General features: G+C 45.0%; 1 protein-coding gene across 4 annotated transcripts; it reads left to right on the top strand.

Moving 5' to 3' along the window:
• Positions 1–80,338: 80,338 nt before the first annotated feature.
• TSHZ2 (teashirt zinc finger homeobox 2) lies at positions 80,339–258,165 on the top strand. Of its 4 annotated transcripts, none has more exons than XM_032350319.1 (2): positions 80,339–83,369; positions 256,401–258,165. In XM_032350319.1, coding segments are annotated over exons 1-2 (3,018 nt in total). In that variant the 5' UTR covers positions 80,339–80,353; the 3' UTR covers positions 256,403–258,165. The 4 variants fall into 4 exon arrangements, with proteins under 4 accessions (XP_032206210.1, XP_032206207.1, XP_032206209.1 ...); XM_032350316.1 differs by having other exon boundaries at positions 80,339–83,496; XM_032350318.1 differs by lacking the exon at positions 256,401–258,165 and adding an exon at positions 145,315–146,229 and having other exon boundaries at positions 80,339–83,496.
• The last annotated feature ends 30,193 nt before the right edge of the window (positions 258,166–288,358 follow it).

Here is a 288,358-nt window from a genome sequence, read left to right as displayed (position 1 = left end):
TTAATACAAGGTGAGGGTTTGTCCCAAAGAGGGGGAGGAATAAAACCCAGGTATCTCAGCCCTTTGGGGACATGGCCAGGAGCTTAGAGTCCATGTCTAGTGGTCACTGGTCTTAGTTTTGTTATTAAAAGAAGTATTGGGATAGTTTTCTGTTAAAGAAGTTAGGTTTAGTTTAGTTTGTTCAAGAAATGTTCATTGAAAAGCATCTTTGTGTGAAACACACTCCACGTGTGGTTTTTGTATCTGTTGAATAAGATGAATTCCCTGCCTGCATGCCACTTACATCAGGAGTGGGATAAAAACAATAGACAAGTAAATAAAGGTGTGAATAAGATCATTTCAGATGGCGATAAGTATTATAAAGAAAATAGAGCCAGAAATGCAATAATGAATGACCAAGAATGGGGATAAGGAACATCAGGGACAATGGACAGAGAAAGGTGACATTTTATCTGAGGCCAGAATGCTGAGAAGAAATCAGTGATACAGAAACTCTGGAGGAAGACAGAAGAGCATTCAAACAGAAGAACAGCAAGTGCAAAGGTCCTGGCATGAGAATGAGTTGGCTTTGTTCTTTCTGGACTAGAAAGATGGTGGCTGAAGCACAATGAGTATAGAATGAGGTGGGAAGACATCAGATGAGAAGAGAAGTTAGAAGAGGCTGAGTCACATATGACTCTGCTGTCCATGGAGAGGGTTTTTATCACATGTTGGTAAATACTTGCGTGCCCACCTATTGTGTTCAGGCACTTCACTGATCACTTTTTATGTATAGTTTCTGTTCTGATCTCCAAACAAACCATCTGAAGTGGACATTGTTTTCTCCATATGGGTGAAGAATGGCCCTCATCATGGTTAATATCCTGCCTAAAACCACACGGGTAGGAAGTAGGGAAATCAGGCCCCAAATATATTTGACCCCAAAGCTGTTTATTCCCAGTCAGCAGGCAGTATTGCTCATTAGACTTTGCAGTCAGACTTTGTGTCATGGCAGAGCACGCTAGGGAGTCATGGTTTTGACACGTGTGTGCAGGGGGCGGGGGAGACAAGGGGATTCTTGGTGTTTCTCAAATCATATCAATCGAATGGCATCTCAATTCATAATCCCTCAAATACTGCAGTCCAGGGACACCTGGGTGGTGCAGTCAGTTAAGCATCCAACTCTTAGGTTTGACTCGGATGATGATCTTAGGGTCGTGAGATCGAGCCCCATGGGGCTCTGTGCTCAACACGGAGTCCGCTTTAGAGTCTCTCTCCTTCTCCCTCTGCCTCCCCCCCCCGCACTCTCTCTCCCTCTCAAATAATGTTTAAAAAAATTGTTCTCTGTTGAGAGAGGAGCAAGAGAGGCAAGAAGGTGGCGGAGAGGTAGACATGGCAACATTCTATCAATGCACACTCTGACTCGAGAGTGTCACACCTCCCGAAAGGACGAAGAGGCAGATATAAAGTTATGACATTACAAGTGTGACTTTCGCCAGGACTGGTGACAGCAACACCAACTTTCGAATGAAGAAGACAAAGATGAACGTGTGAATGATTGGTCCTTCCAGCTGTTTCTTTCTTCCCAGGGGACAAAAATGTCCCTAGAACATTTCTGTTTGTCTTCTGACGAAGTGACTGCTCCGGTCTGGCAGAGAATGGCGGACAGTGCTCTGAGCAGGCACGGGCAGTCTGATCTGTTTCACTGTGGATCGAGTTTGGCACCGGTGGGCCACTGGGTTTTTTGGATATAATGGTCTGTGATTAGTCCAGAAGGTACATCAAGCGTACTTGGGATTAGTTTGTCAACCTTGGCGCTACTGACATTTTGGGCTACATAATTCTGTGCTCAGAGGGCTGTCCTGTGCCCTGCAGGATCTTTACCCTCTACCCCCTGGATGCAGTAGCACCCTATTCCCCCAAGTCTTGACAGCCAAAAATGTTTCCAAATATGGCCAAACGTCCCTCCAGGGGCAGGCGGGGCGGGGGGTGGGCACACCTGTCCTCCTACAATTTCAGAAACACTGGCTAATTCAAATAGTCTGGTTTACTGCAGATGGAGTCTATTCTGGGTTTAATTCCAAAATACTAAAAATACACTCAAATATACCAACACTGAAACTAAAAATAGCATCTTTGGCTATTTAAAGATTTTGGCTTAGAAAAATATGGCGACATCGGAAAAATGGATTGAATTTGTATGAAATCCATGCCATGCTCTGAAAGATGTTTTTGTTTTCCTGTCTCCCTATATTAGTTAGGATAATTAATGCAAGCTACTCTAACAAACAACCCCCACTTCGCAGTGCTCGACACAGTACATATTTATTTTCTATGCATATAATGTCTGATGCTGGTCTCCTCCAGCAGAAGTATAGCAATACCATCTGGAACATCTGGATTTCTGGCTTCCAAAGCCACTCAAGAAGGTGTGGACCAGTCTCGGCAGTGATGTCTATCACTTCTGCCCCCAACTGAACTCCCAGGAAAACTGGGAAATGTGGTTTTTCTGTAGGAAGAGGAAAAGGAAACAGGATATGGCAAACATAGAGAATCATCTCTGCCAAAGTCCCAGATATTAGATTTTTAGCTTATTGAATAGTGATCAAAATCCTATTTATTTGTTGTTTCTAGTGGTCTAAGTGCACAGTCTTCTCTAAATATGCCCCCAAATTAATTTTGCAAAGACTCCCCACTCCCCATTCATCCATTCTGATTTTAAAGGTCTATGAATGGGTTTAAGAATCTGTCATTTTTACTTGCCCCAGACAAGTATAATGGGTAGGCATCTTGGAGTCACTGGTCTCAAATGTAAGTGGTCTTTTATCTTCATTTCCGCTGCCCTACCTTAAGGTAACAACTTGCACGTTGGTTGTCATATGCCTGGGTATTCTTCAAGACAAAAACTTGTTATGTAAGCTGATTTCAGATCTTCCTCATTTTCTGGTAAACTCGACAAGCTGTAAGACACCAGCTCCTGGCTTCTTGACATCCCTCGCCCCCGCTGCCAAGCTGCCACATTTCCTTGACCAATGCACCGCACTGCACAGAAATTTCTTGGGAAATACAAATCTGTCGGTTTGAGTCCTTTGGCTAAACTCACCAACTGTGTCCTAGTGCCCTGAGATCAGGTCCAGATGTTTTGTCATCTATCTAAAACATCTTTCTCTGGGTTCCTTTTCAACTACATCCCCAAGGTGAGCTTGGCCCCTGGCACATAGTAGGCCTTTCGAAAAACCTGTTGGGTCAATGAGCTTGTAGGAAGCAGTAATCTGTGCATGTGTGCAAATATAAACAGATCAATTAAAGGGGATTTAAAATGCCCTTTAAACATTATCAGTTTATCTTCGTTCTTCACAATGTCAAGAACTCTCATCTTAAGAATAGTTTCTGTTCTCATGGGAATTTGCATATTAATAAATTCTGCACACTCACACATCCACAAACACGCTTACATACAATGTACATTATACTTAATAAAGGTCTTTATACATACTGTTCTGTATCGATCGTACAACACATACACATACTTAAATATATGTAGTGAATGTGTATGTGTGAGCATGTATCTTTACGTACGCATGCCTTTTTTAAAAATCTTCATGCCACGCTAAATGTAGAACAGATATGAAAACTGAGACTTTGCAGAGGGAAACTGACTTGTGCAGAGTCACACAGAATTGGGTTTTGAACGGAGATCTCTCCAGCCCCAAAGCTGGGATCTTCGTCTTTCTGTCACCCAGCCTTTCTAGAGCCATGCCGCTTCTAATTTCATGCTAACATTTATATTCTAAAAACAGTCACTATTTCTCATAAATAAGCGGATATAGTCGGCGTCTAGGCTAGAAGCAGAAGACTGCAGCCCCGTACCTTCTGGAATGGGATTCCGAAGGGTCTGTGACCATCTCTTTGGATCCACTTGTGTATTTTCTAAGCAGGGGTTGCCCTCCACCTCCACACCACCCTGATGCCAACAGCATCCCCTCCCCCGAGCTGAGACTACCAGACATCATCAAATGTACCGCCATCTGAAAGCACTGATGTATACAGTGTTGAAAAGATTTCTAGTCAAATAATGGTGAGATTCATGCTAATGAAATAATTTCTGTAAATAAAAAGCATTGGTTTGGTATCCTGGAGGGGGATAACTCTGGACATCAGATTCTCCGGATGGGGGTGGGGGGTTGGGTCACATGTCTTGGCTCTGCTCTCACCAAGCCAAACACATATCTCTCTGGCTTTCATTTCCCTAGTCTCAAATCCCTGTACCTTTCATGATGATTCTCTCAAAAAGAGAAGATAAAAAAAAAAAGTTAAAAAAACCACAGAGTTTCAAAATTACATGGCCTTAACGGTCTGTCCAGCTAATAGAATCCTGTGTCGCAGCTTAAATTTAGACATCGAGTTTCATCTCTTACTTAAATGTATCTGTGTGTTTTAATAGGAACATTCAGCTTTGCTTTTATTAATGCAAAAACATTAAGGCACCAGCCCTCGATCCGAAAGCCTTAAAGGGCTGTTTCCAACAGAACCTGTCATAAAATGTGCTCTCAAGCGTGTCCCCTTTAAGAGACTCCAGAATTAAATGTTCCCGTATGTGAATTTTATTTTGTACAGCACATTTGCTTTATGGCTACAATTAAGTTAGATGTGCCGATAACAATGTCTGTTTTCCATTTTAAATCGCACATTTCAGACAGTGTGCATTGTTTTATTATCTAATCCACATGCTTTTAATTGCAATTATGGTCCCTTATGAGTCCCCTGGGAGGGCATGATTGCAATTAAAAATGTAATTTAAATGTTAATTAATTACATTCATTTTCTAAACTGGGAAAATTTCATTTATTATTTTCATGTGTTGTGCACTTATCCTAAATGCATTACCTTCTAAATGTTTTTTTTCCTAAATTAAGTGTTATGTTTATAAAACAGGGTGTTTAATATCCTTTAAAATTTTTGTGAGGGTGTTTGTACAAATTATTACCTTAAATTAATTGATTCTAAGCTATATGCATGAGCTATATGTTCTATATATAATAAAAATAATTTTGTTGATTTTTCTCAGACTAAAATATGGCATCAAATATATGTTTTCCTCATTTATTTCCTGATAGACTTTGATATGGAGAGGAAAGTCTGTACTTTTTTTTTATTACGTACATTATTTTTTTTTAAACAAAGGAAGAAAGGTATTGTTACTACAAATGATACAGATCATTAATATGAAAAGGGTTTTCCCTCCAGATGAAAATTGCAATCTAAGGAAGAAATTTATAGTTAGATTAATAAGTCATCCTGCCTCATGTGAATAAATAAGAGGGATAAGAAAGGACCACAAAGATAGGAAGCCTTAAAAACCACTGTAACTTTCCCGGAAAAAGAAAAATTTGTTGTTTGTGTAGTTCAGTTTCTCCGACTTTCAATTTTCTATCTTACTTTAACTAGAATAAGAGGGTAATTTTAGAAATGAAGAATTATAAAACAACACTTCTCTACCTTAAACTGTGAACCATATCAATTTCATTAGTTTAAGTGAATTAAAGTGTAAGTCCCACGAGGACAAGAATATAAGTGTTTCTCTGAACTAAATTCCAGGTATATGGTACCTGCCATCAATGAATATAAGCCTTTGGAGGACTATTTTTTCTCTTTTGGTTTCTTCTCCAATTTGCCAAACCTTTCTGTAGCTCTTTTATTTTAAAAATGCTATGTCTGAATTCTGGCTGTTTTCCTCAGGCTTAAAATTTTCAAAAGCTATGTTGGCAAAATTCTAGTCCATCAACAGTTTTTAGGTAGTACCCACTAAACTATGGTGCAGGTGCTCTGTGGGTGATTGAGGAAGAAATAAGAAAGAAAAGAACAAATTTAGGTTTTTAGTATGGTCAGGAGTATCTGTGGGGTCTTCATACTGGAGTCTAGGCTTAAATGATTTATAAAATTTACTTGATGCCTCCTCTGGGCCATATTATGTTGTGAAATCCTTACAACAATCCTGTGAGGGGAGTATTACCATCGGCTCTATTTAACGGAGGGGAAACTGAGGCACAGAACATTCTGTAACTTGCTGAGATTTCACAGCAAGAAAGAAGCAGGGTCAGGATCTGTATGCTGGAATGCTGTCTCTGTACTTAAAATTCCATTTTATACTCTTAATCAGAGTGTGAAGAAACACTGCCGGGGACACTCGGGTGGCTCAGTCGGTTAAGCATCTGCCTTTGACTCAGGTTATGATCCCAGGGTCTTGGGATCAAGCACCGTGCTAGCCTCCCTGCTCAGCAGGGAGCCTGCTTCTCCCTCCAACTCTGACCCCTCCATCTCTCTCTCAAATAAATAAGTGAAAAATCCTAAAAAAAAAAAAAAGAAAAAGAAGAAAAAGAAACAGTGCCAGACCCATGGGGGTTACAAGGATGGACCCCACATAGCTAGCAGAGGGGAGTGGTGAGGACTAGCTCTGCAATCAAATTCCACAGGCTCATATCTCCTTATTTCTGTGACCTCAGATGAATCACCCCACGTGTAAGCCTCAACTTCCTCTTCTGTACAGTGGGGTAATAACTGTATTATCATATTATTATAACTGAGACTGTACCTGTCTCAGACAGGGTTGGGGAAGCTCCAGTGACCCAGTGTATCAATGAGTCAGTGCAACTCAAACAGTGAGCACATTTCATGTCCAGGAGTGCAGAGTGGACAGTTATTAAATATGGCTTCTGCCCTCGAGAAGTTTACGGTCCAGTTGAAAACAGGAGTCAGTGACTGAAGGCAAAAATGAATGGCTTTAGCAAAATTAAATAAAGTAAAACAAAGCAAAATCAAATCACTTGTGCGTTAATAGAGGACTGGCCAAAAATATTACGGCACGGTGGCCTGATGGAACATGAGGTATATTTTAAAACAATAATAAAACAGGTCTGTATGTTCTGATATGGATCAAGCTTTAAGCTTATTAAGCAAAAAAAAAAAAAAAAAAAAAAAAAAAAGGAACATGCTGAGCATTTGGGTAAAGGAGAAAGGGATGGATAGATAGGTAGGTGGGTAGGTAGAGATCATTTCTGTAAATACATGAACATGTTCTGGAAAGATACACAAGAGACTATTAACAGTGATTGAGGACTGGAATTGTAAGAAGCAGATTGTGTGGAAGGTACAGATAGGATTTTTTTTTTCTTTATTCCTTCCAATATGATGTGCTTTTTCTCCCCCAAAGTCTGTGTTGCAATTTTAATCTTAAGTAAAACCCCAAATTACACACACGCCCACTCATGCACATGCACACACATGCACACGCACACACATGCATACACACATGAGAATCGTGTTCTGAACACAAGGCACATTCGAGAGAGGAGAGGGAGAGAGAGCTCTGGATGCTGGAGCCAGGAGTGGCTTTACACATGTGTTTTACTCACTTAAATAGCTTTAGCACAAGGGAAATAGGATTTCCATGGGGCCAGAGGAAAAGCAAAGCATTAGGGCTGAGATAGTGTTGCTACCACTTGCGGATGAGGCACAGTAAAGGAGAAAGATGCCGGTGGAAAATAAAGGGGCCGGGGGGGGGGGGGGGGCAGCCCTTTTTAATACTTACATCTATGAGGAATAAAATAAGTCAAAAAGAGAAAAAAAAATAAGAGATTCATTGCCTAGACCTTCCAATCTAATTGGCAGGCTTCACAAACCCCACCAGAATCGGGGAACCGGCGACTCAACCATTAGTCTCGCCATTTTCAAACACAAGCCTTCCAAGGAGACATCAGAAAAGCTCCAGCATTTTAAAACAAAGGGGCCAGTAGGGTGGGGTGCTGGTGGCCTGGGCTCCTTTTCAAGTTCTGCCTCTTCTAGGTGTGCGCCCGTAAGTCTTCTTCACCTGTACCCAAGGACAGTGCTTGCCTCGGTGGGGTGTCGTGCAGCGCTGAGTCAGCTGGGTCCTTGAAGACTGGCTCTCACCACGCGTGTGTCTTTGACAGGACATGACATTCTCAGGTTTCTTCTCCTTTGGGAAACCTGAAATGGAACTCGTTGTGGTGGCAAGGCCGAGGAGGGGATTTCTGGAGCAACAGCGAGACCAATGTTGAGTACGACAGCAGCTGTTTGGGGGATCCCAAACAGAAATGACAAATCATGGGAAGGCGGGAAGCCGGAAGGAAGGAAATGGACCAATAGTGGGAGAAAGATGAATAGGAGACTGCAAAACATCAATTTGAAGGGTCTGAATGGAAAACACTCCTTGGTATCTTGTTTTTTCTTTATTTTACAAGTGGCTTTTCACCCACAAGCATCCTGTTGCTGATCTTCAAAAGGAAGGTAGCAATAGCTCCCTGTGGACGATTCTTGGCCATGGAGTAGCCACCCAGGCTTTTGCTTCTTCTGTCTGGGCCTTGGGTGGCTTTGGTGTGATGTCAAAAGGCAGGAGGAACCTAGGGCCAGGAGGCAGATGTCTCTCATACCCCAGTATTACTCTCTTTCTTTGACAAAGCACGGTCCCACTTCTGGAGCGTGCGCACACACGCACACACACACACACACACTCATGATCTTGTCGGGTTCTCATCAAACCCTGTGAGAAGGAAGGCAGGAGAGACTTCTCATCCCTGTTGGACTCCCGAGCAACAGAGGCGGGGGGCGGGCTGAGGTGGGGAGCAGCTGTCCAGGCCATGCAGTAAATTAGGAACTAGTGCCAGAATGAGAGATTTGTCATCTCCTCCAGAGTTCTTGAATTCACACCAATGATTCCAGATCTGTGGCCTTGGTTACAGGGCGGCGCTCAGACTGATTTCCTCCCCACCCTGAATGCATTCATTCAACTAATTTTTATTCAGCGTTCACTAGGCAGAGTTAAATCTTCCCTTCACTCTCTCATTCTTTGACCCACAAGATATTTGACCGTAGAAGGTGTTATCCGCTACCATTGGTTGTGATTCCTTAATGTTAGCTCATCTTCTCAAGTTCCAGACTTTTCTCTGTCCATCTCTTTTCTCATTTTTCTCCCAATTTTTCCCCTCTTTCATTTGCACCCCCCCCCCACCGTTAGCTTTTTCCTAAAAGACCTCAAAGAACACCTCTTAGACAATGCCCATAAAAATCATCGGACCCCCATGGCCAGCAGGTGTCAAAGAGACAGCTCTAGAAGGCTCTTGGGAGGAGGCTGGCTTCTGGGCTTCATTGAGCTCAGTCCCCAGTGCATGGAGTCAGCTAGCAGGTTCCTCAAAGCCCTTCTGTGGGGCTTTATTATGATAAAAAACCAAGCCAGCGACTCCCCCTTCCCTGCAAGGTCCCTTCCAACCCAAGGACCTTTCATATTTAGGGATTTAGGGTGCTGATTGCTTTCATTGGAAACCTCTATTGATAGAAAACTCCCTAATTATTTCCCAGGGCTTAAGTTAAGATAGCAGAATATTCACAATTTAATTACCATTATTATCTCAAAATTGAACTTTTATTTAGAAGTGTATTGCTTTTTGCATTTTCATAGCTTACCTGCCTTACAATGGGGAGAAAGATACGGAGGCAGTTATGGGCATAACTCTCTGGTCACCCAGCATGGCTTTGCATTTGAATATAGGTTAAGACTGCTGTGGCTTCTTAGAAGACAAGGAGTTGGTGGAAACCCCTGGTTATGGGCTGGAACGATAATGTACGCAGGAAACACCTGGGTCAGGGCTCACTGAAATTCAGGTTCTAAGTCAGGAATCTGGTGCATTGTCTGGTGCCTGCTTCCACTGGGTCAAATGGTTCTGGTCCTCAGACTCTGACACAGTTCGAGAATTAGGAGCTCAAGCTTGACATTTCATTCCTGTCCCTTGGGGTTTTTTTCCATAAGAAAATATTAAAATTTAATTTAAAAAGGAAATAATAAAAATTATATTTTATGACTACATCGATGCAACGACAAGTATAATATACCCTATATTTAAACACATTCTTCTCTCTCGAAGCTCTTTTTTTTTTTCCCCCTTCTGATTGCAAGAGAAATGAAAATATTTCATGGGCCTCTGAATCTGGTGGTTCCCAGGCACTGTCCCTGCGGTGCCCAAGGTACAGTTCAGCCCCCGTCTCTTGCTAATGATGTGCTGAAACTCTCTGAGCCTCTATTTCCTCATCTGTAAAATGGGGGTCATGGGACCTACCCTATTGCTGTCTGTCTTTACGGAATTCCCAGAGCATAGTAAACACTCAAAAGGATGTTCGTTTTTGTTACAAAAAGTTGCCTTACTCCTGGTAACTGTTATTGTCTCACGACCTATTGAAAGTCAGATTTTACATACATTACAGCTCCTCTCTTAAGGCTCTGCTTGATATGTCCTCCTGGTTACATGACCTGGATAATTTCCATAAATTAACCTCTTTTACCTTCCATTTCTGTGCTACCCCGCTGTTCCCCTTCTAGAAGGGCCCATCATCTCTTGGATACGGCAGACAGCAGAGCCACACTAACTCCGGCCCTGACACTCAGCACCTCCCGACGATGTTCAGGCACTCATTTGCAGCTCGCTCTCTAAACTCCTCATTTCGATAGAAAGGCCATACGGCCCCTGATGGATCTTGAATTAGCTGTCGATTTCTCTGCCTGTCACTCAGGGATGCGGAAGGAACGGGAGGGCTTTGCCATCGCTCTTTCCCCCATTCTTTAGTTTCTGACGCCTGTTGTTTTTAGTTTACTCAAGTCAGACACCTCCCTCCACTTTAAGGCATGCAGGGATTTAGCAAAAGCTTTGTTTGGGCATGGGGGAGGGGTAAGAGGTGGGAAAGAACCCTATGGCATGTAAAAAAGTACACAGCCCAATGTCACGTGAAAATTAAAATAAGGTGGCTTCAGAATGAGAGGAATGCAATCATATTTTATGAGGTTCGATAAAATCTCCCAGTCCCGTTAAGAAGAGAGTCATCATTGGGTCATCAGCATCTCTTCATAAGAAGATGGCACTTAATTTTCCTTTGTAATATTTTTGATACACCCAAACCATCATAGTATCCAGGTGCCAAATGAAAAACACAGAATTTGCTATAAATTTGGATTTTCAAAGTACACCCCTCCCTTTTTTATTGCCTCCTACGGGAATTCCTATGACACGTACGCTTTGAACTAATAACTTCAGATCATAAGTTTTCGTAGGCCCTCTGCATAGCTATTCAAAGCACTCATTCATTAAAAGCACTAGCTGACCTTTTTGTATGATTTTTAGAACAGAGGAGACAAGTCAAAACTCTGCCAGGTGGTAGAACTGTTTTCTGTTGGGTATCTTCATCACAATCTTAAATCTTTCTCTTTGATGTATCTTCTGATCACAGTGCCTTTCTTGATGGAAACACTGATGCTTTTTATTACAAGAGGATCTCTTTCCTCAAAAGGGATTTCCATTTGAGCATCTTTTCTTCGTTTGTTCTTCCAAGTAATTCTTCCGAATTTACTCACACCCCTTCCCAGTCCCCGTCTCCACTGCCAACCTCAATTATAACACACAAAACTGGGTGGAGGAATCCTCAAAGCTCTAGATGGGAAATGTGGAAAATATTTGGAAATGTTCACCGAGCTTCACTCGCAGTCATCACAACTGAATCACATGTGTTGCATCAGACAGTTTCGCCTAACAGAAAGTACACGAGGAGTTTGCAGATTTGTCTGCTGGGATGCCAAAGAATTCAGGCGAGGCAGAGGTGAGACGTGAGGCGGACACACGGTCTGGACAGCTGACAAGGTTTCTGACTGCCCTAGAAACTCAGGTAGCCCTTGACTAGGCTCTCTGTGCCACACACTCTTGACAATAAAGGTCCAGAGGCTCACGTACTCTCTCCCCTCTGGTCTTCATGTGACCCTTCGCCATTGTCCACGCTCCGTTTCCTGTTAAACACAGCTTCTTTTTTTTTTTTTTTCCTAAGATTTTATTTATTTATTTGACAGAGAGAGAAATCACAAGTAGGCAGAGAGGCAGGCAGAGAGACAGCGGGAAACAGGCTCCCCGCTGAGCAGAGAGAGCCCAATGCAGGGCTCGATCCCAGGATCCTGAGATCATGACCTGAGCCAAGGGCAGAGGCTTAACCCACTGAGCCACCCAGGTGCCCTAAACACAGCTTCTTAAAAGCACCGCCTCCCTTGTCCCTCCAGAGGCCTCCGTACCTCCACATGGCTACCTTATAAATTTTAAGTTCAAACCGAATCATACTGGGGGCCAGAGAAGATAAATGCCAGTTTTTTTCATCGTCAAGGTAACGATAACAGATTCACTAGAATTTACATAGCACGAAAGTCGATTTACATGCTTATTTACTCTGTTGTTCTCTTTTTAAAAAAATGGAGTTACCCTAGCAACTGTAATATCACATGATGTTCAGACCAACCGTAATAGAAACACCTTCTGAAAAGAAAATACACATTTCACCAGATGCATAAACTGTCATTTGTAGAATTTTGATCCATTTTAGAAATGATCAAGTGAGGTTCATGCGGCATTAGGTAATTTTCTCATTAATTACTTGGCTGGCTTCAGAGAGGCTATAATGAAAAGTAGACACAGGGGCACCTGGGTGGCTCAGCGGGGTAAGCCTCTGTCTTTGGTTTAGGGCCTGGTCTCAGGGTCCTGGGATCGAGCCCCGAATCAGGCTTTCTGCTCAGCGGGGAGCCTGCTTCCCCACCCCCGCCTGCCTCTCTGCCTAAGTGTGATCTCTCTCTCTGTCAAATAAATAAATAGAATCTTTAAAAAAAGAAAAAAAAGTAGACGTGGAGGGAGAGGAAAGCATTGGACCCTCTACAGAGCCTGTTGGTAGACCTATGTGCTGTATCTTGTTAACACATCAGCAGAAAAAGCGCATTACTAAATTCCATCTTTTGTTATCCTTTTGCATATGAGTAGAATTTATTACATCATTCCAACTCTGTTCTAATTTTAAGAATGATGGCATGTGTGGCAGAGGGACGGTTTGCTTTGTCTAAAGCACCAAGACTCCGAGGGAGCCACCCTAAAGTGGAGGAAACCAAGAAATTGCCAAGGCTTGGTCGCTGTCAGCCAAGCTAGGGTTCGTTCAAGTTCTACCAATTAATTGGCTTAAGCCTGGGGTGAAGCAGAACCCTTCTCGGGGACCGCCCTCCTGGGGGCTGTTACCGATCTCCATTCAGTCTTTCCTGGCCAGTGTGCCTGGCGCCCCGGGCGCCATCATTTGTGCCAATGTCATCTGTTTCTCCAACAAGACAGCAGGAACCACAGGGTAGGGGTGTGGCTCTTTGCACAGCAGGCGCCGGCTCAGAGGTCAGGGCCTGGGACGTGGTCACTGCTCTGCACACACTGAGTCTAAATGAAAGAGGGTCTGAGCGCATTCCAGCGGATCGAGGGCAATATGTAGACGCCCTGTGTCTCTCTTGAAAACAAATAGTGTTAGAGCGAAAGAGAGGTCTGGAAAGGGGGACTGGGCTTATAGCAGCAGAACAGGCCTTTGCTAGATCCAGAACCCTGAGGAGTAGAGAGTGGAGGTCGTTGCTTTTCTTTAGAAATGGACAGAGGTCCTGTGACAGGCAGTGTGCTGACCACAGATACTGGATTCCACAAAATATGGCTGAAAAAAATAAAACGCAATGAATCAAGAAGGTGAAGAAGTAAGGATGTTAGGAAATGATGCCCGTGCGAGTTCCTACTGCCTGATCCGACTCCAGCTGCAGGACACACAGCGTGTCCGACCTTCCCTCCCTCCCCCTCTTCAGTAGTAAGCCTCCGTTATGCCTCCAGAATGGTTTCAGGACCTTCTGTCATTCATTTATTTGTTCATGGAACAAATACTGGCTAAGGACTCCGACCCATTCCGATGATGCGGCCGGGAGAGGCTGGGAGTTGCCCTCACGGCCTTCCCAGTCTAAGCAGGCGGTAAGCAGATTGTTGCAAATGCTTCTCTAAATACTTAATATGATGAAATTAATTAAACTGACTAGCTGATGTAACACATGCTAACGATTAATGAAAAGGGCACACCTTTAACCAAAGACTTCCTCTCACTTTTGGAAATCAGGCCCCCCGCCCCCCATTTTTTCTCTGATACACATGCCCGGGGTAAAGAGCAACGAAATCCATGTGAAGTACCAGGAGAGCTTTCTGTGAGCCTTTGTTCCCGGATGGTTTGAATAGGAAAGTCTCGATCTGTCTGTCTGTCTGTCTCTGACTCCCTCTCTGAAGACAGAGCCTGTGTGTACTCGATGTGCCGATATCCCCAAATATGGCCATAAACCATTATTTACTGGCACTTAATGAAGTCACCTCGTGCCTTTTTCCTGATTACCTAAGACGGAACCTCACCTCCCGTTCCCCCAGGTCAGAAGTGGGCTACTTTCCCCGCTCCTTGAACTTGGCATAGGGAGCAGGAGGCACACAGCAATGCGTTTCAAACTCATTTTTCAATGTTCCTCCAAGAACAGTGTGTCCTGGGTCCCTGGCAGCTGAGGAAGATGGCCCTTCCCCTGGCTGGGAGACAAAAGACCAACTAAATCAGGGCACGCTCCGGACCCATTCACCTCCACCATGTGTGCTAACGTGCAAGTGCTGAAGGGGTCATGTGCATTTCCCCAGTGGGCATGTCGGGTCCCCCAGGGCACAAGGGTGTCTTTGAAGACGGACTGGAAAGGCAGATGGGTGTGGAGCCCGAGAACTTCCCCAGACATGGCAACCCTCTGCACCCTTAGGTGCCCGTCCCCACCACCCACCGTATTTACAGTAACCCACGTGCAGAACAGCCAGAAACCACCTGAGCAGATGCCTCAGGCGCGACCTGGCATACAGAAAAATGGTCACATACAAGACATCAGCAGTTCCTCGGCCACCAGATCAGGGCCTGAGCTGCCTGGGACCTGATTCCGTGAAGTTAAAGCCACGGCCACTGCCTCGTATCATGAGGTACTGCGAGGCGTTGTCTCAGCTGCCATTTTCTTCAGGCAGAGGAGCGAATGGAACCAGGATGTGTCAGCGGCTTGAGGGAAATGAAGATGGGGCAGAAGGGCCACTCTGGGACTCCACCACCGTGAGGAAAGCTCTGGGTGTGTGCATGGCTCCAGTCCTGCCTGCTGGCCTCGGGGGTGTTAGCCTAAGAAAGATAAAGGAAGGTTTCACAGACACCTGCTCCCTAGGCTCTCTGGAAGACGTGGGATGACAAGGCCAAGTCATCAGTTCCTGGCCGGTCCCTCTACCTACTCCGTGAGTCACAGCATCTTCAGCTTGTTTCGTGTTGTCTTTCTGTCTTGCCTTTTCTCTGTCTCCTTCTGGCCCTCAGTGCTACTGCAACTTCACCAGCACTGTCGAATCCATCGTCTTTCCGCTTGGCCCCCGCTTTGGTTCCCCAAGATCCATTGTCCCTGAGGGAGCTGGGGATGTTTTGTGGGTGAGATTCCCCCCTCCCCAAAATTTACTGAGCACCTACCGTGCCCCTACCCTGCACTGACTCTGAGAACAAAGCCAGAGCTAGTCCGGTTTCCTGAGAGGAATGCATTTGACATTTTCTGGATTTTAAGGTGTCTTCATATTAATGTTTTTCAGAGGTCAATGCCTGGTTTTCTGAATACTTTATTCCTTTAAAAAAAATTTCCTTTAACATAATAAAAACAAGGGAGGTGAAAAGCCCCCCCAAAATAAAATTAAAATGACAGAAGCAAACAAGTGACTTATAAAACATTAGAAAATATAGACAAAAATAAGAAAAGAAATTGTCTTATTCTAAGTCAGAGATTACTGCTATTGTGTGTGTACTTCCAGAACATTTTCTCTACATGTATATTTAAATAAAATGAGATGGGGTGCCTGGGTGGCTCAGTGGGTTAAAGCGTGTCTTCGGTTCAGGTCATGATCTCAGGGTCCTGGGATCGAGCCCCGCATCAGGCTCTCTGCTCAGCGGGAAGTCTGCTTCCTCCTCTCTCTCTGCCTGCCTCTCTGTCTACTTGTGATCTCTGTCTGTCAAATAAATAAATAAAATCTTTAAATAAAATAAAATAAAATGAGATGATAATAAACATGCTCTCTTCTACTGTTCTACTGTTTCCAGTCAACAAGATCTATTTTTCTGTTTCAATAATTTCTATCTTTCTAATACCCAGACCATATTCATATTTTTCCAATTGCACAAAAATTGGTGTTCTCAGCGGAACTGATCAACATACTGCCCAATCTAGGGCCACATGTTATACCCAATGGTTTTGTCTCATAAATCTTTTTTTTTTTTTTTTTTGTTAATCCAGCATGGGTCCCTTGTTTTATGACCCAGAGTTGTAGAACAGAGAGCCAGCTGTCCTGAAGGACGTCTTCCTTCCAAATTTGCCTGGGAGGTCTCATTAGCTTGCTCCTCCATCCTCTGTAAAAGTGATACATAAAAAACCCCCACGGGTTCAAAAGGGACTTGTTTTTACCAGAACACATCCGAGGTGTAGACTCCATTGCCATACATCTGTGAGCATAAGATCTTCTTGCCCCCAAATCAGTGCCCGAGCTGACACAACAGCTTCTGACTTCTCCATCACATGGGTGCCCTTACCCCCATGCAACCAGAAAGTAATCTTTATAGCTTACTTTTATACTAAATACATGTCTAGTTCCCCATCAAGCATCCACTTAATGATTTTAACACTAATTAGTAATCCTTTGCCTGATTCAGTAATTTAATTAAGGGTTTTTAAGTGATGTATTTCTACATCTATCATCTGAGTACAATCATTTTATTGACTCTCGACGTGTATTCCCTTACTATGGCTCTCATGGCTCGGAGTGGAGAATGGTCCAAGTTGAACATTACCAGGAATGGTGTCATCCTTGGGACCTGGCTCTTGGATGGGTTTCCCACCAACATAAGGAAGACTTTTGTCAGCTCTGTGGTCCACTGTCTTCTTGTCCCTTCTACCCCCAGAGCGACCATCACTGGTGTGAATCTTCTCATCATGAGTTCTTATTAACGTTATTCAGATAGAAATTATTCAAACAGAAAGATAGATCTTGTTGACTGAAAACAGTAGGTAAGAGAGCATGTCTATTATCATCTCATTTTATTTAAATATACATGTAGAGAGAATGTTCTGGAAGTACACACATGCTGATGCTGGCTTGCACTATCTAGCTAGCACTGATTGTGTGTACCTCCTTCTAACTCCTTCGGCAGTTTCTTGAAATTGGCCACAGCAGAAGTATTTCCACCACAGAAGTTGGCAAGTGCTACAGTTTAGGCATTTTTTTTTTTTAAAGCTATGTATTTAACATCTACCAGCCTACCGCTGCTTTAAGCCATTGATTTTTCAAACCTGGCTTAAAATCAGAATTGCCTGAAAAAACTTCCCCTAATGCAGACTTCAAAACCCCACTGCAAACGTACTGAATCAGAACCTCCAAGCTGGAAACTCTTCAAATCTGTGTCTTTGATAAAACCCTGCAGGAAACTGAGGTTTCGAGGACCACCCATCAAGGGGTCAGCTTTAGGAAGAAAACTCAGAGAATGTATGGACGAGCATTTCACTTCTCCCAAGGGGTCCTGGGTTACCATTCTTACCCCTCTGTACTGCTGGGGGGCAAGGTGTCAAATCAAAGTAGTCCCATTGTCGAAGATACTTTCTTTGCACCTGCCTTTGCTCTGAGCCCTTTTACTCGTCTCCACGTCATTCTGTCTGGCGTCCCCCTGAACACAACCACAGGGTGACAGCTAACCATTTTCCCTCTCCGGCCACTTCGGGGGTGGGTCACTTCTTGGACATCTAAACAGGAAAGCCTGCCGCCCCTCTTGGGGGCAGGGTATGGGCAGGGACACTAAGGTTTTAAAAGAACATTTGGGGGCCAGACCCAGAGAACTCCCTAGGGCGTAATCTCCCTAATGACACTTTTGCCATTTGTCACGGAGAGACTAATAGTGCCCAGGGCCCCTGCCCTTGTGTGTATGTAGCCAAAATGAGTTTTTGGCTGCGGGGGCAGCTACCTAATCAATTTCCTTGGCCTGAGCCTCTTAGAATCCAAGAGCGCATAGATACAGGACCGTGATAATGATCTGACACCCACCACGCATCTGGGGGCTACACAGGGCCAGTGGGGGAAAAAAAAACTGTCATGCTCAAATGAGGATTGTTGGCCTGTCGTTCCAACACGACACCAAAAAAACATTGCAGCATTATGAGAATTCCTGTTCCCTCTGTCGATACTTTCAGGATGGTTCTTACTTCTGAGCAGGTATTGATTGTGCATAGGCTGGGCCCCCCAGTACCATTTGTCATTTCTGATATAATATCGTGTTACCGTTTAAAGCCGTAATGGGAGAGGTGTCTGTGCTTAAAGCAAAGCGGTGTCTCGAGCTTTGATAAATGGCTAGATGGTCTTTGTTTCTGCAGCAGTGAGCAGTTGGCTGGCTATTTGCTTTACCTTTTATCCAAGAATAACTGTGTGATGGGTTCTGGAAGCGAGCAGTATCATATTGTCAGATGTGGTTCATGGCGAGCCGGGTGGTCCTCGCAGAACAGCTGTGGGATCTTAGCACCCGCCGGGATGTTCGCGGCGGGCCTGTGGGAATCTGAAACGGTTCAAGCCCCACACGGCTGCCTTCGGTTGAAAAGTTCTCGGCGCTGTTTTTTTAAGGTGAGAGGACAGGAAATGCTGATGGAAAAAGGGGAAAAAAAATGTGCTTTAGAAAAAAATTGTGTTCTGATGGAGCCTTTCTGAGAAGGAGGGATTTGGTGGGAAGGGGTGGGCTGGAGGGTGACCCGCTTGACCCGATGCCTGCCTCTCTGAACCCCAGGCACCCTCAGAGGGGTGGCCCACCTTTCAGGGACGGGACCCTTCATACATCACGGGAGACCATCCCAGTGTGGCAACAGGCGCTTCTGGAACGTTCTTTGTTCCTGGACCTGAAGCTGTCGATGGACCGCAGGCAGGGCGTGTCACCGAACGGAACAGTTCTTTTTCAGAAAACGTAGTGATGCTTTTGTGGCCACAGTTCCCTTCTCAAAATTCATGAAAACCAAAATGCTCCCACAATTTTAATGTGATTTGCATGGTGGCGACGGCTGTCCTTTCTCTGTCTTCTCCGAGGGGGAGGGAAGGATGGGTCGATCATTGCAGAAATGGCACGATGGGCCCTTCCCCCAGCTCTGACTCTGACAGAACCGCAGGGAAGTGCCTGGCAGGAAATTTTGGCCTCTCTCTAGAGGATGATCGCGCCCTCCTCGGTTTTCAGAGAAGTTCGCCGAGTTTTCAGTGTTGGGTGTGGGTTGGGATGCTCCACTAGAGGGACAAGCGATGATCAGAAACCATGTTTCCCAGAGCTGGCCCCGAGCTCTGACTTCTCCAGGGCGGCGTTTTGTATGACAAGTCTGTACTTTTCTCAACAGTATCATTTTAAATTCATGAAATGCACTTTCTAGGCAAGAGAGAGGGTTTGTCGAATAAAGAATGGGTGTGAGATAGAAAATGTAAGTTCACAAACCTCATTAGGATTTGGTGGCGATCCACAGAAGAGATAGGCCCAAATATGTGTATAATAAGATACATGTTTCTAGCTCCATCACACACACACACACAACATACAAATACATATTCATAAACATTCATACTCATGAATTATGCATGTATTGAAACCAGTTACCTGAACTGAGGAGTACCATGTCCTATAAATGCATTGAGATTTTAAAATTATAAGCCTACTGTATGTCAAGCATTTTTGTACATTACTACATTTATCTTCCTAAGATCTTTGTAAGGAAGTAGGATCATTCCCACTTTTCAGATGACAAAGATGAGGCTGGAAAGAGCAGATATTATTTGCTCAAAGGCGTACAGCTTAGAAGGAGCAGATCCTCAGCTCGTGCCATTTTTAATAGGTCACGTGAGGATTTGTAGTTCGTTTATTGTACATGTTGGCTATTATGATGGGTTGTGCAAATATAAAGAAAAGGGTTTCCTCCGAGATATTCTAAAATGAAGGGCTTGCTAGGTTCCAGTGGGGGGAGGGAGGGGAAATAGTCTCATCTTCTTTTCTTTCTTTCTTTCTTTTTTTTTTTTTTTTTTTGAGATTCCCAGACAAAGCAGATTTGGACCTTAGGATTCCTATTACATTAAACCAGCAAATGTAAAATGCTGTAAGAGGCAGAGGGATAACATGAATCAAACGGAGGTGAGTGATAGGGAGAGATGTGCACTCTGGTCAACTCCAGGGCACCTGTCCGGAAAGAGAGAGCGTGGTGCTGAGTTCCTGCTGACCATGGCCATGCCAGACTCTAGTCTCAATATTACCAGATCACCTGATGGTTATGCTTATTTGTTTGGTCTCAGAGAAAGTCCTATGTACAAACTTTTGGCATTTTTCCTTATCTTCCTGACTTGTAAACGTTGGCAACTAATTTGCCTCTTTTAAAAAGCCCAGCAGTTCCCAAAGAGCACGTTTGTGAGCACTGTATAACCTCAGGGAACCCTGTTTCCAACTTCTGCAGGAAGACTGTGCTCTTCCTGGTGGCCCCCTGGTTTTTGCTCACTCGTCTTGCTGGTTCTGTTTCCATTCTGGGGTCTGAAGGGGTGTACTCCTCACCGTGAATTAGTGGAATAAAATAAGCATGAGAAGTTAATCCCTGAAATGGACAGGTTCATGCCACAGCGGGGAGGGCATCACCTATCCTTCGTGACTTGGGACGACTTCACTGGTCCAGATTGGATTGGATTATCTGTGTTTCCTTCTTGTTCTGAAGCTCTAGGCTGTTTTGTATTTTAAAGACGTGGATATGATAAGAACTATACTGTGTGTCCCCTTCTTGGCAAATGCCCCCTGGGGCCTAGCTCTCAGGACCCTATCAGATGCTATGTGACCCAGCCTCAGTTGGTCGTGGTCACATCCCCTCCCGCCACCTTTCTCGGAGGCATTTCTCTTTAGCAACTTTTGATTTCTTTCTCTTCTTCAAAGAGCCCTTCCAAGCTTGTTCCCTGCTATGGGTCCTGGCACTGTCGTGTTCCCTGCCAGTCCAATTTTTCCTGGAACGACCTTTGATCCAATTTTGCTTCAACCCACTCCTTCTCGCCCTTTAGGTCTTAGCTCAGATGTCACCTCCTCCCTGACTGCTGGACTAAAGCAGTATGACCCCCACCCCAGCCATTCACCACCCTGCAATTCACCTGTTTTGTTTTTTTCATATCAGTTGTCAATATCCTGGGATTTCTCATGTATTTCTCCTTTGACCTATTTATAGAGCCTGCAGGTGTAGTGATTTCAAAAAGGGTAGATTCTCAAGCCAAATAACCAAGTTCAAATCCTGGCTATGCTTTCTTGCTAGGCAGTTCACTTCATCTCTCCATACCTCAGTTTCTTCATCTGTAAATAGGGAAAAATAGGGATAGTCATAATAATAGTACATCCAACAGGTGTTGTGAGAATGAAATGTATTGCAGTTGGTAAAGCGCTCAGAACGTTGTATTTGACACATTGCCTAGCATAGCAAAAGGTCAGGTAAGATCAGTAGATGGCCTCACCACCATCATCACCATTATCACCATCATCAACTACCTCTAGAACGAGAGTTCCAGGGAGAAGAGACACTAGCTTTCTTTCTAAGCTTTGTATCCTTTGTGTGCAACACAGAGTAACGGCTCAGGAAATATTTATAGAATACACAAGTGGTAGAAAGGAAACTTTGAAGAGGGAGTACAGTGGGATACATTTATCATTGCATGATCAATTTCTTAAATGCCCCTGTCTCTGTGTATCCCTATCTGTGTGTATCTTTTGGTATATATCTCTCTCTCTTTCCTTCTCTCTCATTAAATTAAAATAAGGTTGAGGATAAAGTGCCAGGAGAAGTTGGTAAAACAGGTCAGGAGGTTGCCCAGCCCCTTGTTCCCTCACGAGTTGATATCTGAAGTACAATGTCCCCCTTGAACCATGCAGCCTCCCACTAATGACTTACACCAACAGGGTTCATACCCCGGGAAGTGGCAGTAGCAGCAGCAGGACCCTGCCAGTCCTCCTAATGATGTGAGGTTGATGTTGTCTCTCGCTCTTGGGCAGAAACGGAAAGGGAGAAGAAAGTCCCCAATCGGTGTGCAGAAGGGCCGCTTTCAACAAAGAAATGCTGCCATTCCAAACTGTCGAGACCTTTAAAAATAAAAGATGTGCTGTATTTCCAGCACTATTCAGTATTCATGAGGCTTTGCGGCTTGTTGTAAGGCAAGATGAAAACAATACTCAGTAGATTTTCATAAGTGACATGTAACTGTAAGATTGATAGATGATGCAGTTTTAATGTATGTGAAGTTCAAAATCAACATAAAAGCTGCAAGGTACCTGAACGCCGGATTCCAGACCCTTATTTCTTCCAGGGATGAGTCCCAGCATCCCCCCAACTCTGCTAATCTGTGAAACAAAAGTGGACAGCACCCTAAGTACGAGTGAATTTTTACTGAACCGCCAAGGACCAAATGTCCGAATGTTTTCATTTATGTAACAGGTTCTGAGTACATTTTCCCCTTCAAATTAATACGACGAGTCACGAATGGCTAAATATCCATATTTACTTCTGCTAATCAATGCCAAGGAAGATGGCTAATGTTCCTGGGAGCACAGAAGGTGAGCCATGTTGCAAAAGCCCTTGCTTTATACTTCATAGCTTCTTGGCTCCTGTGGGTTCATTATGTATTATAAACATAAGCACATGTAATCATAAGTGATAGAGAATATGTTACATACTGTGTTATATATGTCATGTATATTACATATGCAGTTGGTTCTGTATATTACCTCTGTGTAATATACATTGAGTACAAGGCTTTAAGAGTTTTCACGGTCAGGCTCAATGAAGCAGAATCTGTTTCTGTCCTCCGGTGAATGCCCAAGAATGGGATGTTACAGAGTTAAACTACACATCTTTTTTTGAGCCCTTCTTTCTTTTTGTCTTATCACTTGTTGCCTAACATTGATTGAATGTTAGGACCTGTCAAGTTCTGAACAGGAAGTACTGCAAGGAAGTGTGACAGAGACACAAAGAAATGACTCTTGCTACGGAGAAAGAGGCATACATGTCAGGGGCACAGGTGCACACGCAACTGTCTCTGTATGGATGAGCCCTCCTTTCCTTGTGTCCTTCTCACATTAGGGGAGGGGGCTTGAGCCTCTGTTTTTATTGTGCCTCAAGTCCAGTCTAGTTAACTCAAAATGGATACGGTTCAAAAAATAAGAGTATCACCATAAGAGCCATGATTTTGTGAGGTCTTTCTATGGCCCAGGCAGTGCTTAAAGGACCATACATGCAAAACAACCCTGCGAGTAGATCATATTAGTTTGCCTAGTTTTACAAATGGGGAAAGGGAGGCTCAGAGGGCTTAATCCACTCGAACAAAGTCACACAGCTAATGCGTGGTAGAGGGTTGCTTTCACCATTGATGCTGGGAAGACATCAGTAAGATGTGAGTGTCAGAGCAATGCTATGGACTGTTAGGGGATCAGTGCTGTTCTAAGCCTTGCCTGGTTAGAAAACATTATTTGTGTGTATCCGACAAGAAGGCTTCCAAAGGTCAGGGGCCTCTGTCTGTGTGTCTTATATTGTCAGCTCTGAACATAGGGCCTGGAACAGAACAGAAGCTTGGGAAACATAAAATGAGAAGGAAAGGGAGAAGCAGGTAAAGAGGCAGATCCCCGGGGGATGTTTGGGAGCTGAGAAATAAACGAAGTTCTTTTCCAGTTTTACAGTAAGCACAAAAACAAGGACACACTGCTGACTAGATTTAAAAAAAAAAAAAAAAGGGGGCACCTGGGTGGCTCAGTGGGTTTAAGCCTCTGCCTTTGGTTCAGGTCACGATTCTAGGGTCCTGGGATCAAGCCCCATATCAGGCTCTCTGCACAGCGGGGAGCCTGCTTCCTCCTCCCTCTCTGCCTGCCTCTCTGCCTACTTGTGATCTCTGTCTGTCAAATAAATAAATAAAATCTTAAAAAAAATCAAAAAATTAAAAAAAAGAGAGACAGCTGGTTGATGAGAGGGGACACAGGGAGTAGGGCAGAAAGAAGAAGATGATAGAGCACGAGGCGGGGTGGGGGGTGTGTGTGCAATTTATCCCCCAGGGCACCCAGCACATCACAGGCAAAGCTCAGCTACGAAGATAGCCTGGGTCCCTCTCCCACAACTTCAGCACACCTTGATTTTCAGTGACAAGTGATTTTTCCGTTCTTTCCATTATTTTGTCTGGGTCCTGCTGAGAAGGATGATCTTTCTCAGAGCTGGAGTAAGGACTCATTGGGTTGAGATAGGGCATGAGCCATAGATGCTAAGATGTCACTCAGTTCGAAGTAGGAATCTTCTAGAATCTTTGCCTTCAAACAGAGATGCTGAGCCAGCTGGCAGAAAGGATGGTGAGGACATGCAGAGTTCTTTTATGCACTCCACTCGCCCACAGAATTGTACAGAGGCCTCAAACCAGGGATTGACCTGTATGCGTTGTCTGTACAGAATCATGAAGAATGTTCTTACTTGGGGCAAAGGGTTTTAAAAATAGGTTTAAAAAAGTACTGCATCTGGTTCCCTGTGGTTCAGAAAAGGCTCTTAAAGCAACTCCCAGAGATTTGGAGAAAAATGAGAATATGTTCCCATCTCCTCCTTCTCAATCTCTTTGTCTTGTCCCCTTTTCCTGGGCTCACCACTCCTCCAGACACATTCCCATTCTAGCTGTGCTGAGATGGCCGGGTCCTCAGTGGCCTCACATGTAGGCGGTGGCTGCTGTCATCCCTGCTTTATGCCTTTCCCCTTCCATTCAGCACCCCCCTGGCTACAATACTCAACATATATACTATCTACTCTGTTTGTTGTTTGTTTCCCTCTAAGAGGACTGGGACCAGATCCATCTGGTTCCTCACATTCTTCCCCAAATCCAACCAACGATGTGCCTAGAAACAGCTGATGTCAGATAAATATTTTTAATGGGGTGAACTGATAGAGGCTCCCAACCTTTCTTTTCCGATGCCCATGGCATGGGAATGGTCCAGCACCGGAAGTTTGCCTTCAGTATTTGTAGAAGATTGAAGAAGCCCTTCCCAGACTGTTTCTGGCACCCACAGAAGGCGGGTCTCTCCTTGAACTAAGAGGAAACCCACCTTGGGTTGTAAAAGAGAAGCATGCCTTTCTCTCTGAACCTGAGGAACAGGCCGTCGTGTCTCGCGCATCCCGGGAAAAGGCCAACAGATGAGCTGGCAGGCATCTCCTTCTCCGTCCCCTCGGCGCTCTGACTTCAGGACACAAGTTATATTGCTTGACCTGTTCATGTCTTCTGGCCACCTCTGATGATTCATTTATCGGATCGGGGTGTTTTCTGATGAAAAGCACAGTCTATGGGATTGTAGTCAGTTAATTGCCTCTTGATATTTGCCATTTCCAATGATGGCCTTCTGTGAGCGCGATGGCAGGGTCCTTGACCAGGTGCCTTGCCCTGTTTTGTTTGGTGTTTCGGTGTTTTTGTTTCGCTTCCTTGGCAGCCTGGCGCTGTTCGTGTTGGAAGTCTTCTGCCAGTGGCACCGACCTTCTGGAAAGAGGCTCAGACCCTAATTTGTAATCTCAAACAGCAGCCTCCCAAGAAGTAGGATCTCTCCACCGAGGTGAATACCCCGAGTTGGCTTTTTTTAATTAAGGCACCGCATTGTAACTAGTCAATGTACATTATTGGGAGAGTGAATGTCAATGCCACAGCTTTTTCTTTCTCTCCTTTATCTTTGTCAGTGATTCAAAGACATGATTTATGGTTAGTCTCCGACTTTCAGCATCATCCATCAAGTCCTGGTTTCACTACAGGGCTCCGCGCTGTAAATCATGCCGAAGGGTTGTCACTCATTCCCCTTAACCCTTTAGGGATGTGTTTCAGGGTCGCTCTCCAAGAAGGAAACTTTCTAGAATGGCAGCTGAGGGTGGCTGCCTAGCCCATTGGTGGGGGTCTGGGGGCACTGAGCCAGTGGCGTTAATTGCTTGGCCCACCACAGTCATCAGTAAGTCCTGGGTCGAGCCTGGGCCCAGCTCCATGCAGCCCAAGCAGGATGAGAAGCTCACACCGGAGGCCACTTGAGCACCACACAGACTCCTGAGCCAGCTCTACTCTGTTTGGCAATGTCCGTTATGGATGTGAAGTGCTGAGTTTCCCTTCCGAATCAATCATGGCTAGTTCTGATTGTGACCTTGCAAAGATTATAGCATGAGTGCAAAGACCCATTAGCAGCTGCTATTTCAGGCTTTGTAAATTACCAGCCCTCTCCTCCTCCTGCTCTGCTTTTTTCTGAGTCTCTGTCCCTTTTTTGTGTTCAGGAAGGTGGGCAGTGATGACCAGAGGTGATTGGAAGACTGGAAATCGTAGGCAGAAGAGCAGGAATTTTGTAGGACTTTTCCCCAGCTGGCTGGTTCCCGGCTACGGCCAAACTCAGTCTCCCAGCCTCAAGCCTTTGAGACCTAGAACACTTGAAAGAGGCCAAAATCTGGATAGCTGCATGGAGCAAACCTGGGGCGGTGGGATCTCTTGGGAGAAGTCCGCAGCTAATAATCAAGGGTCATTAATGAAAAATATATGTTTGGGATCTACTCATTTAGAGTCCGAAGCCCACGGATAGCAATTTTATCCCTGAGTTATACAGAGCTCTCTTTTACCTGGGTTAGCTGATGAAAACAACAAATATATCGGCAGAAGATATACAGGTAAATAAAGTGAAAGGCTATAAAACATGAACATTTGTTATCCAAATAGTGCTACCCTCCTCCCTTTTAATACGAACCCTTCCTAGACGGTGTTCAAGAGGCTCGGGGCTTGGAAGTTTCCAAACACAGACAGCAAAATGTGCCTATTGTCTCCATTTTTTGCCAAAACTTGGGTTTATTTAACCCAAAGTTTTAATGCACCTGAGTTTACTAGGATAGCGACCCTAGAGAGGCCCCTTCTTCACCTGCTATGCTCACTTTCCAGCATACAAAATGACTAGTCTTATTATTTTATCTCTCTTGGAAGGAGCACAAGGATATTTTCAAACTTTAAATGACCCAGAAGCCATTAATCCTCCTAACAGCCTTGGAAGGCAGGTAAACTGTTGGCGAACTAGTATTTCACTGGGAAACCCTTCTCCTTCTGCCCACCCCCTTGCTCAGAAACCAGATTTATATGGTATACACAGTGTCTGCAGACCTAACTACAGGTGACTCAGAAACGGGAAGGCTGCAGATTAATGTGCCCATTCACAATGATGTATTCTATTTTTTTGTGCTCAGAGCAGTGCTGATGGCCTGCTAGTAAGGCATAACAAGGAGGCCAATCTCGTCTCCTACCTGCAGCCTCTTCCAAAAAGGACTTCTGTCGGGGCTGTTGTGTAGTCTGCCGACGCTATTTGAATTCTGTCAATAAGACACCTTTGTTTATGCTACATGGATTTCTCTGGGCCTCTGATCAAAAGCATTTCCAAGGTGCCACGATAGGAAGAGTTGGTCAGTTCATGGAATTAATGGATAACTTGGAATCCTTCTCCCTCACCAGGAAGCAGAGGAATTCCTCTTTCTCCATACTGCCTGTCCCTGGAATAATTGGAAATTTCTGTAGAAAATTAGAACAGAGGCCGTGATCCCAGAGACATCAAAAATCTGTTGCTAAAATGCACTTCCAACAAATTAGAAAACGCTCCCTGGTGATGCTCCGAATTTGCAGGTCACCCCAGATATAAAGCTAGGAGGCCCAGTTACTGTCCACCCACCTTGACCTCTCCCTTGAAGGAAGTTGGCAGTATATGCAAGAGTCTGGGAAGAAAGAAAAAGAAAAGGCCATTAAATTAAAATGGTCCAGCTACCTCTGTCTGCACCTAGCCCATGGGCATGATTCTGGGTTTCAGGATGTCTGGTTTGAAGCGTTCACAATCGTGAAACCCACCTTGAAAAGGCAGAGAGAAAAGGAATCCTATGCACTCCACATGTGGGTCAGTGTTTGCTGGTCAGATCCCAGGTGGGTCTGATACATTCAAGGCAGCGGCTTCAGCCTCTGCAGACCTCTAGCTGGTGATACATAGTTGCCAGAGCTGCAAGGGGGAGGCAAATTTAAAGAAATCGTCCACATTCAGACACCCAACCTACTGGCTGCGAGCCAGGCATAGAGCATGTATCTCTTGCCCCACCCCCGCATGTCCAGTTTCCCCAGGGATCTTGGCTCCACGCAGACAATTCTGGGCTGATTGTGTCCCAAACACAACAGTTACAACCCTTCCTCCTACCTTCTGTCTCTGTATCAGTCCCACGTTTCCTGCCCTCAACCCCATCCCTGTTTCCGTTTCTGTTTTGTTAAATAACAGTGTGACTTTGTCTTTGACATTAAACAGTTGTAGATACTTTGAGCGGAGTTTGTTGACTCCATCTGTATTTCCAATCAGCGCGGAAGGTTTACCAAAGCGGTTCATTACTGATTTATTTATGATGTATTTAGATAGCAAATATGGAACTGTCAGCAGTTGCTGGCTAAACAGTGTTGACAGACATTAATAACATATGGTATAGCAATGGAATTATGATCTTTAATTTTTTTTCTTTAATTTTGATTCTCAACATGCAATTTGGGGCTTTGCGTTTTCTTAGGTAGTTGGTGCAACAGGAGGCGACTTTTAAAGACACTGTGTTTTCCTTTTATTTGTAACCTTTGGGGTTTCCTGGTGGTGACATTAACATCTTCTGTGTCTGTTTAGCTGTTCAATTTAATGGAAGACAAATCCTCCCAAAGGTTTAATTTACTCTTGCAAACTGAAATCACTATATTCACACCGTGGGAAATGGCCCTAATTTTCCCAGCCTTCAGTCGCCATCAAGCATATAATTTATTTCTCCCCCTTCAATACATTCCTCATTAGAAAACAAAGTTTTTGATATTTAAATGTTACCAAGTTCAAATGGAGAAACCTGGTCTCCTGTCTCTGCAAAATGATCTTGCAGGCATGGCTGCTCCTACCTGTCAGCTACCCATTTATATGGGGCCGGAAGAGACAGACATCTGAATTTCTGACCTTTAATTGGCTGTTCCTTTGAGCTTATATGGTTTTCTCCAGCAGCAATGCTGGGGGAGACTGTTTGCCGAGGCTCAAAGGAGGAGGAGCTGGTAGACAGCGGTTGCGATAGAATTCAGCCCATCTGCTTTGAAATAGGTAAGCCCATCTTGTCTGGCCAGTATCCCAACAAGCAACAGAGTCTTTCTCTGGCCAAGAACTCTTCCATGGTTCTGCAGGAACGATCCCATTTTCCAGAATTCAGTTCTTTCTTTCTCTTGAAAACGATACGCAGGAAGCATGACTTTACGTAACGTAAACCTGGAAGGTCTCTAGAGCCTTGGAAGTCAGTGATGGAGCCTGGCATGGAGAATCTGGTGAAAACCAACACCTTCTTCTCAGGCAACAGACGCAGAAGTATTACCTGCGATTTCAAGGTCCTGGCAGCCCGGGAAGCTTGTCTTCCCACACAGGGAGCCCAGTTAAAAATGGGTGATGGTTCAGCTTAGTACGCGATTTCCGTGTGTGAAGACGGCGTGCTCGTCCTCGTTTTCTCACATAAGGACGGGAAACCAGAGGGACTGTAGGATTTGTCGACTGAGCATGTCATGCTTGTGCACTAGACGCCCTTCTAGTGCTTACCACATGTTATCGCTCTGGATCCTCAGAATTCTCTAAGAAGTAGGTATGAGTATTACTCCCATTGTGCAGGTAGGGAAATTGAGGCTCAGAGGGGTAAGCGACATGCCCCGTGTCACATAGCTGCTAAGCAAAGGAGCTATTAGTCAAATCCAGATAGTCTGATTTCTCAGCCAAGGTAAATGGGGGATTTGGGTGAAAGCAAAAAGTATTTTTAAAAAAGCTCGTATGTCTTTACCTCTCTTGTTTTTACTATTTTAGAACTGTAGAGCATATTGGAAGTTCTCCTGTCCAATTCCCTCGTTTGACCTTTGAGATAACCAAGCCCAGAGAAGCCTTAAGACTTTCCCCAGGTTAAATAGTTAGGGGCTGGCTTATCCCAACCCTGGATCCCGCTTTGGTGGTCAGTGCCATATCATTTCTTTAATAGTCTTAAAGCTTGAACTTAATTCTATTGGTGGCTGATTTTGAAATCTATCTAGTATGTTGGACCTATTAATGATATTAGAAGAAAAGAATCATAGGAGGCATCTCTGTCTTCATCCTAAAGTCTCCACTGTTGGAACTCACAAGAAATAATAAGCTGCCGTGGTCAGATCTCTGTTCATATCCCACCTCTGATGCTCACCAGCTACGTGATTTTACACACACTCCAGCATCCATCCGAATCTTACAGTTCTCCCATACACAAGGCTCCAATGAAATACTCTATTCAAAGCCATCGTTACAGAGCCCAGCACAATGCTATGATTCATTAAATGTTGGTTTTCAGAATTATGCTTATTTTAAGTGTACATAGAACCAAAATCAAGATGCAGAAATCTTGTCTCTTCAGCATAGACACCTGCAAAGCTATATACCCCCAGCTTCAAAACCAAGTACTCTGACTCTCCCTTCCTCCCATCCTTCAGGCACCAAGATTTAAGACTTCTGGACCAAGATTTAAGGAGCTCATGTTATTAGGTTAGGTCCTCTAGATAATCTTCTATTTTAAAGTCACCTGCTTTGACTCTTAATTGCATCTGAAAGTCCCCTCAGAGCAGTACCAAGATTGGTAGCACACCTGGGAGATAGTGTGTGTGGTAGCCACCAGGGACCAGCAGTCTTTGGGCCATCTTAGAATTCTCCCCACCATAGACTCAGTTTCCAAATCCACCAAATGGGGATGTACAGGAACACCTGTGGTGCAGATGTCTATGAAGATTAAAGGCATATAAATCACTTGCCACAGTGCCTGATGTAGCATACATGTGCAGTAAATCGTATCTGTCGGTCCCTGGAAGGGAAAATAAAGCTAGGACATGGAATAATTAACCAGACGAAGCAGGTTTGGAGCTCCACCCTGGGAAAAATCATTCAATCTGCAGGAACATTTTATTGAACAGCAAGACAATTTGCTAGGCATTGAGTGACAGGTGGTAGAAGTTGAAATTGAAGGAAAAGAGCTGCTTCTGGCAGGAAGATGAAAGGGGACTTATTCCAAGAATGTACAGTCTCTTTGAGAATCAGCCTACTGTCTTGCCTCTTCCCTGTCGCGACTGTGATATTTGAGCAGTGGCCTGAGAGAGCGGAAGCCATGTAGCCATCCTGGGGGAAGGTGGCTGTATGCACAGCAGGTGCAAAGGCCCTGAGGTGAGAGTCCATCAGAATTACCAAGAAATACCACGGGGAATAATGTGACAAAGTGCAGAAAACAAAGAGGAGAGGGAAGGAAACTGAGTCAAATTTATGGGCAAATTGGAAATTTGAACTTTGAATCCTTGAGGACAGTAAGGGATCATTATAATTATTATTAAGTATTATTGCTTGGATGTAAGAACAATTGTTTCAGATAAGGAGGTTCTTTCCTTTCAGAGATACATGTGAAACTATTTATGGATGAAATGATGTGCATTCTGGGATTTGCTTCAACATAATACTGGTGGGGACAGCGATTGGAGGCTTCGATGAAACGAGACCGCCCGTGAACTGATAAACATTAAAACTGATCGATGGTATATGGAGGCATATTATTCAGTTAGGTCTCTTTTTGGGTATGTTTGAAATTCTCCACTTAAAAATAAATTCTAGAAGAAAAGAAACTGAGTCAAAAGAAATGGCAAGAGTCAGATTGTAGAGGGCCATGGAGCCTGTTTAAACAACTTCTTTTCTAATAACAGCAGAAAACCCGTCAGCTGGGTCTGAGCGGTGGGGTAACCTGACCTGATGTGTGTTCTTCGAGGCTCATGACCGCTGTGTCAGCACGGAGGGTAGAGAGCTCTATTCGTTTCGTATAGCTGCTGTGACAAATTACTACAGATTTAGTGGTTTAAAAATGACATAAGCCTATTACGTTACAGTTCTGAGCGCCAGAAGTAAACTTGGTCTCACTGGGCTAAAGTCAAGCCATTGGCAGGACTGTGTTCCTTCTGGAGGCTCTGAGAGAAAATCTGTTTTCTTGCCATTCTCCACCTTCTAGAGGCTGCCATGTTCCTTGGCACATGGTCCCTTCCTCCATCTTCAAGTCAGCAATGGTGTCACTCTAACCCCTGCTTCCACCTTCGTCTTTGACTCTGGTCCTCCTGCCTCCCTGTTACCCATTGTGCCACCCAGATAATCCAGGATAATCGCCCCATCTCCCCTTCATTTAATCACATCAGCAAAATCCCATTTGTCATGTGAGGTCACGTGGTCACAGGTTCTGGGGATTAGGAAGTGGACATCTTTGAGAGACCATTATTCTGCCTTTTCCAGCAGGGATGGAGGGAGACGCACATCCAGGCAGGAAGCTCTTGCTGGCATCCATGTGGAAGAGGGTTGTGTGGTTTCTTCTCAGCCTTAGCCCTCTTGACATCTTGGCCCAGATGCTTTTTGTATCATTGTAATGTACTGAGCCTTGTAAAATGTTTAGTGGTCGGGGCACCTGGGTGGCTCAGTTGGTTGGGCACACGACCCTTGGTTTTGGCTCAGGTCATGATCTCATGGGTCATGGGACCCAGCCTTGCGTCAGTCTCCAATGTTCACCTCTCCCTTGGCTCCCCTCCCCACTCTCTCTCTCTCGCTAAAAATTAAATTAAAAATTAAATTAAATATGTAGTGGCATCCCTGGGTTTGACTCACTAAATGCCAGGAGCCCTCCTTCCCCCACTAAGTGGTGACAATTGACAATGTCTCCAGACATTGCCAAATGTCCCTAGGTTGAGAACCTGTGGACTAGGAAATAATGGCCAAGATGGTGAGAAGTGACCAGATCCTGGCTGTATTTCGGAGGCAGACAGACTGGCTTTGCTAGCCTCCCTTGCCTCCCGTTGCCAAGCACTGCCAGTAATGAGAGAAATTTCCTTTGGGGATGTGTTACTCATGGGGACAGTGTGGGGGCAGAAAAATGGCGGTGGATGCCTGTTGGCCTGGGTCTACTTAACTCTTCTCCCCAGGGAGTTGCTTTCTGCTCAAGGACAAAGGCAGTGGTGTTATTCCTCTTACCCACCACCTACCCCAGCGGTGGGAGCTTTGTAAGATCTCAGTGAATGCCTACTGGCTTTGATTTCCTAATTATAGTCTCTCTACACCTTTGCTTCACCATCGTGGGAGAGGAACTTAATATCCTGGGCATCGCTTTCTGCTCTAAATGGAATTTAAGACTCCGAATTAGCTAAGTGCTTTGGAATCTTTGCACAAGATGAGTAACACAAACTAAACACAAAGACTTTGCTTATTGGTGTATGGTTCTTGGTAATGCGTGTAAATACGCATTACTCATAATTTGATCTGCTTCCTTAATCAGCCCTAACATTTACTGAGCATTTACTATATATCGGGCATTCTGCTGGCTGTCTGAAGAAATAGGAACTAACATTAAACCTATTTTATAAAAGAGGATCATAAGACTGGGAGTGGTTAAGCCACTCAGCCAAATTCCCAAGGGCGCACACAGATGATGTATTTCAGAACTGTCTGAATTCTAAACCTTTGCTCTCATGTTCTATACCATATCGCCTGAATTCTAGGTGGCCCAGGGTGCTTTGATCCAATGAAAAGAAGTCAACGTTAGCGTTAGGTCCTAACAAGACTTAACTGTTTTCTTGATGGCTTTAGGCTTTGAGTTTTGATGTGTGAGATAGCTTCTAACACGTCCGACCTTGGGGAAGGGGGGCAGGGGGTGCTTTTTCATTTCAGGAGAGGAATTAGCCACTCCCTCTCTTCATTCTGCCTCTTCCCCTTAGCGGCGATGGCCGTGTACAAAGTCATTACAGATGAATCATACATAGGCAGATCAAGGGACACAATATGAGCTGTTTGGTCTCTTCCATCCTTTTCAATATGAATCATTGTCATGTTCTGAGCGGTAGCTGTCCTTATGTAACTTCAGCTGTTCCTGAAATGAATCCATGAGCACAACTTGTCTTGAAGTGAACTGAGAGAGGACAAAGGAAGTTCACAGGTGGAGGGGAGGGACCTGGGTCTGAGCAGAACCAAATGTGAGTCTCTACTTTTGGAGTTCATTGGTTTGGGCACAGCGGTCCCCAGGGGCCAGGTAGGTGTGGCTTATTAGCCACTTGGGCTGCCCATGAAAGGCTCGGAAGTGGGCTGGATGCAGGTTCCAGCACAGCACATTCCCACCCCCAAGAGGGCAATCGTGATTCAGCTCTGGAGGAGGGTACCCAGGAGAAGGCAGCCCTGTGGCCACATCTAGGCTTTGCCAAGAGGAACCAGAAAACTGAATTTTTATCTGAAATTTCCCGATTTTTAGATCTTCGTAATTCATTTGCTTTAACTGCGTGCCCTAAACTTAACCCACCTAGAAGCTGAATCCAGTTGATTAATTCTGCTTTGAGGATTTAATCGGGGTCTCCAGGCCTGCACTGTCCAAGACGGTAGCCACAGGTGGCTACTGAGCACTTGAAATTGAGATGTGCCGGAGTCATAAAACACACGTTAGATTTCAAAGGCACGCTTCAGAAAAACAGAACGTAAAAAATCTCATCAGTTTTTTATATTTGTTACATGCTGCTATGATAATACTTGGGATATATCAGGCTAAATAAAATATATTATCCAAATTAATTTTACCCATTTCTTTATCACTTTTTAACGTGGCCACCGGAAATGTAAAATTACATGTGGAATTCACATCTGACGTCTGCTGGACAGTGCTGCTCAAAGCCTTTCGTCCCTCTCTGTAACAGACATAATAATAATCACAGCTCCCGGTTATTGGGCATTTACCACGTAACACTATGTGAAGCCCTTTCAGAGCTTCCTTTTATGTAATCCTCAAAATAATCCTTTGAGCTTATTTGTGTTATCACTATTTTATAGATGAGAAAATCGAGGCTAGCTAGAAGGTTAAGTAACTCGCTGAGAGTCACACAGCACATGACAGGTTCAATTCTGGATTTGCCTACAGGTCTTTCAGATAGTAAAATGGAATCATTAACCACCATGCTAACTAAATTAAACACACAAACACACACACACACACACACACACACACACACACACACAGAATTTGGGCAAATCTGAAAAGTGCTGGTTGCTGGCTTCAGACATGTGCTCGAGCTTAAAATAGCACAGAGCGAACCCAAGAAATTATGACTTCTTTCCAACTTGAAACTTGTGGGCCATGCTTCATGTAAATTCAGAAGGGAAGAACTATTTCCATACAGGTGTATTTTGCTTTGTGCAGAATATACATATTCTTTCTATGCTGAGTGTAGACCAAGTATCTGTGATTTGAAGCCCATTTGAGATGCACAAGCAGAGTTCCCAATGTTAAGAAACGTATCCTGAGTCCTAACACTGACACGAGACGATCTCCATGTCTCTCCTTCTGTAAACATGTAGCCACACTGTCGATCTGACCGGGTTAGACCTGAGGCGGAGGCTGTGAATGGAAACCCATTTTGCTCTGTCCCAATGCCTTCATCTGCTTCCAAAAATATTCAGTACCAGTTATAGGGCAGGTCAGTGTGAGCTCGGGTTCAGAGAGTCCTGGACGCATATCCTGATAACATAACTTAGGAGCTGTGACCCTGGGCAAGGCATTTAAATTCTCAGAACCCTCGTTTTCTCATATGAAAAATAAAGACAGGAACAGCCAGCACATATAGTCATTGTGGAGGTAAAAGAGATCAGATATAAAAGCACTGAGCCCAGACCCTGGCACAGAGCAGGTCCCAGATACAATATTTCTTGTCATTAAATGATCACCATCATTGTCATCCTGGTGAGGATACTTCCTTCTCAGCCTTTGCCTTTGCTTTCCTGACCCTAATACTCAGGACTAAACTTTATCAAAGAGTTAAGACAAATGGAGAGGGGGAAAATATTTCATCTGCGAACCCCCAAGGTCACGGGTGTTTGGATGAAACACTTATCTCTTCAAGGCTCTGCAGCTGGGTCTTTTGTCTCCCAGCTTTTGTGAACAGTTTGTGTGAACGTGCAAACATTTGAAGAGTATCGGGCACTCCTCAGGGAGTGGCCATTGCGAGAAGGCTCGTCCATTTTTCTACCTTTCACCCTGTCAGTGCACGAGACCTTGGGATTTTTATAATCCAAATTGATACTCTGTAGGAGATCTCCTCCATTCCAGCTCCCTGCACGGGAAAGATTCATTTTCTTGTGGGCACTTCTCCAGCCCAGGGTGGATAACCGTGACAGGGAGGTGAATTCCTAACCTTGCCTTGACAAGGTTCGGGTCTTGCTAATTTGAATCTCTCCCGTTTTGCTCCCATCCACCTGGCGCTGTTTGATTTATCGGCTCTCGTTTGTGGATTCACTGATCACTTTCTTATTACTCTTCTACCTCCATCCATTTCAGTTTGTGGCGCCTTTCGGGTGATTTCTTACGCCACCCCTTCCCACCTGCTCCAACCTGACAAATTATCGACTTACACTGTTGCTTCTGACCCGGCCTGGTCTCTTCCCAGGGATATAAATGATGCAGTTCAGAGGGATAATGATGCCCTAATAAACATACACTTGTTCCTCTCTCAGCCTGCCCTGTTTGAAATTCAAGCACGCCACCGGGGCTCACGAGCTAAGGCAGCGAGAGAGAAGAGGGAGACATTGCAAGGCAGTGGGAATGGCTAGGAGATCCATGCACCAGTAAGGAGATCAGAGCATTCACAGACAGCGGTCCTTTTCGGGGTCCAGCGTCCTATTTTGCTGTCATTAAAAGCGGGAGGGAGTGCCCGGTCCCTTCTCAAGCCAGGTATGTTTTGAAATCCCGAAGTTTGGTGGTGAGGAGCTGCAGGGAACGTCTCAGAAGCCTGTGGCCAGTAGAAGTGAGATGCGCACGGCTGCTCGCCTTCCTCCAGCATGATGCTCACTTGGGGGGCCATGCTCACTTGGGGGGCCAGTCTTGATGCCCACGTTTGCCCACTGACGTGTGCTTGGATGGCTGCGCCCTAAACCCCACTTGTATGACTTAAACTCTAGAAACTTTTCCAGATCCCAGATTCTAGGCTGTAGCTCTTCTACACGGTGTTTGGTACTGTTTGCTGGAAGGTCAGGTCCAAAAAGCCGGTGAAACAACACAGATGTGAATAGCACCGACCTTTGCAAGTTACGCTTTCATGTGAATTCTCCCGCCAATTCCCCCTTTAGCTAAGAATGCCTGGCATTAGTCCTAAGACCAATTCCTTTGGAAAATGTAAAGGCTTAATTTAGTTCATTGAAATAACAACAAGGGCGCCTGGGTGGTTCGGTTGGTTAAGTGGCTGCCTTCAGCTCAGGTTGTGATCCCAGGATTCTGAGATCGAGTCCTACATCGGGCTCCCCGCTTCACAGAGAGCCTGCTTCTCCCTGCCCCTCTGCCTGCCGCTCTGCCTGCTGTGCTCTCTATCTCTCTGCTAAATAAATAAAATCTTCAAAAAACAACAACGACAAGATGAAGACCACCCTAATATGAAAGTTGAAGGCACCCTAATGCCTCTTCACAGACCCACCAGGGGTGCTAATGAGCCAGTGAGGGGTTCATTCCATCTGGCTGCCATCTTTTGCTTGGGCTTTCTCTGCCTTTGGAAGGTATAGGAGTGGAGGAGATGGGAACCCACAGGCTCGCCTTCTCTGTGCCAGACAGTCACCCTTGTTTCTTATTGAATCCTCCATTCAGTTCTTTGCAGTAGAAATCATTCACGCAGATTTGCAAATGAGGAAGTGCAGAGTTAGGGAAATAAAGAATTCAAGTGTTGGAACTTGGGTCAAAACCTCTGAGAACAAGTTGTCTCACCACATGTCTCTTGATAATGACACCCAATGTTTATTGCATGCTTATAGGTGCTAGGCAATCTGTGTGCTGAGTCATGCCTGCCTACATGATAGGGCTGTGGTCATCTTCAACAATCCTATTGGGTTGATATTGCTGTTTCCCTGTTTCATAGACAAGGAGATGAGCTCAGAACGGTTAGCCAACTCCCCAAAGCTCACACAGCTAGACAGAGGCAAATTCTAGAGCCTCTTCCCTACTCCCTTAACCATGATCTATACTATCTCAGTTTCTGGGTTAACTTCCATATCACAGTAAGCACAGTGGGTAAACAGAAGGGCTCTCCAGCATCTCGGGGACCTCTTTGCAACTTTGTAGCTGACCCAGGAGAGCCTCCAGATTTCTAACAATGCACTGACTTCCCTTTTCCCCGAGAACATCACCCCCATAAGGACGTGTCACTTGTTCGACCTACCCGTTCTGGCTTGGCATGGAATCCACTTCTCAGAGCAGTGAAAAAGACATGTAAAGAACAATGATGACATGGTATCAGTGCTCCTTAAGCACATCCAACTCGTGCCTGGGATTGAGGCCCCGCTTCCTTCCCCAGTGGAACTTAAGTGCAGTGCAGAAGGGTTCACAGGCTGGCCTACAGCCTCACAGCTCTGTCTGGGTCTGTGAATTCTTGGATCCTGTCTAAACTTTCACCATTAGAGATGTAGTTCAAGAACTTGAGAAATGCCTGTACTATCTAGCCACAAAAGATACTGATGGGTAGCGCTATGTTGTAGAGGTTTAAGAAAGCTACACGGAAAGCCCTCTGTCAGTATTACTACAACAATCGTAGTTTTTAGTAGCTGTTATTTATTAAGTGATTTTCTCTGCACACCAGTCTCTTTTAAGCACATTACTGGATCTGAGTCATGCAGTCTTCACAATAACAGAGGAAGAGATTACTATTATGTGCCGTTTACATATAAGGAAACTGCCCTGAAACTTTAGGGAAATTGCCTGAGATCACTTCACAGCTATCTAAGATTTCCATTTAAAATCAAACCTCTGATGAAAGATAAAAAGCTCTCTCTTTTTCTCTTTGTGAATGAAACAAAGCACAGCAAAACAGGAACTCCATAGATGCCCCCCCAAGAGCCCCTGACTCCATTAGGCAAAGTAGGCCTGGGGCCCCCGACACTTTCAGACACCTGTAAAAATGTTTGGATTTCTTTTAAAATCGAAGGGAAAAGAATGAACTTTTAAGGTAAGAGAAAAATTTTTTTTCTCACATCAGCAAAAAAGTGGAAATTTTATGGCCTTGCCCAAAATGATTAAATTCTGCTTCAAGTGAAAACATTTAAATGTTAAAGCATTTAAAGTAATATTCAGAATAATTTTTAATATTGATATTATTATGGGGGGAAGGGTGCCCTAAGGCAGACGTGCTTAGGGTCCCACAAGTCTTACAACCTCCCTGACCCCACCAGCACAGCACTTCTAGGTTTAAATCTCACCGACGTTGTATGAGCAAGCAAGTTCAAAGTCATTCCTGACTCTCACAATGGTCTAGAAGGGCCTGTCTTCAGGAGGATTGGGTGTCCACACAAAGCTGTCCCCATCTACATAAGTGCCGTCCCCTGGAACTTTCTGCGTGACCAGGCACATGGAACGTAGATATGAAAGAGAAATGACCTTATAACAATCTATTTTTTTAAAAGATTTTGTTTATTTATTTGGCAGACAGAGATGACAAGTAGGCAGAGAGGCAGGCAGAGAGAGAGGAGGAAGCAGGCTCCCCGCTGAGCAGAGAGCCCTATGTGAGGCTCCATCCCAGGACTCTGGGATCACAACCTGAGCCTAAGGCAGAGGCTTTAACCAACTGAGCCACCCAGGGGCCCCGACCTTATAATAATTTAAAGTGTTACGTAAGGTACGACATAATACTGGCAGACACTTGAGCTGCATTTTTAGGGGGGAAAAATGTTTGGAGAGACCTGATTCTGGTCCCTTGGTTGCGTTAATGATGATACTGGTTTGGGGGTAAGACTCCTGTGATGAAGAACAGTGACAAAGGAGAGGAACAGAACCTTGAGGGGAAAACTCTCTCTTACGATTCTTCCCCAGAACACAGGGTAATTTTTAGATGAAGGTGTGCTGGGCATTCGTCCATGAATTTTTAACTCCAAGTGGAAATGCAAATGAACAGGACACATGTCAGAGGGATATAATTTATATAATAGGACTGTTTCTGTGTCAAAGGATGGGAAAACCAACTGAAATTGGCATCCACAGAGATGTGTTGGGTCTTTTAACGGAGTAGTGTGGTAGTAGAATTGGCTTCGGGTCTGGCTGGATTTGGAAGGAAAATAGCTCTCCTACAGCCATTATTTTTCAGAACGGGGTCAGAAATCCCTCTCTGGACCACTCACCATGGCCAGGAGGATAGAGGCATCCTTAAGAAGTGCCTTGGGGCACGTGCTCAGCAGGTGGCTCGGGGTGGGTTTTCTTCCCCTGAATCACGAAGACTGACAGTCGGGGTACGGTGGGTTCTATTCCAAAGGAAAACCCAAACCAAGGTGTTGTCAGTCAGAAAAAGAGTAGTAGGCACTGGAAAAAACTTTAAAAGATGCCGTAGTGTAAAATGTAATTGATAGTATGGAGGATAACATTTCCATGTCTATTCAGTTCTATAGCTTTGCATTCTATGGCAAGTAGCCTAAAAGAAAAAAAGCAAAACCAAAAACTTTCAAATAAATATTCTTTTTTTGTTGCTGTTTATAAACCATCGTGCTTTTGGTTTGTTTTTTTTTTTCCTTCCAAATTTTTAATCTAAATTCAAGTTAGTTAGCATTCAAATAAATTTTCAACTGGCTAGAAGTTTAGCCATCAGAGAATCCTGGCTGAAATTTTGTTACCATTGCCTTGTTCATTCCTTGAAAATTCATGCAAAATTGTGCCTCTTGACTTTCTCCAGAGAAACATGACAATTGAGAGTCTGGGTGAGTCCCTGAAGAAGGCTGGTCCCTGAATTCCTTCTCTTGCTGTACACGGACACGATTACAACTAGAGTAAATCCGGGCCCCCCAGCACTGTCCGTGCCTGAGCTCAGCTTACGGCATCACTGCTCGCATCAGCAGCCCCAAGTGTTTAAAATTTAAGAAGTCGGTAAGAAAAACTGAGCTCCAAACCCTGAGTTAAATCTGGCACTAGGTTTTGTACACACCCAGGTGAATTTGATGGAGAAATATTTCCTGTAGAAATGGCCTTCATTTCTTTTGATAACACCATTATTGGGGATACCATTAAAAATTTCATCAACAAACAAATTAGACTTTTTTGCAATTTCATGCCAGTGAACACTGATAAACCAACCTGAAGGGGTTGCACTTCACGCTTAAGACTTGGAAAGAACCTGAAGGAAATAATTAAAGGGAAACTGCTCTGTTATCTGGACTTGTATAGGGTGATACCCAAGAGTAAGTCTGGCTTCATAATATCCTACAGCTCTCATCTCTGGAAAGAGACTCTTAACTCAACAAAATTCCCCAGTGCCTAGTAAAGGCAGGACACTTGCTAAGTCGCACCTTCTGCCAGGTGCTCTGGGGAGCTGGGCGTACAGATGAGCCATGGATCTTGGCCTCGTGCTGTTTCAAATCTTGTACGAAGGCCCAAAACTTGCAAAGTACAATATGATAAGCAGCCCAAAACAAATGAAATTAGCTAAATTGATGTAATTAGGTACTTATTTAGTTACTTATGACCATGCAATGGGCTTGGCTCAAAGTACTGAGGAAAGAGCAATGAGCAAAACTCTCGGGATGCCTGCGTTCGTGGAGGTTACGTCCTAGTGGGGACACAGCGCACAACTGAACAAGTAAATTATACGCTGTATCAGATTACTAAATGCTGTGCAAGAAGAACAAGCGATGCAAAGGCATAGTTGCGGGTGAAGGGGCATGCACTTGCATAAAGAATACTTAAGGGAGGGGTGTCTGGGTGGCTCCGCTGGTTAAGCAACCGACTCAATCTCGGCTCAGGTCACAGAAAAGGCTCGTGAGATCTGGAGCCCTGCATCAGGCTCTGTGCTGAGCTAGAAGTCTGCTTGGTATTCTCTCTCTCTCTCTTCCTCCAACCTGTCTCCATGCATGCTCACTCACACTTTCTTGCTCTTTCCAAAAAAATCATTCAGGGAGGTCTCTAAGAAGCCAGCATTTGAACAGAGAAAGGAATGAGTCCAGGGAGAATATGGAAAGGGTTCTGCCCCACTACCCTGGTACCTAGTAACCACTCAGCAAATGCTACTGTGACTACTGTCACTGTTACAATAAGGAGCCCTGAAGCTGAGAGGAGAGTGTCATTGCAATTAGCCTGATTAAAGAAAGCTTTGTGGAGGTGATGGCATATTTGAATGAGACATGCCTGGTTGGAAGTCCAAACCAACTAAGACCAAGAGATGGCTACAAGCAGACCCCTTGGCGTGTATCCTCCTGCAGAAATGCTGTTTGGGTTGTGTTTTGTTTTGGCTTAGCTCATCAGAACCTGAACTGAGGCTACAGTGAGCAGAATGATGAAATCTAGCCACAGCGAGCCCTTGTCCCCACTTGGCCCATGTTTGTCTGGGCTGTTCTGCCGGAACCCTCCTCCTCATCCCATGACTCCAATACCAGTTTTCAAGATGTCAGCCTATTGTGTTAGTTCACAGACCCAAGCTGCAGCCTTTTTGAGGGTTATGTGCCATATTCAAAAGGCTCTCACCACACCCGGCTCTGGCTAAACCAGGACATCTTGTTGCTCTTTGCATTTGCCTCTCCTGGTTTACAGGAGAGCGTGAGCAGCCGTTATTAGATGCTTACTCCCCTGAGTTGCTTTGGTTCGAGTCTACAACCCGATTTCCGTCATGGCAGCTTCCTAGATAGGTTTTCCTCCGGAGAGGAGGAGTGGGGAAGGGAAGGTTTTAGAAATACAGGGAAGTGGTGTCAGAGGGATGGGAAAGAAAGGGCTACATGGGGTTCCAGACCTCACGCCTAGTCTTGGCCTCGAGGCTGACCTATCCCTTTGTAAAGGGTTCGAATTTCTGTCGTCCCCTCCCCACCCCCCAGGACCAGATGCCTGCCTCTGAGGTGGGAACCTTCATCTCCCACACTTCTTTATTTTAGCCACGGCCTGCTTCTCTAGTCGAGTTCCCAGAGAATCACACCTAAAAATCAGATTAGCTCTGGTCTCTGGCCTTCTGGTACCCAGAGCAGCATCTGAGGCCAGTAAACAGAAGATACTTGTATTTCAGGGTATGTGAAGTACCTATCAAATAATGTCACTGCCACCAGCTCTGGCCTTGCAGACACCAGCTCTGTTGTCTCCCTCAGCCCTCCTTACCAGCCCGGCTGTTGCTGGCTCCTCATCAGCTCCTGATGGGGGCGTGAGACAAAAGTCAGGAGCGGCTACAACCAGGGGTACAGATGGGCTGGGGGCGTGGCAGGGGGGTCCCCGGCAAGGAGGGGAGGGTGCGGAAGTGGAAGGAAAGGTAGACCAGAGCCAGATTACAGAGACCACACATGCCAAGCTAGAAATTGTCATTTTACGGCAGATGCAATCAGAACAATAAATGGTTCCCAGGCATAGGTGAGCTCAACCAGCGCTTACTGGCCACCAACATTTTTCTGGTGTCAACATCATCCCAGAAAATCCTGTTAAAAGCAACTCACACTGTGCTAATTCCTCCTCTCTGGTGTTTACACCTTTCGAAGGTGTGTGGAGTTCCAGCTTGTCACTCCCGGGTTTGTCACCCGTGGAAGACAGCTCAGACGTGTGGGGCTGCTTTAATCTTTCCCTATAAATCAATCCCTTTTCCCCTTAATCATCTATCTCACTCTTCTCTGAACTTGCTCCAATTTGTCTGCACCTTGCCGGGCCCGGGTTGTGCAAAAGCGAACACACCATTCAGATGCCACGAGTTCTCATCACCGACTCTCCCCACCGCCCAGAGAATTCTGCACAGGACTCTGGCAGCGAGCAGAGCCAAAGAATGGCCCGTCTCCAGTTTCCAAAGGGGCCATTTCTTTCTGTTCCAGAACAGCCCGTTTGTTATTTTTAGTGCCTGATTGTCAGGCTGCCGCCTCAGAAACTTTGTGGTCACATTACATATTCCAGAAAGTCACATTGCTGGCGATGTGCGGCTGTATCGATAGATGAGTAATTGCTCACTGTCATGTCCACTCTGTAAAGTTGTGTCCTCCCAAGTTGGGAAAGGCAGAACAGGCCTGAGAGAGCTCCTACCCGCCGAGATGCCTTACCTGCCCAGTCCCCACGGGCTGGTCCACCTGCAACCTTTTGTACCAGCGCCCTCTGCTGGCCGGACATCCCCCAGACTAGCAGCTCTGGGAGCCAGATGCCCCCTCCCACTCCAGGCAAATGGGATACATACTATCATTCCCATTTTAAAGACCAGATAACTGAGCCCCAGAGAAGTAAATATGTGGCTCACAGTCAGTAGGGGTTGATGGATGGAAAAGAATAACAACCCAAATGGACATTTTACCTAGCGCTTCAGATTCCCCAGGCTGGGGATGACACATTTGAGTAGCCGACGGATAATGATGGCAGAGGGCAGAGAGCTGGGAGTCATTTAGGGAATGGGTAGGAACCATAGCCAACCCCTCCTGCTCATTCCAGAGAGGATAGCCGTGGTCTAGCTCTCCCAGGCAACAAGGCAGGGCCGGTAATGTCAGAAGTCAGCTCTCAGGAGACAGACCCCATCTCAGCCTAAATGTGAAATTTTCCCATTTCCAGACGATGTGTCGGCTAAACAAAACGTGTTCGAAGCCTGCGCCCGGCCCACCGCCCCCAGTCTCGTAACCCCGGGTTTCCATGGAGCCGCCCTAGTCAGTGGGTTTCACGGACATCCTGGGATATGGCTGCTGTCTTATCCTCACAGCAGCGGGGACCGAGGGAAGGTATGAAAAACGAATTAATGTTGGAGAAAACACTCAGGCGGATGCTGCTGATCCCAGGTGGCTTCATCACCCAGCAACATGGCCTTGTATTTTACTTTGGGAGAAACGTCTCGTTTTTAAAAATAGGAAAGCCAAGGTTCTGGGGAAGGATGGACGAATGGCAGATTGGACAAAGTCAGCTCCTCAGGTCCAGTTCTTTCGAGGCGCTGTGCTGCCTGTCATCCTGTACTGGGTTTGTTTCCCAACGACTCCATCTATAGGCTGAGGGCCTCTGACCTGTGATTTAGAACATTGGTTTTGAGTGACTTTCCAGTAACAGAGCTGTGTGTGTGCTCACCCATCCACGTGGTCTCAAATCACCTGTTACGATTCAGATGGAGAGATGGGAAAGCATGGAGACGCATTAGGCAAGCTCGCACTTTAGAGCAGTTGGCACAGGGGTAACTGAATTTGGGCTGCAGACAGATTTTGTTTGGTCCACACAGAAAATACTCAACAACAACAACAATGGCGGCAGTAATTATAACAATGATAAAGTGAAAGGTATGGCCGAATTTTAATGATCAGGAGATTCTCCATAAAAATTCAAATTGCTGTATTGTTTTTGCAAAATCTAAAACTCTGTCTCACCGGTTCTTTGTTCGTGCATGGCAAGGTGGGCTGGGGCTGGGTTGTAGCCATCCCATTCCCATGGGGCCGGCGCTTAGCCCGTCTTCCCAATGTCCATCTATTTCTGTTGTCTCCCTGAGGCCATATAGCAAAAGCTATTTATCATTGTGTTTTTGTCATTCTTTTCATAAAGAAAACGAGATGTTTCCTGTGATGGTGTCTCTTAAACGTGAGAAAACAGGCTGAAAGCTTTCAAGAAAAATGGGAGTGAGCATCTCTCTTTACGGAGGTGTTTCTTAAATGATGTAGTGTTGCTTTTCTGGTCTCTGTTCAGCATCTCTTTGCCACCCCACTTTGGACACCATCTGATAGAGTCGAATGTAGGTTGTTGTCCAGTAATAGGGTCTATGGCACATAGACCCTATTCAGGCTATGCCACATAGCCTTAATCAGTCCAGTATTAGGGATCAGCTGATTCAAAACAAGGCTGGGCAAAATGAGAACTAGAGACTGCAGAGGCCCCAGGTCCATGTTGGGTGCCATTGTCAAGAGGGAAACTTAGTAATGGTGAAAAGGGCTCTTAACCCTGTTCCTTCCTCTAGGGTCTTTTCATGGTATTTTCATGGGACTCCAATTCCTCTTTTCTCCACTGGCCCAAGACTACAGGTAAACCCAAAGTCTATTTGAAATGCAATAAGTTCCCCCATAAGATGGGTGTCCTCATCCGTTCTCTTCTCTATGTCCCTCCTTCAGGCTTTTTAAACATAAAAACAGTCTTGAGCAGTTTAGCCAGCCACGAGAAATAAAATTTGTGAAGCTTGACATCCCCCATCGGAAAGCAAGTGTTGTTTTTGCTGTTTTCTTCTGCAGTTGAGAAGGGTTGGCAATGAAATGTGGATTCCCATTTCTGCATCATTTCGTATTAGATTTGTCACTGAACCACAGTAAGCAAGATTACTCTCCACTGTATTGATCAGGTTATAGTTATTCATCCTTGAATTGACAAAGTTTGGGAGATGTTATGGGCTGACCTATTGTGTCTATTGCCTTTACTTGGAGAGACTAGAATCCTAGATGCCAAGTCCTTAAGGAAGCCTATAAATTATCTGGTCCTTGGCTTATAAACTCACAGGCTTATCAGCACAGTAACTTATGTGGGTGAAGCAAGACTAGTAATGAACTCAAAATGATCAAAGAAAGTACCTCCACTCAGCCCCACCAGTTACATACATGGAAGAATGAGTGTTCCTGTCACCAGATATTTAAATGATTTTTAAGAGGCCAAAAAATTTGTTTTTCTGGGGTGAAATCTTCTGATTTCTCAAGGTCAATAACTATTTTTTTTAAATATTCTAGACCAAACTAAATACATATGTGTGCCAGATTTGGCCCAAAGTTACCATTTAGATACCTCTAGTGGCCCCTGGATGGCTCAGTTGGTTAAGCATCTGCCTTCGGCTCAGGTCATGATCCCAGAGTCCTGGGATTAAGCCCTACATCGGGCTCCCTGCTCAGCACCTACTTCCTCTGCCCTTCCCCCTGTTCTGCTCTCTCTCTCTCTCTCAAATAAATAAAGAAAACCTTAAAAAAAAAAAAAAGATACCTCTGATCTGGTTCTAACTCTTCATTTTTCGTAAATGAAAGCTGGGGCCCTATTAAGTGACACTCAAAAGACAGGGAGAGAGAGCTGGCATTCACACTCACTCCAGCTGGAGAGCTACAGCAATGCTTGACTATGAGATACAACAAGAAAACTGTCACCCTCTCAAAGAAGAGCAGTGAGGTCTCTCAGCTTTCACTTCTCTGCTACAACTATTCTCAATCGAAACTCCTCCTTACCCCATAGTCAGAATAATTGATCTCAGCTAATCGTCCATGAAGGAACATATTTTAAACTCTTCCCATTTTCCTTAGGAGGAAAGTCTTTTCCAACAGAGATACTTAGAGAAAAATAATTACGAGGAGTCGGTAAGTGTTGGTTAGAATGAACAAAGTGGGGAATGAGTTAAGGACACACACATCCACATTTGTATACACACACCCACACATGCTTGAAGATGGTGGTTTCAGAGGTTGAACCCCACCTTTGGAAGAATTCTTTCCACATCTATCAAAAACTTTCTGTTGAAAAATTCCTCTACAAGGTTATTGTTTCAGAGGCAGATTTTTTTTCTCCTATGCCAGGTATTGGCAAATTATATAGTTCATGGATCAACCTGTTTTCATAAATAAATTGGATCACAGACACGCCCGTTCATTTATGTAACACCTATAGTGGCTTTGATGCTACAACAGGAAAATTGAGTAGTTTCAACAGAAACAGTACGACCCACAGTCTTAAATGTTTACGAACTCATTCTTTACAGGAGAAATTTGCTGACCACTCCCAGGTATCATGGATCAGTCGTGCGCCCTGATGCATTGTAGGGCACAACTGTATGAAGGACTAGGAACACAACATTGGGTATCAGGAATCAGAAACTCAAGTAGCCAGAGAGGGAAATTAAAAGATGCCTTTCGTGCATCTCAAGGTGACAGCTTCTGCACAGGGTTGGGATTTTTCCTCTAGCAGGAATGCAAGCCCACTACTGCCAGGTCCTCTCACTTTCCAGGAACATTCATAAATTTGGATTTTCGTGTGAGATTTTCCATCTTTTAAGTGTTGGCCAAAAAAAAAATATATATATATATATACTTTTAAGATTTTTATTTTTTATTTATTTTTTTGACAGGCAGAGATTACAAGTAGGCAGAGAGGCAGGCAGAGAGAGAGGAGGAAGCAGGCTTCCTGCTGAGCGGAGAGCCCGATGCGGGGCTCCATTCCAGGACTCTGGGATCACGACCCGAGCCAAACGCAGAGGCTTTAACCCACTGAGCCACCCAGGTGCCCCCCGCAAAAAAATTTTCTTTTAAAGAAAACCTCGTGTTACCATGTAGGTAACTACAGGGGGCAACCTATTAATGATATCGGTTGTGGTCAGGAGGGGATAATCTTATCTTTCTTGTACCTGACCGGGATCCAGAAAAAGAGACTGATGGCGAACTGAGATTTTATGACAGAGTGGTAATAAGAAGGAATCTGATGGCCAAGGGCTCATTGCCAGATCTCTCTTAAATGCTGGTAACTTCTTTGTTTGCCTTCAAACAACACCAAATACCTAAATCACCGTCATAAACACAGATAGAAAGAGACAGAAAGGTTAAAAGTATACTCGTAATCTCCTGGTTTTTTCCCCTCCTCTACGTGTTTGAGAGCAATATTGTTTCGTAAAAACAATATGACCCCATTTCTAAAGCAATATTCATGCTAAGCTAGTCAGCTGTTAAATATACCCAGCAGTTTGCATTATGATGAAGCTAAGCCAGAATTTCAATTATTTTCTGGACACATTTAAAATTATAATACTTTACTGGGTTAGTGTTATAGTTCATCCAAATTACTCACAAACTATCATATCAATCTCTTGCAACCGCTAACGCCTTACAGATCTGTGAAGTCAGGCGAAATAAGAGACTGGCCAGGGTAACGACCTTCATGCCGATGTTGTGTTTTAAGGGGTACGTGTCTTTGAGTGTGGGTGGCTAATGGTCAAAAGCTAGCTTTTGCTGCCCGTGATATTTAGGCTGAAAGAAATAAGAAGGAGCTGCAGACCATACTTCTTCCTATTTCGAGGACCATACCTGGCTCTGTGCAAGTCTTTCCGGCAGTTTATCCCACCCACCTCCCCACAAATTCCACCTCTTTTTAGAATTCAGTCCCCAGGTACCCAAAGTTGTCATTGCTATTTTTTCCCTTTTCCATGGCGCTGCTACCAACAAACCCTGAGAACTCAACATCCTGGCATCTCCCCGGACACTCAGCTTTCAATGACGCACCTTGTTCCAGACCAGTGGTGCGAACTAAATTCATCAGGAGTAGGTCCTGTTAATCAGCAAGGATTTATGAATATGACCACCAGTAGTTGCTCTGAATGCACCTCTTCCTAAAGAAGCCATGCCGCTCTGAGTTCTTCGTAATCAACAGGACCTTTTCACATCCTTTGCGAAGTCCATTAGACCTCATGCTAAATGTGTCTGAGTTAATGTATGACTGTGTGTCCAAAGTCTCTGTCCCTTGGAGGGGGGACAGAGAAGAAACCTTGGGAGCAGGGTCACTCTGAATGCTCTCTGGTGAGGCAATGAGATTTGCCAAATGGCCAGAGTCAGCAACGGTGCCTGGAGGGCTATTATCAGCCTTAGCCACATGCAACCTTCTGGAACAAGTTGAGATCCCAACAAATAAATCCATTAGAAGGCAGTTTAAAAAAGATTTCTTACTGTTTCAGATTGTCATTGTATGGACAAAATAAAATACAGAGAAAGAAGTAATGTAGTCACTTCCATTTAATGTTTTACACCCAATATCTAAAGGAGTTGCACTGTCCATCAGAGAAAGCACTAGCCACTGGTGGCTCTATCGATGTAAATTTGAATCAGTTAAAGTGAAATAAAGTGAAAAATTCCTTTCTTCCTTGGAACAAGCCACATTCTAAGTGCTCAGTAGCTGCACGAGGCTGGTGGCTACCATATTGAATGGTTCAAACAGCCAACATTTCTACCATTGAAGAAAGTTCTATGAGGCAGCCTTGATCTAGAGACTTTTGTTAGTTGAAAATGTCTTTAAGGTTGCATTATCTCGCTCTGTCGTTGTCTGGCAGGAATTACTATGGCTTGTGGCAGCGTTTCCTAAGGTTTGGCATAGGTACGCTGGTGGCAATCAAGGTCCTCTTAACATAAATGAGCTTTTTTTTTTTTTTTTTTAACTTCTGAAAGTTATATAGTATTTCAGGGTGAATTTAAAAAACCTACATGACAAGAATTACACTTACTGGAAAAGGCCAATCTCATAAGCTTACATACTCAGAAGCTAACCTACTCCATTTATATATCATTCTTTTAATGACAAAATTAGAGAGATAAGAAGCAGTTTAGGAATGACAGGGGAGCAGGAGTGGATGAGGGGGCTGGGGCTATAAAAAATATTATGGGGGGAGGGATTCCTCATCCTCATGATGGAACTCTTCTGTATTTCCATGGCAGTGGGAGTCACCAAAATCTACCCACATGATCGAATTGCACACTCATGAGTATGGGTAAAACTGGTGAGATCTAAACAAGTTGGAGGGTTCTATGAATGTTGGTTTCTTGGCTATTACCTTGCACTCTAGTTACACACAATGTTATCCCTGGGGGCCTAGGGATCTCTCTGTATTATTTCTTACATCTGCATGAGAATCTACAGGTATCTTCTATTTGATGTATCAAATAGATCATCAAATAGAAATGGTCTGAGTATCATTTCCTAGGATGAAGCTTAGAGGCACCAATGCCATGATGATCCATTATTCAAAGAAAATCATGAGAGACTGAAGTTTGGAAAACTCTGACATTATAAGAAAACAAGCTCTAGAAGGAGACAAAATTAGGATCGAATCCCATAGACTAGTTGTGTGACCTTGAGCAAGTTACTTAATGTCACTGAACCTTAGTTTCCGGAACTGTGACATGGGAATAATTACGGTACTGTTCTCATGCTGTTGTTTTGAAGCTACCGTATGAGAACATAGGTAAAACGCTAGTGCGTTCCCCAGCTTGCACTAAGAGCTTAATGAATGGCTGTTATCATTGGATATGTGTACCTTATTCCATAAAACTTAGACATGATTAATTATTCATGTGATTGCTTAAATCTGGGTTGTCAAACTTCTTCTTCTTTTTTTTTTTTTTTTTAAGATTTTATTTATTTTTCAGAGACAGAGGGAGAGAGCGCGAGCGAGCACAGGCAGACAGAGAGGCAGGCAGAGGCAGAGGGAGAAGCAGGCTCCCTGCCGAGCAAGGAGCCCGATGTGGGACTCGATCCCAGGACCCTGGGATCATGACCTGAGCCGAAGGCAGCTGCTTAACCAACTGAGCCACCCAGGCGTCCCGTCAAACTTCTTCTTTAAAGGGCCAGGCTGTAAATATCTTTGGCTTTGCTGGCCATAGGGTTTCTGTTGCAACTGCTTAACTCTGCCATTGCAGCGCAAAAGCAACCATAATTAAAGACTAGGTGTGGCTATGTTCCAATATAATTTTAATTACCAAAACAACTGGCAGGTTAGACTTGGCCTATGGGCCATATATTGCCTATCCCTGGTTTGAATCATCTTTTTCCATTCATCTTGGAGGGAGGGAGAGGCTATTGAAGGCAGACCCGCCCATCTTTGCTCCTTTTTTTCTCACCTACCCACCCCCATGCTTAAGGACCATCCCATTTCTACGCCAAACAGAGGTCAAGTCAAAATACGCTTGCTATAGGTCTTATCGTGTGTACTTCCCTGGATGGGAGCCCATCAAGGGTCTTCCGGGGCTTGTACATAGTAGGCTCTCAAAAAATGTTAAGTGATTGACTGACTCATTAACGGAGAGAGGTAAGTCTTGACAAAGGTTAACAGAGATTGCAAAGCCTGTCCTCCCCAGGTGCCTTCACCCTTAGAGCATGGGGAATGCTCATATTCCCATAGCGCTCACTTCAACTTAACGCCGAAGGGAGCGCAAGCATGTTTATTGGCTATGATGCCGTCTAATTGTTCACATCATCTCAACACCGCTATGGCAACTATTCGTGGCTTTGATTTATAGCTAAGGAAATGGAAACCAAGTAGCTTTGCTAAAACTATACCGCTTACTCATTGAGAAAACTGAGACTTCAATCTACTTGTCCAAATTTCAGACTCAAGTCTTTTACTATGATGTCACAAATGCTCTAACGAAGTTTCTAGCCAGTGGGAAAGCGGCCCTGGTCGCTACCCCAGTAATACCACCATGTGAACCTTAAATTTTCAAAAAAAAGAAGCAGGGACAGGGTTAAATACCCTCCACCGTGTGTTATTTGGACACAAGTAAGTGAAAAAATTCTGCTTCAGCTTATTTATGTTAGAATCCCATTTGTGCCAAAGTATATATAATACTATGCATTGGAATATAGGATAAGGAACATGTATGATACAAAGAATATGCAGATATGTGAGGGAGTGTATATGTGCACGTACACATATCACCCTAAAACGATTGCAGACCGGGAATTTGAAATGGACGGCTCACGGGTGAGGTTCAAGTCCAGCTTAATGTGATCGACCTATAAAGTGTTGGTGAATTTGCATGCATGGCCTTCCTACAAGGGCCCGTGCTCTCTGATTGTTTGCAGCTCCTGAGAGTCCCAAGTGGCCTTCCAGTCCTACTGGGCATGACTTCCTAGTGGAGACAAAGTAGGGAAAAGATGGGTGTGGTCCATCACGCTCTCTGGCTCCCAGACAGTCAGACCCAGGACGCCTGCACCTTCTGGCCAGTTCTGTCGCAGACCCAGTGGGGCCCAGCTGACTCCTCAGCGTGTCCCTACTCCCGCCTCCCTCCCGGCTGCGTCCTCTTCTGACTCTTTCCACCCCTCTTCCCCATGGTGCCCCCTCACAGCTCCTCTCCACAGCACATGGCCTGCCTCCCACTTCTACCACGGGCCCTGGGACTTTGCAGATTGTCTCTCCAGCTCTTTCTTCGGCCCTTCCTACAGCCGCTTCTCTCAACTTGCTCGCTCAGAATTGAACATTTCTTCTGACCAGGTGACATCCTTACCTGCTTCTGCAAACTCAACTCTGTCTCCCTCCTTCTCCACTTCTACCTGACCGGCCACAGTTCCATGTCCCTCCACACACAGGCTTACACATTCTTCCTCTAAAAGCAAACAGATGTGACAAGGGACTATCCCCACGTGAGCCTTCCCCACCCGGGACCTCAGTCCCTGCTGTAGCTGCCTGGTGGCTTTTCTCTTACCTGTAATTCCCAAATGCCTACAAAGGGAGGTGTGCTCTCCTGGCTCCGGCGTCAGAATCATCCTTTACTTCTTCCTTGCAAGTGAGAGGGGAGCAGCATTTGTGCGCTACACAACAGGCACACACACACGTGTATGCACACACACACACGTGCTCCTAACTCAGCTGCAAATAAGCCCAGCCGCCATGGGAGCTTTGGTGACAGGACAGGGGTCTGGGTCTCAGCCTGGCCACAGCCATATTCTGACAATGACCTTGAGCCATGTCCCCTTATCTGTAAAAAGGGTATGATGAGATATTTTCTTCCAGAGTTGTTGTAAAAGTACAAGGAGATACTGTATACAAAGCACCTCTCACATGCTATGTGGTCAGGAAATAACAGTTGCTATTGTTACCAAATGTGTGAGTGTATGTGTGTGTGTATATGTGTGTAAGTATGTATAATTTTATGTGTGTGTGTGTATATATATATATATACTTGTGTATATGTGTGTGTATACACAAGTGTATATGTATATGTATATGTATATGTATATGTATATGTATACACACATACATATACATATATAGAACATCGCCTTTCAATTAGAATAGTCTGTGGTCAGTAACCATGTCAAATCCTCTCTGCCTTTTCCAAAGGACTTAGCATTGTAAGTTTCACACAGACGCTCTTTAATACACACGTGTGAAACCAGTGAACGCTTGAGAGGTTAGAACACCATATTAACAAGGCTATTATTAAAATAATAAAGCTCGGGTGTGCAAATGGCTTAGAATAGGTTTTCCCAACCTCGACAGGACTGCCCCTCAGGGCCAAAGAATTCCATGTTGCACATTGTGGGATGTTCTCCAGCAACACTGGGCTCTACCCAGTGGATGCCAGTAACATCGCCACCATCCCCACCCATCTAATGGGAGACAAAAATGCCTTCACATCCTGCCGCTTGTCCCCTGGCAGACAAAATCACCCTGTTGAGAACCACTGATGGAGAGGCGTCCGAAAACTCCTCCTTCTGCGAAAGGGGAATAAGTAGCAGGGTTCTTTGCTGAGAGACTTGAAGTTCCAAGGGTAAGGAAAGCCAGGTGATGTTTCTGTGGTCACAGAAGTATCAATTTCGAAAATGCAATTTGCTTTCTTATGCAGAATTTTTTACTCTAGCAAAAGGACGTTAGGGGAGAAAATGCTGATCTCACACTGGTTTATTGGATAGCATTTTGCAAGCTCCTGCTCTACCTCTGTAAATTTTCCAAAAGAAAAAGCCAGCCGCTCAGCGTCCTGAGTCCCACCAGATAATAACGCACGTGTTGGGTCCCGGTAACCCACACATTCCGAGGAAATACCTCCACATTATTTTTAACATCAAAACAAACAAGGGTCAGTGGGTCTCTCTTGCAGCCTTTGCCTACTTATAATTATATTTTATATAAACATATTTTGTCACTGGGGAAAGACTTCATGGCGCATGATGGCAAGTGTTCTTCAAAACTGTCTTTAATTATTCATTTGGCTGTGCTATATTTTATGTTTCTTTTCATAAATGTTAATCTTTATTATTGCCTTCCTAAGGGTGGGGGGGAGGGAAACACACACGCAGTAATACCTGTTATTAAATGACCCATCAGAGTGACACGGATAAATGTTGGGAGCAATTTAATTGTTTCCTATCTGCAGTTTTATACAGTTTCTATCAAACTGAAGGGTAATTTTTTTTAGTAGCTGCTTATTTTAAATGTACAAAACCCTTGTGTGTAATTCCATTAGCTGCCCTACAGCATTGCAATCTACAGTTTCCCTGAGGCTGTTGTGAAATATTGATGAAATCCTTGCTTTTGTGGCTTCCTCTGATACACTAAACATTTGTCTGATGTTAGTTGAACTTGAATGGATCTGTTCAGAGCTATATCAGTACTGACTTCAAAGAGAGTGAGGCTGTTACAGTATTTTTCCCCCATTTTTCTTTCTTTCTTTCTTCCATTTTTTCCTTTTTTTTCTTTTCTTTTTTTTTTTTTTAAACAAACTGAAGTTTCAAAGCTTTACCATGGTCTGTCTACTTTATAAAACAAAGTTCATATCAAATCGTTCCAAGTATCTAGCAGATGGCAAATCTTTATAATTCTAAATGGTGGGCTTTTTTTTTTCTTTTGATTCTGATCGGTTGCTTACATCACTTTAAATATTTTCATTGGGAGGTGGACACTCCCTACACAATAAACACACACACGCACACGCACACTCACACACACACTCACAGAGAGAGAAGGGGAAAATATAAAACAATACACCAGATTTTGTGATGTTTAACTCAGAATTCTGTGTCTCTGGGACTTGCCACTTAGGTACTCCCTCCAACATCAGTGAAAGGGCACCATGAATGAGGGGGAAAAAATTACATGTTAATTGACTTTTTCAAGCTAAAGCTATTAGCACTGAACCTCACAAAATTTAGGACTAGAGTTCATGTTTATCCCTGTGTTTTCTGGTCAGGTTGTGAATGATAACTACTGAGGTTTACTATTTTTTGAAATGACATAACAGTCTTTTAGGACCTATATGCAGTGAAATTGTCTCTTGCATTCGGTTTCTCAACCTCGGCCCTATGGACATTTGGGGCCTGGGATCTCTTGGCTCTGGGGGACCGTCCTGGGTGTGGTATGTTGTTTAACAGGATCTCTGGCTTCTACCAGATCTCAGTAACAAACCCTCCCAAGTTGGGACAACTAGAACTTCTCTAGACATTACCACCCATCCCCTGGAGGGAACAAAATTGTCCCTCATCCCTCCTAATTAAGGATCAGTGCTCTAAAGATGTAGGAGTTTGCATCCACTAGCATAGGAATGGTACCGATCGCTCCATTTCAACAAGCAATACAGCAATAAGGAGTTCTCCAAACAGGCATCTCACAGAACCAGTCTTCAGGTTCGTTTTCTAACAGTTTTGACCCAAACTCAGGATTTAAGGACTATCTGCACCCTTGCTTTTAGAGCCCCCCTCTAGACACAGAAAGCTGAGCATCAGCTTACTGTCTTGAAGATGAAAACCTCCAGAAACTGAGCAGAGGGTTCAGACCTGGGCTGGGTGGCATTGGTTCACAAGGCATCATTTGTCTACCAAAGCTGAGTAAATCACGAGTGACCCCCAAAATGACTTCAGTCAATGTTTCCTTCACGCGCCTCGCCCCACAGAGACACAGCCCAACCAGTCAGCCACCCTCGCCCGGGCTCACTTGCCACAGCTTTGCAAATAGAAACACCAGTGATGTCACCTTGCCATTGGCTTCATGCTTTAAAGTAGCAAAAAGAGCAGTATGCTTTTCTGTCCACACCTGACCTTTGTTATCACTCATTTGAAGACAGGTGATTTATCACACACCTAATTAAAAATTATGAGATTATATTTCATCAATTTAATGTCCGCCTCGCCTGCAAAGTTCTGTCTCCGTGAGGTTAGAACACGTGTGGCGGTTTCTTCGCTGCTGTCTCTGGTCCTGAGCCCAGCACACACAGTAGGTGCTCAGCATTTCTTTTTTCTTTTTTTTTTTTAATTTTTATTTATTTATTTATTTATTATTTGACAGAGATCACGAGTAGGCAGAGAGGCAGGCAGAGAGAGAGAGAGGAGGAAGCAGGCTCCCTGCTGAGCAGAGAGCCCGATGCGGGACTCGATCCCAGGACCCTGAGATCATGACCTGAGCCAAAGGCAGCGGCTTAACCCACTGAGCCACCCAGGCGCCCGGTGCTCAGCATTTCACATTAAATGGCTGATTATTGAGTTCAGGAGCTAGAAGCATCTTCAACCCCATCACCTTTCCTCCTGGGGAACAGCATCCCTTCCTCACCTTTCAACCTGGCAATCTAGAAGAAAAGGGGAAAGGGGAGCCAATACAAACCCCACAAACCCCAGCCCCTCTCCCCGCGTCCTCTCACCTGTCCCAGGGTCGGCCCTCAAAGACTCAACGTGTTCACGCTCATTCACTTTTTTCATGCGTGTATTTATTGCTACTGCCTCACCATACCGTGCCGAGAGTGGACACAAGCAAACCCCACATCAACACAAGGACTGTAAAAACGTAAACGAACAGTATATAGAATTCAGAACTGTGGTTGGATCACTTCTCCTGAAGCAGACTATGCAACGCAATTTGAAGGATAATGGCTTTATTTCTCCTTTTCCCTCTCCCCTCGTCTTTCCCCTGACCCAGATGTCCATCCCCATCAGCAAAGCAGCTGCCACACGGTGGCTGTGTCTCTACGCAGCAGAGACCTGAGTAGACTCCACGGTCACAGCTGGAAGGAAACACCTGTTTCTGTGTGGCACAGAGCACCCGAAGGTTGTGCCTTTGTGCACAGGGAATCCAACGGAACAGAAACGCGGCACCCCGTCCTCTGCAGACAGGTGGAAGGGAGGGGGAAATTGACATTGGCCCAGAAAAAAACAAAATCCATAAAAGAAAAAGTATTTTGAAGTTCCTAAAACAGTCATAGAGATTAAAATTAAATTAACCACGCAGACTCAAAAGTAAAAAGAGCTTTTAAAAGTTCTTAACTCTACATCTCCTTCAAGCATGGAGAAGCCGGATGTTCTGTCTGCCTTGCTTTCTTGAGAGAAGGGGGGGTGTTTGTCAAATAGCAGCAACTTCACTTTGTCTCCGTTGTCAGTGTATCTGGAGTTGAAGAAGCTTATTTTCTGCAAATGCCTTTAGCCGCAGTCATGTCTGCAGTCTATTTATGTTTGGCTAAAACAAACGGAATAAACAGTTGAGAGGATATCATTCATACAGTGACGTGAGGGAGAATATAGGGCATCCTTGACATCCTGCATATACAAATCATTGGATGTCTTTCTAACTAGCTACGCTTGTAAATCAATCCATGCACCCCTTCAGAAAGAATCTGCAGTAAAGTGATTTGACTTCAACTGGCAATGGATGACTTGGTTTATTGGAGAGCTGTTCTTTTTGGGTTATCTACAAAATCAACACTGCTGTGTTAAGGGGATCACCCTAGGAGATGGCCCCAGAAGCCACTAACCTCTGAAGGGTATTTAAGAACGGAGGTGGATGCCCAGTGAAGTCTCTAGAAGGGCTAGAAGCCAAGCAGAGGGTAGGATACATGGCAGAAGGGATCAGTAGTGGGATTATCATGATATTAGCAATGATCTTGGCCTTTGTCCTGAGTCATTCAACGTGTATTTATCGAGCATCTACGATGTGTCTAGCAGAAATCCACTTTCTTGACCTTGAGGAAATTTCCTTCCACATAAGGGAAAGGATACTCAGCAGATTGTGGTCAACCACCTTATGGGAAAACGTAGAGATGTACACAGTATTTGTGGCTCCCCTCAGGCACGGCATGGGAAGTTTTACAATTTGAAAGGCCTATTAAGTTTTCCTAAAATTTTAAATTATGTAAATCACCACAAATTGGTCCTAGAAGTCAAACAAACAAAATAATGATGAAGCCCCAGCTGATACGAAGCAACATCTTTGACTTTCTTCCCACAAAACCAAGACAGCCTTGGATCTGTCTCTCTATTGTTCTCTCCTGGACCCTCTTCTCCAGTACTTCATACATTTGGGGGGTTTTTTGGTTCATCCATCTAAACTGTCTGGAGCCTACATTTTTCAGGGTTTGGGAAAACAAGGGCATCCAGACTGGGTTCCACACAGCCTTCCAACAGGCAGAAAAGACAGAAGAGTAATACAGTGAAGAGCCCATTTCCAGCTGGGGCTGTGTTTACCTAACCAAAACCCTCCACTATTGAACATTTCTGCAAAAAACTTAGGTGGGGCACCTGAGTGGCTCAGTCAGTTAAGCATCTGCCTTTGGCTCAGGTCATGATCCCAGGATCCTGGGATGGGGTCCCACATGGGGCAGGGCAGTCAATGGGCAGGGGTGATCTTTGCTCAGCAGGGAACCTGCTTTTCCCTCTGCCTGCTGCTCCCCCTGCTTGGTCAGTCTCTCACTCTCTAAAAAAAGAAAAAAACAAATAAACAAAAAGCCTTAGGTATGTCACAGGGGAATCCAAATCGCTAAGGAAAAAATATTGGTGTTCAAAATACTGAATTTGTCGGAGACTCCATAGAATTATAATCATCATGGCTCAGAAGTACTTTCTGGGTGCCCAGCCCTGGGCAGAGCGCTTTTCCCTCCTAGTTCCATTCTACAATTACAGTATTTCATCTACGAGCCCATTCTGTACACCGTACTGCTAATATTTTGCCCCACTAGGAAAGAAAAACGGTTACAATTAAACTGTGACACACTGCTCTCCTCCTGTCACTTAGAATTTCTATTTTATACTTACTGAACGACTCTTTAAAGCTTATTTTTAAATGAGCTTTTTAATGTAACACTCCTATGTTTATATAAAAAGGAAAAGATAAGCAAAATAAATTGGTGAAGGCATTCGTGAAATAGCTTGCAACTGCCCCCTGGCCGCCATTTTAAGTTAGCATTGATTGTAAGATGCACCCTAATTTCTGAGTTGTTAAAATATGAAAGAAAGGCCTTGGAATCACTGAAATGCTGTCTGTAAAGTATATGCTATGCTCCAGGCTCTCTGAAAAAATGCTGAAGACAGAACAATGCATGAGACACCAAGTCCCAGCCCTAACAGAGTTTGAGTGGCAAGGTTCAGAATTTAACAGTTACACATACAATTGTTTGAGTGCAGTTTTGATGGGAGCCACCAGAGAAGAGACCCATGAGAATAGACAAGGGTTGGGGGCCAGCGGTCTGTTCCTCGGCAGGGAGCCAGGAAATTTCCTCCAGGGATCTTTAGGCTAAGACTGGAATGTTGACTAGGAAGCAGAAAACACGGCAGAGGAACCGTGTCATTTCCTCATTAAAGCCTCCCACCAGCCAAGAGAGCTGGTGCTGTGATCATGCCCATTCTACAGATGAGGAAGCTGAGACTTGGACCACTTGTGTGACTTGCCCGAGAACACACAGCTAGTATGCAGTAGAGCAGGGATCTCCCCCACCTCAAACAGCACGCCGTCTACTCATTCCCATGGGCAGACTCAGTTTTTGCCGCCTTATGGATAGAGAGTGAGGAGGAACTTCCAGTCTGAGAAAGACCCTTTGGTGTAAACCCAGTCATTACCAAATCACTATTGAGACCAACAAAGAAAGGAGAGCGTCTGGTCCAGAGTATCTGTGTCCTGAAACCAGGGATCACAGTGTCACAGCACCAGAGATAGAGAAGGGAGGGATAAAAGAAGATGCTTTGGAATGTTTTTCCAAGCAACTAAGAAGTTTTTAAATGCCCAGCTTCAATAACTTTAGGAAATATATTCACTATCCTGCAGCCCAGAGTCTATGTGGCTATAAACCCAATAAAGCATGGACCCTTGAAGTATTTTTCTGATTAAGAGGCATCTTTAACTTTATAGTAGGCATTTCGGTGTTCCTGCCTGAACTTACGCCTGCATTTGGACCAGAGTGAATTTTAAAAAGCCTAGCATACTGGGAAGGCTGCGAAGCAAGACCAGTTTCCTGGGGCCACTGTTTCTCAGAGAATAGGAAGTCAGGGCAAATCCACTGTAATCCGGAGAGGTCCTGGTGAGTGCTAACGTCTGTGCACTTCACAGAGTTAAAGATGCCCAGGGTTCTTGAACTATCCATGGAGCCAGTCAGTGAATATTTATTGAGCACCTACTATGTACCACACACACTGTTCTAGCTGCTTACACGGCAGCGTCCAACCCCAGCCAAAGGTCCCTGCTCTTACGGAGCTGCAGCCTAACAAAGAAGATCACCGTGAACGATCGCCATCAGAAAAAATCCATTCTGGGCTAAGTTTGAATATGGCACGTTATGGAAAAAGAGACAGTAACGCAAGATGAAAGAACCAGCCATCCTGAGAGAGTCGGGAGACCAGTTGGAATTCTGAACAGGGCGATCCGAGGGAGCGTCACTAGGGAATTACACGTGAGCCAAGATTTAAAGAAGGCGGAGGAAAGGCACAGAGGGAACAGCCAGTGCGAAAGCCAAAGATGGGAGGGTTCCTGGTTTGCTTGGGAACTGGCAGTGAAGAGGCCAGTGTGACTGGGCAGAAAACTGAGGGCGAGAGGAAGGAGAGAAAGGGCTGGAGTCCAAGGGGAGAGCTGCCATGCACAAAATCTGAGGCCAAGGTGACAGCCTCTGCTTCCTCTGTGAGTGAGACGGATTTCCCTGGGGGGAATGGGAGGCTTGAGCAGGCAAGTGACATGATCTGACGTATCTTCCGTCTTGATGGCTAAACATTTCCAGAATTGAGTGTCGGTGACAGGGATGGAATCTGTTCCCCGAGGAGTCAAGGTAGCTCGAGAGGAGAGGAGACGGTGACCGCTCTTCACGTTCAGTGCCTGGCACGGTGTCTCCTTCCGTCTCCCTGTGGCCTGGGCAGGTGGAGCCTGGGCCTTGGGGCTGTGTGCATGGCTTCTGTCCTGCTTCTTTCAGACTCTACCGAAGAACCTGCTGTATCTCTTCTCTCAAGTTCCTCGCCTCTATTATGGAAGGAAAAATGCCTCCCTCACGGGATATTTCCAAAATAATGCCAATTTTTTGGCATTGCCAATCCTTCGCACTCTACCGTGCGTAAAGTAGGCGCTCAAAGAAGGAAAGGGGAAGCTCTTCCTCATGTCTCCCCAGAACAGGAGATGTCATAAGATGCCGATTCTGTGCCCTGGAAGAGGCTTAAATTTACCTCCTTTATCTTAAGTTGGTTAGCTTGAGTAATTAATTCAATGTTAAGGTTTTATTGGTAAGGCGCCCAGGATGTTAGCTACTGAGTTAGTTGAACATGAAAGGTCTTTAAGGATGAAAGATAAAATAACGTCTGTTCTGTTGCGACTCATATTTCTGTAAAGTGGATTAGCTCATTCCTGATTGGCAAATTGGTCAATGACAGGACTATAATGAGGACGTCACATTGATTCACTTGTGATTTTTTTTTCCCAACACAATATTGTTCAGCACCACTAAGTAACAGCCATCACATGCAAAGTTGAATGCAAGAAGCCACAGCGGACAGACAGCCCATGGACTTCCTGCTCAGATGGTCAGCCTTAAAAGTCCAGTTGTCACCTCTCCCTGACCTTTCTCATTGGACCTACCCGTAACCCCACAATCTTTCCACCCCCCCCTCAAAAGTCCTTTCTACCCAGCTGTCCTCCCTTCCGTAGTTCCAAGGCCAAGTCCTTTATTCGCTATCACATTCCTTTATTTTTCATGAATTTAATGAGTGTTTTGAACTGGACTGGGACTTTTATTATGTTTGCTCTTACTCCCTTCTGCTCTGGATCCCTACTTGCTTGGTTTCGAAGTGGTCTGCCCTAACCTGACCGCCCCCCTCCCCAAACACTATAATATTAATCCAAGCTTCTGCAGAATGCAGCCTCTGCCGAGAAGCGGGCACTGCTTGATAGAAACACATGCACCCGCAGCTTGCACGCCAGAACAAAGCAGGGCTGAATGCATAGCCACGAGCACGCGTTGGCTCCGGAGCCTCATAAGCTCACTGCGAAGCCCAAGTCCCCCAGTCTCTGGGTGTGTGACCTTAGGAGAGTGGTTGACTCCTCAGAGCTTAAGTTCCTCCATCTTTAGAAATAAAACTAATAACCTCACCCCCGCTGCAGGAGTGTTGAGAAGCTAAAGTAAGACAACTGCAAGGCACTTCGCAAGCAGAGGCTACCTGACCATGGTACTGATAAACACGGTTTTTAAGCAAAAAGGGTTCTAATGAAATGATCCGGAGTGAGTCATCTTCACAGCAAATTGTGGTCAGATCGAGGTCCCCAGCTCCATGCCCCTGGTTGATTTCAGCAGAACCGGTTTTGCGCACTTGGATCTCATCCTGACTTGGAATCACACACAGCTGAGTAATGGGAGAACCGACTAAACTAGTGTGAGGGAAAGCTTGCTCTCTGGTCTTATCTCCCTACCTCTGGACAAGTAGCTCAAACCCAGTTTATTTCGTGCAAGATCATCTTGAGCACACACATATGCTGCGCGTGCGTGTGTGTGTGCGCGCGCGCGTGTGTGTGTGTGTGTGTGTGTGTGGATGTGTTTGGGTTCCCTTCCTCTACACATGAAAAATACAGCAGAGGAAAAGATAATGCTCCCACGGCTGGGAAAGATGAGATCATTTGTAAGTGGCTTGTTAAAGCGCACATCATTTTCCTGATCAGCGGTAGCGAGACTGTGTCTTTAGGAGCCCATGCGATTTATCATGTTATTATATATTTAGGGGCTTTTTGAAAATGCTGTTATTTACTCAACCGACTGTGTATATAGACTATTTAAAGCAGATTTTTGACCCAGTAGACTGTACCAGTCCCATCTATCGTCTCAATGAGCATGTGGGGACTCTTAAATATGCAGATTATTGACACGATAGACTATGAGCGCTGGAAACATCCTCTAGACGGGTGCATTCAAGTCACTGCGGGATGATGTGTCTCTAAAAAGCATTTTCGAGGCAGCCCCATACTTGCAACTAGGATCTATGGAAAAATGCACATCTGAAGGGAGGGGGTTCTGGCTTTGGAGGAAAATTTCTAATTTCCAGAGATAAGGTGTTCTTCCTGGCATTGTGTTATGTTCTGTCCATTGCCACCACCCTCTACTGCAATGTCAGCAAGAGCCTGAGCTCCTTTTACTCTGACATGCAAAGAAGTCACTTCGTTAGAGTTAGAGCAAGTTCATTCTTTCACTCAGGGTCTGTGTGGAGCTCCGTCTGTTAGCCAGGGGCATCTTGCATTGTGAGGGGCAAATACTATCTCTGGCTAACTTGAGTCAGGACAAGCAGTGTGTTGGAAGGAGCATGGAATGGGTCACTGAAAGAGAAGAAGCCAGTGCGGCCCTAAAGGTCAAGGACACAGAACCGAAGGATGACCTCTTTCTGATGCTCTTGTCAGGATGGGTCCACTCCAGCCATCTTCCGTGCTTGAGTCGTCGGGTCCGAATATGAGTTCAAGGAGTGCCTGGGTGGCTCAGTCGGCTGAGCGTCCAGCTCTTGATTTTGGCTCAGGTCCTGATCTCAGGGTGGTGGGAGTGAGCCCCACATGGTGCACACTCAGTAGGGAGTCTGCTCCTCTCCCTCTCTGTCTGCTCCTCCCCACCCCCGCTAGTGCACTCTCTCTAAAAGAAGTCAATAAATGGATTCTTAACCAAAATAAATAAATAAATAAATAAATTCTATGGATCAACAGTCTGGTTGGCCAACCTGCAGTAGTATACCCAAGCTAAAAATAATTAATTATTAATTAAAAAAGAAAGCAGAAAAGAAAATTCTTATGTTTTTGTTCTACCTCCCTGTTCGTTAAACAAAATACCAGAAATTTAAACACGTACACAATCTGGATTGTTCTTACTGGAAAATAGTCCAGATGCACTGGAGTCTCATTGAATTAATCGCCCAAAGACTAAAATCTTATATCCTGCTGGCTCCTTCCCAATGTGCCTGGAAGGGAGGAGTTTTGTTTTGTTTTGTTTAAAGATTTTATTTATTTGAGAGAGAGATAGAACACCCACACCCTAGCAGGGGAAGGGTAGAGGGAGAGGGAGCTGAGCAGGGAATCCGACACAGGGCTCAATCCCAGGACCCTGGAATCGTGATGTGACCCAAAGGCAGATGCTTAACCGACTGAGCCCCCGGAAGAGAGCAGATTTATACAGCCCAACTCTGACAGTGTTAGAATTACGTCAGTCCCAAAGTTGATCATATGCCTTAAAAAATAAAATCAGTTACATTTCCTATTAACCTGGCAGATGTTTTCAATCTAAAGGGGAGATGATTTCAGTTATTAACTCACCCAAATTGCAAAAGCAGAGAGACAGTGGACAGGGGCAGAACACCCCCCACCAAAGTGGCCCACAGTGGGGGGTAGAGGGTGCTCTGGCAAAAGCACAGGTGACAACAGTCACCTCGAGACCTGTGACTCACACTGGGGACGCAGGAATGAATTCATGGGGCTCAAGTTCAAATCGGAGAGAAAGACTTCCAATTCAGAGTCTGTCTCAACAGTACTGACATTTGGGCCACGTCATTCTGTTATGGGGGTTGTTCTGTGCCTTGTAAGATGCTTACCAGTATCTCTGGCCTTCCCCCCACTCGATGCCAGCAGTATACCCACTCCACCACCCCAGTTAGGACCACCGAAATATCTCCAGACGTTGCCAAATGTCCCTAAGGGACAAAACCACCCCCAGCTGAGTCATCAAGAATGTGTGAGGTGTCACCAGGAAGAGTGGTAGGAGCCCACCCGTGTCTCGAATTCAGTGTGCACTTGGGTGTTGGGACCCCCCCCCTTGGGTAACAATTGTCTCTGCTATTCTACTTAAGCAATATTCTGAAGTACTGTGCGCAAGACCATGTGTGACTTTGCAGAAGACAGAATAGGAGAGGAAAGAGAAGACCATTTATGGAGTCCATACTGTGAGCCTAAAATTCCCAGGGCTGGATACATGAAGACAGACACCAATAACCTTCTTGCTTTTAAAGAGTTTACCATCTGGGAGGTGAGATCAAGAATCACAGTCTGATTTGTCCAGCAGGAGGTATGGGTAAAGTCCTATGCACCCACAGAGAAAAGGAGATCATACTCGGGGAGCTTGGGGAAAGAGCTCAGGGCAGAGAGGGCAAGTAAGGCGGGTTCAGAATTCAAAATAGTCAATGTGTGGCTAATAATGGGTTAGATGCTCGACAGGGAACAGGAATCCCAACTTTTACAGTATTGACCTTATCATCATGGATAATTAATGGACAAAATAGTACAAGGAGATTACCTTATACTTTGTCAAAGAAACAAACAAACAAAAAGGTCATAATTGTCGAGGGTAAAAGAATACACATATCAACAAATAAAATAATGCTAGTACAGGGGTGCCTGAGTGGCTCAGTGCGTTCAAGCCTCTGCCTTCGATTCAGGTCATGATCCCAGGCTCGTGGGATAGAGTCCCGCATCGGGTTCTCTGCTCATCAGGGAGCCTGCTTCCCTTCCTCTCTCTGCCTGCCTCTCTGACCACTTGTGATCTCTGTCTGTCAAATAAATAAATAAAATCTAAAAAACAAACAAACAATGCTAGTACATAGCAAGGCTAAGGTACATGTGTTGATAAAAATGTGTCTAATTTATAAACTAATAGCTACCAGAAAACTATGAAATGTGCACAGATTGATAGCTTTATCATGAAACTCTCAGTTGCAAGAAACTCCCCCCAAACTATCTTAAGCAGGAAAGAGGATTATTTGCTCATGAAATTTCAAAGTATGAAGACAATCAGACTTCTGGGGGAGTCTGATCAAGGTTCTAGGTCCATTTTGTTGTAATTGTCTTGGCTCTATGCTCTGGTGTGCTAGCTTGGTCCTTGGGCTAACTTCTCCGAAGGTTATTAACAATTTCATTGTTAATGAAATTATAATCTATATATTATATCATTTATTATATAATACATACATAATATATACTATAATATATAATAAAAACAATTAATGAACAATTTTAATTGTATTATTGTAATTATATTAATTACATTAATTATATTTATTTGTATCATTGTATGAATTAAATACATTAATTGTATAATTATAATATTAATATTAATTAATTATAATAACAAACAATATTAACAATTTCTCAAGGAAATTGCTACTAGTAGTTTATCCGATTATATATTCATGCATAAGAAGGGAAAGGAGGAAAGGGAGAGACCTTTACTTTCTTAACCATCAGATCAGACTGAGAGAGTTGAGCTCCTCTTGGCTTAGGTTAGGCCAAAATCACCTAAATGCGCCACTACTGCAACATGATTAGGTTAGACAAATTAGGCAATGTGATTAGGTTACACCCACACAGACCTGGGTGGCGCCAATCCTGTCCATACTTAATAGCCTGGGGAGTAACCACATTGTTTACGACAATATATCTGGGAACGCTGATGATTTAACAGCATTGCCCAAGAATTAGCAAAGTTCATTTTTCATCATCTCTAAGTAGCAAAAAAACTGACATGATCTAACAAGGCCACCAGTGTCTTCTTTGAAACTCTAAGGTGTACCTGCTAATTGGCCTTCTCTCTCTCAAGAGAGAAAGTTCTTAACCATCCTTCTCCAACTCGGAAAGTTCTGGTTCTTTTTCTTGTCATTTCTCTAGGAAAAGGAGAATTACCTCGAACACCCAAAAGCAAACTAACCAATTACCTGAACACTGTCCTTTTTGTTGTTGTTAAGGAAAAAAAAAAAATATATATATATATATACACACACACACACACAGATATTACTATTTTTTAGGGGAATTCCGCTTTCATGAGAGTGGTTCAGGAGCTGGCTGAGAACCGACATCAGAAGATACACAAGTAGAGGAAAATGTGTAAAACAGAGAAAAAGGCCAGAATGAATACCAAACACAAGATAGTGGCTATATTATGAGCCACCTATCAGTGTTCTCCACTGGAAGATATGAGACCTCTTCCCCTGCCCTCTCTTGGGACAACCTCTAATTTCAGTACTGCTTAGGGGCACTCACATAGTAATCTCAAGACTTTTCCTATTTACCTATCTCCTTTATAGGCAGAGAGCGAGAAAAGGTGACAAGGCTTGAAAAGGCTGTCTTCAACCAATGCTCACCTAAAATTGAAGGGTCAGAAAACCCCAGTGTATTTTCTATTAGATTATTCAAACTGTCGATTCAAAAAGATCGCAGAACTCTTGTATCTCCCGGAATTCGGGTCGTTTCCAAGAACTGCTTCATTCAACTGTCCAGTGGGGATTTGGCCCCAGATCCGACTTGCTGTTATTATATAAGTTGCCTCATTTAAAAGCTAACCTAGTTAATTAAGAACTGAAATAGGTCAGGATTTATTTGACAGAGTTACCGGAGTTATTTAGAAATGCTAATCCCTTTCATCATTAACTTTTTGTTTGTTTGTTTCTTGTAGTATAAAAAGACTCAATCTGATAAGGGGATTTAAATGAATCCAGAAGGAATTGCTTGAAAATAATGCTGAGAATATGATGGATATTTTTTTTTTTCAGCCAACACTTGAAAGAATAAATACTAAAATCCTGAGAAATCCTGCCCCATCGTGTTGCTCTTTGTGGCCAGGTCTCTGTTCTTGTAATAAGGAGAGTGGGCATATATGGAGTGCTTACTATTACCAGGCATTTGAGTTCTTTCTTATTATCTCAAATCTCTTAGTCATCTTTGAGGCAGGTACTATTACTACCTCTAATTTATAGATGAAAAGATAACCACAGAGGTGGTTAGTTTGCTCACGATGACAATGGGAGATGGAGGCAGAGGCGGGATTTAAACCTGGGCAGCCTTGCTGTACATACTGTGCTCTTTGATTCCATGACGTAATAGCCGTGAAGGGGATGCCCACGCTTTGCTTTCTGATTCTCTTTTAATAGCACTGAAACTTCTCCTCCAGGCGGCCCCTTGCTTCATTGACTACTAAACACAGGATGAGTTATCCCCTTTCCTCATCGCTAATTCTCAAAGATGCAGATGACTTTAACTTTGCAGCAATTTTTAACTATTGACATTTGGGGCTAAGTACTTCTTTGCTCTAGGGGACTGTCGTGTGCCTGATAGGTTGTTTAACACCATCCCCTGCCCTCTCTATTCCCTAGCTGACAGAAGAACCTCTTCTCCAGTTGTAACAATCAAAAATGTCTCCAGACATTGCCAAATGTCCCTTTGGGGGTAAACTTGCTCCAGGTTGAGGACCCCTGGGTTAGAGTCGGACGATGAACCAGTTGGCTCTTGTGGCTTCATGTTCTTCTACAAAAACCAGCTCCCAGGAAATGATCTGATAAACTCATTCACCCTGAAGTGCCAAGATGAGATAAGATTCTTTACATTTTCACAGTGGTGAGTTCTCCCATGTGCCTCCTGCCAAACAAATCAAGACTCTAATTGTTGGGCTTGAGGCAAGAAATGGGGTGTGAAAGTTTTCCAAGTTGAGGAGGAAAGGGTCTTTTCAGTGGCCCTGAATCCACACCCCCATCTGTCCCTGACCTCTTCTGCCTCCCAGGATGACCAGCCCACCCTGTGTTGAACCTCAATCACCCAAAGGGATACTCTGTTAGAAAGTCTTATAGCTTGAACGTGGGTTGGAACCAATGAGTAAAATCTGAGGTTGTCAGCCAGAGAACACTGTCCTTTCCTGATGCAATCACTCCCTCATTTATTTATCAATACAGCCATTCATTCATTTTTTTCTATAGTCAACAAATTTTTGAACAAGTTGGGCCCTGTATAGCCATGGAAAACAGTGGTGAACAAGATAGACTCCACCTGCCCTTGGGGGACTTAAAGTCCCATTGGGAAGCCAAACAACCAAGTGAATAGGAGAATAAAAGAGTTGCAAGTTGAGATCAAAACTGTACAAGAAGAAGCGGGAGGCTGAGATAGAAAATAACTTCAGCATTTGGGGACTTGGGAGGAGTCGGTGGTGGTTACAGTAATCAGGGATGTCCCTTCTGAAGACAGGCCTTGACCTAACACTAAAAGACCGAGAAAGAATTAGAATTAAGAAAAGGGGAAGACTTTCCATGTACAAGAAGCAGAATTTCCAAGTTCTTAGAAGGGTAAAGAATTCAGTGAGTTCGGGAACAGGTAGGAGAAATTTGGACTTAGATGTCAACAAGGGGACACTGAGGGGAGGGGATGTGAAATGGAAAGAAGCAAGGTCAGAGCCTACAGGCTGCATTAGGAAGTGTGAACCCGAGGGCTGAGAGGGGTTATGCTGAGGAAGCCGGGGCTCCAGTGAACAGGTCCCCGTCACTGCCACGCAGGTTGAAGGACTGTAGGAGAGCAAGCCTGGCCACCAATTGAGGAGGTCGCCACATCTACCTGAGAAGAACTAACAGCAGCCTGAACCAAGGCAGCAGTGTCGAGGTGGATGACATTGTGCAGAGTTTAGATTTATTTTGGAAATAGCATTGACATGTCTGGCTGACAAATTAGATACAGGGAGTGAAGGGAGAAAGAAGAGTCCAACATAGACTGTAAAGCTCAGCAGATCCAAATCCAAGTCCCAATTCAGCTCCATGCCTCTGGAGATGTAATTAACATTCTCGGCAATGCAATGCCATCATCTGTTACCACGGATTTGGAAAGACATATAGTATTGTGGGGATCGAATAATGTAACACATATAAAAAATTAGCCCAGTGGCTCTTACTTGAACATTTGCTCTCAATAGATGTTACTATTAGTATTTCTCTTTTAATAGAGAATAAGCTTCCTCGAACCTGGGAGTTCTCCATTACTGAAGTCGTCCAATGTATATTGAGTGCTTCCTTGACTAACGTGTGAATAAAATGGTGAAAGCACATCACAAAAGCTTGAGCTAAAAGCTTTCCCCAAACCTTAGATTAGATCCAATTGTATCATGGTGGAGACCAGGCTCAACTCCTGGTGGGAAGGATGGCAAGGAATGGTGATGCCCATAGCCAGACTGGTCATAACAATCATCTTGGTGGGGAATCCAATGCAAATAAGAGAGGGACGATCCAATGTTTAAGCCATTAATTGTAGAACTGGTGAACACCAGGACAAGGAAATCCTCCCCAAGCTAGAGCCGAACTGGCCATAAGATACGGGAGGTCTTTCCACCTCAGATTCTAGGGACAGCAAAGACTCTTCACCAGGAAAGCAAAGACCAGATTATTGTCAGTGCCAATTCAGCTTCTCTGAGGGAAGTGTGAGCTTTTCTCTCTCTCTCTCTTTCTTTATCTCTCTCTCTCTTTCTTAATGGGAAGTGGTCACAGCCATGAACTTAGCAAAAGAAGCAAGTTAAAATTTCTCCGGTTCTGGCTAATGCAGTTAGACGTCTTCGAGAAAAGACAAAGAGAGGTGGTCATTATCCATTATCTGCATGAAATATTTCAGAGAAAGAAACAGCATTTACAAGAAAGAAAGAAAGAAAGAAAGAAAGAGAGAGAGAGAGAGAGAGAGAAAGAAAGAAAGAAAGAAAAGAAAGAAAAGAAAAGAAAGAAACAAAAGGAAAAGAAAGGGAAGGGAAGAAAAGAAAGAAAGAAAAGGAAAAGAAAGGGAAGGGAAGAAAAGAAAAAAAGAAAAAGAAAGAGAAATAAAGAAAACAAAAGAAAAGATATTTGACTTCAGGCCAGGCAAGCAGGGAACAAAATCACCTTCTTACTCCGTGGGTTGTATGCGCCGATGTTATTTGAAGTAAAATGGGAATATATTGTCTGAAAAAATACAGATGCTACCTCAGCTTCATATACTTTCTGAAGGTCGTTCTGGACAATGATTCATGTCCCTTTTCTTGGGGACAAAAAAAACCCATCCAAACTTTCCAGTCGGGAAAGAACTACAAATGTCAGTGTGTTTCTATCTCCCTGGGTGAGGAAAATGTATAGAAAATCAGGGTGTCCATTTTGCTGAAAACGGTTGCTCCCGCTTGTAAAGTCAAAGCCTAAAAAAGCTTAATTTCCTAGGAAAGCCTCAGTCCTATTGTGTCGTTTCTTTGTCCTGATTTCGTTTCATTTCATTTTATCCCCTGCTTCTGATTTATGGCCCTCTTGGCGTGAAGATAATATAAGGATAATGACTTGTAAACGGGAACCACCAGAAAGCTGATGAACTAGCCCCCTTCTAACCCTCCTCCATGAATATTTTCTCCTTTTGCTTTTTAAAATTGTCACCAGGACATTTCACAGTAAGACTATACACTGGATGGATATTGTAGGTAGCTAAATGCAGAGCGTTTTTCTAGACCTTCTGATTTGAGCATTAGTCATTTCTCTCAGTGCAAAGCCCAAGGCCTCCAACATAGACCTTTCCCCTTGGATGGTTCATTGCTTTACTTCTGGAGGCATGCAGATACGATCACTATGGGTAATGACGTAACAACTTGCTATTCGATGTTTGCACACTGCTGTGTGGAAGTTCCCAGCACACATACCACTGGCTTCTTGGAAGAATGATTTCATGTTAAGTAATCCCAAACTGAAGGAAGCTCCTTTCTTAGGCATGACACATACAAAGCTGGTTCACATCTAATGCAAATATCACCCAAAAGCTGTTGGCTTGGAATAGGATTTAGGGATAAAAAGATGCCAAAGTCAACTGATGTCAGCTGTCTGTGGGTTCAGGTGGGAGGTCAGGATATGCCGTGTTTATAAAAAGCCTCGGACAGGCCCGGGAGGTTGGGAGGTTGTCCTACAGCCTTGGTGGTTTGCATACGTCATCGTATTTGATCCTCCTCTCTTTCCTATGAAGTAGACGCTGTAATCATTCCCATTTCTGTAGACAAGGAAGCGAAGCCTCCGGCAGGTTTAGCAACTTTCCCATGAAGGAGTAAGTGGCAGATCTGAAGGGAGACCTGCCTGATGCCACGGCCCAGGGGCCATCCTAGTTCTTCATTAACGGGTCAGTCCTTGAATCAGTAACTTTTGTTTTCCTCCTGCTCCATGCTTCCCAGTGTAAACTGGGAGCAGTGGTCAAGGCCCCAGGCATTTCATCTTTCGGCTCTTGGAGAGGACGGGGGCTGGCCCTCTCAAAGATGCCTTGTCTTCTCCCAAAGCTGGTACCCCACACACACACAAAAGAGCACAGGGAGAGAGAGAAGCAGATTGCTAAATATTGTGGCACTAATTAACAGTTTTGCAGTTCACGGTGGGGCTTCTCAAACTTGTCTGCGTGGAGGAATTCCCTGGGGAGCTTGTGAAATGCCTCCTGCTCTGTAGGCCTGGGTTGGGGGGAGAGTCTGCATTTCTAACACACTCTCAGGTGATGCTGCTGCCGCTCTAAGGACCAAGCTTTGTGCAGTGAGGGCTTACCATCCACTTTCTGTGTCCCGACAGAGCCCCATGAGCTGGGCAGGCTTGGGACTATCACCCTTATTCCATGTGGTAAGGAATCAAGGTCAAAGATCTGGTCTACAGAAGGACCAGCAGAGCGCACCCAATCTTCACACTCTTTGCCTGCCCTGGATCCCTGGGTTCCGAGGGTGCAGTCGGGTGGGTCCCAGACATACTTGGTTTCATCGGCAAGGTGTAGCCACACAATTCTGGCAGCCCTTAGACCACCCCACACCATGGCTAGTCCCACACCCTTTCGCTCTGATGGAAATTTTCCACAGCCCGCAGCTCCCCTGTGTCTATCTAAATGAGTGCCAACGACATTCACCTTTGCAGCTGAGAATTCTTTTTCTTCCGTCTGGCCTACTTGGCCCACTTCGGTTACCTGGCCACCTCCACCTCCCCTTCCGTGACCTCGTTCTATCCCAGCCTCGCGGCATCCGGCTTCTCTCCACAACTCATCCCTCTACTGTCCTCGGCCTTTGGAGACCCGGTGACGGGCGCTCCGGTGGAACTTGACTAAAGTGTCTCGCATGTGGTAGCTGCAAAGTAAATATTTCTTGATTAAATTAATAAACAGACGAACCACAAGGTGATGACAGAGGATCCCCTTCCCCTCATGTAAACTCGCATTGTCCTTTGCTCGCTGATGACCAAGACGCAGAGCAAGACAGAGCGAGATGAGAAAATAGCTTTGTGGTGCAAAATGCTTGGAAAAGGGCTCAGAAAAGTGCCCACAAGAAGAGACGTTAACTAAATGGATGTGTTTTTTGCTTCACTCAGACCCCACCTGCTATGCACCTCAGCATACAAGTAAAATGTTTCCATTAACCAAATGGTCTATAGGAAATAATAAAAGAGATGCGTTGTTCTCAGTGACCTTCAGAAAGCTCTGGGTCCGTCTCTAGAGAGCACTTACGGTCTCGGGAGAAGTCCCCACCCCACCCCCCACCCCTCACTGCTGCACCCAGCCCCTCTCCACCATTCTTTAAATAAGGATCTCGCTTTGTTCAGTTCCGACCTTCCGCCGCAGGGAACAAGCCCTTCTCTCTGGACCCGTGTGTACACGTCACCCTTACATGAATGAGTTGTGTGTAGTGGGACAGGGATTGAAAAACCACATACTGTGAACGGTCCTTTCCCTGTTGAAAATGGTCCTGTTTAGAAAGGTACGTGAGCTTCGACGATCTCCCCAGTCTGCAGGGAGATGGAGCCTGGGCTGGGGGGTAGCTAGAGTCTCAGAATGTGACATCTGTGCTCCTGCAGCATGTCGGGGACCCCCCTCTTGGCCCTCTAGCCCGGCACGTGCTGAAGCACAGAGCTTCGGCTCCCGCAAGCCCGGCCCTCCCTCGGGCCCGGCCACCACGGGAAGTACCTCCACCTCCTTGAAAAAAATCTTATCTCTTTATTCAGCCTGCCAACCAGAGTGCCAATGAGTGCCAATAATAATGTACATATTCACGGGTTTCTAGACAACAGTCACCAAAACACTAGAGTCTTGTGACGGGGAGGCCTTCCTCCGTGTTGCCGTGTGGCATACCTACGGGGCCCGCGGCGAGAAGTCTTCGCGAACCCTTCCTCGACGTCGACGGCTGCTCTATGCACTGTGGAACTTCCGTGTGATTTTAAACTGTCATTTAGTGGGCTACATTGGTGAAAATGATCCTGTCACCACTGGATATGTTTTTAAATGAGGTCTTGGTTGAGTTCTGGTTTAGTTTTTTGAAAATCGACCTTCTTGAATTTGATTTTATTAGTGTCCCCACCTCCCCTGCCCCTTTAAAAGCTGTCAGTCAGTGTTTGGGACACCTGGGTGGCTCAGTGGGTTAAGCCTCTGCCTTCAGCTCAGGTCATGATCTCAGGGTCCTGTGATCGAGCCCCACATCAGGCTCTCTGCTCAGCGGGGATCCTGCTTCCTCTCCCCTTCTCTGCCTGCCTCTCTGCCTATTTGTGATCTCTGTCTGTCAAATAAATAAATAAAATCTTAAAAAATAAAAAAGTAAAAACTTTCAGTATTTATGCAGCAAACACTTCATGGTGGCTTTTCAAGACGACAAAAATGTATGCCTCGCAAAAAAAAGAAAAAAAAATCTGTTATCTACCACCATGCCACCCAGGAATTATTTTGCACAATCTCATTTAATTCATTCTGAAGAGACAGACATTCTTGGAACAATTGAAATCATAATTTTAAAAAAATTGTTTCTCTTTTGTTTGTTTTTTTAACCTTTGATAGAAGAGAAAATTTCTAAATTTAGGGATTTATTTCTGAATTTTAACCATACACTAATAGGGTAAAAAATTCACAGCATGCAAAATATATTTCTCAGGTGACTTTTTTTTATAAAATGAAGAATTCAGGAGAAGACCAGCTTAATATTTGCAGGATCTATATCGTGGAGCAGCTAGTGTACTTTATTCGTGACAAAGCTCATCCATACTTTGAAAGTTCCCACATGTGAGTCTTTTTTTTTTTTTTAAGATTCAATTTATTTCTTTGACACAGAGAGAGAGATCACAAGTAGGCAGAGCAGCACAGAGAGAGCGAGGGGGAAGCAGGCTCCCTGCTGAGCAGAGAGCCCGATGCAGGACTCGATCCCAGGACCCTGGGATCATGACCTGAGCTGAAGGCAGAGGCTTAACCCACTGAGCCACCCAGGTGACTCCATGTGAGTCTTTTTTGACTCAAAGTCTGCTCACATTAAGAACACATTTTCTGATGCTTTGCAGTCTTGATGCTTCTTTTCAGGCTTGCTACTTAAAAGTTTAAATTCACAGCTCAGGGCTTTCTAGCAACAAGAACGTTGGTGGCTATGTTGGTCTGAAAAGATGATTTATGGGATTATGGGATTGTTCTGGTTTTATTGTTGAGAGGAGCTGGTCGGGGATGGTTGTAATTCTCACCTGATCTATATTGAAGGGGAGGGAGGCAGCGTTGCCTGTAACAGGTAACAGTTGCACATGGGGGTGGAGTTTGCAACCGGAATAATCCTTTTGCTTTTGTATGATCTATTCATTCATTCACTCAGATAATTTGTGGACACCGATCTGTGCCAATGTGCAGTCTGAGTGCTGGGAGAAGCAAGGTCTCTGTCTTCCCGGGAGACAAATATTTCCCCTTCGCATTTCGTGGGAGGAAAGAATCAAGCCGTGGGGAAACCAGAGGATTTCAGAGTCGGGTGGGTGCCACCGGATCTCAGTAAGCAGGGAGATGTGATCTGGAGTTATGCAGAGAAGGGGAGACTGGTCAGGACAGGCTTCTCCAGAAGAGACCCTGTAAGCACAACCTGAAGAATGAAAAGGAATCACAGCGTGAAGGTCCAAAGAACTTTCCAGGCAGAGAGGTCTGCAGCTGCAGAGAACCACATCAGGGAAGGGATTGGCAGGTTCAGGAAGGAGCGAGTACAATGTCACCCCTCGGGCGTGGAAAGCAGAATGAGGGTATGGAGAAATCAAGCAGGGAGGTCGAGGCCAAGTCCTACAAGCTCTGCAGACCATGCAAAGGGTTTGGATTTCATTTTAATGCAGCACAAAAACAATGCAGGGGTTAAAACAGAACAATATCACCACCCAATAGCTTATTCTTTTGAGAAAGAATATTCTAGCTGTTCTCTGAAAAACAATCTGGAGGAAACAGAAGCAGGAAGGCCACTTCCTCAACCTAGGGAAGAATAATGGCGGCACAGTCGGCGCGGTGGTCATTTACAAGGGAAACCACCCGTGGAGTCAATCACTTAGAGCACTGAGAGGGTTTGCTTAGGACTTCGCCATCCTGGGGATGGGCAAGCGTCATGTGGCCAGGATCCGGCAGCAGCAAGGGATGAGATTCAAAATTTAGGTTGGAAAGGGAGATGTTTGCCACCACAGAGTTTGATCTTGAACCTGAGATCCACAAGGAGGTTCTCCAGAGAACAGTTCTTTTCATTGTGCCTTCGCATAATTGTGATCATCTTCTTTTGTTGAATAAGTATTCATAAGAATAAACTTGCCACTCATTCACTTTACCAAGATTTACACACGATGCAATCGTATTAAACAAATCATCGATAGTGAGAGAGAGACAGATACTCATTACGTACCCAGATCACCATGTTCTGGCTGTCTTTCCCCTCGTGTCAGCTGCCGGTGGCAAACGAAATCACTTAAGTCAAGCGAACGGCTTTAAATGTATAATATTAAAATGTGTTTTTAAAAACTCCTTGGAACCCTCAGCCATCGTTAAAATACACTCGCTTTGACGGATGCTTTGGCACTTTCTTATGAAGCTTTTCAATGCGTTACCTTATCGGGTGCATGAGATTTAGTCTGTTCTGCAGAAGAAAACAGACAAAAAGGGTCTCTCAGCACGAGTTACTCTTCTGTAAAGGTTATAGTAAACATGTCAATGCCTAATTAAGCAGAAAATTTTATCTGTATTGTGGGGGAGGCGTTTGCTGTCTCTGACTTTTCTTCTGGGGAATCCATTTAGAAGGACAAAGTAGATTGGAGAGCTGAGCTGGTCCGGAAAGCTCAGCTTCCAAATGTCAGCCGGGGGGGGGGAAAAAAAAACAAAACAAACAAACAAAAAAAGCAAAAAAAACCACCTCTTTTCTCCTTGTGTGAAAATGACTATATTGGGTGGGCAGATTGGGGTGGGAGGAGTGTGTGTGCACACATACACTCGTGTACATACACTCATGCACGTCTCCTTTATACACACACACACACACTCACACATACACACGCACACGCACAATAACATGACTTGCTTCCCACCAAATGTCAGGCCCTGTGCTAGGCACCGCAAATACTGAGATGCGTAAAACCCGACCGTGCTCTTAACCCATTGCAGTGACGGAAAGTCCTCTTTTCCCCTAATAGATTCCCCCCCCCACTGGCTCTGCGTGTGTAGGGGTGTATGTGTGTGCTGGCTCTGCGTGTGTAGGGGTGTATGTGTGTGCGTGCGCACATGCACGCATGTGTTGCTGTGATGCTATGATCATACTACTCAGGGATGTGGTAACTGTATGTCTCGGTTGGCCTGGAACAGCCTTGGCTAATGAGTGTTGTCCCAGTTTTTGAGCAATAAAGCTCTTCGAATTCTCAAACGTGACCCTGTTTGATTGATAAAATTTGCCTGACTCTGGAGTATTTTGCTTGGCTGTGTAACAACTCATTTATTAATTTTATAATAGGCATCCTCCTTGAACTTAATGATATGACTAACATACCAAATACTCATTTACAAACATACAAATTGGTCCTGGAAAAATCAAATGCAGTGAGGATGGGGGGGTCTAACGTAGACATCCAGCCGTTTGAAGCGGAGTTTTTCTTGCAAGCAGTGACCACTGATGAATGGTTGCCCAACTAGATTGAGTAGCTTTTGTTTTTTCAAGTCAATGTATGGAACTGGAGACCAGCAACACCAGTTTAACGAAAAACTTGTCAGCTTGCTAGGAAAGCAATAACACAACACCAGTAACAATACAATAATTAGCAAAACCACCAACCTAGTGGCTAAACTGTTTTTTCATTTCCTCTTTTTTTATGGTATCATGCTTTTTCAAAAAAAATTATTTATTTGAGAGAGAGACAGCACACATGGGGTGGGGAGGGGCTGAGGGAGACGGAGAGAGAGAACCTTAGCAGTCTCCCCACTGAGCATGGAGCCTGACACAGGGCTCGGTCTCACCACCCTGAGATCATGACCTGAACTGAAATCAAGGGTCGGATGCTTAACCAACTGAGCCACCCGGGCACCCTATATCAAATGCCTTTGAAATCATGGGCTCCTATCTCCAGCATTCCCATAGTTCTCCTCTCCGAAGTGATTGTCAATCTAGTGACATTTCAATGAAATGTCTTATTGGTGAGGCTGGTCATAGAGAGTGGGCTGGCGTGGTTAGGACCATGGATTCTCTCATCAAACAGACCAGAGAAATGTCATTACTCTGAGACGCTAGTTCTGTGGCATTGGGTAAACTTCTTAACCTCAGAGCCTCAATTCTGTCATAGTTCCCACTTCACGCGGATAATCACACAAAATGAAAGAAGGCATTTGCGGTGGTCAGCAAAGTTCCTAGGAGATAGTAGTTCATCAATAAACGGTCATCTTCAGCAGCCACAGCAGGAACCTTTGGAGTGTCTGACTGGAGCCAACTTATTTCTCTCTCCCCCCACCAAAAAAAATCACTTGTCTTTTAAATCCCTCTGCCCACCTCCCAGGACAGACCTCCACACCTGATCTCCCTTTTTCAAGCTTTCTCGCTGGTGAACGGAAATGCGCCCCCACCCTAGGGTTTCTCCCAAGGACCCACCTGCACTAAGAGGGGAGAGAGAGGCTCACAGGGGGAGAAAACATTGCACTGAGATCATGCAAGCCTTTCAAATCTAAGACTGAGTCTCGCTTGCTTTTGTGCTTCTTTAGTTACATTTTATCCACGTGGCTCTGAAAAGGCCAGGTGAAGGAAATGAACACATGGGCATAAATAGTCACTTTCCCCATATCTGTTGATGGATATTTGCCCATTAATTCCCTTTGCACCCGCTCTCTCATGCCTTCATTTTCCCTATGCAATTACTGGCCCTAAATCCTCTCAGAGAAGGGAAGGCATGCATCTCCAATAGCATTTTGCATCTACAAATCAAACGTATAATTGGCATCTCATGACGGGTACCCACAAATCACAAAGCATTTGAAATTACAGGCACAAGATCGAGAGGGCATTTTCAGCCTTATATGAAAAGGTCTTCATAAACCTGTTTGAGAATAATAGGATATTCCCCAAATCTCCCATTCCGACATCATTTGCTATTATTTTAAAATCATTATGTTTGCTGAGCTTACATAATTTTTCAGCTATCAATGGAAGATTTCCTTCAATACTCCATAATCTCTCTTTCTGCTGTGTGACTCTCTACAAATAAAAATGGTATAACAAAAAGAGACTGGTTATCAAAAATATAATGGCCATGCATCTAAATTACCTGTGAGCACTCAACAATGATTTATTAAGAAATTGTATGCCAGTATATCCCAGTGTCTTGAGGAACCCTACCACAGAGATGCTAAGGGTCAAGTCTTAGTTTTCTTATGAGCCAACGTCCTTCTCTAGAGAGATCTGTCTTTGTAGGGTTGGAATTTCCACCCAGCTTTCTTGAAAGTCCTACCTATGGACTTAGAGACTGTCCCACTGTTGGAGCATTGGAGTGATACCCCTTAAGTGTGAAAATTATTAACTTGGGACCCTGGGCATTTATAAAGATGCGTGACTCCTATCAATGAAAAATAAAGACATGAGATAGCACAAAAGATATCATTTGGCTTTTTCCCATGTCCGTGGCTTGCAGTTCACAAAAACGTAAATTCCGCGGCTATCCCGTCCGTTTCGGAAGCGCTGAGTCTCAATGGGGAGCTTGGGACGGCAGAGGTCACTTGTCATCTTACCACATCTCTTCTTCTTCTCCCTCGCAGGCTACGCCCAGGAGGAACAGCTGAAGGAAGAGGAGGAAATAAAAGAAGAAGAGGAGGAAGAGGAGGACAGCCGTTCAGTAGCTCAGTTTCAGGGCAGCAATGACCCGGGGACAGACGAGGAGCTAGAAACGGGCCCAGAGCAGAAGGGCTGCTTCAGCTACCAGAACTCTCCCGGGAGCCACTTGTCCAACCAGGATGCGGAGAATGAGTCTCTGCTGAGCGATGCCAGCGATCCGGTGTCGGACGCCAAGAGCGTCTGCGGTCGGGATGCCTCGGACCAGAAAGCCGGCATGCACCCCAAGCTGCCCAACGAAAGCCACAACTGCATGGATAAAATGACCGCTGTCTATGCCAACATCCTGTCGGATTCCTACTGGTCGGGCCTGGGCCTCGGCTTCAAGCTGTCCAGCGGCGAGCGGCGCAGTTGCGACACCCGCAATGGCAGCAGCAAGACGGATTTCGACTGGCACCAGGACGCGCTGTCCAAGAGCCTCCAGCAGAACTTGCCGTCCCGGTCGGTGGGGAAGCCCAGCCTGTTCAGCTCGGTGCAGCTGTACCGCCAGAGCAGCAAGATGTGCGGGACGGTGTTCACCGGGGCCAGCCGGTTCCGCTGCCGACAGTGCAGCGCGGCCTACGACACCCTGGTCGAGCTCACCGTGCACATGAACGAGACGGGCCACTACCAGGACGACAACCGCAAGAAGGACAAGCTGCGCCCCGCCAGCTACTCGAAGCCCCGGAAGCGGGCTTTCCAGGATATGGACAAGGAGGACGCGCAGAAGGTTCTCAAGTGCATGTTTTGTGGCGACTCGTTCGATTCCCTCCAAGACCTGAGCGTCCACATGATAAAAACAAAACATTACCAAAAAGTGCCTTTGAAGGAGCCAGTCCCAACCATTTCCTCGAAAATGGTCACTCCGGCCAAGAAGCGCGTCTTCGACGTCAACCGGCCGTGTTCCCCCGATTCGACCACGGGCTCGCTGGCGGACCCGTTCTCCTCCCAGAAGCCCACCGGCCTGCAGCTCTCCTCCAACAACCGCTACGGCTACCAGAACGGCGCCAGCTACACGTGGCAGTTCGAAGCCTGCAAGTCCCAGATCCTCAAGTGCATGGAGTGCGGGAGCTCGCACGACACCCTGCAGCAGCTCACCACCCACATGATGGTCACCGGCCACTTCCTCAAGGTCACCAGCTCGGCCTCCAAGAAGGGCAAGCAGCTGGTGTTGGACCCCCTGGCCGTGGAGAAGATGCAGTCGCTGTCTGATGCCCCGAGCAGTGACTCGCTCGCTCCCAAGCCTTCGGGTAACTCTGCTTCCGAGGGGGCAGCCCCAACCCCTGAGTTGAAGAAAGAGGGCAAGAAGGAAAAACCGGAGGAGAGCAATAAGGATGAGAAAGGCATGAAACGGGAGGAGTACGACGATCCCCTGCAAAAGCCTTTAGACCCCACGGTGAAATATCAGTACCTAAGGGAGGAGGACCTGGAGGACGGCTCCAAGGGCGGAGGGGACATTCTGAAGTCACTGGAAAATACCGTCACCACAGCCATCAACAAGGCCCAGAACGGGGCTCCCAGCTGGAGCGCGTACCCCAGCATCCACGCAGCCTACCAGCTGTCCGAGGGCGCCAAGCCTGCTCTGCCCCTGGGATCCCAGGTCCTGCAGATCCGGCCTAACCTCCCCAACAAGCTGAGGCCCATTGCCCCCAAGTGGAAAGTGATGCCGCTGGTCTCCGTGCCCGCCAACCTGGCCCCATACACCCAAGTGAAGAAGGAGCCGGATGACAAAGAGGAAGCCGCCAAGGAGGGCGGGAAAGAGAGCCCCCAGGAGGAGGCGTCGCCTTTCAGCCACAGCGATGGGGACGCTTTCGCCAAAAGCGAAACCCCGTCGGAATCCAAGAAGGCCGAGCCTTGCCTGCTGAAGGAGGAGGCCAGGCTGGGGGAGGAGGGCGGCGAGCCGGAGAAACGGCCGACCCTGGAGCCCGCGCCCTCTCTCAGCAACGGGTGCACGCTTTCCCCGCGGGCGCCGGCCCTGCCGTGCATCAACCCGCTCAGCGCCCTGCAGTCCGTCCTCAACAACCACCTGGGCAAAGCCACGGAACCCCTGCGCTCCCCTTCCTGCTCCAGCCCGAGCTCAAGCACAATTTCGATGTTCCACAAGTCGGCTCTCAGCGTCATGGACAAGCAGGGCCTGAGTCCCGCCCCCACGCGGCCGGCCAGCGTGTCCAGGCGCTACCTGTTCGAGAGCAACGATCAGCCCATCGACCTGACCAAGTCCAAGAGCAAGAAAGCCGAGTCCTCGCAAGCACAATCCTGCACGTCCCCCCCTCAGAAGCATGCTCTGTCTGACATCGCCGACATGGTCAAGGTCCTCCCCAAGGCCACCACGCCCAAGCCCGCCGCTTCTTCACGCGGGCCCCCCGTGAAGCTGGAAATGGATGTCCGGCGCTTCGAGGATGTCTCCAGCGAGGTGTCGACGTTGCATAAGAGGAAAGGCCGGCAGTCCAACTGGAACCCTCAGCATCTCCTGATTCTGCAGGCGCAGTTCGCCTCCAGCCTCTTCCAGACGTCGGAGGGCAAGTACCTGCTCTCCGACCTGGGCCCTCAGGAGCGCATGCAGATCTCCAAGTTCACGGGGCTCTCCATGACCACCATCAGCCACTGGCTGGCCAACGTCAAGTACCAGCTGAGGAAAACGGGCGGGACGAAGTTTCTGAAAAACATGGACAAGGGACACCCTATCTTTTATTGCAGTGACTGTGCCTCCCAGTTCAGAACGCCTTCTACCTACATCAGTCACTTAGAGTCGCACCTGGGTTTCCAAATGAAGGACATGACCCGCGTGGCCGTGGAGCAGCAAAGCAAGGCGGAACCAGAGATCTCCCGCGTGTCGTCGGCTCAGAGGTCTCCGGAAACCATAGCTGGCGAAGAGGATACAGACTCTAAATTCAAGTGTAAGTTGTGCTGTCGGACATTTGTGAGCAAACACGCGGTAAAACTCCACCTAAGCAAAACGCACAGCAAGTCACCCGAGCACCATTCACAGTTTGTAACGGACGTGGATGAAGAGTAGCTCTGCAGGTACGGGTTTGCTCCCAGGTGATGGCCCAGTAGCCTTGTGAGGAACGTCCTGATGGGAGATGGGTCCGTGTAGAGGCAGCTCATGTGTCTCGGTACCAAGAGGACAGTAGCCTGCTGGAATAGGACTTATTGGTATGAGAGACTAGAACATAAGTCCTAAGCGCCTCACTGTCCCCGGGTTAGGGTCGGTGATGAGTAGCAGGAAATGGGTTCAGAGACATGGAGTTCACAGAGCCCCGCTGCGTGGTACGTGACCTCCTTCCTGACCCAGGGCCCAGCTCTGAAGGTCCAGCCAAGGCTACACCTCGTTTTAGTTAATACGTGCGGACTCCGTCACTGTCCCGTTTCACCCCCTCGCCTTCCCATAGCGATGCTAATGACTTAGACTGGAGCGAAGGGTGAGCCGCAGGACGAACCCTGTAGAGTTCCTGGGGGCAGCTGCTATGCAGAGATCGCTCCAGCAGCTCGTGAACTTGATGATTATTATTACTTGTAATTCATGCTTTCGCAGCTTCCTTTCGGGCTGATTGCTCCCTTCTCTCCCATCCCTCTGTTTCTTGCCTCCGTTAGGTTTGTTGGGAAAAAGCTTCTGCCCTGTGTAGTCAGTCAGACGGCAGGAAAATATGCTCTACAGAACACGGAGGTCAGAGAGAGGAAGCGTGTTTTCTTCTCTCGTCCTCTGGTTTGCTTTAAGATAGACTATTCTCAGCGTCCACGTTTAACCAAGGTAGCTGAACTGCACACCCTTGAGTTTCCTTTACCTAAAGAAACGGATGACTTTCTGAACACCCATTGCTGATGCGCATGGGGTCGGTCCCACAGCTTCAAGTTCATCTGTGTCATGTATCATAGAAGTTCTGTGCCTTGTATAGTCACCAGTGCCCAGACTCTCTATGTCACCTCCAGGAAAGAGGACAGAAGCCAAGGTCAAATACGTTGGCAGACTTGGCCCCACCGGCCGCTTTCAGATGTTTTCCAGGCTGGGTCCTTCACACACTCCTTTCATCGCCTTTCTTTTTTTTTTTTCTTTTTTTTTTTTTCTTTCTTTTTTGTATTTTGTCCACTTCCTTCTCTCAGCATGATACCCCCTACATGCTAGGGGCCCCCACACACACTCAGGTTGTCCTCCCCCTCGGGCCCCACGGACAGGGACCTGACTTGACTTAAAGCTTCCGCACGTTCGAGTCCAGTTTCCATCACGCGAGGTGACCGATTCGTTCTTTGGGTCACTTCACAGTAAGAGTATCAGCAGTCATTGTAACATATAAGCCCTCACTAGCCCCTAGTGTCAGAGCTTTTGTTTCTAAATAGGAGATTTTTGGATCAAGCCACAAAAGTGTGAGCCGTAGCCGAGTTCCAGGCAGAGGAGGGATACTTCCGTGGTGTGGCTTTGGGTTCACCTCGCGGCCAGGTGGGGGGGGTTGCCAAGTTTGAGGATGGTCAAGAGGAAATAAAGGGTGAAAATCTGGGACTGTCCCCTCACTGAGAAGATCTAAAAGCTTCTGATAAAAGGGGACCCCATCCTATAACTAACGGCTCCTTGGGTCCAAATGAAGACTGTTGTTTTGTTTGCATGTTTTTATCATGATAATTAAAATGTGTTACTAGCAGATTCATCTCTTGCTTTCCAAGCATGATCTGTTCAGCTCACACCATTGAAAGAAAAGCCAAAATTCATCTATTAAATTCTATAAGTGAGCTTGGGGCTTGGCAACATTCTATTTATTTGCTATATAACATTTTATATCGTATGTAACTTGCTATTATACTTTTCTGGTGAAAAAAAAAAAAAAAGGGTGGATATATACAGAATACCCAGCGAGAAGAGAGATGTTTCCAATCCCATAGTGGTAGGTCCAAACCATGGTGAAGAGGACAAATAGGGAATGTTTATTTGTGCTACAATAAAGACCAATTTTCCACCTGTTAGGTCTGTAATCATTCTTTGAAAAAAATTAATATCACTGCCAAAACACTGCGATACGTAAATAGAAAGATGGGAGAAAAAGAAAGCCTTAGTCAAAATCTGAAACATGTATGTCTGTTCAGGAAGCAAAGGTAAACTGGTCATTTGGAAAAACCTACATAAAAGGCACTTAACAAATATGTTAAACACATGGCTAGGGTAGCTCTTTTCTCATCCCTCTGCATGTGTACAAAATAAATATTTCTGATTTGGACCTCCGAGGCCCCACGTTACAGAGCTACCATTATATGAAACCAAAGCTCTGTTCTTAGATAAACACCGTGACGCTGTGCTCATGAAATAGGACTGAGTTTGAGTATTTAAGGAAAAAGAAAGTTTGAGTATTTAAGACTCATTCAGAACTATAGGTGTATACGTGTGTTATGTGTACACAAAAAATGGTGCATGTGCATAGTGTGTTTGTGTTAATACTAAAGACATTACAGTCTGCCTGACTAGCTCCCACATTTGCACGGAGGGGGACTTTCTATTCCTCTGGCCACGCACGGGAAGAATTCCTTCACCCTTGAGGTCCTCCCTTAGGACAGCATCCACACAGTACCTTGTCCACTGCTTAGAATTAAGCAGATAGGTTTTTAACTGATAACAAAATGAGATCACTGTTATCCAGAACTCTAATTTTCGTTGGTATGCATGATAGCGCAAATTATACAAAATGACATGATGTTTTAGAAAGCATGGTCAAGATGTTATGGAAAATTTGGGAGCTTTGCCCTATCTCTGTTCTCTGTGGGACGCAAATTTTGGCCTGAATTTCCTTTCCTTTCTTAGATAGGTCGTAAATCCTGCTAAAGGCTCTGCCAAATATTAAAGGCAACTTTTCATTAAAAATTAATTAGATGATGTTAAATGCGCATCCCTATTTTAGGACAGAAGTAATCTAAAACGATTTCAGTAAGTATCTGCATATACCTTTAAAAACCACACGCTCTCGAATAATAGGAATTAAACAAAGAGCAAATCAATGAGTCTAAAATGCACAAGGACTTGAAATTATAGTCATTATCGTGTAATACAGTATACAAGTTTAAAGCACACCTAGCCTTGAAATTCGGGGCAAAAATGAATTCTAGTCCAATAACTGCCACCTTTGTTTTGGGTGACTTGATAAAAACACACATTCAGGGTGAACAGCATTTAAACTTACCAAATACAATACAGGGTACCCAGTTAAATCTGAATTTCAGATACACAGCAAGTAAGTTTTTAGAATAAGCCGTCCCAAGCGTTGCAGGGGCCATATTTGTACTGAAATAGGTACTCATTGTTTATCTGAGATTCAGATTTTCCTGGGCATTCTGTATTTTTACTCGCTCAGTCTGGCAACCCTAACAATACGGATTCTATGGCATTCTGGAGAAAGCAAAGGGCTGGATTAATTAATGTCTATAAGATACATCACCCTTTCATTCATCCATTAAATAAATATTCCTCCTTCCCTCCCTGCCTCCCTGCCTCCCTGCGTTTCTTTCATCTTACAACAAACATAGGTTTGCTTTGACTACGCACCAGCTTCTGCTCCGCAATGGCTGTGTAATGGTGAACTAGCAGACATGCTGATTATGATAGCCAAATGTGCCAGCCCTGCGGCAAGAGCTTTACAAACATTATTCCACTTGATTCTCACAAAACGGCCCTATAAGGTAGGGGTGGATTCAACCGTGTAACGGGAGGAAAAGGAGGCAGAGAGATTCTGCCTGAATTCCTACAGTCGCATAACCTCGCTCATGCGTTATCACCGATCCAGAAGGCCATCTCTCCAGGCCCCACACCGCGCTGATCCCGGGGAATAAACCGGTGACCAGAATAAGAATCTGCCTTTGAGGCTCGTGGTAGACACGCAGACGGGTGGCCCCGGGGTAAACGCTGAATGGAGGAAGGCCGGGTAGGCATCTGCCCGATCCCCGAGGGAATGATGGTTTCGGGGGCTTGTGATGTTAATGCTTCCTCTGGCTGCCGAGGCTCTCGGGCTCGGGTGCAAATCCTAACTCATCCTCCCTCCCTAAGCCATGGCCCAATTCTCTGTCTGTAAAATGGGGACATGGTGCTCCCCTCTTAGAAAATTTGTGAAAATTAAATAAGCCTGTGTAACTCTTTTCCAAGAAGCCTGGCAACTAGTAGGTTCATGGGAAAAGTTAGTCCTCCACAATGCCTGCGGGTTTCTGCCGTGTTCTTCAGGCTCACTTGAAGTGTGTAGAAGCTGTGGGCTCTCTCCAGATGCCCCCGCGGAACACTCTGCTTGCAGTTTGATCATAATGATAGCAAATGACAGCAAAACTCCCACTTACGGGCGTCTTCCACGGGCCAGGCATGGTGATTCATGCCACTCTGATTTTGCAATGAGCTCTGAGGGCTTCGTGATTTGTCCCTGAGTGTGCAGTCAGGGCACAGAGGGACTCCAGCTTAGGACTGTTCCGCACTCATCACCTTTTTCTGCCTCTTGGCTTCTCTGCCACCTTGCTTGATGGTTTCTAGATGCTCCCATGGCCACATGGACAACAGGGCTATAATCGTGACACATGAGCTAGAGATAGACAAGAGCTCCCCTGAGCTTCTCAGAGGCTCCAGTGGCAAACTGAATATGGAAACTCAGGGGCCTGGGACTGGCCCGCAGCCTAGAGCACAGCATCCTCAATATCCTGACTGTGATGTCCTTGGCCAGTCAGCCAATTAGACATTTACCATATAGCATCCAACCAAGGAATGACCCGAATTCCAGTGAAAATATACACTTAACAGATTTTTTTTTTTTTTTGGATCCTCATCCTGACTCTCAACTCTCATTTAGGGGAAACAAAATGAGAATTCAGAAACAGGGTCAGCTATAAGACTCATGTATTTCCTACACAGCAAGAAACAAATGTGTCGTCTGTTTTAATGTTTCCATTTTATGCAAGCGATCTGGCTTCCGTCCCTCGCGAATCGCCGGTCCCCTTCTCTGTTGCTCTGTGCCCCTCATTGGGAACCTTCGAAATCTCAATCCTGACGTGTATAATTTGGTGCTTTAATATAGAGTAACATTATTTTTCATTTACTCCAATCTGCCATCAGTATCATCTTTTCATTTAACCAGATGCAATTCTTTTTTCTTTCGCTAAATTGAAAATCCATGAGCGACAGGGAGTGCAATGTTTTAATTAGCTCATATTTTTTATATGGATTTATGTCTTTAAAATACATTTGTGTAATTCTTCAGCTAAATTAAAAACGTCTTTCCGCGAAAGTGAGGAGGGGAAAATAAAGAGCTGAATTGTGTCATTAGCTTAGGTAGATACAGATGGAGAGCAGGACCTCACGAGGGGGGGGCGGGGGTTGGGTGGGGACACACAGCAGTTCCTGGAGCATCTGCCCAGCGGATTCTGAACTCGCCCCTTCATTTAAAGAAGTCTTTCTCTATAGAGATTTCACAGCAACGGCTTGAGGAGGGATGTCTTTTTTTGGAAGGCCCCTAGGAAGTAAACAAGCAGCTACCTTCAACGAACTAATTTGAAACCGAACCAGCCGCCAAACAAAACAGGCAGAAAAAAAGAAGAAGAAGAAGGAAGAGGAGGAGGAGGAGGAGGAGGAGGAGGAGTCATAATGATAAACAGTTTCCCCTGCATTTCTCTCTTTGTCTTTTTTTTTTTTAACTATCAAGTTTAAAGCTTTCCACAGTGCCTTTTTTTTTTTTTTTTTTTTTTTACTTTATAGGAGACAAGTGACATTCTGTGGTAAATGGGAGGCAAAGCCATGCAGAACTGAAATCTCTCTAATGCACTGACACTAACTTGCCCTCTATTGTTGGAACCGAGCAGGCTCTCATGATTGTTCATCAAACGGCTCCTAATGCAGTTAAAGCATTCAGCTATAATTTCTCCTTGCATTTATAATTACTGTCATAGACTGCACACCTCGGTGAGCAGATTAAAGCTATAAACTATTTAGCCACGGCTCTAAGACGAGGAACTTGATTTGTCTGGCAGGAATTATTTGTTAGAGAGCTTGACACATCACATAAAAATGACTCAACTTGATGAAGAACAATGCATTTTAGCAAAATGCGGGGATTTTAAATCACTTCTGATGCCACGCCCTGCAGGAACCGCAGGGCGGTGTGTTCCATGATATGTGGGCCACAGAGATCACGTTAGGGGTACCAGAACAGAAGAGGCTGTGATGTGCCGCTGCTGGCTTTCTGGACGCTTCCCCTGAAAAAACAGGAGTTGGTTGGAAATCAGTGCATGTCGTGTCCTCCCATTAAATCCAGTGTAAATGTTACAGGAGGCTCACCAGGCAGGGAAAAGGGGGCTGCCGGGAGCCGAAGGTGCAGTCACCTTTGGGGGCCTTTAGAGAACTTTGTGCTGCTGTCGAGAACACATGTCCCCGGAGTCCAGGAAGCCGGGACTCCGTGGAAAGTGCTGGTGGTTGTTTTTCCTGGAAAGGTCTTTATTTCTTTGGTCTTTTTATTTGTTTTTTTTGTTTTGGTTTGGTTAGGTTTGGTGTGGTTTTTCTTACTTGCTGGAGGTATAGCATATATTTAGGCATGGAGGGTATTTCTTTGGGGTCCTCTTTTAGCGATGCTGTGAAAACTTGAAAAAAAAAATCCATGTCCATGTTGAGGAGCAAGACTGACAGAGACCAGGGAGAGGTGAATGCAGGCCCTTTCTTCCTCTTCCTGCTTGTGTTGCAAACTAGCTGAAATCGTGTAGGGACAGAGCTCCGCCCCGGGTCCGGCTCACCAAGCAGGGGCTTGATGCACCTCACCTCTTGATTCTCCACCTTGATCACCTGCCTCAAAACAATCCCCTTGTGTTTGCTGAAGGCTTAGATCGAGATGTGGGTTGGATTGTGCCATTTTATTTGAAGAAATCGGGAGAGACTATGAGGACAGACTTAATTAAATCAGCTCTGGATGGTTGGAGGGTGGCAGGAGGCATGGAAGTATGGGGGGTGGTTTGGGGTGCCCGAGAAAAGGTGGATATAGCATTAACCTGCATTTCTTTCCCTCTTGGTTCTGCTTTTTTTCTCTCTGCCACCAGCTACCTTGAAAAATCCCACTTGCTACCGTCCAAACGCGCCAGTGGCTATGCCCTGCTTAGGAAGGTCTACACTGGATTCCCAGGGCAGATAGTGGCGGTGATGATGTTGATTAGATGTGGTAAGAAAACAGTGCGTGGCAGCATCTGCTACCGCCACTGTTCTCGCCATGATCGGTCCTGACAGAGAATTAACATTTACTGTGCATTTACGATATCCCGGCTCTTGTACTCTGGTGGTCTATGTGTGTATTACCTCAATCAGTCTTACCCTAAAACTCGGCAAAGAAAGAAGGATAATGCCATTCAGCTTACGGATGAGGAAACCGGTCCTCAGACAGGTGAGGTGCTCCCCGGGCTCACAGAGCTAGCACGGGGTAGACCTGAGATCAGGGCTGGGCAAAGAAATGATTGACCTCAAGCCAGAGTTTTGGCTGAAACTTCTCCTAGCGTTTTTCTGGTATCTCTGGGGTTAAATTCTATCGGGCGCTGCACCAGAGCGTGAGGTGGGAACCCGTCCCCAAGTTACTGGCAGGGGAGAGAAGTGGAGGGGGGCAAAAAAAAAAAAGTTTCAGTATCCCGAAAGGCCAAATCTTTGACATGGACAACTTTCTCCCTCCCGGGCCCTCCAGCAAATTGGCACTTTCACTGTGCCTGGTTTTATCTGGTATTTTGTTCATCTATGGAGAAAAAAAAGATGTTTCAGGTGATGTTATTTTCAATGCTACATTACTTGATTTCACAGTCAAATAATTCTATTTTTGTTCACCAGAGGATTTTGTCATGTTTAATTGTTTATGACTCCCTGCTCCCCCCATATTTGCTGTAGCCTCCACTTCTCCCCATGCCACCTTCCCGTGGATTCTCTGGTGTGCGGTAACCATGGAGATGGGTCCCTATTGGGCAGCATTGGCTCTGGCTGAGAAGTCGGGGGACCAATCAGGACTTTGTCATCCCAGAAATGTAAGAACGGGAAGTGAGAGGACGCTGAGTGGAGGGAAGGCCTGTCACAAAGTCTCAGGAGGCGGGACTTCCTGATGCCCAGAAATCCCACGAGGGACGCATCACGCAGCTAAACTCAGGGGGAGGTACATGGGCTCTGGAGCCACTGAGGCCTGGGCCCTGGGGCCACATCTCCACTTCCTAGCTGAGAGACCAAGGGCAGGTCACGTCACCTCTCTGACCCTCAGCTCCTCTTCTGTCAAGTGGCCGCATGAAGGCTGGCTTCACGTAGTGTTATAAGGATAAAATGGAAGAAAACCTACCAAGGGTCTTCCTGGTACAATATCAGGCACACAGAAATGACCCATTAAAGAGAGCTGCTCTTATCATTGTTAACATACAACAGCCCTAGAATGAAGGGCGGGTTAATGTGTCCGAGGACTTTAATTCTAATAGCAACCGCCACAGTCATAATGTGCTGCGACCAAGTCAGATTTTGTGTCTCAGGAACGTCCATTGGGGAAAGACAAATGTGAAAACATGCATCACACAGTAGACATTACATGTTGGGACAGTGGCCCATGCGAGGACCACAGTGGTGCACGACACAGAAATGGGCTCTGCCCTCAGACCACAGACAGTCCATCATGGAAGAAGGACATGACGCCACCAAGGCTTGCACTGAGCTCAGTGTCATCACAGGGAGAGTACTGAGTGAGCGGGAGCGGGAGGGTTCGAGGGTGTCTGATCCGATCAGCAGAGATCGAGGCTGCGTCAGAATGAGAAAAGGCACTAGCAGGTGGCAAAGGGGGTGGGCACCAGGACGAAAGGAATGGCAAGAGGAAAGCCTCATAAGTGAGGTTGAGCAGGGGGTTCATTCCAGAAAATGGCTGTTGTTCGGTGTGACTGGAGTGTGTTTCAGAGAGAAGATGGCGTAGAGGAGACACTGGTCAGGCAGAGAAGTCGGGGGATACACGTATGATGGCTCCTCTCCAGCCTATAAACTTATCTTTTGAGCCTCACCGAGACAGATGTTCAATACAGGTTTGCTTTATTGAAAGAGTCACACATCATTTCCACAAAGTTGACTGTGGGGCTTGGAAGCGGTGGGGCACCAGCCTCTTCCCGGAAGGTGAACGTGGCATCCACCTCTAAGGTCCAGGAGGCCAGGGGCTGCATCTGATTCACTCCCCATGTACAGACTCTATAAATTTTGGAAGGAAGGGAGGAGGGAAGGATAGTGTCTAGGAGGTGATCATAACTTCCTGGGACATCCCCCATTTCATCCCCCATGAAATAACAGTAACGCCTGTGTCACTCATCAGTCTGGCGGACGGAATAGGTGAAGCAGGTGAGAGCCTTAGCACAGAGCACAGTGCATAATAGAAGCCCCAAAGGAAGGAAATTTCAGGCTCTATGAAGCCCAGCAAAGTACAAGAAATTGAGAAGCATTTCCAGCTCACGGTCCAATGATTTGCCCAGAGGACTAACATTGCCATGAGACCTAAGAAATGCCTTTTTTTGAGGTATGCTCGCCCACGGGAGCAGAGTCAACAGATGCCTTCAGGGGAATGAGTCAAGCCTCCTGCACCAGGAGGAGCAGAGGACTTCATTCAGTCCTTTAATTCACGCTCTTGGAGAAGCGGCCGTGAGCCGGGCTCTGTCGTGAGTGCTGGGCTACACCCCCAGAAGAGAGGAAACCAGATCTTACATTCTAATCAGAGGACACACGTTGATAATAATACGGACAGCTCACATTTGGGAACACAAATAAAAGTAACAATTTCTGAGAAAGTGGGGCTGCCAAGGGATACAGTGTGATGTACGGGGTGATGGCGGCCACCTACTTTAAACAGCGGGGGGAAGAGGGGCAGGGAAGGGAACTAAGGAGGTTGAGAAGGAGTGGTCACGTGACAAATTGAGGGCAGAACATTCCAGGTGGGAAAACAGAAGAGTTTGTACATCTGATTCAGGGAAAGGCCGTGTCAAGGGCTGGGATTGGAGGCATAGGGGCGTGGTTGGGGTGCGGTGGGGACATGAGGCAAGTCAGCGCTTTGTGGAACATCCTGATAACTTTAGGCTTTTTCATTCCAAGCCCAATGAGAAGCCATTGAAGGGGTTTAGGAGGACAAGGCCATGACCTACATTGCCCTTCAGAAGACAACTGTGGTTACAGAGTGTAGAATGGATGAGAGCAGTCAAGGGCAAACGTGAGCCCGTGAGGAGGTGATGAGAAGTACAGGGAGGCAGTGAAGGCAGGGGGCGTGCAGAGGAGCGAGTGGCCTGGGGGGGTTCCAGGCCACTCGGGCCATGCGTGCCTACAAAAGAGAAGGAATATCAAACAGAGAAGTCTTGGGGAGGCACTAGGACAAATTCACCTTCATACTGTGGGGCCTGCCCGGGGTGGGCTTCTAGGTACAACCTCTCTTCCCAAATTTCCCCTGGATGACCCCCAACTCCTAAGTGAGACATTACTGCCTATTTCCTAAGGACAATCCATTTCTTGATAAAAGTAAGCCATAGTCTGTATACTTCTCCAGAAATTATGAAGTACAAACCAAGAGGTCCCTGCTGTGCTTGCCTTCCTATTTTTCAATCCTAATTTAATTCCTCCCTCCATTCTGTAATTCAGCCCCCTTCTCCCCACAGCATCCACCCTAGGTGGTCCTGACTCCAACGGAAGATTTACTGGCAAGACGAAATGGAGGAACACGTTGTTTTTTCAAGATGATTTAATGACCTTTTTGGCATCCCCATGACTGCTGAAATCTTCTGTAATTATTCAGCTTGGCGGCAGAGACTTCTGTTGATCAGAGGAAGGCTGATGTGGATGTCAAATGTCAATAAATTTGCAATCCATAATTGCGATCACTGGATGTTGGAGCAGGCTGGGACATGGCTTGGTCACAAGGCCATGAGTGGTTGAGCCAAAACGAGCATGAAAGGATCTTGGGCGTTAGGTATGCAAAAATCACTATGCTATCTTCTGCTCTTAAACCAGTTCGCTTTCTCTGTCCCTGCCTTGTTTTCTGCCTGTGTCTGTCAATGTCAACAACCCCTGCTCTGGAGATGGGCGTGCTGCCTATCAGACACTTCGGAGTCCTCTGGGTCTGTCTCCACTCGGAGCCAGTGATGCTGTAAACACAGCGACGGGCTCTTCCAGAGAATCTCCATCAGCTTTTTTTTTTTTTTTGGTCTCATTGCTCAGGTCTGTTTGGCCCTTGCTGGAGGTTGAGCATTGATTTTTTTTTTTTCTTTTTCTGCTTTGCTTGTCCTCTGACAGCATGGTTTATGTCGGAAAGGTCTACGTCAGGAATTAGAGAGTGTTCGTAACGATGGGGGATAATACCCTAATATAAATATACCATTTGTGGGCTTGCACTTTGACAAGAGCGAGTGAACTGGAAGATGCTAGAAAAGCTCTGAAGTCATGGAAACATGGGGCAGAGGCATTTGCTTTAATGACTCCTCTAATTCCTCGAGCTCACCTTATCAAGTTGTAACCTCTGAATCTCTAAGTTCCTAGTTCAAAAATGCAGAGTCTCCTCTGTCCTCGTGTTAATTTTTAAATTATATATCATTGTAGAGAGGCCCTTTGTGGTGAATATGATGAGCCATTTTCACATCTGAAATGGGGAATTATAACTGAACATTAGCGATTGCTTATAAATCACTGTGAGCAAAGTGGCATCTGTGACCACAAGGTTCTAGCTGGGGAGAAATGCAGTGCAAGAGAAAAGGGGACCCAGAAAGGAGAAGGTGATTTTCAAGAGAGGCGGTTACAAGCTGATGATCATTCCTCGGGCGCACTGGGCAATCCCCGGGACCCCAAGCGACCTGAGGCGTGTTTTATTCTGAAGCTGGGATTCTGTTCTATGGCTGCCTTTTCTTTTTCTTGGAGCTTTTTTTTTTTCTTTTTTTTTTTAAGTTTCTTGGAGGTTGAGAAGAGGTCCTAAGGCTCCCTAGGAATCAGCAAAAAGGCAGTAGGATGTGTGATTCTAAGGTGGCATATTTGCCAGACGGCCAGAACGTGAGCCAGGCACGGGGTCTGGGAATACGGGTGCTATGTCCGCCCTCGCTGGAGAGCTCTGGAGAGGTATGTGGCTTTGAATCCACGTTGCACTGTTCCCTAGCAGTAAGAGCAAACCCTTCATCTCTCTAAGATGCAGCTTCTTTATCTGTAAAATGGGGGTAACTCTCCTAGCTCAGGGCTCGATAGATAAGATTGCAGGAGACAATCCAGGTCAATACTCTGAGCCAATTGTTCTCAAACTTGAGAATCATCTGGAGGGTTTGTTAAAACGCAGATGGCTGAACCCGTTTCCCAGAGCATCGGATTCGGTAGATCTTGGGTGGAGCCATTTAATTGGAATTTCTAACAAATTCCGTGATGGTAGTGGGGATGCTCGTCCAGGGACCACATTTTGAGATCCACTGCTTTAAGCATAGTACCGGGCACATTGTGATTGCTCTAAAAAAAAAAAAAAGTTTGCTTTTATTAGCTTGAATTCAGTCATTGCACCTGTCTGATGCTCTGTCCTGATGAAGAAGCAGCACGGACCGCAAGGAAGGTCCTAGTTTAATGTACAAAATCAAGTCAGACCAAGAAGGTGAGACCCTCTAGATCTTCCCTTAGAGTGGAGAGAACAGAAGCTGACGAGAAGCAACTAGAGGAGAGATCCAAATTCTAGGAAAGCAGGATATGGTTCAGGGTTTTATAGGACTCCCCTGAGATCACTTAATAACAGGATACACAATATCAGTTCAGTTGTTCCTACTGTATCAGGAGGCGTTTTCCATCTCATGAGCTGATTAGCGGTAAAGGGAATAGGTTCCTCTCCTGACTTTGCTAAATATCTTCCTTAACTCTGAAAGGATGGGATGCAAAATCACTTTGGGAGCAATAGTTAAAACTGATCAGCATGCTAACTCTAAACTGTGTTTATCACAATCTGTTATTTATAATTGACTGCAAACCAAATCAAAACTAATTTAGTAAACCAGGGAGTTTAGTAAACCAGTAAATCAGTTCATCCAAGGATAGAGTTGGTTTCACGCGCAGATGAATCTTGGGTTCAAAAGACACATGTCATGGGAACTTAGTCTTTTCCAGTCATTTGGCTCAGGTTTCCCCTGTTTTGTCTTCATTTTCAGAGGAACAGCTAGATTGCCTAGACCAGCACCAGGGTTCTATGCCACCTAAGAGCTTAGGAGTTCAGTTGAGTGTCTGTTTCTCAAGAGGGTCACCTACGGAGATGCAGTTGAGTTGGCCTGTGCCGTCATAATACTCAAAGTGATGCCTCGGGCTGGGAATACAGGATGCCACCTCTTCAGGCTGGCTCAGACTCACAGTCCTGGAAGCCTTACGTGGGCTCAGCATGTTACAGCTCAGGCTGAGATTGGTATGGCCAGAAGGGTTGTGATATTAGTGGAGATTTGGGGTAGGGGTGGGGAATGACCCTAAATCCAACTCCTCTTGTTCAAGCTTGACCTAGGCCATCTGTTCACTCTCCTAACACCTGCTAATTTTCTGATTCTGCATGACTGAGAGTAGTCCCATTCAAGCCCTGGTGCCCCGGCATAGGATCAGTAGACCCACCTTTTTTTCTCACCCTTCCCACCACTGTCCATGTCACTACTAATTTTTTTCCTGGACCTCCATAATATTTCTATCACTTCACCTGCTCCACCTCTGTGTCTACGGGAGGTGGGTCCGTGGACGCACACCCTATCTCTTGCCAGGACTACCCTGTGTCACTATGCCCAGCCCACGACTACTAGATTGAAAGTCCTAACTCAAAGCTCATGGCATAATAAGAAGAGCTACTGTTTCATGAGTGTTTTTTCTACCTGAGGAACTTCAAATATCAACCTTCTGATCTCTAGATTGACCATTCTCATTACTGAAATCTCACCTCCAACGTCATCTTCTTCAAGGACTCTTCCCTGAAAATCATCAACATTTCTGTGAAGGGTCCAAAAGTAAATGTTTTCTGGGTCAGAGCCTGTCACCACGGCTTATTCTGTCATTGCAGCGTGAAAGCGGTATTGTGGGTTGTGTGAATGAGAGGGTGTGGCTATATTCTAATAAAACTTTATTGATAGACACTGACACTCAAATTTCACATAGTTTTCATGGGTCATAAAAGAGCATTTTTCATTCAAGATTTATTTTTGTTTATTTTTGAGAGAAAGATTGAGAGCATGAACAGAGTGAAAGGCAGAGTGAGAGGGAGAGAGATCATTTCAAGCAGACTCCTTCTGAGGGCAGAGCCCCACACAGGGCTCCGTCCCATGACCCTGAGGTCATGATCGTTGCCGAACTCAAGACTCAGACATTCAACTGACTGAGCCACCCAGGCACCCCCAAAAGCATTCTTCTTTGGACTCTTTCAACCATTTAAAAATATGAACATGATTCTAGTTTGTGGGCCCTACAGAAACAGATGAGGTGCCGGATTTGGCCCATGGGCCATTTTTTGCCAAGCCCTGATCTAAAGCCATCCAGCCTTCTCAAATATCTCTTTCCTATCACCCTGTTTTATTTCCTTTATTAGATTTACATCTATCTCATAGAATGCTATTTACTCGTGCATTTCCTTATGTCTCAGCACTGTGGTAGGCTCCACGAACATAGCAGTGAACCAATGGATGTCTTCCTCCCTTGAAGATCTTATAGAAGGAGAAAGACAAGAAACAAGAAAACAAGTTAATAAATGAGATGGTTTCAGATCCCATGAAGGAAATAAACAAAGTACTTAGGGCCTGGGTAGCAGCAATTTACTTAGGGTGCTTCTAGAAGGCCTCTTTGAGGGATGACATCTGAAACATGAAGGACCAAGGGAGCCAGTCCTGAAATCAGTGAAAAGAGGATTTGAGGCAGGGAAAGCAAGTGCAAAGGCCCTGAGGCAAGTAAAAGCTGGGCGCATTGAGGGAAACTGAAAGAAGATCAGTGTTGCTGGAACTCTATGACCTCAGAGAGAAAGAAGTTTGAGTATTTAGCACAGACTGATGAGTTTAAATTATTCCAAGTTTATTGGGGGGGCTTTAAATAGGGGATACCATGATGTAATTGGCATTTCCAAGGATAATTCTGGCTTCCGTGTGCAGAATGAATCACAGACGTTTATATGTGTGAGCGTGCTTACCAGGAAGCTCCTTGGACATCTCAGATGGACCCTACACATACTAAGCCCCCACGCAAAACTTGTGAAATTAATGCATTAATTAAAACCATTAACACAGCATAACTTTTTCTTGACCCCTTGACAGCAAGGTTCTTTATAGCCAGGTTCCTGAACCAGGTCAATTTATATCATAAAATTCAAAAATTATAGCTTATAACATAAAGTAACCTCCCATTACATAATGTGGCAAAACAAGCAAATTAATACCAGAAGCAATAAATGTCTAGGCACTAATGCAGCTTGAGTATGAAATATGTTCCCATTGCTTTGGGAGTATGGATTCAAAATGAGGATCAGATTACCCGGCGCCATCGTAAAGCAGCACCTGACTTCTAGCCCCACTGGTATGAAGGCGGCGCCCGACTTCTACCCGCCATGGCCTTCTAAAGGGTTTCACGCTATTTCTCATCATTCAGTCAACAGATATTTTTGAGTCTGTACTGTGTACAGGCACAAGGACCCAGAAATGGGCCAGATGGAGAAGGACTCCACCCCTCGCAGAGCTTACGTGTTCGCTGGTGGAGTTGGAGGGAGCCGCAGCCAATAAACTATGGCCGTCGGTACCGTGAGTGCCGTGAGTGCCGAGAGTACAAGGCCAATGGGAGGCAATGGATAGGACGCCCAAGGCTCCTTTAGGTGGGTGGGCAGGGAGGGCCCTTCGGAGGAAGCGACGTTTTTGCTGAGACCTAAAAAGTGAGAAGAAATTGATCACTCACTGAGTCAAGGAAGGAAAACGCCAGGCAGAAAGATCAGCGCTTGCAAAGTTCCTGAGGTGGGAGAGAGCTTGGTGAGTTCTCAGGATTATCTAGCAGAGCGCTCGGCGAACTTGTTTTTATTTCGGGACAGAATAAATACTTGAGGCTTCGTAGGACATGTCATATATGCCGCAGCAACTCGACTCCACCACAAAGGCGGCCACAGATGACCCATAAAGGACCCATAAAGATGACCCATGAGCGCCAATAAAATTGTATTTAAGAAACAGGTGGAGGGCCGGATCTGGCTCGGGGGCTGCAGTTTGCCAGTCCCCGGTCTAATGGGATGGCATCTTGGGCGCAGGCTCCAGAAGCAGACCCTGGTCTGAAGATTACTGGATAAGTCCTTTCTCAGGAATGTGCTCCCAGAGGAAACCAGTCAGAGGAGCCGCAGAAAGCCAGGCAAGGGTGTCATTTCAGGAAAATCCCCGGCCTCACCCTGATCCCCCCGGGAAGCTTGACGGTGTTCACGCTGGCCCCGGAGTTTGACCCCTCTGGAGGCAGGGGCTGGGCTCTGGTCCTCCGACCTCAGTCCGTCAGCGGTGAGGAGCTGTCCCGGGCGGGGCGTCAGCTTGAAGGACCCACTGGCACACGGCCCGTGCAGTCAGAGCCTCCCCAGTCGTCACGGGCCACCCACGGAGGAGAGTTGCACCTGGGTCTGTTAGAAGGAAAACATGCAGAAGGCAAGGGCGAGGCACAAGGGTAAGGGACTCAAAGCGTCACTACAGTGTTCTCTTCCGACGGGCTTCCCTGTGTCCACGTTCTCGCCCCATCTGAGAGTCCCTGCAAGGCCCCCTCATCACAGCTGGCAAATGACGCGAGTCACCTGCCTCAACCCAGGAACGCCCCCTCCCTCCGCAGTGCACACAGCGGCCGGTTAACCACTGCGCGTTTATTCTTTCTAGTCTCCCGCCTGGGAGCGGCGGCTAGGAAGTGCTTGGGGCTCGGTGCCGGCACAGAGCTCTGGTCCAAGCTCCAGCGCTCGTCAGTTGTGCCCCCACAGAGGGCTCCTACCTCTCTGTGGTCCAGTCGGCAAATATGAAGTGAGCATTCTCTCTCTTGGAGCCCCTGTCCTGCCCTCCAGACTCGTCTTATAGTCCAACCTCAGTTTCTTTGTCTCTAAAATGGGAATAGTAATGTTTCACTACAAGTCATCTGTGGTGAAGGTTAAATGAGAAAAAGCTAAGGGAGCTCCTAGCACAATGCACACAGTAGGCGTTCAAACAACGCCCGTTTTCTCTCCTTCACTGGTTTGCCTGGGAAAGCTGTTCATCTGTGTCTCTGATGCCTTCCAAAAACATACTCTGTATTCTTGTGCGGTTTGGGTTACCCACTGAGCTCAGCCCCAGACTTCTGGAAGCCTTTTGCCCTCTTCCCTGGACAGATCTTTCCCAGGACTGACCTGGGCATTGCCTAGTAGCCATAGCGATCTCTCGCACTTGTTCAATCAACAAATATTAATTGAGCATTTATTATGTGCCAGGTACCCCTGAAGCCGCAAAGACACAGACTTCAGCAACAATGAATTCATGTTGAATAAGCACGCTAACAGTGTTCTCTCCCCTTTTCTTTGGGGCAGGCTCTTGCTCCCGGCGCCGTCTCTTCTCCCCAAAACACTAATCTGTCCGTAACCTAGTCAGCCTCCAAACCCCAGAGGCTCTCCCCCACCCCAGCTGAATGCCTCTGAGGATCCAAGGGGCCACAGTGTCACTCAGCCTCATTTGCTGGACCAAATCTGGAGAATCCCTGAGTTCACTGACCCAGGGGATTGTCCCCAGGTGGGAGTAGCAGGGGAGGAAAAATGGTAGCCATTTTTACATTGTTTTGTATAGTATTTATTGATTCAGGAAGCAAAACACAAAATTCTGAATAAAATGACTTGCAAACTGAAAAAAAAAAAAAAAATCTCCAAATCTCCAGAAACAGGTCCCGTCGTGGGTCCCCATTTTGTAGGGGAAAAAACTGAGTGTTATAGAGGTTATCATACAGTTAGGAAGCAGAACAAAAATTTGAATGTATTTTTGACAGACTCCCCTAGCACTGCCAGAACATAAGCACTGTCCCAATCCCCAAAGAAAATAAAAGCTAAGACCTACTGAGTGCACACGGGGTCCAAAGCCTTGTAGACCCTTTATACGCCATGGCCAGCATGCCCAATGAATGGGTCCCTGGGACCACCCCGTTTTGCCAGCAAGGTAGCGAAAGTCCACAAAAGTTAAGTGATTTAACCATCATTACATAGCCTTGACATCGTGGAGCTGAAACCCCAGATTTGTTTGATTCTAGGGCCTGTCGAGCAGCCGTCTACATTTAAAAAAAAAAAAAATTACCCCCCCAAAGGCGGCACCTGGGTGGCTCAGTGGGTTAAAGCCTCTGCCTTCGGCACAGGTCAAGCTCCCAGGGTCCTGGAATCAAGCCCCGCATCGGGCTCTCAGCTCAGCAGGGAGCCTGCTTCCCTTTCTCTCTCTCTCTCTCTCTGCCTGCCTCTCTGCCTACTTGTGATCTCTGTCTGTCAAATAAATAAATAAAATCTTTAAAAAAAAAAATCACCCCCCCGGCCAAAAAGCAGAAATAAAATGATAAGAATGAACATGTACCGTGAGCTTGTTCTATGCCAAATGCTCGGCTTAGCGCTTCTCTTCTTCAGCTTCTTTAAGCTCGACCCCCCCGCGGAGTAGGGGCTAACCTTGTGCCCATTCTACAGATGAAGGAACGGAAAGGTAGCAAGTGTTATGCACTGGGAGCAAAAATGCAATCACGGGTGGGCACACGTCCATGAAATAGCTATGATTCGCCCTGCTCCCACTTCTAAAAGCTTTCCTGCGCAGCGTCCCGTGGCCTGGGATCATGGGGAGCAAAGAGCAGCCGGCGCTCCCCTGCCCCCTAAGAAGTGACGGGGTGAGTGTAGGGTCGTGATGGGTTTGAGGTGCGCAGAGGCAGTGGAGGGAAAGCCAGCGTGCATGCGGCCATCGCCGGGGCTCCGTGGCGTGAGGGGATGCCCAGGGCAGGGCTCCCTCCTTCCCCGTCCGCTCCTTCCTTCCTGCCCCTTCTGACCCGGTGAGGCGCGCAGCTCGGGCGTGTGGAGAATGGAGTGCGTCTGCTCAGAGTCGCTTCCTGGATGCTGGACTGCCATCTCCATCTTAGTCAGGCATGCCCATCTTTTTCAATCTAATGAACTCCAACCATCAGTGCAACTTAAGTTCGGCTGTCTGTTCGTGCATAGTTAATATTAAAAATGTACTAACAGTGTGGCTGAGAAATCAAATTATGCACATAAATATGCTGGCATAGCAGAGGCGGCGGCAGAAGCTGAAGTTAGCAACACTGATGCCAGTTCACATTTGCAAATCTCCCGTCAATCTGTCATTAAACATGTTATCAAATGATGATAAGTGTATGCTTCTTGCTTGCATTGGTGAGCCGATCCTCGATGTTGATGCGCATTAATGGGATAATACGCATTAACATAGTTGTGCTTGGATGAACACAAAACATTTTTTATCTGTCTCAGTTTGTTTCCCCCTGTGGCCCCCAAGGAAGTGTTTTGTGTTATCAAATTGCCAAAAAAAAGGGGGGGCCAAACATATTACTTTTAATTAGCAAACCTTGTTGTTGGTGGGGTTTTTTTTCTCCCCAGCCCCCCACCCCTCTATAATTCCCGTGTGTTGGCAATAAAAGAGAGACGGACAGAGGAAGACAGCGAGAGAGAGAGAGAGAGAGAGAGGGAGAGAGAGAGAGGAGCTCCACTGTCTCCTTTCAGTAAAACGATTAATGTCAGAAACTCAGAAGCTGGTAATTATGCTCTGTCTTAATGCACTGGCCTTTCATCTGGGGCCCTCGCTCTTGACAGGTCTGATCGTTTCAGTTCAGTGATATGAAAGGCAGCAGAGGAAATGATCGTAGACATCCCGGGTCCGTCACGAGAGCCAGCCCTGAAAGGCCGCCCTGGTTCTCTAGCCCGATGCCGCTCAGTGAAGTCAGAGGCGAGCCAGACAGATGGTGGCCCCGGGCATTGCCCAGACTGATGGGTGTCACAGCGCTGAGCGAGGAAGACGTAGCTACAACTGTTTTCCAAACTTGGGGACTGAGAAACGGTGCCAGCCCCCACAACGTGAGAAAAGCTCTATTAAAAAGCCAAGTGATGCCCTTCTTTCCCCGCCGATGACTGGGCACCCACTCAATCACCAAGATAAACACCCCTGTAGACACTGATTGTGTGTAGCCATATTCGGTTCGAAGTCTGTTATCCTCGTGATCCCAGATAGGACCGGATTCCCTTTTGATAAGACTGAAAATACAATGGAGAAATTCTTGAATGACCCCTCAGACCTTTGTGGCTCAGACAGTGGACGAGTTCAACATTTGAGAACGGCACTGGTGCCCACCTTCCTTTGTGAAATGATACTCTGAGACGTCCGGATTCCGTCCTTTCACAAGAGATCTGCCAGCTCACCTTTCCGTGTCTGTCCATTCATTCATTCATTCATTCAACACAGACACGTGCGACACCTACTGTGTGCAGAGAAGACTGTGGACCCAGGGAGCCAAATGGACATGATCCCTGGCCTCATGAAACCTATGGTATTTGGGGGAAACGTATATTTTAAAAAAAAAAAATCACTGCACAATAATTCATTGAGCTCCATGATGAGAAGTGGAGAGGAGGAGTCGGGGTACAACGTGTGTCACTGTTACTTCTGGAGCTCGGCAGAAAGCGTTCTTTGCCATTAATAATGCCAAGAGGTTATTGTGTTTGGCCTTCCTGGATTCCTGTTTACATGTGTTTTAAAATTAACATTGACTTCTTGCCATTTGGTTTGTTCCTAAGTGGGGTGAGCAGCTTATTAATGATTGGAATTATTGTTGCTGTTATGAATGTGCTAATTAAAAGAAAATTCTGTCATGCGACTTGGTGAGGCAAGCACGAACCTTTCCAGTTGGAGACGTCAGGACTGCGAATGTGGAGAGCAGAGTGTGAAATTGTAAAAAAAAGAAAAAGAAAAGAATGAAAAGAAAAGGAAAAAAAAAAAAGAAGAAGAAAAGATGGCGTTCAGGATAAGGGAAAGAGTTCTCAAGACTCCTACCATCTTCTGTTGTCAAACACTTTGTAGGGCATTTCCTCCTCAGGACATCGAGAAAACCCACTTGTTTTTTGAGAAGAGATGTTGCTTTTTATTTTTTTTAAAGATATAATTTATTTATTTGAGAGAGAGAGAGAGAGAAAGCACAAGAGTGGGGAGGGTCAGAGGGAGAAGCAGACTCCCGATTGAGCAGGGAGCCCGATGCGGGACTCGATCCTGGGACTCCAGAATCATGCCCTGAGCCAAACACAGTCGCTTAACTGACTGAGCCACTCAAGTGCCCATGGGATGTTGCTTTTTAATCTTCTATGTCATAGGCTGGAGGGTGCCAGCTCCTCTCCGACCTGAGCCCTGGGGACATCTTGGTTTCCCCAAGTTCATTCAGATATTTAACACGTCTGAACTAACAATCGGGTGCCAGACTCTGGGCTGGACACTGAGGATCCCAATATGAACATGCACCACCCCTCCCTTGAGGGAAGCCTGACATGGGGGACAAGAAGACGCGAATGCACAATTTCACTGCCGGGCCATTAGTGTGGTGATGGGGACCGTGCAGGTGCTCGTCAGAGAGGCACTTAACCTAGTCGTACTAAGAAAAGTTATTTTCTTTCTTGATAAGCATTTATTTCACGTACCCATATACTAAACTTCGTCAGAGACTCATGTGGATATAATAATCGGAAGAACTGATCTATATTGAGAAATTATCTGGCACTTGACCTCCTCCAGTGTAGACCCTGCATTCATCAGAACATGAGCCGGGGTCTGGCTCGCGACGGGAGGCACTTCCGTGTGTGCTGACTGACTTTCCGAGAATTGTAGATCAGATGTTGGAGAGGAAGGGGGACTAGGGAAACAAGTAGCGTGTCGGGAGCACACGCGCCCTCAGACCTGCCACGGATGCAGCAAAATGATACTGAGCCCAGCGCCCCTCACAGAGTGAGCAGCTGTTGCTTATCTGCTGACTATCCCAGAGGAGAAGATGTTACCTAATTGTCTACAAGATGAGTAAACTTGCACTGAAACGGGCAGGGGGCTTGGGAAATATTAAAGGGTCGCTCTGCAAAGGTGATGGTATTTTGGATTCCCTACTCTTCTAAAATTATTTCTGTGTGCTCGTGTCACTTCGACAACAAATAAAACCCACAGTAGCTGATAGGAGACGTCATTTCTTAATCAATATTGTTCTTATCTTACCTAAATTACTCAGCCTGAATGAACCTTTAAAACCTTTCATGACTTTCCGCCATCTTTTTTCCTCCGAGGGTATTCCAAAATGGAAGGTTTTTATATTCCACAAGGAATCTTTCAGATGTTCTCCCCTTATTTGTTGGAACAGTCTGCAGTCTTTTGTGTGGCCACCATAAAACTCCCTCGAGCCATTCCCAGGAGACCGGCCATAGGAAGCCATCGTAAACATGATGTAAACATGATATAAAAAGCTGGCGTTAGGTTTGTAGATTTCTCCCAATGTCAAAAGCAAGTTGCTGGTGAATATGTTTTAGCCTTTCACGGATGTTAAGATTTCTGTTAATAGAAACCTCTTTTCTCACAGCCTACTTTTCCCCAAAATCTTGGATAATGAATAGTCTTGGCATCTCATCAACAGTGATCAAAAGGATCATTTATTTATCCATTTGACGTATTGATTAGGTGCCTACAGTTGTCAGACACTGTAGCAGGTTCTGGGAATTCAGCATTGAACAAAACAAAGATACATTTGTGCTTTCAGGAAGGTGAGACTCTAGTGGGGGAAGACAGATCATACAAAATATGTGTCAGATGCTGATAGGTATTACAAAAAGAGAAGAAAGGCAGTAGGGAGGAAGGAGAGTTTAGATGGGATGTTTAGGGAGGGCTTGGCTGGGAAGGACATCTGCACTGAGACCTGAATGTATTGGAGGAGGCCGTGTGGAAATGTGGGGTGGGAACAAGTTAGTGCCGATACTCATAGAGACTAGAGAAGTTATAAAAGCAATAATTCCATATCCAAGAATCATTGAACGTTGAAATGATCGAAAATGTTGCAGTGAGAAAGACAGACCATTAATTATAATCAAGGACTCAAGAGACGATGAAATCTAAGAATTTTTCTACATCACTATTCCTGGATTATAACTTCTGGTTGCGTCTTCTAGGAATTACACAAGGAATTACAGACTGACCTGAGAGTGATTATTTTTTAATCTTGAGGATTAGTTGCCATTGTGCAAAAATGAGAGAAATTTACTTAAAAAAGCCAGATTTTCAGCTTTTCTTGAAAAATTGGAAAAATTGGGGCACCTGGCTGGTTCAGTCAGTTAAGCATCTGGCTTGTGATTTCAGCTCAGGTCATGATCTCAGGGTCATGAGATCAAGTCCTGCGTCTGGTCCCGCACTCAGCAGGGAGTCTGTGTAAGGATTCTCTCTCTCTCCTTCTGCCTTCCCCCTGCCAAATAAGTAAATAAATCTTAAAAAAAGAAAAAGAAAAGTTAGAAAAATTGTCAAAGGTGGCCCCACATTTCCACATGGAATGAAATGACCATCATTCCCTCCAGACAGGATACGCACACTTCCTTTTACCTCAGTCCCCACCACTTCCTACTGCCTTGCACCAACCCACAGCATTCATTTATATTTTTCTCTTAGCTTCTCTAAGCTTTAAGATTGTGACTACAATTTTACAGATTTACCCTAACACTTACTGCTCATCTGGATGGATTTGTGATTATCTAAATGTTAGCGCACATCTATCCCTAAGCTTAAAAGTCCTCTGAACCAAGAGCTAAACTATTTGTTTATTTAACAAGCATTTATGTTGACTGTGAAATGTCATGTGCTAGAAAATAGACGGTTAGAATTAAAAGATCCAGACTCTCTTCTCATGGCATTCATTGCTCATTAGGGAATAAAAATATAATTATAGTAATCTACTCCATAATTTTTATAGCTATTCTTTTTTAAAATTTTAACCCCAGTATAGTTAACATAGAGTGTTACATTAGTTTCAGATGTACAATATAGTGATTCAACAATTCTGTATATCCCTCAGTGCTCATTGCGAGGAGCGTGCTCTTCCTCCCCTTCAACCATGTCACCCATCCCCCAGCCCCTCCCCTCTGGCCACCGCCAATTTGTTCTCTAGAGTTAAGAGTCTGTTTTTCAGTTTACCTTCTTTTTTTTTTTATCTTAAATTCTACATATGAGTAAAATCATATGGTATTTTTCTTTCTGATCGGCTTCTTTTGCTTACCCTCTAGACCCATCTATGTCGTTGCAAATGGCAAGCGTTCATTCTTTTTCATGGCTGAGTAATATTCCATTGTACACCTATAATATCTCTTCTATATCCATTCATCTATCAGTGGACTCCCTGGCTGTTTCCATAATCTGGCTATTGTAAATAATGTTGCAATAAACATAGGGGTGCATTTTTTTAATTAATGTTTTTGTATTCTTTGAGTAAATACTTAGTAGTGTGATTACTGGGTTATACGGTAGTTCTAGTTAATTTTTTGAGGAACCACCATATTGTTTTCCACAATAGCCATACCAGTTAGCATTCCCACCAGTAGTGCATGAGGATTCCTTTTTCTCCACATCCTCACCAATACTTGTTGTTTCTTATGTTTTTTATTTTTACCATGTCCAAAGCAATCTACAGATTTAATGCAAACCCTATCAAAACACCAACAGCATTTTTCACAAAACCAAAACCAACAATCGTAAATTGTATTTGGAAACACCAAAGACCCTGATAGCCAAAGCAATCTTGAAAAAAAAAAAAACAGGGGCACCTGGGTGGCTCAGTGTGTTAAGCCTCTGCCTTCAGTTCGGGTCATGGTCTTGGGGTCCTGGGATCAAGCCCTGCATCTGGCTCTCTGCTCAACAGGGAGCCTGCTTCCCCCTTTCTCTCTGCCTCTCTGCCTACTTGTGATCTATCTCTCTATATATATCAAATAAATTAATAAAATCTTTTTAAAAAAAGAAAAGAAAAAGAAAAACAAAGCTGGAGACATCACAGTTTCAAATTATACCATAAAGTTGTCAACATCAAAAGAGTGGCACAACAAAATACGTAATTATACATTAAAATGCGAAAATTATACATAATTTTAAAGTGCTTTTAACATATTCATAGCACTCTGAGATCTGTTACCACATGGGGGTCTCCTCAGCATTCTGGGCAGGAGGAAACAGCATTGTGGTTTTATCATTGGTAGATGCAGAAAGATACGTGCAGAGAGATGGATGCGTGTGGCCAGGATGATATGGTGTCAAAGACAAGATGAGAGCTGGAGTTGATATCCCTTCTCAAAAGGTTCAGTGTTGCTAATTGTAATCTGCGAAGTACCATTTTTGATCAGGGGTCAACAAACCCAGTCCACCACTTGTTTTTGTAAATGGATTTTATTGAAACACAGCCACACTATTGTTGACATATTATCTATGGCTGCTTTCCTGTTCTAATAACAAAATTGAGTGGTTGTGATAGAGATGGTAAGGCCCACAAAACTGAAAACATTTACTATCTCTCCCTTTACAGAAAAAGATTGCCAATCCTTGCCCTATGTAGTAGGCGCTTGGTAGGGGTAGGGATGAAGAGATAGCTACCTTGGTACACTCCCAAGAATTTGGAAACTGAAGGGAAGGTCACCAAGCCACAGTGGGGGAAGTTGACCAACCCTAAATATACCAGTCAAAAATACTAAGAGCAAAATCAGGGGTTTGGTTGGGATACTCAGTTTTACATCATAAATCTACACGAGTTAACAGTTTTAAAAAATGCATTAAATATTATGATGTGGCTCATGAAATCACCCAGTGGTCCAGAGGATCAGAGGTGAAGGCCACGCAGGCAGGACCCATGCCCAGGTTATAGCCAAGTCTGTGTCAGTGGAACCATGCCTGTCCCAGCAGTGCACATAGACACCTATCACACGTTGCCTGCACAAGACACTTGACCTTGAACAACCTGCCTTTGAAGCACAGGTGATTTCTAGTCAGTCAGAGGAGAGGCTGCCCTGAGCCTCCTTCCTCATAATATACCTCTGACTCTGAGCCTTCCATTGGTGCCTTGGATGGATGGACCCTGGGTTCTGTCCCTACATATTAGTTGCAAGAGAAACTGGGAGGCAAGTTCTGATTTCTGCCTTGAAGAACACCTTCCTTCCAATCAACTTTTTGAGGTGTTGACACTGTGCCACAGATTGTGTTCTTGATTTTTGAAAAGAAAAATATATGTCACAGAAATAGGGTTAGGATAACATTTTTTTAGGAAAAAAAAAAGGAACAGATTTGGAATTTTACTCAAGGTGCAACCGAACTTGTCCTTGGCAAAAGATGTCTTTGATCACTGGGCATTGAGTGTCTGACCCATGATAGAAAACATCTCGTTTATCACCATCTTAATAGTAATAAGTACTAATATCCGAAGCTTTGGGTGCATTCAGCTAGGGGGTGAGTGTGATTATTTCTACTTGTTATGGATGATCACGTTGTACAGCATGGGCTGGTAGGTCTTCACTTGGAGGTGATAGAAAACATTTAAATCTGGAGCACTTTGTATCTTAAACCTTCACGCTAGCGAGGAGGGAAGTTTTGTCCATTCATTTGGAGCATTTTTGTATCTAGTAGCTAAGCAACAAAGATGACCCCCCTAGCCTCTTACAAGCTCTTGTTGACAGCCATCTGAGTGTCATCTCCTGGCCAATAAATAAACACAAGCCACTCCCTGGCGAGAATCTGCTTTCCCACGCTTCATGTGGACTCACAGTAGCTACGCTACTCAGTGAAGGAGCCAATGACTTATTGAGAGCATACGTTACGTCGGTTCCGTAGCACAAGGTTACTTAAACTCCTCAAAAACCCTCTTGTCATTTGCCTATTGGGACTGAGTTTTAGAGAACGGATGTGATGTGGCCAAGGTCACACAGCTCCGAAGGGGCAGAGCTGGAATCAAATCCCCAAGCCTCTGACATCACATCCTCCGTGTGTGTCCTCTTGCAGACATAGAATTGGGGACTCCTTTGGTTCTGGACTCATTCTTATCACTTGGGCTACTCATTGTCAATAGGACTTTAATTAGGTAGGTAGGTTGCTTTAACGATATAAGAATCACTCCCCACCCCAACAAGAGCAAGGACTTGAAAGTCACATCCATCTCGCACAAACTCGTGTTCTTTAGTGCCAACTAGATGAGTCTTTTTCATCTCTGTGCCATTTCTACACATTTTCCATATAAATAAATACATAGGAATTCCTAATCCACAGGAATTATGTAAGTTAATAGATGGGAATTCCTAGGTATTAGGAAGGGACTCCTGCCCCTTGCAGGAAACAGGAGGCTGATCAGTCTTGGAGGTTGTTTACTGTGAATGGGCACTGTTGAGAGGTGTGGAGGGAGGAATCTAGAACCAGACTGCCTGGTTCTAGATCCTACTCTGCCATTTACCAGTTATGTGCCCAATGGTATGCTGGCAAATGGGTTAATGACCGGCTCCCCAAGGAAAACAAGCCTTGATCTATAGTGTTTACTAATTTCTGTGGTATAAGTTGTCCAACCAAGAAGAGAGTTACACAGTCAGCTCTCATGATCTCCATAAGGAGTCTAAGTATGTGGGCCAGTCTCTCAGTCTCTCTAGCCTCCAGAGACAGAACAAAAGGTGAGGATCTACCTCAAGGTTTCTCAAAAGGATTAATGAATAATGTGGTGAGGCAGTTAGCATTGTCTAGCCAAGCAGCAGGCTTTCACTCAATGGCATTATTACTGGGATTCGATTGGATCTGTAGATCCCTAATGCCTTCTGCCTCAATGTCATTACCTTAAAAATAGTAAGAGAATACTTTCCCTGCCTCTTTGCACATTATTGTAAAGATCAAACGAATTAATCTGCATCAACTGCTCTGGAAGGTTACAAGCTTATAAAAAAAAAAAAGAGTAATTTTATTAAAATCAAACCAAAACCCAGAGAATGAACTTTTGCCAAGCAAAAATTATACAACTGAGTCATAATTATTAGTTCTTTTTCTCACTCTTGTTTTCCTTGAGCTTTCAGGCTCTCCTCCGTTCTGGTGCTTAATTCTCATTTAGAAGCTGTTGAATTGGGAGAGGTCTGGCAACTCACCAACTCAGTGAAACATTCAGTCCATCAAGAGGTTTTGACAGTCTTTGGGGTTTAAGTCCCTTTCATCTTTTAGCCCTCGATCCTCTAATCCTTGTTGTGGGGAATCTTCAATTATCCTGTTTTTAGTCTTTATTTCTTAACTTTCCCTTTGAAAAGCAGGATATCCATCATGCCTTAAAGGTGAAGGCAGCAGCCAGCCTGCCTTCAGCAATAATACCTGGTTGGTTGCATAAAGACACTAGGCGTCTCTGTTCCTTGAGGCGCCAGTGGGGCGTTCTCTTAGAATTTGCTAGAATCTCTGCTCAGCCCTCTCCGTGATCTCGGAGAATGCCATATTTAGACTAGAATCTTGGCGTTTTCCACTCAGCACGCTTCTCCTTAGTCACTGGGTTTGGGTTTTGTCTCCATTCCTCCAGTTGCAAATAGAAATGCTTGGTTAATGCTTTGTCAACCCAAATTCATAAACTAGTATTAATGGTCACAGATCATTGCCATTCGCAGGCATAGACAGACCTGTCGACTGTAGGGCAGCACAGCAGTTAAGAGCATGTGTTCTGCAGTTCAAATTCAAATCTTGACCCTACCACCTGCTGGATGTGAATTCTGGGTAAACTGCGTAAACTTTCAGCATCTCAGCTTTTCCTATAAGAATGTGAATAAGAAGAAGAAGACCTACATCAAGGTGTAGTCCAGAAAGTTCAATGAGTTAACACATATACAAAGGTTTTAGACTATGTCCTAGCTAACACTAAAGAAAAAAGAGGGGAGCCTGGGTGGCTTAGTCAGTTAAGCACCCGACTGTTGGTATCAGCTCAGGTTATGAGCTCAGGGTCCTGAGATTGAGTCCTGCCTCGGGCTCCACGCTCAACATGGAGTCTGCTGGTCCTTCTCTCTCTGCTCCTGCCCCCCTGCTCATGTGTTCTCTCTCTTTCTCTCTCTCTCTCAAATAAATAAATAAGTAAATCAAGTCTTATTTGAAAAAAGAGTTTAAGCCATTATCATCAGAAAGCAATGTTTCCCTAATTTCACTCAAGTGAAAGTCATACTTTTTGCCATATCTTCATACCCTTTGAGCTCTTATTTACTTATTTAAATAATTTTATTCAAGAGGAAATTTAATTACTCATTAACCTAGATTGAGAACAGGTATCACTTGCCAAAAAACAAAAAACAAAAAACAAAAAAAACACACTAATGGCAAAAAATAGGTACATCAACAGACCAGAGAGACAACGAAACAATGTCTTTACCTCTGACCACACCCTGATGGCTGCCGAAGTCTTGAAGCTGAGCTCTGCTCTACCTTTGCTGTGGTAAAGGGTAGAAAGTGTTACTGAGGGGTTAAATCCTTCAACTTGACCGTCGAACAGAGACTTTCTTCTTGGAGAGGAGTTCGAAGAAAATCTAAACAGAGTCACCTTTCGCTCTATAGTTCTGTTTTTTATTGGTGAGTTGATGTCCCTCACCAAAGCTTCTCACACATACCCAATGATGTGCACCCCACGGTTCGGTTAAGACGGGTCCCCGGGACTCATCACCACCCAGGTCCGTGATGACTGCAACGAACTCCAAGTCGTTTGACAGATATTATTCTTGAGGTCTCTTTCTCTTCTGAAGCCAGTTCTCGTTATCCCAATGTCCCCTCTCCAAACTTTAAAAAAAAAAAAAAAAATACTCTGCTTTCTTCCCCAGTTCTTCAGATCAAGGTCAGGGTTCACATCTACTCTGAATTCCAGAGACTGACGTCTCATTGGGGAATTTGGAATTTGCTCCAGGCTTCCCCATGCTGAGCAGCCCACCTCCTGAGTCCAGGAAAAGAACAGACGTCAGTGTGTGTTAGAGGGACGGTATGATCATATAGTTTAGTTGCCATAAAGTTTGATGACTAAAAGGCTACAAACTGTCCTATAACATGGTCACGCAGCATGCATTATGCCCGCAGTTTCCAGTATTTAAGAATGAAGCTCCTTCTCGTGAAGCACTGCGTGGTTATCTCCCACATCAGTTAGTACGTCCATGCTGGGGAAGATGTGTCAACAGTGAGGCCTGCTGGGCTGGTGCTTGTCCCCAGTCCTTCCCTCCCACACTCCCTGTTTCTGAAAACACAGGCTTTGAAATATCTTTGCCCTGGATTGTAACTCAAGTTTGTTCTGTTCCTCCTTGGTCTGAGGTTAAAGCCATCTTCCTAGAAACTCCTTTATCACCCTGGCCCAGGGTTAAGGTCGAAGGGATACAAACACAGAGATACACCTCTTATCTTTGCCCGTTCAAGGCAATGGCAAGTTTTGCATTGTCGCTTGAGTTTCTCATGCAAGTTTAGAATTTTTTCCCCCAAGGAAAGTAAATGAGATGACATTGAGCTTGACAACGTCTGCAGGGTCAAGGACTCCACAGCAAAGTGGACTTCAAAGTCTGCTCGTTATGGAGGTGAGAAAAATAAAGCACAAAGAGGAAAAGACTTGCCCCAAAGCAAATCCCAATCCATTTACTGCAGACAACTCCAAGACGGCAAGAGGCCCGTGATATTAGCATGCCCCTTACAACACCCCGGGACCCCCAATCATTTAGTGATACTAAATGATTTCGTTTGTATCACCTTATCTCCGGAGTTGCCACGTCCTTAGAACCACATCCCGGGACAACGGGACTCAGTACACTTCAAGAAATAGCAAGAGGAATGATGTCAGGAAATAAATTTCACTGTGAGTGATAAAACCTCAAATTCAGAAACTTTAGGGCAAAATAATTCAGTGAAAAAAGCCACGGAGTCTGGATACGATTTCTGATCTATTGACTACAGTATTACTTGGGCAAGTCATTGCCAAGAACTAGCAGTCTTGATAACTGAGTTGGAATCTGGGTCCTAACACTTATTAATGGTGTCACCCTGAGCAAGACGTAACTTGTCCAAGCCCCTGTTTAATCGTCTAGCAAATGGAGACTGAAACAGGATCTACTTCCTAAGGCTGTTGTGTCAAGTAAATGTTATCTTCAGATCTGTGCCTGAGACACAGAAAACACTAAATAAATATTGTCTGTAATTATCATGTGACCCATTTAAACATCCATCAACCTTGGATCATCTACTATAGAATTTAATGGCCTCCTCCATATACAAGAGGATTGGCAATGAAATTATACAAAACGTTAAACCTAATTCTTGTTCTCTTCTTTCTAGATGAGCAAGTAGGAGAAATCATGTAGCCATAAAGGGACCCCTTAGGTGAACCAGGCTCCAGCTCTCTTTCTCCAGCTCTGGCCACCACAATCTGGCCATGAGTGACCTTCCCCCTTAGAGCATCTTCCACCCCCAAATCTGTAGCCTCACCCCTTTTTTTCAATTAGAATAACATGTATATCTTCCTATAAACAAGGGTTTTTTTCAGAACCCACCACATGTCTGCTACTCTGCTGTGCACTAAGACATGAATGGTAAACGAAAGAAGCTCTCATGTTCTTACATTCTAGTGGAAAGAGGCAGAAAAATCCAACAAACCAACAAACACACACAAGATCATTTCCAGAGCGGTGCCGTGGTCGAAATAGAGAGTAGTGACACATGTTAAGGTGTGCCTTGAGTGGATGGGCCATCCTGACAGGGTCATCGGGGGAGCATCTGAAGACATGAGACCTTTTTTTTTTTTAAAGATTTTGTTTATTTATTTGACAGACAGAGATCACAAGTAGGCAGAGAGGCAGGCAGAGAGAGTGGGGGGGTGGGAAGCAGGCTCCCTGCTGAGCAGAGAGCCCGATGCAGGGCTCGATGCCAGGACCCTGAGATCATGACCTGAGCTGAAGGCAGAGGCTGAACCTACTGAGCCACCCAGGTGCGCCTAGAGGTGAACCTTTTGCTGAGACAGAAGTAGGTAGAAAGCACTGGCTTCAGAGATCTGGGGAAGGAATGTGCCAGGCACAGGCAAAAGCAAGTCTCTGATATAAGAAAGGGCTTAGCTTGTTTGAGAAACAGAAAATGGGGCAAGAGTTGGGTGAGGGGGTGGGCTTGGAAGCTGGGTAGGTGCCTAAGGGCAGAGTCATGCAGGTTGCTCAGAGGGAGGCAATAGAAAGCCATCCAAGCGGTGTGAGCCCAGGGGGACTGACTAAACCTCGGAAAACATACGTCCAGACATAACTGAGAGAGGACGAAACGGTACTTCGCGGCTCAGAACCCAGGCTCTCTTCTCTCAGAGCCAAATAAATAAATTGCATGTTTTCATCCTTAAAAAGGATTGCTTACAAATTATTTGCTTACAAATTATCACCACTGATAACCATCCAGCACTTACTTTTGTCTCATTCTTGAGAAGTGTATGATGTGCCTGTGTCAAAATGAGAAACTATAGATCCCAAAAGGTTTTTGTGGGAGTCATTTTTTGGCTTATAAACAGATTCTAAGAGGCTCCCCATGTCTGCGAACTGTCCAATCACACCAGTCAGTGCTGACGTCACCCCGGGGCGGGCAGGGAAACTCAGAGCCTGGGCATCAGCTCATTCCTGGGCAAGCCCCCAAGCGAAAAGCTACGTATGCCCCTTCTGCTCCATTAAAGGATCCGCCATACCCTGTTCTATGACAGACCTGGGGTGTCCGAACACGACTTGAACTAGTCACACTAACGAGGTTAAGTAGAAGTGAGGAAGCTAATCCGATAACTCAAATCCTTCGTCCCAAGATTTTATGTCAAATAACTTAAACTCCTATTTCCCTTAAATTAGAATGACTCGTTGGCTTTCCACATAATGCATTAAGTCCTCCATAATTATGATGCACAGGTCCCACATAAAACTCTATTCCGTGTAGATATCATGGATCTGATTTCCTTAAAAAAAAACCACCATATTTTATTATAGAATAGGTTAATGGGTTTCTTCTTTATTTTGTTCCTTTAAAAATGTGTGCTATTTTTACTTTTTGTTTCACATGGGACGACTCCATTTCTTTCATCCTTTTGTCGCCGACGTCCTCCTTTATATATGTTTTTAATTCTAAGACGAACCGATTATTCTCTGCCCTACCCCCACGCAATTTTGCCTCTTGATTCTCCCAGTCGCTGTATGAGTCAGTCTAGTTTCACTCTACCTAGGGAGCCCCAGCAGAGAAGCTGTCACTGGCCTTTGGCACAACTCAGCAAGCAAGCTCTCAACACGGAACTTTGAATTTTGGCCACACGTCCTTATTTGTAGGTCAGCATCGAAGAATTTAATAAGGTGGCTCCAGTTTGAGAGTTCTTACTCGGACAATTCATTTTGCATCGTCATCTCCAGATGCCAGGGGGCACGGGCTTCTCAACCATCTACAGAACTCACCGGAGGACGACTCATTGCCCGATGCGATTTGCCTAGTTTTATCCTCAAAAACTTAAAAAACCTTAAAAAGTAAAATAAAACAGAACTGAAAATGAATGAAATGCAGGCATGTTTTCCTCTCCAGGGTATATCTTCTTTACTTCCTCCGTGCTGTTCATCTAATTCCCTGCCAGGGGAGCTCGGCTGTAGCCCAGCCATCACACGAAGACGTGCCAAAGACACTTGCGAATCAAGTGTGTGTATTTCTCCCAACAACAAAGCCAGCAATTTTCAGATTTTCGTTTAAGTGCAGCCCCCAGCGAACCCTCGCTACCTGTTTTAGTAACTTCCCACGGACTTTTTCATTTTGGAGGAGTCAGTAGCATTGTTTCATAATGATCTTTAGGAGAGAGAGCACAGAAAAAAAAAGAAAGAAAGAAAGAAAGAGCATAGCAAATGTCAAATCTCAAGATGTATTCACGAGGCCTTCAAGTCAGAACCAATTCGAGATCCATAAAATCACTAAAGCACTTACATCCCAATATACGCCTTTTAAGGTCAGAAATATCATGGAATCACTCAGGACATCTTGTTCTGTTCGAGTCCCTTTTCATTCTCCTATCCTAAATGCAGTTCCTCAAACTTCTTGAGAAAGCAAGAGATTTTCTTGACAAAAGATTTGAAGAGTTCGTGTTTTCTTTCCTTTTCTTCTTCTCTCTCTTTTTAATCTGAAACTTAGTATTTCTGATCTCGCCTACGTAAGGTACAGTGAGTTAGTCCACAACCCTGCCCTTTTTCTTCTAAAATGAGTGGCGTCTGCCTGTGTCGGTATGATTTTGGCGAGTGAGTGAATATAATTAGCCTCAGATCAGCTCAACACATCAGTCAATGTCATTAACTGGGCAAACATTCTAATTTCAAGTTCACTTCTGAGAGTCTGACTGCTGAAACATGGAGATTCGGCCAGATCTCTTTGGGGATTTGCAGAGAAGGCAAGAGAGAGTCAAGGGGTCAAGATTGGTCATTTGTTCTCATCTCATCCCAAGGGGGGATGTAGTGGATTTGTTTTTGCGGATGACACCACCCTAAGGGTGAGGGGGACTGTAGACAGTGGCTTCCAAAAGAGAAAAAGAAATGTTTCATAGCAGATAGGATATGTTCCTCAAACCCAACGAGACTGAGCTCGAATTCTTCCGCAGGGACTGTGTGACCTTCAGCAGGCCACTTAACCTCTCTGAGTCTTATTTTCCTCAACTGTAAAACGAAGATTAAAAAATACCTACACTACAGGTTTGCCAGGAATGTGAAAGATTCAGTAACGATGGGTGCTGCCTGGCTGGTCTGGTCCGTGGAGCATGTGACTCTCGAACTCAGGATTGTGAGTTTGAGCCCCACTTTGGGTGGAGAGATCACTTGAAAAATAAAATCTTAAAAAAAAATCGGGAAAGATAGTCTCAGGATGCAGTCGTAAATTCTCAATCAATGTTAGTCTTCGTCAATTCTCAATCGATGTTAATCTCTGCCCATCCTCCAAGTGAAACAAAGGCTTGAATATTGATACATGTAGAAAACACTTCAACCACGTGCCACAGGAACAAGATAGTAAGAGGAGAGCCTAAGCCACGTAAGCAACAATAGATTAGTGTTTGCCAAAAATGACATTCTGTTCAGAGGGTGTTCCTTCCCTCTACAGCGGGCCTTAGTTGCTTGGCAACTTTCCTCCAGTCATCCCGAAAAGCACAGGGCCCCCTTCAACTCCCCACACCTGGATTTTTTTTTTTTTTTTTTAAAGAAAGAACCTTCTATTAGGAGAAAATTCACCTTGTGGCAGTGCCATGTGAGAGAAGAAAAATATACGTTTTAAAAGGCGCCGCAGCCAACACGAATACGTCGCTCATTGAGTACTCGGCAATGAGACGATCATAATATTTAAATCAGTTTTGAGAACTTTTCCTTCAAGGAGAAAAGGGGGGAAATCCGCTCGTTGACTACTCGGGGAGGCCAGGGGGGAGTTCCGTTACCATAGAGATTTCATGCTGGCAAATGGTGCTGGGGAGCAGATTGGTGTCTGTTAAATTTTTTTTTTTATTTGTAATTTATGTGTGTTGGCTCATTCTCCGGGCCAGTCCAGATTTTCCTGTTTACCTGCCATTCTGTGTGATGCAAGTGAGGAATGACAGTGCCATGATTCAGCCATGTCTTCAATTTGTAAACATTATCGAGGGTCAGGAGGACGGCAGAAAGCACGCGGAGAGGCCCCCACACTTGGTTTTTGCCCGATGATGGCAAACAAAGTATTGGAAAGACGATGCAGGGGTTGCCGGAAGGAAAGAAGAGCCTTGCAAAATTCTCTGTGATAATTCTCTAGATAGCTTCAGGACCCATTTTGGTCTTTAAAAAATCTGGTTTCCTAGAACCTCTTTAACGACTAATTATGATTCTTTGGTGAATGCAGGGAAAAGGAAAAAAAAAAAAACAAGAAGGAAGTCTGTCTGTCTTATCCTATCATCTGTGGCAAACACAGTCCTTGAAAAGAAATGGTCTTTGCAGCCTAAACGGCTAAGTAATTGTCTTTCCAACAGTTCCTGGGTGCTGGTTGGGATGTTACTGGTGTTTTCTGAGTCTTCACTTCCCTAGGATTAGGCCCCTGGAAAGTGTCAGCCCTCCCAGCAATTAAGTGGAGACCGTGCAAGAGAAGAGTAAGGACATTAATCCTTATCGACACCGTCCTTGAGTCTCAGTGAGCCATGGACTAGGAAAAGCAAACCTCCGAGATGGGCTTCAGTTGGATGTCAACTAATAAATACTCATTTCCATAAAATTTACATGAACCCACTGAAATCTACCTCTCGCTGTGCAGGAACCCCATCTCATTACTCAAAATAGCAGCTGTATAATTATGGGAAACCACACCCTCCACACGGAGGTAGTAAAGTTGCAGCAAATTTGCACACACCCCAGCGTTGCCGTGGAAAGAAGTAGCTGGAATGCTGCGGGCTCCTTCTGCGGAAGGCCATACCCCCCTCCAACTCCATGTACCTTATAAAATAATAATCGTCAACTGCAGAGCTGCGTTTTGATGAGCCGAAAGACGCAGCAAAGATTTCTTTTTCCTTCAACACACAGAGGCAACAGCCCAAATGCTTAAATACGTAAACATTGCCTGTGCCATTGAGGAAAATGCAGAACTTCAGCCGCCCACAGAGATGGACTGATTTCCCGCCCTGGCTGAGTTTTGCATCCTCTTTGCATTTTAAATGACCTTTAAGCGGTGATGAGGTCTGTCTTGTTGAGACTTAATTGCTTAATTAGAGAAGCCGTTTTTCAGTAGACAAATATTTCCCTAAAAACCCATCTTTTAATTTTAAAAAGACTCCGTTTGATTTTAGGCAAAACGGAAGCTGTTTCATATTTTCATCTTTCACAGCAAAACTGGAAAACGGTTTCAACAAACGCTAAGGCCAACTGCATTTTTCCATAAAGTTTGAGTCACATCTCCGGCAGCTATTAGCCAACGTAGCAGGTCGATTGACAATTTTTTTTTTTTTTCAGTCAGTTGAGAAATGCACAAACTCCGACACCGTCTGGAGATCCCGGGCCCTCTTAACATTTCTGTGCTTTTCCCAGAAACTTTATTTTTCTTTGTCACTTCCGGCTACAATGGGGAGTCAACAGGGCATCAGAGTGACGAGCTAGTTGCTGGAATCACACAGCCTAGAATTAACTACTGAGAGACCTCAGACAAGATAAGTAAACTCCGTGATGCCTCAGCTTACCCCATCTGCGAAATGGGGGAATGAGGTCCTACCGTATAGGGTTGCGGTGGGGATTGAGTAGGTTAAACTTTTGAGAACTTCCAACAAGGCTGATGGTGTAGTAGGTGCTCAGGACATGTCTGCCGTTGTTAGTTTTGTTGCTACCGATTTGCTTTTCACTTCTTTTTGCAGTGTCTCCCCTGTCACTTCCCTAGTGTTGACCTAAGGCAGGCACAGCCTCTTCTCCTTAATCAATGTCCACCCGCTACCTCTACATATTGTAAATCAAACAACACAGTCTTGCATTTTTTTAAATCAATGGTGGGATGATTAGAAACAAATAATGTCATTTATTTAATTAATAATTAATAATAATAATAATAAATAATAATAAAACTAATAATAATATTTGGTTTGAGAGGTCCCTACCAGTAGAATGCATATCATCGTGCCGTATCATCATCTTACTTGTGACACGTACAATACTAGAGAATAACTGGAAAGTCCCACTAGCCACCATGTTCTTGCTTCTCCCCCTCACCATCTCACTGCCCCGGGGAAAAGCAAAACGAAACAGAACTGCTCTCTTCATGCTGCAGACCTGTAACAGTCTTTGCCCTAAGTCAAAAGTCAGCCTTCAACCGACCTCACGCGGCAAAGATGTAAATGAACTTCTTCAAGGCTGATAACACCTCCTAGACCTTACTCATTTCTGCTCCCTTCAGTCTGAGTAAGAAAAAGGGAGTGACTAGGACCGGGTGAATTAAGCTCTGCTCTCCCTAAAAGGCTTCTCCCCCAAAAGTCTACTCCCATTTTAAATAATGGGATCTATTTCTTGCCTTCTTTTCCGGTGCAATGGTCCTTCAGCTTCCTGGGTAGAGGCCCGCCTGCCCTGGGGCACTCCGACCTATCCCAACCAGAAAAGACCGACCAGACACATGAGAAACACTCCTTCCCAAATTTCAGGGAACCACAAACTCCCCCTTGCTCCCTGCTCTCATGCTCTCAGCATTCAGTGGTTCCCAAGGGGATGCTTCCAAGATCTCTCCTGGAGCACAGTCTAATCTCAGGATCTAGCTCCACACTGGGCATCGCAAAGGTACCCTCCAGAAATGTGTTGGGCCTCAAGAACAGAGGATCCCGCCCTCACGGGTTTTAAACAGCACATGCTGTTGTTTCTCACTGAACAAGGCAGCCATTCTGGGGCTACTGAGGCTGCATCATGTGAGGGTCCCTGTGGTTCTCCTCGCCTTCCCCTCGTGCTCGGACCACAATCAGTATATCGCTCTGTGAGAGCGTCCCAACCGCGTGCAAAGCCAAAAGACTGGCCAGCTCCTCAGCTCTCCTTGCCAGAAGAGCAAACCCTTCCTCGGACCACCGCTCCTCAAATGGAAGAATTCCATGAGCATCTTATTTGCCAGGAATGTGTACTGAGCCACACCTAGACGCAAGTAAGACAGAGACAGCGAGGATTTTGCTCTCCCAGCCCCTGCAGGGAGGAAGCAGCCAACAATCCAAGAGGACCCGCCACACCAGAGAAAGACCCAAGATTTATAGATTCCAAGTGGCTGATTTCTTGCTATTGACTCTCTCTCTGCCTATCAGCTACACGATGCCAAGAGTCTGCAAGAAACCTCGGGGAGGAAAAAAAAAAAAAAATCAGTTAAATATTTAGATGATTTGCCGACACAGGGAACTTGCCGTTGGCAGCGAAGATTTATTAAGCAGGCTACAAAACAAGATGTCATTAAACAGTTTGAAAGCATGCCCTCGTAATTAAGAAGGGAGAAGCTTTCTAATTTGGGTAATGAAATCTGTGGCTCAGATAAGCGTTCATTTTATTAATATTTATTGTGTGCCTACTGTGTGCCAGCAACTGCATGGGTCCACTCCATTCACTAGAACAAAAAAGTCTCCCTTTTGCCAAACCTACTGGTGATCATCGCTGTCAGCTTTTGGATACTGGTGCTATGCCAAGCACCACGCTAAGCATTTTACATAACAAAGATTTGTCCTCACGACAACCCCAAGAAGTACTCATTGAAACCGTCAACTTATATGGAGTGAGCAGTAGACTTGGTTTCTCGGGGATGATGAGGTTTCCCAGGACATGGGGTTTTCAAGGCTAAACCAGAGAAATCCCGGCAGCGTCTACCAAGACATGAGCAAAGTGGGACCAAAGGTTACCTAGCCAAGGCATGTGGCGTTCTTAGAATCCAGGCCAGTCCTGCCTACGGCCATGCCCCTGCCCCTCCCAGGCTGCAGCCTGATTGCGAAGCCTCTTCTTGACCCACCGCTCTTACCACCTTCCTTCCCTGCCTCTTCTTCCTTCGGCTTCTCCCTCTAGTGCCAACACACAAAAGCTGACCATCTCTGTTTTGAGCCATAGGGCTACCAAGCAACACCCCACCCACAGTGGACACACTTGGGTGGTCTTCTAGGGGTCAACCCCACTGAGCCATAGCAGCTCTGGGCCGACCCCACACTGCAAAGAGCTGCGGGAGCCCCTCAGCCCCCTTCTTCAGGCCACTAGGACTTAATCACCTACAGACTGTTCCTCTGCCCTGGTTGGACATTAGTGTCCCCTGGGGAGCTTTTACAGCCTCCTGAAGCCAGGATCATTGGAAGCAGAATCTCTAAGAGCAGACCTGGATGGAGAAATATTGTACTCTTTTAAAAAAATAGAGTTTATCTTATCTACGGGAGAGTGCATAACTCGTATGCGTAAAGTTCAGTGGATTTTCGGATATTACCCATGTGACCACCCCACAGATCCAATATATGGACCATTTCCAGCCCCAGGAGACTTTTTTGTGTGTATAAATCTAGTTTTTAAACATGGACAGGTGATTCGAACATGCCATCCTGTCTCAGTCTTAGGGATTTAGGACACAGACCCTTGGTGGTGGGAGACGATCCATGTTCCCAAAAGCTACCAGAGACTCCCTGTTCCCTCCCTCAGTGGACAGGAATGGAGGAAGAGAAAATAATCCTTAATCGTGCATCTTAAATACGGCGCACGCTGCTAGGGTATGTGTCTGCACGTAGGCGCCTCTCCCACAGCATGGTGGGCGGCCGGGAGGCAGAAGCTGTGTTTGGCCAAGAGCCTAGCAAGGTGCCTGACCCATCGTAAATATTTATCGGATGAAAAACGGAGAATAAATAGACAGTGTAGTGGGGAGTCGTGTTTGATCTCCATTTGGAAGGCTCCTTGAGGTTCTCTGGGAAGACAGACACAGACGCAGCATTCGGGCCTCTTTTCAGTTTCTGCGTTTTTTTCTTTGACCTGAAAAGGGCGAGTTCGGGAAAATGCTGCTCTCGGGTCTGGTTCTCTCGCAGAGTTCACGCTCCGTCTGTGCATAGGTGACACCAGCGACTTACAGTGCAATTCTGTGGTGTTGAAAGCTGATGTCTACTGCTAAATGGGGAAAAACAGGGTGTCTCGGTGGCGATGTGTGTGTGTGTGTGTGTGTGTGTGTGTGTGTGTGCCCGTGCAGCTAGAAAATAAGCCGAGTTCTCGGGGAAATTGATGTTGTACTAGCAAAAGGCCAGCGATACTTAGGAATGATCCATGTCCAATGCACGTCTAGCTGCCCTGGGTCACCAGGGAGGTCTTTTTTTTTCTTTCTTTCTTTCTTTTTTTTTTTTTTAATGTATAGAACTTACAAGTTTGAAAAATATGTATTTTGTCTGGAGGGCAGTTAAAAAGCCTTTATTGTGTCAGCCTCCCCAGATCATTTATATATTTTTCTGCCCACATATTTTATTCATAACGTCTGTTTTATTCTCCCTTATTTTGTCAAGTTGGTGTTCGACAGGACTCCTTGTCTCTTAGAAAACAACCCATTATCAGAGCAAGGCCACGTGGCCACGGGTACACTCCAGAGCGCTATCGGGCAAGGATAAAAATCAGGGCCACGTCGGAGCAGCTGGGAGGGCTTCGGTGTTTGGGCTTGAGCTGCATGATCGTGCGGTTCCTGAAGCCTCGCGAGATGCATGATCGTGCGGTTCCTGAAGCCTCGCGATGAGAGGTGGTGGTAGGAGAGGGTGTGGCTTCGACAATGAGAACTTGGGGCAGAAGACTGGCAGCCATGACAGTTCTTTGTGTAAAGGGAAGACCAAGGCTTGCTCACCGATGGGTGAGACAGCAGAACATTCAGGACGTCCCACAGGATGGTTAATGGAGCAAAATACAAATGACTTGTTTTTCGTAAATTCTCCGGGCAGCTCCGGAGTCATGGGAAATGACTGCTCTGAGCTGAGGGCTCAAAACCTGGTGTCTGTTCAAAGAATGATCGTCCTGTGGCTGTTAGGCTACTTCAGGAAGAGTTTCAAGTGCGCTGTGGGCTCTGGACTCCAGATGTGAGAATCTGGGGATATTAATTCTTCTCCTGCCCTCTCACCCCACTCCCACCCCAGATGAAGGCATGCGGAGCTCTTTATTGAAAACAAATAATAGAAAACATTTAGCAAAGAGGAAGGAGAAGAAGGGAAAGGAAGAGAAGGAAAGAGAAAGGGGAAAGAAAAGGAAAGGAAGGGGGGAGGGAAGAAGAGGGAGGAAGGAGAGAAGCAGGAGGAAGCAGGAAGGGGGGAGGGAGGAGAGAGGAAGGTCGGAGTGCGGAAGGGAGGAGGAAGAAAGAAAGGGGAGGGGGAAGAGGGAGAGAGGAAGGAGGGAGAAATCGCCGCACATTAGAGAAGTGTTAGGGAGACAGATCTCAAGGTGGATTACAAAGAAGGAAACGCTTTATTCTCCAGGGCAACTAGCTTGATGTGTATTTCTGGCATATTTCCCACACCCCTCTCACATCGGGGTGCTACCAGGAGAGTGACATTACCATATCATTATTGCTATTTCCTCAATGGAGCTTTGCAAGGCGGGGAGGGCCACGTCCCTGTGTTGGATCTCAGCGCAACCAACTTCCTGTCATCCCAAGTCATTGGAGAATCGAAGGAAGATGAACTCTCTTCCATTGGGTTCATCTATCCATCAAGAGGAGAGTTTTAATCAGTATAAGGGAGGTTGTGGACCTTCCTTTAGTGTGTGCTGTGAAGCACTAGTCCCAAAACTCAGGGGACAGCAGTGGGAGAGTTCAAGATCAAATAAGTTTGAGAAATGCTATTGGCTCCATCTCATTATTGGACATTCCCGATGGACATAAGCAAATTAATAGCTCTGAGAGGTCCTGAAGTGAAGAAACGTGTTAAGAAATGTTGTTTAACTCGGCAACCCCCAACTGAATTTGACCACAGGATTATTTTCTCCGTCTAGAATCTTTTAAAACAAGTGTTCTAAAGAACAGATTTTGAAACAAGCCAAGGGCTCAGGAGAGAGAAAACCCACATAAAGCCTAAATTACCCTTGTAAGTCAACTAGCCCAACTTTTCCTTTGATAGATGGGGAAACAGAGTTACAGGAGGACAGAATCATATGGTCTGTGGAAGGGGCCGAATTAGAACCACGTGACCCAGGACTAATGCACTCACCTCTGTGGGCGTCAGTTTCCTCGTCACTATTGGACTAGATCAGAGGTTCTCCATGTGAAGGCCTTGAAGAGTCTCAGATGTGCCCCCAAATTCTCATTAATGTGTGTGTTTGTTGAAGATAATACCTGTGTATTATCTTATACTTTCTATGCAGCAGGAGTCCAGGCACAGGCTAGCTGAGTCACAAGATTATGCTCTCGGTGTTGGCCCAGGCTGCAGTCTGAATTAGATGCTCCGCTGAGGAAGGAGCCCCTTCCACACTCCCTTGGGCTGTTGGCAAGATTCATTTCCCTGCAGCTCTAGGACTTAGGGCTTTCATTTCTTGCTGGCTGTGGGCTGGTGGCCACACTCAGCTACTAGAAGGCACCCACAGCTCCTTGCCCTGTGGGATTCCCCGAACTGACGGTTTACTTCATCAAAGCTAGCAAAGGAGAGAGTCTCCGGCAAGATGGAAGCCATGACGCGATGCAATATGGGAGTGACATCCCATCACCTTTGCCATCTTCTATTGATGCAAAGCAAGAAGGGAAGCATACTAGGGTGTGGACACCGGGAGGCGGGCATCCTGGGCACCAGCCTAAGAGTCTGTCACAATATGCAAATTTTGTCTTTGCTGCACATGTGTATGCCATGTAGAGACACCTGCTCTGGCGGAAGGTTATATGGCGATGATCACTTGAAATGCTGAAAAGCAAGATACACCTTGCGACGAGCTGAAAGTGAGACTCACAGCACAGTGCAGAATCGCACCCCGCTGGGGGGCCGACTGCCAAGTGCAGCTTGTAAGAGAGGAAATTATCCACAGTCACGTTTGCCATTTAAAATCTCTTAAGGCATCAGCCAAAGTCCAGTGTGCTTGTTTTTGTGTATGACTACTTTGTGCATAACCTTGAACTGTGGTTCTTATGCAACTTGTTGTTTAAAAAAAATTATTGAGCCAAGTTAAAGGAAAGTCTGTACTCAGAATCCAGACATTTAAACCATCCTGACTTTATAGAGATTGCTAACAGTACCGAGAAAATGGGTGAAGAATAGTAAAGCTGTCCTCTGGCCTCCAAAGATTACTCCATTCTGCTTGAGAAGTAAGCTGATCAGATCCCCAGATACACACACACACACACACACACACACACACACACATACACACTCACATGCACATGCACACACACAGTCTTTTGAAGAGCTGGAGAGAGCCTGACAACAGGTGTTCCTCTTGTCCAAGTTGGCATATCCTCTGGTTGGTCCCCAGCAACTGCATCCTCCTGGACATTGAGGTCATCTACATGGAGCAAAGGGGCCAAAGCGAATGTTTTTGGTTTTTTAGTTTTTTGGGTTTTTGTGGGGTTTTTGTGGTGTCTTTTTTTTTTTTTTTTTTTTAATACTTCCTGCCTTACAAAGAATTAGGGTTGTAAGACCGAGGTCAAAATTCAAATCCACAGAAGCCAGATCCATATGTAGAAGAAAAGAGCAGGCAGAAGACAAGAGAGAGGAACATGGAGCAGGAAGAAATGGCAGTCCCTCAGTCTGTGTAAAGGAATTCAGATTGGAGACTCCCGCCGGCACGGCGCAGCTGTAAAAGGCAGGTCCGCGGCTGGATTCTGCCAACGAGCCTCTCGCCTCACATTCTTAAGGGCCTGCAGGTGGCAAAGTCTGTTTATATTTTCCCTCAAACCCCAGGTTTTTAAAAAGGAAATTATTGTTGTCCCGCATGGAAACAAGATAGTAGATCTTGTGTTATTCTGACCACACTGAATCCGTTCAGACTTTGGGTAATAGGACGTTCACTCTAGACCTGTAGCTGCAAACCTCCAGGCGGGGTTAGAAGGAGGTTAGGGTTTATTTCTGTTACTTTTCCATGAAGGACTGTCTCTCAGGAACTCTCACTCCTATTATCCCATCTGGTAATAACTGAAATACAGATTTGGAATATCATTTTTATCTGCACATATTTAAAACGCAATGTCCAAATATTATGCTGTTTGAAAAGAGACACCTGTCCAAAAAATTCCCAGGAAGGTTTTAGAGAGTGCACTTAAGCTCAGATTTAGACACAAGTAAAGCTCATTTTTCATTTAGTAGAAGCCTTCAGCCTCGCCAAGACTTGGAATACTTGCCGAATGCTTTGCAAATGCAGCGATGCCTCATTTGTCTGACGTGGACTGTTCCGTGTAAGTGAGCTTTCCACGTAACTGAAGCTTCTCCCTTTGTACATCAAATCACGTATTTATTTTAACCATGCTGCGTAGGAATATTTGTGAGAGTGCATTACACACTCCTCTACCTCCTTAAGTAGGAGATGAGAAACGTAATCTAATCTTTGCTTTCTGACTCAGAGTCATAGTCGTGAACCTCAAGTATTGGGCTGCTCTGGGCTCCGAGGAAGGAATGCCTCTGGGTCCCTACAGCATCGGTGGGAACTGGGGTTTGTGATGCTTTTGAGATCGTGTCCACCAACTTTCCATTTCAAGCTGTGCGGTTCTCATCAGTCCTAAAAGGCCTTCTGTTCCTTAACCATTTAAATGGGTCTTTTCTATGGAACAGGAAGGCATTCCTTGGATGCAGAAATTCAGGATTATTTTCTATTTTTTAATACACTCTTCTACCTTGTAACCTGACAAAGTTACTCAACTTCTCTTGGCCTCTGTTCTACTATCAAAAAGTGAGAGGATCAAGCAAAAATTGTCTCCAAAACCACAAAACCTATTCCAATTTGCATAATTTTATATTGTTTATGACTCTGCTATGAGATGAACAAACATGTTAACACTGAGCATAAACACAGAGATGAGAGGTCTTGAGTGAGGACGTCCACATCCCGGCCGGAAGCAGTGTGTGGGCTGCAGATTCTCTTACTCATCCGTTCTCAGTCGTATTCTGTATGCTTGAAGCTGTCCGAGAAGGGAGCCCTCAGGAACTGAAATACTGTGTTGTTTCAGTTATCACTTGCCATGTAACAAATCAGCTGAAAATTTAGCAGCTCAAAGCAAAAACGGCTTGTTATTTCTCAAGATTCTGTGGTTCAGGATTTCAGGCAAGGTTCTGCTAGGCACTTAAGCTCAAAGGGGTTTATACTTGGGGAGCTCCGACTACACTGAGTCACTGGACTGGACTCAGAGTTCCAAGATGTCCTTGCTCACACAGCTGATGCCTTGATGCCCCTCAACCTGGCTTCTCTCTGACTATATGGTCTCGTGGTTCATAATGTAGCCCTAGTTTTTTACAGCATCATGACTGACCTCTACGGGAGAAAGCAAAGTTTGCTAAGCCCTTTAAAGGCAGTCCCAGAATTAACACAACACCACTTCTGACCAAACAAGTCCCAATTCAAGGAAAGTCAAGGGAAATAGACTCTACCTCTTGATGGGTGGGATTCATGCATGTATAGAAAGGCAAGGAATTAATAGCAACCATGTCTGGAAACTCTCTACTACACACTTGAATCCATCTTCACACTGTATATTAGGAGCCTAAAGGTTTTCCTTCAATGTCAAAAGTATTAATTAGTTTCGATGTACCTAGTCATTTCCTTTAGCAGAACAGGTTTGGTAAACAGCAATTTACCTGTGGGAAAGGAATAAAAAACAAATCCACACTTTTAATCGGATACTCTCTTGGATTGGATTCCAAATCTGTACCTTTCTCTTAGATACATACAGCAAAGTTTCTGAGTTTTGATTTGGGATCCGATGAATCAAAGTCAAATCTTGTGAAAGGAAGCATTACCTCCTTTGGAACTTTCTGTACAGCTGCCCTTGCCTCTGTGGTTATCCAAATTCTGTGAAGGTGTTCACCCAACAAATCAAATTACCCAACTCCAATATTCTACTTGCTTTTTTATCAAAGGAAAATAGGTTCCTTTCTCTTCTTGGGTTGTGTAGATTCCTTTTGTCTGTCTGGATGTTCATTCATTCCTTTGTTCATACAGATTTCTTCAGCATATTCTATGTGCCAGGCTAATGCAAGCAACAAATAAGACAGCCATTGCCTTGCCCTCTTGGAGTGGACATTCTAGTATGGAAAATGGATGATAAAGAAATAATTAGTCAATTACAACCGCAGTGTAGGCTGCAAGGGAAAAGTATAAAGGGCAAGTGTTACATCATGAGGACCTAACTTAGTAGGAGAAGTTGACAGAGGCCTCCCAGAGGCAGTGATATTTAAGGTGAACTCTGGAGCTGGATGGGTATCCGCTAGGTGAAAGAACCATGGAAGACGGGAGTTGAGGCATTCAGGCAGAAGGAACAGCACATACAAAGGCCTTCTGGAGGAGAATGGGGTGTGGTGGGTTCAAGGAAATGAGAGGAGTCCAATGTGGCTGGAATGATAGGAGCCACAGTGAAGACATGTGTATGGTATTGAAACGACAGTAGCCCTTGGGCGTAACAGTCAAACCCTTTGAGCCTTAGAATGAGGTCGAGAAAGGAAGATCTCTTCTTTCCAACCACTTCCACCCACAAAAAGAGGCATCTGTAGGAATTCCAATCTCCATCTAGCTAATCCTCGGTTGGGGCTTTAAGCGTACCCATAACATCCGCCAAGCACTGGGCACCACGTTACAGACTGGGAGTAGAGACACGCATAACAATAGGTATACGAGAAAGATGAACTGATTGAGAGGAGAAGACAGAGCCCTGCAGGACCCCCAGCCTGTGTCACAGGGAGCGGAGGCAGGAGGAGGGAAGACTGCCCTGAGATTCAGTCACAGCTGTGATGAAGTCATTTGGAAGACATAGTCAGTCAGGTTACATTAAGCTCTTTAGCATATCCTAATGACCGAAAATGTTTCTATGCCCTTCCTTCCACCCAAATGCACTTCAAAATCATATTTTATGTTTAAAGACAGGACAAGGACATATGCTGAAAATAAATTCTATCTAGATGTTTTGATAATGTAATTTTGGCTAGGCTCATCAAAGCTGAACTGTACTCGTTTTGTTATTTTTTTTTTTTCCTTATGTATACCTTTTGGGGTCCTCACTTTGCCAGTCACCTAAGCACATGCTTGCCCTACCATTTGAATAATCCAGTGCAGAGTATGACAGATGTAGGCTCATTCTGTTGGGGTGCTGGGATAGGGTAGGAGAACAAGAATGGAGGCACCAATCAAACTTCATCTTAAAAAGTGACACGTTAGTTAAGAAACAAATTTGGTTGCTATTTTTTTAAGTCCCTCATAAAACAGAGGTCTAAATAAGAGAGTCTGCTTCTATCTTACCTTAACAGTCAAATATAAGCAGTCTCAAGACCAATATGGTGGATTTATACCATGTTGGTCCCTAGTTCTTTATAAGTTACTGCTCTGCCACCCTCAACACATGGCTCTCATTCCATGATCTAACATGGATGCTCAGCTCCTCCCATTACATCTGCATCTAGTCTGCAGGAAAGACGGATAGAAATTAAGGGAAAGAAGGCTTATTCCTTTTAAGGGTGCCACCCACTTTCACTCACATCCCATTGGCCAGACCTTGTCCCATGGTTCTACCTAGCTGCAAGGAAGGCTGGGTAATGTAGTCTTCAGCCTGGTGGCCATGTTCCTGGCTAAAACTCAATGGCTCTTATTACTAAAAGGAAAAAGGAAGAGTGGATATTGGAGAGAGCAACCAGCAGCTGCCACCACAGATGGCATGTGGGCATGGGTAGGATGGGCAGCCAAACACAGGCAAACATGAAAATCATCCATGAGTTTCTACAATACCCATTTTATAGAAGAGAAACATAGAAACACAGAGAGGTTAATACAGAGTAGCCTACCAAGGCAGGTGGGTAGTGGGAGTGTTCCCTCCCTGGGGACAGACCATAAAGAAATACATTGTCTGTGTAAGAATAACAAAAGCCATGAAAAGCTCTTCTGCTTCTCGTTATCGCCATGCACTAGTGACCCTAACGTGTCAGTGATCAAACATTCCTCCCCGCTGGGCCAGATCATTCCTGCTGCCCCCCGGCCCCATGCCACATTGAGAAGACAGGAAGTACTAGAAGTTTAATATATTCGAGGCTGAACAAACAATGGAGGAGAAGGGCAGTGGGGCCGACGTCCCTAACACACACACACTCACACACGTGCATGCATGCACACATACTGTACACACACACTCTTCTTCTAGTTCTGACTCCTTCACCACTGATGAATAACCCTGTCCTTGAACCCAGTATGTTCTGGTATTTAAAGTTCTGTGTAGATCTTTGTTCAAATCTTGACTCTACCACTTTGGAGGTCTGTGACTTCGAACAAGCTAACGAGTTTACAGTCTATCTAAACCAATTAGTGATTCTCAAACTTCAATCCATATGAGTTGGAATCAGTTGGTGGCTTGTTAAAACACAGACTGGGGGAACCTTACACCAGGGTCTCTGATGCAATAGATCTGGGATGGTGTTGGAGAATGAGAATTTCTAACAAGTTCCCAAATGATGTTGATGCTGATGATCCAGAGACCACTGGTACAAGAGGAGGGAAATATGTTTTATTTGTCATTGTAGTGTCCTCAAATGGTTATAAAAGAACCTGATGTCACAGGAGGTAATGGGAGGTCATGGGAGATTTAACTGTTTTTGAAAACAAAAAAATTCACTCAATAACACATTATATTATTGGAAGATTTACAGTTTCCTCTTCTCTTTCGCAAAGCCTAAGCATTATTAATAATAACAATAACTAACAGTCTTCATCAGCCTCATGGATTTTAAGCTCAGGGAAACAAAGAATTGTCATAAATATACTACCTGTCCCGTAATAATTGCTCAATAAATATTTGTTAGGTACATGAACTTATTGAGTTCTTGCTATGTCCCAGACATTATGCTGTGTACTATTGGGTACTATGGGTACTATTTCCACTGATCCTCCAAATAACCATGAAGTAGGTGCTACCATTTGTCCCACTTTATAGATGGGGAAACTGAGGCTCGCAAAGTTAGGCATCTTGCCAAGCATCACTTATCAAAAGATGACCAAGCCAGGACTTGAATCCATTTCTGCTTAACCCCAAGGTCAAGTATTAATCATAATTCTCTACTATAGAGGTCAGCAAGCTATGCCCTGCAAATTCAATCCTGCTTGCCCCCTTTTCCTACAGGACCCCCAGAGTTAAGCCTAATTTTACATTTTTAAACAGTTGGAAAAAAAAAAACTAAAAGAATCCAAACAAAAGAACAATATTTCACCACACATAGAAATTGGAATTGAAATTTCCATATCTCTCAATAAAGTTTTATTGGCATCCGGCCACACCCATTTGTTTACACATTCTCTTTGGCTGCTTTCATGCTATAATTACAGACATAAGTAGTTGCATAAGAGCCCAGATGGCTCCCAGAGCCCAAACTATTTACTCTCTTCCCTTCACAGAAGAAGTTTGCTGATCTCTGCTCTTTGCTTCATATTATCCTTTTCATAATGGCAGATTCAAGGAGAAACTGCTCCAGGTGAAAATCATCACAATTAATCATTTCTTTTATCTTTTCAAACAACGCCCTGTTTCAACGAGCTGCCTGCCATCCCACCATTAAAGCTCCAGTGTTTGGGGCTTAATGCTGGCTTCAAGGAGTGCCTTTCAAGAGGCGAATCCCCCTGAGAGCGGTAGCTCATTATTTGGTTAATAACAGTGAAAGAAAGCCCTGTGGTGTTTAGCAAAAGGCAACGGTCCAAGGAAAAGGCCACCAGTATTCCCAAAATGCTGCCCCGTCTAGTTTTCCAGTCCAGTTTCCCAGAGTGAAACAAACCCTTCTGGCCCGGCCCGTGGTTTCTACAGGTCCCAGCCGGTCTGAATTCCCAGATCTTGGGCAGAGATATAGGTTGGAGACTTAGCCTGTTTGCAGGATCCCAGAGAATCAAAGATAAGGATTAGAATGGTCAAGTTCACGCAGAGAATGGTTGATTGTGTTTTATCCTTTTAAATATGTGTAAGTCATAGAAGGCTCTGCAGTCAAAAATATTGACTGCATTGATCTCTGCCAACCGCAGACGCAGCCCATGCGGGCTGCAAGGGAAAGGCTGGAAACTACTTCAAATAAAGATTTCTGCAACAGAAGATACCGCGCCTGGCTTCCTTCCCCGCCCCCACTGCGAAAGCAAGCTCAAGCCCAAAAGGCACAAATGCCAGTCAGCAGAAGGAAAAAGTACTTTTGCAGTCCCCTGTGACATCAGCATGCAGGCCCGGAGTCCAGCGCCGCGTTTCAGGGCAGCGAGAATACAAATTTCGGCAGCACGCGGAGATTTTACAGGGAGCGCGTCGGAGTGAATCGTATTACAAGGCCTGATGAGCAATGTTGGTTTTCTTACAGAGAGCGGCACCTTCATCATTTGAGGGGGAAAAAAAAAAAAGACAATGCCCGTCAAGAGCCCTCTGTTTGGGCACCCGCAGCCCTGTTCTAGAGCCAAAGATTTCCGCATCGCTCCCTTATTTGGTTAATCGGCCGTCTGCTGTGCAGGGCCAGCAGCTACTCTGGGGCAGCCCCTCTGCCAGATGGAATGTCACGGGGACATGTCTCTGCCCTGGGGATGTCTGTGGGGAGAGAGACACCAACCTCCAGACTTCTTGGTAGCACAGGTGTCCGTCTCGTTAGTCTAAAAGCACAGGGCCTGGCAGGTAGCAGGGGGTTAGAAAGCATTTGTCAAACAGGGGACTCGAGGAATAATGCCAGCAGCAGAAAAATGAGGTGAAATCATAGAAGAATCCCGAAGTCAGCCGGGCTCCAGGGAAGGGCTGAGATTCGCCCTGGGCCTTAAAAGATACACGGGAGTTTGGGGAAGTGAGGAAAGACAGAACGACTCTTCTGGCAAAAAGGAACAGAGGATGGGTCTTTCTCTAGAAATCGGCACTGAATATAAATCAGTAGAGCTAAACCTCTCCGTAAATGCACACAAACCTTCTAGAATTCAACCTGTGACCACCTTCAAGGTTATTCAGAAGGCACCAAAGCCTCCCTCTACTGCCTTCTGTCGGTGCTGCTCGGGGCCCGGCAATGGAGACAGTTGTTTGTCCTTTGTGATGCTCTGAGGGGCAGCCATGGGTCATAAAGTCTCCCAGGATGGGGTGAGAGAGCCTAGCACCCACGGGGCACAGGACCTGCCGGGTGGAAGCAGAGTAGACACGGCTGGCCTCCTGAGCAGGGATGCTGGGCAGGGCTTCCCTGGGAGAGGAAGGAGGAAGGAGGAACTTCAGGCCTCAATTCTGCCCCCCTGGGCTGGGCACCAGGCTTGGCATGGGACAGAAGCGGGAGGCTCGGAGCAGCTTGGCACCGCTGGTGAGAACATCGGCTTGGGACAACATTCACTCGCTCACTCACTCACTCAATACATTCCCCTAATATTTACGGAGTCCTGGATACAGGTGTGAAGGACCAAACACAGTGCTGGTCTTGTAGAAACCCTATTTCAGTAGAAAAAGACAAGAAATAAATAGTAAGGTTGATGTAGTCCTCACCGTGTGCCGGGCATTGTTTTAGGTACGTAATCGACACGTTAACTACAACATTGAGAACTCACAAGAAACCTGCAAGATACGTTACAATGCCACTCCCATTTTACGGATGAGGAAACTGAGTCATGGGGCGTTACAACAAGAGTCAGAATGGGGATCTGGAGCACAGGCGCCTGGCTCCACAGTCCGACGGCCCCGTTGTGCTGTCACGGGATAGGGAGAGGTCGGGGTTGGGACAGGGGACCGCTGTGAGTGCCAGTGTGATCCAGGAAGGCCCTCTGAGCAGTGACACTGGGCGTTCTGGGGAAAAGGAACACAAGGGGCCAAGGCCCCAAGCAGGAGACAGGGGAGCGGCTGGAGTTTCATGAGCGAAAAAGCCTGGGGCAGGGAGCGAACAAGACGGAGAGACCGGCCACAGGGCACGGGGACTCCTCTCCTTTCGTACTTGGGGATGTTGGGCTTCTCTGCACCTGTTTCTGCCTCTGAAACACAGGACAAAACTCCTAAAAGAGAATGGATACAATGGGCTTACCCAAAGCCCGGGGCAGAGCCAGCGCTAATAAACGGGGCTGTTATCCCTGTTAATAAGACCCGTGCTTGTCCTCAAGCATGTCACAATCCAGACACACAGATAATTACGATACAGTAGGGCCTGGATGCAAAATGTTTCTCCTTCCTTGGAAACCTTCGCATACTAGATGCAGCTTACTTTTTGCATTTGCTTTCCCTTCTTTGAGAGACGTCTCAGCCTCCTGCTCTGGGCCATCGGCCTAACCGTTCGTGGGAACCCTCCTGAGAGTCCCTCCCTGCCGCTTCTCGCAGACCCACCCACAGAGCAACCTGGAGCCCACCAGCACCAACCAGCCCGCTCCCCCCACATCTGGGGAGTTGTTTGGGGAAAGGGCTGCCCTTGCAGAATTTATATTCCAGGAGAGAAAGACGCCTTCCCTTCGGCCGTGGCTGTTGGTCGCTTGTGGAGCACAGCCAGGATCACTCACAGCCAGAACAGTTGTCCTGTCGTAATGACTAATCCACAGAGGAAGCAAGGAGAGACAGCAAACCAGTCCCCGGCTTCTGTACACATGCCACCCAGAGAACCGGCCAGGTGCAGAGATGCTCACGGGCAGAGAGAAGGGGAGGAAGTAGGGTCGCTGCCCCAGATGGGATGCCCTCATCACCATAGCCGCCACCAGCCTCATACCTAACCTTTACAAACTACTGACAATGGGTCAGGCTTTGTTCCAAGTGCTTTTTACTTCTTACCTCTCTCAGTCATCATAGTAGCTCTGAAATGGAGACACAGAGAGGCTAAGTAACTTGCCCACAGTCACACAACTGGGAGCTGGATCTGAGCCCCAGACCCTGCCTGCAACCCCAGGACTTCCCACCATCAGGATCTCTTGCCTCTCAGCACTATTTTCCTGCCATGATTTACATCAGGTTTCTCCTTTGCATGGACTCACCGTTTTTACCTAAATAGAATGAGCACTTTCTAAAACCCCCACCGTATACGAAAAGCCAGTTTTGCTTGTCATAAATAGAGGCTCACTATAACAATGAAAATGTAACAGCAACAAAACTATGGCATCGAAATCCTTGCTAGACATGTTGCTGATCGAAGGCTCTGAGCCCACGTCCTGCTCTGCCTTTGCAGAAAGGGGAGGTGAGAAGTGTTAGGGAGGTGTTTGCATTCATCACACAAAACTCACCTTTGACCTTGACAGAAAAAGTAAAAGAAACGTCTTATCCATGTATCATGTAAAATATGCCTCTTCCCCTGTATTCCATCCCATCTCAGGCAAGATTGAAGCAGGGGGTGTTCAGGGACCTATGGGTCAAGACACCTGTTTACAACGAACTGTGTGTCTTTGGGCAGGTTAATGACCCTTTCTGGTCCCTGTGCCTACTCAGAGTGAGCGATGAAGAGGTTTCAGCCGCAGGTCCTCGAGAAGCCGTTGTTAGATTGATTCTGGTTCCGAATAACTTTTTTCTAGAAAAGTCAAGAATAGAAGTCCCAATATAAATGGAATTTTCACAAAATTAAGTTTATTTAAAGGGCTCTTTTTTTTTTTTATCTGAAATTCATTCAACGATATTTGTGGAACAGACACTAGATACCATCACTCTGTAGGCAACAGGGTTTCTGTAGAAAGATTTGATCCTTCTTACTTTGGGAAAATTTAAATGTCTTCTCTTTTTATTACACCATAGTCATAGTAACTCCTTCCTCGTTTTGTGTGTCCACACACAGCAACTTAAAAATCTGGTCACTTACACAGTTTGCTTGCTTGCTTGCTTGCTTGCTTGCTTGCTTTCTTTCTTTCTTTCTTTCTTTCTTTTTCCTGGAAATGTCACTGGTCTGTCCATTCTATGCCCAAATCTGGGAGCTCCTGTATGAGTGGTTCTTTCTGAGCTCAAGAATGCTGGCCTCCATTTGAGAGATTCTTTGCAGAAATTCCTGCAGGTGATGAACTGAGCCAGGGGCTTATCTAGGGAGGGATCAAGCTGGCCTGCCCACGCCTCAGCTAACGGGACTGGTGCTACTCACTTCTGGGCGTTGTTGCCTTGGGAGAATGTGGACCGGGGATGTTGGATCTTGTGGGCGTGGAAGAAAAGAGGAAGCGTGATTTTCACGTGTGGTCCTGGGAGCTGGATCTGGTAGACAAGCCACAAGTTGTGACTTCTGCTCACAGTTTCGCCCTCTTGTAGTGCAGGTAGATAAGAGCGTTAGACAAGAGGGCTGCCATACACCCGTGTTTGTCATTAACCAACTCACCTTAAGCCAATGCAGGTAGTGAAAGGTCGGAGCAGTATGTCGTGGGAAGAGCTTGGACTTCGGGTCTGTGGAGGCTGAGGCCTTGCTGATCTTCGCTGAGCAACCTTAGGCAGAAAGATAACCTCTCTGGGGCTGTTCGCTTCTCTGTGAATCAGATTTTTTATCCTACCTTGCCAATTTTATGGGAGATTAGAAATAGCGTCTAGTGTCGCAAAATATATGGCAGTGGTTTTATGTATAAGTAAAATGCTTGAACCCAGCTCTTCGGGGGTCCCCCTCTAGCTGCACTTCTGGGGGTCACTGGCTGGCCTTTGCTGCCCTCCTGCCTCCCCTCGAGCCTGTGAAAGAGGCACCGAGGTTCCGTTCCTCCTTATCTTCCAAGGCTGGGCTCTTCTCAGACCCAGAATCCAGAATAAAGCAATTTTCTTGGCAACAGGACTAACAGCCGTGGTCCCTGGGTGGCTCACTTGGTTAAATGTCTGACTTCGACTCAGGTCATGATCCCGGGGTCCTGGGATTGAGTCCTGCATCAGGATCCTTGCTTGGTGGGGAGCCTGCTTCTCCCTCTCTCTCTGCCTGTAGCTCCCCCTGTTTGTATGCTCGCTCTCTCTCTCTCTCTGTCTCCCTGACAAATAAATAAAATCTTTAAAAAAAAAAGAAAGAAAGAAGGCTAACAGCCACTCTACTAAGCAATCAGGAGCTGCCTATAGAAATGAAAGCTCCCTCTGCCTGTCTCACTGAAGCCTGGGTGTTTGGTGACCATGGCAACAAGTATCTTGGGGGTTGTGAGAGTAGAGGCCCAGCCCTCCACAGCTTTGCCTAGATAGCAGGTGACCACCTCCCCAGGCTGCCCAGGACAAATGCGGTTTCCAAGATGCCAGATTCCCAGGTTAAAACCAGGGAAGTTCCGGACGATCCAGGACATGTTGGTCAACTTGATCTGGAGAGAAGACCTTGGATAGGGGAATAATTCTTTCTAGGTCTGTCTGCAGTGTCAGGACTGGGACTCCAGGTGTGTTCTTGGCACCTTAAGGCACGTGTTGGGCTGGGACACTCTCCCGAGCTGTGGAGAACTGCGGAATCGCTATCACGATAGGATTCCAGGTGACTCTTACAAAATGGCCTTCCTAGGTTCACAAAGTGACACTGAGGTCTCGTCTTAGCCTGAGTCCCTGAAGTCCACCAGAAGAGAGCTATAGAAGTACCCGGGGAATGTTTGTTTCATGAGTAAATAAAGAACCAAATGAATGGCATGGTCAAAGGCTACAGGCTTGACTGGTTATAGATATACGGGGCCCGGCAATGGCAGTGAAAGGACTCCTTCCTTCCTATCCAAGCCACCCCCATTTATCTCACATCCGCCTGATCAGACCCTTTAAAACCTGCTGATCTGAGTACATGCTGGGCAGCAGGTGTGAAGGGCTGGGGGGTGTAGTCTGGGCTCTGAGTCTCAGCCTGGACCTTACCTCTCGACCTTGAGCTCTGCTCAGTCCACTGTCCACCAGAGCGCGCTTGCAACGCTTCCTAGTGCCTTCCTCTACCCCTCGAGGACCGTCCCTAACCACGCTCACGCCACCCCTCCACGTGAAACGGTTGCCTTTCAACTCAGACCTTCCTGGGAGATGCTTTCACGCACACAAACAGGTTCCGGGGTGCGGGGATGCGAGTTCAAGGGAGCTGCTCGTGGTTTGCCGGTCTGCTCCACGGAGAGCGCCTGGGAGCCGGGCCTGGGAACCCGGGGCTCAGCCCTGTGTCGGGCGGCCAGTCTGGGGCTGGACCGCGGACGGCTGGCTGAATGCAGGAGCCCACCAACGGCCAAATTTGTCAGTGGAGAAGCAGAGGCAGTGCGGCTCCAGCCACAGCAAACCGCATGAATCTGGCGGTTTCTGAGGCCTAGTTCTTGGGAGAGGGTCTTGCCTAGGGGCACGCACGGACTCATCCAGCACCGGTGCGGGTCTTGGTTAAACCGCACGATGAGCACAAAGTCTGCAAAGTGAAAATCTGTGTTTTTCCACCGGAAGCATTTTAAGTTTCCGTGTTTCGTTGGGAGGTTTTTAACGCTTGTGCCCATTATCGTTCCCCCAAGCCGAGAGCTCCCGCCGGACATTCATGGTCTCGGGGGCGTTCTGTGCAACCTGCCTGCCTTCTCCTCACATCTCTGAGGCAAGAGTTTGTTGGGACTTGAGAGTTTTAATGGCTTTCCCTGAGCCTTGATCTAAGGGGGTAAAGTCATTAGTAAAGAGAAAGGTGAGGACAAGACAGGGCTGGGTTGGGGGCCCTGAAGGGGAAGCTGTAGGGACTCTGAAGCAGGCCCAGGGAGAGCCAATGGCCCTCGTGTGGGGGCACCACTGCCCCCAGTGGAAGGACTCTCAGGCCCACTCAGGCGGGCCAGGGAGAGCAGGGAGGGCCGCACCGCTATGCCTGCTGGGAGGTCGGCCTTCCGGAAGCTCGCCCCAAGAGCCACCCAACATCTGACTCAGGCAAATGAGGTGCCTGGGAAAGGTGGGGGGACTGTTTTGCTTGTTGTTTGTTTTCAACTGTGTGACTATTTTTGTACCCGTGGCAATAGGAGAGGAAAAAGAACGAAGGACTCGCGATACCTAGGAACGGCAGCCACGGTGTCTTAGAGAAACGCCCCGCGGGCGTCTCCCTAGTGCCTCCCTGTTCTCAGGTTGCTTCTTTGGGAACGAGCAAGGAAGGAAGGAGTGTGGGGCTAACGGTGGAATTTCAGGCAGTACTGGGAGCACCACTGTGTGTAAGATTCCATCCACTCAAGCCAGCCAATACAGAGCAATTGCCTTCTTTGTGTCGGGGACTAAGGAGAGAAAGACTGGGGTGCCTGGGTGGCTCAGCCGGGCAAGAGTCCACCTTCTGGTTTTGGTTCACAGGGTCGCGACATCAAACCCCACATCGGGCTCTGTACTCAATGCCGAGTCTGCTTGAGCTTCCCTCTCCCTCTTCTTCAGCCCTTCTCCATCCTTTCTCTAAAACAAGTAAATAAATCTTTAAAAACAAAAAAAAAAAAAACAAAAAAAAAAAAAAGGAAAGAAAGAAAGACTTTGACAGGGACTTCTATTCTGAATGAGCTCACAGCTCCATGGACTAAACAGACGGATAACCCTGCTTGTCAGCAGCTGGGATGCCAGTATTTGTGGATTTGTTTGTAATTTCAACCATTGATTCCTCAGCAACCCGCATGATAGAGATGTGGTAACGTATCTTTTTGCTGTGGCATAAATTTGATTTGTGTTGCAATGCTAATGAGAAACACCGAGTCAATAGCCAGTAAGTGCCCCCGGCCGACCACCCAGCATCCACCCTCGATGAGACTTTGCCTTCCTTCACTCGCCGTCGTGCGCACCATAGCGCTAAGTGGTATTATGACCACGTTCCATTGTGGAGAAGTGCCATCAAGTTTTCAGAGCAAACATGACTTGTAAGGGCTGAAATATTTCGTTGTATAAAAGTATTTACACAAAACGTGTGACTCCCAAAGAAAATAAGAATTAGGAGAATCCCACGAGCCTATATCATGGCACGCCTGGGTTCACAAATTCGGGATCTGGAAAAATCTCGTGCCGTGTGCCTTGCAAACTGCAAGAGGAAACAGGTCTACAACGATCATGATCAGATTTGCCAGATGAAAATCAGCTCCTGTGCTGTATGAGTTCATGTCCTGGAAAATATTTGAAACCAAGAAGGTCATGGAAGCCTGAAGCCACACACGGTGTGCGGCAGGGTGAGGCCGAGGGCACAGATGACTGTGAGCCCTTGCTCTCGGATCGCACCTGGTCCGCAGCCCCTGGCAGCTGAGACCATCCTACCATTTGCTTAGTCTGTTGGGTAGAAGTTATCAAACCAGAACACAGAGGTAACACATTACTCCTTCAGTTAAAGGAGGGCCCCAACATCTGGGCACGGGCTGTGAGGCATCAAAATGTTCTCAGGTTCCTGAGCAATTACTGGTGTGTAACCGTTGACTCTATTACCCACTGGAAACAAAGGCTTTGGTCCAAAACCCACAGCTGGGATGAGATCAGGAAGAGCCTCCCACTGCTAGGTGAAGGTTTGTCCACAAGACATGCCGTGTGGGCTCTGTGACTGCCTGTCGACTCATTGTTTGATACAATAAATATTCACTGAGTGCTTGTTACCGGCCAAGGACCGTCCTGAGGCAGTGAACACTGAGAGAAAGCTCCAGCTCACATCGGGACTAGCTTGTAACTGAGCACAAAGAGGGAAAACAAACGAGACCAAACAAACACGCTTTGAAGGCACCCACACAGGCTGAGGGGCTCGTGACCCGGGACATCGCACGACAGGTGTCGAGAGGACGATCACCGTGAGACCTGTGCGGGAGGAGTGGGCAGCCACGCGAGGGACGGCCGCGGCCGACCCTCCGAGGAGGCGCGAACCGCGCACGCCAGGGGCGAAAGGCCTTGTGAACCTGAGAGCAGGGGGGCGGAGGGGAATTCAAAGGGCGAGGCCGGGACCGGGTGGTTCAGGGACCCAAAGTCCGCGGGAGAAAGGGATGGGGTGTGTGCTGGGGACACAGTCAGACACCGCCGGCGGGTCCGCGCTGCTCCCCCAGAGCCCAAACCTGCTCTTGCATGTGACCGGGAGGAGAAAATGTGTGTCCATCCAGGTAAACCTCCAGGACGCCCGTACACTAGCTGCGCGCCCTCTCTGTGCTGCCGCTTGTAAACGATCCGCAGGAACAGCCGCGCGAACCCCGTTTGTAAGTAGTTTGGATCTGAGCTTTACAGACTTGCCGTTTGCAATTTGGACGCCTTGTTTCTCTGCAGCTCCCCTGAGGGGGACATGGGAACGTGAACCTTTTTGCTCTGTTGATGAGAGAGAAGGTGGTCCATGGGAATAGGTCAGACACGATGTAAATGATTGATTATTGACAAGCCATTGATAATTGATATTCTCCATGGAGAATCTCTGGTGACGCATTTCTTTTCTACTTCGATAGAGGAAATGGCAGCTTTCTATTTCGCTCATAAGAAGATTGAATGCTGTATTGCCCCTTTTCTCGCATTGGTTTTGTTGTTGTTTTTGTTTTGTTTTGTTTTGTTTTTGCATTAGTTTCTTTTGGTTTTGGAGTTTGGGGGGTTTTTTTGCATTGGTTTTTGTTTTTTTTTTTTTTTTTTTTTTTTTTGCTTTGGTTGCCAGGAAGCTCATATCCAGACTGGATGGTTAATCACAGAAACTATTTTAATTCTTATCATTAAGGTATTTGCTTTCTCCTCCTTTAATTAGCTTTATTATTTATTTCCATTTTATGTCACCTTAAATCTTTGTGTGGCTAGAGGTGGAATATCAATAAAGCAAATTGCATACTTCAAAGCCACAGCTCCGTAGTCGGCTTGCTATGGACCTCAGAAGTTTTATATCCACCGGTGACAGGGTATGAATAGTTAGTTGAATTAGCAATTAAATACACTATTATTGATAATTTCCATAAAATGTTAAGCTTCAGGACTTTGGCCAAGAATCATTTCTACTAGAAAGTCAGGTTCTACCATAAATTCAAGGTCTGACTATTGCCATCAGAAAGGTTTTAAGCTTAATATAAAACAGGAATGTTTCCCCTCCCTGGAATGCATTTGCCAAAGAACTTCAACTTCTGTCTCCTTTCCTGTTGAACTTTAAAAACCGGAGAGACAACTGTCTGTCGAGACTGTTTTGTCTGGAGCCGGGCTTACGGCAGCGATCCAGCATGATAAATTTCAATTCTTGGTCCCCAACTCAGAATCTCAGGAAGCACCTCGATCGTGCCCTGTTAATTGCAAAATTCACTTACAGTAAAAGTTAAAGAATAAAAAAGCCTCTCTTCTCCTTGGCTTCCGACGAAGCAGGAAGTGTGGGGGCGGTGGTTGCATGCAGACTGAGGGCCCATGCGTCTGTGATGGAACCCTGAAAGTCATTTATAACCGCGTTTAACCCTGGAAAACCCTGCTTCCTCTCTCCCTCTGGTCACCCATATCAACATCAGTGTCATAGCTCTGGCTTTTGCTGGCCCCGAGGAACATAACCACATTGGAGTTATTACCAGATAATCCCGGGTTTAGTTGTAAACAAGGCTTCTGCATCCAGACTAACTATACGGATCATGGTTATTGGGAGAAAGAGAGACAAAGATGCCAGATCCCATATGATAGTCTAGGTGGTGCTCCATATCTTTTGGTGGGAGGTTGGGGTACCAGGTGGTGGGTATTATAGAGGGCGCAGATTGCATGGAGCACTGGGTGTGGTGAAAAAATAATGAATATTGTTTTTTCTGAAAATAAATAAATCAATTTAATAAATTAATAAATTAATAAATAAATACAAACCAAGAAATCACCAACACCAGCAAGAACCTTATTTTTTTTTAAAGATTTTTATTTATTTATTTGACAGACAGAGATCACAAGTAGGCAGAGAGGCAGGCAGAGAGAGAGGAGGAAGCAGGCTCCCTGCTGAGCAGAGAGCCCGATGCGGGACTCGATCCCAGGACCCTGAGATCATGACCTGAGCTGAAGGCAGCGGCTTAACCCACTGAGCCACCCAGGCACCCGAACCTTATTTTTTAATGATAGAAATATTAAATATCCACGAACAGGAAACGAAAGCTTTCAGGTAGACCACAAAGGAGGTGGGGGGAGAGAAAGAAAATGTCAGTGCATATTCCTAACACTTTGGTAGACATCAATGTGTAGCACACAAAGTCTAGGCCAGGGGTTAACAAACTGAGCCCGAAGCCAAATTCCTTTTTTTTTTTTTTTAAATAAAGTTTAATTGGATACTACCCTGCCCATCTGTTTCCATATTATCTGTGGCTAACTTTATGAATTAGGGGCAGAGCAGAACAAAGACTATGTGGTCTGCAAAGCCTGAAATATTTATTATTTAATACCTGGCCCTTTACACCATAAGTTTGCTAGCCCTGATCTACACTTTTTGTCTCTTCACATTTATGCTTATACATAGTCTCATACACAATTTTTTTTTTTTTTTTTTTTTTTACTTTTTAGTTTGAAATCATTATAAACCCACCGGAAGTTACAAAGAACGTTTGCAAAGAGAAGTTCCGTGCACTTACATCCAGCTTCCCTCTGTGTTAACATCTTGCGTGATGATCAGATGGTACCAAAACCAGAGTGCAGTCCTTTGTGGTGATACACACACTTTTTAAATATAAAAATGACATGAAATATGACACCTTTAAAGTTAAGAGTGACTCCATATGACAGTAAAGAGAAAGAAACATGATTGTCGTTACTGTATCCTGAGAAATCCCCAGGAGTCCGATCTGATCTATTATCCAGGAGAAAAATCAGAACCAGTCGGTGTTCCCACATCACACTGACCAAAACTTCTGGAGGGGCTTACGCTTTATTTGCACCTAAACTTGTAATCCTTTCTACTCTCTCCCTCCTGGCCCTCCCCATCATCTTGACACTTTAAAAAAAAAAAAATGTGCCTGAAATATGACGGGAGAATCAAAGATGACAGCGCATTGATAAGGTCCAGAAAAGTCTCAGCTCCTCTGAAGCCAGCGATTAAAGAGAAAAGTGACATTTGGTTTATTCAAATATGTTTATCTGACATCTGTCTGGGATTCGTCTGAAGTATGGAGGGCTCCGTCCCCAGCCCTTCTCGCCATGTGCCTGGTCTCGACATAAAATACTTTGTGAGGGATGGAGTCCTTAAGCTCCACAGCTAAGAAGAAAAGATGCCAGGGTTTCTGGCAAATTGGGTCAGAGAAGGAGAAAGGCTTGTTATGAATTGTTACTGCATTAGAACACGCTTCCCTTTGGCTAGAGTTACCAAGTGTACACGCGGATTTGGGACGCACTCATATTTGTGTTGAATGAGGCTGGGTTCATGGGCGTAGGTTACATAGGTCTTTAGAAAATGTACAAATATAGTAGGTAGGGAAAGGCAATACAGCTTAAAAAAATAATAAAATAATAATTTTTTTTTTAAAAAAAGCTATGGGAGAAGCTGGAACTATAAGGCGGTGTGATTAAGAAAATTTAATAGAGCAGCTTGGATGGGAGATCGCAACTTACCAGCAAGAAGCCAGTGAAAGACACGAATGCTCTCTTGGACTCCAGGGGTCACTGTGCTGGAAAAGCAGACAGGAATGAGGCACTTGGTTCTTTCTGGGACCCAGGGGGAGCCAGGAGGCCTGAACGAGCGGTGGCCCCCAGTGGGAAGATAGACTCTGAGTGGGTAGGGTAGACCCCGGGAGACCAGTTGGGAGGCTGCAGGACAGCCCAGCTGAGAGGTGGCCATGTGTGGGCCAGTGGTTCCCAAAGTGCGTTTCCGAATGAGCAGCATCAGCACCACCGGTATTCTGTTCAAAAGCCAACCCTTGGCCTCCCCAGAGACCAGCTGCCTCAGAAACCCGAGTGTGGGCCCCCACGCCCTGCGCTGCACTGAGCCCCTGATGGGGTTGATGCACACGGGGGCTGAGCTACCCCCCACCCCAGGACGGAGGTGTACACCGTGTAGGCGAAGAGCGGTATTCAGACAATGGTTGTTTTTTTTTTTTTTTTTAATTTTTAATTTAAAGTCAGTTTAGGTAACATATACTGTATTATTAATTTTGGGGGTAGAATTTAATGATTCATCGGTTGCATGTAACACCCAGTGCTCATTTCATCACGTGCCATCCTTCATGCCCTGTTCTAAACACAGAGCTTGGGCAACAGAAAAAGAAAGTCTGCATCGGCTCTGTCCCTCAACACAGGATGCTTCTCCAGTGTGACACCTTCCCCACTCAGCCCTGCGTGTTCCCTCGGCGGGCACTGTACCTGTTTGGTTCTGCCCCTGCCCTAGACCCCTGGGTGAAGGAGGAAAGCATTTCAGCGACAGGGATCCCAGAAACTTCTTCTTTTATCAAAATTGTGTCCTGTTGTCTCTTTGCTTGTTTTCATGGGAGAATCCTCTCAACCATTCTCCTGGAAGTGCAGGAGAGGGAAAGGAAAATCTCTATGAAGGTTCCCAGGAAGGATGTTGGGGGAAAAGTAATAATAACAATAATAATAATAACCAGGCCCCCTGGTTCTCTTTCTCCAATCTGGCTCCCCTTCCCCAGAGGCAGCACTCAGTACCTGCTGTTACTTTGCACAAGCGTGAGAAAGGAAAATCACTTCCCAGCCTCATCTGCCAGGCAACAGAAGTTTCTGCTACAAACGGCCGCTCCTACAGGCAGCTCTTATTAAACCCTGCTATCGCATTAAGCCCAGACAGTGACCTGCTCTGTCGCCGGAAAGAATCCGCAATTAACATGGGGAGTTTAATCAGGATATTAATGGGTTTGGTTTTTAATTCCTATAATATTTTCATCAGTTTAAAAAAAAAAAAAAACAACCTCATTTCAACCTGCATTAAGCTAGAAAAGTGGATTTGGTGGGGTGAGAAGGGACAGGATTTAAGAAAGCTTTTATTTCTCATCAGGTAAAATGCCAAGTATATGGAGGATTCTGTTTGTTTGCAAAGAAACCTTCGTTAAGCAACCCAAGGTTGAGCCTGTGACCACTTTGTGACACGGCGGCTGACTGCAGGAGACAAGACAAAGTGTAGGGAGCAGAGAGGTTTGCTTGTGTAGTTGCTAAATGCTGATTTTCCCAATTCCCTTCCATGGTGATTCCATAGTCAAGGCCAAGGAGATAAAAAGCATGCATGTTGTCTACTCCAAAATAATTCCCTTCCATGGTGATTCCATAGCTAAGGCCAAGGAGATGAAGGGCATGCATGTTGTCTACTCCAAAATAATTCCCTTCCATGGTGATTCCATAGCTAAGGCCAAGGAGATGAAGGGCATGCATGTTGTCTACTCCAAAATATATAATAGCTTAAATCAAGTCAGTACTTGGTTTGCATTTACCGTAGTTTATTGAATCAAGGATGCCACTCGTTGTTAAGATGTGTCGTTATTTACGGATCCCTAAGGGGGGAAGAAAAGTACAAAAGCAACACTGACAATTAATTGTAAGAGATCATTGATCAGAAGATGCATTCTGATTTCAGACACATTAAGATGCCTGGAGGTAGGCTGGCCAGATGGTAGGTAACCGCAGTGAAGCAATCATCAACCCTTGTTCCTTCTAAAACTTTCTGCTCCATTGGGCCTAACATCAATGCCTTATCTGCATGTCTGTCACTCACATGGCAGCAAGATGGCGGATGCATCTGATGTCCCCTCTGCAACAAGGTGGCAGAAGAGTATATCTTCCGCTAGAAAAACAAAATGAGAGGAATGGAGATATAGATAGATATATATATATATATATATATATATATATATATATATCCCCATGACAGTGGGATTATTTATTCACTTACTTGGTTCCTTTAAAGAATTGGCTTATGCGACTGTGAGTCTGGCTGGCCACCTCTGAAATTTGTAGGGCAAGCCAGCAGGCTGGAAACTCTCAGACAAGAGCTGAAGCAGTTCTTAAAGTCTTCAACTGATTGGACAAGGCCCACCCACGTGATCACGGATAACCTCTTTTATTTAAAAAAAAATCGACCGATTATGGAATTCCATCACATCAACAAAATACCCCCACAGCAACACTTTGACAAATGTTTGGAAAACTAGGGACCAGAGCCTACCCAAGCTGACCTACAAAACTAGCCATCACAAAGAAAGAGTGGATGACAGCAAATCTCCCAGCAAGTTTGCCTTTTTAATAGAGAAGGACTCCATGCCCCATACGCCTCACTGGTCCATGATCAGTACCAGCTGCAAAGGAGGCCGGAGGTGAAGAATTCGTTTTTCGGCCTCTATGGGAGGGGGTATATAAGGAAATGAACAGGGAATGGATTTGGATGAGCCAACCCACAGGGTGTGGCACGACCTATTAATTGGACATCTAATGAGTATAAGAGGCCAAATAGCCATGTGCTGGCCAGTTTCGATTCTTGTCCATCATTTACCAAAGATAAATAAGTTTGGCTCCTGACACCAACTACTCATTCCCTTTCCGAGCGAGGCTGCCGAAAAAGGCTTTTCAATTTAGAGGAGAGGCGCAAAATGCCTTTTAAAATATTTAAGCCAAAAAGTAAATCCACATAAAGAAAAATATTAAATAAGTCATAGGACGGGCAGTTTGCTGGAGCAGACAAGGGGAGGTGGCCCGGGACGTTTCCAGCAGAGTGCGGCCCCTCCGGGCGTCACTGGGCGAAATCACAGGCCCAGGGCCCCACCGCTCGTGGAGCTCCAGGTGGGATCCTGGGAACGGTAGGGAGCCTCTTTCTCGGAACCTCCATGTCCTCGCCTGGAAAAGAGGGACACGTCTGTCTGCATCACAGTGTGGTCGCGCGGCCAAATGGGGTCCCACAGAGCTCTTCACGGTCGGCATTCCTCAAACATTCCTCAAAATGTTCTTCTTGCATTCATCATCACCTCCTCAGTGGAGAGTATGTTTTCGCAGTTCTTCCCCTGTCACATTGAAGGATTTTATTATAAAAAGAGCGATGAGCCTAGGTTGGAGGAAGTCTCTTAACCCCGCCAAGCCTTAATGTCCTTCATCTAGAACACGGGGCTGGGCCAGCTTAGAGAAACACCCGGAAGGCCCCTTTGCCATCACAGGGAGACCCTCCTAGGAGACCTCATGGGATCCAAACCACAAGAATGCACAGTAAAACCGATTACTACCCCCTTTTCTGAAGAGAGTGATGCGGGCCCTTTATGATTAAATCATTTATTCTGGGTCACTGCGTGGTAATTGGCCATGGTGGATTTGAAGTCACGGGGGACGATTTTGCCCCTGAGGCAACAGCTGGCAATGCGTAAGGCATTCCTGGTGGTCACGATGGAGGGGGGGCGCTACTAACATCCAGTGGATAGAGCCGGAGGCCTTGGTTCCGCAGGTCTCCGCAGGCCTTGGTTCGCAGGTGTTCCCGAGGGCCACACGAGGTCACCAGGTCACCAGGTCACCAGGAGCCAGGCCAGCACTGCCGGTAATCAGAGCCACCGATGAAACTGTTATAGCAACGTGGGAACGTGCTGGCCAGTGCAGGGGCTTACAGGAGGAAATTCCAGATTCTTCCCCTCTGAATCACCGGCAGGAAGACCAGAAGACAGAAACAAGAAGTAAGCCCAGCTTAGTCACCGAAGGAGTCAAGCTACACCTGAGACAGGTAAAACTCTCACCACCAGTCCACAAGCTCAAGTGTGGAAGAAATGCAACTTCCTCGAACGTTCTCCACCTAAAGACTCAATGTCAATTTCAAGTCTGTGTGCCCAGGGGCAGAGACTTATTCCCGGTCAGTTCAGGACTCCTCCCCGTTCCTGAGGGACGCAGCTGATACACGGGGTGGGTAGGAGCAGGCGGGGGAAGAGGGGTCCTTCAGGGAATTGGCATGTGGTGGCCTCAGGCTCTCACAGGTCTTCTGATCGCTGTGAACTCTATGAGGTCTCTTCACATTCACCCCGCCCCCGAGACTTGTGGTGGCTGTGACAGTCTCCCCCTGGGGCACACGGGCACCCTGTCAGGTGGCCACAACCAGCTACACCATGCATGGCCTATTGCAAGACGAAAATGTGGGGCCCTTGGTTCAGAAAGTGCTAGGACTTTCTAGACGGTATTCATCCAGACACGGAGAGCCCCGTGTGACTGCCCAGGTCAACTACCCATGACCACGGCCCTGGGGGGGACCCCGGTCCGGAGGGACCCCACCCCCTAGGCCCAGATGCCTGATCACCCACTCCTCTCAGCCATTTGGCTGGCTTTCCAGCCCTTTCCCCAGGGCACTGGAGCCCAGGCCATCTCGAGGGACTCACAGCATTCCTAGGTGCTGCTGGGGAAAAGGTGCAGGTTGTCTCTATTCCTGAGTCCCCTTGAAACTGTCAGGCTTTCTCCCAGGGACACCTGGCCGCATTGGACTGCCTAGTTCCCCAAGGTCTCCTCTGCCCCCCGTCCGCAAGCTTATCCTGTCATGTCCAGTAGGGAGACTTGCTCTGAATCACATCTTGTCTTGTTCCCGAACTGCCTCAGGAAGCACGGGTTGGCGAAACCCACCTTCGTTAAACTCAAATTCCTTCCGTTGTATTTTTGGTGTGATGGTGAGTAACTGATGCCTGGTTGAGGGAAAAGCAGCCAATACAGGAATGCTGGGAAGAGCCGAGGAGATCTTTCAAAAGCATTATCCCACCAAATGCGATGGGCCACACATCACCCTCCTCCCCCACAGACCCTGGCAGAAGTGTATGTGCAGAGGGAAAGAACACAGCGGGAAAGGCATGAGGGAAAGTGTGCTGGCGGGCTTCTGGGAAGGATCCGCATGTAGCCTGTAGGTCTCCACTTACATTCTCTCTTCCAGGAAGTCCTCTCTGACTTCCTCTCCTGGTTGTGGTAACCACTCCTTCTCGAGCCCCCATGCCTCCTACCCTCCGATCTCTGTCCTCTGTCCCACAGACCTATGGGAGGCGGACTGGGGTAATTTGGAAAACCACCGTGTTTAGGAGACGGGCAGATGTGGGGTAGGTCCTGATTCTGTGTCAGCTTGGGCAAGCTGTCTGACCCCTCTGACTGGGGTTTTTCACACCTGACGGTACACCTCCATCGCCTAAGGATCTTGTTGGAAGGGCAGATTCTGATTCCGGGCGCACAATAGGATGGCAGGCGAGCCCATCCTCCAGCAGCCAGAAGGAGGACCCCCCTCCTCCCACTTTACAGTTCACTTTTCTTTCTGGAACAAATAAGGAAACTACCATGTACCCTACCAAGGTAGTAGCCAGAGTTCCTCAGGTCACTTTCTGGCCCTCTGGAGCTCCGACTGCCAGCAGATAGAAAGAAATCTCAGAGCTGAGAAATCCCCGTCGCTATCATTCTGGACGACCAATTGGCAACTCCAACCTCTCCGGCGGGGGTTTGTGAAAAATGTAATTAGCCCAGGTGAGGCTCATTAGAGCAAGCCTGGAATTCTGCCAGTGCTACCACGAGCTTTATGCCAACCCCTTGATTTTAATATCAATGGCAGTGCTGACAAGGAAGCTAGAAGGCGCGGCAGGCTAGGAGGACGCTTTGTACCCAGGCGGGAGGGCACCCCCCCTCCTCCCTTCCGCTCGCTCTCGCCACAAGGTGAGGCAGTTGGCTTCGTCAAATCAGAGCCAGCTCAGGAGCAATTTCCACTGTCCTCCCCTTTCCAACAGCCTGGGCCCCAGGTGATCTAGAAATTAAATGAAGCTCAGAGAAGCAGACAGCTTGAGGAGCGGGGCGTTGGTAGCCCATCCTGGGCTCCAGCAAGACCGTGTGCTCCTTGGAATTCCTCTGGGCCTTTGGCACATGGCGAAGTCTCTCTCCAGAACCCCACAGCTCTGGAGTGTCTCTGCCAGAGGGTCCCAATCCCCCGCGTGTCTCCTTGTTCTCATGCAAAATTTAAAGTGGGCAATTGTAGCCAACGCTGTCTTTTCTCCCTGTAAATTAAGATATTTATGCTGATGCGATGTTTTCGGAATAGGACTCTGGGCCGGCTCCTGAGCTTGGGGATGCCAGCACGCCATCCTTATCCTCATCATCTTCCTTTCTCATCACCACTCTCATTTACTGGGGATTTATTATGTGCTAGATTCCAGCCTTTGCATTTTGCCTGTGTTCTCCCAATTAATGCACACCACGAAGAAGGTTATGCTCACATTACCGAGAGGAAGAAAACAGCGTCACCCAAAGCCATCCTACCGCTTAGTAGCTCATCCTGTCTGTTCCGTCATTAGAGTTGAGAGTAAGGTTATTTTCCACTGCACAAACCGCCCTCCCCACAAAGAATTTGGATTTAAAAGAGATTGCCTTATAAGTTTGGTTAGAAACCTGGAGCTGGGGGTGCCTGGGTGGCTCAGTGGATTAAGCCGCTGCCTTCGGCTCAGGTCATGATCCCAGGGGTCCTGGGATCGAGCCCAACATTGGGCTCTCTGCTCAGCAGGGAGCCAGCTTCCTCCTCTCTCTCTGCCTGCTTCTCTGCCTACTTGTGATCTGTCTGTCAAATAAATAAATAAATCTTAAAAAAAAAAAAAAGAAACCTGGAGCTGATCATTGATTTGGTTATAGAGAGATGAGAGCTCGAGAAAGAGAGCAAAGAAAAGGAGGGGCGGGCCGGGAGGAAGTAGGGGAAGAAAATCAGGTAAATTCACAGGACAGCATCCTTGACATTCGAGTGAGAAAACATGGGAGCAGTGAAGTATGTCATACACTATATTTAACACTAAGCATTAGAGAAAACGAATTCCAACTGGCTATGTTAGAAATGGGTATATATTGATGTGTATATATTAATTTAATATGACAAAAAACAGCCCTATTGAGAAAGGCTAGAAGTAAAGTTTGTAACTTTCGCTTTCTCTCCTACCTATAAAAAATAGAACTTAGGTCATGGTAAAATTCTGTAACCTGAGCATTCATTTTTTCTAAAGATAATTTGATGAATACATTCTACATATCAGGAAAGAGAGATTTAAAATATGGAGAGGCAGAGAAAGAACTTACCACGTAGTGGGTAGATGGGTAATTCGTTTTCGGGAAGAAGTAGGAATGTCTGAGTGTGTGTGTTACAGTGACTGTCCTGCAAGGGACAGAAACTGATTCTGGTGACTTCGAGGAAGCACAGGGCCCCAGGGGAACAAAAAAGGCATCTAATGGCGATCCGAGGCCAGGAGTCAGGAACAACATTGCAAGAAGCTGTGTTTTTCACTTGAGATTTGAGGAAATAGCAGAAGAGCGGTGTAGCCTAGCGTCCATGAGTGTTTCTGTGGGTGTGAAGGTGTCGGAAACGGGGCGGGCAGGTGGAAGGTGAGGGGGCCCAGCGAGGGGGAGCACGAGTGGAGAACATTCCACAGGAGGTGACTGGAAACCCCCCGCAGAGGGGCATTGCCTCCAGACACCTGGAAAAGGGGGCCGAGTGGGCAAACGTCAGGGGAATAACCCACACGGGGGACGGGCCCGTCTCTCCCCCTGTGGAGGCCAACTGAGGCAGGGTTGAAGAAATCACAGAAGGAGACAGCCCAGGTGAAAACTCCTACCACTGGAAGCCTCTAACGAGGATTTTATGAAGCTGCCTCGCGAGGAACTACTTCACTCCAGGAGAATGCCTCCTGGTTGCCGTGACTCAGAGAGTGATCTGCGAAATAATTCACCAAATTAGAGTTTGCCGGGTGTAAGTTTGTAAATCTGATCCCCCTGCCCGCCCCCCATTACGTTGATTATATCTTTCATCCCCAAGAATGAAGCCAAGAGCCTCCCCCTGCCCCTCCTCCCCTCCCTCTGTAATCCTCACCCCTCATTTCTCAGCACCCTGCCACCCCTAAGGCAGTGGCGTGATCCCCTCGAAGCTTGCAGGGAGTTCATTAAAAACCGCCACCCTCTCCATTGCCCACCGGGCACTCCCAGCAGCCCCTGGGGCCATGGCGGTGGCAGAGCAAGACAGTCACTCAGGAGGGGCCGGCCCCCCTGGAGGACAGGGACCCCCCGCACGAATGAGAGGAGCCAGCAAACAGTTAATGGTTTAATCCTTTACAGAAAAAGTCAAGGCAGACTTGTGATTCTTGATGTTAATGAAGGTGTCACACATTGTCTAGAGAAAGTTGTGCCTGGCAATCTTCCCTTTTTCGGATGCCTACCCCAGTGACATTTCATCTCACATCCACCTTAATGAAATGCATAATTAACATATTCTAATTGTGCTGAGCGCTGCGATGATTTTGACAGAACTCACTTTCCATGTCTAATTTGATGCTAATTTAATCTGTTCCTCTCCCGCTGACATGACCTTTCTTGATTGAGTTTCACTGAGGAAATTTTTTGATGGATTGATTTATCAGCATTGCAGAGACAACAAAGGCTCAGGGTGCACGACAGAAAATAGGAAGGGAACGGCCCTGGAAGCCAGCGCGCTCTGAACTTGCCGGCTGGAATGTCCTCTTTCCAGAGACGGCTTGTCTGATCTACTGATGGAATTTGAGAAATGTGACATCTGTGTGCGGGTTTGATCTCTCCGATAAAGACAGTAAATATCTTATTGTGCTTGTGAAGCTTTGCATGGAAAACTCCTCTAGGGCTAGTGGAAGGTAGCTTAGGACGTTCCTGGTGACAAAGAGCCAAGCCGGCCAGCGGCTGATGGCCACTTCCTGCCTGGGCTCTTGAGTGGAATTTGGTTGCTTGGCTTCTGCCAGGAGGCACAAGGAGGCAGGACGGCGACTATCTTCGGTTAAGATGAAGGAACGTAGCAACTACCAGGGCCACCGCGTGGGGATTTCAGACTTCAGGAGAGGTACACCTGGATCTTGTGGGAGCGTCTATGGACTTTACCCCCAGCGCACCTGCTCTTGGAAACACGGTATCTAAAGGCGACGCGTGTGACTGCCTCTTTGTCCAAATCCAGATCTATGGGGAGGTATGTGCTTAGGATACAAGCAGACAGTCCACCAGTAGCCAAGTGAATCACAGAGGGGAACCCGTGAGCCAGTTGCAAAGACAGAATCCTCAAAACTGTGGGAAAAAAACCCAAAAACCAAAAAACACTCCTTGATTTGGGGGTTTTGTTTCATGTAGTCTTTAGTTCGTTTACCCAAATGTTTCTTCTCTTAGGAAAGATGTATGTAAGTTGTCCATAGTAAATAGATGTTTTCTTCAGAGTCCCCGAGGAGGAGGAAACATTTATTCCAACATGGCTGCCATGACCGCAAAGATTTTTGCAAAATTTCTCCAGGAGCTGTCTGATGAGCCCCACAAGGATAGCAAGATAACGAGATTATAATCATTATAATTACACTTCATCATAGATCAAAAGCAGTTTAACTCAGCAAAATGACCTGGCCAGCTTCACTCTCCTTTATTCTAAGCGACTTCTGGCTTTGCACAAAGATTCAATCCCTCTGCCAAGCCTGGCTGGACGGTGTGGCTAGGGCTGCTCTCAAGGCAGCGGGCAGAGCAGAACATGGACCCAGGGGCCACACTCCTTCGTTTTTAGCTCCCCCCAGGCACCCCTGCATCATGAGCAGGGAAACTGGACAGTTTTCTCATGGGCAGAAGGGCAGAATGGCAGTCCTACCTTAAAGAGCTCTTTTGAGGACTAAATTAGTTAATAATGTATCTGCCAGGCAGAAAGAACAGTGCCTGACACATAGCTTGGTTCATCTTTTAGGTACGAGCCACTCTGATAGGAGATGGGCCGAAGCCTTCTAACACTAGAGTGGCCTTCCCAGCTGAAGTCTGGAAGTGGGTAGACCTGTTCTCCTCTGAGATTATTAAGTGAGCGGACATACAGTTTTGAGGCAACTTCAACGATGTATCCATTTCTACTGCTGTTGTAGCAAATTAACCACAAACGGGAGCGGCTTAAAACAATGCAGATGGACCATCTTATAGCTCCAGAGGCCTGAGAGTCCCACTCCGTGTCTCTGGGATAAAATAAAGCGTCAGCAAGGCTGCTTCCTTCTGGAGGCTCCAGGGGACAATCTGTTTCCCTGTCTTTTCAGCTTCTGGGGGGTGGCCCGACATTTCCAGCTCACAGCCCCGTCCTCAAATCACTCTGACCTCCTCATTAATGGCTCTGGGCCACCTGCCCCCTCCTCTAAGAACCCGCCTGGATAATCCAAACTCATCTCTCCGATCTCAGGATCCGTGATCTGCTCCAGGCGGCGGAGTCTCTCTTGCCATGGACAGGAAGCGTTCACGGGTTCTGGGGATCAGGATGTGGGCGTTTTCGGGGCCATGACTCAGCCTGCCGTAACTGGTTTCACTTCAGGCAGGAAGTGGTCCTCAGCAGAGGCGATCGATGCCCTCCCGCGTCTCCGTGCCACTCCGCCCTACCCTTTTGAGGGAAGAAAATCGATCTGGAAGAAGTAACTGAAATGAGAGATAGGACGGGCTCTCCAGGGTGGTGGGGTCCCCTGGAAATGCCGCGCCTCTGTCGGCTTCGCAACAATGTTGGGATGTTTGTCCGTCAGTGTCAGGCTTGAAATTATTCAAGGATTCCGACCCCAAGTACATGCCCCCTTGAAGCATATCCGTCTGGCTGCGAGTTCGATCATGACAGGGCCTCCTGTGTGATACGTTTAACACAGCATTCCCCTGGCTTGGTCAAAGCCTTTCTTACAGAGCCTCCCACAAGCCAGGAATTTTGATCTCATCCCATTCTCTGCTGTTTCTGCAGGGCCTAGGACAGTGCCCAGCCCCTTCAAGGCAATCAATATACTTGTCATCTAAATGAGTAAGTAGTTGATACTGAGGACTTTTGGAGTCCTTGGAAACTACAACAGTTTTTCACAAAGACGAAACATGTTTTGTCTATTCCGCTAATACCCCACCTGGAAAATCCTGGATTTCTCTGAATATGATCATACTCCATGGTCACCATGAAACTTGAAGTTTTTCCCACGTGAAACCAGAAGAGAGACTGGGAACCCATTGTTGCTTAGAGCAATGTCTGCTCATCAAGTCGTTTTCATTAGAATAGTTCACTTCAATAAGATCCTGGGCATTTTTGATAAGCCAGCATCCAGGGAACAAAGCTGTTATGAAATGACTTACTTAGAGGTTCCAGCCATAATTTTTGGCCTCAGCATATTGCTGGGTGTTTTTTTTCTGTCAGTCTAAAGTGAAAATGTAACATTTCAATTGCAATCCATTAGAAAGAGGCAAAGAAGGGGCTATTTGCATTTGATCCACAAATTGGACCAGAATAATTTTTGTCAACTTCTGATCTGCCAATACTCCGTTCTTTAAAAAAATTAAACTAAATACTCATTAATTCACTGTTTTCCCTTATTGAGTGAAAAGATTTTTTTTTTCTGTCAACTGTGTTTTTATCCAGAAACAGTTAGAGAATATTTTGCATTATTAAAAATTGGGAGGTGGGAAGTGACATTTCCTTTGAACTCCAAACAAATTGCAAACTTCAAAAAATGTGTGACGAAACAACCTAGCATTATAACCCAAGGAGTCACGACGGAGAGATAAGATAAAGGAAATGAAGAGATTTTTTTTTTCAAATAGGATGCTAGTGATGCTTAACGCCCGTGTATTAGTTTTAGTGTTTACAAGTACTAATTGATTCTCTGTCAAAAGAAGTATCATTTTAGGTCACATAAAAATTAGTTCAATTATCATCAATCCAACAATGTGAAAGACTATATGTGGTAGGCGAAATTCAAAAGATGGTCTCCCACAATTAGTTTTTGGTTCAAAAACTAATCTAGCTACTGCACTTAAGGGATTTTGCAGATGTAAGTAATAGCTCAAACTAGTTGACCTTAAGCTAGAGATTATCTGTCTCAGGTGGGCTTGGTCCAATCAGGTGATCCTTTTAAAAGCAAAGCATTTTCTTTAGCTGGAAGCAAAAGGAGACATCAGAGAGCTGCATCCCTACTGGCCTCAGGGAAGGAAACAGGAAGAAAATTGGGGTCAGACATATTTGAATCCAAATTCTCCACTGTTGGTCTTATGACTTTAGGAAATTTTCCTAATCATCCTATGCCTTAATTTCCTAAATTATGCTACTAGCAATCTCAGAAATGTATCATAAGACATTAAGAGAGATGATATATACAAAATATATTATGACACATACTATGTGCACAACAAATGTCATGATTATTATTTTTTAATGTTCTCTTGTAAGGGTACCATTCACTGACTCTTTTGCAATCTGGGTTCTGATTCTAATAAAATAATATGAGTGCGCCCACATGAAACAACACAGAAAAGCATAATCCAAGTATGAGGTTTTGTACTATGTTGGGCTTGTGGGCGGGGCCAGCTCTTCACCCCTTTTTACATTTCCTTTTGATCCTCACCTAAGCTCAGCAATTTCCCCTGGATTTACTGTGTAGCTGACTGTCCCTGTGTGTTTCCAGGAGTTCAAATCTTTATCATCATGCCTTTTCAACAAAAATTAGCTACCCTGGGTCCTGTTCTTCCAGGACCCACAAAGTAAGTGGGAAGAGTCTTACAAATTAATTTGTACAAAGTGGATAATGACCTATGATCACTTAGCTTCCCATATGTATTCCATTAGAGACTCTTAATGCCTTCACTCTAATAAATAAGGTGGGATTTCAGGCATCAGCTTCAAAGCTAATAGAAGGATAATTGGGGGGACTGCAAATCCTTTTGGTGTTATGGAAGCTGTCCCATGTGGGTAACAGTCTATACAATGTCCAGCTAATGACATCTTTTCCTGTTTCCACCCCCTTTGCTCATATGGTTGCCTGATTTCTCTACTTGACACCATAAGGATTTCCACAAGTTCCTTCTTCTCATTAACTCATCTGTATTACTTAGAAAAAAATCAAAGAGATACATGTTTCTATTAGGAAGAAATAGAAAACAAAGGAAGTCAAAATAGAAAACACCAGAGATCATTTATCATCTCATCCTCTATAGGAGATGATGATGTGAGAATGTCAGTAATGGAGACGGCTATGGTTGGCACATGAATCAGGTTGGAAGAGAGGCTCAAAGATTTGCCCCAAAGCTGTGTTGTGTAGCAAGCATCCTGTGGTACCCCAGGGATATAAGTCAGTTGTTGATGGCAATTAAGATAGAGATGGTGCCCCATCTCCCAGCTATGCATGAATTTTGTAGAATGAAGCTTTATGGTATATAAATCATATCTCAGTAAAGTTGTTGATGAAACAAGAGGAAAAGGTGGACACAAAGAAGAGAGGCCTTTCTGAGGAGGTGACATTGAAGCTGACATGGATAGGTATATGCAAAGAGAAAGATTGGCTGGGGTAGGAGAGGGGATGGCTGGCTGAGAGAGAGTCTGTGCAACGACCCTGAGATGAAAGAGGACTTTGTGTGTGTCATGACCTGGTGGAAGGCAAGGATGGCTTGAGTGTGTTGAGCAAAGACAGAAGTTTTGAGAGAAGAGACTGGGGAGGCAGGCAGCAATAAGCTTTGCAGGATTCTCAAGCCTGATATGAAGGGTGTTCCACATACTCTGGGCCGTTGAAAGATTTGAACCAAGGGACTGACATGCAGTGATTTATAATTGGCAACATTTTCCTTAAAAAGAGTAACAACCCATATTGTGTCCTTACTATTCTAGGGATTTCACATTACTAATTTATTTATCCTTCACAATAACCCTGAGGTCAGTATCCAAAGTAACTTGCTCAAGAAAGCTCACGGAGAGCTGTGTTTTGAGCTTAGTACTTCCCACACCAGAGCCTGAAATCTTAACCAGTACCCTACCCTTCAAAGTAGGAATGGACAGACATCTTGTGAAGTTATATATGGTCTTGGAAGGATCCCACACTTGGCTTAGTGTTCTGCCATCACCATCTTGAAGTGCTTAATGAGGGTGCCTGGGCGCCTGGGTGCCTCAGTCAGTTAAGCATCTGCCTTTGGCTCAGGTCATAGTCTTCAGGGTCCTGGGATTGAGCACCACATCCAGCTCTCTGCTCAGCAGGAAGTCTGCTTCTCCTGCTACCTGCTGCTTCCCCTGCTTGTGTTCTCTCTCTCTCTCTCTCTCTCTGACAAATAAATAAATAAAATCTTTAAAAAAAAAAAAAAAACACCTCATCAGCCTTTAACCAAAAAAAAAGAAAGAAAGAAATGTTTAATATGTTTAATGAAGGATTCCTGGGTGGCTCAGTCAGTTGGGCATCTGCCTTTGGCTCAGGTCATGATCCCAGGGTCCTGGGATGGAGTCCCGCATCAGTCTTCTTGCTTTGCCTCTCCCCTTGCCTGTGCTCTCCCTCTCTCATTCACTCTCTTTCTCAAATAAATAAATAAAATCTTAAAAAAAAAAAAGCTTAATGATTTTTGAACAAGAGGCCTCTGGTTTTCAGTTTGCCTGGGACCCACAAATTACATAGCCAGCACTTCTAACCCCTAGAGTTTTTACTACAGAAGGAGTCATTAACCCATCATGCATGGGCTGGCCAGGGAGGAAGACCAAACCCTTAAAGTTAAACATGAAATTTCTCATGCATATCCATTTTGGGAGATAATTCCTTCAGATACTCAAAGAGATCCAAGCATCCAAAAGGAATACAACTGACTGATTTACCGGTGACCTCATTCTGATTATGGGGAACAGGTAGATGATGGAGTGAACTTTGTTCTTATTCAGCCTCCTGTTCTCCTCTATTTATCAATAGTCTTAGTATCAACAACATTCTTTCCAGAAAACAGAAATAATAATAATAATTATTATTAAGTTTGTTGCTATTATTATTACTAATGAATAAAAATAAGTGGAAAAGGAAAATTATAAGCTGAAGATTTTCTTTGGTGTGCTTTTCCTTCCTGAAGGGCACCTAAAATTCTGTCTTTATCTCCTCTACCACCAGAGCTTTTTAAATCCCCCCCAAAAAAACAGAAACAAAAACAAAAGCAAAAGCAGCACTTCTGAATTTATATGAATGAATTTGGTTTAACGTTTCTCACCGGGTTGCCTGAATTCAATTTCTCTTTGTTTCAGAGACCAGTTGGATTATACAGGTACTTTTCAATAATCATATTACATCAGAAAATACTCTGTACCCAGACTATATCCATAATAATAAATGTGAATATGTGTATTCCATAATAAATAATTGCTAGTCTTAATATTCTAATTAATTTATTCAATAATTAGTTATTACTATCATCTTAGAGCCTGGACTTATTTATAACTAGAAGAAAACTAGATTTCAAAGGTAGGACCTCAATTCCATTTAAAATAACCCCCAATTAATTTCTAAGCTGCTGAAGGCAAATGATAAAATTTTTATCTCCTGGTGCAAAATTTCCTGGAAGTTGTTTGTGCTCAGAAAACAATTACATGCCCATGAAAAGAGAATTATCCACTTTAAGAATAATAGGAGTGAAAATAGGCCTCTAGATTTATAGCGAAATGGTTTCTTGTTCTCCCCTGTCGAGGTGCTGATGTCTCTGCACGCCGAGCCTTGCAAAGCATGAGGTCCCCAGCTCTCCGAGCTATCGGACACGCGCTCTCTGCGTCTCCCGGGGCTCTCCCAGGGCGACCCCACATGGGGACCTCCCGACTCTGCTTATTCTTAGAGTGTGCAATTGCATACAAATGGAGAATACTAGGACATCGGCCGCCAGCACAGAATACAGAGACAAGGGAGAAGAAAATGTGTCTCTGAAAACAAAATATTAATTCGACTCTAAACCCAGGATGGATTTTCCGAAGCGGAAAACCATTCCTGGGAAGAAGCAGAGGGCGTTGGCTCGGTTTCGTTTTCACATTTACCAACACAAACTCATGTCTCTTCTAAGGGCAGGGATGCACCCGAGGCACACAGACGGTTTCTCGAGACAAAAGCAACGCTGCTTGTTTGCCACTTAATATTCTTCTATTTACTGGACAGTTTTCTTCCCTTTACAAAGGAAAAAAAGAAAGACGAAGGAAGGAAGGAGGAGAGAGAAAGAGAGAGAGAGAGAGGGCAAACCCAGCAAGGGTTGTTTCCATGAAGCTTCTGTACCTGAGGAAACTGGAAGAAAACCCTAGCAACTGAAACCCAGTAGGAAAAAAAAGTTCTGTTCTTTTTTTTTTTTTTTTCTTCATTCTGAACTCTTTCATGGGAAAATCCACCCATTTGTGCATACAATAAAATGGCAAATTAGACTTACTTGGAGAAATAAACGTAGAAACCATTCATCCATTATTTTTAATGGTCCTTTGCCACTTGATGAAGCAAAAATAACACTTCACTCAGCTGACAGATAAGCCAAGCAACAAAATCCTCCTTCCGTTCCTTATGAGATGATTGCTTTGAATGTTATGTTTTATTTTAAAAACCAAAAACCAAATATCTATTGTGAACTTATGTGTAACTAAGAGCTACACTAAGTCATCTTTCCACTGTGGCACGCTTTTTTGCTGGCTAAAATATATTCCCTTTCTAATATTTTCCTGATGGTTGCTTGCTTAGCCAATACCCAGACATACTGTTTACTGAGGGCCGCTGGTAGCAGGTGTTTGGTATGCAGTCTTTCATTAGGTCTTCCAAACTATATCAGGAAGCAAGAGTTACAATGCTTCTTGGTAGATACAGTAGCCAGGCATCAGAGTCCTTCACTCATAAAGAGGCACCTCTCTCCGCCCCAGTGGCTGGAGTCAGGCAAATGGGGGGGTCACACCTGGCTCTTTCTCACTGTGTGATTAGTTATTTAACCTCTCCGTGCCTCATTTTCCTGTCTGTAGAATGTGGAAAATAATACAGGACCACAATCCTTTGGCCATAATTCATCCAAAATCTCTGAAAATTAAAGTGCTTTCATAAAGCACCATCCAATAACAGTGGCTTCACACCAACACTCATTTGGCAAAAAAAAAGAAAAAAGAACCCTGCCTGTATGAGATTATTATAATCTTTCTTGGCCCTACGAGGTGAAGGTCTGAGCAGGGGAGCCAGCAAACACAATGGTTCTGAGCCGTGTGCCTGATATATTGTAGAGATAGAAAGAAAAGCCGTGAGGAATGGAACTGAGAGATGGGAGGTGGGCAAGGCACCAGGGATAAAGTCAGAAAAGGTGACGGAAGCCACGTCACAGGATAACGGTGCCATGTTGGTAATGGTAAGTGGTCAGTCCGAGGTCCCACTTTGGGTAGGCAGCAAAGCCAGGACTCAAGGCTGGGTCAGCTCCATCAATTTAATTGGCAAGTCTCTCAACGCAAGGGAAAACTTATCGTTAAGACATCATTATAAAGAGTCTCAGGCTATGAGACTAAGGAAAAGATTCATAAATGTGGCGGCCACTCGGGCACCTGGGTGGTTCAGTTGGTGAAGCGTTTGCCTTCAGCTCGGCTCATGATCCCAGGGTCCTGGGATTGAGTTCCAAGTCAGGCTTCCTGCTCAATCTGGAGACTGTTTTGCCCTCTGCCCCTGCCCCCACTCATTCTCTCAATCTCTGTCTCTCAAATAAATGGGTAAAATCTTAAAAAAAAAAAAAAATTCAGCCACTCAACTCCAACATTGACTTTGGAAACCAGGTAGGAGTACAACTTCAGTAGACTTCAAGTTCAGGGGCTAGCATCAATGCTCATGTCAAAGACCTTGCTGAGTTTCTCTGTAACACAGAAGCATCTTTGTGAAAAACTAAGATTTCAAAGTGAGGACAGAAAGGATATATTGTGTAGATATAGCAAAAACGTATATAATATGTTGTAAACACAATATAATAGTAACAAAATTATTTAACGTAAGACTGTACCTCATTTCATCCCTAATCTTGTCCACTTCTTGTTTACACTTATCACCTCCTAGATAGCCTAAGATTTAATTTACGTAGGCTAGAATTGGTGAAATATAGTTATCTGGTCGCCTACTATGAATTTTCTGCTCCAAATTTTCTACCTTCGTCAACTGAAGTCCAGAAACATTCCTTGAGCTTTTACTCTGCACCCAGCAGAGTGCTGTCTCCTAGAGTCTGAGAATTAGAAAAGATATTGTCCTGAATTCACCAAGCGTCAAGTAAATACAATCTGTTTTCTTTCTAGCCTGCCAAACAAGTGATATTTCATTGTCCCAAAAAGCTGGGATTTTTTTGTCCTGATTTTAATAATAATGCCAACATTTTGCCAGCTCTTACAAGGTGCTAGTCACTAGGTTCAGCTTTGATGTAGATTACCTCACTTAATCCCTGCAAAGTCCAATATTTTGCATTATCCCCATTTTGCAGATGGAGAAACTGAAGTACTCGAGACTAAGTATCTTATTCAAGACCCAGTGCTTGTAAGTGATGGACATGGGGTGTCAAACCTTGGCAAATCAGACTCCAAATCTAGCCCTCCTAGCTGCTGTGCCATGGTAAAATTTATATTAAAAATGCATATGTCCAGACCAATGTCCATAGTCAATATCCCTTTCATTTTAGCTAATGCAGTCTTCTTTGTCTTACCCTAGAGGGTTGGTTCAGGCTTTGCTTCTGAACCAATGAAGCATAGAGAATCCACATGCACTGGATTCCCCCTTATTGGCGCTGCACCCCCCCAACCTCCTCCGCCCCCCTGGGACTTGCCCGGCATGGCTGTGCTCACTGGCCCTTCCCACACTGTCACTGCTGAAGGGTTAGTAAATAGAGAACACACCCAAAAGCCTGTCAAATTCTTCTGCACTGGTTCACACACCCTGACGATGAGCAAACTCCTCTATCATTTGCCCAGAATCTTTGAATTTAGATGCTGGGTCAAGAAAGAATGACACTTTTACAAGATGCTGTTCTTCAAAAGAAATGATATTTTTTAGCATCTTTCCAAGGCCCGCAACATAATAGGCAGGTATTGCCCTGGTGAAAAATGATAGTTCCCCCCAGGGGAAAAAAAAAAAAAAAAACAATTACAACACTGTGGGTCATAAGCTGAGGCTTCTCCAGCATTCCTCTGCCTTCACAGTGAGTGCGAATCTGGCCACAAAAGTCAGAGGTACCTGCAAAACTCTCTTTCCTTTAACTCAGCTTAGTTTTCATTTCAAATTCCCATCCATCTCAGTGAATAGGAAATTATGTCTCAGTCATTCTGGGAGGTTCCCATCCACTCCTTCTTTAAATCAGTAGTTCATCACTGGGAATGATACTGACCCTAGTGAGATTTCCAGAAAATTCTTTTGGGGAGTTGGTTGTCACAAAGGTGGGGAGGTGACACTCGTATTTAGTGGTCAGAATCCAGAGATGACAAATGCTTTGTAGAGCAAGAGACAGTCCCCATATCATGAAGAACTGTCTGGGATCTCAACTTTTGAATGTCCACTAAACATCCATATAAACAAAGCACAAGCATGTGACTCTCTGAGCCTGGACCCCAGGTCCATCAGTCACATGCACTTAAAGTATGCTAACACAGTTTTAACACACACTGAATTTTATAAAAATGTGAATGCCATATAAATTGAGGGAGAGCTTTACTTTGTTCTAACCATACCAAGACTTATTCTGCCTATCAGCAAAGCATGTTATAAAGTCAATACCATGAATGGCGTTCAAGTCTTTGATACAACACACAGGTCTCGACCGGTACTGTGGCTGTCGAGTTGTTTCTGTGTATAAGGGCCAGCATCTTATTGCCTTCTTAGGTGTTCAGGTGTGTCAAACTCAAGTATTTAAATGTTGACATACATATTTTATTATAAATATTTTCCTCATTTTTGACCTTTAAAATATTATGATTACAGATAAAGAATTTGAGGTTTGTAAAGGGAGTATTTAGTAGAATCTGTCAATGTCCCACCTAGTCCTAGAGCATCATCCCCACACACAGAAAGATGTCCTCTGCCATCACCTGCCATCCTTGGCCCCAGGGCATTTTCCTTGTCCTTGAAGTGGCCCTTGATCAATGGCACATGGCAAGGTGGTGGGTAATTGCACCCCTTAGGTGAGCTAATGCTGAGATGTGTTCTGCACATCTCCCAGAGACCCCCAGTTGGTTGAGCCACAGCTGCTGTCATGCATCCTGAATTGGCTTCTCATTCTTGCCTGTTTTTATGACACCATTCCCTTAACAGCCCTTCTGGAATCATCTCCTGTATACACTACTTCATCTCATGTCTTTGTCTCAGGATAAACTTCTAGAGAACCCAACTGAAGCTAGGCTATTCCACAGTGTTTCTTTGGAAAGGGGACAGTGAGTGTGATAACACTGAGATCTTCTGCTTCTGACTTTGTCAGAGTTTGGAGTAGCGTGCACTGCCAAGGAGTGTATCAGTGAGACGTTGGCTATCCCTCTGCATGTGGCTTTCCACAACAGAAACCCTCCCCTAGTTCTGGGCCAATCCTGGAGCACAGATTCTTCTCCAACATTGCAGAATCCAGCTCCATAGCCCAGCCTCTGACCTCCAGAGTTTGCAGTGTCCGTCCGTCCCACAGACATAGAGCAGGTAACACAAATGAGCAAAACTGTCCAGGTGCAAGAAAAGTCATGCAAATAGAAACGTCTTCTGTCTCCCACTTTGCATAGAAATATGAGTTCAAAGAACATGTATCCTTCTGGTAAGTGAATATTTATTGAGCATCTATAATATGCCAGGCACTGGGCACACAGCAGTGAACAAAGAAGACAAAATCATTTCCCTCGTCTAGCTGGGAGAGGCTTCCTGGAAACAAATACATACCATATGGACCATGTGAAAATATAAGCATCCTATAGGATAAAATTATGCAGGAAAGAAGAAGGAAGGCTGGAGGTGAGGGTCAGACGTTCAACCTTAACGCCATGGTTCGGCTCCCTGCAGAAGGCATGGTGGACACCTCGGAGTAGGTTCACCCCACGGAAGGTGCTCTCCTTCAGTGGCAGCGAATGTCGCTATGTCACATGCCAAAGCCAAAGCTGCCAGATCTTCTGATTTTCCAAGGGAAGCCTAGAGCTTTGTCATCTCCCTAGAGGGCTGCCAGCAAGCAGCACAAAGTACTTGGCATCTTAAGGTGTTCAGACTCTCCTTCCTTTAGAGTATGTTTCAAAGAAAAGCCAAGAAGTTAGACTGGGGGCCTTTTACATCCACCCCGTTCTCCCTGTGGCCATGGCTCCTTGCCTGACAGAATGGAAAGGGGGCAGGGGATGCAGAGGGGAAATCAAACCCTAAGTGAGCCTGACCCAACCCCACTCGATTTCTCTTCTCACCAAACGCAGAGCACTGGAGGCATCTCCTTGCAAAGTCAGTCATAGACTAGGAAGGATGTGAGTTGCTTCTTTCTTCCAACACTTCGCAATGGCATGTTGCTGGAGATCCCAGTGGGAAAGCCCCAAATAGAAAAGCCGTGTTGGCTCCCCGGAGCTCCCGCCTTGGCAGAGCTGGGCCAACGTTTAGAGGATGCAATTGCCAACTGCAGCAGAACTTCCAGCGGGAGTTTGACGACCTGCTTTCATCCAAGCCGCTATTTGGGCAGAGGCCTGATTACTTCTAATGACTCCTTTTTGACAGCAACGGCCAAGTCCTCCGTCATCCTGCCGTGGGCTGGAACGGCTCAGGTTTTAGGAAAGAGATGCTCCTTGTAAAGCACGGAGGTGCTAACGGCCGCTCTCCAGGACACTGGCCCCGCGTGCCAAGAGGCAGAGCGGCCAAGAGCAACAATGCAAGTGTGCAGCAACCATCCTCGAAACAGGCAGGGTAATTAGTTTGCCCATTAGTGAAGATGTCCCAACTCTTTGCTAGTCAAGAGAATCTTTGTCCTTGAGTGTTTATGTATTTCTCTGGCTCCTGAAGAAGGCAAGGCTTGAGAATCAAGGGAGTTTTGTCACAAAGAGTGATGGCTGAGCAAAAATGATGGTCTGCTTTCTGCTTTTAAAACATTCTCTTAAGTACCCAGTTGGCTCTTGAGCGTAAGTTCCTGGCACGTCACAAGTGCATGCGGCAGGGCTGTTGCTCACGGCTCTCCCAGGTTGGGAGGCGGGTGTCTCTAGCTGGTTCACTCAACGTGCCCTCCTAAAACACACACCGGGTCTCCACACCATCACCTCCCTGGTTCTCCACGCCACCTCCTTTCAGGGGATCACAGTGTCTGCGGCTTTGCAAGTGGGGATTTCTACCCAGAGGGAACCAAGTGGGAGCTGAGGGACATCTTAGGGCCACGTGCATGCTGTGTCGGTCAGGAGGTGACCAGCTCAGTGCTGGATTTGGACAAAGGGCAGGTGTGATGGCCTACCGCAGGTGACAAGCACTGGTCGATGTGGGATCTCCACAGCCACATGGCCTCTGGGGTTTCCAGCGTGCTCCATGGCTGTCCTTAATCAAAGCCACCTGCCTAACAGCCCCCCACGCGTGGACTGGCCTGTCTTCCAGAAAAGCCCCTCCAGCTCAGATCTCTGGGAACTGCCCCAGAAGGAAGCTCACTTCCTTCTTCATCAACTCAAACCCTTCTTTCTTTTTCCTGCCAAAACACAACACACACACACACACACACACACACACACACACACACACACACTCTTTCTTCCTCTTTGTTCTTTCATTCTTCCTCAATTCCAAATCTTGATTCTTCAGGCCAAAAGCCAGAATCAGCCACAACCTAGTTCCCCAAAGGAGGCAAAAGAGGGCTCAGCACTTAAACACGCACGAGGTCGCACAGAGAGGGAAGAAGCAAGAGCATCGCCATGTCACTGCGTTCAACGATTCTGAACACCTGCCCCCCACCTGGCCCGGAGGAGAGTTTCTCAGCCCACTGTCCCAGAGTGTCGCTGTGGTGTCAGTCCCAAGGGGCGACGGGTTGGCTGTGTCCTGCGCAGGCAGAGTCTCTCGGAATCCTTGATGAGAGCCAGGAGTCTGGCCAGCCAGGTGCGCCGCCCACATTTTTCACGGAGAGTCTTTCTGCAGAGCTGAGATACGTTACTGTGTCTCTGTCCGTGTGTCTGCCTATCTGTCATGAAAACAGGTAGTGGGAAGGATATTTAGCCTATTTAAGAACTCAATCCTTGAAAATATTTTTTGCCCTTTTTTGCGTGCAAACGCATAGGTTGATTCCAAACGTGGTAATAAATATTGCGTTTTGAGTTCCAACTGCCTGGGATCTTGTGCCAGCTCTGCCTCATGCTACCTGATGGAAAGTGACTCAGCCTCCGCCAGTCTGTTTTCCTCTCCCCAATGCAGGTGGCAGTAGGCTTTCCTTCATAGACAGCTGTAGGCATTAAATGGGAGAAGCTATGTCAAGGGCACGGCAAGTAAGAGGGACCCATTTCATACAAGGTGTGGCTGTTTGGGGTTATTACTAGGGAAAGGCAGGTAGACCATACTGTGGGTCCCTATTTTTCCCCTTTGGTCAGTAGCTTCTGTTATTGCATATTCTTGAAAAGTAGCAGAATCACATGTCCATGTATCATAACCATAGATACCCGCATCCACTTCTTACGCTGGGCCAGACAATGTGAATGTGTCGTCTCTTTCAGTCCTGGCAACAGCTCCAGAAGGTGCCGCTGCCATCAGCCCAGCTGCTCAGAGGAAGGGAGGGCCTGGGCCGCACGTCTGGATCAGAATTTGTAACTTTATTTTTTTTTTAAGATTTTATTTATTTATTTGACAGACAGAGATCATAAGTATGAGAGGCAGGCAGAGAGAGAGAGAGAGAGGGAAGCAGGCTCCCTGCTCAGCAGAGAGCCCGATGCAGGGCTCGATCCCAGGACCCTGAGATCACGACCTGAGCCGAAGGCAGCGGCTTGAACCCCCTGAGCCCCCCAGGCGCCCCAGGATTTGTAGCTTTAAGTGCAGACACCAGGATCCAACCTGGATCTGACTCCATAGCCCTTCACTAATACTCCATGGTGCCTTGCTTTCCAAATACCAAACAATTCCGAATTCTGCAGGAACTTTCTTTTACTTCGTCCAAATTGGACTGGCTTTGCTGTATCCGTACTTCACATGATGATTCTAAGGTGGTTAACCTTGCTTCAAGTAAACTTGCAGAAAAATATTTCCCTTCCTTCCCCCCGCCCTGGTCTCTTCCCTCCCTGCCTCCTCCCCCTCCTCCCCCTCCTACTCTCCCCTCCCCCCTCCTCCTTCTTCCTCTTCTTCTTCCTCTTCTTGACTAACAAATGACTAGAAGTGAAAACTAAAGACAAATTTACTTTTACAGTTCCGTGAGCTTCCGCTATTAGAGACCGGTGAGCATCGACACTACACGGTAATTCCCGCGCATTTGTTCATACACGGCGTGGCATGGGTTTCACAATCCGGATTCATGCACTTGTTTTCTTCCCCCTGCCCTGGAATGACGGGATGTTACAATAGCTTATCCAGGGCCCCAAGAGGATTGCCATCCCCTGATACGTCTGATGGTTATTATTTTTTTAATGTGTGTGTGTTTAGTTGGCGGTGGGGATTCTGTAAAGGAGGCTGAGTTGTCAAAACTTAACAAGATCTTTACACACAACGATGACTGCTAGAGCAACCCAAAATACTGACAGGGACTCCGTGATATTGTCATCACCTTGGTGTTATCCAAGAGTCCATCCACAAACTCGTGACAATATAGGATAACATTTCCACCTCTTGTGAGCAAAATGAGAAGACATAAAAAGGATGTTGGGGTTTTCAATAAGGGAAATTTCCCCCTATAGTGGATTGTACTATATCATTTGATTCCTTCAGTAAAATTTACTAGGTATCTACTGTGTGCCAGCACATAGTAGAATATTCTAAACATCGATGAATACAGAATCTTTGTTCTTTATTCTTATTATAACATGAAGAAATAGTCAATCAATAAATTCGGACTCTGCAGGTAGTGACACACAGAAAAGCATATGCAGGGCATCGAGATGAGTGAGGAGAGTCCGGGCTGAGAAGGTGAAATTTTAGTAGCCATTTCTGAGGAAGCAAGCCATGGAGATGTCTGGGAAAAAATGCAGGAAATGCAAAGTCCCTGAGGCAGGAATGGCCTCATATGTTCGAAGAGGGGCGAGGAGGCCAGAGCACAGGGCAGGTGAGCGTTAGAGGGAGCAAAGGCAGGAAGCAAGGTTGGAGAGAACATCACGAAAGCTTGTCTGAGCCAACACAATTTTTATTTTTACTCCAAGCTTGTGCGTTTCCTGCTCCGTTGGTGATAGAATCACCTTTTTTTAATGAAAAGATGGTAATGGCAGTGTTCTTTTTTTTTTTTTTTTCTTAACATTCTTGGCTAAATAAAGTGTTGGAAACTCTTTGTCAATTCCTTGAAATTTGTTGAAGCTGGTCTGTGAAATCTAGGAGTCTGGGATGTCTGCTCTCGGAAACATCTTGTGGCATTCTGTAGGCGGAAGAGACACGGTGCGGTAGGAAGTGTGGGCCCCCCAGCCCTCCTCTGTCGCAGACACACGGGATGACGCCACTCAGGGAAATTCTATTCCTGGGTTTCACTTTTTGGGTCTCTAAAATGAGGAGAGCGGTTTAAAGGAAGCCTGAGTCCATGAAGGCACACAGGACAAAGAGAGCACGCAGGTAGGGTAGAATCAACAGGTCAAGCTGTCCTGGCCTTAAGGAGGGGCAGGACCCCAGATCTGGATCCTGTGGCTTCCTTTGCAAAGGGGCAGCTCCACCCAGTGCCATGGTCACCACCTAGGAAAGTTACTGTCACCTCCTTGGACTTTTCAAGAAAAAAAAAAAGAGAACAACAGAAATTTTGGCTCTTATGTTCTATCTTCCTGTTTGTAAACAATAACAATGATTTCAATGAAAACAACAGCAACACTCCATAGCCCACAAAACACGTGGGTGGGCTGGGTTCGGCTATAGGATGGTATATTCATTTCCCATGGCTGCCATGATGAATTACCACAAACTGGGTGGCTTAAAACAGCAGAAACTCATTCTCTCCCAAGTTTTGGAGTCCAGAAGTTTGAAATCAAGGTGTTGACAGGCCCATGCTCCCTCCGAAGACTCCAAGGAAGGATGATTCTTTGCCTCTTCCAGCTTTCAGCATTCCTTGGCATTCCGTGGCTTGCGGCTACGTCTTTCCAACCTCTACCTCCTCTTTGCCTGGCCTTCTTCTCCATATGTCTGTGTCTTCTCCTCTTCTCATAAAGATCTGTCATAGGATTTAGGGCCCATCCTAATCTAGTGTGACCTCATCTGAAATTAATGACATCTGCCAAGACCCTATTTTCAAATAAGTTCGCATTCACAGATACCACCCGTTAGGTCTCGATCATATCTTTAAGGAAATTCAATTCAACCCACTACAGATCTCTGGCCTCTATTATTAATTCGTTAGGATGAAGATTTTGCTCCAGAAATCTGGGAGCCATGAAATGATTAAAACCTGTTCAGTAAAGTTTAGTATGTCCATCTCACTAGAAAGCAAATGATGAATGGAAGAGAGTTGGTACTGGTTTCCAAATGGCTTGTCCTGGCCCTCAGACCTGGGCCAAGTCAGGCACACTCTTTCTTCAGAACAGTGTTGGACCATTTCCTGGGGTTGCCATACAAAGTACCACAGGAAGTGGTATAAGACAACAGAATTTATTCTCTCCCAGTCCTGGAGGCTAGAAGCCTGAGAACACACAACCTAGCTCTAGGGAAGGATCCCTCCTTGCCTCTCCCTAACTTTCTGGTGCCTTTTGACAATCCTCCATGCTCCTGGGCTTGTAGCTAGATCATTCAATTCTATTTTATGTGTCTTTATGGCCTCTCCTCTTCTTATAAGGTTGGCAGCCAATGGCTTGCTTCATGTTGGCTCTCAGTTCAGTTGAAATGAGGAAACCAGTTAAGAGGACCATGTGGTCAACCCAAAGAGAGATGATGATGCCATAAAGCAGGGATGAAGTCATGAGAAATGGGGGGACTCGGGACATAATTGACACCCACCCTAATCTCATGGTCATGAATTTAGGGACAAATCTATTCAACCCAGTACAGATTCTGTTACCAGTAAGACCCCTCCCATCTGCCTGACTCTGTGATAAACTTTTCCTTGAGAATCATTGGTGAACTTTCCACCCAGCTACTACGCAATTGCTTCCCAACATCCACACCAATTTCAAGTCCAGCGCCAATTTGAAAACATCAATGGCGGTAAACAATTTTGGGGTGGGGAATGGGAGGGAAGGCTTTAATTCCTCTGAAATTTTTTAACTCGATACTTCCTCACTTCTAGACTCGAAGCTCCAGTGGACCCCTCTGAAAAACTACCTCCAAGGACCACAATATCTTGTATTCAGGCGGCGGGGCCGGGGGGGAACCAAATTCTGTTTTCAGTTTCTTTGTCTGTGAATAGAGAACTTTAAGAAAAGTGCACCGTGCCTTTTCCAGTCACATTCCTTTATGGCCGCTTCTAACTACCATTCTTTATGAGTTTCTTTTCCGTCACATTTCTGATGAGTCTTTTTACTGCTTTACACGACAAAATACAGCAAATCCTAAAATATGGATGTCTTGTTCTTGTGAGAAAATGGAAAAGTTCACAAGAAAAGAAAATGACATAAGATGAGTGAGTCCATTCTTAGCAATGGTATTCAAAAGTAAGGAGATTAGATAATGATGCAATTAGAGCCCATTTCTATGGTTTTCTATAATTTTGAACATTTGCTGACTTCTGTGACTGGTTTGGTATTTATTCTTATATCATATCAATTTAAAATCACCCTGGATGCTTTGTCCAAGAGGCATGACAATTTATGAAGAAAATATGTTCTGTGGAATTTTAAAGGAAGCTCTCTGGTTTTGACCTCAGATGTTATTATGAGGCCAGCCAATCATTTTGGTCTCTTTTATTCCATCATTTGTTTTAAAAATTCAAATTACATTTCTTCTTATCTTCCTAATGAGAGTGTCTTTGCATCCAGTACATAATAACTGACTAAAAATGGCTTCCTTCTTTTTGCGTTTTCAGTCCAACGGAAATGGGGAAACCAGTTAGGTGGTCAGCTCAAAGAGACGACGCTGACTGAAAGGAGCGTGGATATCGTGAGAATTGGGGAGGGATTCAGGACATATTTTAAGTTGGAGCTAACAGGATTTGTTGATGGTTGGACCAATGGTGCCATCTTACAGAAAGCGATAGGTCAGGAATATCGCTAAGATTCTATGCATGAGGTTTCTATGAATTCAGAGCTGCCAGGATCTGACTGGGGTTCAGGGGGACCTAGGCAGGATTCTTCTTGGGCCACAGGTTACCTTTATAGTAGCAATCCCAACTTGGCTTCTTATTAAAAGGAACAGATCACTTGGATTCTATCACTGGTTCCCAAAGTGATAGAAAGTGTCATAGATGAACTACCTATACTAGCAGGATTATTTTAAATTGAAAAACCCTACTTTGTAACGTAGCTTCATCCCAAGTCATAATTCATGAAATGATGGCTTGATGGGCATATTTTTAAATTATAATTTTCAGGCTTGCATTTCATTGAGAATTATGTGTACGCGTGTGCACATGCACACACTCACGCATACACATACACGCCCATTCAACCCATAGTCAACATGGATCACGACTTACAGGTGTGAATCACTTTAAGAAAAAGCTGGTCCATTTTTTCTTTTCAGTATTAGGAGAATCATAATTAAATAGATTCTAGAAGACGGCAAAAACTATGAAGGTGGCCCACATACGAGTGCAATTTGAAAGCACAGAATTATGTCAAGTCTTCTCTGCATGCCTGAAAGTGACAAGAGAATAAAACTCAAATTCACTTAGTGGAAAGTTCTTCTGTTCCACGCGCTATAAACTTTCACAAATCAAGGCGACAAACTAGCATACAGCAAGGAGATAAAGTGACAGAATCTGAGGGGTGATATGAGTGGTACTTATTCCCCAAAGGAAATAATGACTTACTAAAGGAAAGGTGAGTGAGGAAAAACATTGATAATTGTCCAATAAATCTTGCTATGACCTCCCATTCGTCATCACAGCATTTCTGTCTCTTTTTAACCTACAGAGGAAGGGAAGTAAGATGTAGCACAGGCTACGTCTTACACAATTGTGTAAGAAGAATTGCCTTACACAGGCAAGCAATGGCTGGAGACACACAATGGAGCAGAAAATCCGCTGGTTTCCCCATCTCGGGAGACCTGCAGGTTTTCCTTTCCAATGGCATCAAGATCATCGGATTGGATACAAGCCCACCGTTTGGCCATGCTGGAACTTTTGGGAAATGCTCTTGGGTTTCCCAGAAATCCTATGTTCTGTGCCAGCCATGGGACGGGGATCAAGTCCTCCTCAAGAGCAACAGGATTTGAAAAGTTTGGAACCTTCACACCTTCTCCCTCAATCTGAGATAAAAGCTGTGATTCTGGTACCATATAGATTTGCCAGCTTGCCTTCATTTTTTAAAATTTATTCTTCTATTTACTGAGTGCCACTTCACGACAGCTTTTGGTAGAATAACAGCAAGAACAAACACAATCCTCATTGGCTTGAATCTCACCATCTAGCGGGGGAGAAATGTTCGTCCAATTAATACGTAAATAATGGACAATTGTGTTTGGTGTCCCTAAGAAGTTCAAAGTGCTGTAAAAGTCTAAATTAGCAAGAGTCTACATAGCCTACATCACCTAGTCTTGGCAGATAGAGAACGCTAACAGGAGCTATTGTGACTTGAAGGTTTGAATATCCAAGAAGGATTTCTCCACTCACATCTGGCATCTCAGCCGGGATGGTTGGAATAGCTGGGCGCTAGCTGGGCATGTTTCTCTCTCAGTCTCTCTCTCTCTCTCTCTCTCTCTCTCTGCAGAGCCTCCCCATATGGCTAATATGGCTAGTTTAGCTTTCTCACAACATGGAAGTGTGTCAGGGTAGTCAGACTTCCCACACAGCACTGACTTTCCCAGAGCCAGGATTCTAAGAGACCCACAAGGTTTCTTATGACCAAGCTCAGAAATCACTTCGGACACATACTATTGGTCAAAATGAGTCACGGGCTTAGAACAGATTCAAAAAGATTGAGAGTAGTCTCCTTCCAATGGAAGGGACAGCAGAGGGCTCGTGACTATCTTCATCTTTCCAGAGATGCTCTGGGTCATTATGCCTCATAGAATCGTGGGGGACTCTCTTGGTGAGAGGATATGCTTGGCTTCATGGAAACAGATGAAGAGGCATCACAACTCTAGCTCAAACGTATGCATTTGATCAAGGCTTCTGCGAGTCCAGACCTTCCAGAGTGCAACATCTTTTAGTCCCTTTCGAGAGGCTTGCTCTCTTCACAGCAGCAAGACAGCTCATGTGATGAAGTAGAGAAGGAGCAAATCTGTGAAGGGAACTGTCACCTCAGGTCAAAGATATGTATTTGCCTCAAGGACCTCAGAATTAACTAGTAAGCACCTCATAAGTAATTTTATTTTCTTCTTGTGGGCTCCTAGCATATTGGGAAGTCCTATATTCGCTTTTGACTCTCTAAAAGTAAATCAGAGCTTTCTCAGTAACTTGAGAGCAAGACCATTCCTTGGCTCTTCCTTGTTTGTCCAGGATCCAGTGATTATCAGAGGCCAGCAAACTTGTTCTGTGAAGGGCGAGATAAATATATGCTTTAGGCTCTGCAGGCCCTATAGGCTTGTAGGCTTATAGGTCCCAATTACTCAACTCTCCTTATAGCTGAAGACAGCACATAAATGAGTAGAGGGTTTGGCATTCCAATAAAACTTTATTTGTAAAAACAAGCTTTTGGCCGTGGGCCATTGCCAACTCCTAGATCACATGACAGTTTCAAGTATAAATATTCTCCATGTATGCTCAAAGAACTCTGAAGACAAAAATATCCAAACAGGAGAGAAACTCCAGCTTCCACTACATGATTCTGTTTAAAAGATAAAAACAGTGGGACCTGGATGGCTCAGTGGGTTAAGCATCCAACTCTTGATTTTGGCTTAGGTCTTGATCTCAGGGTCCTAAGATCGAGCCCCGCTTCAGGTTCCGTGCTCAGAGGGGAGTCTGCTTGAGATTCTCTCTCTCTCTCTGCCCATCCCCACTCTTGCACACTTGCTCTCTCTCTCACTTTATATATATATATAAATTAATTAATCTTTTAAAAAATAGACCTAATGCAAAGAACAAAAATGAAATAGTAACCAAGGAAAATTTCACCAGAATCTCCCACACCTTGAGTTGGAGGCCAGGAAAAGACTCTCTTCAAATTCATATGGAATTTGCACCTTTAAGTCCCAACAGACTTTTCCCTGTTTCAGTACAGACTGAACATTTATAACCAAGTTAAACCCCTAGAGAGTCCTTCTCTCCTGACTGGGTTCGATTAGTGCGTTTGAAAACCAAGTGAGTGTTTTCTGAAATGTAAAAGGTACCCCCCCGCTGTTAATAAGCGAGAAGACTTAAGGTAGTATGATTCAGGAATACTTTTTATTTGAACTGTCCATTTGTTGATTATAAAATTTATTTTAATATGTACTTCCAAAAGAGAGCTGCCACGTGGAAACCATTCCTTCACAGATGATTCTAAGAAGAACCTAAGAAGGTATTTACATTTTTAAAAAGTGAGCTGGTTAAACACAATTACTAAGGAAAAGTCGTATTAGAGATGACCAAGAATGAGCAGGGGGCAGAATCGTGAACAGAGGAAACAACTGATTCTTTCTCGGGCAACCCTGGATTCGGTGTTTTCCCTCCCATCCTGGCTCTCCAGCACTGGACCGACCTCTCAGTGAAGACGACAGCCACCGTGTGATTTTCTGTTTATTTGTTTTGTTTTTTTCATTTCTCACCTGGCACAGTGTTTGCTACATAAAAGGCCCTCGGTAAACATAGAATGAGCGAGTAAATTAATTAAGTTGTCATTCAAATTATTAGGTTAATTTTGAGTCGTGGAAAGTAATCTGACACGAACTCAAGGATATAGTATCTTGGATGCTCCTGAACACAGTCCGCAGTTCGCAGAGTGGAAGGGATAAGCTTGTTTAAAATCAGTCAATTAGAAGTGGACAGTCCCTTGGGATGTCTTTGCCAAGAGAAGCCCAATGGTGCCATAAATCAGGATGTCTAATTGAAGCAATGTTTTAGGAATTAAATAGCAATTAAATCAAATGGGAAACTTTCTAAGGGACACCTTTGACACTATGGGGGAAAAGTCAAAAGCACCGCAAGCGTCTATGGGAAAAAAATGGCTTTCTTCCAAGGAGCTTGCTGGTTAATAATTATCAGAGACATCTCTGATTAAAATCCTCTTCCTTCCAGAGGCTTTATGATTTTGCCACAGACCTTCTCACAGATCCTGCCTCATGTAAGATCATAAGCCAAAGCAGGAGAGTCGCTGAGGTGCCATAAATGTAGCAAAAGCTCTGAAAAAGGACTTGGAAAGGGACAGGGTAGTCCGAGCGTTGACCTGCCAACATCTAGTTTTGAGAGAGCCGTTCCCAGAATAGAAATCGTAATCTGTGTCTGTTTACCCAGTGAAAGTCATTCGGGTCATTTCAGCATCAATGCCACTGACTTCAAGGGAAGCCCAGCTTGAAGGCTGGTAAATGAGTGTGTGTGTGTGTCTCTGTGTGTGTGTGTGTGTGTGTGTGTGTGTCTCTGTGTGTGTGTGTGTGTGTGTGTGTTTTATCAAAAACTATGGTCCATTTGTCCAGTGTTTCCAAAAATGTGGGTCTCATCCTACCATCTGCAAAAGAGGTCATTTTAGCTAATACTGTGGTGGGGGGGACTTTGTAATTAAACAATTACATGTATCCATGATATTCTGGGTTGTTGCTTAGAATGAGGTGCAGATTTTTTATTTTTTAATGTGCTAATTTTTCCACAAAATCTATTTGGGAAATGATTGAACCTCCCCGAAGTCTGTTTGGGAAGGATCGCACTCAGACATGGGAAATTCATGAAGATTGTTTCCCAAACGACCAAGGGCTGTGATATAGCAATACAAGCACTGCAATACAGCAGAGCTGGGGCCATTTCTAACACACAATGCAAAAGTGGGAGTCCACATCCTTTGTGTAAGAGAACCCAATGAAGACAAAAATAGTAATGGAGGGTAGGGGCGAGTATAGACCGAGGACGCAAAGTTCACTTTCCAAGTTTAGATTACCCAGGTGGATTATCTAATTGATCGGTTTGGTTATGAGATTGTTGAAAAATAACCTTCACTGCCCACATTTAAGTGAACAAGTAGGCAAAGTCATATTTCACAAGGATTATTTATGTGATGGTTCAAAAGTAGTAATTGTGCACATCTCTACTTTTTAATAATAATGACTGTTATTATTTTACTATATAATTTTTATATAACCAGAACTGAGAATTCAGGTTATCGTTCAAGCGCTATGTGGGATCTCGAGTTAGTGTCTCTAACCCAGGATCCAGCCAGCGTTCAGTAGCTTTGTGACTCTGTGTGGCTCATGTGTCCACTAAGCCTTGGTTGTACCACCTATAATATGAAGAGATTGGTTCCCACATCCGAATGATGATTAAATCAGAGAATGTAGACAATGTGTATGAAACATCATCTATGAAGCAGGTCCACAGTGCATGCCGATGACTCCTAGTCCTTCTTAGGAGAAAATTCGTCCGTAGTAGACCCTTGATTATCTGAAAGATAGCTTACAAATCTTTAAGGATACCAGTACCATACAACGTCCTCTCCATCAATCTTGGATTTCCCAGCTTAGAACTATTATTTTCTAGACCTTCCAACGTTCTCTTTATCCCCATTGCTCACTCAGCCAACTGTGTCTATTGGGCAGCCATTCTCACTAAGGAAAAACATTTTGGTAACTTAAGAATGACATGGGTGAGCCAGCATTATCTTCTCAGCTGAACTCTGTGTCCTTCTTGGGAAGGAGGGAAATGTTGACTTTTCTTGGGGACAAGGGGGACATTGATCGTTTCCAAAAACTTCTCTGAGGCCATGAATATCAAGCCAGGGCTGGCTCCTGCCATCATAAAGGATGGAGCTCCGAGGGCATTCCCAGTGCTGCAGGGGATGGGTTTCCTCCTGACCTTCAAATTTACCTAGATGAATTTTTTCGTTCCCCACCAGACCTAACCCCAACTCCAGAAGCCTTCCTCAGAGATCTGCCCCAGCGTCTTTGTCTCCTCTTTCCCGACACTCCGTCCCCTCACCAAATTCTGACGTTTCCTACCACCTCTGGCACCAGGGTGAGGGATGAATGACTGTTAAGTGTGGCTCAGAAAGCGTTTTATCAAGTTTATTGCTTATGCCAGACCGTTGGGTTTGCTTGTGACTATCCTCCAACCGAACGGAGAACAAAGGGAAAAAAATCAACAAATCATCCCAATGTTACCCCACCACATAAGCCAACACCGCACGGGGTGCTGAGGTGTGGGTGAGAGCAGGGGGTCACTGGGGCACAGACCAGCTGTATGGGGAAGTCAGATGAGACCAGAAATAGAAGATTCAGGACAATGATCTCCTAATTGCTCCTCTGGAGCCCCGGTGGCCTTTCTCAGGCACCCCGTGGGTCCCTGGAGCCTGCAATTTCCTGTCTGGCTTCCATCACTCAAGTCTACAGAGACTGGGACCATACAGTCACACAAGACACATAGCAACGACACATGTGACCACCAAACCCGAGACTCTAGGGACCCAAGAGACAATCTGCCATGAACGGAAGGACAAAGCCCTACAGCTCGAATTCAAGACAGGACTTCTCCATCTCCTAATTCTATGACCTTGGGCAGGCTTCTCTTTCAGCCTCAATTTCTTTATCTGTAAAATAAGATATTAGTCCCAACTCAACAGGGCTTTTGAGATTAGCTATGAAAATGCTTTGTATACCAAAAAACCTATGGATCCTTTTTATTTGTGGTCTGCAGCCGGCTTCAATGCAGCCCCTAATCCCAGGGTGTACCCTAAGAGTCTGAAGGGGTAGAAAGATCTATGACTTTTATTTGACAGCTATTTGACCATTACGAAAAACATGCGCAATCTCCATTTCCTCCTAAAATACTCCGTTTATTTAAGCTTCCTGGTTACTTCAACTCTGGAAGTTTACCATGATAAATGATCAGCTGTTCCCTTAATGTAATTTCAGGAGGTAACCAAGAAGCTTAGCTTCCTAAAGAAGCCAGAGCTGACTTTTAGAATTTGGAGTGTTCCCAGAACGCTCTTCAGGATGACATGGGAATCCACCTGAGAATCTGCATTTCACCCTCTTGCTATTTTGGAAAACTTACACCAGTCGGAATGGTGCCCCTGGGAAGGCCCCCATGACCTTGGCTGACGGGAGGTGTGAGAGCCAACCAGAGTCCCCGAGGAGCTATGAGACAGAGGGATTTCTTCCAGAAATACAGGGAAATTTATGTGGGGAACACACAGTTGGGAGCTGGGAGCTGGTCTTGCTTAGAGACAAATAGCAGGAAGGAACAGAACGGGGAGGAAGGAAGACATTCATTACCGCAGGCGGGAGATTTGACTGGGACTGGAAACCCCAGAAAGCAAGCAGGCAAAAGCACCGTCCCCCAGAACTGCTTCATAAATAAAGCCCTTCCCTTCCAGCCATGCACAGACATGTTTACTTAAATCAAATGAAGATTAGAATACAGCATTTCTTTTTTACTCTTTTTTTTTTTTTTTTTTGGCCTGGAAGGCGTTATACATTCCTTTATTGTCTTGTTTTCCAGCCTCACTTTTGTGACACTCTGGAAATTCTGTCCTAGCAGCATCTATAATGTGCGTGCTGGATCTGCCGACTACGGTCCTGACAACTGGTCCCTGACCCTTTACCACTTTCCAGCTGTTTGACTTCCACAAGGAGCTTGACCTCTCTGGGCCTGGGTTCAGTTATATAAAATGATGGCCATGGCTGTCTGACCTGGTTCTAAGCGCAAATAAATGCTCCTTAATCAGAAAAGATACAGCAGTGATGGGCCACAGGGTACCTGCCTTTCTTAGCATTCTCAAATCAGCTTTTTTAGGCATAAACAGAGGACACATCTAAAACTGCGGTTCAATGACATTATATTTTCTCATATAAAGGAATCAAGGAGTCACTCTAGATCTAGTTGTGCAGGAAAAGGATCCCGTGGATAGTAAGGATAAAATGGAAACAAAGGTGATAGGTGATAAACCTTCCTGGGAAAAGGATTTTATCACTTTCAAACAACATATTACCGCCTTGTGATCGTTCCGCTTCTCAGAAATAAATAGAGGAAAACTCAGAAGCAAGCATCTCACACACACACGAGCCAAGGAGGTGTCTTCACCCCCACGAGGAGAAAAAGGCCAGCATCCGATGGTGATACGCTCCTAAGGACCGTCCCTGTGCTCCTCGTTGTGGAGAAGCGGATTGTAGCCGTAAACGGTGAAGGACAAGCCCGGGGCTCGGCACTGGTAGGGGGACGAGGATGCCATTCTCCAGTCCTGGAGTGTGGTGACAAGACTTTCTCGCCATTTGCCCCGAATACTTTTCTTACCCGCCTGCCACCACAGAGATGTTTTTAAGGTCACTGATGGACCTTGAGTTTTAATCCAGAGTCCCCAGGCGGAGCTCTACTCTGTTAGGCAGTAACTGGTCTGCGGGGTCTCCTCTCATTCATTCCGATCAGTTTGATTTACCTCCGGCATCCTGGGGTGGGAGGGGGTTGCAAGGGCAGATAACCAGGAGGAGCAACGCCCAGGGCCTGCTGGAGGCAGGAAGGAGCTTGGCACTTCTGAGGTTGCAAAAAGAAGGTTCTGGAGGCCAGGATCTAGGGAGCTGAGCAGGAGAGGGGGCTCGACCCGCAGGGGCAGACCAGGGACCAGCTCACCCGTGACACCATCGAGACACCCCCATCCCGCCCCCCACCCCCAGTGAGGACTGGGGCACACACAGTCTGCCTCGCCTTCCCCTTCGGACACTCGCTCAGCGGCCGCCCCACCCCCATCCCCAACTCCAGCATCACCCATCAGGATGGAACCCACCGCCGGAGCCTCAGGGTGGCCCGAGCGACCCAACTGCGGTGACAAGGCTCTGTATTTATACAACAAGCCTTGCTGGGTATTTTGAGGCCCGATGTTTAGAAACACAGGTTTGGGAAGGGGTGGGGGGGGCGGGGAAGAAAGAGAATAAATATGGAAATCAAATGGAAAAACTTCTGGCTCTTGCAACCAGCTTCCTGGGGGGATTTTCCTCTGTTCCTTCCACTTCTTCCGCTCAGCAGAATGACTGCTAGTCATTAAGGAAATCTGTGAGGCGCTCACGGTGCAGGAATTGTACACCAAGGCGCCCAGCCTCATTTGCATATCCCATGTTTTGATTGGCAGCTGTACATGAAATGGCATATCAGTTGAAAGTATGTTGTGAGCCGGCACTAATGATCCCGTGGCTCCAGGGAAACCTGCCATATTGTAATTTGGCTATCAGGCATGAAAGAAATAATTCTAAGTGCCAGGAATGCAAGACTGAATAAATGTTTCACTGCTGCAGGTTGCCAAGGGTGACACTTCTGATTCAGTATAAACGAATGCCCCGTTGCCTTTGGGGTACCGGGAGTTTGCATTGTATCTGAGCTGTGTGTATAAAACATTAGTCTAAGAAAATGGCTTCAGTGTAAGACGGGAAACAGAGGCCCGCTCCCAGAAGGCTGCGGAATGTTTACAACTAATCACTGGATGAAAGGGTTTTGCTACCTTCTGTAATGACAGGCAAACAGGATTTGCTTTTCCTGAGATGGAGAATAATGGCTACGTTAACTCTGCCTCGCCTCGCCTTTTTTTTTTTTTAATGAAATGCTCTTTTGTAAAGAAAATCACATCTGTTTCCTTTTATATATGAAAGGGATATAAATTCTTTTCTTCCTCCCTCTGTGTGAATAGCCCGTTGGTGTACCTCAGAATTAAATAACCCTTTCTGATGTCATCCAGATTTCTGGAGGTCTGGAAAGATGGCTGCTGCTTCCTTCTCCTTGGCTCCTGACTTCACACACTCGCCCACGCACGGACGGGAGCTTTAGAAGTGGGGAGCGATCCCTTTTGCTTGAATTTTCATTAAGGTCCCCATGCAGATTGCGACCGGATCCGGCTCCCCGCGATCTCTCTTTCTGTCACAAGCTCCCCGTGCAGCCATTGCACAAAATGCAGACGACCGTTGTCTGAAGAGCAGGGCCGTCCTAGAAGAAGGGACCCCAGGAGGGAACTGGCTCCTGCCTGAAGTCTCACTGGGCCCTCCGGATCCTGGCTTGAGGATCATGTTAAGTTGGGTTTTAGTTTCCCAACGATTCTGTGTGGAGATCTTCTTCAGAGAGGGTTTCTACCTTTGGACTTCCTTCCTTGGACACCATTCAAGGACAGACTCGGGGACCTGCTTAGACAGGACAGAACAACACTCACAGGAAATGCCAGGGTCATTTTGCACAGTAGGCAAAGGTCAGCGGGGGTAAATCAAGTCAGGTATGGAGGACGTCCAGACCTCCCGTATTCGCGGTTCTCCATATGGGAAGAAACCAACTTGACTCTTCGGAATCCATTTTTTTTTTTTTTTTTAAAGATTTTATTTATTTATTTGACAGAGAGAAATTACAAGTAGACGGAGAGGCAGGCAGAGAGAGAGAGAGGGAAGCAGGCTCCCCGCTGAGCAGGGAGCCCGACGCGGGACTCGATCCCAGGACCCTGAGATCATGACCCGAGCCGAAGGCCATTTTTGATCGCCCATTTCATCATTGCTCCTTGCCTTCTTGCTGGTAGATCTGGCAAACACAGTGGTAAAAAGCCAAGGATACTTTCAGAGATCATGAGGAGTATGGTCAGATTTACCCATCTCTGTACGGCTGACTGAGAAAGCTCTGTTCATACCAACCCTGTGAGCAGTTTTGTTGTGTTTTCAAAACATTTAAAGACTCAAATAACAACACACCAAATATCCATTGAGCACCTCCTATGGGTGGAAAATTATGTTACATGCTTGTAATAGAATACACGAATCCCTGAAGATACAACATTCACAATGTTTCTGTTCCACAGGGGAAGGGTTTTTAATTCGGTGTAAGAGACGCTGAAGATGTCATTAATTTAAACTTACATTTTCTTATGCCTTCATTTGACATGGAAATTACTGAACACTGGCTCCGTAGGCGGCTTTGGGAATACAAAAATAAATGAGTCAGGGCCTCTGTCCTCAAGTAACTCATAGTCCAATGGGAAACCCACACCCAAACACACAAACAAAAAACAGACAAGTCCACTGTGATGGCACGGGCACTCAGTGGGTCCTGAAGCCAAAGGTCAAGCGACGGATGGTCGTGGTCACAAGAGAAAATGCCAGTTGAGAAATACAGGAAGCCTGCGGCCAAGCTCTTGTCTGTCACTTTCAAAGAACACTGTAGATTTCCGTCCAAATTCAGAAAGCCTCTGGTGCCCCTGCTCGACCCCGGCTATTATACTTGGTCCTTTGACATGCGTTATCTGACTTACTTCTTCCAATGGCAAATCATTCACCGATATTAAGATGAAAGAGGTTCAATATTAAAACAAAATGACATGAACCCTGTAGGTCAACAAGAACAGACCAGAATGCTTGACCTTTTCCCCATTTGTCATCAGACATTTTCTAAAGATGTAAATGTTTGAAGGCCCAGGCATCGGCATACAGTGCCCTCAGATTCATTCCTTTAACGTAACTGAAAACGTCTTGAACAGGAGCAGGTGTTAAGATGACTCAGATGGAGAGTTGACTCTACAGAACCATTCATACTGTACTGAAGGGGGATTTATGGGATTTTCCAAGGTTGATTGTGTTCTGCGCAGTGGTTGCTTTAAGCACTGATTTAGAGCCCAAATCCTACACAATAGTGTCTCTACTGCCTATTGAGATGGTCTTGAAAACCCAGAGGAAATCATGTCTCACTCTATGTTAGGCCTGGTGGAGGGGTAGTCATGGAAGGCTTCACTGAGGAGGTGATTTTCCATAATGAAGAAATGAGGAGAGAAAATTCCAGGCAGAGTGGCCAGGACAAGCAAATGCCAGGAGATGACAAAGCATGCGTACTCTGGGTTCAAAGGCTAGAGGTAAAGTAGTGACAGAGATGAAGCTAGAAAGGGAGGCAGGTGGCCATGCTCTGCCGTTTGCACATTATTAGGTTGCCTGCCTTCTTGTTTCAAGATCTGTAGACCTGTGCTTTTCAAATAGGGGTGAGTTGGGAAGAGATCAGGAATGTTACTAATACCCCGCACTGCACGGGATGGTCCCCCATCCTGTGAATTATCTGGCCTGAAATGTCCTAGAAGCTGAGGTTAAAAAAGCCTGTCCTAGACCCATGTGCCCCTAGACCATTTCTACTTGTGTTCATGCTGTTCTGTTGTCTTGGAGGTAAATGAAAAGCTGGTCTAAACTTTGTATCTTGGAATAAGGATGTATCAGGACAAATATTTATTTGGAATTCCCATTTCCTTGTGAGCTGAGCCGGGGTGGGGGGTGGGAGGCTGGGGAGAGAGTGACTTTAGAGAGAAATATTAACCTTGCAAATGTGCACATTTTCAATTCACATCCTAGTGACAGGCTACAACTTGTAATCAGTATAAAATGATTTTCCGGGAGAGTAAATGCTTATTTTCACTGTCTTGATGTTGGCACTGGATTACTTGGTATTAATCCCAGGGTGACACAGTCACATTTGGAAGCCGTGAGATTTATTTGGATGTCTTGTGGGGCCAGGGGCAGCCTTCATTTTACATCCTTGATCTTGGAGCATTTAAATAATAGAGCTGCTTTCCTATATGCACCAGTGGTGTGAAAAGAAAGTCATCCACCCAGGACAATTCCAAGAGCCACACGGCCAGGAGAAGGGAGGACAGGATGTCACCAAATCTGTTGTCAGCCCCACGCTTAGCAGCCACAACTCCGATAACAACAAACAAAAGGCACTTATTAAGCATCAGCTGTGTGCCTCTCCCTTAGCACAAGAGAGCAAGACATCTGAGAGCTCATACCCAAAGTCTCCAGCATACATTGGAACAACCTCTTCTCTGGCAGATACCATTGCTCTAACCAAACATCTGCCATCACTATCTCTCATTCCCATAGCTTTAGTCTAGAGCAGAGGTCAGCAAAGCTTTTTTATAAAGGGTTACACTGTAAATATTTTCAGTTTCCCGGCCCTGGGCTTTCTTTTGCAATTACTCAGCTCTGACATAGTACAATATGCGAACAAATGAGCATATTTGTTCCCAGTGACTATGCTATGTTCTAATAAAACTTTATTTACAAATAAGGTGCGGCAGAGCCGTATTTACCCTGGAGGCTATACTTCACCAGCCCCTCACTGAGAGTAGCTAGTACCATATTTTAGATTTTTTTTTTAATTTTATTATTTGACAGACAGAGATCACAGGTAGGCAGAGAGGCAGGCAGAGAGAGAGGAGGGGAAGCAGGCTCTCCGCTGAGCAGAGAGCCCGATGTGGGGCTCGATTCCAGGACCCTGGGATCATGACCTGAGCCGAAGGCAGAGGCTTAACCCACTGAGCCACTCAGGTACCCCACTAGTACCATATTTTAAAGACGTTGCCTTGTGATTATTTAAGCAATACTATTAAGAATCATAAAACTGTTCTTATGTTTTGACTCCATAATTTCACATCTCAGAATCTAGCCCTAAGAATATCTGTGGCTCTTCACATACAAGTTTCTGTACAAAGACGTTCACTGTGACAATACTTATAATAATAAACATTTGGCAATTTTATATGCCAAAAATGGCATCAGAGAAATCTTATTCCATCATCAAACAGTGGACTATTGGGCAGATTTTAAAGCAATCACTCCAAAGTGTTTTTCATGGCATATAGATGTGATGCTAAGTCAAAAAAAAGTGAGATAGAAGTTGTGTATACAGCTGGAATACAATTAAGTCTACATCTGCATATTCCTAGAAAATGACTCAAAGGAAATATACTCAATTGTTAAGTATGGTTTATCTCTGAATGGTGAGATTATGGGGTGATTTTTCTTAAAATGAATCGCAGCATGGAGTTATTTAAAAAGGGCAAGTGCTGGCATCCAACTGTTTGAGCTTTGCTATTTCACTGGCTGGGCGGGTCATCCTCCCAAGGTTACTTAAGTACTCTGAGCCTCAGTTTACTTGTTGGTAAAATGCATATAACATCGGACTCACCGGATTGTTGTGAAGATTAACTAGTGCATATATGTGACATGCCTAGCCGAGTGCTTGTCACACAGTCAGTACCCAACATATGGTAGCTGGTAATATCATCATTCTTCATTCTAACCAGTTTTCCACCCAGACTGTAGTGATGGTTACATAAATGTACAATGGGCCCAGTTGCACGCGAGCATGCATGCACACACACACACACACACACACACACATACATTATCAAATCAAGGTCTATGCCCTGGTTAACAGTCTAACACCAGTGTCAATATCCTGGCTTTGATATTGCAGGACAGTTGTATTAGACTGATGTCATCCTTGGAGGACTCTGGGGAAAGGGCACTGTGAACTCTATTGTCTTTGCAACTTACTGTGAGTCTATAAATATTCCTAATCCAAAAATCTTTAAAAAAAAAAAAAAAAGGTCATTAAATCTCTAAAAGATTCCAGCTGCTTCCATAATTTGCCTCTTTCACCCATCCAAGTGAAATGGTGAACTGTAACAAGGGGCTGTTTGGTCTCATTTGCAAAAGAGAACACCAAGAAGCTGACTGACTGTTCTCCTCCAGGTGAATCAGAAAGGCAGAAAAAAAAAAAAAAAATCAAGTCACTGAATATCCCAGACTCTTCCCAGGAGCTGGTCCTGCCCCAGAAGTTGTCCTGCGTCTTACAGGGTTCATGTTCCTTCAACAAAGAATGCGTCCCATCCTTTAGGGAGATGTGTGTGGAAGATATTCTCTGGGTGAGGGTCTCAGAACAGATCCTACAAACAGATACTTCCAGGTGATCCTGGGTGTAGAAAAGACAGGGAACAAGCAACTCCGTCAAAGAAAATGATTATTGTTCAAGCGTTTTCACATTGGCATTAGCTTTATTATTTTTACATGCACTATTAAAACTGAAAATAGGTTTTATATAAATTAAGAAAACAGGCTTGGAGTTAGTAAAGTTACAGCTGTGCTTGCCGAAAACTTGATGCATTAATTCAACAAATATTTGTTGAATGCTTACCATGGGCAGGCGCTGTTCTAGATGCTAGACGTGCTAGTGAGCGAGACTGCTTCAGTTTCTGCTCCTGAAGAATGTAGTCTCCGTCAAAAAGCAATTGATTATCTGGGGAGACTGACTGGCTCAGTCTGTGGGTCACGTGACTTTTGATCTCAAGATTATAAGTTTGAGCCCCAAGTTGGGTATAGAAATTACTTAAAAATAAAATCTTTTTTAAAAAATCGTTCATAGCCTGAGCTTTCTCACTTGCTTGCCACGTGCCTTAAAAACTACCTGGACTTGGATCTCCTCTTCTATAAAATAAGTTTTTGGCTTTGTACAATAATGACAAACATACACTCCGTAGCTCCTACTTCTTGTTTCTGAAGCAGACATCACTAATCAATCCTGGCATTCTTTCCCACTGGGTTTCAAGGAAGACATAGACTTTGCATCCTTCAGAACAAATTGTCTCTGTTGGCATTGTGGGTGGGTAACCTTTATTGTGGAAGGCTGTTCTGTGCATTGTGGGATGTCTAGAAGGCACTGTGGCCTCTGCCTTCTCCGGACCCGTAGCACAACCTGCCCCCTCCCTGTTGGACAGCCAAAAATGTCTCCAGGCAATGCCCCCCCGTGGGAGGACACCCTGACTCCAACGGAAGACGATCACTCTAAGTGGACGCTGCCAGCGATGCAAGCCTACAGCAAGCAGAAGTTGTTGGCCATCTCGGGACCAGCTCATTTCCCACCATCATCACTGATCCTTCTATTCCATGACTCCAACAGTCTGGGAAGAGTGAACCATATTGGTTGCTTGCTTGCTTGCTTTTAGTGATCTAGGGAAACAAAACTTTTTGATGGGAAACCAAGGAGATTAAATCACTTGCCCAGGGTGCCTAGCTGTCGGAGGGGCTGCTGAAGGCAGACACACGGCCTCTGAGCCCGTTGTGCCCTGTCCACTGTGTGCTGTGGGTTTCCCCAAATGACTAGCCTGAGCAAGCCAGTCAGACAGACCATCCACAAGGCAACTGGGAACCTGGACTCACTGGGAAGCATTTGTCTCCCAAACATGGACAAATAAGCATTTGTTTTGTTTTGGTTTTGGTTTTGGTTTCATTTTGTTTTGTGTTTTCCTGAAGAAACCAAGGTGGAGCAAGAGCTTATGGGTAAAAGGGAAAGAAGTGACACCCAAAGGCTTGCATTCAAGAAGCTTCCCAGAGCGTGTGCATGTTGAAAGAATAAAGAGACACGTATGTAAATTCCAGTACCAACCTCAGCTCGTCAAGGTCAGGCCTGTTCTGACACACGTGTTATACTCAGGAGAAGAGCCCATCTGTCATAGAAGATACTCGTAGAAAAGTATAAACCTTTACTGCAGCCTCTCCCCAGATGCCAAAGGGGTCAGGCACCTGTTCATTAAATTGCTTTTCTTTTCACCCATCCACTTGCCCTAAAACTCCGTGCCTCCTGAAATACCAGCTCTCTCTCATAGCCTCTCCAAAAATGCTCCCGAGTCCCCTCCGAACCAGCCATCCCTGGCCCTGTCGCCCCTCGCCCCTTCCCACCCACCTCCTGTTGTCTTTCCACGTGTGACTTACCTGCTCTGTGATTGTGACTGAAATCACGACAGCACGGCCTCCGCCAACAGTGTGGAGGGCTCCCCTTTCTCCGCATCCTCGCTAACATCTGTCATTTTCTGACTTGGTCATTGTAGCCATTCTGACCGGTATGAGGTGGGATCTCATTGTGGTCTTGAAACGTACTTCCCTGATGCCCAGTGATGTTGAACATTTTTACACGTGTCTGTTGGACATTTGGCTGTCTTTGGATAAACGTCTGTGCATGTCTTCTGCCCTTTTCATGACTGGATTATTTAGGGGCTTGGGGGGGTGGGTATTGAGTTTGATGAGTTCTGTATAGATTTTGGATACTAGCCCTTTATCTGGTAAGACATTTGCAAATACCTTCTCTCATACTGTAGGCTGTCTTTTAGTTTTGTCAACTGTTTCCGTTTCTCGTATGTGGAATTTAAGAAACAAAATAGAGGAGCATAGGGGAAGGGAAGGATAAATAAAATAAGACAAAATAAGAGGGGGAGACAGACCATAAGGGACTCTTAACTCCAGGAAACAAACTGGGGGTGGCTGGAGGGGAGGTGGGCAGGGGGATGGGGTCCCTGGGGGATGGGCATGAAGGAGGCACATGACGAGATGAGCACTGGGTGTTACATGCAACTGACGAATCACTGACCTCTCCCTCTGAAACTAATAATAAGCTATATGTTAATTAATTGAATTTAAATAAAATTTTTTTAAAAAATTTTAAAGTGGCTCCTTCGAATACTCTTCTCCTTTTCCTAATAGAAAGAGCAAGGCCCAAGAGCCATGCTGGTGGAGAAAGTTCTCTCTAGCATACAGGGAAGGAGAGAAGCTTCCAATACCACCGTGGGGAGGGAGAGCTCAGCCACACGAGATAGATGGTGAAACGCTACCAAAAATATGAACAGATCACAGGCAACAAGATTAATTGATTGATTGATTGATTAATAGTATCTGGAAAGACACTTCAAAAAAGCATAAAGCAAACTATAAACATATGGTATTAAAGAAGCAGTTTCTGGAATAAAGAAAATGTGGCTTTTAGATGAACCTTGAAAAACTGGTAAAATCTGGACCTATGGAATTAGTGGTAATGAGCGAACAAAGGAAGAGGAGGGTCCAGATGGCAGGACCAGCAGAAAAATTCTGTACAGGAAAGGGCTGGGTGTGTTCAAAGAGTCGGGATCAGTCTCCCAAGTCAAGCTCCTTAAGCTTATTTCCTATCTGGGGCACTCTGTGACACATCCCCAAATGGAAAAATCATTCCCAGTTGAGCTAGCCAAATATCTTGAAAAAATAATGCAGAAATTATGAAGACATTTTCCAGAGGACCATAGCATTTCCTGTCTTGACAGTGAGGCTGGATTTGACATCAGCAAAGTCAAAAAGTTAAAAATAAAAGCTGTGACCAATTCAAACTTCCCTTCCAACTGTTTTTCAATAATCTGAGGTTGAGCTGGGCTGTGGGACAGTCCTTGTAACCAATTTCTAAACGCCATCCCAACATGACTCATGAATTCACGATCATGGCCAAGGGCATGTGCCATTGGCTAGTCTCTGTCCTGTGCTGAGGGGACAGGAAGGAACATTGAAATGAATTATGACTTCATTGATGGGACCATCAGATGAAGTCAACGGGACTTTAAGAAAGGATGTGTTCCAACAGCGTGCCAGATGTTTTCGGGTTAATCAGAGAAATACAAGTTATGGGTACAAAGAATTTTTAAAGGGAATAATATAAAAATATTAGTTCACCTGTATACAATGTTTCCTGTGTGTCCAGTCTGCTCTACCTGGCCTCTTCCTGCCAGTGACCTAAAAGAGGCAGCTATGAATCCCCCCCATTGTATAGATAAACAAACTAAAATGGAAGTTAAGCAATTTGCCCCAGGTCATTCCATTAGGAAACCAAAGAGCCAGCATGGGTCTTCCTAAGGAGCCTCCAGAGAAAGAGACAGAAGGGAGAACATTGAGAAAATCCTCCCCCAACCTTAAAAATTCCAGAATCCATAGTGCAACCACATCATTATTTCCAGGAAGACTAGACATCCACAATCCAATGGAGGCAAAACCAGAGCAAAACAAGGGTTTCTTGTCCCCAGGTAACATTCATCCTCTTGGGCATCAGTTTTATCATCTGTACAATGGGCATCAAAAATCTCTCAAATGATACTTTGTCTAGGAAAGCTCTTCAGAAAGTAATAGCATGCTAAAAAATATTTTATGAATAAGAGTGTCTGAAGTCAGGCAAATTGGTTTGAATCAGCACTACCAATTATTATGAGCCTTATCTATGGGCAACTTAGATCCTCCCCTAATTATCAGTTTTTTCTCTGATAATAATCATACCTACCTTGCGAGGCTCTAGTGAAGATTAAATAATATTACGCATGCAAGGATAATATCCTTTGCACATAGTAAGTGCTCAATAAATTTTAAATAATAATAAAGAAATCATAGCTACAACATGGGCTATGCTGTGCTTAATTACAACAAGATTGCAACACCTATTTCGATGAACCAGAGCCTTCCAGCTTGAGTAAGAAATAAAATAAATATGCAAACTACAGAACTTTAACCCAATAACGTGACCACTCCCTAAGTTTAGCATATTACTGGAAATCGCTAATGGAGCGCTGCCCATTATTCATGATACGAGCAGTAAGGAATCATGCATAATGGAACAGAGTCCCTGCTAACAGCAGATTCACGCACAATAATTTAAACTTGTTTGTATGGAAATAAAGGGCGAATCTTTGAAGTGAGCCTTAATGAGATTCTGCTTGATCTTCAGTGTATCCTGGGAGAAAGAGTTCAATTTTTCCTCCAGCATCCGGCTCTTGTTGGTGGCGTGTAGGAAAGAAAGGGCCAGCTTAAATTATGAATGGCCCTTCTTGTCTTTGTGATAGCAGGTGAGGAGTGGGGGTGCTCATCCCGGGGCACAGTGGAGATGGAGAGAGGCGAGCACAGTTCTCCACCAAGGTGGTTTCTGAATCAGAAACTTACAGGAGGGTTTGGTGGACTGGAGCCTCACAGAAAACATGCATCATGGAAAGCTGGTGTTAGAGAGCTTCCGAGACCAAAAGAAACTGGGGGGTCCTGGTGGGAAATGCTGAGGTATTAGCCGTGCCCTGCCCCTCATCACATACTGCTGGTGCACACAAGGGCTTCGGCTCCATCCCAGACCTGGCAAATGCTCGACACCACCTGCTGAGCAGCTCCCAATATCCCAAGATATCTGAGGTCTGGTCAACTTGACCTGATGGTCAGAAGGTCCCAGGAAGTGAGTTTGTGCTTTGGCAGACAGCCAAAAAGCATGGAGCTAGGGAGTTTGGGAAATCACTGATTTTGAAAAAGCTCAATTCAAAGCCATAGGAGCGGTCTACCTCAATGGGGGGCTGTGGCCAAGAAGACCCTGTAGGGTCCTGAACCCAGACTGTCTGCGCAGCGCAGAGCACTCACTGTATGTAGAGGCCATTTATTTTCTCTTTGCCTTTATCATCGATTTAGGGTTTCTTCTTGTCTGCGGCCTTTCGGGCTCAATTAATTGTAGCTAAGCCTCTGAGACCAAGTGTTCGTTGAACTCCTGCTGTCTCAACCCAGAGACACCCCGGAACCTGCAGTTGCCATGGATGGCGCGTGTTCAAACGGTCTCCGTGCCATGCCCCTTGCTCAGGACACTCCTTCTGTGGCTGCATTTAATGCATTAAATTTAACTTCATTTCCTCCCTGCGGCCCTATAAGGAAAAATATTTCTCTTAGCCCCATTTCACAGATAAACAAACAGAGGCACTTAAGGTGAAGTTGCTCACTTCAAGTCACAAACCCAGTTGGCAGTGGGACCCGGGATTTTGAAGCAGACATCTGTTTGATTCCTGGGTCCACCTTCTTAATCATGATCTATACAACCTCACCCTCAGTGCCTTCCAAACTTAACTAAGCTCTTGGCTGAGCTCAGTGAAGGGAGGAAGTCCACACCCACTAAGGAGTTTATCCCAATCCTTCCTCAAAGTACAGATGTATCCAATAAATGACTTTAGTGCCAGGGCACTCTAGCACAGAGCGAAACCCAGCAGGAGGCTCCCCTGACCTCCGTCACTCACCTCAAACAGACTCAAAAATTCAGTTTCCAGGTGATGTTGTGTTGATTTCCTAAAGAAAAATCTCTCATTTTTAAACCAACATATATTGAGTACTTGACATGTACCAGACTCTATGCTAAGGAGATTTCATGCATTCAGTCATTTAATTCTTCAAACCCTTATTCCCATTTTGCCAACAAGGCAGCAACTGAGGCCGTACAAATTAGGTAACCAGCCCAAGGACATGCAGCTGGGGAATGAGGCACCAGGACACATTCCTGCGTCGTTCATGTGATATGCACATGTTTACCTCTCGGTGCCTGACGCTGTTCTCCACTTGGGAATAGAACAATGAACAAGACGGAGCAGGTGCCTGCCGCCACGGAGCCCGCATTCTAGAGGCAACAGACAGGCTCTGAATAAATACACATCTGAGATAGTCTAGAGATCATTTCCATGAAAAAATTCAAAGCAGAAAGAACTAGAGAGTAAAAGATGCAGGAGGGGGTGCTTGTTTAGAGCCAAGAAGGATACTAGAGAGGGTGATATTGGAACTGAGACCTGAGCAAAGTAAGAGAAGTAGAAGAAACACATTCAGGGGGTAGGGGAGATCACATGCAAAGGCCCTGGGGCAGGTATGAGTTGGGGAAATTAGGGAAACACCTAGAAGACCCTTCTGCCCCAGTCGAGTGGAAAGACTGAATCATGCATGGGCATGTCGGACTCAAGCTAGAAACCAGTTCTTGTTCTCCCATCCACTACCCAGTCCTTTGTGTCCAAGCCTGCAATTCCAGTTCTAACATCAGCTTTCCTTAAGGGTCCTCCCCTCTGTCAGTTCTCGGAGTCTCTCTTTCATGAGGTTTAGATCATTACCAAATAGAATGCTCTGGAATCCATTCTCTTTTGCAATAATTTGAATTAAGGTAGGATAAATGTCCACCAAGAGATGAAGAAGAGAGGGGGACTCTCTGAGAAGCACCGGTGCATGGTAGATGTTGATATTCACAGTGGGTCTGCAGACACAGGCCCCCGTCTGGGTGTGTATGTGGTGAGAAAATCTCGGAGGAGGAGGGTCCGTGTGGCTACTCCAACAGAAAGGCTTCCATCGCTGAGAGCTGCGAGATGAGAGGACACGTCGGGGTTTTCAATACCCCAGCGTATCTGTAACAGCCACACCAGCCTCAGAGCCAGCCATGAGCTTGCGCATTCCCAGCTGAAGCTCCGAGGCTCTGAGTTTCCATGCGGCGTCGAACTTTTGACAGCAGTCACCCCGGTCTACTCTGGCTCTTTCCTTCTGCTGGGTAGAGGCATTCCTTCCACGTTTGATTACTAACCACACCCCCGAGCCCCCAGATTGTCATTAAATAAAATAAATAGGACGCTGGATGAGTATTTGAGGAAATGGCAGTCTTTTTCATAATCAAAATCTTTATGCATGTCGTCTCCTCGTCACACTAAAATGCTGAGAGAACCGGATTTTTAGAACACGACCTGGTCTTTGAGCTCGGGAAAAAAAACACATTTCATGTAGTTCAGACCCCATGTCTACTCCATTACAAGTTCAAGCGAACCACCCTGACATCTTAAGGATGGCCTTTTTTATCTTTCTTGTTTTAAAGAGTATGATTGGAATTTCATCATATTGAATATAAACGGGGAAAAAGTACATTGCAGAATAAAACTCAAAATGCTTTTATGGAATTTTCATTGTAAGACAGCCGGTAATAGAGTTGACCTCATATTCACCTAAGATTTCTCTGGCTCCGAGTTCAGATTTCATGCCAATTAACATGTTAATGACATATATCATTTAAAGAGCTCATCATAACTTTTATCACATCATGTTACATCTATTTCCTTGTAATTAAATCAGAATTACAGGGTGTAATTACTTTTCTTTTCCTGAATACCCATTCCTTTTCAGACATTTAAATTCAAGTGCAAGTACTAAAAGACACTTGAAAGTAACAACCTAATAAAAATATTATCAATTAATGAAAGTGTTGGGTTTCTCCTACTATCCAGTTTCCTTTTTGACGAATTCCTTTCTCCTGTTATACGTTGGGTAACACTTAATGGTGAGCGGTGTCCAATCAAACGCTTCTTAAGTTCTTTAAATCCTCAGGGCCCTACTTTCCATTAAGATGCAACGCTCTCACATGTAAATATAATTACATACAATTATTAACGGAAAGGGATCAGATAAGGTTTATTAAGGAGATACCTATAATTACCCCCAAGTCCAGCCCTCCCTTTACGTGTTGACTCAACCATGGTTTGGAGTCAGCAATCACGCCAGCAGCAAAACATCTACTGACTGATTCATCTGGGGAAGCCAGAGCCGATGGCAGGGATCCACCTCTGTTTAAAAGACTTAATCATGGGGGTGTCTGGGCGGTGTTGTCGGTTAAGCGTCGGACTCTTGGTTTCAGCTCAGGTCATGACTTTGGGATGGTGAGATGGAGCCCTGCACTAGCACAGCGTTTGCTTGAGTTTCTCTCCCTCTCTCTCCCTCTCTCTCTCTCTATCCATCTAAAATAAGTACATAAAACCTTTAAAAAAATAAATAATAATAATAACATAAAAGACTTGACTATGATAATTCTATGAAGACGGCGGAACCCGAGGTCATTTTCTGACCATGGTCTAGTCTTCCAAACCTTCCCCAACACTGGCTTTAAGACTTAAGCTTACGTCACACTTAATTTTTGAACCTCATTGTAACTTCAAGGTCATAGCTAAGAAAAGGCAAGTAATTTCCAGGCATGTGATCTTCTAGGATGACCTGTAGGAATTACGGGGCTGGAACTACCAGGGACCGGTGTATATTATTTGTGGGACAAGGCACAGGAAGATGGGCAGGAAAGGGACTCCTCTGTTGTCAGGAAATTCTGCGTACATAGATCAATCCGTTCATTCACTCAGCAGTTATTTATTGAGCACCGACAGTATGCTAGGTTCTATCCTAGGACTTGATGACAAATAAGATGGTCAAGGCCACAGCGGCCAAGGTGCCAACATCCATCCCACCCTGGAAAAGAAGGGTAGACTCTGAAGTATAAACCACAGAACAAATAAGAGAATTACAGCCGGTGGTGAAGGGTCAAAAGAAAAGGAGAATGGAGCTAGGTGATGTGATAGAAAGCGGTGGGCTGAGGTGGGTTGTTCCAGACCGGATGGTCAGCGAAGGCATCTCAGAGGTGCCTAATCTTTGAGCTGGGGCCGGAGTGACGTGTGGGAGGCCGCCGAGGGAGACTCAGAGAGAGGAGAAGCGCCAGGTGTCAAGGTCCTAATGGGAAGTGAGTGTGATGTTTCGGGAAAACGAGGAGGAGGCGGGTGTTGCTAGCACAGAGTGAGCAAGAACACAACGGCGGCAGTAGAAAGACGGACCCACGTAGGAAGCTCTGCGGGCCATGAAGAGTAGTATAGATTTTTTTTCTTCTTTCTAAGAGTGACAGGAAGCAATGAGAGGGTTTAAAAGCCAGGAAGTGACGTCATTCGAATTCCACATCGAAAAGGAGAGTCGGTGGTGTGGAGCCTGGATTTGGAGGGGGCAGGAGGAGAAGCAAGCAGACGTTTAGGTGACCGTTGGTGCCTTTCGGTGGCTTGAGTTAAGGAGCGCCCGTGTAGGGGCAGAAGCCACAGTCTGGCAGGTGGGCGAGCAGGGGCAACTCTGAGAGCTCGTGGCAGCTCCCAGGGACCCCTTCATCCCCTGGAGCCTTCGCTGAATAAATGTGTCCTCTTCACGGCCTGCCAGGCTTTGTCCGAAGGCGTGGGCTGCAGAAGTGAACCACACAAAGTCCCTCCCTGTCACGGACCTCGAACGAGGGACAAAACAACCCGTGCAAAACCAAGTAATTCCACAGCAGTCCGGTGAGCGTAGGCTTGCTGAAGACAGCGAAAGCAGGCCATGGGGGTGGGAAGTAGAGATGAGGGGCGGCGGCTCCTTCCGGTGACAGCCCCGGGACGGCCACTGACGGGGGCAGGGAAGGCGTGACAGCGGCCGGGACCCGGGTGAGGTGACGTCTTCCTGGCCCAGCATGTTGCCCCTTTTCTCACTGGATGCCGGCCCCCAGCGCAACTTGGCCCCCACTTTAGTTTTCCTCAAGAGCATCCTCTCTCACCCAAGTGCCAATGAATCACAGACACGAGTGAGTTTTCACAGGGAGACACAGAAGTGGGGTCACCTCACGCTGCCGGACGACACCCCGAGAAGCTTCTCGCTGTTTCTCTAGACAGTGCTCCTCTGCTCAGCCCTCCTCTCCTGCCCTTCTGGGCCCGTTGACGTCCAGGCCTGCTTCCCTCCGCGAAGCAGGCGATCCCAGTCACCCCCAGGTCCTCCCATAAACACCTCGACATGTTCAGTGAAACAAGGACCTTTGCTGAAAAGGTGCCGAGTGACCGTGTGGCCCGCAAGGGGCTTCGTCTTCCCATTCGCATCCCATGAGGCCCCAGAAAGCATTTCTCCCCCCAAAACAACTCAGCACATTCTCTGGGATGGGGGACATCTGCTGAACCCAATAGTCACCCTGCAAATGGGCTTGGATTGGCACATGCCTACAAGCTCCCTTCTTCTTATGCCCAGGCCGTAGAATCTTCCGGAAAATGAGCAGGAACAGAAGCCACCTTTGCGCAGCTCCTTCCTGTCCGTGGTCCTCTATGTTTTCTCTCTCAAGCTGGGCCCGGATGAGGAAGTAGCTGAATTCCTACCATGCCTGTAAGGACTTTGGTTAAGTCAGGGGTTGGCAACCTGTGGAAAACCCGGTGGCAACGTTGTGCCAGAAAACAACCCACCCACTGTGCGGATTGTCCGTCGCTGTTTTCGTGCTGCGGCGTGGAGCTGAGTCGTGACAGAGCCCGAAAGAGGCCGCGTTCGAGATGGAGGGGCGCAACCATGTTTCAAAACATCTTTACTTCTGGATGCTGAGCTGTCACAAATATTTTTGTTTGTGATAAAAACCCTTCTTTTGGAGGGTTATTTTTTCCCACCATTTAAAAAAGTGAAAGCCATTCTCTCCTGCACGACTTAAACAAAAGCAGGCGGCAGGATGACTACAGCAGCAGGTCCTATTTGTCACTGTGATTTAAGGGGTCACTTGCAAACATCAGGTTCTCGGGTTTCCCGAGTCAATGTCAGCACGGCAAGTTCTCGGCGTCCTCCTGGGGAGAAAGCTCAGTGTCCCTTTTTGCTTGGACCCTCCCTGTGCCTTCAGCTGTCCAGGGTCCAAAATGCTAGTCCTCCCCTCAGAAATGTGGTTCCTTTCAGTTGACCAAGTCTGGAGTCTGAGCTCTCTGAGGGGAGAGCCTGCTTGTGCACCCCGATGTCTCCAGCACTCTGCACAGAGCCCAGTGCCGAGCTGGGACACAAACCCCATTACTGGGGAGAAGGAACGTTCAAGAACAGAGCCAGGCGCACGTGGTTCTCAACCCATTCTCTAATCGTGTTGATGCGTATGATAAGATAAAGCCATTACTTACCAGCAAGATGAATAATTAACCATTTCTCCAAACCTGGCAGCTTGGACAACAAGGGAGACTGGGAGCCGCGCGTCCCCGTGAGTGGCACATCTAAATGACTTCTTGAAATCCAGAGCCCGCAGCCCGCACTCTGCAATATTTCCATCGATTTCCCAATGAGTGGAGGCCATTTCCTGACAGGTTAGGGGAAAGAGGCCAAACCGTGAGGCTCCTACTCTGTCTCCAGCATTTTACAATTAAGAGCTGGCCTTGTTTAAAGCTCAGCCCGTCGTTAGCGCGCATACTGAGATAGGACACTTTGATCCAAATGGGATCTGACTGCCCAATACAACCCAAGTTAAGCCGCTTCCAAATGCATCACCCGGGCGGCTGACGTCTGTTTCAGCGGAGCGGTGGGCAGCTCTCGGGACGGCGCAATGGAGAGCTGATGTTGCGTAAACTTTTCTGCTGTTGTTTCCTTTCCGACTGACAGCTTCGCCCTGAACCCTAGGCCTGCCTGCTCGTCTCGCAGAGACGGTCCCTGATTCCCTCTCTTCCGATTAGCCTGGGCAATGATTGGGATAATTTAGGACTTGCATGGCTTGATCATCTGTACAGTTACAACAAATAAAACATTTTAATATGAGCAGTCGCCGCGTGTTTACTGTATCATATTGCTGAGAGCTGAACGGATGCCAAACGCTATCACACGAGGGGGGGGGGTGTGAACTCTAGAATGATGACACAAATAAGGAAATTACAAAAGGCCCGACAAATGGCATTTGTGTTAAATCAATAATGCTCTGTTTGTTTTTTTTAATTCTAATCTTTCTTCGAAAAAAAATTATCTTTCTAAACAGTTGGCGATTCCTATTCTTGTTCATCTTCCTAAACATAATTAAAAACACGTTGTGGCGTCTACTTAAGACATCAACTTTCCCAAGGCTGTCTTGTCCACTGCGTTTTAAACAAAGACACTTGTTTTGGCATTGTGCCCTTAATTAATCATTTGAGGCTTTATTGCTGTACCAAAAAAAAAAAAAAAAAAAAAGTGTTTGTTCAATGATTCATCACAAGCCCAATTTCTGCAGGACTTGATCAAATACAGAACCAACTTTCTAATCAGCTTAAATATTTTTAAAAAATTAATGGAGGCCTTGTTTTCAGTATGTTATTTGATAAAAGGAATATTGATATATGACAGCCTGCTACTTAGGAATTCCCAGGAATTCTTTCGTGGGGAGGAGGAGATGGACCCTTTGCTTCCAGAGTTGGGATTGCAAGTCCTTTATCTACTAGGCAAACAGAAGGTTTGATGGCTCCCTGAATGTCACTAAGCCCCGGGGCCTTGCCAAGGTGGATGTAGGGTCTTGAGCGGCCCATTTGAACCGGGCCTGAAGAATTCACATGTTCTTTCGCGGATTCTACGATTCCTTGCAGCAGATGGCACATCGCAGGATAAAGACTCCAGAAAGTGCCAAGCCTCCCTTGCTGACCCCACTCACTCCAGGCAGGCCACTGACTCTTCCCACTTTCCGGATGCCTGGAAACCACTGGCATGCCTCTTCCCCACATCCCCCTGCTCTAGGCACATTCTGGAAGCCTCTGAGGCGAGAGAAAGCCGAACACACGGAGCTGTCTCTCCGTTACCCCAGCTCAGATCCAAGCACTAGAGCAAAGTCTCGACAAGCTAACTGCTAGAGGAGAAGGAATAGCATTGCCATCCCTGGAATCAAATTATATATCACGCATCGCTTTCTGAGCCTGGCGTCCGGGACACCTGAAGAAGAGGTTGTGAGCGTGCCGCACTCTTAACCCTTTACGGTAACAGTTATCGTCTTTGTTACATTTGCGACGATTTGAAATGTGCGCCGTGGATCCTCAGTACGCTTTTGAAAGCAGGTTACTATGAGCCGTAATTCGATGTTGCTGATCTCCCAGTGCCCCAAGTCAGATATTATTGTCACTGTCATTTATGGGGCCCTTTCATTATGCCGGGCACTGTGCTTAGCACTTTGGGGCACCTTCTCCTACAAGATGAGAAATCCTGCCCCCATTTTACGGAGGAGTTCATGAAGGTATCATCTGACCTGAAGTCTCCTCCTAGCCAGGACCTTGGCCTCGGCACCCCCTTGACCCTCTGGGTGTGATGCCGAGTCCCAGCAGGGCTCCAAACTCAAGTCAGTCCAGACTCAGCACCAGATGATGCCAGCAGAGGAAGTCACGCGCATCCCCCGAAAAACTACAGGCAGCTTCAGGAGCCCTGGTCCCAACCGAACTTGGCGTCCCGGCCGTCAGGAGGCATTCGGGATCAGCGGGTCACAGCGGGTCTTTAGAAGCTGATAGACCTGGCCTCCAATCCCAGCTCCTGCACGGGCCCCTGGGACACTTACTTACATAACTTCTCCTTCCCTTAAATGTGACTAATCATAGTCCTTACCTCATAGAGGGATTCACTGAGCCAATCTGAGCCAGAGCGTTTAACAAAGAACCCACACAGAATAAGCATAAAACGTGTAACCCTTTGTTGGATATGCCTGTCGCCTGAAGAGGGATCAAAGCAGCATTTTACTTCTTTCTCCCTTTAAAAGCTATTCAGAGGTAGTAAACGACCTTCCCTTGGGTAAAACCAGAGACTTTTCTACTAGTTTCTGGGGAAGACAGGCCAGTGGTCACTTAAAGATACAAGTCAGGGATGCGATTCTGGAGTGAGCACATCCTTTCTCATCTTTTGCAAAATCTTTTTGCTGCTGTAGGTCAAAGCCACTGTGAGAGAGGGGCTGGGTTCCTCTCTGCATGTCCTCCGGGCTCCCACGGCCTGCCAACAGAGGCGTCAGAGCCTCTAGGAGCCCATGTCGGGGGGGTAGGATGGTGGGCAAGAGAAAGGGACGAGCCAAGAAGGGGGTTCTCTGTCTGGGGGGCTGCCAGTCTGTGCACCAAGCCAATTTAGAGCTGACCTTTTTGTATTTTTTTAATGGAGTGAAATATATGTAAATCGAAAATTTCCCAGTTTAACCGGTTCCAAGTGTATAGTTCTGGGGCATCAAGTACACTGACTTTGTCCATCTCGCTCTGGGAAGAACCTAACTTTCTCTCCGGGTGTCTTGGTCGGTTCGGGTGGCTATAGCAGAACAGCAGAGACCGGGGGCGTCGTAAACAGTAGAAACTGACTTCTCACCGTTCGGGAGGCTGGAAGCCCGACTTCGGCTGCCGGCACCTGTCTCAGTTCAGTTCTGCTCACGGATGCCCGTCTTCCTGCTGGGTGCTCACCTGGTGGAGAGGGCAGGGGGCTCTCTGGGTCCCTGTTATAAGGACACCTGTCCTATTTAAGAGGGCTCCCAAAGGCCACTTCCTAATACCGGCACATGGGGGGGGGGGGGGTTGGATTTCAACGGAAGAATCTGGGGGGAGTCACAAACATTCAGTCCACAGCTGCTGGGTTTTCCTGGGTCCTTTGAACTGTTTCCTCTTTGCCGGATTCTCTCTCCTGCAGTTCCCTGATCCAGGCGGCTGTCTCTCTCCCCCAGGTGGCAAACTGCGACTCTCCACTCTGTCCCCAAGTGTCAGGGTTCCCTGGCTGAGGGACAACCCCATCAACCGTGCCTCGCCACACCCCCACAGCTCGCTCCTGCAAAGCCCCCCAACAAACACTCCCCAGCCCTTCCCTGGATAGACTCTCAGAGGTCAGGCTGGTCCAAGCAAGTAGCTTCGTCCTGCAACAGTGCGTGAGCAGTTAGACACCTTCTGCTCTGAGACCCCAGACCTCAGCCCCTTCTGTCTCAGCTCCCTGTGAGGGGCCCAGGCACCAGGGCTTTCTGTCTCCCGAGGTCAGCCAGGACAACCCCCAGGTCCCCTCTTCCACCCCTGCCCCAGCTTAGTTGGGGTTTGCCCAGAAGCCACCGCTGGGACCAGAAGTCCTGGTCCCCGGGAACACCAGTAGGAGAGTGAGGACAGGTGAAGGGACTGGACGCGTCCCCACCCTTCCCCTCCTCCCCCCACTCAGAGCAGGTAAGAGCACTTTCTCCAAGTAAACACCCCACGATATCCTCGGGCTCTTACTTACTCCTCTTGAGCGCTTGTAAAACCTCCTGCAGAAAAGCCCCGGAAGGACCCACGTCCTGACGGCCTTGGTTCAAGCCCAGCCCCGCTCCTTCGATCGTGAGGATTTATGACCATGAGAACGCGCTGTTCTCAAACGCAAAATTAAGGATAATACCGAGAGTATGTGAAATGCTTCCCCGCACCTTCTCTCCCGTGTGTTTAGATCCCCTGCTGGACTGTCTTCACTCACCCTGCTTTTCCCCCTTACCACTTGAGGAAAAGCAATTAAGTAGTCTTCTGGGCGACTGTCTTGAATGAGACTCCTCTCCTTAAGGGGGAGCCCCTGACGGCCAGAACTGGGTGCCACATTGATTTCATGCTCCACTTGGCTCCTCAGCACAAGGCCTGGCATATAGTAGGTGCTCAGTAAATATTAATAAAACGCACATAGCCGTACATCCTTGCATTCATGCATGTGCACGTTAAATGCTCTGTGCCAAGAACCTAGAAACTTGTTGGCAACCACTCTGGATTTTTCAAATCCCCTGTGCAGCTCAATAAAACAAAACAACAACAACAAAAAACATATCCTCAGGCCAAAGTTCTCCAGTTGATGGTTTAGGTCTCTGATATCAAGCAACACTTGAGATGGAGGATGTCTTTTTCTTGCGTATCTTCTACCCGTGTGTCTATCAGCGCGAGGCCAGAGCCCGAGATGTCCATCGTACCTGTCCGCTGGGCCTCCTGGAGGCAGGAGGAGGAATGAGCTGAGCTCAGCTGGGCTTCCACATGCTAATGTTTCTGTGCATCCCTAGTGAGCACGCATTCCCTGAGCACCGACAGGGCAGAGCCCCACTGCCAGCAGCCTTCCTCGCTCCCCATCAGGCTCTCCCTTCCCCACCTGCTTATGCCATCAGCTAATTAGCATGACTCGGGTGGCAGAAGACGTTCAGGTGTCTTGCCAGAACTAAGCACCTTATGAGTCATGACGCGTGTGCTGGTAGTGTTGCTAGGCAGCTGGCAAATGTGCCTTCACGGGGACAATACAGGAGAAAGGCGTTGGGGACAAGCTTGTTCCAGGGGATGATGAAATCAAGACACTTAGAAGTCACCCAAGATGAATTCAGGCGCTTTCTGTGCTATCCACAGGGGAGGCACATTCCTGGTTAGGAGCGAAGTCCACTCCACTTCTCCCATTAATGAAAAAAGGACGTAATACCTTTAGAGAAGGGGCCATGCACTGGTGATGGTGTCGTAAATGGTTTTACCTCTTTACAGAGCATCGCGACAATTTTTGTCTGCTACAGAATTTTAAGCATTCATTCCCTTCAACCTTCAAGTTCCTGGCTGGAAATACACCTTTTACACGGATTTGAGCATGTGTCTAAAGATAAATTCATAGGAAGAGTGGCTGCACCTAGAGGGCAGCAGTTCAAGTCATAGACCCTGATGCCCGACTACGAGGCTTGAATCTTAGGTCTCCTACTTGCAAGCTGTGCGACCTATGGCAAGTCTCTTCACTACCCTACACCTCAGTTCTCTCACCGGAGAAATAGGTCTATTACAGTATCTCTTTCACATGGCACATAGGAAATTAAATTAATTAATATAAGACAAAGATTACATATAAATGGGGTATTTTCCACCCATGGGAACTGTAGAAGCATTTTTAGTCTTTCATATCAGGAGATTCAATATAGCCTTTAGAAAGTATGAACTTTGAGGGCACCTCGGTGGCTCAGTTGGTTAAGCCTCTGACTTGGTTTTCGTTCAGGTCATTATCTCAGGGTTCTGAGACTGCTCGTGCTGTCTCTCTCTCTCTCTCTCTCTCTCTCTCTCTCTGAAATAAATAAATAAATAAAATCTTTAAAAATAACTTAAAAGTAAAAAATAAAAAGAATGAAGCAAATCCCCATGTGTCGATATAGAACAAACATACGATTTAGTCTTTAATGGAAAAATCTAGGTCTATAGTATTCGTCTTTGCATTAAAAATATATAGAGGTGCCTGGGTGGCTCAGTGGGTTAAAGCCTCTGCCTTCAGCTCGGGTCACGATCCCAGGGTCCTGCTCAGTGGAAAGCCTGCTTCCCCCTCTCTCTCTGCCTGCCTCTCTGCCTACTTGTGATCTCTGTCTGTCAAATAAATAAATAAAATCTTTAAAATAATAATAATATATATATAAATTATACTCAACAAAGTCGTTTCTAAAAAACAATTGTGTGTGTGTGTGTGTGTGTGTAGGCACTTCTGTTTATTTATATAGAAATAGTACAGGGGGCGGCTGGGTGGCTCAGTGGGTTAAGCCTCTGCCTTCAGCTCAGGTCATGATCTCAGGGTCCTGGGATCGAGCCCTGCATCGGGCTCTCTGCTCGCCAGGGAGCCTGTTTTCTACCTCTCTCTGCCTACCTCTCTGCCTACTTGTGATCTCTGTCTGTCAAATAAATAAAATCTTAAAAAAAAAGAAAAAAGAAAAAAGAAAGAAATAGTTCAGGAATGCTCAGAAGCGAGCCCTGGGGTTGGAGGTCTATCCTCTGTGGTGTCTGAACTCCTTTACCGAGTTCTTGTACTCTTTTTTTTTTTTCTCCCCAAGAAAAATCTCATTTAAAAGAGAAGCCAGACTAAACTCAGTGGCTAATAGCAGTAGACAAAACCAGGCCCTACGAACTCGGATTTGCAAGTAGATCTTCTTGAAGTCTCTTGCTGATACAGCTGCTGCTCCCAGTAAAGTCACCCAGGAACCCAAGTCAGGGGAGATCTGTGCCTCGCCCTGATTCTGCCACCTCCCAGCTGGGTGACCTGGGACGAGAAATGTCACCTCTCTGTGCCTCAGGTTTTGTCAGATAAGCATGAACAGCTCCTTAAGGGTTTTTAGAGGACTGATTGAGATCATGCCTGTAAAGTGCTGAGGACAGGCCCTGTCACGTATAAATAGAGGTTATTATTATATATGGTGGCTGATTTCCAACGACAAGCTTTACAAAGGTGGCAGCGAATCGAGATGTTCACTATTGTCATTTATGCAAATTAAGAAGACAACACCTAGAGAAGAAAATCTCTTTCCTGTCTCTCTTCTTCCTTTGTCTTTAACATACCCCATTACCAAAAGCCCTTAAGGCTTCTGTTGATAACTTACACAATAAACACATTAAAAATCAGCGAAATGCCAGGTTGGCGATTGTCTAAGATTCATTTTTTTAGTCCAATGCACAGCTTGGGAAATGCCGGAGGGAGAGAAAATTAAAATATGGAAGGATAAAATGATCAATACAGTTGATTCTGGAAAAGCAGGCAGAGCTGCTCACTGGTGTGCCCTGGTGTGCCCTCACCCACAGCCCTGCTGCCCGATCCCACACGCTCCGCTCCTCCCTCTGTTCTCCTTCCCCCTCCGCATGCACCCCTCCTACCCACACAGGCCTCCTGAAGAACACACTCTTACTATCCTAATAACATACCTATCTACACTCACCTATACAATCCCCCCAAAATCCCCACCATATCTTCACCCCGTAATATCAATAACAAACAAAAAGAAAATGCACAGCACTAAAAAATATGATATGTATGCCTTATATGTGCGTGTGTGTGCGTGTTATATACGCATGCGTGTATGTGTTTGTGTAGGTGTAGACACGTACACACCACACAAACACACATATGAGGGCACTACCACATTAGGAGACGCAAGGGAGAGTCTGGATTAAGCGAAGAAAGACGAAACTTAACTGTTAATTGTTTGCACCTTTTTGGTTAAACTGACATTTTGAAATAAAAGCTGAGTGTATATGTGTGTGTGTGTGTGTGTGTGTGTGTGTGTGTACATCATCGGGAATCCAGCAGCTATAGGAGGGCAAGGGAGCCAGGGAAGGGTTTAAACAGGGGCCCACACAGCCAGATTTGCAATGCAGGAGGACGGCCCTGGAGCCCGTGAGAAAGGCAGGGGAGCAGGAGGCCGTCTGAGTACACCGCAGTCACTGGGAGTCACAACCGAGGGAGAGGAGGGGCTGCAAACTCTCGGGGCTCCATCCCAGCGGCACTTGGGACATTTGTTGGAGGTCTCAGTGGTCATCAGAATGATGGTGGTGGTAAACACAGCAACAGAGATCCAAATATGGAGCATGCGTCATCCACAGTCGCAGAGGCTCTGGACATACGGATGTCCAGAAGACCTGCTCTCTGGCCTCATTTCTTTGTACTGTAGTCAGCTTTCATTTGCTTGGAGATTTCCTACGGACCATGAGCTCCTTAGGAACTGGGTATTGGCTTTTTTTACCTCTACGGCTTCAACATCTAGAACAGGGATCGGCATCCTCGTCTGGGGCCAGAACCTGCCCACTGCCCTTTTGTGTAGGTCAGGCTCCTTGGAACACAGCCACGCCTGCCCATTCCGGTGCTGCCTTTGCCCTACAACGGTTTAGTGCTTGGTGCAGAGATCGTAAGGCCTGAGGAATTCCAAAATATTGACTACCTGCCGCTTTAAGAAAAAGTTTGCCAGCCCCGGTCTATCATAGCCAATGACCCATAAATATTTGTGGGTGACAATCAACATATAAATGTGAATAACAGTAAAAATGGGGCTCCCTTTTGTCCTGTAGAGAAATAATCTATTGACTCATTTTTGGTTCTCACACTGCCCTGAGTGGAGCTGGGTTCAGGGGGACCTTGAAAACAGCACGTGGAACAGTCTGTCCTGCTGAGTAGGGGGCTGTCCTGTGCTGAAGGGGGTCGAGCCGCAGCCCTGGCCTCCACCCACTAGATGGCAGTAGCACTTCCCCTCCTCCTCTGCGGGGCCATTGCAAGTGCCCCCAGGAGGCAAGAAAGCTCTAGAGCGAGAGATGGCACAGAAGAAGGGAGTCTTGGGGTCATTACACGTAAAAATATCCCTGAGGATAGTCCCTACATTAATTTTTTTTTTTTTTTTTTTTTTACTTAACAGGAGTTTTGCACAGATTCCCTCCATCATGCATTCTAATGCCCCAAGTCAGCGGCGCAGGAAATTTCTGTCGTCTAACCGAAGTCCCTTGTGCTGCAGCTGCCCCTTTTTTCTTACTCGGTCCCTACTGAAAAATAAAAAACAGAACCGGTGCATGCATTCTCCCTAATAACCCTCCCTCTCTGATAGTCTCGCTGCAGAGTGCGCTGGGACATATCTAAGGCAATCAATCACTCAGCCTGCAAAGGCTCTCGAGCCCTGGCCGCCTCCTCCCAGCACTGCTCAGACGCTGGGAATAACGCAGGGAGCAAGACGGACCAGGTTTCTGATCTCACGCAGCCGCATTTTAGTGACAGGCACAAATAAGCAAGTGAATAAACAAGATAATATCAGTTACTGATGAGTGTTTGATGCCCTAGAAGTGAGTTATATGTCAATTATACTCTGCAAGGCTGGGGGCAGGGGACAAGTGTAAGGGGGTGGCCCCCTAGCTAGGATGCTAAGGAAGGGCCTCTCCAGGGAAAGGAGACTTCAGCAGAGCCCGAATAACACCAAGGAGCAGCAACCACGGAGACAGAAGGGGGTGGAAATGCCTGGTTTGGGTGTGTCACCTGTTCTGAGTCTGTTCTCTGAAGTAGGTGTGGGGGAGCCTCTCTCTTGATACTCCCCCCCTGTCCCCTTTCTTCTGATGCGAGGGAAGAACCCCGGATCTGGATTGCATTACAGATGGCAACAGAATACATCACAGAACCCACGGTCTTGGATTCTCTGAGCAGCTTCAGAAACAGCCTTCCTGACGAGCCCACCACTGCCTGAGGATCCCGTGTGGATCTGCCAAGTGACCGTAGTCAATGCCAAAAGTAAGGGGCTCTGGGCTCTCGAGGAGATTAACCCAAACCCAAAGTCTCCTCCTCCCCACCCCTCCCAACCCACCCCCGTCCCCAAAGACACCAACAGGAAGACAGCACATGGAAGGGAGTGAGCGAGATTAGGATGGCTAAGAGGAACGTCAAGTGGGCAACGACCCTGACTCCTCTAGGCTGGAATGACAATGTCCAGGGTGGTCCCCCTCTCTCCCCCAGCCCTCTGCCATCAGCTCCCTTCTTTCTCCAAAAGGATGAGCCATCTTGTGCAGCAAATCTAACGCCACACGTGGGAAAATGCCAGTTTTCAGAAAGTTGTAGCTCATCTTGGAGCCAAAAAGGGGGAAAAAAACCAGTGGTCTCAGGGATTTCGTGAGCTTTTATGGATCAGGCTGTTTTGTTCTACTTGTGCCCGCATCTGCAGACACACAGTAGGCGAGAGGGTGGGGCTCTGGGGTCCTGCAGACGTGAGCACAGATCTGGGCTGCCCTTACTCACTGCCACACCCCCAAGGAAGCCACTTAAACTCTTTGGACCTTTGTTTCTTCCTCTGCAAAACGGAAGGTCTACTTTGCAAGGTTGCCATGGGGATGAGCAATAAGTTATGTGCCAAGGGTCATTGTCATCCTGCCCGTGATGCAAGGAGCTCCCACGGTGCGCGAGACACTGCGGTCACTCTTTACTTAATCCCCACAGCAGCCCTAACTGGAGGGTCCAAAATCACGCACCCTGCTTCGCCTGATGGCCAGTGCCTTCATGCAGTGATCTTCCATTCGCCCCTGCCCTCTGGGCCTCTGCCGCTGGGTAAAGCAGGGATTTGTAAATTTACTCATTCATTTGTTCTACTTGCATTGACTTATTAAGTGTCTATCGGTGCCGGGGACTTCTGTGTAGCAGAAGGCGTTAGATGGACAGGTGATTGCCCTGGTGAGGCTCACATCCTGGAGGGGGAAGGGGTCCAGAAAGTAAAACGTATATGTTTGGGCCACAGAGAAACAATCACAAGTCTGTGCTGCCAGGGAGGGAGAGAAAGGTGGGGAGTGCGGGAGGACGCGGGGTTTGCAGCAGAGCTCAGAGAAGTCCTGGCTGAGAAGGCGGGCAGGGTGGGAGCGTGAGCTGGGCGGAGAGCTGGGAAGGAACATTCCAGGCTGAGGAAAACAGCAATGACCTCACGAGCCTCAAGGCAAGTCGGCTGTTAGAGAAAAGTTCTGCAGATTGCATTCCTTGGAACACCAATCCCACCAGATGCTTACTGGAAAAAAACTTACGGGGTCCAATAAGTTTTGCAAATACTGCGTGCGGCAGATGCCACTTTTGGAGTTTGTATTACTGTTAGCATAAAAGAAAGAAAGAGAGAGAGAGAGAGAGAGACAGACAAACAGACAAAAAACCAGGCCAAATCCTGCAATGGAGTCTTGTTGAATGCAGGTTCACCCCAACATACTTGACTATACAGCCATCCCTTCACAGAACACCTGCCGGCATCCCACCGAGCTACGTTTCCATGGAAACCACTTTGGGAAACTGCGGTTTAAATGAAGGGCCCTTTCTCTATAACGGTGCACAATGTTTTGATTCTCTGGTCCACACGGGATCACTGCACAAAGACTCATCGAGCTCCCCCTTGCTAAGTGATAAGTTAGGTCTAGACCTGCTGTCTCCACCGCAGGAGTCACATCCACAGAGCAGGGGACCGTGGGCCAAGGAAGGTCAAAGTGTGAGGACACTGTCGCGTCCCTCGGAACTCAGTGACCCAAACTTACCAGTGGACGGTTTGGGGGCCGTGAGTGGAACAGACCTATCACAGATCCTGGCTCTGGTCTCATGCACTGTTTCAGCCCCTTTTGGGGAGAGAACAAAGATGACTCCTTCCAGAGAGATCCGTGTGGTTTTACAGGGAAGAAGTGGCGGTTACAAAAGGATAAGACAAAAGGAAACATGCTCAACAATCTGTACCATCTCAATACCTTCTCAAAAAGAAAGGAAATCAATACTCTACACAACTGCCCCCTGCAGGGGCACCTGGGGGGCTCAGCCGGCTAAGCACCTACCTTCCGCTCTGGTCATGATCCCCGGGTCCTGGAATCAAACCCACGGTCGGGCTCCCTGCTCCTGGAGAGCCTGTTTCTCCCTCTCGTCCCAGCTCAGTGCGCTCACTCGCTTGCTCTGTGTGTCTCTCAAATAAATATATAAAATCTTAAGAAAAAAAAAAAAAAGGGAACCGCCCCCTACAGATCCACACATACAACCCCCACCCCCACCCCCAAGCGGCCTCGGAGTTAGAATCAATTGACTTCCAGGGTGAGATACACGCTCGCTGGTTCGATCCCTCCTGAACCACCTGTACGGGACTAATTTCCAAAGGCTTTTTGCTCGCCACGTTCTCGAGTCCAGCGGACGGGAAGCAGGGCTGGGAGGAGGGAGAACAAAACCGCCTCATTTCACTTGTAAAATATATTTATTGCAATCCCTCCTGAATGCACTCGCATTTACCTCAGAAGCTGTCTCCTTCCATTTGCCATCAGGACCCCGCGAGCAGCATGCCGCAGTGTTAAGAGCATAGATACAAGTAAGGATACATACAGTGAGTAACCGTGATCAGAGCGCCTGCTTCGGGCCAGCCCCCTGGTAAGGGCATGGCCTACCAAACCTCTCAATGCAGCCTTAGCTCTGTTTTACAGATGGCAAAACAAAGTCTCAGAAAGGTGCAGTGACTTACCCAAGGTCACATAGAAAAGCACATGGCCGGATGAGAAACCCAACACCCTGGGGTGTCTGCTCATGAAAATACGTGTTTGGACCTTGGCGTGCTCAGACCTCAGCCTCAGAACTTCCGAGCTACAACACTTCACACAAATTCTATACTTCTCAGAGTCCCAGCTTCTTTAGCTGTGAAGATGACTCCAAGTGGAGTCCCCACTTGGCCCAGGGAGGGCCTCAATAAATTCTGCATTCTTGAAGTGGGAGCTCGTAGGGGAGGGACAGACTGCCCCGGAGGCATCTAAAGGAGAGCTGGGGAAATTTATAACAAACCCAACACATCTGCATGCATTCCTTCCTGTAGTGTTTTCTTTAGTTGAAGAATATTCACTTTGTTTGAGAAAATCCCCCAATATCGGTGTGCTCTGGAGATGCCCTAACAACACACATATACCATCTCGTTCCCCACACTTAACCTGCACAGCAGTATGGAAAGGGACATTGGTTCACCCTCCCCTTGACCAGTTAGGCAACTGATGCTTAGAGATAGCCCATAACTCATCCAAAATGACCAAGCCAGCGAGTACTCAGTTCGTACTCTAAACCAGGGGTTCTCAGCCATGGCATCTTGGCGCACAAAAGACATTTGAAATTGTCTGGAGACGTTTTTGGTTGTCACTCTAGTGGGTAGAGGTCTGGGCTGCTACTAGACCCTAAGGTGCCCGGGATAGCCCCCCCACCCCGCAACAAATAATTATCCGATCCAAAGGTCAATAGTGCCAAGGTTGAGAAACTTTGTTTTAAATCTAGGTTTCCCTAGTTCCAAATTCGATGACCTTGTGCTATTTTGTTTCCTTAACTCAGAGTTTCTTTTTTTTTTAATTCTTTTTTTAAAATTTATTTGACAGACAGAGATCACAAGTAGGCAGAGAGGCAGGCAGAGAGAGAGGAAGGAAAGCAGGCTCCCCGCTGAGCAGAGAGCCCGACGCGGGGCTCGATCCCAGGACTCTGGGATCATGACCTGAGCCGAAAGCAGAGGCTTTAACCCACTGAGCCACCCAGGCACCCCTTAATTGAGAGTTTCTAAACCTCAAATGTATTGATATTTGGGGCCAAATAATTCAGTTGTGGAGGGTGCCCCGCAGGGTATGTACAGGCTGTTTGGCAGTGCCCCTGGCTTCTGTCCCTTACCTCCCGGGAGATCTGTGCCCTCTGAGAGTCAAGACAACCAAAAATGTCTCAGCACATTGCCAAATGGCCCCTGTGCCCTCCGTGTACCTTAGGACTCCTCCTCTTCCTTCCTGTGCAAAGGGACAAGTCACCCCCACTTGAGAGCCACTGCCCCAACCCAAAGAAAATCAATTTAGCTATAAGATAAGAATAACAAAACTGCCCTGTAAATATCAGGAGAACGTTGTGCGTAACAGTCATTTAAATATGCGGAGGGGGGAAGATGCATATATGTGTGTAGATATATTGAGTGCCTGAACACGTCCGGTGAAAAGAAGTATTATCTCTCGTGATTTCCTGCCATGGTATTATTGAGGCAACAAACTGACCAACCTCTTTATTTCCCAGCATATGCGTGCCTTATCCCTCCTGCCGCTCTGGGTCTCAGGTACTATGCACCAAAATAGAAATATACAATCGCGTTCCCTTTTTTGTTGTCGTCAATGTTCTATTTTTATTGTACCGTTAGTATTCCAAAATGAATTGGATCTGAATTTGAATCAATGTTACCGGGGAGAGGAGCAGCTGGCAGAACCCCCCCAAGGCTCCGTGATTGACCCCACAAGGGGAGACACTGCCTGTCCCCAGACCCTGAGGCCACGGAAGCGGTGGCTGAAAGCCAGAGAAGGTCCAAGGTCTAGTACACATTGGCGAGGTGCTCATTGCACTGCAAGGAATCCATCCTTTCCCAGTAAACTGACCACTGACATCTGAGAAACAGAGGGCGTCGTCCCTGGTGCTCATTTATTTCCAACGTTCATTGCAGTGGAACATTATTCAGCTGTGAGAAGGAGGAACTCTTACCATTTGTGACTACATGGATGAACCTGCTGAGTGAAATAAGCCAGAGAAAGAGAAATCCTGTGTCGTCTCATTTTTACGCGGAAACTTTTTTAAAAAGTTAATCCCACAGAAACAGAGTAGAATAGTGGTTTCCAGGGGCTGAAGGATGAGGAAAATGGGAAGATGCTAATCAAAGGGTACACACCTGCAAGGACACATAGGTGGCTCAGTCAGTTGAGTGTCTGATTGTTGATTTCTGCTCGGGGTATGATCTCAGGGTTGTGAGATCAAGCCCTGCATTGGGCTCTGCGCTCAGTGGGAGTCAGCTTGAGATTCTCTCTCTTTCTCCCTCTGTGCGCCTTCTTGGTTCACTCACTCTGTCTTTCTCTCTCTCAAATAAATAAATCTTTTTTTCTTTTTCTTTTTTTAAAGGGTACAAGCCTTCATTTATAGGATGAGTCCATTCTGGGGATCTAATGTCCAGCACAGGGACCATAGTTAATAATACGGCGTTGTAGAGTTAAAATTTGCTAAAAGAATTGGTCTTAAGCATTCTCATACACACACAAAAAAGGTAACTATGCAAGATAATGGTTGTGCTAATTAACTGAATTATGTAGGTGACCATCCCACAGGGTATACGTACATCAAATCATCATGTTGTATACTTGAAATAGATACAGTTTTCTTTGTTAATTATACCTCCATCAGGTTTTTGGGAAAAAGGAATTTCTAGGGCTGGGGAAATTGAGGTACAGTGAAGAACTAGCAAATGTTCCATGCTGATATAAAACAGGAATCAGCAAACTTTTTCTGTAAAGGACCAGACAGTCAATATTGGATTTTGTGGGTCAGACAGACAACCCTTTTACCCCCTGTTCAGCTCTGGCAAGGCGGCAAAAACACAGCCATGGAAGACCCGTCCAAAAATAGGCGTGGTCGGGTTCCAATAAAACTTTATTCATGGGTGCCGAAATGTAAATTTCATGTAATTTTTATATCAAGAAATCCTTTTTTTTTTTTTTTCTCCTGGTCACCTTTTAAGAATGCAAAAACTATTCTTCGCTCCAGGGCCATGTAAGAACAGACAGCGGGGCTGGATTTGACCCATCCACCTTTCACAGGAAACATGCAAAAGGGCCCCCAAAAGCCAAACATTCTCACTTTTCTGTCCTTAAGATGAGGGAAACCTCCCAAAACCTTTGGAACTTGGGGTGGTTAGCACTACAAGAACTAATCTTGCCAATACCCACTTTTATAGGACTAGATCAACGTTGTAGGACACACTTGGAGTAACTTAGTGCTGGCTTTTTTCTTTGCCTGTTTTGATCCCATGAAATCAGTGTTTACAGTACAAAGTCACCAATAATTGGATTTCTTTAAGACCTTCTGGTTAAAAAAAATGAAACAGAGACAAGGGGAAAAAGTAAAAAAAAGAAAAGCCCTCAGGTTCTAAGCTTTGTAACACACAAAGCTCTCTCAGGTCCTGTGTAATAGGGTAGATGAAAAATATCTCTCTAATTTCTGACTTCTTTCCCTAAGCGTAGTCAAGCCTCCATGCTGAGGGGAGAGACACTTGGCTCAGAACTTCTGGTGGTTATAAATAGTTCATCAACGCTGGATTAAGTTTTTAAAAGGAATTTTTCCTCTCTCTCTCTCTCTCTTTTTTTTTTTTTTGAATTACCATGATCATAATTTTCAGATATTTGACTACTTATAAAACTTTTTTTTTTCTTCCCCTCTCACGGTGAAGGTCAGTCACTTTTAAGATATAAGAGAATTTGAGAACAGATTAATGACAAAGACAAATGATGATTTTTATTTTAGCGGAAGTTTCGGTGCGTTTCCTGCCCGGCCTGGGTGCTTAGAATAAAGTACACTTGACATATAACTGCGTAAGTTCTTTGCTTTAAAGTTCAACAATGGATCAAAAGAACGAATTCTCTCTTTAAAAAGAAATGTCCTGGAAGGAAAAATAAAAGGGAGGTTGGGGGGAACCTCATCCATCCCTTTTGTCCTGTTCTCTTCTCTTTGTGGCCCAGAGACAGAGCATTGAGTGACTTCTTGAGAAAAGAGATCAGTGAAATTGTCAGTTGATTACTTCTCCTTGATTAGCATTTATAAGAGCCCTGTGATACAGTATTTGCATTCCTATTTAGCCGTGATTTTTGTGGGGCACCAATGATTAAACTTGTCACGGGGCTTGATTGACGGGGTCAGATCTTCACTTTCTACTCTTTTGAAATTAAAAACAAATGTGTCAGCTCCCTTCATGGGCCGGAGCGCCGTGCAGCTCGCCTGCCTTGTCATTGCAGATAGGTCAGGAATGTTTTAATTTTAGGGATGGATTCTGCTTGTCAAGTAGAGTGTGATGGCGTGTGGTTCCGGAGACGAGATGTGAAGGGTGTAAAACAAAGAAGACGAAGAAAAAGACAAAGACACTCACATTATTAGACAGATTTAATTAGTCTGAATGGATATTATGCTAGATGAAGCAGTGAGCTGTGAAATTAACCCTTGATTACGGATTGGCGGATCATACTCATAAAGAGAATCAAACCTTTGTGGAGAGACGTGAGGTGTGATTTCAGTTTTCTCTAGCCTTCTGGGGTGCGTGCCAGATCGCCACCCCCCACCGCCCACCCCTCTGTACCGAGACACCCAAATCTGTAGGAGAAAGGGAGCCCGAGTCACCTTTAGCTCATCCCAGCAGGTGTACAAGAGAAGGGATTCCCTCCAGCTTTCCCCTCTGCAGGTTTCGAGAAAACCACAAGCCGACAGTGTGTTGCCGGTGAAGCTCGGGGGGCTAACAGTGACTCAGATCTCCCACGCCGAGATAGAGACTACAGACCGCAAAGGCCGAAGGAGAGCTGCTTATTTTAAAAACATCCGCGCTGACGAGCTCTATCATCAGTTTCAGGGGAGGGCACCTCCCAGGAACATCTTCGACACAGTCTTCCCAACGTGTCTCTACCTCTCCAAGGTCTTCCCTAGCAAATCCCAGCTTCATTGTGACTCCCAGACATTCCAGGGAAATTAAAACAGCAATGCGAGGCCGAGACGCCTGACCCGACATTGGGGTCCAATTAAGCAAAACTCACCTATGCTAAGGACTTCAACAAGGAAAGGATGGTTGTAAGGGACACTGCACAGAAGACGGTATGTGGGTCTGAGATCATGTGGCCTTCCAGAAATCTCTTCATTACCCAAATTACCAAAAGGGTGTGAATTCTGCTGAGTAAGGCCTTGTATAAGCTGCACCAACTAATATCTCGGCCTTTAAGTGACTTGGTCTAGATCATTCCCTAAACACCAGTTCCAGGAATCAGGAGGCATCATATGGAGAAGGAGTGTCTGTTAAGCTGCCCGGGGTCATGTGGAAAGTCAGCAAATCAGGAACTGAGGAAATGGAGTTCTAGAACTTGCTTTGGGGGCCTTCCCCAAACTCAGCCTTCTCATTGGCTCTCAGGGAGGTCAACTTCTTCTCTAACAACCTCTCATGATTGTGCTAAGGATGAAGTCTGAACCGTGTCCCTAAAGTGCCAGAAAGGCACTGCATGATGTTTTATTGTAGCTCAGTGCAGAAAACATGGCGCCGTGTTTTCTACACCACGTCTCTGTTTCCAGTCTTTTTTCTTTACAACCTCTCACCTCGACGTGCACGTGGCTCTGTGCCAGGACATTCCTGGTTGAAGACTGCCCTGGACAAGTAGGACACAAATGTGGTCTTGGGACTCTGAATCGATTGCCATCAACTGAAAATAATTTATTCTCAATCATTATTGAAGGCTAAGGGTGGTCAAGGAACTCACTGGCATGACCCTGGAATTTTTTGAATGTTAGAGACAGACAGAAGGGAAATTGTAAGTATTACCCTGGCTTGGCTCATGGGAATGCGGCGTACATGAAAAACATGCTTCGTAGGTCAAGGTAGGGAAAATGGAAAGAATCACTGCTCTACCAGGAAATGGGAGGGGCCTTAATTAGCTTGTGCTCTGGATGGTCTGACCATGGGGGTCACATTGCTCCAGGTAGATGGTTGTATCTCACGGTCTTTTGGTTTTTGGTCTCTGAAAAGTCAGGCTATTTCTACGTGTCAACCAGCCACATTTATAACCGCTTGGAAATGAGACTTTTTTTTCTTCCCAGAGATGATGTTCTGTTTCTGAAGAAATGCCTTTCTTCATCTTGAGTAAGAAGAGAAAGAACCAGCTGACTCTAAGTTGACTTCACTGAGTTTTAGAGGAGGAAGGGACTCGAGGAAATCATTTTATGGAGGGATTCCCAACGTTTGGTAAACTTGCTTTTGAACAGAGACAAAGTGATTCAGAGGATACTTGGATAAGCTCCTTTTTTTTTTTTTTGGATGGTTACATATTTGTTCTAAAGCATATTCACCAGTGTGTATGTGTGCACGTACACATGCGTGTATGTGTGTGTTTCAGGGTTTCTCAAGTTCAGCACCGTGGACTTCATGAGCGGAATCATTCTTGGTCGTGGGGACTGTCCTGTGCCTTGCAGGATGTTTAGCAGTATCTGTGGCTTTTAACTACTAGGTGTCAGCTCCATCGCTACCCCGTGGGACAACTAAAGTGTCTCCAGACATTTCCAAATGTTCTCTGGGAGTCAAGAACACCCTGAGTAGCGCTGACAGATATCTATCATTGGATGGATGCTATTACTTAGGATAATGCTAGAGGAAAAAAAAAAAAAAGTGACTCAAATTAAAGAAACATATTAGGTTAAGACAAACAGAAGAGCAAATACAGGTGCTTGCGACGGAGAGAATACAGCCTAAAACAAATAGAATACAGGCAGGAATCAGGAAAGTTGTGCATGACAGCAAGAAGTTTAGGGAAGACTGGTTTAGCCTTAATCCGCATTTGACAGATGGGGGTAACTGACATCCAGAACACGAAATGGATTTGACAACAACCACTCAGCTGCTTGTCCTTGTGTTAATCTCACCAAGATAAGGCAAGAAAAGCACTTCACACGGTGCCTGGCACAGAGCAGTAGTAATGATCCCGCACCCATAATGAGCACCTGTTCTGTGACGAGTAGCATTTTAAAAGCTCTTCGAATCTCGTAGCTCGTCTGATATTTACGAGAACCTCGTGAACCCCTCAGAGAAAGAAAAGGAAATACGTGAGACAAGTCCATGGCGGGAGGAGGAAGATGATGAGCCCTATGGTGGATCTGCAGCGAGAGAGTGTGATTCGTCATTTACGCTTTCATGCCCCAGTTTAACGTTTTCCCCTAATGCCCACCATGTGCCTAGAAGTGGGCTCCATCTGACCCAGAATAAACACTGAATGCACATCTGGTATTATTATAAGCTGTCCTGCCCATGGGTTTGTGTGCTGTTGCTGCTGCATCACTAGGGGAAGTCGATGGCTACCATTTCTGCATGTTGTTCATGCCTAACGGGAGAATCTGTTTTCTCAGTTGGGTTTCCAGGACTCCCTTTCCTGTAAAAAAAAAAAAAAAAAAAAAAAAAAAAGGAAGGTTGTAAATTAGGAATGCTTTAGGCTGCAAATAAAAGCCTACGTAGAGCGACTTAAATAAATCGTGATTTGCTTCTCTCACCATCACGACATCCAAGAGGAGACCTCTGTGGCATTGGGCCAGTGGGTTAGTGATGTTAGAAGGTGTCTCTTGTGAGTCTCTCGATCGTTGCCTCCCCGTGGCAAGATGGCGGCTGCCTCTAGACACGATGGCCCCATTCAAGATAGGAGAAGGAGTGAGATAACTGTGTACCGGCCACCTTTGTCCCCTCTTATCAAGGGGAACATCTTTCCCAGAAACCCAGCAGAATTCCACTTCAGCTTCCACAGTCAGACTGTGTAATCTTGTCATCCCTGGCTGCAAGGTCCTGTGACATGAGTATTCGGTTGGGCACATTGCCGCAGAACACAAAGCCAGGATTTGATCAGCAGGAAAGAAGCGGGGTGGATATTGAGCAGGCGACAGTCATATCTGACCCAAGGACTATCCCCATGGCAAGGATGCACAGCCACCCCTCTTCTCCCTGCTTCCCTCAGGCCCTCCATTCCCAGCAATCAGTGCGGGGTTGGAGACTAGGTTTCCATTCCAAATGAGCCTTCATTAATCACCAAATGCGGACTAAGTAAATATTGTTGGCCAAAAACATTCTGGGTGTGGGGTGCCTGGGTGGCTCAGTGGGTTGAGCCTCTGCCTTCGGCTCAGGTCATGATCTCAGGGTCCTGGGATCGAGCCCCGCATCGGGCTGTCTGCTCAGCGGGGAGCCTGCTTCCCCTCTCTCTCTCTGCCTACTTGTGATCTCTGTCTGTCAAAGAAATAAAATATTTAAAAAAAAACAACAACAGTGTGGGTGCAAGGGGCTTATAAACAGAATTAGATGTTGTCATCATCACCGTTATCACCACCACAACAAACATGACCATCCAAGCACTGACCACCACCACTAGGTATTTCAGATACACTGTCACATACAGTTGTCACAGGGACCTCGAGGTGCTATGATCATTCACATTTTACGGAAGATGGAATTAAGTTTGCAAAAGGCAACGTGGCTCAAGCAGATCCGGGTTTGAACCCAAGCCAGTGGAACCCCAAAGCCATTGTCTCCACCCTCCAGGTGTGAACAGTACAACAAGGCTCACCGTATCAAGATCAGCCATCGTGAGAAGTAGCTTACCAGCGCCGCGAGACAAAATTACAGCGAGTGCTAAGCTGTGTGTTCCTGGGAATAAGGTTCCGAAGATGAACAAGGAAGATGGGTTTCAGGGAGGCCAGATGTAGTCCAGCAAGACACTTGAGCTGCCCCTGAAGAGAGATTTGACTCGATTTCCACATGGTTATTCAGGTCAGGGCCGGCCCCCAGCTGCGACAAACACACAGACACGAGGAGAACTGAGGAAGTCTGAAGAGCCACAAAGCGAACAGAAGTTATTAGGCTCCACTCACCGCAGTTGGACTTTCTGGGCATTTCCGAGGTTTCTCAGGGTCCACTCACAATGCCGTGACCGTCTGCCTGACACCCGGGGCTCCCGCTGCTCGCAGCGGTGTGGCTGAGCTGACAGCAGGCGGAGCGGGAGACCCCGCCGCCAGAGGGTACGCCGAGGCCGCCTCCGCTTCTTGGCTATGTTTGTTCAAACTGGTCTGCCTAAAGCCACCGCCAGATTCCCCCAAGTGAAAAAGGAGAATGTGTGTTTTCTCTTTACATAGTATTTCTCCAATGCCCCTGATTGTAAAAGAACAAAACAAAACAAAACAAAACAAAGCCTGGGATATAGGATATCCCCAAACCACCAAAAAGACAGGAAACTTTCTAAATCAGGAATCCGGCTCTTTTTCTTCAGGGATTTCCCGTTTGGTTTGGAAACCATACTGGCTCTTTAAAACACTTAGATAGGAAACTATTTTAATTGAGCGCAAGTCAGCTTGATCAGCGATTTCTGAGTGCTTACGGGGTGTCAGGCACGGTGCATGATTCTACAGCAAAATGCCGGGAAATGCAGATGAGTCGGACCTTCCTGAAAGCTAAGGGAGCCTTGTAGAGCTCGCTAAGACCAGGACAAAGGGGTGATGTGGAGCACGGATGCGATGACCCTCTTCTTACCCGTTTCTTTTTTTTCCAGCCTGATGAGCATATAGGTCAGCAAGAACGTCAAACACACGTTTAAAACTGATGCGTATGAAAAACCAAAATAAGGAAAGGGATTCACACAGCATGGTGGCAAAGAGAGTTGATTTGAGAATCAGATTTTCCTCAATTCTAGGCCCAGTTCCCCTGCTTAATGATTGTGTGACTTCAGGCCGGTCCCTTTCCTTCTCTGAGACTCAGTTTTCCCATCTGTAAGATGGGTGTGAGAATACTCTGTACCTCCCAGGTCCACTGTGAAAATTGAATGGAGACAAGGCAAGAGAAGTGCTCAGCACAATACCTAGCATGTAGCAAGTTCTCCACTAATTTTTGTTTTCAATAATAACAACGATGGTGACGTACCATTTTCATCATTAAGCATAGTGCGGTGTCTGAAAGATAGTACGCTCTCGATTATGGTCTGCTATAGTTGTTTGTATTGCTGCTGCTGTTGACCTATGTAACACCGTGTCTGGCAAAACGTAACCACTCCATGATCGTGGCTGCCATTTTGTAGAGCCCCAAGGTGTGAGCATGAAAACCTCGCTGTGGGTCAGTCTCTGGGACCCCCCATCCCGTGGAATCCCCATCCATGGGAAATTGGGGTCGATAATGGGTCTTCTCCACAAAACCACCTAGTCATCGTGAAGGCAAAATTCACGAAACCCAGCCAGAATCTCCAAAACTACCCTGGGAAGGGGCCCACTCGACCCAGTGGTCTATCAACGCGTCTACGCTGGACATCTGAGATTTTAACAAACGCCGCACATAATGAACACCACGCATGACAAAAATGCCAAGAGTCTGGTCCCGGGGGTTTATTTCAATAAGAATTTCCTTCCTTCTCCTATGTTCTTGGCCCAGAAACTCTGTGGGATCCCGCTCCAAGCCCAAGCTTCCCTTGGAGTCCCATCTTCTTGATCCCTGTCCCCTTGGCTCTTCCCATGTAAAGCCTTCCATTACTTCCAAGCCCTGCTGACCCACCACCTGTGCGAGAAAGAGTCCTGTGTTTTCCCAAACTGGAAAATCTCCCTCCACTTCTCTGGGCACCTACAGAAGGATCTGATGTGACATGCAACCATTGGTATCTTGGTTTATAACCATGCCTGCTAACTCAGGACTAGAGATTCTGCAGGAGAGAAAATCTACTGAAACCAGCTTAAGCAGAGAGCAATTGGCTGGCTCCTGTGAAAGTCAAGGAGGTCACCAGATTCAAGCAAAGCTGGATTTCATGCTTACATGGTGCCATTGGCAATCTGGCCCTTTCCACTCCTCGGATCTTGCTGCCTCGGCAGCGGCATACACATAATGTCCAGGCATGTTCTCCGCCATGTGGTGGCTCACAAAGCACCCCAGCTTGAGGAAGCCCTAGCTGAGCCTCTCCAAAGAAAGGAGTTCCAGCAAAAACCTTCCACCGGACTGACTTGGGTCACATGCCCATCCTGGCCCAGTCACTGTGGCCAGGAGAACAGAGCACGGGGATTTACGGATTGGAATCCGACTCGCCCTGTATCTTGGAAGTGGGGTGAGCACTGCACAAGCATCCAGCCTAAGAACCACGGAGACATGGTTCCCCAAAGGCAAATCAGAGTCCTTACCCAGAGGGGACAACAGTTACCTGTGGCACGTATAAAATCCCTGATCTTTTGGTACTTCTCAAAACCTTCCATTTTGTTCCTCATCCAATAAATACTGCGTAAAACTAGCAAATGAATGAATGAAAGACGTGTTATGAGGTTCAGGAACATACCGACTGGCCTTGAATATTTCTTCTTGCGACACAGTTGTATGGGCCACAGCGATTACCATCCGTTTGACTGTTTCTCCAACTAAGTCTTTTAAGGAAAATCTCAGTAAACCAGACATCACAGTCTTCCATCTGGAGGCAGAAATTATGCAGACGATACTAATGTTTAATAACCCAAACTGCTTTGCTCGCTGTATTAAAAAAAAAAAAAAATGTTGTTTTTAACCTAATAAGAAAGAATTTGCTTTGACCTAGTCCTTGACCTGTCTGTTTGAATCTTCTTTCCAGCCATTTCTGGTCATGAAAAATGGGCAGGATTTCTGGCATTCTTGATGCTTCTATTATTAAAAGCAGGATCAGTTAATAAATAATTATGATGCTTAGTTTCTAGGGAACAAGGAGATAAGGGCAGAACACTTGAGTCTCACAAATTACATGCTATAGTATAGATTTTCACCCAGAGTGGAGAACAGCCTAGCGTTCTTTTTCTTTCCTGTGGCATGAATTGTTCTAATTATACGTGCAAGATCCTCTATCCCCAAAGATATGAGTTGGAAGCACTGTGTCTGTTCTTTTAATTCCAAGAAGCATTTGCAGTTACGTGTTCCGACCCCCCTTGTTTTCAAACTGAATTGTTTCAGTGGTAGCTTGGTGTGTCAGCTTGTAAGTCTATAAAACAGTTTTATACCAGCTGGAGATTCAACATGCTACATGAATACATAACAGTGCCTAACCAAGAAGGTTTGTAATTCAGTAATTAGCTGTAATTAATGAACACAAAGTGAAGACTCATTTACAGTTTAAATTATCACATTAGCTCCTGTCACCCTCTATGTACACAAAACAGCAGGAATTCAATTATTTTTATTCTTCAAAGCTAATTTAAAATTTAAGGGATGCCATTACATGAAATAATAGGTAGGAAATGTAATCGAAATCACTGGGAACAGTTGGCCGTCCTTAGAATAAAAAAAAAAAAAAATGTGATCGCTGACGATTTGGAAATGTTTTTTCATCTGTGAACAGATGAAGGATTGAAATCTCTGCTCTTTTCAGTATATTTAATTTAAAAGAGGAAGCGAGTTCGGTGGTTGCTGAATCTTTGTGCAGAGAGAATCATTGTGCATAATTGTAAAAGCAGTTGATAACCGATAATGCTGTTGATAGTAACAAGATGACAGGCCGTGGGGCTCACATTCCATTATCCTTAATGGGGGCTGAGTCTCCTGCAACTGCACCGGGTTCCTGGAATTGTCACCCATCTTTGATGCATAACTTCAGCTTGGGAGATCCTACGTCATTGTCACATTGCTGTCGTCCTCAATTCTTTGTACGTATAGATGATAAATATTCTTCAATTCATCCATCGAACATTGAGTCAGCAGCCCCTCTGTCTCAGGCACTGTGCTCAGTGCCAAGACCCCAGCAGTGGGCAAGACAGACTCCATTCTTGATCCCGTAGCGCCAACATTCCAGTGGGGAGAGACAGGCAATGGCCAGGGGTTCTCCAGCTCGGCTATGAACAGAATCATGCGGGAAGCCTGGAAAATATATGTATAACAGTGGCTGGGCTCCAGGTCCGACTGATGGAAATAAATTTTCTGGGAGTCGGGCCCGGGCATCAGTATTTTGAATTGCTCCCTCGGTGGTTCTAATGTGCAGCCAGCGTTGAGGATACGGCAACTGGTGAATCAGCATTCACTGGGGATGAGTGCGATGACAGAAGTGAAGTAAAGGAGTTTAGAAGGTGACAGGTGGCCGCCCTAGAGGGAGTGTTTGGGGAGAACTTCTCCGGGCGGAGAATGGTAAAAAATGAGCCAGCTCTGAAAATATCTGGGAGGATGTAGTTTTAATCCAGGTGTCAGCAGCACTTTCCCCACTCCTTCACCCTCCCCTCTTCCCAATCCTCTTTCTCCCCGTCCCCCCTTCCCCTTTCCCTCTCTTGCCCTTCTTTTTCTTTTTTTTTCCTTCCTTCTTTTCTTCCTTCCTTCCAGTCTTTCTTGGCACTCTTAATCCTTTAAAATGTAAACCCTTCTTTTAGCACAAGAGCTGTACAAAAACAAGCTACGAGCTGAATTTGTCCCACTCAAACCACGTTCAAGAAGAAGAGGTCACGCAAGTGCAAAGGCCCTGAGGCAGATGCGTATTTGATGTAGTGGAGGAGCAAAGAGAAAGCCTGCAGAAGTGGGGCTTACTTGGAACGGAAGAAGAGAAGACGAGGCTAGAGACATGGGCAGGAGTTTAGATATTATTTTTATATAGGATGGAAAGTCATTGGAAGATTTTAGGCAGCGGATGAATGAATGTTTGTGCGTGTACGTGTGTGTGTGAAGGCAACAGTTATGCTCCCAGACTCACCACAGTGTATCTCCCTGCAGCTGCCACCAATCTCCCTCCGTGGCAGCTTCAGGAAGGAAAAAAACAACCCCGTGTGGAGAGAATGCTGTGTCTGTTACTTTCGACTTCTTCGGGGCTGCACTTTCTCCCTCCTCTTCCCACGTTCATTTTTCTTTCTCCTTTAAATAGGCCACTCGAAGCTGCACTGTCTAATTTTTCATAGGTGACCGACTGCTGAGTGGGGGTTTAGGTAGACAGAGGGAAGGCGCTGATAAGCCGGCGCGCGGATTCTATTAGGGAAATGCAGTGGTAATTAATGAATCCTGCCAGTAATTGGGAAGGTGTGAGTCCCCGTAATATCGTAATGATAGTCATCCGTCTGCACGCCCCCATCACTCCGAGCCATCCCTCACGGCTCTCTGATCTCAGACTCTTAGCCATGCAAATCTCCTGACAGGACGCTGTGTCTCTGTCTCCCTAATTGGGCGGTATAGAGTTGTTTATGGATATTGTCGGCATTTAGGCCTCGGTTGGAGGTTGTTCAAAAATCGTTAGCAAAGTTGCCTTAACAGCGTTGTCAAATATGTATTCCCCTGTTTCGATATCTGTTTTTAAGCCGGCCGAGGTTGACGGTGAAATTAAGCTGTGCATTGTGTGGACCGGAGCTCCGTGGGTGATGGTTATTAAACCATTTTGGAAGTAAAACCCAATTTACAGTAATTTCTCATCCCGCTTCAGATAAAACTTCAGTCCACGTGCAGGAACGGGAGGCCTTTTTAATAGCACGTCCCAGGTTCTGGAGAGAACACGGAGTAGGCGATGCCATCCTGAGACGCGACCATTTGCAAACATTATAGTTTGCATCGAGATGGCTTCCTAAACATTCATCACTGTTTAATTCCAAATGGGCACCTTTACCGGAAGCATTTGCCACATTTTCTTGCCGGTAGTTTTTCCTGCATGCAAGTGGCCACCCTTTCCTCTCCCCCAACCGAATAGGAGTGATGAATTATTTGAAGTGCCATGAATTTTTTTTAAGCCATTATTAAATCTGGTGAGTGAACCTAATGTTTCTGTCACGATGTTTAAGAAGGATCTTTTAAATATTTAGAAAACATGGGAAGTACCATTTTAATATATATTTAATACATATTTATGTATTTCTATATAAATATAATATAATATATATTATATTGTATAATATGTGATTAATATGGATTAATATGGAAATGTTAAAATGTAAATTTAAATATATTTATATATTATATATATTTTTAAATATTCAAATATGAAATAGTACAGTTCAGACAGCATCTTTGCCAACCCTAAAGAGCCAAGTAAATTTAAAAACTCAGGTCTTCATTTTCTACTCCAGGGAGGAACACAGATTTGGGGTTCTTCAAAGTGCAAGTAGATTTAGAACTAGACTAATCCTTTCACTAGTGTTGCATGGCCTTGGTTAAACTACCCAACTTCTCTGAGCTTCCAGATTCTCATTTGTCTCCGCAGTGCTTGGGCACTGGGCATTGGTCATCGTTCTAAGGCTGGAAACAAGTTTACGGGTAGGAACGTACGTGACACAAGGACCGGCCTTTGCCATCCGATCTAGTAGCTCTGCCACTCACTGGCCAGGAGAACTTGAACAAACCACGGAACCCCTTCTAAGCCACAGTTGTCACATCTGTAAAATGGGCTAGGTAATACAAAGCAGCTAGGGTAGGTCTGAGGAGTGGAGATAAGGAGTTGAAGGTACCCACGCCGAGTTTGCGGCTCTCCAGCAACAGTGGCTCGTGCCCACTGAAACTCGTGGAGAGCGGGCAGAGGCGCTCAGGAACGTGACGGAGGGAATGGAGGAACCAACAGCCTCCATCACATTTAAGAGATGGTTGCCACTGTTTTGCCTGCCTCTGCAGTCTGCGAACTTGACCTTCACATTGGTTTTCATAGCCATTCAGAAAAGCAGCAACATCAGCAGTGTGGGGACCAAGGGAAGCACGGGAATGTGGAAGAGCATCCCGGAGAACCTTTAGAGTTTAAATAAGGTAACCAACCACCCCAGCTTGCCTGGGACTGAGGGCTTTCCCAGTACGGCACAGGTCTAGGCAAACGAGGAGGTCACCCTAAGTTTAAACAAAACGCCTCTTCCAACTCCAAGCCCCAGGCTCTGGCAAGCCATGGTTTACTAAAGGCCCAGGTGTCCAGAAAAAACTTCTTTTCTATTTCTAACTCTGAAGTAGTTGTGTTTCTCTGTAGAACAATCTGGAATGTTCCAGATACTCTCAGGGAACAGAAATGGCTGCTAGGCAATGTTGTCCCTCCACAGTGGGTTCTACCTCATCTCCTCTGGAAAGTTCTCTGGGTACAAAAGACAGAGCTACTGTTGGCCGTCCCTCATACTAACTGCAGTTCTGTGTAGTGTGTGGCATGTCGGGAACAAGCAGGAAACACCAGGGTGAGTCCCTCGGCGTCAATATTGCCACATTCCACTGGGAATCACCAGGAAGCAGTTGAGAGAGGTTGATGTGACCGAAAGGGCCCTCTAAGGAAGTCAGCTTGGCAGGAGTTAATCAGGGAGCCCTGTCAGCATTTCAGGGACCGGCTTGTGATTTCCCAACCATCCACAACTACCACCGGCAGCCGCCTTCACTGCCCAGACGCACTGAAACTGTCCTCTAAGGGCATCCCAACAGGATGTTAGGCTCTGTCGAAGGACCCACCGGCCCCATCACCTTTGGTGCTCCTCTTGCCAACCTCCCAGGGTGGTCTCGTTCCTCAGCTGGAAGTCTCCCACGGGAGTCTGTACTCATCGCTTCGGCCAACCAGCTGGATCATCTTTCAGTTAAAGGTTTTATTTTGCAACTTGACCACTCCCCCCAGCCCAACGGCTGGCTTGTCTCCTTTTTTAAATCACTGTCCCTTGCTCCCTTGGATCTGAACGAAGAGCTGCACCGAATCTGTCTGCCAGGAGGCCTCTGTTGGGAGCACCGAGTCTGCCCTGGTTCAGTAAGCCGGCCTCAGGCAGAAGAGTGCACATGCCAGTGCCTCCAGCCTTGACTACGAATGTGTGGGCACTTCACGTTATGAAAAAGAAAGGGGAGGAAGAGAAGGGGATGGCTTGAAGGGGAAGGAACTCCTGCAAGTGCAGCAGCTCCCAACTCTGGACGAAAAGCGCTGCAGAGAATAATTGTCAGATGCTTGCATAAACACATAAATAAGATAAATTTATTTTCATTATTCATATTTGGTGCTCTTTCCTTCCACTTATTTATGCTTTAAACAACAGTTACAGTAAATATAACGATAAAAAAGTGCCTACGGTGGCCAGGAAGACAATCAAGAAACCCTGATCTACAGCATTTCATGTTTCTTCTTGACGATCACTAACGAATCTTAACTGGAGCCATGTTACGTTCCCATGTGAGTGATAAGCAGTGATTTATTAGGAAGTGTCATGAAATCGGAATGCCATACAGTGAGACATGAGCTAGTGGAAAATGTTTTCCCTGTTTCCCAACCTCATTACTCAAAGATGCAGTGTCCCTTTACCAAGCCTAATTTAACTGACTTTTTGAGTCCTCCACTCGTGGGCGATGGAAACTGGCCAAGGAGACGGTGTCCAGCAAAGTCTGAGGCCTCGTGCCACTGATCCGGCGTAGGGCTGGAGCCAGGGCTGGAGCCAGGGCTGGCTGGCAACCCTGGGAACTGTGCAAATTGGCCAGCCTCTCTCCGCCAGAGTGGCAAGGATACGAATGCACCCAGAAACGAAACCCTCAACAAGAGATGAAACCCAAAGAGCAACTTTGATGGTTTTGGACCTCGTATTAGCCCCATGTCATGCCATCCTACTTGGAACTCCTGCCTTGATCAATTAAGATTCACCCAATGGTGCAAGGGAGCCAAGCCAAGCCTAGAGAAAGAGCCCAGTGTTTAGAGCCTGTTGGAATGTGAGTTCAGTCCCAGCTCTTCCACGTACTCCCAGGAATGGTGTGATGGATGGCACACGTGGCCTCCCGTCTTTACCCATCCCTCTCCACGCTCTCCACTGTGTCACTTTGTAGCGCTCCCCAACCCGAGTCAAGGCTCAGCTGCACGACTTGCTTTCGCCAACCCGATGTTAGCAGATGCAATGCCAGCAGTGGTGTTACAAGTGTCTGCCGAGATGGCACTTGCGTACTCCGCACCTTGGCCAGTGCTTTCAGAACAGCTCACACCAGCCTCCCAGAGGACGAGAGCCGTGGAGCAGAACCAGGTCACTCGGGTCGTCCCAGCCTTGGCACAAGAAGGGAGCCCAAGGGCAGCTCTTTCACTCTTTCCCTACCTCCTCCCCCTTCTTCTAGGCCCCTTTTTTACTTGGATGTGTTGAATCTGGAAAGGAGGAGTGGGAAGAAGGGGGACGACCTCTTGTATTACTGCAGTGTCCTCTCTGGTCAGCCAGTGTCCCTAGTGGGGCAGGCATTTAAGGCCTGACTCTCTGGCGGGGTCCACGAAGTCCCAGATCCTGACATGGGAGATGGGCTGCATTCAGGATGACTTCTAGCTCGCCTAAACATTTCGTCTGCCCTCTCGTAGTTCACTCTCTACGCTCTTGCCACCAACGGCCTCTCTCGGGTCTAGGGCTGGGCACGGGAGAGCAAGCAGCAAGAGAGCCCTTGACTTACTGACCACCGGCACTTCTTTCTTTTCTTACCAAAACAATGAGAGTGTAGGGAAGCTGCTTGTCTCTCGTTTGCTCTGTCATCTCTCCCTGATGTCTTTCGCTCCTTCTCAATAGTCATGAGTATAGACCAGAGAATCTGCTGCATAAGTATTGCCCAACAAGAAATTAGGTGATAATCTCTCCTCCTCCCTGGAACCAAATCCCTCCAGGGCTTCTTGTAGAGTTCCTCACCCGGTTTGAGTGACCCCTCCACAGCTTTTCAATGAATTCCTCTAGTCTTTTCCTAGACGGGTTAGTGGCAGGTGGGAAAAATGGTGATCGATGGCCTGTTCTACCATTTAATAAATCCCATGAGAATAACAGTTTCTCCACTCCCCCTTTACTTTTTTTTTTACTTTTGATTTTGAAATAATTTTAGACTTAAAGATGCAAGACTAGTAGAGAGAAGCTGCACACAGCTTCCTGTAACGTTAACATCTAACCTAACCATGGCGCAATTATAAAAACCAGGAAATGAACATGGGCTCAATAATATTCACTGAACTATAGACCTTACTTGAGCATCACCTTAATTTCCTCTTGCAGCTCCGAAATTTCGCTGATTTAGGTTCTCACATTGGATTTAGTTGTTCTGTCTCCTTCTCCTCCCATCTGTGAAAATCCCTCAATCTTCCCTTATTTTTTCTGACTTTTTCTTTAAAGATTTTATTTATTTATTTGACCGAGAGAGAGCACAAGCAGGGGGAGTGGCAGGCAGAGGTAGAGGGAGAAGCAGACATCCTGCTGATCAGGGAGCCCAATGTGGGACTCGATCCCAGGACCCTGGGATCATGACCTGAGCTGAAGGCAGCCACTTAACGGACTGAGCTACCCAGGCGCCCACATTTTCTGACTTTAACACTGCCACAGCTGGTCAGATATTTTGTAGACTGTGTCCCAATTTGGGCTTGTCTGATATTGTGTCATGATTAGACTGAAGTTAGGCACTTTGCGCAAGAATACCAGAGAAACGATGAGCTCTTCTTGGTGTATCATAACAGAGATTCTGCGATGTTGATGTGTCATTACTGAGGATGTTAATTTCATCCCTTGGTTAAGGCGGCTTGTGGCAACTTCCTTTAAAAATATGAAGTGGGCAGCCCCTATAATCCTTAACTTTGTATCCAAAGTATCATAAAACAAAGAAATTCTATTCAACTTCCTATTACCCTACCTGTGTGATTTGAGACATATAATTTAACATTTCTCTGGACCACATTTTCCTCACCTGGAAGTGGTAAACAAGAACAGCCCCCTCACAAGGTTACTGGAAAGATTAGTGATCATCCGGGCGCCTGGGTGGCTCAGTGGTTTAAAGCCTCTGCCTTCGGCTCAGGTCATGATCCCAGGGTCCTAGGATCGAGTCCCGCATCGGGCTCTCTGCTCAGCAGGGAGCCTGCTTCCTCCTCTCTCTCTGCCTGCCCCTCTGCCTACTTGTGATCTCTGTCTGTCAAATAAATAAATAAAATCTTTGAAAAAAAAAAAAAGATTAATGATCATTTAAGTGAAGTATTTGGCAGATGGCCCAGGAGACCCTCAAAAGAGGATCCCTCTAAAAATTTTTTGAGCAATTTGCATACCCTTACAAAACACAGTGTGTATAATCGTCACCTATTTGCAGAGAAGATGACTGGAACCGGCTTTATCCCATTATTCTCCTTTGTCGATTTCGGATGACTCATCAGCTCCCAAACACTTTGCTGTGGTCCTCCCCAGATCACCCCAGACCTCCTCTTTTTTTTTTTTTAATTTTTTTTCTTTTTTTAAAGATTTTTTATTTATTTGTCAGAGAGAGAGAGAGAGGGAGAGAGAGCGAACACAGGCAGAGGCAGAGGGATAAGCAGACTCCCCGCCAAGCAAGGAGCCCGATGTGGGACTCGATCCCAGGACGCCGGGATCATGACCTGAGCCGAAGGCAGCTGCCCAACCAACTGAGCCACCCAGGCGCCCCCAGACCTCCTTTTTTATGTCCGTAACCAGTCCTCACCGCTGGGCCACACGGAAGGTCAGGATGGCATGGCACTTAGACATACAGTCCCCAGAATCACAACACTCTTGGTTAACATCCTGGCTGGGATCCTTTGGGCAAGTTGCTAAGATTTTCTCTGCCTCCGTGTCCTCTCCACTCACAGCGTTGTGGTGAGGGTTGAATAAAAAGTAATAGCTCTCAGCAAGGTGCCTAGCCCATAATACTCATGCAATAATTACATAATTATCTGCAACTCCCGTTTATTCATTCAGCAAAAATTCGTGAGGCACACACCATGGGTCAGGCACTGTTAAAGGCTCCGGCAGTAGCCACTAAAGAAGTTAAGCAATGACATTAGCCTCACTGAGTTTATCCACAATGACCAAAAAAAAAAGACAAAAAAATTTACATAGACCAAAAAAATGACTCCTAAGCAATGTGTTGGGTAAATGAACTTAGCAACACTTCCCCAAACAAGCCTGCATTCTTAAACTTGGCTGTTCCCTCAATGTGGAGTGTTGCCTGCCCCACTTCCCCCTGTTAAAGCTCTCTCCACTTCTTCAAGGCCAGCTCAGTTTCCCTCTATTTCCCTTTTTGTTTTCTGATTCTTCAATTATAGGTGATTACTGTGACATGGGACCCACCTCTCCCTGCCCCTCGCATTAAGAGGGTCCCAGGGTCTGCTCTGTAATGCCGTTATTTATGTGCACGTTAATCACACCCCTTACAAGCCTCCAGAGCAGCCTAAACTTCCCTTCACTGATCTGTTCTTTTGTTACATGGTTTGTGTTCTACCTTCTCCACCAGATTATAAATTTGTTCCCTGTGGGCAGAGACCACATCTGCTTGAATATACTTGCTGAGCCCCTCTTACTGAAATCAGGGCCTGACATGAGTAAGCATTCAAATGTTTGTTGATGGAACAAATACATCAACAAATGGCCATATCTTAGCCTTCTTGCTAAATTGTGGCTACACCTTAGTCATTTACCCTTTGTTGAAATGAACCGAGACATAGCAATACTGGACATATTTGCTCCATCAATTAATTTGCTTGTGCTTTTGATCTCCCCATCTCGCCATCTTTAAAATACATCTCTGTCTCTCTCCTTGGAGAGTCTTTCACTACATTGCAAGAGTTACAGAAGGTGAGAAGAGAGAATATGTGTAAGGCATTTTGGTTGCTTTGCCAGTGAGGTGCTTCAGTGATCACAGGGACTGCTTTTTGTTGCCAATGTATAGTCTCTGATTTTTCCTGAACTTACACAAAACCCATCTGTCCTTATCTTATTATTGCTGATGATTTAATAAGGGTTTATAACTAATTTTACTGGAAAGGAAACTCTGAAGACCACATCATTTTTCTCTCTGGTACTCATGTAGGCTGCCAGGAAAAGAAAGCAAAAAGTGTCAAGTTGTGGCTTTGAGAGTTTATCCTCTCCCTACAATCTTCTTTTCTTCTCCCCCTTTTTAACACCACTCTCCAGTCTCAGAAAAACAAAAAAATTTAAAAAGGACAATAAATCTCACTCACTTCCCCGGTCCAAAGTACACATCTTGGGAAACAGATTGGAAAATCTTTCTGGAAAAAGTTGACTGAAATTTGAAACCAATACATCATATTGTTTATGTCATTCGTGAAAAACATTATAAAGCTATTCTAGATAAAGGACAGTCTCAAGTTGTTACTGCACACATAGCCTGTGAGGGTTGTGATGATTCCTCTTTAGTGACAGAATATAATCTTCTTATCTCCTGGTTCATAGTCATCCAGATCTAAATGACAACCAACTGAAACACTCAAATAGGCCATTTGGAATAAAACCTTCACATTTTTATACATCCCAAATTTGTTTTGGAAATTAACGTATTAGATATTCAATATGCTGGGCCAAAGAATAATTATTTTGTTGAAAATGTTGGTGCTAGGGCACCTGGGTGGCTCAGTGGATTAAGCCTCAGCCTTTGGCTCAGGTCATGATCTCAGAGTCCTGGAATCAAGCCCCACATTGAGCTCCCTGCTCAGTGGGGAGCCTGCTTCCCCCTCTCTCTCTGCCTGCCTTTCTGCATACTTGCGATCTCTCTCTCTCTCTCTCTCTCTCTCTGTCAAATAAATAAATAAAATTAAGAAAAAAAAAAGAAAATGTTGGTGCTAACCTGAAGAACTTAGAATGCTTAGATCGGATAGCTTACCTCTGCATCCCAACCATGCTGGCTTTCTTGCAGTTCCTTGAACAAGTCAAATTCCTTCCTGCTTAAAGGCCAACTATTTTGGGTCTTCTCTAAGAATTCTTTTCCTTCGGGGCGCCTGGGTGGCTCAGTGGCTTACGCCTCTGCCTTCAGCTCAGGTCATGATCTCAGGGTCCTGGGATCGAGCCCCACATCGGGCTCTCTGCTCAGCCGGAAGCCTGCTTCCACCTCTCTCCCTTTGCCTGCCTCTCTGCCTACTTGTGATCTCTCTCTCTCTCTCTCTCTCTCTGTCAAATAAAAAAAAAAAAAAGAAAAAAGAATTCTTTTCCTTCATTCCTTTATCTGGCTGGCTTAATTTCAACTAAGTCTTCAGATCCTGGCATAAAAGACCCTCTGTATAGAAGCCTATTGTGATGTCTTCTCTCTTCTCCATGCTATACCCAAGCACACATCCAGACTACACGAGAACCTCCTGATAATGTCCCCCACGAATCCACATGCTTTTCTCCATAATGTTTGCATCCATTGTAATTTTTTTATTATTTGTGTGTGTTTGGCCCAAAATATTATCCTCCCTAGACCATAAAAGTAGGGATCATTTCATTCTTGATCATCACTTAGTACAGTAAGCACACCATAGAGACACAATAATTAATTGAGTAAATTCATTATCAGATTGAGTTAATTAATGGTTTGCTGTTAGGGTTTGGAAAAACCTAGCTGAGGAGAGCCTAAGAAGCAGGTCAGACCTGAAGATGGTTAGACTTTTGGTTGCTCAAGAGAGTGTAATCGGAAAATAGAGACCCGAATTATAGTCAAGGTCATGACCAAGAGTGCCTCGTCCATTGTGAAGAACAAAAGGAAGTCAATGAATAAAAGCCTCAGATGAGTAATGAAGAGGGTAGGAGTGTCTTCAGACACAGTTCATGCAATGGGCCAAGGTAAATGGTTTAAAACTTAAACTGGGTAAAGCTTGAGGGATTTTGAGACTCTTCTTTATGTGACCAAGAGGCCAGACCTACAGCTGAAAGAGACAATGAGCCCTCCACCACCCTGATTAGCTATGTGAACTTGAGTCAATTACTTCATCTCTTTGAACCTCAATAGCTTCACCATGAAATGGGGATTCCAACACCTGCTTCTACAATGGGAAAGTATATGTATGAAAGAATCTCATATATGGAAAGTTTCATGTCAGAGTTCTTTCAGATTCTTCTACTCAGTTCTTCTAAGAAGCTTCTACTCAAAAATGAGCTTTGCCTCTCTTTGGGTTTTCTCAAGATATATTTTGTAGTTTTATTGCTGTTAGCTGTGTCTGCCTTATGAATCCTCTATGGACTAGAAACTTATCAAAGGGAAGAGATTTGTCTCACTTGCCACAGTTCTGCCAAGTAGATTCCTGGTAGCACACAGGATGGGTCAGGAGACAGAAATGTTAGCCATCCTGGCTAGCATGAATGAAGACCACAGGGTTATCAGTCAGCTCCAAGGCTGTATGTGATTCTTCCGTAAGTATCCCATCCTTGGAAACTATCTGACATCACATAGGAAACACTTGATAAATATTGAATGAATGGGTGAATGAATAAATGAACTTGCCTTTGGTTATTCGTGGCAATAAAAAAAAAAAAAGAAATTTAACTTTGTCTTCTAGACTTTGAATGTCTCTGCCAGCAACTCTATCTCTTCCAGGGAGGGCAGATGGCGGCCTGTACAATGAACAATTTAATCTTTAGAAAATGGAACAACTTTGCCAACAAACTCCATTTTTCTCCACGAACACATTGTCAATAACATGTGCTCACAAATATGTGGTGAAATTGATGACTGGGTCTTGATTTATGGAAACAACAACAAATTAAATGATTACCTTTCTCTCCTAGCTTGGGGTCCTTCCGACCAGCCATGAATTTTTTTTTCCTATGTTCTAATAATAGAGGAGGTCTAATTAAAATTCCTGACTGTCTGATTGTGTATGTGGAGTAGAAGAAAGAAAGGAGAGTGTCCAGAGTATCTTCATTTAAAACCACGGGGGGAAAAGCTACTTGTGTGATAATGAAGATTAACTTACGCAGCCGCTGGTGCCCTCCCCGCACACAAAAGCAGACACTGAGGGAACCTTTTGTACAAACACTGTTGTGGCCACTTATTTAGCTCCTTGTAGGAAATTTTCTTGATTTTGGATGAACCTGAGGCTTTGGATTTGGATAAAAATAGACCAGGGTTGGGGAGGGGTCCTCAGAGAAATCAAATTCTCCGGATAGTTAAGCCATATTGGCTTTCTGGGACTATTCCTGAACCATTATTCCTGAATCACTTCTGGTTCAGAAAAAGTTCCCGTCCTAGGACTCCTCCTTCTAACATCGTGACTCTGAACTTATATGTGGACCAAGAACTTTCCTGAGAATCTGATGAGAGCTACTGATCCTCTCTCCAGACAAAATAAATAAACATGTGTTTACAAATGCATACATACAAATACACAGAAAAGCAAAATTTTGCTTACAGTGTCATCCCTGATCTTGGCCATAAACTTGAATAACTTGAATAACAATTGCTACTCAAAATTCCAGGCATCACTGACCTTCCCGTAATGTTCGTCTAAGGTTAAGAATCACTTCACTTGGGCGCCTGGGTGGCTCAGTGGGTTAAGCCGCTGCCTTCGGCTCAGGTCATGATCTCAGGGTCCTGGGATCGAGTCCCGCATCGGGTTCTCTGCTCCGCGGGGAGCCTGCTTCCTCCTCTCTCTCTCTGCCTGCCTCTCTGCCTACTTGTGATCTCTCTGTGTCAAATGAATAAATAAAATCTTTAAAAAAAAAAAAAAAAGAATCACTTCACTTAAAAAGCCTTTATTTTCCTTAGGCTATGAAAATTTTTCATTGTTTCAGGCTGTGAACATCTTTAGCCATCTGGGGAAGCCCATGCAGCCCTTCTCAAAATTAATGCTTTTAAAGACATAAAATAAAATAATTAAGATTTAAAAAAATTTTTTTTTAAATGATGGAAGTACAGTTACCAAATACAAAAGAAGTCAAAGTGTCACGGAGTAATAAGTGAATTTATGTACATTAAATAGCATGACCAGCCACAAGACTAAAGACCATGATGATTTCAAAGTAATGTTAAGTAAATACTGAAAGGTATTTTCAACAACCATAATGTGACATAAACTACCTGTGAGGTTCTGGAGAAAGAATTGGTGGTGAAAATCGTGATGTGACTACCACTGTTGTGATTCGGTGTCTACATTCATACAATGAAGGACTTCAGTTACAGGTGTGTGAAATCAAAGATGTGAGTTCACGGATCCCCGAATTCTCTGTGTGGGTGTCAGGTGAAGGTTTTCCTTGTAGCGTGGAAATGACTTCACGCATGTGTCACCATCTTATTTTCCCTTGTTGCTTACTGAAACGCGGCCTAACTAGCAGGACCTTGGTGTGCATGTGGCATACGTTTGGTTGGCTTGACTTTGAAGCTACAAATGGAATCCCTCCAGTGCCCAGGGTGCAGAGGCAGCTAAGAGCAGAAGGAAGGTCCATTGAAAACCTGCTTAAATAGAACATGAACTGCAGGAAGGCAAGGACCAAACCATCATGTTCCAACTTGTACATCTACACCTGGCCCAGTTCCAGGCATAGGAAAATCTCTCTGCACATATTAACGCAATTAAGGAGTACATATCCACAATCAGCGAAGAGTAAGGGAGACCTTCTTGGAGTGTTGAATCCAAGGAGCCAGCATTTCACAGATGCCTCTGTCTAGAGACCTTTGAGGAAAAGGGACCCACCATTAAGTAGAGGAAAGTCACATCCACAGGTATTCAAAAAGAGCTATTTCCAAAAAGAACAAATGATGGGCAACTTTTTCTGTACAGGCTAGATAGTAAATATTCTAGACTCCACGGACTAATACAATCTGTCACAACTGCTCAGCTCTGCCCTTGTAGCATGAAGGCAGCCATAAATAACATGTAAACAAATGTGTGTGTCTGTGTGCCAATAAAACTTTATCAATGGACTCTGAAATTGGAATTTCATGTAATTTTGGTGTGTCATGAAATATTATCCTAGTTTTGATGTATTTCAGCCCTTTCAAAATGTAAAAATCGTTCTTGGCTCATAGACCATATGAAGACAGGCCACAGATGGGACTTGACCAAGGGCCGCTGAACGGGGGAGGCAGCTCTGGTTTTAGTCTTGGTTGTTAGTGGGTTGGTTTTGCTGGTCTGAGCTCGGTCTCCTTCTGTGCTGGCCTTGTTAGGTCCCCTCCATTGGCCACAGCCCCGTCTCACCTTCGGCGATTTACAATGGCTGATGCTCCCCCTGGGCATGAACTCCTCCATCACACCCCCCACCAAGGGTGGCCCTTTCTCCTCTATCAGGTCTTAACTCAAATACCACCTTCTAGAGAGGCCTCTCTGGTCCCTTCTTAGAGTGGACATGTGACCATTCACACCAACAGACACTCACCTTTCCAGCACCCTGCCTCCTCCTCCTCGCCACACCGCTGTCCTTAACCTCCTATGGCCTTGTACCTCATTTTCTCTCCCTCCATGGTTCAAAGCCCCAGAGAGAGAGAGAGAGGTCCTCTCTGCTGTGTTCCCTGCTGCATTCCTTATATTGAGATAGGACCCGGTGTCTGGCACCCAAAAAATGCTGCCCCAGTGTTTGTGGAAAGAACATTGTCAAGTATTCACTGGTAAGGGAAGAGTTGAAAATGTACAGCCGAAGTTTTGTTACTTCACCTGGTCCAGGGGGCATCAGGTTTTATCACCATCATCATATAAATTTATAGTCATAATTTAGGGGAGCAGTTGAATGTTTTTCAAATATAATCTTATATGGAGTCCTGTGTACAAAACTGATAAAATGAAGTTGCTTTGATTGAAATGAGGGTAAGAAGTCCCAAAAAGACTCTCTTGGGCACACACAACCCTGGAAGCCCCTTCTGGAAGTTTCTACATCCCTTCTCTTCTGCAAAGCTCTTTGAGAGTCCCTGTGCTGGACTGAAACTGATATCTGAGACAAACCTTCCCTCGTTACTCCAAGGTTACTAGGAAACTCTTCAGGTGTAAGCTTAGCGAATTATGGAGTCAACAGCTTCTAAGACACTCCTTTTGAACCAACCAGAGGATTTCCTTTCCCAAAAGCATGTGTAACCCTACTCAAAATTAAATTCTTTTTTTAAAGTTTTTCTTTTGAGATTTTTATTTATTTGACAGAGGGAGAGTACAAGAGGGGAAGCAGCAGGGAGAGGGAGAAGCAGGCTCCCCGCTGAGCAGGGAGCCCGACGTGGAGCGCGATCCCAGGATCCTGGGATCATGACCTGCACCGAAGGCAGACCTTTAACTGACGGAGCCAGTCAGACGTTTCTCAAAACTAAATTCTGAGAGCTGTGGTGCGACATTAGCCATCGAATTGCTTTATGATCTTGTGGAAATGTGCTAGGCCTCAATCTACTTTCTTTCTTAAATGACCTTAACAATACCCGCCCTTCCCCCTTCACACCGCAGGCAAGAAGTGGGAGGAAGACGAGAAATTTGAATACACTTTCCAGAATGTGAGAGAATGGGCTGCCTCCAGACCGCTGTGACCAGCTGCAGGCTTGGGAACTTTATTGTTCCTTCTCTGGCTCTGTTAGTCAGCTCAGGCTCCCACAGCGAGGTACCATGGACTGAAGGGGCTCAAACAACAGAAACTTACTTCTTCACAGTTCTGGAGCCGAGACATCCAAGATCAAGTGTCGGCAGGGCTGGTTTTCTCTTTCTTTCTTTCCTTGGCTGGTAGATGGCCGCCTCCTGGCTGGCTCTGCACGTGGTCTTTCCTCTGTGCCCACGAATCCCTAGTGTCTCTTCTGTGCCCTAATCTCCTCTCCTCAGAAGGACACCGGTCAGATTCGATTAGGGCCCACTCTAATGGCTTCGTCTTCCTTTAATCACCTCTCTAAGGGCTTTTTCCACAAATCCAGTCACATCCTGAGGTGAGGCACTGGGATTTAGCTCTTCAACATATGAATTTTGAGGGGACATAATTCAGGCCATAACAAGCGCTTCCACTTCCCTTGTCAATTAGCCATATGTCATTATGACTTTAACATCAATGGTTACTTCTCACCACCACCACCCTGTCCCTGCCCCTGCTCCCAGCCTCAGAGGGAGCAGCCTATGGCTACAGGAACCTCCATACAAGCTTTCCATTAACTTTCTTGACACCGAAGACGAGAGGGCCACCTCACCGCTTCAACTATAGCTATGCTGCAAAGGACTGAAAGCTTCCTGGTATATTTTATAAGTGAGACGTTGAAAATCCCTATTATTGCTTCTCAACAGCTGATTTAAGGGTGGAGGAAATCGTTGGATTCCTTTGAGGAAGAGCTCCTAATTCTGTGTTTTTTCAGTGCACAAACTGGATCACAGGCCAGAGACTGTGGAGACGTCTAGGAGGCGGTGTAGTTAGCAGTGATGGCGGGGTAAGCAGAAGAAGGTTCAGATCCAGAATGCACCTCGTACTAACCATGCTGACCATCACTTCGTGAACCAACTGACCCTCGGTAGAACGGTACTGCTGATAATGGTACTGCTGGTTTGGTCTGGCAGGGGAAGAGGGAGGCTCTCTATCACCCCTCAGCCTCACACAGCGCCTGGCACTAGGTGAATCTTCATTATCGGGTAACAGCAGTTGTCCTTATGACTGAAGGGCAAGCAAACTCCACCCCATGGACAGTCTCCTGAGAATTCTGTCTATATGGAAATTTAGTTGCTCACTCCTTTATCTGAGAAGTAACTAGACCATTTTGCCTGGGATTTGTCAGTGAGGGCCTCTATCTTTATAAACAGTCGTACATTGTGGCTTGTTTTTTGGTTTTTGGTTTTTGTAGGTGTCGTGAAGGAATTTGACCTACCTAAAAACGCAGATTTTGGAGTGGGGAGGGGAAAGAGAAAGAGAGACAGAAGCAAGGAATGTTGCAGTAGAATTGTACAAATCATGTATTTTGCTCGAATCTCTGTGAGAAGGACAATTAATTAAGTGGCAGTAATCAGTCAATCAATCAATCAGTCATACATCACAGCAGTAGTTCTCAATCTTGGCAGCGCATGAGAATTCCCTGGGGAACTTCTAAAAACCCCCAATGCCCAAGCCAAGCCCTGGACCAATTAAGGCAAAATCTCTGAGAGTGAGTCTAGGTATGAGTGTTTTAAAGCTGCCGGTGGCTCGCATGTGGAGAGAGGCCGGCGTGCAGAGTGAGCTCAGAGGCACAAGGCACAGATCATTCTGGGCCCTTTATTAGCTCTGCACGTGGGCAAGCTGCTTAACACCTTTGAGCCTGTTTCCGCATTCATCTTGAGGATTAGACATATTTGGTTAAACACCTGGGCTCCAGGTCAAGAACATGCTTGGTTGAGAAATAACAGGTATTTCTTGTTATTGTTATCGTCGTCCGGTGAATGGGAAGCCTGGGCCTCCAGGTCACCGTCTGCAGAATGGTGAGTCCAGGGAGGATCCCTGAGGTCATTCGCTTCCATTTTCCTGAGTCTGCGAAGGTAGAGCAATGGGCAAAGTAGGAAGGAAAACTCATGTTTCTTCACTAAAGGACACCCAGGAACCAGGCACCGAGCTGGCACTTTGGAGACCAGTGGAACAAAACGGTCGCCAACCCTGTCCTCCTACAGGCTGATGGAAGAACCATGCATTAAGTCAGTACTCGCACGAACATTATTAATGGCCAGTTGGAGCTAGGAGAGAGAAAAAAAAAATCTGGATTTTTTTTTTTTTTTCTGGGATAAGGAAAAGTCTAGATTCTGGGATAAGCAAAGGTCTTTCTGAGGACATGATACTTCAGTCAGTGGATGAGAGTTCATGGGTGGAGCAGGGATTATCCAGGCAAGGCCATGGGAGGGGCAGTCTGGGTAAGGTATACAGCAGGCGCCAAGACAGGGAGGCAGGAAGGAGCTTGACACTTCTGAGGAAACATAAATGAATGAATTTTTTTTAATCTTTTTTTTTTTAAGAGCATCTCAAGGGACTCCGACGTTCCATAACGGACTCTGAAAGCCATTGGGAGAGTCAGATGAAGCTGAGTGAGAGATCCAGACAAACCTGATTTCACTCCAGCTTCACTAGGAAATAGCTGTGTGGACGAAGGGGAGAATTCAACCTCCGAGCCTCCGGTCCTTCGTTTGTAATGAGGAAATAACTCGTAGTTTCCAAATTTCTTGTGAGGATTGATGATTACGGGTAACAATGGAATTGGTAAAGGGTACTAGTTATCACGGTACTTCGGTGACAGAGAGAGACCTGAGTTCACATCCTGCTCTACCATCCCAACGGGCACATCATGTTGCTCCCATCATTCAAAGCTCTGTCTCTCAGCTTCCTGACCTCTCAGAACGGGTTCATAAAACCTACATCTGGAGGTTATGGAGATTATCGTAAGAATTAAATAAAACAACAGCAGTCAAGCTTCAGGCAAAGACGAGGGACCCAATGAATGAAACTATCACTAAAAAGAAGGGAAACTTCTTGGAAAGTAGGAATGTTTATCTGAATTATCTAAATATGGATTCCAACCCACTAACCCCTTTTTCTCTTGTAGGCAACACCACAAATGGGGTTGCCCTGGGCTTACACACATAATCACAGTGGCTAAAAAAAAAAAAAAAAGAAAGAAAGAAAAAAAAAGAAAGAAAGAAAGAAAAAAATCTTCGCTGTTTATTTGTCATGTTTGGGGGACATATCGTTCTTCTTGAGTGCCAACAACTCACGTTTAGGCGGCAGTAAAGTCCCCCAGCTGTGTCCATGCAGTGAATCTCGTTTGGTTGTAAGTTAGTTGTAATAAATAACATTTGGCTGTGCACTCCACTTAGAGAAGATAGGTTCCATTGTGAATCATGTCGTTGACGGTTCGGATTTTAAGCTGTCCGGGTTGTTTATGGTGGTGTTTGCCAGCATCTAGACCTCTTTCAAACAATTTAAGTGCCCTTTTGGAGTATATGAATGTGGCTCAATAAAAATGGGTACAGGGAAATTGCTTGCTTTTCTCTTCTATGGCCATGCACCAAAATCAACCATCGAGGAGAATTGTCAAATATGAAATACATAATTGCCAAACATGAAATTATAATTAAGGTTGAAACCACCAAGGACATTTTCCCTTTCTGTTGTCAGGATGTTGTCCTGATCTTCACCATCTTTCTAATTCATTTCTTGAAAGGATGACAACAGCTGAACAGTTTTTCGTCCTTATTTTTCATTGTATAGCTTTACTGAGCAATGTGCCTTTAAAAGATTCTAGTTAGTTCCTTTGACAGCAATAAATATTGGCTAGAGAACAGACTTTGAAGCCAGACAGACCAAAGTCCAAATGCCAACTCTACTTCTTGCTACCTATCTGAACTTGGTTAAGGAATTTAAATTTCTTTTTTTTTGGTCAAATTTCTTAACCAAGTTCAGCCTCTATTTTGTCATCAGTAAATAGGGACAATGAGACCTACTCTCAGGTTTTATCGTGAAGTACAGAGCGTGTAATGAGCATTAAATAAAATGGTAGGTATTATGACGGCTTTCGACTTTCTTCTTCCTAATAACCACATCAAATGTTTTGAAATGCTATTTTACCCTTTTTTTTAATAAAAGGGGAAAACTTTTCTGAGCTTCACATCTGAATTGACAGCTGATTTCTTTTCAACATTTAATGCACAAACTAAAGAACCTCTCTTCTACTTAGTTTTTCAACTTTCCAGAAGGAAAGAATAATTCATTTTGCAAGACCCAATGATTACTTATTTCTAACACACAAGCAGAATTTTATACATGTAGTTTCTTAATTTACTCTACATCTTATTCCACAGCACTTGTAAGGTGCTATATTGTATGCAAGGAAATAAAATCATAAAAGAAAGGAAAATCACTTTTTTAAAATCTACATTTTTCTTACGTACCCAGCACCAGGCGTGGAAGATACTAGTAACAGCCTGATTTTGCTGAGGTGGAATTTAGCTTCAGAAAGGGTAAGTCATTTCCCCAAGATCACACAGCTCGTAAATGACAGAGCGACGCTATTAACAAATGTGCCAAGAGAAAATAAAGAGTGAAGATGAAAAGAAGTTAATGAGTATAGACTGGAGCCCCAAGAGGCTATACAATCACTAAAGCTGGGCCACCAGATGCACGCTGAGCTTCCCAGTAGTGAAAGTAAGAATGGAAACCTGATCCACCCCCAAGATTCATTTACCATAAAAAATGTACACCAGTGTTTAAGAATAAGCAACACCTTTCCCAATACAGAATGGCAGAAATTCCAGGCATAACTTTTGTGATAGAGTGCAATCAAGATAGTAGGAGGTTCCCAGGGTCACCAAACATTTAAAACTGAAACCATTCCTTTCTGCAAAAATACGTTTTACTTCACTTTGGGTTCCATCTCTTTCTGATAATTATCCACTCCAAGCTTTGTCAAAGCACTGTACTGAGAGAGATTCATGTTAAAATGTTAGTTGAGAGGATGGAGAAGACCTCTGTCTGCCTTATCATTCGTATTTAGGTTGACATACATTTGGTTACAATTAGGGATAACTGTACAGCAGTTAAGATTCCATAATCCCATTATTAGTTGTCACGAGATTTTCACAGGGTAAACCCCAATGCGTTTTCCGTTCATCTCTCTTTCTTAACTCCTCGGGTAGTCTGAAGTTGAAGAGTGTGCTTTAAGGGAAAGATTTTCTTCTGCCATTAAAATCTGCTAAGCTGACACACAAGGAAGGACACAAATGACACCTAGTGACAGCATCTGCGCCACTCTCAGGAGGCCCCACGTCTTCTTGCCTGACCTTCTTGTTGTTGTCGTTCTCCAAGATGTCACCCTGTGTCTGCCAATTTCATTCCACAGCCATTTCACACACGGTGGTGAAGAGGTTTTAAACCATTTCGAGGGTTGCCCATTACGTAGACCAAAATGGAAATTATTTTAAAAGTTATTTCCCGGGACACCTGGGTGGCTCAGTTGGTTAAGCGGCTGCCTTCGGCTCAGGTCATGATCCCGGCGTCCTGGGATCGAGTCCCACATCAGGCTCCTTGCTCGGCAGGGAGCCTGCTTCTCCCTCTGCCTCTGCCTGCCATTCTGTCTGCCTGTGCTTGCTCTCTCTCCCTCTCTCTCTCTCTGATAAATAAATAAAATCTTAAAAAAAAATTAAAAAAAATAAAAGTTATTTCCCATTCACCCACTCTGTTAGACACTGGAAGCTGGTGGTAGAGGGTGGAGGTCAGCTTAGAAAGTGTTTGCTCTCACACTAACTAAAAAAAAAAGAAAGGAAAAAGAAAAGAAATACACAGAAAAACTAGCCTTTAGTTGTAGGGCTGTGGCAATCGGCTGTCTGGTTTGTGTCATGGAGCATATATCGCACATTTGAGACACATGGCTGACTTATCACAAATTGTGCTTTAGGAGAGGAAGTTCAAAAGTTGAGATTTTCCAGTGTGTTGATTATGACGTGCATGTCATCTGTATTTAGATGTTCCAAGGCGAACACTATCAAAATGAATAATAATTTTGCATCCTGATCATCAAAGGTGTAGCCAACCACCCCTCTGACAAAGAATCTGTGGTCTCATTGATACGGATTCAACGTCAGGCACGATTCTTTTGGTGGTAAAGAGTAAAGGATCTGAAGTCCAGAAAAGATATATTCCAATTGTATACTGGCATATCCATTTCCATTTAATGTCATGGGACCTGCAATAAGTCACTTCAGCCACCTAAATGTCAGCTTCTTCCTCTGTAACACTGGACACCCCCCCGGAGTGTTGAGATGACTCAGAAATAATGCGAAAGTGGGCAGGCCTAAAGTTAATAATCATTACCTGGATGTGACTCTTCTATTTTAATTATTTTATTGACTCAACCTTTTTGTGATTTATTATAAGAAAACTAAAGTCCCTCTCTCTATCAGAAGCCCAGCCACTGTGTTCTGTATGGCTTCTTTCGTGGCCTCCCTTTCCAAGAGCAATTGGTCTCAGTATCAGCTTTCCATGTGGGAAAACTACATGGAAGAAAGAAATCAAGTAAAAGCAGAAGCACAGCAGATAATATTTGAAAATATCATCCACCTACTTATGTGGCGCTGTGTCTGGCATATGAGAAGCATTCAATACATTTAAGCAATTACTTTATTCCCTCTAAAAATTGAAATTGGTCCACCCAAGTTTAAGGGCTTCTGCACACAGAGATTTCTCTTAGGAAAAATTAGGTGAAGCACTAATGATGAAATTCAGCAATGTAGGTGAGCTAATTTGGATTTTCAAGTTGTAAAATCAATTTGAAAAAATATTAACTGCAGGTTTCTCCCAGGATTACACGGTTAGGAATCACATGTCTCCACAACCACTTTGCTTTCTTAACACGGTCTTTTTTTTTTTTAATAATACACTTTATGTATTTTCAGCATTTATATTTCACTTTTTTTTTAACCAGTTTTTAGAAGCCCAGAATTAGGAATCAGATATCCTGATTTCATCACTAATCACTATGGGAACAAACTATTTAAACACTCACAGCCTCAATCTTTTTATCTTTGGGGCTACAAATATTTATCCAATATATTTCAAGAAAGTAGACACACACACACACACACACACACACACGTTGTGTGTAAGAATATATATTTCAAAAAAATTTTGAAAAGATGTAAATTATTTCAAAATGGCAAAATAAATTGTTCTTTAAAGTTGAAAGTACCAAGTAGATGGTAAATCTGGTTCGTGTCCAGTTACATTTCCTTGGACTACTTGTCCTAATCTCTTCCTTTTTTCTTTATATATTCTACATTATCTCTCTCATAGAATTAGAGAAGTAGGATTCCAGGCAAATCTATTGTTTGCTTTTGTATTATCTTAGTATTAAGTACTTTAAAATTCTCTTTCCATATTGCTTTTAGGACTCCATTCGCGCAGCAAATATTTATCAAGTACATACTATGCATCAGGCCTTGGCTTATCTGCTTGGGATACTGTTATGATCAAGTGTGCACAGTCAGAACTGTGGGTATTGGGCCTCTACTCTTGGTTTTGGCTCAGGTCATGATTTCAGCGTCTTGAGATCGAGTCCCGCATCAGGCTCCATGCTCGGCAGGAGGCCTGCTTGAGAGTCTCTTCCTCTCCTTCTGCCCCTCCCCCTGTTTGTGTGCTATCTGTCTCCCCACCCTCTCAAATAAATAAATTAATACATAAAACACAGGGTCCCTACCTTCCTGGCATTTGCAAGCCAGTGTATGAGGCAGACACTAAATTAAAAATTACAGCTGTAAGTATGATTATAAACTGCAGTAAGTCCCATAAGAACAACATATAAGGTACAGGATTATGTCAAAAGAACTTAGTCAAGCCCCAAGGACAAGAGAACGCTTCTCCGAGGAAGTGACATTTCAGTTTCGGCTTTAAGAGTGAGAAGGTGCTTGCTAAACAAGTAGGAGGAAGGATGGCATAGACAGAGGGAACTGTACTTGGAAATCCCCTAGGCATGTTCTTCCGATGCTGTCAGAAGGCCAGTGTTCTTGGGACAGATCAGCAAGGGGCCAACAGACCCAAGTCAAGTCAGAGAGGTGGCCAGGCCAGATCAGGCAGAATGTCTTAGAAAAACAGTTTTTCCTAAGTGTGGTGGAGGTCACTGAAGGACTCTAAGCTGGGAGGAAATAGGGAATGACTGCTTCAATCTAATTAAAGTTTCCTTTTTTTAATAACATATAATGTGTTATTTGTTTCGGGGATATGGTCTGTGAATCATTAGTCTTACACAATTCACAGCACTCAGCATAGCACATGCCCCCCCCTCAACGTCCATCACCCGCCAGCCCATCCCTCCCACCCACCTTCCCTCCAGCAACTCTTAGTTTGTTTCCTGAGATTAACAGTCTCTTATGGTTTGTCTCCCTCTCCGGTCCCATCTTGTTTCATTCTTCCCTCCCTTCCCCCATGTGCCCCCTACCCTGCCTCTCAAACTGCTCATATCAGTGAGATTATATAATTCTCTTTCTCTGATTGACTCATTTCACTTAGCATAATGCTCTCTAGTTCCATCCATGTCTTTGCAAATGGCAAGATTTTGGGGTTTTGATGGCTGCCTAATATTCCATTGTATATATACCACATCCTTTTTATCCATTCATCTGTTGATGGACATCTGGGCTCTTTCCATGGTTTGGCTATTGTGGACATTGCTGCTATAAACATTCGGGTACATGTGCCCCTTTGGATCATTACATTTGTATCTTTAAAGTAAATACCCAGTAGTGCTATTGATGGATCATAGGGTAACTCTATTGTCAACTTTTAGAGGAACCTCCATACTGTTTTCCAGAGTGGTTGCACCAGCTTGCGTTCCCACCAACAGTGTAGGAGGGTTCCCCTTTCTCCACATCCTCGCCAGCATCTGTCATTTCCTGACTTGTTACTTTTAGACATTCTGACTGGTGTGAGGTGGTATCCCACTGTGGGTTTTATTTGTATTTCCCTGATGGTGAGTGATGTTGAGCACTTTTTCATGTGTCTGTTGGCCATTTGGATGTCTTCTTTGCCAAAATGTCTGTTCATGTCTTCTTGATTGGATTTCCATTTCTTGATTGGATTATTTGTTCTTTGGGTGTTGAGTTTGCTAAGTTCTTTAAAAATTTTGGACACTAGCCCTTTATCTGATATGTCTTTTGCAAATATCTTCTCCCATTCTTTTGGTTGTCTTTTGGTTTTGTTGACTGTTTCCTTTGCTGTGCAAAGTTTTTTATCTTGATGAAGTTCGAATAGTTCATTTTTTGCCCTTGCTTCCTTTGCCTTCAGCGATGTTTCTAGGAAGAAGTTGCTATGGCTGAGGTCTAATAATTAAAGTTTTCATAAGCTCATTTTGTTTGCTGTATGGAAAATGATGGGCAGGACGCAGAGCAGAGTAAAGCAGCCCAGGGAGAGGGCACCGTCATCTGGGGGTGGTAGACACAGTCTTGAACTAGATTGGGGAAGTAGATTTTGGCGAGAAATCTTATGATGACCCAATATTCTGGCTGGAACAACCAAGCAGCTTGAGGTTCCATTTCCTATGAACAGAAACATTGGAAGAGAAACGGGCTGGGGGCAGGGGAATTCAAGCTCCCTGCTTTTGAAAAAGTTGCCTCTGATGGACTTGTGAGATATTCACACAGAAAGGTCGAAAAGGCAGTCCGACCTGCAGATCTGGAACACAGGACCATCAGCACACCGTGATGATTCACATCACAGACTGGATGCAGCTGCCTGCCTGGGGCTTGTGCAGGGCAGGAGTCCTCCCCCTTCACAGACCCAGTGTGCACATGTCCCCACAAACAGTCTATGGTTTCCCCTGTACGATCCAGAAATGAATCCATAGATCTCATGACCAGCCTACACACATAATTTCCAAAAGAAATCATCGGATGCGACAAGTGTGCAATGAGAAACAAAAGGAAAACGTTTGGGCATGAAAGTTCACACCAACAGGACTTCTGAAACATGAATATCATCCCCCGGAATCCTATGAAATGTGGGTTCTAAGTCAGCAGCTCGGGGGATGGGGGTGCTACATCTCTGACAAGCTCAGGGACAATGCCAACGCTGATGTTCCATGGGCCACACTCAGGCACGAGGTTCTTGAAGGATGGTGAGACCATCTGTTGTGTGTTTCTATAGGTAGACAATCAGTGAACATGCCATTGACACCTGCCTGACGAGTTCGGGGCTGTTGAAGGGGCGTCTCAAATACCACGAGTGACAATGCCAGAGGTGACTTGCTTCTGTTTTAATGGACAATAACTCCCCTTAAAATTCCAAAGAAAACAAATCAGTTTCTCTTTGTTTGCCAGGTTGCTTTATTTCTGGACAATGCTGTGTATAAGAAACTGTGCACCAAAGACTTTGTGTTTATATGTGAAATGAAATTAGGGTCTAGGCTGAAATAATTATAAAAGTGTTTTCCACTATGTCAGCTCTTCTGAACCGCTGTGATAGATCATTTTGCTCCCCGCCCCAGGGACATTTGGCAAAGTCTGGGATATTTTTGGCTGTCACAACTCGAGGGTAAGGGGGCTGCTCTTGGAATCGAGTGAGTAGAGGCCAGCGATGCTGCTAAAAATCTCACAATGCCCAGGAGAGTCTCCCACAACAAAGAATTATCAGCCCCAAATATCAAGAGTGCCAAGGTTGAGAAACCCCAACCTACAGACACATTTTCAAAAACGGAGCAGGATGAGGGCCAACACTACCTTGTGAGAAGAAGCTGTCCCACACATTGCAAGGTGCCTAAGACCCCCAGCGCCTCACCATTCAACGCTGGTGGCATGCCCATCCTTGTGGCAACCACGGCACTCCCCCTGGGCCCCAGGGAAGCAGCACAACTCTGAGAAGAACAGAACAAAGTATAGAAAGAGGAAGGCAGGCCTGGGCAAGGGCCTGGAGAGAAAGGGCCAAACAAAATGATGTGCCAGAGGGACTAAAAACCCTAGCACGACCAGGGGCACCTCAGTGGCTCAGTTAGTTAAGCAACTGACTCTTGATTCCTGCTCAGATTATGATCTCAGGGTCCTAAGATAGGCCTGTGTCAGGCTTCATGCTGGGCATGGAGTCTGCCTAAGATTCTCTCTCTCTCTCTCCTCTCTGGTCCTCCGCCTGCTCACTCTCTCCTTCTCTTAAAAAAAAAAAAAAAAAATTCTAGCATGGCTAAATTAAAGTAGATATAATTCCACACATCTGTTGGTGGCTATGTAATTAATACAAAAATAATTGCATCTCTTCGCCTGGCTCTCCCTCACAAACTCTCCTTAATGAACTGTGCCAATGACTTTTTAGATATGTAATTAAAATTTTTATTTATTTCTGTTTTATTTTTATAGTAGTAGCTTAACATACTAGGAAGAAAAAAAAAAAAAAAAAACCATGCTACAGCCAAGCTCGGCCTCACCAACCCGTGGAGACACAACCAAGAGTAGTTTACACACTGCGTTCTGAGCAGTGAGAAGTAACGCTGCTACTTCTCATTCCCTTCATTCCTTTGATTTTCTGTCAGGGTCTCATCTCTAGGTCTACAGAAAAATAAGGTGTATTTTCTTCTTCTTCTCAGATAAGCAATGGTAAGAAAAGGTCTATCATCCCAAAGTGGCCTAAGATTCAGTTCTCCTCTTGACACACTCTCTTTAGTATGGAACACTGACTTTCTGGAAGGATCCACCATTTCCATCCACCATGGTGGTCTATGAGATTTGTCGGGTAGAAATAGCATCATAGTCAGGTTTTAATAGAACATGTTCATATCTAGAATTTAGCTCAGTAAGTAACTGTACAGATACTCTTGGAGAAACGTCCCTGAAGTGTTAATAATATTAGTGTTCAACACTTTACGACAATATCAAGCCATCACAAGACCATCTAAGAAGCAGTGGTTTAAGAGCTCAAGCAACCTTGAACCTGAGTACCCTCTTGCCCACTTACCAGCCAGCTGACTGCAGGCCAAATGCCTTCACCTCCCTAAATTTCCTTTTCCTAGACTGGAAGATGTAGACACTACACCCTCCCACATTGCAGCATCATGAGGTTGACTCGAGGTGAGGCACAGACTTAGCATGGGTAGGCGAGAGTAAACTCGGAAAATGTCTAGTTATGACTACAACAGGCTCCTTTTGTGCTGAGGCCCCAGAAAGCCATGGGACCTGAGCAAAAAAAATCACAGAAAGTCAGTAATGAGGTCAGGACTGAGATCTTAGGAGCTAAGCAACTTCCTTGTTTTTAACCAAAGGTCTGTCATGAAGATATTTTCCAGAAAAACTACATGCAAGTATATTCGTTGACTTTTGTAGGGAAAAAAGGGTCATCAAACAAATCTTGGAAGCACTGGGTTAAACCAAGTGCTTAAACAAAGTGTTGGGCTGGGTTGGGTTTTGGTGGCGGGACTTCTCAGAGCCTTTAATATGCTGATGTGTGCTGACAGTTTCCAAGAAGGGGACGATAATATAATACAATTATTTTTTTCATTCTCTCACTCCTCTCCCCAGGGCAAACTTTGTCCTAAGAGAAACCCAGCCAGAGGAGTCTAAGTGTTGAACAAATCTGGAGCGGGTTCAAGGAAGCAACAAATGAAACAAAGTTTTTTAAACCTGGCATCACAACAATGTCACGGTCAGGGAGGAGAGAACGAGGGCCTCACACAGAACATGCGTCAACCCTCCACCCAGGACTGCATTCGGCCTCCAGTGTGGTCACTTTCACCCTTTAAGCAGAAAGACTGCTCTTTCTTTCTCCCTCTCTCCCACCTCCTACCTTCCCCTAATACCATTACAATTTCTGTCCTCAAATCTCTTTTTCTTTCATGCCTTTCTCTCTTCCTCCAACCACATGACCATTCTCCTTCAAGTTTCTGGACCTGCCACGGCATTCCAATCAAGTCGGAGGGAAGATAACTTTGTCTCTGAAACACAAACCTAATGTCAAAGGGAAATGACTCCTTCCACTGATGGCGACATCCATAATCTAAGTGGGGGGGGGGGGGGCTGAAGTGAGTACGGAAGCTTCCAAGTGGGAAGAACTAAATTCAAGGGCAATTTCTGCTTTTTATTAGCCGTGTGACCTTGGACCAGTCACAAACCTCCTTGAGGCTCTTTTATTTTTTTTAAATGAGATTGTTTTGGGGCACCTGAGTGGCTCAGTAGGTTAAACCTCTGCCTTCAGCTAAGGTCATGATCTCAGGGTCCGGGATCGAGCCCCGTGTCGGGCACTCTGCTCAGCAGGGAGTCTGCTTACCCCCTCTCTCTGCCTGCCTCTCTGCCTACTTGTGATCTCTCTCTCTGTGTCAAATAAATAAATAAAATCTTTTAAAAAATAAAATAAGATAAAATAAAATAAAATGAGATTGTTTCAAGTGTTAGTGGTAAGGTAAAAAGTATCTGGCACTTGGTAAGTACACAACAACTGGCTCTAGGATTGGAGTCCTACTATTTCATACCAAAGAATCGTTTATAAAATCTGTCATGGGTATTCTGTGCATAATTTCTTTGCACACATCAAATGGCAACAATTTTCAACGTGTCTTTATTCTTTTGCCAGAAACTTGGAAGCTCTCCTCTTCCAAAAGACCGATTACGTATAAGCCAAAGGTGTTTTTCCTCATTAAAAACAAAAAAAAAAAACATAAATAATAAGATGTAAACAAGGAATGGGTGGCACCCAGGTTGGGCTAATGGAAACTATAGGCATTCTTACAGTAATCCAGATAACACATATCTGAAAAAAAAAATTCTCCCAGTTAATCTCACATACATACTTCTAAGTAGCATTTCCCCAACAACAAAAGTGTTCCTATCTTTCGACTTAGGAATTTCACATTTGGCAAATTTAAGCCTATGAATATATCCCAACAAACTGCAAGGCTTTAAACACAGATGTTTATCACAGTGTTAACCATTACTGAGTAAGATTGGAAGCAAATTAAATGTCCAACATCATGAGAATGTTTTAGTAAATTCTAATAGCATAGGTGATAGAACTCGTGTAGCTACTTACAATGGGGCGTCCAAGTGGGGGAAAACACCAGAGAGGAAGACTGCACAGTGGGTACTTACGACCATGTACACCTTTCACAAATTCATGGGAAGAGAAAACTAGACGAAAATAGAACAGAATGTGACTAGGAGCTCCCTCTGGATGGTGGGACCATAAGTTAATTTTTTTTTCTTTTTCGGAATGCTTTATAATGGGAACGTATATTGTAGTTTTTATTTTTAATTACGGAAAAACACACGAAACATAAAATTTATCATCTGAATCATTTTCCAGGGTACAGTTTGGTGACATTAAGTACATTCTCATTGTTGTGCAACCGTCACTACTATCCTTCTCCAGAACTCTCTTGTCTTGCAAAATTGAAACTATACCCACAAACAACAGTTCCCCATTCCCCAGCCCCTGGCAATTGCCATTTCTGCTTTGTGCTTCTATGTTTGACCACTCTAGGTACCTCATGGAAGTGAAGTCATATAGAATTTTACGACTGGCTTATTTTGTCTTAACATCATGTCCCCACGTTTCATGCATGTTGTACGATGTAGGAGAATTTCCTTTCAAGACTGAGTACCATCCCCTTGTGTCTATACACATACCACATCTTGTTTACCTATCCATCCGTCAGTGGACATCGAGGCTGCTCCTTCCTTTTGCCTATTACGAATAATGCTGTTATGAACAAGAGTGTATACATATCTCTTCCAAACATTATATTTTAAAGGTGTTTTTTCCCCTGTAAACTGGCTTTTCCTTTCTAGGTCTCATCACGTGGTTATATCCCACCCTAGACTAGATTTAACTATGACTCCACGCAGACCCTTTGTACAAATGAGATCCTGCTGGTGGGCAATTCGGCTACTGGGGGAGGTAACCAACAGAGCTATTCCTCAGAAATTAATGCATCTTTTTCTGTTGTTCTGATTCCCGTTACAGGATAAATGCCTTAGTTTCAACTTTCCAGCCCGGATCTCCCTCCCACTGAGTCCTGCTTCGCTGTGTCACCTGCTCCTGACATTGAACTCCTCCTGACACCCTGCTCTGAGAAGACAGCCAAAAAAAAAAAAAAAAAGAGAGAGAGAGAGAGAGAAAAGAAAAAAAAAAAGGAAAAAGGAAAAAAAATTGACCCCAGCCATCTCTCTTCATTCTTACTAACAATTTGGTAATGAAGTATTGATTTCCACTTCTCTGCTTATGGACGATATTAGATTTTCATTGATAAACTGCAATGACGTGGTCTCGTCTCCATGGTCCCCTTTTCACTGTCACGAGAAAACAAAGTGCCACTGAAGAAAAATAATGACCGAGAACATTGATGTACTTATTCCGTGGGTCTGTAACACTTGACAGGAAAGGGCGGGGGAGTGTGAGTCTTCATAGTCTAAGGGCCAAGCGAGTTGCCCTCGCTGCAGACCCTTGGAAGCCTACTTTTCATGGTGATGTCCATTTCCTATTTATAACCCCTCTGGGAACGTTTGTCTAAAGGAAATGTTTCTGTTCAGAGCAACAATTACGGTTGCACCTGGATTGCCCAGTCCTGCCCCTGCCCTGGGGAGCCATGCATCTCCGCAGAGTGGAAGAATTATGAAGTCAGACCAGAGCTGGAGCCAAGGAGACCTCTGAACAAGGTTCATCTTCCGTGAAAGTTGTTCACGCAGTCGGGCTTAACCATGTTACTGCCAAAGACTTTTTCCCAAGCGGTGGTGGGCATCGTTTTAATCATTGTCTTTGTTGGTTACAAGGGGGGAGGGGGGAGATGTTAAGTACAGATACAAGACCTGCAAATTGGCAGAACTGGGGAAACTGGTGCGATGTGGGATCTGGAGGAAAGCAAGGAGATGAGATGGCGACAGGAATGGAGAGCTCAGCTGCCCTCTTGCCCCGTGATCTCCTTCTGCAGAACCTGCTGTGTATGGACCTGGAAACGCAGCTTAGCTTGAGCAGCAACAGAAAGCATGAAAGAGGGTGTCCGTTTCAAATGGGTTCCCGCAACTTTTTTCATTAAAACTTTGAGGGCCCAATTTTAATTTGTGGAATATTCCCGTTAATAATGAGATCTAATTAAGACATCCATTAAAAGCCCGTTAAAGTTAATTTAACGTAAAAATTCCAATAGAACTGTATTAGATTTTCTCCATTAAATTAACGTTATGGATTTTTAACGGATGTCTTAATTATACGTTATTATTAACGGGAATACTGTATTACACAGATTAAAATCAGGTCCTGAGTCAACTTGGAAAAGCTAAGAGCATGTTTTAATATTAAAAGTCCTGCATACCCAGTGCACGGTTTGGAAATTCAGGGGGAGAGCTGTTTACTCTAGTTGCGCATTTTTCTATACAACGGAAAGCAATCTATAAATAGATAAATCTATCATTGCATTTAAACAACGAGTTTCCTTATTCTCAAAGGACCGATGAAGTCTGGATTGTGTTATAAACTCCTACTCAGCTATAGGCAAAATAGTTAAACTCTTCTACATACAACACTAGGAACTTAGATGATTCTGAAACAAACAAACAAACAAAAAGAAACAATTTTGTTGTCGTTGCTTTAATTACCAAGGTTGTCACACACACAAAAGTCTCAACACCCACAGAACAAAGCCAAATATCCTCTTCACCCTTCCTCGCAGAAGCTGGCCTGTTGAAACTGCTTTGGAAATTTTGACATGATCCCTAAATTCAACATCGGGATTTAAAAAAAAAAAAAAAAAAAAAAAAAACTTCTTATTTACCTCCTAGGGAAAGTGTTGCCCTTATGCCACATATAATAGCAAATTGCTTTTTTTATGGCATGCATAACCTAGATGGGAAAAAATATGGCGCTTCGGGGAAGGAGGGAAAAAGTAAATGAAGTTCCAGGAATGTCATTCTAAAGTAATGAGGCATGGACAGAAAATATACCCCTCACATCATCGGATTGAGATGGCAGTCGAAATAGCTTCATTGAAGTGTCAGCACTCATCCATCAATCAATCACCCACAAGGAAAAATAGCAACAGTACAACGGGGCGGCTTTTATGGGATTTACTCATGGGCATAGGGAATAGCGGCTCAAATGTAGTTCTGACATGAAAAGCAAGGTGCTGATATTATTTTTTATGATGGGAGGATCATAAAGTGAATTGAGAACAGCGAGGTCTGTCTTTGCTTAACCTATTCAACCAGAAATGAATGGAGCTCAACTGGAAAGGAACAGTCTTCGCATGGGTTAAGATTGAAGGGTGGCCTCAACTGAGCACCGGCCTTCGACGACAAAATTCTATTAAAGGAAAATCAATGCATTAGCATTGGGCTTCCTGAAGCTGTTAAAAATTGCCTGCGCCAACCCAGGGTTATTAGATAAAGTTATGTAATTCAGAGACTCTGTTGCTACCCTTCGAAAGCGGATTCACGAGCTCTTGCTCCAATTGTGGGGAGCACAATAAAATTCTCAACTCTGTGGAAATTGTTTCCCTTCTGAGATTTAAAAAAAAAAAAAAAACACAAATAAATCATCTGCTTCAATATTTAATCTATATGGTTTTGTTAGCGCAATTTCTGTGGGGGGGGGGGGTGGGAGGTGAGAGACAAAAATATTGATAAACTCGGAGAGATGCATGAATTGTCATCTTTGTAACTGTAATTGGTACACATTGGTAACTGTAAATGTCACTGCTGAGGGACAGCTGCTGATGTTCTCCTTAGGAAACAAGATCTGGGCTCAAGCTGTGAGGTAAACACGGCTCTCAGCACATCTCTAGGGACCAGGCCTGTCTTTTCATTTGGCAAGCCCTGTGAGGCTTCTAGAAACTTCTTTCTGGAAAAAGAAACTAACATGAGCTCAGGAGAATGTTTGTATCTGCTTTCAGACCATTCTCTTCCTCCCTCTGAATAAACAGAGTGCTGATATATCGGAACTTGAGAAATGGAAAGAAACATGACATGCAAATATCATGCAAATCACATTCGAGACTCTCCATTTCACCACCAACCCTTGCTATCAGTAGGGGTGAGAAATCGCCTTTCCTCCTTCATCCCTCCTGCTAGCGAAGGCCACCAACCAGCTGCAAACTAAAATGTCCACTGAAAAAAATTGTATATAAATATTCAAGTTTTATGTCTTTGGCCCCATTTCGTAGTTCAGCAAATTCACCAAATATAGAGCATGTTGCAAAACCACCGGGGGACACAAGAGAGAATGGGAAATACAATTCATTCGGCAAATTCATTCCACGAAGGTTAGAAGGCACCTGCTGTGTGCGGGATACTGTTCTAGGTGGTACGGGGTACAACAGTGAACAACTCACGCAACACCCTGACCCTTCCTGGCCGGGGCGGGTGGCAGGGAGGAGCTCCCGGAGGGGCCACCTCCCCTGTGTCACTTGTGTTTTTATGCCTGCTTTTCAAAATAATAATATTTCAGAAGAGGGATTTCTCCTTCGGAAAAGCACACAGAAGAGAAACTAGCTTAAAAATAGGTCAAAGCCTAAATGTAGACTGTAATCACAGAATGTATTGGATAGCCCACACAGTCCCCACAGAATTTCTTTAAGGTCACAAATAGATTTCTTAAAACTCACCCCCAAAATGTGCCCGCTCGTCTGTTTGAGTCTTGCATAATTAATGTCACAGGCTCGAGCCGTTGAATTTAGTCGAAATGCAGAAAGCAAGCTCGTGAAATGACATATTTGGAAGGCATTTCTGAAACTGGTGAGGCAACCAGTTTCAGTACATGTGTACCAACCAGTATGTACACACCTCCATCGAGGAGGTGTGTACATACGAATTCACAGCGATTTGCCATGGCCCACAGACAGTGACGCAGTGAGAGTCTATGGTTTTTCTGAAACTTTTCACAGTAAATCCAAAGATTACAAGGCCTTAAAAGGTGCATGCTTTTCCATCTGTCACTTACCAGTTACTTGACTGCGTTCGAATCTCCCCCCCCCAACACCATCCGCTTTTATTTTTTAATCTTGTTAAAAGTTTTGGTTTAAAAAAAAAAACATTAAAAATGTCATTTTCACATTATCTTCTACTTCCCACAAGAGTAGAAGTGTGTCGATGTGGAAAACCTCGTGTGTGTGTGTCGTGTGTGTGTGTGTGTGTGTGTGTGTGTGTGTAGTTCTAAAGAGCAATAAAAGTAGTTTGTTTTGAACGAGCATTAAGCAAGAAAAAAAAAATCACAACTGAACTTTCGGTTTATTTTTTTCCCCTGTGAGATGTTAAAATGCTAATTTCATTTTCTCCCTTCCTAAATGTGGCACTTTCTCAAAATATCCATGAAATACTTTTAGACAAAGATTGAGCAGGAGAACGAGATACAAATTTCCATCCCCCCAGACAGAGAGACAGGTTTCCATTGTAGGGAAGCATTAAACATTTTGAAACTTGTGAATCATCTTTAGAATTTCTACAGGGGAATTTTACCTCTTCATCCAAAGTAAAAGCCACTTATCTCCTTTGGTTTCCTGTGACAGATTCAGAGGCATACGCAGATACGCAATTTCCAGGCTCTGGTTAATCTTCTTCCAATAGTTACGAACAATGGGCTAACGGGCGTGGGTGTTTCTCCAAAAATTATTCATGCGCAAGGCAGCCCAAAGCTTCAGGGAAAACTAGAAATGTTTTATGGATTAGAATAGGACTGTTTTAAAATGCTGGTACCAGGTGGAATGCTATTTCTGCAACAGGACTCTGTCCATTTCCTTTGGAAAAATAGATTCCAAGTAAAACGGCTCTTCCAAGTAATAGCACCCTGATCTGACACCTTTCAGCACACAAATGACTTTACCAATAGCCATATGATTATCGTTAAGGCCTTTTAACAAACGATCTGTTTGCAAAAGACAGATTAAATTCTCACAGCCCTTTCTACAATGTTTATTTGCTTAAAACCGCTTTTGGAAGTACAAATAATAACTCTTTTGTGAAAACCCCCAGGAGAAGCTGAAAAACTCCAACAAAGGCGTTACTTAGAAAAAGGAAAAAAAAAAAAAAAAAACCTACCGCTCCCTTCAACCCCTCCAGAAAAAGAAATTCAGTGTGCTCACTGAATTATCTTGAACCTGAAACCTGCGTTTGGATATCAGTCCTCAGGCAAAGGCTTATATTTACAGAACTTGCACAATCATACGATTATATCTCAAATGTGAAGACTCTGTACAGTCATATTTTCACTTTCTCAATGACCCATACAACATTCAGGAGTTATAAATGTGTGTGTACATTTTTTAAACACACAAAGTTCAACTGCTCTGCGGAAAAGAGGCAAAAAGTGCTGCCGTCCTGTACTGAGATAAATACTACAGAAACATTCCAGTTCTGCAATCCAATATTTTGGCTTATAACACAGCAGATGCTAGAAGGTGCGATGCAAGTCAAAAAAAAAAAAAAAGCTGACATACGAAACAATTCTCATTTGGCTCAGGGTTTTTAAATGTCACAATATCTTGGGATACAATATACTTTTTGGTCTCCCATACATTTATATAGTCCTAATCTCTCCTGACTTGGATTCCTAACAGCCAGGCACAGTCAGGGTGAACCATAAACTTCCAAACCCTTTTCCAATCAAGAAGATAGTTGATTGCACAGTCTTTATAATGGTCTGCCATTTCTTACTCTGCGGAGTTCTTGTAGCTTTTTAGGAAATTTCATATCCACCGTGCTTCTGTTACACATTTGCCCCCTTCTGTTGATTCTGTATTTCTTTTTTTTCTTTTTTTTTTTCTTTTAGAAAAGGCAGTGGGGCAGGTAGGGTGGAATGAGTCGGGAGAATCACATTCATCCTTGCTCTGAAGGAAAAGTGTTCATTTGCCGGTGAAGAAAGGCAAACACGTTTTTATATTAGGAAAGCAGACTAGTCATTTTCCAAGAAAAATGACTGCAACCGTACCTGTAGAATGTTTCTGTGCAAATGCACTAATTTTCTATTACCTGCATGCCGTATATAATACATTTGCACGTATACTAGGAGGAAAAGCCAGGCTGTTTTCCCCGGTATACCATGCAGCTTGGATGACTGGGAACGTAAGCCTTCGTACATTTTTATACTGTACATATTTGTATATACTAACTATATCTCCATGTATGAACACATTCTTTGTTATATTTGCTTGTTTCCCTTTCCTACCAAACTGGCCCACAATGGGGATTCTTTTGTATAGAAAAAAATATGCTTGTAATTTTTTTCCTGGTCATTCTCTTTCAATAGCTTCTAAAAGAACTAGATCTGAGTTTACAAAGAAATTATAAGAACCAAGTTTGTCTGTCTGCATGAGTCCCTTCCAACTGCTGGATCTAGGGAGGAACCAACGTCCTAATTCAGAGTTTTCCTTTAAAGGCATGCTTTACCCCTTGGGAAAACTGCAAACTCGTCCATGTAGAATTATCCTCTTTGTATTTTATCTAATAGTGCCTGAAAAATTTTTTAATGTCTTCTTAGAGGAAGAATTCATAATTGTCGAAATTTGAAACATTAGCTTAATTTTGTTTTTATGACCTCGCGATTCTCCTCCTTATTTATCGGTTGCTGTTGTAATGGGGCCCCAGGCCATTCCTGACATCGGCGTGTCCTCCTTCTGCATTAAGGATGTTTTTAAAATTACAAAGATTATTGAGCCAACAGGCTGTTTTAATCAAAACCATGTTTCACTTGTTTTTGATGATTATAAATTGTCCCTGCAATTAAAAAAAAAAAAGTTTTCTGCTAGGAAAATTATACCACCCTGTGGCCAAACAGATCCATCACAGATACAGGCAGGCATCTGTGCCCACTTCTCTGGGATCTGGAAAATTCTTTCCTTGGCGGGCCACGCTTGCTTTTACTCTTCCTCATCCCCAAAGACCACCAACCCAGCTGGAAATGACGGTTTTCCAGCTTGAAAAAAATAAAAATAAAAATAAACAACAACAACAAAAAAAATAAGCAGGGATTTTCAGAAAAGGTGCTTTTGCCTTTGTCCCTTGGTGCCACCATCCTGTTGTCTCTCCTAATTATAAACAATCTGGTCTTGGTACCCCATATAACTTAAATAAGGTCAAAAGAAACATTCGGATCAATTCCTCGCTGAATAAAAATGACTTCGTTTGGGCGCATGAAGACGTATGCCTCGATGCTGCGGCATTGAAATTATCTCTATAAGGAGAGAGATTTTTAATACAATTTTATCACTAGAAATAAATTCTCTGATGGTGGAAATGAAGAAAACCCTTAAATTATATCACAGAAGCCATTATTTTTTTACTTCTAAAGAGTTGGTGTTTTTAGTTTTTTTTAAGAATATCATTCTACTTTGCGAAATGTAATTAAAGCCCTAAATAATGGATACTACTTCTTTTAGCTATTGTGAAAAACTAATGACACTCGCCAAGGTTATATGGAGCCCCTCATTTCCATCAGAAAGGTTTCTATAAGTGTATTATTTACATTTTTAAACACGATAACTCTTTTCCTTTGTAACCAAAAAGAAGTCTTTTTTTTTTTCCACTCAACAGTGGAAAATAGACCGTTTCCCATCTGAAAGCTTATCGTAATTTGCATCAGGAAACCCAACAGCCGACTTTAAGGACTTGGGTGTGCTCGAGCATGATTCTGCTGGCGGCTGTCCCTCATTCTAAAGCTGCACATCTCGAACCACCGGTCTGAAACCCAGCTGATATGGTCGTCCTGTCTCTCATGCCTCTGCACACCTCGAGCTTTGCAAATGGCTTCGTTTTCCTCAGCGCCGACTTCCACTTTGGCCAACTGAATGAAAATTAAAGGAGAGAAGAAGAAGAAGAAGAAGAAGAAAACACAGATGCACTTAAACCATGAAAAGAATTATTTATATGATAAAAATATATTTAGATTTCCAAAGCACAAGACTGAATAGAAGTGCTCTTTTTATGCTTTGTGAAGATGTTCCTGTTAAATGTCTTTCTACATCAGGCTTAATAAATCTGTAATGACATTTGATGGATTGATTTCTGCCTGTGTGTGTTTTTTAAGGATGGCAAGAGAGGAGAGGGGCAGGGATTAAGGGGATCTAGGGCGTGCAGAAGCAGCCCTGACCCCCCAGGGAGGCCAAGCGAGGGAATTCTTGGTGGGCTTGGACCTGCCAACCCGCTTCCAACATCGACCCTCATCTCTAAAGTGTTGTTTTCGGTTTTGGGTTTTTACCAATGCCAGCGCACTTGCTCGGTTTCCGGACTGCCTTTGCACCCTCTCAAATCCGGTCGGCTTGCGTCTGAGTAATTTATGATGTAATCTCAACAGAGGCAGTGGGCGGCTGTGTCAGAAGCCTCAGGGTGAAGGCAGAGGGCAGACCTGCTGGAGAGGTCCCGGCCTTGGCCAACTCAGCGCGACAGCCCTGCTTGACGCCCAGCCTCCCTCTGTCCCCTCCCTCCCTTTCCTTTAATGTCCCCAGACAACTGGAACGTGTTTCATGCACAAGCTGCCCACACGGATGCTGGTGCCGCACCAGAAATGATGGGTGGTCTGCGCACAGCCAGCTCCCGTCTTCCGTGTCCCGTGGCTACATGGGACTCTTGCTCCTTAAATTATGACAGCTATCACATCGCCTGTAAGCTCCACTCCATGGCCGGGGCCCTATGTCTACACTATGAAATAGGAGAACCAGGGGAGGGAAGGCAGGGCAGGTAAGGAAAGAGGAACCAGTGAAGGCGGAGCGTTGGGATAAGTAGTTTGGACCAAATCAAAGAGTTCTTGGTCTTGATTCCCTTGGTGACTATTTGCCAAGCACCTAGCCTAGGACACTGCAGAGGGTTACACGGATATGTCGGCGTGATAATGGTCGTGAGAACAGGGTCTAGAGTCAAACTGTGCTAAGAATCCGGGCTCTGTTTTGTGTTAACTCTGTGATCTAAGGCAAGGTCAAAGGAAACACAGAACATTATGTTAGGATGAGTGTAGGGATTCTGGGGTCCCAAACGTGACCCCCAACCAAGCTGAGAAGTCATGGAGGATCTCTAATTTCTCAAGGAGCATTAGAAGAACCAAAAGTACACAAAAGCACATCTCTGAATTTCTCCCTTCCTCCATCTAATCCATTGACAGGTCCCATCGTTTCCAACTTCAAAATACAAGCAAAGTCTGTTCACTTTATAGCCGTCCTAGATTTTCTTTTTTTTTTTTTAAGATTTTATTTATTTATTTGACAGAGAGACATGGCGAACAGCGAGAGAGGGAACAAGCAGGGAGAGTGGGAGAGGGAGAAGCAGGCTTCCCACTAAGGACCCCCATTCAGGGCTTGATCCCAGGACGCTGGGATCATGGCCTGAGCTGAAGACAAATGCTTATCGGCTGAGTCTCCCAGACTCCCCCCAACCTAGGTTTCTGTGGTGGCCTTCTAGCTAGTCCTTAAGCCCTCTAGCTCCAAATATACTCTCTACCCTGCCACTGGCGTGACCTTTTAATAAAGTAAATCAGACCATGTCATTCTGCTCCTCAGACCAAAGGCAGGCACATTTTCTTTGAAGGGTCAGATAGTAAATAGGTTTGGCTTTGCGGGCCGTCTGGTCTGCGACGCGACAGCAAAATTCTGTCACTGTAGTGGAAAGCAGCCACAGACAATAGTAATCTAACGGGCATGGATGTGTTCCAATAAAACTTTATTTACAAAAACAGACAACAGGCTATAGATTTGGCCCATGGGCCATAGTTTGCTGAACCCTGCTGAAGATCCTCCAACACCCAGGATTTCGAAAATAAACCGTTTATATGGAAGATGAATCCAAGAAACACCCAGAGGGAAGTGGGGAAGGGAAACTAGAGAGGAAAGGACGTCGATGAGATAAAGTGGCTTCACGAACAATGACCACCATGAGCAATGGACCCAGTCTCACTGGGAATTCTGAGAGATAGGGCCGAACATTCTCGAGTTATTCTGCCTACTGAATAGAGAGCTGGGATATTTATATACCCCTTTTGCTCAGTTATTAGCAGAAGGCTGCTGCGGGGGTCAGAGGGAGGCCTAACTCCCCAACACGTCCACCCTGCGCCAAGGTTGGAAGAAGTAGGCTTCCATGGCCAGAGAACACCCCAGGACATTGAGTCACACGGACGGAGCTGGGCATAGATATGAATGACCCGCAGGGAAGAGCTGACACACAGGAACACGGGCAGGTTCTTGCCCTAGCCCATCTCACTGTGAATAAAATCCAAACTCCTCCCCAGACCCACCAGTCTGTTTTCTGCCTGCTCCCCAGACCTCATCCTCTCCATGGACACCCAGGTCCAGTGACACTGCCCTCCAACAGTGTCTAAAAGATACCATGCTCCTTCCTTGGGCAGGAAGGCACCACCTTGCTGGGCTTCATATCCCCGGTATCTCGGCTTTGCTACTATATCCTCTGAAAGGTGCTCCGTGAGCCCCCATACAGAGCATCCTGTTTTCGCCCCAGAGCCCTGATCAGGAACTGCCATTGTGTTCATTTTCACGTTTGCATAATGTCAGTTTCTCCCATGGGCCACATGTGAGGACAGAAATGAAGCATGTGTCTTGCTCACATATTCCCAGTCCGAGGTTTTAGCGCCTGGCACACACTGAGGGTCCCACAAATATTTGTTAAGTAAATAAAGGCTGTTTCTCTGAAGCCCCCGGAACACTCCCCATCACTCTCTCTGAAATGCTCCTTACCTTACTGACCCCCGTCTGCTCCCTGCCAGAACCTTCCACGATCCAACTCTTCCATTCTGCCCCAGTGTAGTGAAGCATTTCTTAAGGATTTCATGGCATCAAAGACCATAATCTAGATCTTAGCACATACTATTGATCAATCCTAGCTTGCTGGACAGCCCAGGACCTCAGCGAACTGCACCCGAGTTATCAAGTTCTTCAGTGAGGAACGAAGAGAGGAGGGAGTCAGGAGGAAGAGGCTTCACCCAGCGCAGCCGGAGCTAAGAGGCTGAGTGTCTGCTCTAAAGCCAATGGACCCAAGGCAGAACCTCGCAAGTCCAAGTACAAAAGCCCAACACAGGCAAGACCTGAGCAGGGCAAGACACAGCTCCCAAGGTAAAAGGGCTCAGGGTGGATGAACTGAGGTCCTTCGACAGTCTCAGATGCATCCAATTTGTCATCTTGCACGCTGCACATCTGAATACATAGTCAACAAGCCGGACATTTAAAAACACCACAGTCCCAGGGCACCTGGCTGGTTCTGTCAGTAGAGCGTGTGACTCTTGATCCTCGGGGCTGTGAGTTCAAACCCCATGCTGGGTGTAGAGATTACTTAAAAATAAAATCTTAAAAAATAATAATAATTAAAAAATTTTAAAAAATTAAAACACTACAGTCCCAGAGTGCCTGGGTAGCTCAGTGGGTTAAGCCTCTGCCTTCGGCTCAGGTCATGATCTCAGGGATCTGGGATCGAGTCCCGCATCGGGCTCTCTGCTCAGTAGGGAGCCTGCTTCCTCCTCTCTCTCTGCCTGCCTCTCTGCCTACTTGTGATCTCTGCCTGTCAAATAAATAAATAAAATCTTAAAAAAAAAAAAAACCAACTACAGTCCCATTCATTTTACTGAGTGCATTATTGCCTTTTCAAAATTAAAGAATAAAGATGACAGATTAGAAAAAAAAAAAAAGAAAAATGAAGGAGTATATCTTTTGAGTATGAAAATATACTATAACGCCAGAATAATTTTCCAATGTGACTGGTACAAGGGTGAACAAACAACTCAATGAAAAATAAAATAATACCCAGGAAGATGTTAAATGTTTAAATAAGAGTTCAATGTACTATAAAAGCAGAATTTCTAATTTTTAGAGGGAAAAGTACATTAATAACAAATAAAACAGCAACACAGATAATTGGTGAGCTTTTCAGAAAAACAAGCAAGTTAAACAACTATCTCACACTATGTATTAAATTATATTTCAGAATAATGAAAGAACAAAATCAAGAAATGAAATCACAAAACTAGAGGAAAATACAAGTCAATACTTATCTGATATCAGGCAGGGAAGTTATTTCAAGGTACAAATGCTAAGGAAGAAATTACAGAAACTAAAATTCCAGGAGTAAGGAAAAAACCCACTATATATATAATAAAAAGTCACAAATTAGGGGGAAATTATTTGTGTTAATATATGCCTAATGGTCACTGGCATAATTAATGATATAAAGAGCCCTTGTATGTCCTTAAGAAAATAAATAAATATCAAACTAGAAAAACTGTGGCAAAATTCATGAACCAACAGCATGCAAATAAAAAAATATAAATTCTCAATAAACACCTAAAATAATACTAAGTAACAGTAATAACTAAAGAGACATACATTAAAACAAGGAGAAATCATTTGCACTTACTCAGCTGACAAAAATAAAACATAATGTCTCCATTGTTGGAGAGAGGTCAAGGAAGAGACATCTGCACACATAGCTCCTGGGAGCAAAATGGATAGGAACTTTCCAGAAAATGATTAAGCAGTATTTGTCAATTTCTCTAAAATGTGCATGTCCTCTGATTAATTATTCTCCTAGAGAATTTTCCTCTGAAAATAAGTGAAGATGTGCACTGAGATTTATTTAATAAGAATGTCCAATCATAACATTGGTTATAATTGTGAAAAATTAGAAAGAACCTAAGCGTTCCCAAAATAGAAGATGGAATTAAATGAATTATGGTACATCTCTGTGGTAGAAAAATCACGAAAATCTTTGTGCTTAAAAGAAAAGCCATAGGTGTTTATTTTAAAATTTTTTAAAATTAAAAAAAAAAAAAACATAGCCACAGGTTCCGTATGGAAGCTTAGAAGTCACCCCTCTGTCCCAAGAACAAGCAAAAAGATGAACAGACTGAACAACTCTGCTTGGATCAAGAGGAGAGGACACAGGGCAAATCTCTACCCTCAAGACTGGAGGGACAGACGAAGGTACAGGGAATAGAGACCTAACAGAGAGGATACTCGGGTCAGAGACCACCGTGGGAATCAGCGTCGGGTTAGGAACACTGAACTGGAATGGACAGCTTTCTGGAGGTTCAGTGCAGACAAGCCTGAGATTTAAAAACTCTGGGGGCACACAGCCATGGAGGGGGTCCTCACAATATTGTGAGATTTACCTCCAGGAGCTTGATCGGAGCCCCACAGTAAATATCAGAGAAAAGTCTTTGACTTTCTGCAAAGGGAGGGAAGAAAAGAACCATTTACAAATACACCAGAGCACTCTGTTCTTCTTAACAAGGCCTGCCCTCAGAAGGAACTGGTTAACCAGAGCCTAAGCTGCTGGGGTACTCTCAGAACCTAACAGACCTGACCAAGAGACACGTCCACCCTCTAGGCTGCCCAAGCTTTCCTGTCCCACCTAAAGGGTAAGAAATTCTCATGAAATTCACAGCCCAGAGGCACAGGCTCAGCAAAAGACTGAGACCTAACAGTGGGACTATCACACAATTCCCCCCTCCCCACACCTCACTACCACATTACTAACACCCTATTTACAGTGGTCCTTTTTACACAGTGCACCATGTCTGGCCATTAAGGAAAACTTATAAGGCACCTCAAAAGGCAAATACACATTTTGAAGGAACAGAGCAAGCTTCAGCACAGATAGAGCAGGGATGTCGAAATTACCAGACTGAGAATTTAAAACAACTATAATTAATATGCTGAGGGCTCTAATGGGTCAAGTGGACAGCATGCAGGAACACGTGGGCGATTGAAGGAGAAAGATGGAAATCCTCAGAGAGAACACCCACCCAAAATGCTTGAGATAAAAAAAAAAAAAAAATACTGTAACACAAATGAAGAGTGTCTTTGATGGGCTTATTAGTAGACGGGACACGGCTGAGGACAAAATCTCTGAGCTGGAGAGTATATCAGTAGAATCCTCAAAAACTGAAAAGCAAAGAAACAAAGGCTGAAGAAAGAAAAAACAGCATATCTTAGGACTGTGAGATAACTACAAAAGGCATAACATACATGTGATGGGCATAAAGAAGAAGAAGAAAGACAGAAAAGAACAGAGGAAATAGTTGAAACCATAAGGATTGAGAATTTTCCCAAATTAATGCCAGATACCAAATTAAAGATGCAGGAAGTCTAAGAAAAAGGATAAATGCCAAAAACAAAAACAAAACAAAAACTAAGCATATTATCTTCAGACTACAAAAAAAATCGAAGATAAAGAAAAAAAAATAATGAAGGAAGCCAGAGGGAAAAAACATTTTCTCTCAAAGCGAACAAAGAATTGCTTCTAACTTCCCTTCAAAAACTATGCAAGCAAGAAGAGTGAAGTATTTAAAGTGTTGAGAGGAAAAATCCACCAACCTAGAATTCTGTACAATGATAAATTATCCTTCAGAGTGGAAGAGAAATAAAGATTTCCTCAGCCAAACAAAAACTGAGGGAATTCATTGCCCATGGAACTGCCTTGCAAAAATGTTAAAAGAAGCTCCTTAGAGAGAAGGAAAATAATACAGGTCAGAAACTCAGATCCACAAAAAGGAAGGAAGAACATCACAGAAGGAATAAGTGAAGGTAAAATTAAAACTTTTGTCTTCCTTTTTAATGATTTATCAGTAGGCTTATTCAAAATAATACTCAAAATATATTTGATTATGTATGCTCATGTGCTAGCACACACCAGGTATGTGTCTGTATATAAGAGAAACGAATGACAGTAATCAGCAAGGAATGCGAGGGAGGAATCACGGTTTTCTTGTTATTATAAGACATACCACTCATGAAGCGGTATGGTGTTGCTTAAAAGTGGACTTGGATTATTTGCAACTGGATATTGCAAACTCTGGGGCAACCATTTTAAAAAATAAAGAAGAAGAACTGATATACTATGAAAGTTGAGAAAATGGAATCATATGAAATACTCAAATAAGACCACAAAAGTAAGAAAAAGAGTAAAAGACAAAACTTGGAGTAAAGAACAGGGGAGCAAATAGAAAACAGTAACATATAGGATGAATATCAATCCAAAATCATCAATAATCACTTTGCATGTCAGGGGTCTAAATACACCAAATAAAAGACTTTGACAGGGTGAATCCAAAAACATGACCCAACCCTGTGTTGTCTGTAAGAAACCCACCTTGAATATAAAGACATCTATAGATTAAAAAGAAGTGGGTAAAAAAAATACACCATGCTACCATTAACCAAAAGAAACCAAGAGTGGTTATAGTAATTTCAGACAGAGCAGGCTTCAAAGTAAAGAAAGTTATGGGAGGAGGGGGAGAGAGAAAGGCATAAATGATAAAATGATTGATTCTCCAAGAAGACAACAATTCTTAACATGTATGCACCAGGGCGCCTGGGTGGCTCAGTCAGTGGTTTAAAGCCTCTGTTTCGGCTCAGGTCATGATCCTAGGGTCCTGGGATCGAGCCCCCCGGGGATCCTATTTGCTCCTCTCTCTCTCTGCCTGCCTCTCTGCTTACTTGTGATCTCTGTCTGTCAAATAAATAAATAAAATCTTAAAAAAAAAATGTACGCACCAAACAACAGAGCATCAAATTTCATGAGATAAAACTGATAGAAATGCAAGGAGAAATAGATGAATAGGGGCACTTGGGTGGCTCAGTGGTTAAAGCCTCTGCCTTCGGCTCGGCTCGGGTCATGATCTCAGGGTCCTGGGATCAAGCCCCGCATTGGGCTCCCTGTTTGGCGGAGAGCCTGCTTCTCTCTCTCCCTCTGCCTGCCACTCTGCTTACTTATGCTCTCTCTCTGTCAATCAAATAAAATCTTTAAGAAAAAAGAAAGAAAAGAAATAGATGAATAGATGAATCGACTATTAGAGCTGGAAACTTCAACACCTCTCTGTCTCAGAAATGGACGGATCAAGCAGACAGAAAATTAGTAAGAACACAGTCAAACTCAACCACACCATCAGTCAACTGAACACAGTTGACCTCTTTAAGACTGCTTCTCCAATAACAGCGGAATCTTTATTTTTACCAAACTCACATGGAACATTAGCCAAGACAGACCAATTCTGGGACATAAAACATACCTCACCAAGTTTAGAAGGATAGAAATCATGCAATGCCTGCTCTAGAACTTAAATAGAATTAAACAAGAAACTGCTAACAGAAAGAGCGCTTAAAAGTCCCAAAATATGTGCAGATTAAACAACACACTTTTGAATACCACACAGGTCAAAAAACAAATCTCAAGAGAAATTTTAAAACATTTTGAACTAAATGAAAATGAAAACACAACTCATCAAAATTTGTGAGAGGCAGTGAAAGCAGGGAAATGTATAGCATTAAATGAATGTATTAGAAAAGAAGAAAGACCTAAAGTCAATAATCTAAGGTAACAATTAAGTAGAAAAAGAGTGACTAAATATGAAGTAAGCAGAAGAAAAGAAATAATAAGATAAATAAGGATTAAAGCAGAAATGAGTGGAAATTAAAAACAGAAAAAACAATAGAGAAAATCAATAAAGCCAAAAGCTGAAAAGATCAGTAAATTTTATATGCCTCTAGTTTACCAAGAAAAAAAAGGAGATACAAATTACTAATATCATAAATAAGAGAGAAAACATCATTGCAGATCCCATGGACATAAAAAGGATAACAAAAGAATACAATATTTTTAAAAAGAATACAATTAACAATTGTATGTCCATAAATTTGTTACTTAGATGGAATGTACCAATTTTTTTTCTTTCAATTCTTTGAAAGACACAATCTGCCAAATTTCACACAAGAAGAAACAGATTATCTAAATACACCTCTACCTGCTAAAGAAATTGAATTAATAATTAATAATATTCCAAAACAGAAAGTACAGGGCGCAGATGTATTCACTGGTGAACATTTAAGGAATTTAAGGAAAAAATTATACCAATTCTCTACAATCTCTTTGAAAGAATAGAAGCAGAGGAAATACTTCCTTACTCATTCTATGAGGCCAGTATTACCCTGACACCAAATCTCAACAAAGATATTTTAAGAAAAGAAAACTATAGATCAATATCTCTCATAAATATATATGTGATAATCCTCAACAAAATCTTAGGAAATCAAATCCAAAAATATGTAAAATGGATTATACATCATGACCAAGTGGGATTTATCCTAGGTATGGGAGACCGGTTCAATATTTGAAAATTAATTAATGTCAATGAGCTAAAAAACAAAAATCACATGTTCATCCCACAGATTCAGAGAAAGCTTTTGATAAAATCTAACACCTATTTGCAACAAATACTCTCAGCAAACTAGGAATAGAAGGGAATGTTTCCAACTTGATAAAGACTACAAAAAACTTACAAGTGACATCATACTTAACGGTGACAAACTTGAAGCTTTCTCAGGCAGATCAGGTACAAGGCAAGAATGACTCCTTTCCAACATCATTCTGAAAGACTTTATAAGGCAAGAAACGGAAATAAAATGTTTACAGATTGTGAAGGAAGACACAAAACTGTAGTTGTTTTACAGATAACATGACTGCCTGTGTAAAAAATCTGAAAGAATTAAAAAAAAAAAAACACCTCTTGGACTAGTAAGTGATTACAGCCAGGTTGAAGGATCTAAGGTTAATAAAGAAAAGTTAATGACTTTCCTGTACACCAACAACAATCAGGCAGAATTTGAAATTAAAAACACCATACCATTTACATTAGCATCTCCCAAAATGGAATACTTAGGTATAAATGTAACAAAATATGTATAAGATCTACTTAAAGAAAACTCTAAAACTCTCCTTAATGACATTGAAGAAAAACTTTTTTTTTTAAAGATTTTATTTATTTATTTGACAGAGAGAGATCACAAGTAGGCAGAGAGGCAGGCAGAGAGAGAGAGAGGAGGAAACAGGCTCCCTGCTGAGCAGAGAGCCCGATGTGGGACTCGATCCCAACACCCTGAGATCATGACCTGAGCCGAAGGCAGTGGCTTAACCCACTGAGCCACCCAGGCGCCCGACATTGAAGAAAAACTTAAAAAATAGCAAGATAGTCCATATTCATGAATGGGAAGACTCAATATTTTAAGATGTCAGTTTTTCCCAACTTGAATCAATGCAATCCCAATCAAAATCCCACCAAGTTATTTCATAGCTATTAACAACTGATTCTAGAGTTTCTGTTGAGAGCAAAAGACCTAGAACAGCCAACACAATACTGAAGGAGAACAAAATTGGAGGATTGATGTTTTAGGACTTTAAGACTTACTATAAAGCTACAGTAATCCAGACAGTGGGGCATTGGGGAAAGAACAGATAAATATGTCAATAGAACGGAATAGAGAGCTCAGAAATATACCCCCATAAACATAGTGAACTGACACTGAACAATGAAGCGGAGCCAAAACAATGAACAAAGGCGGTCTCATCAACAAATGACACTGAAGGGACGCCTGGGTGGCTCAGTTGTTAAGCGTCTGCCTTTGGCTCTGGTCATGATCCCAGGGTCCTGGGATCAAGCTCTGCATCAGGCTCTCTGCTCAGCAGGAAACCTTCTTCTCCCTCTCCCACTCTCCCTGCTCGTATTCCAAGAAAAAAAAAGGAGATAAATAAATAAAATAAATAAATAAAATCTTTATTAAAAAAATGGCACTGGAACAACCAAACATTCACATGCGAAAAAGGGAATCTGCACAGACTTTACGCTCTTCCTGAAAATTAGCTCAAGATGGAACATATAGCTAAATGAAAAATGGAAAATTATAAAATTCCCAGGAGATAACATAGGGGAAAAACTTGGTGACCTTGGGTATGGTGGTACTTTTTAGAGACGACACCAAAGACATGATCCATGAAAGAAATAATTGGTAAGTTGGACTTCACTACAATTGAAAACTGCTCTACAAAGACAATATTAAGAGAATTAGAAGACAAGTCGCAGTCTGTGAAAAATATTTGCAAAAGACACATCTGATAAAGGACTGTTGCCAAAATAAACAAAGAACTCTTAAAACTCGGCAATAAGAAAACACCCCCCCCCAAAAAAAATGGGCCAAAGACCTTAACATACACTTCACTAAAGAAAATATACAGATGGCAAGTAAGCATATGAAAAGATGCTGACATCATCTGTCATCATTCCAAATTAAAACAACAAAATACCACTACACACCTATTAGAACAGCCAGGATCCGGAACCCTGACACCACCAGTGCGGGCGAGGATATGGAGCACAAGAAACTCTTCCTACATTGCTGGTGGGAATGCAAAACAGTAGAGCCATTCTGGAAGACAGTTTGGCAGTTTCTTACAAAACTAAACATACTTTATACCATATGATCCAGGAATCACGCTTCTTGGTATTTACCCAGAGGAGTTGAAAACTTTCATCCGCACGAAAACGTCTACATGGATGTTTATAAACGTCTACGTGATTGCCAGAACTTGGAAGCAACCAAAATGTCCTTCAGTAGATGAATGGAAACTGTGGTTCCTCCAGACAATGGAATAGTATTCAGCACTAGAAAGAAACAAGCTATCAAACCACGAAAAGGCATGGAGGAATCTTAACTGCATATAACTCAGTGAAAGACGCTCATCGGAAAAGGCTCTAGGCACCCTTCACGTCAGTGACATGATCGTAACTCCATGTCGTCTCTTGGAGCTCCCCAAACCAAAAGATGTACTGTCTGGCCTTTTACCAAAAACATTTGCTGACTCCTATTATACGACCATCGGATTGTGGACTCCTGATGGCAAATTCACCATTTATCCCCAATTTCTAAGACCGCATGTTGTGGCTTACGCATCACAGATGCTCAAGATAATACGGACTGAAGAGAACCCAGGAGTGCATGAATGAGTCCCGGCTAATACCTTGGCGTGTACTGTGTACTGATGCTTACCTAGTGAGTAAGCCATGAAGCTGAGAAGTGTGCCAACCCTCACAACGATCCCAGGAGGGACCCACTCACACCCACACCCCACTCTACGGTTCAGAAGACCCACATTGCCCCAAATCACAGACCACTTGACATGATAGTCTTAGAATTCAGATCTAAGTTTGGGAGGTGGGAAAGCCACACTCTTGTAAGCTCCCAGCACAAGGTTTGGCACATGGCAGGCCCTTTTAAAATAATGGTTTCTTCACCATAAAATAATCACTGGGCCTAAGATCTGTAATAGGAGCAGCAACTGTCCCAGGACTTCCAAGAGCCGGTGGTGAGGTCTGGAGAGTTGCGGGTTGGGCAATAAATGAGAGGCTTCTCCTCCAAAGCAAATGTGACAGGCGAAGATCTTTGAAATATGAACTAGTGTCTCGTTTTCCCCCTAAGTTATCCAGTCCCCCTTTGGTCTGCTTCCCAGGCTCCAGCACTCAGCTCTTCCTGCCCTGAGGGAAATGGAAAGAATTTGAGAAAACACAAGCTGTTCTAAGACGGAAGAGCATGTTTCCTGCATCCCAGCCACGCGTGCCCGCCCCCCATCCCTTGACTGATTGCTTTCAAAGGCTTCCTACGTTCCTGGGAGCAGTCCCTCTGCCTCAGCTAGCCTGAGAGCCTGCTGGGCTGGCTCCTCCCTTTCCGGGACACTTGTCTCCTCTAGCACATTCGATGTTCCAGCCAAATCGGAGTCCTCTCCATCTCATCTCTCTCCGGGCGCTCTCTGGCCTCAGCATCTTTGCACGTGAGGTCGTCCTACCTTGTTCTCTAACTTCAGTCTAGGAAGAGCCCTGCTCTCTGGGCGCACCTGGACTACCCTCTTCTACTTGGGGTGATCGTGCTGCCTGCTAGCCGACCACCCCCACCGGAGGGGAGGGCTCCAGCGGGCAGTCTTTCCCCTGCTGCTTCCCCAGCATCAGGGCCCATGGCCGTGGCATGGTGGGCGCTCAGGGAAGGTGCGTTTCACACCAGTAACAAAGGCCCTGGGCTGGTCTCCTTCGGCGTGTTCTTGGATTTACTTTTCACTGCATTATAGACAGCAAAAGTGTGTCGCGCCCAGGGTAGAGATGAAGACACAGGGACCCAGAAGGGTTGAACTACACCTTCGCGATCACATGGTGGTGTGAAGTGAACCGGAGAGCCCAGCCTGATCTCAGAGCCCGAACCACTGTGTTTGCTCATCTCAGCTCGCTTCGGGGTCTATGCCTTCTTCTGCACCTTTGCTCCTCTGGTCATACCCATATGCAGGTATGGGGGTGAGAGAATATGGTATGACTTGATATGATATGATATGATATATGATATATGATATGACATGACATAAAAATATACAGTCTATACATATTAATAATGCTATATTGTCTTGAACATGTCATCCCTATGACACACACTAATACTTAACTACTATCAAGCACTTACTTTGCATCAGGTAGTTGACAGAAATTACCTTTCTTAATCTTTACATTTGTCCTAAAATAAGGATTCTCAACAGGGTGATACCACTCCCAAGTGGGCAAGAACTGATTCTCGGGGACTGAAAACATTTTAGTTATTACAATGCTTTCTGGTCCTCCAAAGCGCCATAGTATATAAATAGATAGCTGTACATCTGTGACACTAAAATGTCGTGGGGAGGGAGACCATTAGGGAGAAAAAAGTCTAAAAAATTTCTTCAAGGGGGCAGTTTTTTTAAAAAGTTTGAGTAGCATTGCCCTAAAATGTAAATGTTCTCATTCACCCCATAGTGCAGGATCAGAGAGGTGAGCCCACTTGTCCAGAGTCACACAGCTAATCATTTGTAGAGCGAAAATGCCAAGCTGAGTCCTGTAATGCCAAAAGCTACGCTCCCAGATGACCTCTGAAAGCCATCTCCAGCCATTAGGGCGGAGTTGGCAGTAGGAAGGCTCTCTAAAGTGCGGTCCTCAAACTGATGGCAACTGGAGAACCTGGGAACCTGTCGGCTCAGGCCCTGTCCCAGACCTGCGGCATGAGCGTTTGCCTCGTGCCCAAAGGATAGTCCGCACACGCATCTGTTAAGGGTTCTGGGATTCCCAAGGTCACAGGTAAATGACCTTCCTCTACCCTGAACAGCAAAGGGCAAAGGAACCTCCCGTTGTCCCAGAGCTATGCTCCCCGCGCCCAATCCAAAACTCCCTTATCAGACTAATTATACTTAAGGGTGTTCTGTGACTTGCTAGATTCTTGAAAAAGAAAGAAAAATGAAGTTCTCTTTCAGGTTTTCAGGGTAGATAATGTCAAATATTTACAGAGCAAACATCATTCTAGAGGCGTTCCATTCTCTTCCTGCTGATTAGGGCACTGCCAATCACAGCCGGATGAGAGGGCCTGTCAGCTGTTCTCAGTAGAAGCACCTGTCATCGCGGCTGAGCTGTGCGCGCCCGCAACGCCAGGGACGTAGGGAGAAAGTTCTGAAGGCAGACCCATGGAAGGCAGGGCTCCGGGGATGCATAGGACCCACCTTGGTGGGATGGGGCAGCTTGAAGCTGGCCCCTCAGTGAAGCTGCCGACCTAAAGTGGGAGAGAGGCCTTCAGGGCGGAGAAGACTAGCGCTCCCTCACAAACCAAGGTTCAAAAAGTCAGTTAAGCGTCTGCCTTCTGCTCAGGTCGTGATCCCAGGGTCCTGGGATCAAACCCTATGTCAGGCTCCTGCTCAGCAGGAGGTCCGCTTCTCGACTCTTCCTCTGCCTCTGCCCCGGTTCGTTTTCCCTCCCACTCACTCTGTCTCTCAAATAAATAAATAAAATCTTGAAAAAAATAAATAAAAGAACCATCTGCTGGGCTTGACAAAACACAGGTGACTGGCCCTGCCCTGGGATTCAGTCCTTTACCAGGGGGGCCTGAGAATGTGCGTGTCTTCGCAGCTCCCCGGTGAGGAAGAACTTCCCAGGAAGGAAGGATGAACCTAGGGGAAAGCTCATAAAGTCAGCATGACCGGACTAAACCGTACTCTCTAAACTAAAATAGGGCTTCATTTAGCTATGTAGAACCAATATACACATCCTATTACACCAATCTATTGTGTACCTTACAAAACATCCCAAAACCCTTAAAGCATATTATACATACATATACGTGTGTGTGTGTATGTGTGTGTGTGTGTGTGTGTATGCACACTTATATATAATATCAGTATGTTTCTACTCCCCACCATAGAACTCTTGCTCACTCCTCTTTGGAGACCATTGGGGGCAACAGTTGAGTTTCTTGGGAGACTCTCCCCATCACTTGGCTTAAACCCCCTCATTTATCTTCATAACAGCAGTTGGGATCATTCTCCCATTTTACAGATGAGAAAGCTGAGTCCGGAGAGGGAAGAAAGCTGCTCACAGTCATGAGACTTGCTGGTTGCATCCGTGTTGGAGCCCATGTCGGACTGGGTTGGTGGGGCTCTTAACCACCAACCACCCAGGGTTTCCATATACAGGGGGGGGTCAATGCAAGGGCCCTTCCAAGATGAAGGTCCAAATGCAGATGATTCCAATCAGTCTGGGCCCTGGGGGGTTCCCTTTAGCACCTACTCAATTAAATAAAGCCACTGGGTCCTGTGACAACCTTTAGGGACACAAGGATAGCTGAGACTTGATCTCTGCCCTTGAGAATTTTGTCTGCGTATAAATAGGTCATTTCATTATCATCACTTACCATGTTTTAAGTCCGAGAATTTTGTCTGCGTATAAATAGGTCATTTCATTATCATCACTTACCATGTTTTAGGTCCGAGGACCACGGTATGCAGAGTCGGCTGAGCAGAGAGGCGGGGCAATTTCAAGCTCTGTGTGCTCCCCTCTTCTTTCTTTCTCATTCCTGCCACCTCCTTCTCTCACTTTGACTCCCAAGGCTTGCTTCATTTCTCCTCTTACCACCTCCCGGTCTGTCGTGACAAGGCAGCCAGGGTGATCCTTTCAAAACAGAGGAGTAGATCACATCAACCTTACTCAAAACCCTCCAGTGGCTCCATCTCACTCAAAGTAAAATCCCAAGACCTCAGCACAGGCTACTTGAGGCCACCCTCAGTGTCCGCATCAACTCCCACCCACCCTGCACTTCTAATCTCGGGAGCCATTCAAGGCTCCTTGTCCCTCCTTCCTCACACACAAGTCATCCCACCACACTAGCTGATCCTTCTGCCTGGAACACTCTTTCCCCAGGATGTGGCTTATTCCAACACTTCACTTCTGTCTCTGCTTAACGGCTACCTTGTCCACGATGCCCTCCTCCACTTCCTCTTAACCCATCTGAGATTTTTCTTCACAGGACACTTGATATATTATATAGTTATTTGTTTATATCAGTGGTTTATAAATGGACAATTTTGACCCCAAGGAGACATTGTGAGATGTTTTTATGGTCAGAACCAAGGGTGTTCTTACTAGCATCTGATGCAGAGAGGCCAGGGGTGCCGCTAAACATCCTACAGTACAGAGGGGACGCCTGCAGCAGAGAATGACCCAACCTCAAATGTCAATAGTGCTGAGGTTGATAAGTATCATTTACATGTTGATTGTCTGCATGTGGTTGGGGACCGTGCTTGCCACATAGTGGATGCTCAGGAAGTATTTGCTGTATGGATGGGAAGGTGGATGGGTGGATGGATGGATGGATGGAAGGATGGACAGGTAGATGGATGGATGATGGGTCGGTAGGTGGGTGGATGGATGGATGGATGGATGGACAAATAAACAGTGGCTCGGTCTGAGAGCTCAGAAAAGTTATTACTCATCTCTCACCTCCTCACCTTCAGCTTCTATCTAGCCTTCAGATCTCAGCTTTTATGAACCTTCTTTGACTCACTCACACACACACACACACACACACACACACATACATACATACACATGCATGGTAAGGTTCTCCTGGCTGTGCCTCTGACAGCACTTCAGCTTTCCCTAGCAGCACTGATCCAGCAGGTCATAATTATTTGTTTGATTGTCTGCTCTATGCCGTCTTCGCCATTCAACTATAAGTTCAATAAGAGAGTTGTGTCTGCCTGTCCCCCAATTAACCCCCAAAATGCCTGGCAGGGTAACCACTCCCTACACTTATTTAATAAATGAAGATAATTTAGGGAAGAGAACCTTGAAATATGGCAATAAATATATCTCTTCAACAAATGAATTTGTGGATTATTTATTGAAATATTAATTTATCTTGTTCAGCCCGAGATATAGAAATGACAGAAGATATTTCCATTGCCCACATCCTCTGAAAGCAGCCTGGGTCTCAGTGTCTCTTTTCCCCAGGGAAGAATGAATAGGCCCTTGTTTCCAAATACCAAAATGCAAGAAGGATCCTGATTGTCCAAAGAGCGGAACTTCAAGGTTTGGAGGTGGAAAGCGAGGCATCAGTGGCCCAGTCCTAGGAACCAAGGGTTGGAAGACAGATGGAGGACTGAATCAATCCATCATTTCCCACCCAACACTCCCAAAGGGAGCTGACCTAGTACAGGTTCCACTATGGAAACTTACACTCTTCTGTAGCTGGCTGAAAGGTGCCATGCCTTGACCACTTTAGTGAAGAAATCCTGTGTTCTAACTTGGAATGGGTGAGCCACCTGGCTTTGAAGAAGTAAAGATACTTTGGACAGCAAGTATCACAGCTTTGGTCACAATGTAGTCAAGACCAGAGGCCCATGTCCATGGTTTTCTAGAGCCTTGAAGCTTTGCTTAACTTTAGGAAGGGGGAAAAATTCCAAGTAGAATAGAGTGGAAACATCCCAAACCGTAGAGCAAACAACACCCAACAGAGATATCATGCAAGCCACGCAGGTGTAAGTTTAAATTTTCTAGTAGCCATGTTTCATAAATAAACAGGCAAAAATAAATTTAATAATCTATTTCATGCAACCCAGTATATCCAAGATACTATTTCAACATGGAATCAGTATACAGAATGTAGTGATGAATATTTTACATTCTTTTTTTCTCATTTTAAGTCTACAAAACCCAGTATGTATTGTACACTCACAGTACATCTCAGTTTGGACCAGCCGTATTTCCTATTGTCAGTAGCCACCTGCGGCTGGTGACTACTATACCAGACGGCTCAGTTTTATTGTATAGGAACTTGTAAGAGACCTTGGAGTCTTTGTTTTCTATGGTGTAGCATCCATTTGCCCCTTACTCTAATAATTGTTCCCAAATTTGGGGAGGTTAACTCTCCAAATTAGTAACCTATCGTTGGTTGTTAGGTTGAATTAGTGTCCCCAACAAAGATATGTTGAAGTCCTAACCCCCAGTATTTGCAAACGCAGTCTCACTTAGAAATAGGGTCTGTGCAGACGTAATCAGTTTACAATGAGGGGGGTCCTAATCCAATCTGACTTGTACCCTTATAAGGAAAGGGCAATTTGGACACAGACACGGACGGACGAAGGAAAGATAATGTGAAGAGACACGGGAGGATGGCCATCTATAAGCCAAGGGATGCCTGAGGCGACCAGAAGCTAGGACATAGGCCAGGGCCGGATCTTTCTCAAGAGCCTTCAGAGGGAGGATTAAGATGCTGACATCTTAATTTTGGACTTCTGGCTTCTGGCACCAGGAGAAAATACTCCCTGATGTGCAGAACCACCCAGTCTGTAGTATTCTGCTATGGTCACCCTAGGAAACTCATATCCCACAAAACAACAAACATGTATGATCTCACAGTTTCAGGGGCACAGGAATCCAGGCATGACTTAGCTGGGTCCTCTGGCTCAGGGTCTCTCACAGACAGCCACCAAAATATCAGCCAGAGTCCTGGTCTCCTCTCAAAGTTGAGATGGGGAAGGATCCACTTCCAGGTCAACTCAGTAGAGGGGGCGGGATTTGCTCCTCATAAGCTATGGCCCTGAGGGCCTCGGCTCCTCACTGGCTGGAGGTCTCTGTCAGTTCATTGCCACCTGTGATGGTCTTTAGTGTGGCTCACATGTGACAGCTGTTTCACCAGAGCAAGCATCAAGGAAACAAGAGATCGCAACGAGAGAGAAGCCAGGCTTCTACAACAAAAACGAAAGGGATATCCTCTCACTTTTGCCTCATTCTCTTCTTCAGAAACAAGCCATTAAGTCCAGCCACACTCAAGGGTAGGGGATCACAAAAATACTTGAACACACGAACGTAGGGGTCAATGGGGCCATCTCTGAGGCTGCTGACTATACCCTTCCAGACTGTGCCAAGGGACAAGCAGGGGTGCAGGCCTCTCACACTCTTTCTCGTCCAGGTGAGACTCAATTTACTCCTACTCCCTGAGATCCCAGAGCTCGACCTGTTTCCTGTCCTCTCCCAACCCAGTCCTTCAGCTGGTCACTTGTCAGCTACTCTCTGTATTTCAAAATTGAAGAGTCTATTTTGTTTCTTGCTTTCCATCAAACTCTGATAAAGGGTAGGACAAATTTGTCTACTTAGAAAAGTAATAATTTATAAAGCTTGATGCCAAGTATTATAAAGCAAATGCCCACCTGCTCAAATAGATGGACGGAGGGATGGACGGATGGATGGATGGATGGATGGATGGATGGATGGATGGACTGATGATTAAAATCTCTGTGCGACATGCTCACCAGTCCTACTCTCTTTCATCTACCCAAGAACTTTTGAAATCAAGGTCATGATAACATCAAGCTTTCTATTTCAACAATATTTCTTGGTTTTTCTCTACTTAAAGGGGAGTAGCAAAAACAGTGGATGTGTATTTGTGAGAGCATGTGTGTGTGTCCGCTTTCACATTTACTGGCTTTCTTAGGTATATGAAATTAACCGGGCCTGCTAAGGGACGTTAGTAAATATTTGGTCATAAAGTATCTTCTGCGAACCATTTTCTGAGTTAACCACGCCCGATAAAATCCCCTTGCATCACTGAAAGTCCACGCCCGATAAAATCCCCTTGCATCACTGAAAGTCTTGTCTAGCTGTCAGGCAATGAGATCGTTTTATTGAAAAGACTCATGATGTAGTGAACAAAAGCTTAGGAAATAAACTCTAATCCCCAAAGGAACAGTCGATACAACTCTACTCACACTAAAATATTCAATTTATGGCCTATATTGAATCCTATGTCTATAATTTACTGCCCTAACGACAAAAGAGTTCTTTTAATACAAACCAATTTCAATGTATTTTACTATTTTCCTTGCCTCTGTTAAAGCAGAAATAACAAATTTTGCTGAAAGATTAGGAGACAAATGCAGTAAAGATTCCTAGGGATGCATCTTACAATTCTCCAGTTTTCATCAGACTCTCACTGGGTACCTAAGATTGTGTTTGGGCATCCTTATTTGTAATTGGCTTCCCAGGAAGTTCTCCAAGGACAACAGCTCTTAGGAAACAATGTGTTTGTTTAGTAACTATGGACAGAGTACCTACTATGTGCAGGAGTCATTCTGGGTTCTGGGGACACAACAGACAACAAAGTCCCTGTCTTTGAGGAGACATCAGTCTAGAAAGGAAAGAGAAAATAAAAAAGTAAAATATACACTATGGGGAATGTTTGGTAGTCAGGAACGTCCTCACTAAGAAGGTGATAGTTGGGCAAAGATCCAAAGGAAGTGAAAAAAAGGGAGTAGCTCATAGATCTGGAGGAAGAATAACCATGAGGCATTCGGAGCAGAGGAACTAGCCACCCATCTCATATTTTTAAAGAATCCTTCTGGCTACTGTATTTGGAATTGATGATAGGAGTTCCACGGAAAAGGGGATATTAAGTAGATGGTAATTGCAGCCAACCTAGTGAGAGGTCATTGGGGTGAACCAGTGCGGTAACTGAGGACATGGGAAGATATGATTGGATTTTTTAATACGTTTTCAAGTTTCAACAATGAGTTGCTCTTCCATTTGACTTGGGTTGTGAAATTAAGACAGGCTTTAAGGCTGTCGTCAAGGTTTTACCATGAAGGGACAAGAATCATGGCACTGTTGTTTTCTGAAATAGAAGACAGAGGGAAAATTAGATTTGCAGAAGGAAGGTTAAGAGTTCAGCTCTTGACATGGCACATTCAAGATGCTGTATTAATCTGTTTCCATATAATCAATTTCCCCAAAACTTTATATCTTAAAACAGCAAATATTTATTATCTTGTTGATTCTGTGAGTCAGGAACTTGGGAGCAGCATAAGTGGATGGTTCTGGCTCAGGGTCTCTCATAAGGTGGCCATCAGGATATCAGCTGGGGCTGCAGTCTTATGTGAAGGCTTGCTTGGGCTGGAAGGCCCACTTTCCAAGATGGCGCCCTCACACTACTGATGGTCAGAGGCCTCATTTCCTCCCCATGTGGCTCTCCCCAGAAGACTCATTGAGTGTCCTCCATCATGACATCTGACTTTCCCCACAGTGAGAGATCCAAAAGAGTAAGGCAGAAGTCACAATGCCTTTTATGACTTAGTCTTGGAAATCACACAGTGTCATCCCCATAATATTCTATTAGAAGCAAGTCATTAATTAAATTTACACTCAAGGGGAGGAAAATTAATCTTCCATCTTCGGACGATGTTGTGTCAAAGAATCTGTGGACCTTTCTTTAAACCCTTGCACATGTCTATAAGACATTCAAATGAAGTTATTACATACCGATTGAATATACAAATTTGGAGCTCAATGGAGAGTCTGGAAGGGAGACAGAGATCGTGGGGCAGTCTGGGGGAGTCCACAAAACCATGCTCAGAAGAACATCAAAAAGCACATAAAATCCAGAGGATCACAAGCAAAATCACTGATTTTGAAATAAAGTTTCTGATACTTTTACAAAAGCCAATTTGAGATATTGTAACACAGGTGCTTCTTGATGAACGAATGAGTAGCAAGACCCAGAGTGGAGTTTAAAAACTCCCTTAACTCCAGGGTCACGATGAGCAAATGGTATTCTGGGAGAGCCACAGCCACTACGATGGAAGAGGAAGGTATCCGTGGCCCCTGTTTGTGGCAGAGTTGTGTTGCTCTACTAGAAGTAAACTTGATGAAAGTAAATGTTTGTGACTTTTTCCTAGGAGAGTTCTCATACCTGCTATGTTTAACAGGGAAACTGCTTCTCCCCCACCCCACACCGCCTGTCTCTCTGCCTGCTTGTGATCTCTGTCTGTCAAATAAGTAAATAAAATATTTTTTTAAAAAAGAGAGAGAGAGTCTGAGCCATGCAGGCTCCCCATATCTGAACACTGTTAACGAAATATTTCAGATTTATAAAATGTAGTGGTGAGTAACAAAGCCAACACCTGTGTTCTTACTACCCCATTAAATAAAAAAATAAAAAGGAAAAACTTTAGTTAACAAACCTTGAAGAGCGATTTCATTCTTTTAACCATGGGTGTGCATGGTTGTGATAAACACAGAAAAAATGAAAGCAGGGGATTAAAACTAAAACTAACTGCAGACAGAGCAATAGAGGGATATTTAACAATAAAATTATGGTGGCAATATCTCATGTGCTCATAACAGACTACAGTTTTGAGGACCTTTTTTCTTTAATGAGTAAATAAATGCATCCAACATAGTCTTACAGTAGAGCCCTGTGAGCCCTCCCCTCTCTGATCATATTTTGCTCCTTCTTTCCTGGGAGAACCACTATCCTGAATTTGATGTCATTCATTCCCATGCATATATTTATGTTTTTTTATATTTTTATCCCTATATGATATATAGTGTTGTTTTGTGTTTTTTTTTTTAATACTTGCTACCAGCAGTATCATTCTGCATTTATCTCTGTGCAACTTGCCTTCCACTCAACATTAATTTTCGAGCTGTGTCTGTGCTGCAAAGCCCAGCCCCAGCTTCCTGGGACAGCATGTTCTACAGGCACAAGAAGACTGAGTTACTCAGTCCTCCCGGTGTGGGACCTTTTGTTAGTTACACTGTTTGGCAACACAGACAGTCTTGCAGTTGACTTGTGTCCAGGTGTGTGAGTTTTTCTAGGTATCTGCCTGGGTGAGAAATTGCAGTCATGCCCCTGAGACTCACCTTTACCCCCAGCCTTACCAAGTCTTGCTAAAAAAATTGAAATTTTTGCCTGAGTTTTGTTTCATCCTTGGAACAAAAGTCTCCTCAGATTTTCGAGCAGAGAAGCCTAATCCCCGCGGTCTCCCCATTCTCTGCTCCAGTCAGTAATGCTATCCCTTTCTGGGCACCATTGACATGCTGCTCCTTCTAGAAAATTCTGGCATCCATATTTCTCCTCAGTCTTCCTCTCTTTTGATTTCTCTGCAATGTTTGACCCTGTTGACTGGGGTCCAGTAGAGATAAAAACTCAACAATTGAAGACCCTTTTTCTTACTCTTGGGCAGCCAACACTCTAACCGGCATTATCCAAAAGAAATATAATGTGAGCCACATACATAGATTCAAATTGCTAGTAGCCACATTCAAAGAAACAAGAACAAGATTTTAATAATATATATATTGTTTTATTCAATGTATCCAAAATATAATTTCAACCTATATTATAAACATAAAATGCAGTCTACAAGGTCTTTTTAAATAAAGCTTAAAGTCCAGTGTGCATTTTGTGCTTACAGGACATCTCAGTTTCGATTAGCCAAGTTTCAAATGCTCGACAGCCTTATGTGGCAAGTGATTGTCACAGGGACACATAGCCACCCTCACTTTATTCCTCAAAGTGTGGTTTTGAAACAACAGCATCAGCATTGCCTAGAAACTTGCCAGAAATCCAGAATCTCAGGCCCTCTCGGAACCATTGAATCTGAATCTGCATTTTAAGGAGTTCCCAGCCGATTTGTATGCACATCCGAGTCTAAAAAGTGGGTCTGGTAATCCTTGGAGACCTAAAGAGGCATGACCCCCAACCCCCATGGCAATTCCTGTTCACTCTCATTCATTCACCAGTAGTTAGTTGACCCCCAACTCTGCCAAACACCAGGCTGGGTCACGTGGATGAATTGGAGAAGGGGCCATAGATGGCTCATGCCCTCAAGGACATCCTATCTGTTGAAGGTCATACCCTCCCCCCAAAAAAGCAAAATAAACTGGTTCAAGTCAAAATACAAATTATTGGGTTCTGATTAAGATCCTGGGGTCTCAGGACGCCTGGGTGGCTCAGTGGTTAAGCAGCTGCCTTCGGCTCAGGTCATGATCCCAGCGTCCTGGGATCGATTCCC

This window comes from Mustela erminea, chromosome 7 (genome assembly GCF_009829155.1).
Source record: "Mustela erminea isolate mMusErm1 chromosome 7, mMusErm1.Pri, whole genome shotgun sequence".
NCBI classification, from domain to species: domain Eukaryota; kingdom Metazoa; phylum Chordata; class Mammalia; order Carnivora; family Mustelidae; genus Mustela; species Mustela erminea.
The sequence above is the reverse complement of the archived record's forward strand: the minus strand, read 5'-3'. Positions and strand labels throughout refer to the sequence as shown.

Bases quoted from the DNA above. Each gene is read 5' to 3' on its own strand.
- TSHZ2 (XM_032350316.1), top strand. From the start codon at position 80,354: ATGGGGAGCTTGGGACGGCAGAGGTCACTTGTCATCTTACCACATCTC.